This window comes from Macaca mulatta, chromosome 9 (assembly GCF_049350105.2).
Source record: "Macaca mulatta isolate MMU2019108-1 chromosome 9, T2T-MMU8v2.0, whole genome shotgun sequence".
NCBI classification, from domain to species: Eukaryota; Metazoa; Chordata; class Mammalia; order Primates; family Cercopithecidae; genus Macaca; species Macaca mulatta.
This window is the reverse complement of record NC_133414.1, coordinates 28050345-28317167: the sequence shown is the minus strand read 5'-3', so window position 1 is coordinate 28317167 and position 266823 is coordinate 28050345. Positions and strand designations below refer to the sequence as shown.

General features: G+C 41.0%; 3 protein-coding genes, 2 non-coding genes and 1 pseudogene across 30 annotated transcripts; 3 read left to right on the top strand and 3 right to left on the bottom strand.

Moving 5' to 3' along the window:
- The first annotated feature begins 17151 nt into the window (after window positions 1–17151).
- Window positions 17152–35214, top strand: LOC107000079 (amyloid beta A4 precursor protein-binding family B member 1-interacting protein-like). 2 transcript variants are annotated; one of them, XM_015146662.3, is made up of 4 exons: window positions 17152–25591; window positions 27028–27230; window positions 28194–28297; window positions 30823–35214. In XM_015146662.3, the coding sequence occupies exons 2-4, from the start codon at window positions 27194–27196 to the stop codon at window positions 31222–31224; spliced, it is 543 nt and encodes a 180-aa protein (XP_015002148.3). In that variant the 5' UTR covers window positions 17152–25591; window positions 27028–27193; the 3' UTR covers window positions 31225–35214. The 2 variants fall into 2 exon arrangements, with proteins under 2 accessions (XP_015002148.3, XP_077802161.1); XM_077946035.1 differs by having other exon boundaries at window positions 17152–27230.
- A 42596-nt stretch (window positions 35215–77810) lies between these two features.
- LOC114670245 (small nucleolar RNA U13) lies at window positions 77811–77907 on the bottom strand (annotated as a pseudogene).
- Window positions 77908–85490: 7583 nt separating this feature from the next.
- ABI1 (abl interactor 1) lies at window positions 85491–203439 on the top strand. Of its 20 annotated transcripts, none has more exons than XM_015146653.3 (12): window positions 85491–85730; window positions 122925–123092; window positions 172881–173057; window positions 178979–178993; window positions 179723–179823; window positions 181073–181213; window positions 184781–184881; window positions 186142–186222; window positions 191075–191248; window positions 194529–194615; window positions 198506–198691; window positions 201581–203439. In XM_015146653.3, exons 1-12 carry the CDS (start codon window positions 85614–85616, stop codon window positions 201754–201756), a joined length of 1524 nt encoding a protein of 507 aa, XP_015002139.1. In that variant the 5' UTR covers window positions 85491–85613; the 3' UTR covers window positions 201757–203439. The 20 variants fall into 20 exon arrangements, with proteins under 20 accessions (XP_015002139.1, XP_001103625.1, XP_077802153.1 ...); XM_001103625.5 differs by having other exon boundaries at window positions 191072–191248; XM_077946027.1 differs by lacking the exon at window positions 178979–178993.
- Window positions 159488–159594, top strand: LOC114670276 (U6 spliceosomal RNA). The gene has a single exon (XR_003719744.1). It is a non-coding gene; the product is annotated as a U6 spliceosomal RNA (small nuclear RNA).
- Window positions 160980–161126, bottom strand: LOC114670214 (small nucleolar RNA SNORA57). The gene has a single exon (XR_003719696.1). It is a non-coding gene; the product is annotated as a small nucleolar RNA SNORA57 (small nucleolar RNA).
- A 93-nt stretch (window positions 203440–203532) lies between the features above and the next one.
- On the bottom strand, window positions 203533–254251 carry PDSS1 (decaprenyl diphosphate synthase subunit 1). Of its 6 annotated transcripts, XR_013397972.1 has the most exons (13): window positions 254080–254251; window positions 249798–249830; window positions 247493–247557; window positions 246840–246948; window positions 242025–242155; window positions 229751–229892; window positions 226258–226369; window positions 226048–226161; window positions 225255–225426; window positions 215259–215339; window positions 215000–215113; window positions 208019–208099; window positions 203533–203994 (listed from the first exon to the last, which is right to left on the bottom strand). XR_013397972.1 is itself a non-coding variant. In XM_077946032.1 (12 exons), the coding sequence occupies exons 1-12, from the start codon at window positions 254028–254030 to the stop codon at window positions 203854–203856; spliced, it is 1185 nt and encodes a 394-aa protein (XP_077802158.1). In that variant the 5' UTR covers window positions 254031–254251; the 3' UTR covers window positions 203533–203853. The 6 variants fall into 6 exon arrangements, 4 of the variants coding, with proteins under 4 accessions (XP_077802158.1, XP_001102166.2, XP_077802159.1 ...); XR_003719197.2 differs by lacking the exon at window positions 225255–225426; XM_077946032.1 differs by lacking the exon at window positions 225255–225426 and having other exon boundaries at window positions 226052–226161; window positions 253965–254251.
- Window positions 254252–266823: the final 12572 nt, after the last annotated feature.

Sequence of the window (266823 nt, the reverse complement as noted above, 5' to 3'; positions counted from 1 at the left end):
TAGTCTTCAATTTAGAGAAAATTTCCAAATTTTAATACAAAGACTTTCCCCTCTGAACCATTTGAGAGTAAATTACTGACATTATGCCATCACCCCTGATTACTTTAGTGGGCATTCCTACAAGTCAGGACATTCTATGTAACTACAGTGCAAACATTGCAATCAGAAAGTCAACATTAATACATTCTAGTTTGTTACTTCTCTGTAATGTCCTTTATAACAAAAGGATCCCATTCCAATCCACGGCTTGTATTTAGTTGTTGTATCTCTTAGATTCTTTCAGTCTGGAACAGTTCCTCAGTCTTTCCTTGACCTTCATGACCTTGAGTATTTTGAAGAGTAAAGTCCAGTAATATAGAATGTCCCTCAATTGGGTTTCATGGTGATTAGATTTAGACTACATGATTTTTTGGCAGGAGTATCACAGAAGTGACCCAGTGATCTTCTCATTGCATCTTACCTGTGACCCTACGGTTTTGATTTGCCCTGTTACTGGCAATGTTAGCATTGATCACTAACAGTGGTATCTGCTGAATTTCTCCTCTGTAATGTTATTTTTTCACCTTGTGGTTAATTAGTATTTTATGGGGAGGTAATTTGAGACTATGTACATATCTCTGTTCCTCATCAAACCCTCAATTTATTCATTTACTTCTATCAATATGGGTTCATGGTTTATTTTATTCAATGGGTTATCATTCATTAATATCATTATTAAAATTTGTTTTTCTTTTAAGAAATACTCTATTTTGACAATTTCAGACTTACAGAAAAATTGTAAGAGGTAGTACAAATAATTTTTGGATATTATTCCCTAAATGTTAACATTTTACTACATTTACTTCATCCTTTCTCCCCCTTTTCCTCCTCTCTCTCCAGATAAATATGAATATAGGTGCTTATGACATATTTTTTCTGAACTGTTTGTAGGTTGCAGACATGACGCCTCTTTATTTCTAAATAATGCATATTTCCTAAACACAAGGAATTACCTTACATAAGTGTAGTTTAATGGTCAAAATCAGGATATTAACATTGGCTTGATGTTAATATCTAATCTATAGACCTCATGCAGATTTTGCCAGTTGTCTCCAAAATATCCTTGATAGCCGAGGAAAATTCAAGATGGGGGATTTTCACCAGGTGTGCTGTGTTGGTCCAATTGTCCCGTTTCTCTAGTCTCCTTTAATCTGGGACAGTTGCATGACAATCAAATTTATGTTTTTGGAGAGTATAGGTCAGCTGTTTTGTAGGCTTTCTCTCCATTTTGGTTTGTACGATGTTTTCTCATGGTTAGCTTCAGGTTGTGCCATTTGGGCAGGGCTTTCACGCAGGCTGAGTTCTCTGCAGTGCAGCATCTGGAGGCATCTGCTGTCAACTTGCTTCCATTACTGGCCAATGTTGACTTTGATTATTTGGTTTGTTCAGATAATCGAAGTCCACATCCTGCCATGTTTGTCCATGGTAAAGCTACTATATACTTTGTATTTAATAAGTATCTTGTATAAAGATACTTTGAGGTTTTGTAAATATCTGGCTACTACTCAGAACTTCAGCCATGAGATCAAGCCTTTCATTGGTGATTTGTGCTTGAATCAGTTATTATGATGGTTACCAAATGATGATGTTCTTATTCCTTTATCCCTTCTATATTGATAAATACAACAAAACCAGTGAACAAATAGGGGGAGAGGGGAAATCTTACTAATTTGGTGTTCAGATGCCCCTGGATTTGGCCAACAGTAGCCATTTCAAGCCGACTTTGTGTCCTTCTGAACCTGTCCCCCCTTCATCCTGAATATATATTAAGTACTTACTTCATGCTGTCGATAGGCTTTGGAATCTGACTTTAAGTGAAATGACATATAACAGAACCAATTTTGCCATAGGCTAAATGATACAAATAAAACATACATATCGTTGACATATCGTTGGTCACAAAAACATCACTAAACTTGTAAGTGAAGACCCCAAAACATGAATACTAAACATTGAAGTAAATGTGAGCTCTACGTATATTTAGGAAAGATTAATTTAAAAAATTAAGATACTACCCAATTTTGGGTGCATCACTGAGTGATAGTGGTTGTAGTGGTGGTGCTGTGTTAAATCAAGGAATAAATGATGCAAAGTGAAAAATTGTCAGGAGCACCTGCTGCCCTCATGCAGCTATCTGAACACTATTTTTGTGTCCAAAAATAGTCACAAATACGGCAGGCTCATGGAGCACTTTCATACCACATAATTGTGTACCGCAGCATTTGTATTATGACCATAGACCCTACAACATTTTATTTTATAGTAATTTGCATTCATTTGTTCTTCTTAACCTGCTTATTCCAGTTCAGGGTCACACATTGTCGGAGCCTCTCCTGCACTTAGGGGTGCAGGGTGGGAACCAGCTCTGGACAGGACACATCCCATTGCAGGGCCACTCACATACACCCGCCCTCACTCTAACTGGGACCATGTCATGACATCAGCACATCACATGACCTAACATGCCCAGCTTTGGGATGTAGGAGGAAACCAGAATACCTGGAGGAAACCCACACAGACAAGGGGAGAATATGCAACCTCCACATAGATGGGAGCCCAGTTGGGAATTCTTTTTCTCATCAGTGTGACAATGAAATGATGTTGTTCAAGAATCTGCTATATTTACTGATTTGTTCAATCCCCGTGTGTGTAACCAATCTCTTGTGTCCCAGCCCCTAAGCAACTGTGCTCCCCAGTCCCCCTTGGACTCCAGCACCCTTCATCAGGTTGCCTCCACTGCTTTTCCTCCCAAGCTGATGCTGTCTTCACTCCATCCTTTCCCAGACACCCTGTGCCAGGCCACCCTCTTATGTAGATGCTTCCACCTCAAATGCTGTAAACCCATGTGGGACTATCCCTTCCCCTGTGTGGTTGCCTCCTGACTCTGTCTTTGATACCTCATTCTATTCCATCTACCTTTCAGGGGTGCCCTTACTTGACCTCCAACCCTGTAGAGGGTGACACTCCTGACATAGGAGATAGAAATTATTTAGGCAGATAGCAAGGGTAAAAGAGTCCTTGGCAGAATTTCTCTTTTAACAAAAAGCAGGTCCCAAATCATTTCTAACAAGGAGCAGCCTGAAAAATCGAGCTGCTGACATAGATAAGCAAGCTGGAAGCTTGCATGGGTGAATGCTGGCAATTGTGCCAATAGAAAAGGGCTACCTGAGGGCGACGTACTTTCAGTATGGAGGCTCCATCTTCCCTTTTCTTTGTACAGTAAAGGAACAGGCAACATGGTGCTGGCCAGGCAGAGAACTCATCTGCATAATAAAAGATTAGGGTGGGGGCGGCCAGATTTTCATGCACTATGCAAATGGCACACCTAGCCCTAACCAGTTTTTTGCACCTTATGCAAACGGCACACCTGGTCTGACCAATCTTTTGTGCCCTGTGTAAATCAGACACCACTGCCTTAAGCTCATCTATAAAACCGTGTGCGTTTTGCCACAGACTGGAAGACCCGCCCGGGACCCTCTCTCTGCAGGGGAGGGCTTTTCTCTTTCTCTCACCTATCAAACCTCTGCTCTTAACCTCCCCCTGTGTGTCCACATCCTTGATTTCCCTGGCATGAGACAATGAACCTCAGATATTACTCCAACAGTAATGCTGCTTCACTCCCACACTTAGGCCGTTCTCATTTTATCCAGACTCCAGCCCCTCACTCTGGGCCACCACAACTGTGTTTTTGTTTCCAGACTTAGTCCCTATACTTTTGAACTGAAATGTTCAGGAAGAAAAAGGAGAATAGGACTCCACATACCATTTATAATCAACATGCCGAGCTCTACAAAGCAAGCATTTTTTATTGGAATTGCATTGAGTCTATAATTTGGGGACAAAAGACATTTAGAATATTGAGTTATTCTGTTTTTATTTTTTCTTTTCTTTTTTTTTTTTTTTTTTTTTTTTGAGACGGAGCCTTACACTTTTGCCCAGGCTGGAGTGCAGTGGCGCAATCTCGGCTCACTGCAAGCTCTGCCTCCTGGGTTCACGCCATTCTCCCGCCTCAGCCTCCCGAGTATCTGGGACTACAGGTGCCCACCACCATGCCCGGCTAATTTTGTTTCTGTATTTTTAGTAGAGACGAGGTTTCACCATGTTAGCCAGGATGGTCTCCATCTGCTGACCTCATGATCCACCCGCCTCGGCCTCCAAGAGTGCTGGGATTACAGGCATGAGCCACTGCGCCCGGCCTATTCTGTCTTGTTAACTTACAGAGATCTTGCATATATACATTTTTAGATTTATTCCCAGTTATTTGATACTTTTGATTCTATTCTTACATTTTATTTCCTGTTTCTTATAGAAGTAAAATCAGTATTTTATGTATTAAACTTGGATTCAGCTATCTTGATAAATTCATATTTTCTATTTGAGTATTTTATCTGTAGAATCTTGGATTTCCCATATACACACAAAAATATCTGTAATAGTGACAGTATTGTATCCTTTCCAATTCCTGGAGTTTTTGTTTTTCTTTCCTACTACAAGAATGATGTTGAATAAAAGGGTTGAAACAGTAGGCATCCATATTTTGTTGAAATTACAAAGGGGAAGCAATATTTTTCAATAAGTATGTAGATGGCAGGCTTTTGTTTTTATAATGAATATTCTTCATTATTGTATAGGTTTCCTATTGCTGCATAATAGGCCATCACAAACTTAGCATCTTAAAATCACACACACTTATTATCTCACGGTTTGGGTGGGTCAGGAGTTCAGGCATGGTCTATCTGGGTCCTCTGCCCAGGTTCTCACAAGGCAGTTGTAAGATCTGAGGTTTATTTTGCTGTAAACTTTTTTCCTTGGAGTTTCAGCTGGTTTCCATCAAGGAAGCTGAGCTTGTCTGCTTCTGTGTGGGTGGAGCGTGGTCTTCAATCTGGGCCCCATTGCTAGGTAAGGAGCTGAGTTGGGAGTTTGTCTTGCAAATTATAATGACTGAAAGTTTTAGCAACCAGCTGGTCTTAATTTCAACTTACAATTGGAGTTCTCAGAAATTGTGTAATTTGTGTAATCATTGTTTTGCTTAGCTGTTTTTGTTTGTTTGTTTCTATCTTCTTGGGATTTTGGTGGTGGTGGTGGTGGTGGTTTTGGTATGTTTTGGTCTCAAACCTGTCAGATTTGATGAATTCTAAACCCCTCTAGCCTATGAGCGTGGAATTTTCACTCCAAAGGAAAAAAGAGCACCATGCTTTTCTCAGCCTTTCAGGTCATTCTCAGGTGACTGAGAATCATGTGAGGGTGTCTGGGAGGAATGCCTCCTAAGAGCGGCAGTGGCTCCAATGAGGTTTCTCCCTCAGGAGAACATAATTAGGGCCTATTCTCACCTGGCAGGTGCATATAAGGAGTTGACCCCTCCCACATCTTAAGCCCCTGACACATTGTGCCAGGTAGTTGTGACACAGGTGGACCAAACCAGTTCAGAGAGTAATTGCCCTGGAAAGCTAGGTCCGCAGGCAGCACACTTTGAGTCTGACACATTCACCGACTTAATAATATCTGAAGGAGAACTCTAAACTATGGAAAATTAGGCCTCTGCATTGGCTAAAATCCCAGCAGCTGTGCAACAAAAAGTTACAACCTTAGAAACTCTGGCTGGGTATTTGCAAAATGCTTTTGGCGAATTGTCATGCAAATATTTGGTCAAATGGACAACTATAACCAAAGCAGACTCTTAAGTTACAATCGCCGAGATGGGGATCTTCTGAGATGCCCAAATTAGTGCATCTGTGAACTAGAATAGAAAAGGCACGCACAAAAACTGAACAGCCAGAATGGGAGAGCTGCTTTCAGTGATATCTGGAGAGGAGCAAAATGGGGGAAGATTGCCTCATCTCCTTACAGAAGACCAAGAAGCAACTTAGAGATGCTGAGAACCCTCTAGTGCTTTATCTCAAAGAAATCTTCAGAATCATTTACTTCCCTCTTGGTGCCTTCCCCACCTCCAAGTATACCCCTACTTTACCCCAACCTCTTTGAGTTTCCTGAACCAGATCTGTTCCCTCCTCATGCATGCTCCAGTCTACCATCTTCCCCTCCTTGACTGCTACTCACTCAACAGAAGGCAGCAGGGGGTCTAACTTCCAAGACTCTACCTCCTGCTGATTCTCTGACAACCCCAGTGTCACCCTCTCATCTGGAAGATGGGAAAAGGGGGACCCTATAGGGACATCTCTCATGATTGCCCTGTTTTGAAAACAACCAATAACAGATAGAGGAACCACAGCATTTGCCTATCAATTCTGGTCAGAGGCTCTAGGAGGCACAGTTACAGAATTTCCTGACCTCCATAAAGATCCAACTGGGTTTGCCCATGAATTTGAGCTCATTATCAGAACTATGACCCAGGTCGTTCAGACCTTTACCAACTGGTACACATGCTTGTTTCAGATGCTAAAGCTAAGGAATGGCTAGGAAAAACATAGAGATCAGACCCTTTAGCAGACTTGATCCTCAAAGGCCCAATAGAATGACAACAATCAACCCCCACAAGTCCAGAAGACAGGCCCAAAGATGTCTGGGAGTGAGCGCCTGCTCTGCTAAATATCATTCCCTCAGTGTTCCAAAGGGTTGTGGATTGAATAAAATCTAGCAGTGCCACCAGAACCCAAAAGAATCAGATCATTTTACATGTTTTAGTAAAACTTGCAACGGTATTGCAAGATGTCAGCTGATTGCTTTGAAAACACTAAAAATGATACGTTATTAAATGCAAACTTTTAAAACAGACCAGATGATGATTTAGCCACCCTTGTAAATTGGGTTATGGCTGGGACTAACAAACTGGTTACCTTAGCTGAGAAGTTATCCTGTGCTATAGACTGCCCAAGTTATGCATCTACAGTTAAAGCAATTTGTTGGGGTGATCAGACCCAACACCAGGCCATGGGGACTACGAAGTCCAGTAGAGTCAAAGGAACGAGAAAAGACAAGAGAGAAAGTGGGACCAGGGGGCCAACGCTAGTATGGATGCTGCGAAGGCCCCAAGATCTGGGAGACCATGCTATTTATTGGGGATCAAACAAAGAAACAGGTGGTAAGGATGGGGTTGAAAGGAAGCAGTGCATCAAGCGAATGAGCCACAGCTGTGGCAGTTTAGCATTTTTTTCTGAAACATACCGCTACTTGAGACAATGGGAGTGCCAGAAGCAAGGAGCCAGCAAGTCCAGACACATTCCAAAGGCCACGAGGGGTGTTAGACCCTGGACCCTGGACATGTTCCAAGCCCTGTCTCAGCTTCTTTCCCAACACTCAGCTCTTCTCCCAACACAATTAACTTCTCAAACCTCTCAGTCACAGAAAAATGTTAAACCGCCCCAGTGTGAGGACTCTTCCCTCAGCCTGTTACTAATGTAAAAGACTGGGACACTTGAAAAGGGACTGCTTTAGGCTGAAATGGAAGCCACAGCAGGAGGATACAACTCAGGAAGACCAGGGGTGCTCTGAGGAAGTTAAAGTGTTTCACCTCTCCCAGTATTCTACCTTGACAAACAATTAGGAGAGATTAATCATCAACCATCCTTATTTGACACAGGAACACCCATATCTGTTATAAATCCCACCTTGTTTAGAAACCTCATTCCTCGGAGTAATGAAAGGATTATCTTCGTGGGTGTATCTAGAAAAACTACCTCATGTTTTAAATCAAAACCTCTAACCTTACAGTTTTGTCAGGTTTGGTACCCCACCAACTGAGGGCCCTAAATATGACCCACTCAGTCTGTCCCACGTGTTCCTAATATGCCCTGAGATCCCTTTCAATCTTTTGGGCCATGATCTCCTCAACATTCATAATGACCATATATATATATATATATTTTTTTTTTTTATCAAAAGGTGAAATTTTTTTGGAATATGAGCCAGGAGACAAAACAAAAACAACCCAAAACAAACAAAACAAATTAGAGAAACATCCTGACAATGTACCATAATTTAGTACTAGTAATGGTAAAACATCATCTTGTGTCTGGGAAATGAACTAAAGACGGAAAGGGAAATGTTAGCAGAGAAGAGAGAAAAGTGTAACAAAAGGCAGAGAACTGTAAAACTCCTTTTAGCCTCCCCAGTTTTCAAATTACCCCAGAAGTGGAGCATTTGGTTAAGGCCATCCTCTCCCACTTATGGTCCCAGTCAAATACAGACATGGGAAAAATATTCCTAAAGATACTGCTCCCCAACTTTGTATAGTATCCTTCTTGATAGTAAGACATAGATGGAATTGTCCCTATCATACAAGATTATCTAAAAAAGGGATTCATTATTTCCTGTACCAACCCCTACAACACCCCTGTATTCTCTACCAAATGGTAGAGAATGAAGACTTTTTTTCTTGAGACTGAGTCTTGCTCTGTTGCCAGGCTGGAATGCAGTGGCACGATCTGGCTCACTGCAACCTCTGACTCCCTGGTTCAAGTGATTCTCCTGCCTCAGCCTCCCAAGTAGCTGGGATTACAGGCATGAGCCACCATGCCCAGCTAATTTTTGTATTTTTAGTAGAGATGGGGTTTCACCATGTTGGCCAGGATGGTCTTGATCTCCCGGCCTTGTGATCCGCCCGCCTTGACCTTCCGAAGTGCTGGGATTACAGGCATGAGCCACTGTGCCCAGGTTGTTTTGTTTGTTTGTTTGTTTGTTTTTGTTTTTTTAATGAGGTCTCACATCTCACTATATTTCCCAGGCTAGTTTCAAACTCCTGATCTCAAGATATTCTCTCTTCTTGACCTCCCAAACTGCTGGGATTAGTCATGAGCCACCATGCCTGGGCTGAGGGTGGAGATTTGTACAGAATTTGAGAGCAGTAAACAATAGCATAAATTTAGACACTCACATGCCCTTCTATCAGCTGTACCTGCTCCCAGTTAATATTTCTCAATTGTGCATCTACAGTGCCTTCTCTAGAATTCCTGTAGATCGACACAGCCAATAGTTGTTTGCCTTCACCTGGAGAGAGTTTTTCCCAGGATAGTGCCTATGATGTCATAGACACATAAGTGTTTATTGTCTTACTGACTGGTATAGTTTGGATGTGTGTCCTGCCCCAAATCTCATATTGAAATGCAATCCCCAGTGTTGGAGGTGGAACCTGGTGGGAGGTGATTGGATCATAGGGTCAGATTTCTAGTGAATGGTTTAGCACCATCCCCATTGGTAATTTATAAAGAAAAAAGGTTTCACTGGCTCACAGGTCTGCAGACTTTACAGGAAGCAGGGTGCTGGCAACTGCTCACCTTTTGAGGAGGCCTCAGGAGGCTTCCATTCATGGCAGAAGGCAAAGTGGGAGCAGGCTTCTCACAGGGAGAGACTGGGAGCAAGAGAGCAAGCAGGGGAGGTGCCACACACTTTTAAACAACAGATCTCCTGAGAACTCACTATCAGTGGGACAGCACCAGATTATGAGGAATCTGTCCCCATGACCCAAACACCTCCCACAAGGCCCCACCTCCAACACAGATGATTATATCTCAACATGAGTATATGAGTACGTTTTCATACTGCTATAAAGAAACTACCTGAGACTGGGTAATTTATAAAGGAAGTTTTAATTGACTCACAGTTATGCATGGCTGCAGAGGCCTTAGGAAACTTACAATCATCACAGAGGGTGAAGGAGAAGCAAGGCACATCTTACATGGCAGCAGGAGAGAGAGAGCAAAGAGGAAATGCCAGACACTTATTAAACTACCACATGTCATGAGAACTCCCTCACTATCACAAATACAGCATGGGGGAACTGCCCCCATGATCCAACCACCTCCCACCAAGTCCCTGCATCCACACATGGGGGTCATAATTCAAGATGAGATCTGGGTGGGAACATAGAGCCAAACCATATCAATGAGATTTGGAGGGGACATCCAAACTATATCCCAGGTTCAATAAATAATACCACGGAATGCAATCAGAAAAATGCAGAATGTTGAAATAACACAGGATAAATAATCTGGTTTCTTCAGTCAAAACTAAAGGAACCAATAGAGTGCAAGTGAATAAAAATGTAGGGACACATGTAGGTGATATACTCAAAGATATCAAAGGAAACTGAAGACGTCTTATCTAATTTTAATGTATACTCCTTATTCAGATCCCAATTAATATAACCATGAGGCTGGGCACGATGGCTCACACCTGTAATCCCAGCACTTGGGAGGTCGAGGCAGGTGGATCACAAGGTCAGGAGTTCAAGACCAGCCTGGCCAAGATGGTGAAAGCCTATCTCTACTAAAAATACAAAAATTAGCCAGGCATGGTGGTGGGTGCCTGTGATCCCAGCTACTTGGAAGGCTGAGGCAGAGAATTGCTTGAACCCAGAAGGCAGAAATTGCACCACTGCACTACAGCCTGGGCAACAGAGTGAGACAATGGTCAAAACTAAATGAATAAATTAATCAATTAATGTAACTATAAGATAATGATGATGATAATAATGTATAAGACAGTAGGAAAACCTTGAAAACTGGCTGAATACTTAATGATACATTAAGAGTTACTGCTGATTTGTCTCAGGGTCATATGATGTCACGGACTGTTTGTGTTTTAAGTCATTAACATTTAGAGATGCATGCAGAAATATTTGTAGAGGAAATGAAACGATGTTTTTATTTTCCAAAAAAATGAGGGACATATATATTATGCCTCAATTAAGGCAATAATTAGGAATATGGAGGAAGTGTGTGGAGGCGTAGGTGAAGCAAAATTGGCAATGTATTAATCATTAGTAAGCTGATTAAATGGTAAATTAGGTTCATTAAACTATTAAAATTTTGTCTACCTTAGTTAATGTTTCAAAATTCTATCATAGAAAAAAAACTCTAGGAGCATAATAAAACTAAATACCCACTGATGTGCCCCAAAGTGCTGAATTTACAGTAAATACTAGAGCAATATTTAATAATCCATTTTTTTCAGGTGGAGTTTTGCTCTTGTTGCCCAGGCTGGAGTGCAATGGTGTGATCTCAGCTCATTGCAACCTGCGTCTCCCAGGTTCAAGTGACTCTCCTGCCTCAGCCTCCCAAGTAGCTGGAATTACAGGTGCCCACAATGATGCCCTAATAATTTTTTTTTTTTTTTTGGTGTTTTTAGTAGAGAAAGGGTTTCATCATATTGACCAGGCTAGTCTTGAACTCCTGACCTCAGGTGATCCGCCCGCCTCATCCTCCCAAAGTGCTGAGATTACAGGCGTGAGCCACCATGCCTTTGATTACAACTGTCATAAGATCTTGTAGTCATTGAGAATAACTCATGTGGTTTATCAAAAACACCTAATTATTCCATTAAAGTTACTAAGTAGAACAAAAATGATTATAAAGATGTTTGAAAGAATAGGTTCCAATTTAATTGGCTAAAATATTTGCATATATAATCATTATTGCCAAATGTGGGGTTGGCATCAAAATGTGGATGATCAAAAATAATTTCTTAAACAGATTATTCTATGTTGTGTGTAAGGATAGAAGAGTCTTTAATTATTTTTCCAAAATGAAGTCTGAGATCTTTAGCCCAAGAAGGAGTAGGTGAGGTGTAGCCTGCTTTCCTGGCTGTTGAATGCTTCTGGAAAGGATGCTGAATAACTTGCTGGAGAAGATGCATATGGTAAACATTGTGGGCAGATAAATATAGATTATAATTACTCAGGACCCTGATGAATTTCTGCATTTCTAAATGGAAAGGTCAATGTTAAATATTTAAAAATGTTTATACTTTGGGAAGCAGAGGCAGGCAGATCACTGGAGGTCAGGAGTTGGAGACCAGCCTGGCCAACATTGTGAAACCTTGTCTCTACTAAAATTACAAAAATTAGCTGGGCATGGTGGCATCTGCCTGTACTCTCACCTACTTGGGAGGTTGAAGCAGGAGAATGACTTGAAACTGAATGTGGAGGATGCAGTGAACCGAGATCACGACACTGCATACACTCCAGCCTGGGTGACGGAGCTAGATTGTCTCAAATCGAACAAACACCAATAAAAGTTCATACATTTTGTCTTATGAAAAATCAACTCTAGTTGTTACTTAGAATTGCTATTATTCCACAGAAGTTCCTTAAGTACTATTTTTGCACTAAACTAAGAGAAAGAAAATGTACATTGTCATGGAGAGTACACATATATCCCCGTCATGTTAAGATCCCTTTACAGCATTAAGAGAATTCTAATTTTCTAAAATATTTAGCAAAAAAAAAGAATAGGGCATGAATTCCAGCTCATGCTGCTTCCTCACTGGGAGTTTGACTCTATAATAATACACTGAGGCATCAACGACACACTTCTTTCAACAACAAATCAAAGATTGACATGTTTATTTTGCGTGGTTTTGCTATTTCTTAGGGATTATGAAGGAAATGCTTAGTTAGAATAGAGAGGGTAGATGATAATACCAGGAAATTAAATGTGAGAGGTCAAGGAGAACATTTTATTTTATCACTAGTATTTTAAATATAAAGATTACATAATCGTAAATATAGGGCTTTTGGAGCCCATCTTAGTACTTCTCCCCAGGTACGTTCAATACATATCATTTTATTGAAGTTGCTTGTACACCTATCAGTCTCACCTACTAGTTAAATGGCTCCTCTAATTGATTTTTACATTTCTCTACCACATCTTGCCTTGAGTCGATTCTAAAGACATGATTGATGAAAAAAGGTAAATGCCAGTAACGTGAACAGGGCTGCATCTAGAAAGCCGCTCTATCAGGAAATCATTTAAAATAATGATGTACTCAGTGTACAAATTTTAGGAAATTTCCCTATTATACTTGCTAGTTTGAATGATTTGTGTTATTTTCAAAAACGTAAATTGAATATATTATTATTGAGTGCATGTGTGTATATATATATATGAAATATGAAATATTTATGTTAACATCACAGAGCAGACTTAACTCATGGCAAAGTTTTTTTTTAAGCACCTGCAGAAATCAGTCTTCTTTCCAGTTTCGAAAACCCTCACAAGCCATGGGCGAAAGAGGATCCTTTGGATGCCATATAGTGCATGAAGCACATTGGGTTACAGTAATTTTTAAATAATTCATATTCATAATTCACAATGAGGAAACCTGAAAGTTGCTGGAAGCTATCAACGAATGAAAGGTGGGGCGGGGCCGCTGTCGGGGCGGGGCCTTGTGAGCCAGTGCCTGGACTCCCACTTCACAAATGGAAGGGAGGCGCGTGGAGGGAACTCAAGGCCTGATTGGTTCCTCCTAAGCAGGAGGCGATCTGGTTGGCAGGGCAACCGGCCTTCAGTTAGAGCCTTCAGTGGGTGCCTTCAGTTGGTGGCATTTGGTTGCCTTTCCTGGGAAGAGGTGGCAGGTGCTCAGCTCTGCAGGCGTGGGGGCAAGCGAAGGCCCCAGCTGCCCGAGAATAACAGAGTTGCCCCACGGGGACCATGCTGACCTGTCACATGTGCACCAAAGCCAGCCTTAGGCAGTGCCAGCGCAGGGCTTCTGCGCTGCACTTCCTGCGCAGAGCCTTCCTGAGGCTCTGACATCTATGATTGGGCGGCCAGCAAAGGCGCAGGCCCAGCACAGAGGAGCAGAGGAGCTGGAAACACGCTGTCCCTTAATACCATCCCCAAGCGGGGCCAGCTGAGGGTGTGGTGTTTGGAGCCATCCTGCAGCTCTGAGATCCACGATGTGGCAGTGGGAGTAGCACGAGACTCCACTGCTTTGGAGCCTGCCCGGTCTGATTCAGGAGCCATGACTAGCAGCACATTGGCGACCAGAAGACGCCAAAAGGTAGGGAGACTACAGATACCGCTTGGCCTTAGGAGCTCCTTTGGCATTTGCTCACCCAAGGATCCCCCCAGCGGCAACCACAGCCTAGGGCTCCTCCCTCCTGCCCCTAGTTCACTTTTCTAGGCTTAGGCCCCAAGCAGGAAGTACTTATTCTGATTCCAATGCCTACTCCGTTCTTCTTTCCCTGTTGCATCCAGCCGTTTACTTTTGGTCGCCCTGCCCAAATGTCCACTTCAGCGCCCTCTTCTTTTCCTAGGCTGGCCGAAAACCAAGTTTTCAAAATACAAAATGGATGCCACATTTTTCGTTACAGTAGAGGAAATGTTCGACAGCTCTTGTATTTAAACTGAAGTAGCCACATTGGGACTCCCAATTTCATATCTTGAGTTCTAGAGCAGAGCTCTCTCTCCTAAAGTGATGGCTGAGGGTTAGAGCTACTCTTCTTGATTCTAATAATCAGAAATGATTTTTTATAGAGACAGGGTTGCCCAGTCTCACCGTGTTGCCCAGGCTTGTCTCAAACCTTGGCCTCAAGTGATTCACCCACCTTGGCCTCCCACTTTGTTGGGATGACAGGCAAGAACCACCACACCTGGCCTTGGGAGCTGCTCCTGCTTGGTGTGTTTTGGCTGGTCTTCTGCGCAGCTGTCAGTAAGATGCTCCTGCAGCATAGTTCCAAATCTTTCCGCACAAATTCAGTGGATGCTGTGATTTTTTACATGGAATAGCCCCTTTATTTATTCCAGAGAAGCTGGACAATTCACACTTATTAACATACGGCCTAGCAAATTTCATTTCTTGATCAACACACCTGTTAAAAGGTGATGCTTGTGGTCTAAATATGCAGATTCCTCATCATCCCCAAGAAAAAGGGAACCACTGCAAGGCAACCTGGGAGGGAGTTTAGGATTGTTCTGAGGCAGTGCAAGCCATTGAAATTCACACAGGAGTGGGTAGGAAAGAGAATCCACATGTTTTGATCCCTCCATGTTCTGGGTATCACTTGGTCCTCCTTAAATTGCACCATTTTTGGTGTCAGAGAAAACTGGATTTGAATCCCAGGTCCATCACTCTTTATGATGTGATGGTGAAAGTGTTTTTAAGTTGTCTGAGCCTCAGTTTGCTCATCTATAGAAGGATGTGATTGTTACGAGGCTTCCACAAGGTAAGTGCATAAAAACCATGGTAAAATACTTGTCATTTAAAAGAGAGTGTTATGAGGCTTCTGTAAGGTAAGTGTGTAAAAGTCTGGATGCAATGTCTAAAATTTTGTAAGTGTCCAATATGTGTACAAGGAGGATTATCTTTCATTTTTCAGATGATTAATTTTTAGACCAAGTTGATAAAATTGGGGACACTCATATTTCTTAGACAATCAAACCAAAGATCAGAAAGACTAAATAAATCACCACAGTCACAAAGCAGTTCACAATGCATTCACTGGGTAATTTCTAGTTAACAGTAGAAATGATGATCACATTGAAAAATCTCATATTTTGTGGTAGTTTTCTCTTACATAAACCTCTTGCTTTGTTGAAAGCATAGATTCTAAGCTGCTCTATGAAAGTGATTATTAGAAAAATGTGATGTACTTAGTGTGTACATTTGAGAAAATTTCTTCTGTTAGTCTTGTTAATTTGATTGAACATCTGTGTCATTTTCAAAAATGTAAATCGAATATATGTGAATGGGATATATATATGTGTGTGTACATATGGAATATAACTTGATATTAGAAAGTAGGCTTAGCTCATGGTAATGCTTTTTTTCTGAAAGCGCCTGCAGAAATCTCTCTCATTTCTAGTTTGTTAATGTTTCAGAGATTAAGGGGGGAAAAGGGGCTTCTATGAATCCCGGACACTGCGTGAGGCAGATTTGGTTTCAGTAATTTTAGCATCATTTATTGTAAGGCAATGATCCCTAGGAATTTCTTCACAATGAGAAACCTGAAAGGTCCTAGCAGCGAACAATAAATGAAATGTAGGGTGGGTCCACTGGCAGGGCGGGACCTTGTGAGCCAGGTGCCTGTGCACTCAATTTCCAAGTTTGTGAGGAGGCACGCAGGGGATTCTGGACCTGATTGTTTCCTAGAACCTGGATGCGTTCTGGTTGGCAGGGCAACTGGCCTTCACTTGGTGGCCTTGAGTGGATGCCCTCATTGGTTGCCTTCATTTAGTGCCCTCAGTTGGTTCCCTCAGTTGTTTCTCTTCAGTTGGTGGTCCTCAGTTGTTGGGCAGTGGTGGAAGGAGGATGATTCCATTTGTGCTCTCTCCTCCCCCAGTCACAGCTCCCAGGCTTGTTGCATCCAGTCCCTTCTAAAATAAACCAGACAGGTTGGCGTGGTTTTTTTTTTTAGCAGACAAATCAGCTTAGGGTACAGGGGTGACCTGGGTTCCGGGATTTTAGTGCAGTGCCACCCCATGGCCCAGGGCTGCCCATGCCAGCCATGCCTTTGCCAGGAAGAGGCGATAGGTGTTGAGCCCTGCAGACTTGGGGGCAAGCGAAGGCCCAAGCTACCCCAGAAGAACACAGGTGCCACATGGGGACCACACTGAACTGTCGCATGTGCACCAAAGCCAGCCCCAGTCAGCATGCAGACAGCGAAGGCGCAGGCTGTGATAAACAGGACCAGAGGCACCCGGAACACGCTGTCCCCAATGTCCTCTGCAAGCGGAGCCAGCTCAGGGTGCGGTGGATGAAGCTGTCCTGCACCTCTGGGATCCACGAGGTGGAGGTGGCAGTAGCGCTGCACTCCACTTCTTTGGAGCCTGCCCAGTCAAATCTGGGAGGCAACAAGGGACCTGACAGCAGCACACTGGCAAACAGAAGACGCCCAAAGGTAGGGAGGAAACGGATGCTGCTATAGTTCAGAAGATCCTCTGGCTGTTGTTGGCCCAAGGTTCCCCCAGAGACATCCAAACCCACAGTTTTCTCATCTATAAAAGATGTGATTGTTATGAGGCTTCCATAAGGTAAGTGTGTAAAAACCATGGCAAAATGCTTGTAACTTAAAAGAGAGGGTTTCTATAAGGCTTCTGTAAGGCACGTGTTTAAAAATCTGGACATAATACGTGTAATTTTTTTTAAGTGTTCAGCATATAGAGAAGGAGGATTGTTTTCTCATCTACTTTTTAGAGCAAGTTTGTAAGATTGGTGATACTCATATATCTTAGACAATCTAATCAATGATCAGAAAGAATAAATAGATAACCAAGGTCACAAAGCAATTCACAATGCATTCACTGTGTAATTTCTAGTTAAAAGTAGCAATGATTTTCACACTGAAATTTTTGTATTATGTTGTGATTTTCTCTTACATAATCCTCTTGGTGATATGTAACCACAGATTTTAAGTTGCTCTATCAAAGTGATCATTAGAAAAATGTGATGTACTTAGTGTGTAAATTTTAGAAAATTTCTTCTGTTAGTCTTGTTAATTTGATTTAACATGTGTGTTATTTTAAAAAATGTAAATGTGAATTGGATATATATGTGTACATATGAAATATGACTTGACTTTATAGAGCTGGCTTAACTCATGGCAATGTTTTATTCTGAAGGCACCTGCAGAAATCTCTCTTATTTCTAGTTTGTTAAAGTTTCAGAGATGATGAGGGAAAGGGGGTGTAGGAATCCCAGACACTGCGTGAGGCAGATTTGGTTTCAGTGATTTTAGCATCATTCATTGTAGGTGATGATCCCTAGGAACTTCTTCACAGTGAGAAACCTGAAAGGTCCCAGCAGGCAGCAATGAATGAAAGGTGGGTCGGGGCCGCTGGCAGGGCGGGGCCTTGTGAGCCATGTGCCTGTGCTCTCAAGTTCCAAGTTTGTGGGGAGGCACGCAGGGGGTTCTGGACCTGATTGTTTCCTCTGAACCAGGATGCAATCTGGTTGGCAGGGCAACTGGCCTTCACTTGGAAGCCTTCAGTAGGTGACCTCATTGGTTGCCCTCAGTTAGTGCCCTCAGTTGATACCCTCAGTTGTTTCTCTTCTGTTGGTCATCCTCAGTTGGTGGTCCTCAGTTGGTGGTCTTCAGTTGTTGGGCAGTGGTGGAAGGAGCAAGAATCCCTTGGTGCTCTCTCCTCCCCCAGTCACAGCTCTCAGGCTTGCTGCATCCAGGCTCTTCTACAATAAACCTGACACATTGGCAGGTTTTTTTTTAGCAGACAAGTCGGGTCATGGTATGGAGATGACATGGCATGCGGGCTGGTAGAGCAGTGTCACCCCATGGCTTAGGGATGCCTGTGCCAGCAATGCCTTTGCCAGGAAGAGGCGATAGGTGTTGAGCCCTGCAGACTTCGGGGCAAGCGAAGGCCCAAGCTGCCTGAGAAGAGCAGGGTTTGCCCCATGGGGTCCACATGAACTGCTGCATGTGTGCCAAAGCCAGCCCCAACCAGGACTTGCACAAGGTTCTGCAGAGCTAGCCTGTGGCTCTGATTTCTACGAGAGTACAGACAGCAAAGACGCAGGCCGTAATATCCAGAAGCAGAGGCGCCCGGAGCATGCTGTGCCCCAGTGCCCGCCTGAAGCGAGGCCAGCGGAGGGTGCGGTGAGTGAAGCTGTCCTGCAGCTCTGGGATCCACGAAGTGGAGGTGGTAATAGCACAGGACTGCACTGCTTTGGAGGCTGCCCCATCGAATGTGGGAGCCAGCGAGGGTCCTGACAGCAGCACAATGGCCCCCAGAAGATGCCGAAAGGTAGGGAGGCGACGGATACCACTTAAGTTCAGGAGCTCCTCTGGCTGCGGATGGTCCAAACTTCCCCAAGAGGCATCTAAAACCTCAGTTTTCTCATCTATAAAAGATGTGATTGTTATGAGGCTTCCATAAGGTAAATGTGTGAAAACCATGGCAGAAATGTTTACAATTTAAAAGAGGGGGTTTCTTTGAGGCTTCTGTAAGGCAAGTGTGTAAAATCTGGACACAATACCTTTAATTTAGGTCACTGTAACCTTTGCCTCCTGGGTTCAAGTGATTCTCTGGCCTCAGCCTCCTGAGTAGCTGGGATTAGAGGTATGCACCATCAGGCCCGACTAATTTTGTCCTTTTAGAAGAGACAGGGTTTCAGCATGTAGGTCAGGCTGGTCTCGAACTCCTGACCTCAGGTCATCTGCCTACCTTGAATTCCCTAAGTACTGGGATTACAGGCTTGAGCTACAATCCGGCCAAAAATTTCATTTCTTGATCAACAAACCTTTTCTCAGGAGATGCTTGTGGTCTAAATATGCAGATTCCCAGTCATTTCCAAGAAGAAGGGAAGGACTGCGAGGCAACACGGGAGGGAGTTTAGGATTGTTCTGAGGCTGTGAAAGCCATTGAAATCCACACATAAGATGGTAGAGAAAGGGAATCCACATGTCTTCATCCCTCCATGTACTGGGTATATCTTGGTCTTCATTAAGTTGCACCACCTTTGGCATCAGAGAGAACTGGATTTGAATCCAAGTTCCAACGCTCATTAGGACATGATGGGGAATGTGTTTTCAAATCCTCAAAGCCTCAGTTTGCTTATCTATAAAACATGGGATTCTTATGAGGCTTCTGTAAGGTAAATGAGTAAAAATGTGGGTGGGCAAAATGCCACCAGAAGACGTCCAAAGGTAGGGAGGTGACAGATACTGCTCAAGTTCAGGAGCTCCTCTGGCCATTGCTGGCCCAAGGTTCCCCCAGAGACATCCAAAGCCTAAGTTTTCTCATCTATAAAAGACGTGATCGTTTTGAGGTTTCCATAAGGTAGGTATGTAAAAACCATGGCAAAATGCTTGTAATTTAAAAGATAGGGTTATTATGAGGCTTCAATAAGGTAAGTGTGTAAAAATGTGGATGCAATGCCTATGATTTTGTAAGTGTTTAGTATAGAGAGTAGGATTATTTTTCTCTCATTTAATTTTTAGAGCAAGTTTATAAAATGGTGTTGCTCATCCTTTTGAGATAATCAAAGCAAGGATCACAAAGATTAAATGAGTCACCATAGTCACAGAGCAGTTTACAATACATTTAGTGGGTAATTGCCAGTTAAAAGTAGCAATGATGATCACATTTAAAATCTTGTATTATGTGGTGGTTTTCTCTTACTTAAGCCTCTTTTTTGTTGAAGCAGTAGATTCTAAGTTGCTGTATCAAAATGATCACTAGAAAACTGTGATATACTTTGTCTATAAATTTTAGAAAATGTCTTCTATTACTCTTATTAATTTGATTGAATATGTGTGTTATTTTCAAAAATTTAAATGGAATATGTGTGGACTGAATATGTATGTGTATGTATATGTTGGAAATATGATTTGACATTATAGTGTAGGCTTAGCTCATGGCAATGTGTTTTTCTGAAAGCACCTGCAGAAATCTGTCATTTTTCTAGTTTGTAAAAATCTCAGAGGTTATGGGGGAAAGGGGGTTCTATGAATCCCAGATAGTACATGAGGCAGATTTGGTTTCAGTAATTTTAGCATAATTTATTGTAAGGCAATGATCTCTAGGAACTTCTTCACAGTGAGAAACATGAAAGTACCCAGCAGCCAGCAATGAATGAAAGGTGGGGTGAGTCTACCAGCAGGGCGGGGCCTTGTGAGCCTGGTGCTTGAGCTCTGAATTCCAAGTTGGGGGGACACATGGAAAGGATTCTGGGCCTCATTGTTTCCTCTAACCAGGATACAGTCTGGTTGGCAGGGCAAGTGGCCTTCACTTCGTGGTCTTCAGTGGGTGCCCTCATTGGTTGCCTTCATTTAGCACCCTGAGTTGGTTCCCTCAGTTGTTTCTTTCAGTTGGTGGTATTCAGTGGTTAGGCAGTGGTGGAAGGAGGATGAATCCGGTTGTGCTCCCTCCTCCCCCAGTCACAGCTCTCAGGCTTGTTGCATCCAGGCCCTTCTAAAATAAACGAGACAGGTTAGCAGGGTTTTTTTTAGCAGACAAGTCAGCTCAGGGTACAGGGGTAACACGTGGTACTGGATGCTAGTGCAGTGCCATCCCATGGCCCAGGGCTGCCTGTGCAAGCCATGCTTTTGGAAGGAAGAGGCGATAGGTGTTGAGCCCTGCAGCCTTGGGGACAAACGAAGACCCAAGCTACCCCAGAAGAGCAGGGGTGCCACATGGAGACTACACTGAACTGTCACATGTGCACCAAAGCCAGCCCCAGTCAGGACTGGCACAAGGGTTCTGCAGAGCCAGCCTGTGTCTCTGACATCTACGAGGGTGCAGGGTGCAGACAGTGAAGGCGCAGCTTGCGATAAACAGGACCAGAGGGACGTGCTGTCCCCCAGTGTCCTCCGCAAGGGGGCCACCTCAGGGTGTGGTGGGTGATGTCGTACTGCACCTCTGGGATCCATGAGGTGGAGGTGGCTGCAGCGACGGACTCTACCACTTTGGAGTCAGCCCAATCGAATTTGGGAGCCAGCGAGGGACCTGACAACAGGACCACATTGGCCACCAGAAGACGTCCAAAGGTAGGGAGGCAACAGATACTGCTTAAGTTCAGAAGATCCTCTGGCCATTGCTGGCCCAAGGTTCCCCCAGAGACATCCAAAGCCTCAGTCTTCTCATCTATAAAAGACGTGATTGTTTTGAGGTTTTCATAAGGTAAGTGTGTAAAAACCATGGCAAAATTTTTGTAATTTAAAAGAGAGCGTTTCTTTCCGGCTTCTATAAGGTAAGTGTGTAAAAATCTGGACACAATACCTATAATTTTTTAAGTGTTCAGTATATGGAGAAGGAGGATTATTTTTTCTCATCTAATTTTCAGAGGAAGTTTATAAAATTGTTGATAGTCATATTTCTTAAACAATCTAACCAGTGATCAGAAAGAATAAATAGATAACCGAGGTCACAAAGCAGTTCACAATGCGTTCACTGGGTAATTTCTAGTTAAAAGTGGCAATGATTTCCACATTGAAAACTTTGTATTATGTTGTGGTTTTCTCTTACATAATCCTCTTGGTGTTTTGAAACCACAGATTCTAAGTTGCACTATCAAAGTGATCATTAGAAACATGTGATTTACTTAGTGTGTAAATGTTTGAAAATTTCTTCTGTTAGTCTTTTTAATTTGATTGAACATATTTGTTATTTTCAAAAACGGAAATTGAATGTATATGGATTGGATTTATATGTGCATATATGAAATACGACTTGACATTATAGAGTAGGCTTAGCTCATGGCAACGTTTTTTTCTGAAAGCACCCGCAGAAATCTCTCTTCTTTCTAGTTTGTAAATGTTTCAGAGATTATGGGGGAAGGGGATTCTATGAATCCCAGACACTGCGTGAGGCAGATTTGGTTTCAGTGATTTTAACATTGTTCATTGTAAGGGATGATCCCTAGGAACTTCTTCACAGTGAGAAACCAGAAAGGTCCCAGCAGCCAGCAATGAATGAAAGGTGGGGCGGGGCCACTGGCAGGGCGGGGCCTTGTGAGCCATGTGCCTGTGCTCTCAAGTTCCAAGTTTGTGAGGATGCCTGCAGGGGATTCTGGACCTGATTGTTTCCTCTGAACCAGGATGCGTTCTGGTTGGCAGGGCAACCGGCCTTCACTTGGTGGCCTTCAGTGGGTGCCCTCATTGGTTTCCTTCGGTTTGTGTCCTCAGTTGGTTCCCTCAGCTGGTGGTCTTCAGTTGTTGGGCAGTGGTGGAAGGAAGATGAATCCGTTTGTGCTCTCTCCTCCCCCCAGTCACAGCTCTCAGGTTTATTGCATCCAAGCCCTTCTAAAATAAACCGGACAGGTTGGCAGGGTTTTTTAGCAGACAAGTCAGGTCATGCTATGGGGCTGACACGGAGTGAGGACTGCTAGCATATTGCTGCCCCATGGCCCAGGGCTGCCCGTGGCAGCAATGCTTTTGCCAGGAAGAGGCGAGAGGTGTTCAGCTCTGCAGAACTGGGGGCAAGTGAAGGCCCAAGCTGCCTGAGAAGAGCAGAGTTTACCCCATGGGGTCCACACTGAACTGTCGCATATGCACCAAAGCCAGCCCTAATCAGGGCTGGGACAAGCATTCTGCAGAGCCAGCCTGTGGCTCTGACGTCTACTAGCATGCAGACAGCGAAGACGCAGGCCGCGATATACAGGAGCAGAGGCGCCCGGAACACGCTGTTCCCCAATGCCAGCTGCAAGCCAGGCTATCTCAGCGTGCGGTGGGTGAAGCTGTCCTGCAGCTCTGAGATCCATGAAGTGGAGGTGGTAGTAGCGCAGGACTCCACTGCTTTGGAGGCTGCCCAATCGAATTTGGGAGCCAGCGAGGGTCCTGACAGCAGCACATTGGCCACCAGAAGACACCGAAAGGTAGGGAGGCGACGGATACTGTTTAAATTCAGGAGCTCCTCTGGCCATTGCTGGCGCGAGTTTCCCCAGAGGCATCCAAAGCCTCAGTTTTCTCATCTATAAAAGATGTGATTGTTATGAGGCTTCCATAAGGTAAATGTATGAAAACCATGGCAAAAATGTTTGTAATTTAAAAGAAAGGCTTTCTATGAGGCTTCTATAAGGTAAGTGTGTAAAAATCTGGATACAATACCTATAATTTAGGTCACTGTAACCTCTGCCCTCTGGGTTCAAGCAATTCTTCTGCCTTAACCTCCGGAGTATCTGGGATTAGAGGCATGTGCCATCAGGCCCAACTAATTTTATTCTTTTTAGGAGAGACAGGGTTTCACCATTTTGGTTGGGCTGGTCTCAAACTCCTGGCCTCAGGTGATCTGCTCACCTTGGTTTCCCTAAGTACTGGGATTACAGGCTTGAGCCACCATCCCCGGCCAAAACTTTGGTTTCTTGATCAACAATCCTGTTTCTAAGGAGATGCTTGTGGTCTAAATATGCAGATTCCCAGTCATTTCCAAGAAGAAGGGAAGGACTGCAAGGCAACCTGGGAGGAAGTTTAGGATTTTTCTGAGGCCATGAAAGCCATCGAAATTCATACATAAGACGGTAGAGAAAGGGAATCCACATGTCTTGATCCTTCCATGTACTGGGTATATCTTGGTCTTCATTAAGTTTGCACCACCTTTGGCATCAGAGACAACTGGATTTGAATCCAAGTTCCAACACTCATTAGGATGTGATCGTGAATGTGTTTTTAACTCCTCTGAGCCTCAGTTTGCTTATCTATAAAAGATGGGATTCTTATGAGGCTTCCGGAAGGTAAATGAGTAAAAATTTGTGTGGGCAAAATGCCTGTAATTTAAAAGATAGGATTGTTATGAGGCTTCGATAAAGTAAGTGTGTAAAAACCTGGACACAATGCCTGTAATTTTGTAAGTGTTCAATGTATAGAGAAGGATTATTTTTCTCTCATTTAATTTTCAGAGCAAGTTTATAAAATGGTGTTACTCATATTTTTAAGATAATGAAAGCAAGGATCACAAAGATTAAATGAGTCACCATAGTCACAGAGCAGTTTACAATACATTTAGTGGGTAATTGCCAGCTAAAAGTAGCAATGATGATCACATTTAAAATCTTGTATTATGTGGTGCTTTTCTCTTACATAAGCCTCTTTTTTGGTTCAAGGCATAGATTCTAAGTTGCTGTATCAAAATGATCACTAGAAAACTGTGCTATACTTTGTCTATAATTTTTAGAAAGTGTATTCTATTACTCTTGTTAATTTGATTGAATATGTGTGTTATTTTCAAAAAATGTAAATGGAGTATGTGTGGATTGAATATATATGTGTATATATATGTGAAATATGATTTGACATTATAGTATAGGTGTAGCTCATGGCAATGTGTTTTTCTGAAAGCACCTGCAGAAATCTGTCATTTTTCTAGTTTGTAAAAATCTCAGAGGTTATGGGGGAAAGAGGGTTTTTTGAATCCCAGACAGTACATAAGGCAGATTTGGTTTCAGTAATTTTAGCATCATTCATTGTAAGGTGATGATCCCTAGGAACTTCATCACAGTGAGCAACCTGAAAGTTTCTAGCAGCCAGCAATGCATGAAAGGTGGGGGAGGTCCACTGGCAGGGTGGGGCCTTGTGAGCCTGGTGCTTGAGCTCTCAATTCCAAGCTAGGGGGACACATGCAAAGGATTCTGGGCCTGATTGTTTCCTCTAACCAGTATGTGGTCTGGTTGGCAGGGCAACTGGCCTTCAGTGGGTGCCCTCATTGGTTGCCTTTGGTTAGTGCCCTCAGTTGGTACCCTCAGTTGTTTCTCTTTAGTTGGTGGTCCTAGTTGGTGGTCTTCAGTTGTTGGGCAGTCGTGGCAGGAGGATGAATCCATTTGTGCTCTCTTCTCCCCTAGTAACAGGTCTCAGGTGTGTTGCATTCAGGCCGTTCTAAATAAACCGGAGAGGTTGGCAGGTATTTTTTAGCAGACAAGTCAGCTCAGGGTACGGATGCGGGCTGCTAGTGCAATACTGCTCCATGGCCCAGGGCTGCCCGTGGCAGTGATGCTTTTGCCAGGAAGAGGCAATAGGTGTTCACCTATGCAGACTCGGGAGCAAGCCAAGGCCCATGCTGCCCGAGAACAGCAGGGGTGTCCCACGTGGTCCACACTGAACTTTCGAATATTCACCAAAGCCAGACCCAATCAGGGCTGGCACAAGGGTTCTCAACAGCCAGCTTCTGACTCTGACATCTACGAGTGTCCAGACAGCAAAGACGCAGGCCGTGACATACAGGAGCAGAGGTGCCTAGAACACACTGTCGCCCAATGCCAGCCATAAGCAGGGCTATCTCAGGGTGCGATGGGTGAAATCGTCCTGCATCTCAGAGATCCACAAGGTGGAGGTAGCAGTAGCACCAACTCCACTGCTTTGGAGCCTGCCCAGTCGAAGTTGGGAGCCAGCAAGGGTCCTGACAGCAGCACATTGGCCACCAGAAGACACCCAAAGGTAGGGAGGTGGCAGATACTGCTTAAGTTCAGGAGCTCCTCTGGCCGTTGCTGACCCAAGGTTCCCCCAGAGGCATCCACAGCCTGGGGCTCCTTCCTCCTGCCTGGCGTTTGCTTTCCTATGCCCAGGCCCCAAGCAGGAGGACTGGCTCTGCCTGGAGTCCTCACCCCTTCTTCTTTCCCTGCTGTGTCCAACCGGTTTCTTACTTTCCCACTACATACCCCAATGCCCAGTTCTGTTTCCTCTTCTTCTTCCCCCAGGCTGGCTGAAAACTAAGTTTCAAAATACAAAATATATGCTAGAGATTTCATTGCTATAGACGAAATGTCTGACAGCTTTTCTATTTAAACTCTGATTGTTCTCTTCATTTCTTTAAACGTTAGAATAATTAAGTCTCATCATAGACGTGCTTTTGTAACTTGAAAGTATGACAGTAAATTTGCACAATTTAAAATTTCTTCTAAATTTTTCTTTTCGTAAATGTTTGGCAAACAGGTAGTATTTAGTTACTTGAGTAACTCCTTTAGTGGTGATTTGTGAGATTTTGGTGCACCAATCACCCAAGCAGTACACACGGAATCCAATTTGTAGTCTCTTAACTTTCTCCCCCTTCCCACCATTTCCCCCTGAGTATCATCCTTGTATTTGAGACTGAGTCTCATTGTGTCACCAAGGCTGGAATGCTGTGTCACGATGTCAGCTCGCTGCAACCCTTGGTTCCCAAGTTCATGTGATCCTCCTGCTTCAGCTTCCCGAGTGGCAGGGATTAGAGGTGTGGGTCACGATGCCTGACTAAATTTTTTAATTGTTTTTTTTGTTGGTTTGTTTTTGTTTTGTTTTGTTTTTTTGAGACAGAGTCTCACTCTGTCACCCAGGCTGGAGTGCAATGGCGCGATCTTGGCTCACTGCAAGCTCTGCCTCCCGGGTTCACGCCATTCCCATGCCTCAGCCTCCCAAGTCGCTGGGACTACAGGTGTCCGCCACCTCGCCTGGCTAATTTTGTGTATTTTTAGTAGAGACGGGGTTTCATCCCAGGATGATCTCGATCTCCTGACCTTGTGATCTGCCTGCCTCGGCCTCCCAAAGTGCTGGGATTACAGGTGTGAGCCACCATGCCCGGCCAATTTTTTGTATTTTTAGCAGTTAGTGGATTTCACCAAATTGGCCAGTCTGTTCTCGAACTCCTGACCTCAAGTGATCCACCTGCCTTGGCCTCCCCTAGGGCTGGGAATACAGGAATGAGCCAGCAGAACCCAGCCAATGTTCCCCACCCACTTTTTTTTTTCTTATGTCCTGAAGTCATTCTTTGAGTTGTCATGTAAATTAATGGGTTACTCAAATTACTGGAAAACTAGTTGAAGAAATAAGCAGGCAGTTTGTGAATATTAGACAGAACGGTGGTGCCGAGCATGGCTAAAGCATCTCTGCATTCACAGGGAGAGGAGCGGAAGACCTTCTGGTGTGGGCTGGGCTGCAATTCACTTGCAGGAGAAACAGCCCGGGTGTGGAGAGGTGGCCATCCTTGGCGGGATCCTTTCTGAAGAGCCGAGAAATCAACACAGAGCTTCTTCTATCTGATTCTCTAACAACTGCAGACCTTCCATGAGTCAAGCTTTGTGTCAAAAGGACAAATTAAAAGGCAAGAAAATAAAATCTTAATACCAGGACTTTTGGGGAAAACAAAACAAACAAAAACTCACATCTAATTCCAGATTATTTCAGGGACCCGCACATTTTGTCCAAATCTGTGTCTGTTGTTTCTGTGTCCAATGTACTCTTTGTTGTTGTTGTTATTGTTGTTTATCTGTTTTTCGTTTTTGTTGTTGTTGTTGTTGAGACTGAGTCTCACCCTGTCACCAGGCTGGAGAGCAGTGGTGTGATCTCGGGTCACTGCAAGCTCCGCCTCCCAGGTTCACACCATTCTCCTGCCTCAGCCTCCCGAGCAGCTGGGACCACAGGCACCCACCACCACCCCGGGCTAATTTTTGTATTTTTAGTAGAGACGGGGTTCCCCATGTTGGCCAGAATGGTCTCAATCTCTTGACCTCGTGATCTGCTTGCCCTCGGCCTCCCGAAGTGCAGGGATTACAGGCCTGAGCCATCGCGCCCAGCCCAATATACTCTTTGTCGAAGACAATGTTCGAAAGTTGTTCCTATACTCAGCATGGTATGAAACTAGATAAATACATTTTAGGGAAATCAACAATACAATTTTTTTGAAAGAAAATTGGTTTTCAAGGTTTATTCTTCAATTATCAAAAGGTTTTCAAAAGTAAAGCATACTATTCCTCTCCACAATCCCAGTTAATCCAGACCCTCCTCGGTGAGCTTTATCAAATACCGCACTCATCTTCCTGAATCTTCTGCTGAATCTCCTATACAGTTTTGTCACAGAACCTCATTTTTTCGTAAGGTTTTGTGTACCATGCCATGCCTGTGATTTGCTTTCTTTGCTTTGTTTTTATTTTTTATTTTTGTAAGAAGTAGCCGGCAAGTATCTTTCTTTGCTTTAGAGATGTAAACTGCTTTTATTTTCAGATTAACTTTCAAGAATGTTGAAAATGCTTTACTCGCTCTTCTTTTCTCGCTTCCTCCCTCTCAGGACCTATAAAAGGCACCGCCCAGCCCAATGGACAGATGCCCCAGGCTGCACATTCTGTCAGTGCTGTTCTCCAAGAGGCCAAGACACACGCTGAAACATCCAAGGTAAAACCAGCAAGCAGCTGACATACATTCCGTCAGCCGTCCCCCAAAACCCATGTTCTCAACCATTCGCATTGTTCCAATAACTGCTCTTTTAAAAAGAGAAAACAGGCTGGGTACGGTGGCTCACGCCTATAATCCCAGCACTTTGGGAGGCCGAAGCAGGATAATTGCCTGAGCTCCGGAGTTCCAGACCAGCCTGGGCAACAGAACGAGGGCTCATCTCTACAAGAAATAAAAAAACTAGCCAGGCTTGGTGGCATGCACCTGTGGTCCTAGCTACTTGGGTAGCTGAGGTGTCTGAATGGCTTGAGCCTAGGATTTCAAGGCTGCAGTGAGCTGTGATCACACCACTGCACCCCAGCCTACATGATAAAGACCTTGTCTTAAAAAAAAGAAACAAATATAAAAAAGGGTTACACTAAAAATGTGCATTTTTTATTGTTCCCACTGATGTCCTACCTACATCCCCAGGGTGATGAAGGAGAAAATACGTTGTAAAATGATAGCCAATAGGGATGACATCCTCCATAACATTTTTTCAACCAAATAGATCAATGAAGATTCACTTAAATCTATCTTAAAATCATAGCTAATAATTATGATTTCGTTACTAATCTAGTTCAAAACCTCTCAGTTGACTGTATAAATTCTGTTGAATATTTCTCATGTGTGATTCAAAACAACCCGAAATAACTGTGACAACAGCATGTCTCCCAGCTAGGAAAGGCAGGGTGCTTCACTTTAGCAGTTTTTCACTTCTTTCACCCCTTCATTTTGTCCATCGGCCAGTCATGAAAACAACTAAATCTTGGTATTTATTGAACTTCTTATAATTTTGACAACCACTGCAGGCCTGTAAAAGTTCTATTTCTTTAGTGTTTTCATTATCTTCTCAAGCCTGACAATCTCTTCATGCAATGCACTTTCAGCTATTATTATTTTCATTATTTCTATAATGCCAATCGAAGGAAAGCATTTAAAAATGCTGAAATAAATAAAAGAATCCCAGAATAGAAATCACTTAACTATATGTGAACACCAATTCCCAAGCTGCCTGTTCAGAGATTTTTTAAAAAGGAAAATGTACATCGCCAGTTAATTAGCTTATCATGCTAAGTAAATAAACTAAAATAGAAACTAAATCAGAAGGCACTGTTAGAAAAAAAAAACTTCCAAATTTAATTTTCAGTGTCAAGAGGCTATTAAGCAGAGGAAGAAATAAACTGGAACCCTGATGAAATGTCAATTGGAATGATAATTATCACTAAAACAGAGGGATTCAATCCAGCTGCCTGGAGACGTTTCATTATATACACCCAAATTATCCTTATCTATTCGAGTATTGGTGGAGGAAGGGCTATACCTCTATTAGACTTCAGCCACATTTGGCGCTCTGGTTTCTACCAATAGCACGCTGGTGATTTTTCTTTTCAGAACTCATATATGTATCTCATTTGATCTCATCACAACCTGAGACACATGTCATAATAGAGGCTACTGGGCTCATTTTATACCCGGTGAACCAGCCAACTTTCATGCAGTTGAGAAAAGGTAAACTGTCTGGGTGAGGTGGCTCACACCTGTAATTCCAGCACTTTGGGAGGCCAAGGTAGATAGATCACTTGAGCCCAGGAGTTGGAGACAAGTCTGAGCAACATGGCAAAAAACCATCTCTACAACAAATACAAAAATTAACTGGGCATGGTGGCACATGCTTTCATCCCAGCTACTCAGGAGGCTGAGGCATGAGGATCATTGAGCCCTAGAGGCAGAAGTTGCAGTGAGTCAAGCTTGCGCCACTGCACTCCAGCCTGGGTGACACAGCGAGATCCTGTCAAAAAAAAAAAAAAAAAAACAAGGCGCAGTGGCTCATGCCTGTAATCCCAGCACTTTGGGAGGCAGAGGCAGGCAGATCATGAGGTCTGGGGTTCGAGACCAGTCTGACCAACATGATGAAACCTCATCTCTACTAAAAATACAATAATTAGCAGGACGTGGTGGCCAGCTCCTGTAGTCCCAGCTACTTGGGAGGCTGAGGCAGGAGAATCGCCTGAACCCAGGGGGTGGAGGTTGCAGTGAGCCAAGATGGCACCACTGCACTCCAGCCTGGGCAACAGAGCAAGACTCCGTCTCAATAATAATAATAATAATAATAATAATAATAATAATAATAAAGGCCATTGAAAGTCATTTCCCTATTCCAGAGCAAAGATGAGCTCATGAACAACCAGGGCTCTCAGTGACTGAGGGACGGAGGCTCCCCAGTGGGCAGACAGAGAGACTCACCTATCTATGGCATGGTCCTGTCCACTGGGGCTGTTTTGTCAAGAATAGAGAATGCTACCCAGGAGACTGAGGTGGGAGGGTTCGCTTGAGCTCAGGAGGTGGAGGCTGCAGTGGGCCCAGATTGTGCCATTGCACTCAGCCTGGACGACAGAGTGAGACCCTGTGTCCATTAATTAATAACAATAAATTAAAATTTCAAAAATTTTAAAATAATGAATGCTGCTGTCACTGGGTTGCAGGATAGGAAGCCAGCCCTCAGGAACCACCAGGAGCCAGGAGCACCCCCGGCCCCACACGCCCCCAAGTCCAGCCTGCCCCCCGCTCTGGTGCATAGGTCCTGGGACACCATCTGCAGCCCTGTCACGCCCCCCAAGGCCAAGAGCACTGGCGGCGGGGGCTTCCCCGCCCCGCCCGACGACTTCCTGCCGCCACTGCCACCGCTGCCTCCACTGGACGACCCAGAGCTGCCGCCACCCCCGCTGCAGGATCCAGAGCTCCCGCCACCGCCCCTGGACTTCATGGAGCCGCCCGCCCGCCCCCGGACTTCGTGCCCGCTCCCCCAGCGGTCGTCAAGAGGCCTCCTATGCCCCACCCTCCCAACAGGCACGAAGCATCAATGTTCAGAACCAACAAATGAATAAAACAAATGAATAAATGTTAAACGTTCTTCCTACTGTATTTATACAAAGATTACGGGGCCAGTAGATCTGGAGGTCAACACTATAATTAAAAATAGCTTTCACCATCCCATGCCTTCTTAAGTCTTGGTGACCTTAGATTTTCATCTCTACCTCTGCGACCTTCAGAATTTTCAGGAAAATTGAGAGAGGAAAATGAGAAAACATGACAAGCAGAGCCTGTTCCCTTGCTCTGAGATTCCCGTCGCTTGATTGATTGGAGCCCTGGACACAAGCTGTTTTGGTTTTGCTTCTTTAATGCTTGAATAACAGTAATTTTAAAAAACAGTTATTCAGATAATTTTTGAATTCTCTGTTACTACAGCGCTGTAAGTATCCTGTAAATAAGAATGTAGGGGCAGGTAAAAGCAATCTTATTGATGTATATTTCAATCTGGAATATTTTCCCTCAGAGATACATTTAATGCCCAGTTTATCCTAGGCTCTTGTTACCTGTATCTCTTCTCTTTCAAATTGGCTTCTCATAGGCTAAAAGGCTATTTTCTTAAAACTAAGGAAGGTAATTAATGGTATGTTTTAATATCTGGGGAAGAGTAAGCTGTAGATCATGCTGTCTCAACCCATGGGCTCCCGCGGCCCAGGACAACTTCGAATGCTGCCCGACAAATATTAAAACATTGTAAGCTCTTTGCAGGGTGCGGTGGCTCACACCTGTAATCCCAGCACTATTGGCAGGCCAAGGCTGGCAGATCACTTGAGGTCAGGAGTTCAAGACCAGCCTGGCCAACACGGCAAAACCCTATCTGTGCTAAAAATACAAAAACAAGCCAGGGGCAGTGAGCATGCCTGTAATCCCAGCAACTCCAGAGGCTGAGGTGAGAGAATCCTTTGAACCCAGGAGGTGGAGGCTGCAGTGAGCTGAGATCTTGCTACTGCACTCAATCCTGGACGACAGGGCAAGACACGCTCTTAAAAAAATTACGAGATATTTTCACATTTTTTTTTTTTTAGCTGATCAGCTATTGCTAGTGTTAGTGCATCTTATGTGAGTCCCAGGGAAGCCAAAAGATTGGACACCCCTGCAGGCTAAATGGAAATTTAAAATGAAACAAATTTAGTTTTAAAACCAAAATATTTAGTAATTAAAACTGGCAAGGTGTTCTTAATTTATTTGAGCATATGCTTGAAATAGGATAGAAGGTAAATTTGCTTTACATTAAATTTTATCTCACAAACAGTAACTTTCTACTTTTAGTATACTATGTTCTTTTGATGTCAGATACAGTAATAATATGGTTTTTCTTTTTAAAATTTTTTTAAATATTATTTTACTTTAAGTTCCAGGATACATATGCAGAACGTGCAGATTTGTTACTTAGGTAAACGTGTGCCATAATGGTTTGCTGCACCTATCAACCCATCACCTAAATATTAAGCCCAGCATGCATTAGCTATTTGTGACATTAGCTATTTGTCCAGGTTTTGTAATGGCAAACATACTCCCTGCATGACCATTCACCCCTGGACCCCCTGCAGCAGCGCCCCCACCATTAGTGAATGCCTTCTTATCCCCTTTTCAATCATTTTCTCAAATGGTTCCTAATAGATACAAAACGTTTTTTTCTCCAATGGGAAAATAGAACACAGGGAGCCACTCAGTTTGCTCCCAACACCCCTTTCCAGTGGCTCACCGGAGCTACCTTGGCAAGTACTCTAGGAGTATGGGAAAATGAAAACAACAAACTCATACACCTTTTTAACATACACAACCAGTTCTGTCTACCCAGCCAAGGCATATTCTTCTTATATGGAACATCAACCTATATCTGCCTCCCCACTAACTGGACAGGCACCTGCACCTTAGTCTTTCTAAGTCCCAACATTAATATTGCCCCAGGAAATCAGACCTCATCAGTACTCCTTAAAGCTCAAGTCCGCCAGCCATACAACTAATACCCCTACTTACAGGGTTAGGAATGGCTACTGCTACAGGAACTGAAATACCTGGTTTATCTACTTCATTATCCTACTACCACACACTCTCAAAGGATTTCTCAGACAGTTTGCAAGAAATAACGAAATCTATCCTTACTTTACAATCCCAAATAGATTCTTTAGCAGCAGTGACTCTCCAAAACCGCCGAGGCTTAGACCTCCTCACCGCTGAGGCTTTAGACCTCCTCACCGCTGAGGCTTTAAACCTCCTCACCGCTGAGGCTGAGACCTCCTCACTCCTAGCAACTGGGACTACAGGCGCCCACCACCACGCCCCGCTAATTTTTTGTATTTTTAATAGAGACGGGGTTTCACCGTGTTATGGTCTCGATCTCCTGACCTCGTGATCCACCCGCCTCGGCCTCCCAAAGTGCTGGGATTACAGGTATGAGCCGCCGTGCTCGGCCTCTTACTATAAATTTTTAAAACACATACAAATCTGTTTTATAGCCAATCTGTTAGAATTGCAATCTTAAAAATTACTCCAGGTCAAAACATTTAAAATCTCATCAGAAAAGTCTACCTTTCCAGACTGCTATATTTCTATGGAAAATTTTCAGTAGTAGCCTGCTGAAAGTTATCATCCCCTTACCCCCAATTAGAAATCCACATGCCTGTTCTTACTCCCCATTCTTGTCCTACCAATACTGTCTTCACTTCAATGCCACTTTGATCATTTTGTCTTACATTTGTATACAGACTTTTCAGTTTACAAGTGTTTTCACATTTGTTACAACATTTTTTCATCATGCAGACCTAAGAGGTAGATACGAGCACTATTTTTATAAACAAGGTTACTGGTATTTGATTAGGTTAAATGATTTGTTCCAAGTTCCCATAGCTAGTAAGTGGCAGAACCAAAATACAGACTTATCTTTTGACATCCACTCATTGCTGTTACTACTATGCAGCTGCTGCTTCTATCTAAGTGGTGAGGCCTTACCTATCTCTTCCACATCCACCGTTGTGACCTTGGAATCCATCATTATTATTTGACATTTATGTGGCTGCAAACCTGGCTGCCACAAAGGACTCAAAGAGTTCTCTTTGTGAAAAGAATGTCTACTTATGAAAACACTACTCAACCGAATTGTTATTATTATAGTTTTACAGGTGTCCTATTTCTCATGTTTATCCAGCTCCTGAAATGTTCCTTCAGCTGTATACTGGATAATCAAAATATACCAATACTTTCAAGTCCCAAGCATTATCTTTTCAAGTTCCAAGTTGTACAAGACTGAGACTACAATTTAAACTCTTTCTCTCTGAATCCAATTAGAGCTTTCGTAAATCTGGAGATACACAGAATCATATATTTGGCCATAGGTGAATGCAGAGAAATTCTTTAGTTTTTAGACAAACTTAACTTCAGAACTCAAATAGATTCCTAGTGACTTCTAAGCCTTATTTTCTTTCGCACTATTCTACACTGCCTTCTTAAATTAATCCTACAAATTAGCAGAATTGCACTATGCAATAGTTATCTAGTTGGCACATGATTATAAAGTATGTTCTGATAAATGTCTGAAAATAATTTCTTATGACACATGCAGAGGTGACAGAATAAAGTCAAATCATCTTTTTATGTTTTAACATGACTCATTACTTATGTTTTAAAATAACAACAGCAACAACAACAACAACAACAATACACTGTACCTCAGTATTTGAAGGTCATTTCGTATCTTCTTTTCGTCCTGATTCTGATGTGGGCATCTTATCTACAAAATGTTATTCACAGACACATATATGAGAACATTTTTTACTGTAAATTGTAAAAATATATACTATATCCATTTATGAATATTTCAATAAAATAACAGTAATAGCAAAAATAGAATTTCAGGATTGAAGCAGGTTCAGGAAAAAGAATTGATAGTATGGAAAAAGATAGCAAAAAGTATTTTTTTTAAGTAGACATTATATTTGGGTCTATAAAGTTATTTTCTAAATAATAGCGTTTAAGCATAAAAATATTTTCAGAGATATTCACTGACTTACCACTTCTATTATTTTGGTATAAAAAAATAAAATTGTCATTGCTTGCTTGATTTTGTGGAGCTCGTTCAATAATGCCAATGTCATTTTCTTGTTTTCCAGTTATTGTCTTTGTTGCTCCCTCCTATTACAAACAAAAAACAAAAGCAACAAAAAAAAAACTTCAGAAAAAAATGTATTTATTCACTCACTCACTCAGTTTGTCAGTAAGACAAAACAACACACACACACATACATTGTATCTATCAAATCACAGGCACTATCCTGGGAGAAGCAGAAAATATATACAGAAGATAGATTCTGACCTATATTCAAGAAATGGCAGAGACATATGAACACAAATAAAAACAGAAAAAGGTGTAATTCACCAGTTCTACAATTTAAGTCAATAAAATACATAAGGGCACAAAGGAGAGAACAATCAGTTTTACCTGAAAAGCATAGAAAATGCTACCATAATTGGGCCATATTTGGAAGGACAGAAAAAGTGCAGAGTCAGGACACAAAGTCTAGGTGCAATAGCATGTGTAAAATAATAAGGCATGAAACAACATTGCAAATGAGGGGTGCCAAAGAGATGTGGTAAAACTGGAACACAGTCGGAGGAAATGAGATGAAGAGATAAAATGGAACCACACCATATAAGATATGTGTCACACTGAAATGTGAACTTACCCTTTCATGTGACGGGTATCCACTCCATATGTAGATGAGTTACATTATTACAAATATATTTTAGAAAGGTGACACTTCTAGCAGTGTAAAGATAGAGGAACATGGGGAGATGGGGCAAAACTAGAAAGGAGTATGTCAAAATTATAGGTAGAGAGTCAGTTATGCTAATGAGAGATGGAAGATTATAAGAAGGCAGAAAGTACACAATTTGGTGTGTGACTGGATTGGTGACCTGGAGGAGGGCTGACGGCAGGTTGAAGTGCTTGAGTGTTTCACGGCTGCTTCCTAGGTGTTATTCACTAGGGTGGGGAAACCACATGACAGGTTAGAGTCAGGAAAAGAATAAAAATGTTTTCAGTTTGAGACCTATAAAATTTGAGGGATCCAAGGGGCTTGGAAGAAAGAGCTGAATAAATACATTTGGAGTGCGAGTAGATGACCTACATCAGGAGAATTACATGGTGATAAGAAGATAAACATTTATAAGATAGACTAAATGGGTAGAATTAAATAACACAAACCTATGCAGAATGCTGATATTTTGAAAATGAAATCAAAGAAGAGAAAAAAATGGGATTAAGTTTTTCAATTACATATTTCTACATTTGTTTCAAGAATATAATTTTATTTACATAGGTAAATATTTCTGAAATATTTTTGCAATATATATCTTTGAATTGAATGAAAACATTTAATTCTAAAATGCCAAGATTCTGGAAGAGGACTTTTATAAAAATTAACCTTGAAACTTTTAATTGTACAAGAGAAATGCTTACCTAATTATAGAATTATGAGGCTTTTTTTCTTTCCTTTTTTTTTTTTTTTGAGATGGAGTCTCGCTCTGTTGCCCAGGTTGGAGTGCAGTGGCTCCATTTCCTCTCACTGCAACCTCCACCCCCCCAGGTTCACGCCATTCTCCCACCTCAGCCTCCCAAGTAGTTGGGACTACAGGCACCCATCACCACGCCTGGCTAATTTTTTGTGTTTTTAGTAGAGAGGGGGTTTTACCGTGTTAGCCAGGATGGTCTCGATCTCCTGACCTCGTGATCTGCCCACCTCGACCTCCCAGAGTGCTGGGATTACAGGCGTGAGCCACCGCGCCCAGCCTCTCCTAGGTATTTTAAAGAGTACAACAAATTGCTCTTACCTATAGTCGTCCTTATATTTTCTTTCAGCTTTTTATTAAAATCAGCTATAAGTCACTCAAAAACATCTGAGCAGTATTTTATTACTTGGCTATCTTTTCTTAATTTTTATTTTAAATAATTTATACCATAGCTTTTATTCTAGAGAGTTCCTGCTCTCGTTTAAACCACTATTTTCGCTGTGTTGTTATAATAATCTTATATAATATATATAATGTCTATATATATAATATATAATCTTATATAATATTTACAATAATCTTATATAATAATATAATAAGAGTCTCATCTTGACTCTTATGTAGTCTCTATGTTTATCTTACTTTTCTGTATTGAATTATTTCCTTTCATCCCCTTCTTCTAATTGATTATTATACAAATATGGTGGCATCCATTAGATTATTTTTTGGCCAAAATAACCTAGGACAAAAATTTACCCTTACGTAGCTTATAGTATTGTAGAAATAATTAAGATTAAAAAATTTAAATTGCATGTTATATTTTGAAATATCTCTTCACGATTTACAGGTTTATTACCTCTTGTGTGGAAAATGTGAGATTTTAGTTTTTAATAGTACCATATTTAAATGGGTTTGCATTGAAATAGTATAGGTTGTTTCTATTCTGTGTGTCAAATAGCTAAGTATAAATAATTGTATAAATTCTGCTTCTTCCAAAAAACAGAGAGAAAGAGAATAATGGGGTGGGGGGGCGCGCAATGATTGATTACTGAAAACCATACATAGAAACTAAATAGAAAACTGTAACTAAATATGGTGACAACTGAGACAGTGATAGCCTAAAAAACAGACACTGAAGAAATGTATTCTGTGAGGAAAAAAGTCTAGGGTAAATAATTTTTAAAAAGGTGAAGGAGGCCAGGCGCGGTGGCTCAAGCCTGTAATCCCAGCACTTTGGGAGGCCGAGACGCGCGGATCACGAGGTCAGGAAATCAAGACCATCCTAGCTAACCCGGTGAAACCCCGTCTCTACTAAAAAAAATACAAAAAAACTAGCCGGGCGAGGTGACGGGCGCCTGTAGTCCCACCTACTCGGGAGGCTGAGGCAGAATGGTGTGAACCCAGGGGGTGGAGCTTGCAGTGAGCTGGGATCCGGCCACTGCACTCCAGCCTGGGCGACAGAGCGAGACTCCGTCTCAAAAAAAAAAAAAAAAAAAAAAAAAATTTTTTTAAATCTAAACTCCACTTGGAGGATACTAGAAAATATAGAGTAACCTTCTTTCCTATTTACTACGTATCTCTGATTTATTGTCTTCTTATTTAAGACATATTTTCTCAACATAACTCACCTGAATTTATGCATTCTAAACATTACAAGAAACTATAAATTTAAGTCATATTTTAGAAATGCATTAGATTTCATTATTAGATATATTATGCATATTATCTTACTTGTAACATTCCATTACATAAAAATTCATTTGTCTGCTTATTTATTCACATTGAAAACCTCTTAAAATGCTTTTTATAGACAAGACTGTATTCTCGGTACTCTACAATGAACACAAGTATGTTTTCTAACCTCCAGTATCTCATAGTGATGCAAGAGCTTCAAAACGATTATTTAAACAACTAAATACAAAATCTTTTGAAATTTAAAATTTTCAAATGTGATCAAAAACCTTTGAACAATATGTTTAAAAACCACAATTTAAAAATTCTGAAATTAAAATCTTACCATATACTTATTAAGAGTGTCCACTTCCAGAACTGCATTCTTCATTTAGATGAAGAGTTTAAAGTATACTTTTAAAGAAATAACTTAGAAAACACACTGGCATCCCTTAGTAATACAGATTCTTAGAAAGATAATTTAGAATTCTAAATTTTTTCAGTTATTTTTTAAAATTAGAGATAAGGTTTCGCTATGTTGCCCACACTGGTCTCAAACTCTTGGGCTCAAGCAGTCCTCCTGCCTCAGCCTCCCTAGTAACTGGAACTAGCATGCACCGCCATGCCCAAATAGGTTTTCACAATTTCTAATATTATTCTGGTGTAAAGAACCAAGAAGAGAAACTGAGAAAAAGCTCTCTCCTAAAAACTACATCATATCGAAATAATAAGTGCAAAAAAAACCAAAAAACCTATATGCTACGTGGTACAGTTTGGAAACTGAACGGTATCAGAAAGATTCCTTGATTACTATAAATAAGTAATTGGATCCATTAAAGATAAATGTCAGCATGAGTTTTTTTAAGTTACAATAGAATATTTTTAAAAGTCACAGTAAGAATACTTACTGCCAGGCTGGGTGCAGTGCCTCACGCCTGTACTTCCAGTGCTTTGGGAGACCGAGATAGGAGGATCCTTTGATCCCGGGAGTTTGAGACCAGCTTAGACAACACAGGGAAACTTCATCTCTACAAAAATGCAAATCAGCCAGGCATGGTGGTGCCCGCCTGTGGCCCCAGCTACTTGGGAGACTGATTGTGGGAGGATCACTTGGGCCCGGGAGTTCGTGGGTACAGTGATCTGTGATTGTGCCACAAACAAGGAATGAGAGGTCCTGTTGCTTCACAGCCTTGACAGCATTTGACGTTTTCAGTCTTCTGGATTTGGGTTATTATTTGGTTATTTGTGCTCCTGCACTCCAAGCCTGGGCAACAGAATTTCTCTCAAAATAAATAAATAAAAGACTTCTAGTCACTATATCATATCTATGTCGAACTCTTCACACACCAAGCTTGCAGAGTTAAAGCCCACAGCACCCTCTAATTATGTGATGGGGACCATGTGATTAAAGTGGGTGACCATGTTCTTGCTTTTGGTCATTCCAATAGATGTGCAGCGGGAGCTCACTACTTCATTTCCCTAAGGATCATTATATGGAGCATCATTCCAAACGCTTATTTCTTATTTGTATATTTTATTTTGTGAGATGCCTGCTACAGTCTTTAGCTCACTTTTTAATGGGGTTGTTTGTTTCTTACTATTAAGTTTTAAGAATATTGGTATATTTCGGATAAAATTCATTATTCAAATATGTTTCTGCAAATATTTTCTTCCAGTCTGTGGCTTGTCTTCCATTTCAGTGGCTTAACACAACAAAAATGTGACATTTTAATCAAGTCCAGCTTGTCATATTATTTCTTTTATGTATTGTAACTTCGGCGTTTTTTTCTAGACATAATCAAATCCAAGAGAGTCTAGATTTTCTCCTGTTATTTTCCAAAAGTTTTATATTTTGTATTTGACATTTAGGTCTGTGATTCATTTTGAGTTAATTTTGGTGAGGGAGTAAGATCTGATTCATTTTTTTTACATGTGGATATTCAGTTATTCCAGCACCACTTTCTGAAGAAACCAATCTTTGTTTCATCATATTGCCTTTACTTTTTCATCAAAGATTAATTAAGTATATTGATGTGTCTCTATTTCTAAACTCTCTGTCTTGTTTCATTAACCTGTCTATTCTTTCATCAATATGATACTGCCTTGATTACCGTAGCTTTTCAGTAAGTCTTGAAGTTGAGTAGTGCCTGTCTGTCCTCCAGCTTGGTTCTCCTTCACTATCGTGTTATCTATTCAAGGTCTTTTTCTTCTCCATGTAAGTTTTAGAATTACTTTTTCTATGTCCATAAAATAATTTGCTTCCATTTTGATTAGAAGTGCATTGAATCTGTACCCTGGGAAGAACTGACATCCTGATGATATTGAGTTATTCTATTCTTGAATATAATGTATCTTCTCTAACTGTTCAGTTCTTTTTTATTTCCATCATCAGATATGGACAGTTTATGAAATCACATAACTCCCTCTACCTTGACCAAAGGACAGTGATGAATTCCTCATTCTGCAGCCAACAAGTCACCTCTGAGGGCCATGTGTCTAAACATAGACAGGAGGGCAAGAAAATGATAAAGACATCCTGGGAAAAATAGGAAATTCAAGAATCAGCAACTGTGTCTAAGTAACTCCTTTCCATTTCCCCAGGGCACCTGTTGCTTCAGCCAACACCTGCTGGCATGCGCCCAGGACGCTGGTGCTGCTGGCTTTCCCAGCCCTGCCCCCGGGGCTGCCATTAGGTGTGGTGTAGCTCTTGACCTTAGCAAGAATGTTCTTCTTCATCCCTACCATGGGTGAAATTTTTTCACAAACACTTTTTAAAATAATGCCAACTTTTATATTAGATAGAAGTGCCACGTGTGCAGGTTTACGTGTGTCTTTTTGGTAGAATGTTGTATTTTCTTTTGGGTGTATTCCCAGTAATGAGATTGCTGCGTCAATTAGTAGCTCTGTTTTACATTTTTTTGAGAAATCTCCAAACTGCTTTCCACAGTGGCTGACCTAATTTGCATTCCCAGTGACAGTGAACAGGAGTTTCCTTTGCAGCCTCACCAGCATCTGTTAACAAATAATGACTTTTATTCCAGACATAGATCATCTGTTAGTTTTGATTTTAGTACATCCTCTGAAAAAGACAGTGTTTTTCTAGTTCTTTTTTTTTTTTTTTTTTTTTTTTTGAGACGGAGTCTCGCTGTGTCACCCAGGCTGGAGTGCAGTGGCGCGATCTCGGCTCACTGCAAGCTCCACCTCCCGGGTTTACGCCATTCTCCTGCCTCAGCCTCCGAGTAGCTGGGACTACAGGCGCCCGCCACCACGCCCGGCTAGTTTTTTGTATTTTTAGTAGAGACGGGGTTTCACCATGTTAGCCAGGATGGTCTCGATCTCCTGACTTCGTGATCCACCCGCCTTGGCCTCCCAAAGTACTGGGATTACAGGCTTGAGCCACCGCGCCCGGCCTAAGACAGTGTTTTTCACAACCAAAGATGATTCCTCTTTCCAAATATGTTTTTTTTTTTTTTTTTTTTTCTCTTTTTCTGAAGGTGTGTGGAACTTTCTGTCTGCATCAGTTTGGGGTACAGTTTAAGAGCATTGTACCTTGAAGTGACCCAGGCAGTGTTCTGTCCCAGAACTCTCCACAAGCTTTTTCCCCCTGTGGGCCCAGTGTGGAGAGGAGCCCCCCCGATAGTCTTTCACCAGGCAGGTGACACAAAGAATTACCACAATCATGTGTGACTGTTCTCAAGGTTCCCAAACATAAAAAGGGGACAGTTGCAGGTAATACAGCTTTATTAATGGCGGTAACATCTCAGCTCAGCAGGAAACATACTGTGGGCTATGAGAACAGGTTACAATGAATATTGAGGCAGAAAAAGTCACATGAATCAGATATTAGCACAAAAATGTTCTTGCTCAAATGTTAAAGGTCCTTCCTGCACATGTGGCAATACCAGACTTGCAGAAAGCACATGTGTGAGAAACAAAGCTTGCTGCCTGTCTGTGAGCTTCAGTGCCCAGTGAGACGCAGCAAGCTTTCGTCTCTTCTTTCTACACTCCTGCTTTCATTGCACATTTTCATATATGTTTTATTCCATTTTTCAATGTTGTATTCCATTGGTCTTTCAGACTAATGATGAAACAACACAACACAATTTTTTTTTTTTTTTGAGGCGGAGTCTCGCTCTGTTGCCCAGGCTGGAGTGCAGTGGTGCGATCTCAGCTCACTGCAAACTCTGCCTCCCGGGTTCACGCCATTCTCCTGCCTCAGCCTCCCAAGTAACTGGGACTACAGGCGCCTGTCACGACGTCCTGCTAATTTTTTTGTATTCTTAGTAGAGACGGGGTTTCACTGTGTCAGCCAGGAAGGTCTCGATCTCCCGACCTCATGATCTGCCCGCTTCGGCCTCCAAGACAGCACGATTTTAATTTCCAAGTCTTTACAATATTTTAAAGGACAAGTCACTCTCTTTTAATTTTCAGATTTTTCATGGATATTTTAATTTGTTTGCTCTTCTTTATGATAAAATTGTAAGTTAATTGGAGTTAAAATCAACTTTTTTCTTTTCTTTATTTTTTTAACTTTTATTTTAATCTCAGGGGTACACGTGCAGGATGTGCAGGTTTGTTGCACAGGTAAATGTCTGTCGGCGGGGCGGGGCTGTTGTACAGACTATTTCATCACCCAGGTGTTAAGCCTAGTGTCCAGTAGTTATTTTTCCTGATCCTCTCTCTCCTCCCACCTTTCACCCTCCGACAGGGCCCAGTGTGTGTGTTTCCCTTTATGTGTCCATGTGTTCTCATCATTTAGCTCCCACTTACAAGTGAGAACATGCCATATTTGGTTTTCTGTTCCTGCCTTCCTTTGCTAAGGATAATGGTCTCCACCTCCATCCACGCCCTTGTAAAGGTACATATACTCCATGGAATACTATGCAACCATAAAATCAACTTATTAATTAAAGTACCTTTGATGTCTTAACAATGCTTATCCTGCCTAATCATGTAATGTCTTAATTTTTCATTTATACAAATCTATTTTTATGTTTTAAAGAAATATTTTGCACCAATTCAATACTAATTGAATCATTTAAAATAATTTTCTTTTAAATGTTGGCATTATCTGTTTTCCATCTATGAACATGAACACAAGACACTCTCATTAGTTCAATTAATGTAATTTATTGTGTTAATGAATTTCCTAATGCAATGACTCTCACTTGCGTTTCTGGCATAAATGGACTTCCTAATGATCTAGTACTTTAATGGGTTGGCACAATGGTTTTTAACATTCAAAAATTTTACTTTCATATTAATATGCTCTAACTATCTACAGTATTCTATACAGCATCAAACAAAGTTATATCACTTTTATATATCCTTTCTAAAAACTATTGGGAAAATTGGTTACTTTATAACTATTAGTTTAAGCATATTGGTATATTAATAAGTTCATGAATAAAATTTTCTTCTGGACAATATAAATTTGGTGCTTTCTTGTGTGGAAAACAAATATTTAATAAATGTCCTGTTTCTTCTATGAATATTACTTAATTCAGCATGTCTATCTATATGGGGTAAATGATCTTAAAATACATTTCTTAGACTATATATGAGCCACAGTTTAATGTTAATTTGCATTGAAGCACACTATTTTGTCCCTGTTTTTCATTTTAATATTTGTCTTTAAGTTCTTCTCTGCACTGTAACCTGTTGACACCTCCCTCTCAAGGTCTTTGTGTGGTCCCATCTATTTACATACAATTCACTAATAGTTTGGCTCAGGAATTTGGGGGTTAACTGAAAATCAGATTTTCAGCAGAGGCAGATCTCAGGGAAGCGCGGAATCCGGTAAGTCACATGTGCTTTGCTGTCAGTCTCCTATGTCTCAGACTCAGCATGTCCTGTTCTCTCCATGTGAACCCCTGTCTGCCTCCAGGGATCATGCAAAAACAGAGCCTCTGCCATTTTCTTGTCTTTGAAGGTGCTTGGTAGAAAGTTGTCATTTTTCTGGTAATTGGAAACTAAGACAAAGTTATTCCGAAATAACTTTAACTCATCAAATATGTACTGTCCTTGGTGAGATGACAATTGCATTTCTCGGGGGAAGTAAAGTCACAGGATCACAAGCCCTTATCTCAGACCTTTATGCACTCATTGGCTGTTGTGAACATAAACCCGAGCCCATTGTCCCAGTAGCAGAAAGAAATGAGGCGAGTATTTTATGTTTCAATCTGTGAGCAGAGTCTATTGTCTGTGGATCAATAGGCAGAATAAGTGCTCATTCCTGGGGAAAAAAAAAAGCTCTGGGTCACAAACTGACCAGGGCCAAATCTATGCATGAAAAAGGAAATAATTACTGAGTCATGAGCTTAACTTGTGGGAAAATAATGAATGTCCAAGACCATAAATCAATCCATAAGTGTTCCTAAATTAACTATATGTAATTCTCACTGTTCATCATTGTTGAATTTTGATGTATGAAGCCATAAAATTTGTTTTCTGGCTGGGTGTGGGGCTTACACCTGTAATCCCAACAATTTGGGAGGCCGAGGAGGGCAGATCACGAGGTCAGGAGTTTGAGACCAGTCTGGCCAACATAGTGAAACCCCGTCTCTACTAAAAATACAAAAAGTTAGCCGGATGTGGTGGTGCGTGCCTATAATCCAAGCTACTCAGGAGGCTGAGGCCAGAGATCAGGAGGCTGAGGCCAGAGAATCACATGAACCCAGGAGGTGGAGGTTGCGGTGAGCCGAGATCACACCATTGCACTCCAGCCTGGGCAATGGAGCAAGACTCCATCTCAAAAAAATAAATAAATAAATAAATAAATAAATAAATAAATAAAGGAAATAAATGTTTTCTGAAGGTTCTGTAGTATAATTTGAAAATTAATCTGATAGCTGTTCTATCTTTCTACAAGAGTTGGAACATTTCTAGGATTAGTAGAGGTATTTCTAAAATACTTCCATCCCTGTAATAATTTATAAGATGTTGCTAATTGACTGATTTTGTTTTATTCAGAAATAGCAAATACATATAAGCTTTATACCTACTTTGTATATACTTTGTATTTAGTGGAGACAGTGATTTAGTGGTGACAGAGAACAACAGGTGTCCGCAAATTATGATTAGACTATTTTTATTTTATTATTTTTCATTTTTAACTTTTGTGGGTGCACAATAGGTGTATACATTTATAAGACTCATGAGATGTGTTGATGATGTGCAATGTGAAATAAGCACATCGTGGAGAATGGGGTATCCATTCCCTCAAGCATTTATCCTTTGGGTTACAAACAATTCAGTCACACTCTTTAAGTCATTTAAAAATGTACAACTAAGTTATTATTGACTATAGTCACCCTGATGTGCTATCAAATAGTAAGTCTTATTTATTTTTCTGAACTTTTTTTTTTACCCATTAACCATGCCCACCTCCCAAGCTCTCCACTGCCGTTCCCAGTCTCTGGTAACCATCCTTCTCTGCTCTCTGTTCATGAGTTCAGTTGTTTTGATTTTTAGATCCCACAAATAAGTGAGAACATGTGACGTTTGTCTTTCTGTGCCTGGCTTATTTCACTGAATTGTTTTCAGGTCCAACCATGTTGCTGCAAATGACAGGATCTCATTCTTTTTAAGGCTGAATAGTAGTCTGTTTTGTATAAGTACCACATTTTTTTTATCCATTCATCTGCTAATAGACTCTTAGGTTGCTTTTAAGTCTTAGCTATTGTAAACAGTCCTACAACATAGGAGTGATATACTGATTTCCTGTCTTTTAGATGTATACCCAGCAGTGGGATAGCTGATTCATACGATAGCTCAATTTTTTGTTTTTTGAGGAACCTCCAAACTGTTCTCCACAGTGATTGTACTAAACTACATTCCCACCAACAGTGTCCAGGGGTTTCGTGTCCTCCACATCCTCGCCAGCGTTTGTTACTGCCTGTATTTTTAGCGAGAGCGGGCAGCTAATATTCCTGGCTTTGAATCTTTTTAAGCCAATGGTACTCTTTCAAGTGACTCACCAAATTCAGTAAACCTTAACCAAGGTTATAGCTTAATTGAGGTTGCACGTGGAATCTCCAAAGAGGTGCAGACCAGTCCTCACAAGATCCAGAATCACCCCAAAGACAGCTCAAGGAAAGGAAAGTTTTGCTACCTGCAAATAGGATACAACTCACATTGGTTCAGCCGTATTCTCTAGGGTGTCAACTTCTCAGCTGACCGTCTACACACGAAGGCCCTAAATCCCCGTGTGCCCCACAGACAGAAAAAGACGAGAAATAAAAAGACGGGAACAATAGACACTGGGACCTACTTGGAAAAGGGAGTGGGGGTGGACAATGGTGAGGGTTAAAGAAACTACCTGTGCTCACTACCTGGGTGATGAAATCATTTGCATACCAAACCCCAGTGACATACAATTCACCCATGTAGCAAAACAGCACATGCACACACTGAACCTGAAATAAACGTGTGTGTGTGTGTGTGTGTATATATATCCATTGGAGGGAAAAGGATGGGTAACAAATGGTCCCCCAAAAGATAAAAGTCACACAAATATCCAACCAAAGTGACTAATTCCCCACCAGGAATCAAACCCAGGCTATGGCAGTGGAAGTCTGGAATTTTAACCAGACTGCGAGGTGGAGTGGCCGGCACTGCAAATTCTGCAGGAGAGTCACAGCAGGCACTCGGAGCATACAACAACTTTAAACTTTGCTTTAGGCCAGATTTTCGTGTTTTAATTTTGTCAAAAGAATTTCTAAGGCTAGTCATGAAACCACCATGAGTCTTTATTTTAAATTAATCTTTCCATAAATACAAATGAGGCAATTGTTTAGAATAAGAGACCTCTTTTTCTAAATTTAGGAGTCTTTCTGACATGAAGGATCGGTTTTCTAACAACTAATGATTAGAATTTCCAATGGTGAACTTATTTCAATCGTGACTCAGTCCAACAGGCCTGTTCATGAAAAGCCCACAAGGCAATTTTACAGGTTTAGAAAAACTTTAACCATATAAACAAAAGGTATTCCTGGAGACAGCATAAATGAGGCAGCCCCAGTGATCCTCAAAAACTTTACTCTTCGAAATAGGCTTAAGATGGCAAGAGCTCTTGTTGCCACAGATGGTTAAGGATGGTGTTTGTGCATACAGTACCTCAAGTAACCCACAAATTAGTGGGGGACTGCCAATCACGGATGCCTTAATCTGCGATGCTAGGGAGGCCCTCCTGAATGTGTACTTTTCCAGGACTAATTAGGCAACAAGAGTTGATATGAAAAAAGCCCATAGGGATAGGACTTCTTAAGACAAACTCTCCTGAGAGCGTGACACAATAGGAACAAAAAATGTGCTTCCTAAAATCTTACATGTCTGAGGTCCCCAGCCAGTTTTAGACTGGCCACTGGATGTGACCCAAATATCACACTTCTCAGATGGTGGCGACCAAGAATGCTCCCACTTGGTTAAAAGCCAAGCTCTCAAGGACATGAAACAAGGTCAGAGGGGAGCTTCATGTGGTTTTATTTGGGGAACAAATGGTAAAGTTTCCCTGAATAGACACCAGTCTGATCAGAGCCATAAATCCGACCCGTCTTCAGAGAGGTGGCTCGAAATTGGGTTTCTAGGGGTTCGGAACCCCTGTTCTATTCTGAGGTGCCCTGCTTTATGACAGCACAACCAGAAAGACAGCGAGAGAGTGAGAGACTATTTCTAGGAGGAAAAGGGATCAAACAACATGATTATTCATGCCAAAGACTACACAAGAGTCACTACACGTATGACTAGTCACACAAATCTTTTTCTTCCACTCATCAAGATTTTATGGAGAAAGAAAATACAACAATTTTCACCATCTGCTCAAACAGATTCCACACAGAGGCCAGCAGCCTGGCTGGTAAGAATTTCTTACTCTTCTGCCAGCTGCTCTGGTCCTGGATTCCTTTGGCTGCAGCTTCTGGAAGAGCAGGCTTTGGTATTCTGCTCATAGCCACAAAATGATAGAGGACAAGGGAACACTTCCCCTTTGCGGTCTAAAGTTTCACTGAAAAATCGACTGGCCAAATGCAGATTAATAGGAGAAATGGCATGCAGGGTTATTGATGTGCACAAGGGAGAACCACAAAGTGATGACTCCAACCTCCAACAGTGCTTAGCAGCATAGCTACCACCTGGAGACCACAGAAAAAATGGGGGCTCAGAGCATGGCCAGAAACAAGTTATGGCAAAATCAGGTTATGGTGGCAAGGCAGGCTATAAGAGAGAAGAGAAGGCCTGGCTTGCAAATGAGGTCTTGTTATAGAGCTCATACTTTACAGCCAACAGCCCTCAGAGAGGGTAGATGGTAGAGGTTCCTTTAAAAGTGAGATGGCCGGGCGCGGTGGCTCAAGCCTGTAATCCCAGCACTTTGGGAGGCCGAGACAGGCGGATCACGAGGTCAGGAGATCGAGACCATCCTGGCTAACACGGTGAAACCCCGTCTCTACTAAAAAATACAAAAAACTAGCCAGCTGTGGTGGCGGGCGCCTGTAGTCCCAGCTACTCGGGAGGCTGAGGCAGGAGAACGGCGTAAACCCGGGAGGCGGAGCTTCCTGTGAGCTGAGATCCGGCCGCTGCACTCCAGCCTGGGCGACAGAGCGAGACTTCGTCTCAAAAAAAAAAAAAAAAAGTGAGATGAAATATGTGTATTTACTTCACTGTGCTAGCCAATAGTATCCCCATCTGTTCTCAGAAGCTCAGGCAGGTAGCAGCGAGACAGGACTGGAATGAAACACCAATGAACTGTACTGGGTCCCACAGTCTTTTGAAATCTGTTTTCCCTAAAACATCCAGGCAACGCTCTCTGACCTGTCCTTTGGTGGGAGACTGACTTCTCCCAGCCACGAAGGGAGGAAACGGTCCTGGCGCTGGAAGTCCGGTGTGCAGCTGCATCTTCCCGCTGGACCAGAAGATCGGCACTGGGTGGGAGCCCAGGGTTTTAAAACCGCTGATCGGGAGAAACAGTGTGGCTGAGTCTGTCAGAGTGTTTTACACATAGAGGGCGACAGCCAAAATATAACTAGAAGTAAACCGATACACACACACGTTAATGTGTATATATATATATAGACATAGAATTATGCTTAAAGTTCTGGGGTACGTGTGCAGAACGTGCAGATTTCTTACGTGGTTATACACGTGCCATGGTGGTTTGCTGCACCCATCAACCCACCGTCTACATTAGGTATTTCTCCTAACGCTATCCCTCCTCTAGCCCCAAAATCCCCGACAGGCCCTGGTGTGTGATGTTCCCCTCCCTGTGTCCATGTGTTCTCATTGTTCAACTCCCACTTATGAGTGAGAGCATGCGGTGTTTGGTTTTCTGTTCCTGTGTTAGTTTGCTGAGAATGACGGTTTCCAGCTTCATTCATGTCCCTGCAAAGGACATGAACTCATCCTTTGTCATGGTTGCATAGTTAAAAATATACACATATGCACATTATTCCTCAAGGATAATGTGTATATTTTTTACTATACAAAGTAATATATACCATATGTAAATATATAGTAAATATATAAGTAAATAAGAGATAAAATAGATATTTACACATAAAGTATGTGATGCTATCTTATAGTCTGAGGTGGTGTTTCTTCATGTAGGTGAGAGGCGACTTATGTATATAACCAGAGATACTACATGTAATTACATGTATGAACATGTGTTTCTCTGTATATAAAAGGACGAATATTTATTAAAAAAACATAATCCCAAAATCTCATATAATCACACATGCCCCCCTCAACGCAGATGCAATTCCACATTCCCTGGAGGATCTCACATAAACACACACACGCACACACAGATACACTTCCATGTTCACTTTAGGATCACACACACACACACACACACACGTACTTCCATGTTCCCAGGGAGACACTGCTTTTCTGCCACCTTGTGGCAGCACAGGGAGCCAAAAAGGCCACAGGAGTCTTTTCCTGCCAGTTTTTTTTTTTTTTTTTTTTGAGACGGAGTCTCGCTCTGTCGCCCGGGCTGGAGTGCAATGGCAGGATCTCAGCTCACTGCAAGCTCCGCCTCCCGGGTTTACGCCATTCTCCTGCCTCCGCCTCCCAAGTAGCTGGGACTACAGGCGCCCGCCACCTCGCCCGGCTAGTTTTTTTTTTTTGTTTTTTTTTTGTATTTTTTTTAGTAGAGACGGGGTTTCACCGGGTTAGCCAGGATGGTCTCCATCTCCTGACCTCGTGATCCGCCTGTCTCGGCCTCCCAAAGTGCTGGGATTACAGGCTTGAGCCACCGCACTCGGCCTTCCTGCCAGTTTTATAAGACATTTTATAGTTGGCAATTGGCCTTTAACCAGAGCAAGCCCAGCGGCCATTGCCCTCTAGTGGAAAAGCTGCCCACACCTCCAGCACCTCTCAATGAAACTAGGCGCCCTTGTTTTGAGTACATAAGGTGTTTTGAGTACATAAGGTGGGTGCATCCAATGGTGTCCCACATCTGGTGGGTGAAGAAGAGGCTTTCCCAGGAGAAAAGAAAATGCTGGGTCTGAGCTTGCAGAATGCACTGGGGGAAGGGCAGTTGGGGGGGGTTACGGTGGTACAAGGCCAGAGGAGGACTGGGCCGGGTGCCCCTGAGAGCTTCTGGATGCCTAAGCCTACACACCCTGAGAAAGCCTGTTAGGACAGGGTCTCATGGGCCTGAGGAATCCCTGGATGAAAAGCAGCAGGAGAGCCGTGAGCCTGAGACCTCACACTAGTGTGAACAGCAGGGAAACAGGGGTCTGGCTTAACAAAACCCCCTGGCCTGCGATGTAAGTGGTTGACAAGGAAGAACAGTTCAGTGGCAGAGTGCTGGGCACTGCCTTCCCAGCTGGAGGAATAATGCCCGTCCCCACGCCAGGGCCCAGCTTGTGGCTGAGGCGGTCCATTGTAGTGGATTCAAGTGCGCTTGCTCAAGTGGGGATGCTACCGACAGCCCTCAGGCCTCGGGTCGCACACACTGTTCGCTTCTTGGCTGGCTCGTGCTTGCCAAAACAAGGCTGGAAAATGCATGACTGCACAAGCCAAAGAAATGAATGATGTCTTCTGTTACTAGACCCTCAGGGAGACAGTGACCAGGTGGAACTTGAGTGTAAGAACACCTAATGCGATCAGCTATCGTAGGCTTTGGACGCTCCCATTCATGCCAACACAGCTGGGCAGCACTCTCTGTCGATCTCCAAAACTGTGAGTGCAAGCTGGCCCACACGTACTACAAACAGACGCACCTGCATGAATATTAGGGGCCATTGGTCCCCTGGGGCCTTCATGCCACCTACTGGCAGCCTAGGGAATCCTAAAGCCAGCAGGAGTCCTTTCCTGCCAGGTCCATGTCACCGGTCCTGGATGGGAAACACCTGGCCATCTCCCTTTAACAAGAGGCGTCCCAGGGCCATCACCCTCCATTGGGAAAAATGGCCAGTTTCCCAGAACTTGTGCATCAGGTTAACTGCGCTTCTTTGGAACACTGCAGGTGGGGGCAATACAATTAGTTTGGTGAGTAGAGAAGAGGCTTTCCATGGAGAGAAAGAAGAGTCTGAGCCCTCAGGATGCACTGGGAGCAGAGAAAGGCAGGGGCAGTAAGATGGTGCAGGGTGGAGGGACAGGCAGGCCACAGTGAGACTGCACTTAGTGCCTTTGAGAGCATTTGGAGACCAAGAGCAGCAGCGTGACTTCCCCCAAACACCGAGGGAAGCAATGGCCCTGACGCCCGAAGTCAAATGCACAGCTGCACCTTCCCACTGGGCCAGAGAATCAACACTGGGTGGGGCCTGAGCTTTGGGAATCACTGCTCTGGAGGAACAGGGAGGCCCAGCCTGTCGGTCTGGAGTGTTTCACACACGCAGGGCCCCAGCTAAGACACAGCAAGAAATAGATTTATCCACACACAGAAATGTGTGTTTGTTAAAGATAGATATGTATCAGCATATAGATATTCATATATATACATATATACACATATATATACACATATATACACACACACATATATACACACACACATATATATATATATATTTATACAGGAAACCGTGTAGCACTTTCTGCCTGTCCATGGTGGTGCTTCTCTATTCAGGCAAGAAGAAAAATCTATGTTCCTATCTATCTACCTATCCACACACACATAAATATAGGCATGTTCATATAAATGAATGTAAATACTCTGTATAATACCTATATTTATATATAGAAAAATATATATGAACACATATATAAATGAAGGTATATATGTACAAGTCTCTATGTATAAAATAAACATAACCAAACATGTTACCCCAAAACCACACAGATGCACGTGCATTTATACAAGAAGCCATTGGGCCCCCTTTCCACAGACTGGCAGTGGAGTGAAACAAAAGGCCCAGAGGCTCTTTTCCTGCCAGTTCCGTGTGAGCCTCCACAAATGACAAACCCTGAACATGGCCCTTTGACCAGATCCAGCCAAGCGCCATCGTCTTCTAGTGGAAAGCTGCCCACTTATCCAGAAGCTGTTAGTCAAGACGGGCTCCTCTTTTGATAGTTGAGGTGGGAACATAAAGAGGCGTCCCGGTTTGGGCGGGTGGAGGAGGATGAAAACAGGCTAGGTCTGAACACACAGGAGTCACTGGGTGCGGCATGAATCTGGGTGGGGTAAGGGGGTCTCGGGCCAGAGGGACAGCGAGGCCAGGACAGGATGGCTCTGAGTGCTCCTGAGAGCATTTGGGGACCAGGAGAGTGACCCCCAATTTATTTTGAAGACTGCACAGATCTGTGTGAGCCTGTTATGGCAGGCCCCAGCTGCACCTCGAGAAACCAGGGCAGACCCGGAGAACACTTGGATTAAAGACACCTGGGAGGGAGGCTGAGGCGGGTGGATCACTTGAGGTCAGGAGTTCAAGACTAGCCTGGCCAACATGGGGAAAATCCATCTCTACTAAAAATATAAAAATTAGCCAGGTATGGTGGCGGGTGCCTGCAATCCTAGCTACTCAGGAGGCTGAGGCAGGAGAATCACTTGAACCCAGAAGATGGAGGTTGCAGTGAGCCAAGATCGTGCCACTGCACTCCAGCCTGGGTGACAGAGTGAGACTCCATCTAAAATAATAATTAAAAAAAAAAAAAAAAAAGAGACACCTGGGAACCCACAGGCTTGAGGCTTCGTCCAAAACTTTGAGAATCATGGAAACGGGTCTGGCTTGACAAAACTTTCTGGTCCATGGTGTAGGTGGCAAATGAGGAAAATCAGGTCAGAGGCAGATGCTGGATGTGGCCATCCACAGGGGATGGATGACGCCTTTCAGAGAACTCAGGTCCAGCTTGTGGGTGAGGCAGGTCCATCGCAGGAGAATGAACTGCACGTGCACAAGTGGGGAGTCCCCGGGGAGCCCCGAGGTTCCGGGCCTGGCATCTGGCTTTGGGACAGCAGCAGCGCTAGCTTTCTGCACAGACTCCGGGTCGCCAAGTCTAGGCTGAAAACTGTATTGCCTTACACCCAAAAGAAAGTCCTGTCTCTTCTGTTTTTTGAAGCTCAGGGACGTAGCAACCAGATGGAACAGCTGTGCCTTCCACTTGCCAGGGGATAAACCATCGGTGGGGCTCAGTGTGTGGAAACTGCTGGTCTGGAGAACGGAGCGGTGCGCTCTGCCGGTCTGGAGTGCTTCACACACACAGGGCACCAGCTAAGGCATGACGCGAACAAACACATACACAAATCCATGTCTGTATTTTTAATATATGAAGAAATAGATAACATATAAATATATGCCTCAACGAATAAATACATAAAAATTAAAACATAGATATTTATACATGGAACTTTTTAGAGCTGTTTCCCTTTGTAGTGGTGTGCCTCCAGGCAGGAAGAAGAAAGCCTAGATATGTAAACCAATACATAAAAACATGTAGTACTTAGTAAACATACGTAATCACATAAATTTATATATAAACATGCATGTATGTACATATATTCATAAATATATTTATGTATATTCATATATAAATGATAAACCCTCAACCATGTGGTTATACACACACACACACACGTATAAACTAAACATAACCCAAAAATCTCACACAAAGACACACACCCCCCCCCACACACACACAGATGCATGTACTTTTACACTCCTGGCATTTGGGCGATGCTGCCACCTACTGGCAGGGAGCCAAAAAGGCCAATTACATGACCCCTTTGCAGGTGGTAAATACCCAACCATTCCTTTGAACCAGGGCCAGTCCAAAGGCCGTCATCCCCTAGCTTAAAAGCTGTCCGCATCACCAGAACCTGTCAGTCAGCATAGGTGCTCTTAGGCGGTTGCTTTCAAGGGTGTCTTTCCTGGCCGATTGAACTAGGCAGGAACAGGTGAGGCTTTCTCAGCACAGCTGCGTCCTCCCAGTCCGCCAGGGGAACCGCACTCCATGGGGGCTCAGGGATTTGGAATTTCTGCCTTAAAAAACAGTGTGGGGCAATCTGCGAGTCTGGAGGGTTTCACACAGAGAAGACACAAGCAAAGATACAACTAGAAATAAATATACACACAAATATGAATATTTAAAATGTATTGTGAAATATGTAACATGTGAATATATGCATCAACATGGAAATAATTAAACATTGATATACAGATATTTGTGCATACAACATCGTAGTGCTGTTTACCAGACTGTGGTGCTGTTTTTGTATGCAGAAGAGTAAAAATCATCTACGCTTAAACACACGCACACACACACACGGACGTATGGAAACTATAATATTGTACTCAAAATATACTTCTTTGACATATTTTGAGATGGCCCTTCAGAGCGCCTGCAATCAGAAGGAGTCCTGCAAAGTTGTCTTTTGCAGGTGAGATTTCAACTTTATAGAAAAGCTGCATTGATAGAGTCATAATTGAAGCTCTAAGGCCATTCCTTGTCTGGATGTAAGAAAGATGAACTGAGAGTCTGACACCTTTAGAGGTCTGGAAAAAAAACATCTACCATCTCTTTCTCGGAGGGCTACTATCTTCAAGGATTCTTGTAAATAACAGGACCACCTTTCCTAGCCAGGCCTTTCTCTCTCCTCTGATAACTGGTTTTGCCACCATCCCCTGTTTTGCCACTATTCATGCCCCTATTCTTTGTGTTACCTGAAGATGTCATAAAACATCAACCCTTTGCTTCTCTTTCAGTTTCTATATTCTGTACATTTCATGTGCATGTTAATACATTTACATGCTTTTTCTCAGATTAATGTCTTTGGTCAGATGTTACTTAAGAGAAACTTCAGAGAGAAAAGGAGAAGTTTGCCCTTGGCTGTACAATATATTTATACCTCAATAAATACAGATATCATATATAGGGACATATGTGTGTAATATATAGAGATAAACATATGGACATATACAAATATAAATGTATAAAATAAACACAACCAGAAAATAAACACACACAAACACAAAAACAGATGCAAATACATTTATACTAGGGACCACTGGGCCATCTTGCCACCTGCTAACTGTGAGGGGTGCCACAAAGCCCACAGGAATTTTTTTGTTTTGTTTCGTTATTTTTATTTTTATTTTTTTTGAGACGTGGTCTCACTCTGCCGCCCAGGCTGGAGTGCAGTGGTGCGATCTCGGCTCACTGCAACCTCTGCCTTCCAGGTTCAAGCAATTCTCCTGCCTCAACCTCCCGAGTAACTGGGATTACAGGCATAGGCAACCACACCCAGATAAGTTTTGCATTTTTAGCAGAGACAGGGTTTCACCATGTTGGCCAGGCTGGTCTTGAACTCCTGACTTCAGGTGATCCGCCTTCCTCCGCTGCCCAAAGTGCTGGGATTACAGCCGTGAACCACTGCGCCCAGCTCGACCACAGGAGTTTTACCCCGTCACTTCCAAGTGACCCTACACTGATGGCAAACACCAGCCCACCACCCTTTAACCAGACCCAGCCCAGGTGCTGTCACCCTCCAGTGCAAAAGTTGTTCACAACCCCAGAACCTGGCAATCAGGATGGGTGCTCTTCTTTTGAACGCCTTAAGTGCATACGTGTGTCCTGTTTAAGTGGATAGAGAAGAGCCTTTGTGCAGAGAGAAAGAAAGGCGAGGTCTGAGCCTTCAGCATGTGCTGGGGGCAGTGCGAGTGCGGGAGGAGCACGATGGTAAGAGGCTGGAGGGACAGTGAGGCCAGGGAAGGCCTCTGCTGAGGACCATTGACAGCTTTCAGGAACCGGGAAAATGGGTCAGACTCTGAAGGCTACTCAATTCTGAGGAAGTTTGTTTCAGCCAGTTTCATCTGGACTGAGAAAACTCTGCAGTTGTTCTTGAGGTCCTTGAGGGGACAGGTGCATGAGGTTTCTTTCATAAGAATAAAACACATGGCAAACAGGGTTCTGGCTTCCTAGACTCTGAAATAGGTGGCAGGCAAAGAAAACCACGTCAGAAAAAGTCTGTTGGACGCTGCTGACTCAGGTGAATGGATAATATCTGTCACCAAACTAAAGCCTAGCTTGTGCAGTAATGAGAGTCTATCATGTCAGATATGAACTGTGCATGCACAAGTCGGGAAGCTACAGAGAGCCCCGAGGCCCTGGGCTAGGAATCTAGTCTTGGCCAGAAGCACTGCTAGCTTCCCAGCTGGCCTCTGCAACCAAAGGCCAGGCTGAAGTGCATGGACCTCCAGAAAGCCCATCTTTTCTACTTTTAAAATCTCATGGAGGTACCAACCAGATAGGACTTGAATGGAAGATCACCTGATATTACCCGGTTCCATAGGCTTTTGGCATCTCCATTCATCCCAGAACAGCCAGTCAGCCCTCTCTTCTGTGTCCCAGAGCATCAGGAAATGAATAAACAGTCCTAGAGTGAGACACGGAGAATACAACCAAGTATCAGGGGTGAACGGCCAGGCAGCCAGTGGCTCTTCTGCCTCATCCCCTCTGCGTGAGCATTGTGGGAAGGAGGTCTGGGTGATGGCAACCATTTGGAGTCTCCTCCCTCCTCACTGGAGAATAGCAAGACCTGAGGTCTGCAAGGAAGGACCCAACCATCTTGCTTTGTTGGGGGTCACTCAGCAGCCAACCACCTATGCTCTGGGTCTTTAGTTCAGATTTTGATGATTCCTGGGGATGCTATAGAGTCGTCACGTGCCTTGACAGTAAGTGCATGGGAGCTAGATTTACTCTGGCAGAAAGAGAAGTACAGGGACTCCTCAGGAGCAAAGCCTCTTCAAGAAAGATGAGTTGAGCTAAGGCGTCTCCTTCAGAAGTGCTGGCTCACTTTGGTTCTACACCTCACCGTACTAGGGGAATCTTCTGTGAAGCTGCCCCGGTCCTGTCTGCCTGGACGCTGCCCTGCAGATAGCTCTCTGCATTCGGCAGGGTCTGGCCGGGCCCTCTCCTGGGGGACGGAGACCCCTCTGCTCTTCTCCAGACCCTGCAGAATTCTGGAGAGGAAGGGAAGGTGGAACAAACACTTTCTTCCTGCTTCTCTAGGTTGCTGGGTCATCTCTCTCCTTCTTTTAGCTACAAACTCACAGTCCACCTCCTTCTTCTTCTTTACAAGTGCCTTGGGTCCTCCAAGAACCAAAGTAAAAAAATGTTTTAAAAGTGTGCAGGTCCATTCTACTTCCACCCTGCCGTGTAGCTTCCCTGAAGTGACCCTGTACAGATTCTTCCATCTGCTTGTGGGGGAGGAAGTTTCATCCGCTTGTGGAAAATAAAAGGCAAGCAAGGGATACAACTTAATTTTTTTTTGTTTTTGAGATGGAGTCTCACTCTGTCAGGCTGGAGTGCAGCGGTGCAATCTCGGCTCAAGGCAACCTCCACCTGCCGGGTTCAAGTGATTCTCCTACCTCAGCCTCCCGAGTAGCTGATACTACAGGTGCCCACCACCATGCCCGGCTAAGTTTTGTATTTTTAGTAGAGACGGGGTTTCACCATGTTGGCCTGGCTAGTCTCAATCTCTTGTCCTCGTGATCCACCCACCTTGGCCTCCCAAAGTGCTGGGATTACAGGTGTGAGCCACCGCACCCAGCCGGGATACAACTTAATATTTTTTTTAAAAAAATAATATTTAGGAAAACCAATCATAAAGATATCGATTATAACAGCCCACTATTTTGGTATAAATTTGTCAACCTGAAATAATCAAGGAAAGAGAATCCCATTTCCAATAGTTTATTCAAGTGAAAAGATGGGAAAACCCTTCCATCTTGGTAAATGTAGGAGTGCGAGAAATAGCATACTTAAGTCATTTATTTATAGACAGCCATCCACTTCTTAGAATATGCTCACTGTACTCACACAACACTGTTTTTGAGGCCTACTAATAGTGCTTTATTTGTATGTATGTACGCATATATTTGCACATGTATCTATTTCCTATAGAATATATAGTTAATATAGCTATATTGCATCATGATGAAATTGTGTGTAATTGCTATTATATATAAAGAAAAATGTATACATCTATAAATGTAAATATATAAAATAAACACAATCAGAAAATAAACACACACAAACAAAAAACAGATGCAAATACATTTACACTAGGGACCATTGGGCCCTCTTGTCACCTGCAAATACATTGATATAAAATTGTGTGTAAAAGCTATGATATATATAGAGAAATATATATGTATATCAATATAAATGTATACAATAAACACAACCATGTCTTATGCATAAAATCTCCAAGTAAAAGGCATTTAAATTTAGTATATGTTGCAGTACACTAAATGTTGCAAATAAGATCTTTGAAAATGTCCTCCATGGCTTCTTGTCAGGGGAATATGCCCAGGCTTTGATGGTTGGGACATAAAGTATATGCATAATTATTTTCACGAAGTGCGAAGAAAATCTCCAAGTGTGTCTGAATCCTTGAGATAAAACATGAACACGTCCACATACATTTCCACTAATTTGGGCATAATCCAAATTTCTAAAATTAATAAATTGATATAAAGTGCTTTTCTTTTTTCTTTTTTTTTTTTTGAGACAGACTTTCACTCTTGTTGCCCAGGCTGGAGTGCAATGGTGCAATCTCTGCTCACTGCAACCTCTGCCTCCCGGGTTCTAGCGATTCTCCTGCCTCAGCTTCCCAAGTAGCTGGAATTACAGGCGCCTGCCACCATGCCCAGCTAATCTTTTGTGTTTTTATAGAGACGGGATTTCACCATGTTGGCCAGGCTGTTCTTGAACTCCTGACCTCAGGTGATCCACCCGCCTCGGCCTCCCAAAGTGCTGGGATTACAGGCGTGAGCCACCGTGCCTGGCCTAAAGTGCTCTTTTGTGTCATTTATCTGATGACTAATTTTTCTGAGTTTCCCTTCACATCTTTTCAACCTATTAAAGTTTTTCCTACTTTGATTTACCTAATCATATGCTTCTCAGTGTTCTGTTGGATTTCACAAGTCTTTTCTTGTTAATATAAAATAGTTTCTTAAAAAGAAACTATTAAGATTATAGAATGAGTGTTCTGTGCATCTAAAAATCCTAGTTTCTTCCCGATATTTATTCTCTCATTTTTTTGTTAGTTACTACAGCCCCACATATTCAGTTGATAACATCAACATCCATGTAAATACTACACTTCTTAGCCTCCCTTGCAGGTCAGTGTGGCCATGGAACTAAAGTTGGGAAGGTGAGGTAGAGGCGGAACTGTTTGCCTGTGACTTCCAGGGACTTTCCTTACGGGAGGAGGTCTTTTGTTTTTTCTACTCCTTTTTCATGACTGCAGCTTGCGATGCAGTTGTGTTTCCTGGAGCTCCAGCAGCTGTATGTGCCCTGGGCACAGCTGGGGAGTGCGGAGTTCTGATGGCTCATGAAGCAGAGCTGCCACACCAAACCTGGATGGCCAAGCCTCTGCCTGATTTTACGTGAGCAAGAAGTATGCTAACTTCTCTAAGGGACTGTTATTTTGGGAATTTTCTGTCACCTTCAATTGAACCTTATTCTATGTAAGAGAGGCTATACTCCATAAACACAGATCACAGAGAAGGATCGGGAATGACACAGGCAATGTGGCTTTGCCATCATGAATCGGTCAAGATTATTCCATTTTCACTTCTGGGTACCTTGAATGTAGTGTTTGACATGTGTTTCATTTTCCCTTATCACAATTTTAGCTGATTGAATGAGTGCTGGGCTAACCATGGCACAGTCTTCTTCTGCACGTACCCTGCCCTACGTCCAGGTTCATGTCACTGTGTGATATCAGTGTCATTGTGACAGCCGTAAGAGAATACAGGAGCAATAGTGCAACAGAGTCACCTCTTGCGGCTGATGTGAGTATTCCCTTAGGTTTAAGTGAACAGGAAAATAGACACATTTGCAACAGGGAGCTCAAAAACAGTCTGTCAAATGAGGTCACAGAAACTATGTGCAAATTTAACGTAAAATGCTGAGCTCTGTCCTCAGCTGCGTGTGCCTCTGCCCAACAGGTTTCTATTCGGGAAGGGCAGCGTAGTTCTTCTCACATTTTTCCCCTTTGTTTTCTCCCAGGTTTCATGGTAAAGCAGAAGATTCATGAGAGGGTGTCTGCAGACCGGTCCTAAAGTGCTTTTCTCCACAGGAATGTCACCTGGGCACTGCAGCCAGGGGTCCCAGGTGCCACTGCTGAGAGCTGCGTTCCCATCTTCAGTGAGGGAGAGCTAAGAGAAGGCAGGCGGGGTTCACACTTCCCTCACCCACTTGCTTAAGCAATACATGAAAGGTTCAAACTAAAATAAATCCGAGATCTGACAGAAGCATTTAGAACCATATATAAAGCGTGGATCACTTTTAAATATTTAAAAATGCGCACAAACCACATGAAGCTACTTTTGCTAAAAGTATATGTTCTTTGCAGTAGTGGTTAGTAGTGTTCTTTTGTGAGATGGCTTTTTAAAAATTTTTATTTTTGAGACAGGGTCTTCCCGTGTTACCCAGGCCGAAGTGCAGTGATATGATCATAGCTCATTGCAGCCTCGAACTCCTGGGGTCAAGCAATCCTCCCAGGTAGCTGAGACTACAAGGACAGGCCACCACATCTGGCTGTTATTCATTTTTTCTAGAGACGTGGTCTTACCTGTTGCCCAGGCTGGTCTGGAACTCCTAGCCTAAAACAACCCTCCTACTTCGGGCTCCCAAAGTGCTGGGATTATAAGACTGAGCCATAGTGTCCTGCTAGCAATTTTTTTTTTTTTTCAAGCAATCACCATTTGGATTCTTAGTTCTCTTAACTTTTAACTTTTAGGTTTTTAGCAGTTCAATACACCTTCCAAGTGTTCCTTGGAATATTTTTTCTGGTTTAACTATTGGTGTAGGTGATGTCTATGGTCTGTTTTAACGCTAAGACTCTGATCTGTATCCATTTGGTTAGAGTACATATGAGTAAAGCCAAGGTCATCCAATGATGACTCCAATACCTTTTCCATGATTTCTAGTTCTAAAGTGGCCTGGTGATTTGGGGGAAAAAAGTATGTTTTGAGAAACATACTTTAGAGTTCCTGCTCTGTTTTAATTAATAGTGATAATGACATTGTTTTGCCTTACTCAATTAGATTAACTGAGCAAGCATTTATTGAGCAGTAATTATGGGCAAGTCATTAAGAAGCAAAAAATGATAATAAATAGTCTTGACATTAGGAAGCTTAAGGGAAACATGACACATTAATAAATTACTACAAATAAAGGCATAATATAATAAAATAAGAAGAGAATAAACTATTTTAATAAACATGTTCTACCATCCACAATTCCCAATGTGTAGCTTCACTCAGGGGAAGTAAGTTTCTAGGCCAGCAGCTAAGGATGCATTTAGTTTATATTCAGCCTCTCAAAATGCAGTTATGTAATCAGAATACAAAAACAACCAACAATTCTTGCCCAAGTTTCATTACGTTTCAGGTAATACTAAAAGTCATACAATGCTTATAACATAAAACTTTGTTGTAGAAAGTATATTTGGCCAGGCGCGGTGGTTCACGCCTGTAATCCCAGCACTTTGGGAGGCCAAGGCAGGTGGATCGCGAGGTCAAAAGACTGAGACCATCCTGGCCAACATAGTGAAACCCCGTCTCTACTAAAAATACAAAAATTAACTGGGCGTGGTGGCGCGTGCCTGTAGTCCCAGCTACTTGGGAGGCAGAGATAGGACAATCGCTTGAACCAGGAGGCAGAGGTTGCAGTGAAACGAGATCGCACCATTGCACTCCAGCCTGGGCTACAAGAGCGAAATTCTGTCTCAAAAAAAAAAAAAAGTATATTCAATAAACCTTGAGTGTAAAACAGTAAGAGCTCTTTGCCTACAAAATATAAAAAAGGAATTACAATTAAATACTCTTCAATAAATTTGAGTTGCATTGCTATCCCTCGCTGACTTGCTCAATTGATCCTCTCAGTCAACTTTTGTCTCTTCGTTACCACTAAGCGGCAGTAAAGGCTAAATTATGACGCAGCTCTACTAAAGCGCTCTCTATCCAAGTGACGTTTTCCCATTATTTCTACTTCTAAAAAAATGAGTGTGAGATGGGATTTTAAACTTCCACTTTAAAAAAAAGAAGAGTGGAGGGAAAAGTGTGGAGGGGAGAAATAAAGATACGTGAATAAAACATTTGCTTTACCATTTAATCTTTTAAAATGACATGGAATGCCAATTTCAAGATCACTGAATCTTTAAAAAAAACTGCAATCCGAACACAGTCCTTACAAACATGCCAATCGCTGGTTCACTGTGGTAGGTCTCCCATGTTGCCTATGTTGTCACTGAATTACACTTGACCCTTGCATGGGATTACCCTCCACCCTGTGGGGCTTCACTAACGAGAATCCCATCTACCTGCATGCCATGCTCACCACTTTCCTTGCCATCTATTAGCCCCTTCTTTAGTATTTGATCTTCAGGTCACCTGTTCCCTTTCTAGCTCTTTCTAGCACTCTGATTTTCTCTGTTCCTTTAGCCTATCCTATCCAGATCAGCTCTCAGAGATGAAAATGGGGACTTCAGGATGGACAAATGAAAGGAAGCTATTATTATAACCCTTCCTTTCTTATTTTCTTATAAATTCTCTCTTTCTGTCTTAGTCTCTCTCTCTCTCTCTCTCTCTCTAAGAAATAGAGAGAAATTTACAGAGTAAGAGATATTAGGAAGATGAATTTATTGGCAGGGTCAGGAAAAATTGAAGAGTTGCTAATATTAAAACAAATTTGAAATAAACGTTTTTAGACTTCATAGGTAGCTCCTCTCAAAAAGGTTAAGTTAAAGAATCTGGTTAAGGGCAGATGACAGAATATATGTAAAACATTTGATACTGTTTTTGTTATTATTACAATACTTATCATGTCTATAATATCTTAAAAGTAAAGAATTATATAGTTGATATTTCTTTCTAATCTAGAAACAGATTCTTATTGTAGTTTGGATACTTGTTAACCTTTTCACAATCATTGAGATAAAATTAACTTATATTTTATGTAAATTATATTCTCTCATGGAATACCATAGAATTGTTATTATAAATCTTAAGTAGGAGGTTATGTGTTTCATATAGCATTCCAAAAATAACACCAACAGTATGCTTTGCTTTCCATTATTATGAATCTGTGTTATAAAACTTTTAGTATTGCAAATATTGTTATAAGTAAACAGTTTGACTGAAAATGTGTTCAATTTCACCTAAAAATAGAAAATAAAAGCTTTGTCTTCAGAAGCTGTCAAGAAAAATTATAATAAAAGCTATATTTTCCACAATTCAGATTTAATTAATTGTATATATTGCAATTGATTTAAATGGAATTTTAATTTTAGAACCATTTTAGATTCACAGAAAACTTGTGATGATAGTATGGTGTTCCTGTAAAGCCCAAACCCAGTTTTCTCTATTATTAATATCTTAGTATGGTATATTAGATACAATTAATGAAGCAATATGGATGAATTATTGATACATAAAAATCATACTTGTTCAGAATTCCTGTTTATTTAATGTCCATTTTCTGTTCCAGGATACAATTTAGAACATCACATTACATTTAGGCATTAGGAGAGAGACTCCAAGTTACATTGTGCTGTTCTGGTCCATTTAAAACTTGATGTTTGAAAATGTGTAACAAATTATATTTTCCAGTTTTAAAAGTCACATTTTTATCTTACAAAATGTTTAGAGTGCACATGAGTATGTGAAACAATTTCATCATTAAAATACTAAATTTTGGAATATGTAAGTTTCAATTATTAGAAAATGTTTTCAACTGTGGGTGTGTGTGGTTTATTTAAGTGTTTTTATGAAAGCATTTGGGAAGTCTCCACCCATGAATTGGTGCCTCTTAACTTCTACCTGTATTTCTAAGAGTGTCAATTACATACATTTCACAGATTTTCTATTTAATCCATGAAGTTATTTTTGAGTGTGGTGTATATCTTTTTTTTTTTTTTGAGACGGAGTCTCGCTCATAACTCTATCTTTTTTTTTTTTTTTTTTTTTGAGACAGAGTCTCGCTCTGTCGCCCAGGCTGGAGGGCAGTGGCGCGATCTCGGCTCACTGCAAGCTCCGCCTCTCAGGTTCACGCCATTCTCCTGCCTGAGCCTCTGACGTAGCTGGGACTACAGGTGCCTACCACCATGCCCGGCTAATTTTTCGTATTTTTAGTGGAGACAGGGTTTCACCATGTTAGCCAGGATGGTCTTGATCTCCTGACCTGATGATCCGCCCACCTAGGCCTCCCAAAGTGCTGGGATTACAGGCGTGAGTCACCGTGCCCAGCCTTTTTGATTTTTTTTTAAACAAGAAACTCATGCTCTTTGAAATTTAATTATATTTCTTGGACTTAAATTTCCCTTTTTGTTTTATACTAAAAATATGTTTTTCTTCTGAATTATTCCTTTCCATTTATGCTATAGGGTGTTTCTAAACCTTCGAATGTTGTTTTAGATTGTATTGTTTTAATTACTTTTATTCTGTTACTCATCTTCAAGATAAATTAGACCTGGTGTCTGCCAATACACTGCATAGATAAATTCTCCTTGGCTCCAGCTGTTGTCCACCTGATTGCTCTCCAGGCTGGTCTCAACCTCCTGAGCTCAAGTGATCTACCCGTCTCAGCCTCCCACCATGCCTGGCTGGAGCTACTTTTTAATGGGTACGGAGTTTCACTTTGGGAAAAAGGTGGTAATGGTTGCGTAACAGTATGAATATGCTCAATACCACTGGGCTGGATACTTACAAAATGTTAAAATGGTCATTTTCATTTTTGTGTTATATATATTTTACCATAACAGCAAAAATTAACTTTATAAAGTTATATGCTGTTGGAAACTCTGGAAGCAGTGGGAAAAGGGGGAAATTCTATTAAGTAAAAATTAATTTTGCAATGCAGATCTTTTTTTGCTAACTCAAACTTTTGTTTATTTCAATAAAGCCAAATCCAGTAAACTATTTGAAGCCAGGATTAGTCACAACTAAAAGGTTGGACTGTTTCCTTCAGAAACTGACTGTTTTTCTTGCCTGCAATAGGCTGGTGTGTTCCAAATAATAATGGAATTGTCCTCAAAAACAGAAAATACTGGTTCGTGTATATTTTAGGGCCTGTTTCTGAATTTTCTATTCTTTTGTTCTTATCTCTTTATCTATTTATGTACCATTACCAAACCATTTTAATCATAGTAGCACTTACATATGTTTTAATAACACACAGGGCTAGATTTCCCTGTGTAAAATAAAAACTATTTATTGCAATATCGTGGTGATAGTCAAAGATTAAAAACAATTTAAATGTCTTTCAACATGAGACTGACTGAATAATTATGACCAGTGGAATAGCACAAAAAATAATGGGGAAGTTGTTAATGTTTGATGTATAAAGATCTCCAGAATATATGGTTAAATGAACAAAAAAGCGGCTGGGTTGCAGTGGCTTATGCCCATAATCCCAGGACTTTGGGAGGCCAAGTTGGGTGATCACCTGAGGTTGGGAGTTCGAAACCAACCTGGCCAACATGGTGAAACTAAAAATAGAAAAAGTAGCCGGGCATGGTGGCGTGCACGTGTAATCCCAGCTACTCCAGAAGCTAAGGCAGGAGAATTGCTTGAACCCAGGAGGCGGAGGTTGCAGTGAGCCAAGATCGTGCCATTGCACTCCAGCCTGGGTGACAGAGCGAGACTCCACCTCAAAAAAAAATTTAAAAAAAAGTTTCCACCAGAGGTGCTTACATTTGTTGAACACTCACCTTTTTTTTTTTTTTTTTTTGACATGGGGTCTCATGATGTTGCCCAGACTGGTCTTGAACTTCTGGGCTCAAGTGATTCACCCACCTCAGCCTCCCAAAGTGCTGGGATTACGGGCATGAGCCTCTGAACACTCACTTTTTAAAATGTATTTATTTTTATTTTTTATTATATTTATTTACTTATTTATTTTTGAGACAGTCTTACTTAGTCATCCAGGCTGAGTGCATTGGCGCCATCTCGGTTCACTGCAACCCCCGCCCCCCAGGTTCAAGCGATTCTCCTGCCTCAGCCTCCCGACTAGCTGGGATTACAAGTGCCTGCCACCACACCCGGCTAATTTTTGTGTTTTTAGTAGAGACAGGGTTTCGCTATGTTGGCCAGGCTGGTCTCGAATGTCCGACCTCGGGTGATCCCCCGCCTTGGCCTCCCAAAGTGCTGGGATTACAGGCGTGAACCACCTCGCCTGGCCCAAATGAGTGTTGTGCTAACTACTTTACAGTATTATCTATATTATTTCATTTATTGCTTACAAGACATAGGTAGGTACCGGCAAAATTATACACCTTGCCCGGGGTCACACAGGTGTGGATAGTTAAGCTTAGATTTAAAACAAATAGTGAGTCAGGCGTGGTGGCTCATGCCTAGAATCCCAGCACTTTGGAAGGCTGGGGAGGGAGGATCTCTTGAGCCCAGGAGTTTGAGACCAGCTTGGGCAACATAGTGAGACTCTGTCTTTACAAAAAATTTAAAAATTAGCTGGGTGCAGTGGCTCTAGGCTATGGTCCCAGCTACTCAGAAGGCTGAGGTGGGAGGATTGTTTGAGTCCAGGAGGTTGAGGCTGCAGTGAGCTATGACTGGATCACTGCACCCTACCCTGTGTGACAGAGGGAGACCCTGTCTCAAAACACAAACAAACAAAAAAAGAGCAAATAAGGGATGGCACTTCCAGAACAGTGGAGTATATACCTCCAAAGGCCTGCGGCCCCATAAAAACAATGAGAACACTGGCAAAAATTGCAAAAGTCATTTTTTCAAAACATCGGAAATTAATTAAGGCTTGCAACAATCTGAGCATCATCGATTCAAGAAAAACAACTGAATCTCAATAAAAACAGGAAGCTTTTAATATTTTAACTTGTCTTACTCTTATCCTTCTCTCCCCAGCTCCACAGTGGCCCTGAAAATGAACTTGACAATCATGCTAGCTATGAAAAACAGCAGTATAACAGTTATTTGAGAGGAAGGAACAGGTTTGGTATAAACCCCCAAACCCTAATCTAAAGAGAATTGTCATTATTTGACCTGACTGAAGACTCCTGGGAAAGATCCCATTCTCAGGACTTACCTTTATTTGACCAATACATTCCTATCCTGAGGGCATTTGTCAAAACCAATCAGTGGCAATGATTTGCCACTGAAGTGACTGAAGCAGTGATACCAATTGGGCAAATAAAAAGCTGAATCAGAAACTTAAAAGGAGACCAGCCTGGACAACATGGTGAGATCCTGTCTCTACAAAAAACAAACAAACAAAAAAACAAAACATATTCCCAGCCATTCAGGAGGCTGAGGCAGGGTTTGAGCCTAGGAGTTTGAGGCTACCTTAGCCCTGTTCACACCACTGCACTCCAGCCTGGTTGAAAGAGCAAGACCTTGTCTCAAACAAACAAACAAACAAACAAAAGACTTAAAAGAGGCTCAGAGTGGTGACATGCACCTGTCATCCAAACTCTTTGGGAGGCTGATGGGGAAGGTTTGCTTGAGCCCAAGGGTTGAGGCCAGCTAGGGCAACATAGCAAGATCCTCATCTCTAAAAAAAGAAAGAAAGATAGAAAAAGGGAAAATCTGGGGAATTAGACCTCTCTAGAAGGCTTTGAAATGCAGTAACAAACACACACAAACACACACACAAAAGAGCAGAAAAAAAATGCAGTAACATACTCTTGATCAAGAGGCGATGAATATCATATTAAAAGTCTTTAAAGAAAAATGCCATCAAACAAGAATTGTATACAATTTCACCAATACTATCCTTCACAAGCAAAGGAGAAATTAAGACTTTCCTAGCTTTAAAAACAACAACAACAACAAAAAAACACTGAGAAAAATTTCTCATTAGGAGAATTGTTCTCAAGAAATACTAAAAGGCGGCCGGGCGCAGTGGCTCAAGCCTGTAATCCCAGCACTTTGGGAGGCCGAGACGGGCGGATCACAAGGTCAGGAGATCGAGACCATCCTGGCTAACACGGTGAAACCCCGTCTCTACTAAAAAAATACAAAAAACTAGCTGGGCGTGGTGGCGGGCGCCTGTATTCCCAGCTACTCGGGAGGCTGAGGCAGGAGAATGGCGTAAACCCAGGAGGTGAAGCTTGAAGTGAGCTGAGATCCAGCTACTGCACTCCAGCCTGGTGACAGAGCGAGACTCCGCCTCAAAAAAAAAAAAAAAAGAAAGAAATACTAAAAGGGAATGGGAGGGGTTGCTCACGCCTGTAATCCCAGCACTTTGGGAGGCCAAGGCAGGAGAACTGCTTAAGCCCAGGAATCTGAGATCAGCCTGGGCAGCAGTGAGACCCTGTGTATTTTTAAAATAAATAAATTTAAATTATTAAATTTAAAATTAAAAATAAAATAAATTCTTCAGGTTGAAATGAAAGACATTACACAGTTACATGAAGAAAGAAAGAACACTAACTATGTAGGTCAATATAAAATCAATATAAATGTATTTTGTTTGTAACTCTTCTAACTGATTTAAAAGACAACTGCAGAGAGCAATAATTAAAAAGCTGTGTTAATGGACTTATAATGTTTAAAGATGTAATTTGTGACAATAATAGCACAAAGTGGGAGAGGGAAAGGAACTATATTGGAGCAAAGTCTTGGTATAATATTGAAGTTAACTTGGTACTAATTGGAACTAGATTGTTTAAAAATATTCATTGTAACCCCCTAGGGCAGCCAGTAACAAAATAACACAAAACTATACAGAAAAAGAAACAACAAGGGAATTAAAATAGTACAGTAGAAAACGTATTTAACATGAAAAAATGTAGTACTCATGAAATAGAACAAAAAAGGTATAAACCATCTAGAAAATAAATTTCAAAAATTATAAACATGTTTTACTTTATCAATAATTGAATGTAAATGTAAATGGACTAGCACTTTGGGGGAGGCTGAGGTGGACAGATCACCTGAGGTCAGGAGTTCAAGACCAGCCTGGCCAATATGGCAAAACCCTGTCTCTACTAAAAATACAAAAATTAGGTCTGGGTGTGTTGGCACACACTGGTAATCCCACCTACTAGAGAGGCTGAGGCTGGAGAATCGCTTGAACCCAGAAGGTGGAGGCTACAGTGAGCCCAGATCATACCATTGTACTCCAGCCTGCGCAACAGAGTGAGACTCTGTCTCAAAAAAAAAAAAAAAAAAAAATCCATTAGGAAAACACAATTATTATAAATATATATGTACCTATCAACAGAAACTCAAACATGAAACAAACACTGACAGAATTGATAAGAGAAATAGACAATTTAAAAAAATACCTGGAGACTTCAATACCCACTTTCAATAATGAATATGAAAAGAAGATTGATTAAAAAAAAAAAGACTTTGGACTGGACGTGGTGGCTCGCGCCTGTAATCCCAGCACTTTGGGAGGCCAAGGCAGGCAGATCACTGGAGGCCAGGAGTTGGAGACCAGTCTGGCCAACATGGCAAAACTCTGTTTCTACTGAAAATACAAAAATTAGCTGAGCACGTGGTGGCACACACCTGTAATCCCAGCTACCTGGGAGGCTAAGGCAAGGGAAATAGCTAGAACCTGGGAGGCGGAAGTTGCAGTAAGCCTAGATTGCACACCGCACTCCTGCCTGGGCGACCCAGTGACACTCTGTCTCAAAAAAAAAAAAAAAAAAAAAAAAGAAGACTTTAACAACATTGCAACATTGTAAACCAATTAGACCTGACAGACACCTATAAAACACTCTACTCAAGGAGGCAGAATACACATCTCAAATGTACATAGAATGTTCTCTGCAATGAATCATATGTTAGGCCACAAAACAATAAATGTAAAAGGACTGAAATAATAAAAAATATCGTCTCCAAACACAGTGGGATGAAATTAGGGATAATAACACAAGAAAATTTGAAAAGATTCACAAGTAAGCAGTAGACAACATACTTTTAAATAATCAATGTGTCAAAAAAATCACAATAGAAATTTAAAAATACTTTGAGAAAAATGAAAACAAAAATATAACATACTAAAACTATGAGCTGCAATAAAAACAATTATCAGAGGAAATTTTATACACAAAATGCCTCTATTAAAAAAGAAGAAAAATTGGCCAGGCATGGTGGCTCAGGCCTGTAATCCCAGTACTTTGGGAGGCCGACACGGGTGGATCACGAGGTCAGGAGTTAGACACCAGTCTGGTCAACATAGAGTAACCCTGTCTCTACTGAAAACACAATAGCTGGGTGTGGTGGTGGGGCCTGTAATCTCAGCTACTCCGGAGGCTGAGGCAGGAGAATTGCTTGAACCCGCGAGGCGGAAGTTGCAGTGAGCCAAGATCACCCCACTGCACTCCAGCCTGGGCGACAAGAGTGGAAATTCCGTCAAAAAAAAAAAAAAAAGAAGAAGAAATAGAATTGAAGAATTGATGGGTGCAGCCAACCACCATGGCACGTGTATACCTATGCAACAAACCTGCACATTTCACACATGTATCCCAGAACTTAAAGTATAACTATGTGTGTGTGTGTGTGTGTGTGTGTGTGTATATATATATATATATACACACTTTAAAGGCCAAGTGCTGTTGCTCACGCCTGTAATCCAGCACTTTGGGAGGCAGAGGCAGGTGGGGTGGATCATGAGGTCAGGAGTTCGAGACCAGCCCGGCCAAGGTGGTGAAGCCCCATCTCTACTAAAAAATACAAAAATTGGCCTGGCACGGTGGCTCATGCCTGTAATTCCAGCACTTTGGGAGGCCGAGGAGGGCAGATCACGAGGTCAGGAGACCGAGACCATCCTGGATAACACAGTGAAACCCGTCTCTACTAAAAATGCAAAAAATTACCTGGCGTGGTGGCGGGCGCCTGTAGTCCTAGCTACTCAGGAGGCTGAGGTAGGAGAATGGCGTGAACCTGGAGAATGGCGTGAACCTGGAGCTTGCAGTGAGCAGAGATCTGGCCACTGCACTCCAGCCTGGGCGACAGAGCAAGACTCCGTCTCAAAAAAAAAAAAAAAAAAGAAAAGAAAAAGGAAAAGGAAAAAAAAAAAAAAAAAAGAAGCTGGGCGCGGTGGCTCACGCCTGTAATCCCAGCACTGTGGGAGGCCGAGGCGGGGGGATCACGAGGTCAGGAGATCGAGACCATCCTGGCTAACACGGTGAAACCCGTCTCTACTAAAAAAATACAAAAAACTAGCAGGGCGTGGCGGCGGGCGCCTGTAGTCCCAGCTGCTCGGGAGGCTGAGGGAGGAGAATGGCGTGACCCCGGGAGGCAGAACTTGCAGTGAGCCGAGATCCCGCCACTGCACTTCAGCCTGGGCGACTGAGCGAGACTCTGTCTCAAAAAAAAAAAAAAAATCACTGGGGAAAGAATAGTCTTTTCAATAAATGATGCTGGGACAACTGAATAGCCACATGCAAAAGAATGAATTTGGACTTCCACCTCATACCGTATATAAAAATTAACTCAAAATAAATCATAGACACAAATGTAAGGGCTAAAACTATAAAACTCTCAGAAGAAAGCTTAGGCATAAACCATTGTTCTCTCAATTATGCAATGATTTCTTAGATAGGACACCAAAAGCACAAACGACAAGAGAAAAACAGATACTTTGAACTTAATTGAAATTAAAGCCTTTTGTGCTCCTAAGGATATCATTAACAAAGTGAAGAGAACATCTACAGAATGGGAGCAAATACTACAAGTTATAGATATGATAGGAGAGTTGTATCCAAAATATATAAGCGGGGTGGGGCATGGTGGCTCACGCCTGTAATCCCAGCACTTTGGGAGGCTGAGGCGGGCTGATCACCGGGTCAGGAAATCGAGACCATCCTGACTAACATGGTGAAACCCCGTCTCTACTAAAAACACAAAAAATTAGCCGGGCATGGTGGTGGACGCCTGTAGTCCCAGCTACTCGGGAGGCTGAGGCAGGAGAATGGCATGAACCCGGGAGGCGGAGCTTGCAGTGAGCCGAGATCGCCCCACTGCACTCCAGCCTGGGGCGACAGAGCGAGGCTCCATCTCAAAATAAATAAATAAATAAATAAATAAATAGATAAAAAGACAACCCAACAGAAGATGTCCAAAGGATTTGAATAGATAACTTTCTAAAGAAGATATACAACTGGCCAAGAAGCACATGAAAAGATATTGAACATATTAGTGATTAGGGAAATGCAAATCAAAGCCACAGTGAGATACAACTTCATACCCACTATGATGGCTATATTCAAAAAGACAATAATAAGTACTGGCAAACATGTGGAGGAGAGAATGTTGGCAGGGTAATCAGACACTGTCAAATAAGACTTTCTGTGATGATGAAAATTTTCTGTAAATCTGTATTGCATTGCCAATATGGTGACTGCTAACCATATGAATACTGCCTGAAACGAGCACCTGAAAGTTGAAGTATAAATAGAAGTTTTAATTTTATTTAATTTCAGTTAAAATAATTGCGTGTGGGCTGGGCACAGTGGCTCTTGCCTGTAACCCCAGGACTTTGGGAGGCCGAGGCAGGTGGATCACCTGAGGTTGGGAGCTTGAGACCAGCCTGACCAACATAGTGAAACTACCTCTCTACTAAAAATACAAAAATATGTCAGGTGTGGTGGCACCTGTAATCCCAGCTACTTGGGAGGCTGAGGCAGGAGAATCGCTTGAACCTGGGAGGCAGAGGTTGCAGTGAGCTGAGATCGCACCACTGCCCTCTAGCCTGGGCTACAGAGGGAGACTCTGTCTCAAAAAAAAAAAAAAAAAAAAGAATAATAAATAATAAAATAAAATAGTTGCGTGTGATTGGTAATCACTATATTAGCACAATATTTTGGATCATTATAATATACAGCTTCCCCAGAGGAATAATAATCCTTTCTCTCTCATATGTAGTAAGGTAAAAACTTACAAACTATATATCAGATACAAAAAAAGTTGTATTATTTATAACTCATCTTGTTCTCAAGCCCCAGTTCAAGTGAAAGTGCAAGAAAAATCTTTGTATTGCCAGGGAAAAGCAAATCAGCCTTCTTCTGTTTAAGCACAGTCTCTTTCAGTCCATACCAGTTCCTTTTGTTAGATAATCAACCTATTTCTAGATTTCTATCAGGTTGCCTTTCTACCTTGAAATTGCTTCCCCCTCTCAATCCTCCTTAAATGGCATTGGTTCAGGGGAACTTCATGCTTCATCAAAGCGGGGGCTGGTTACTGTGGCTTATGTCTGCAATCCTCGAAGTTTGGGAGGCTGAGGTGGGAGGATCCTTTGAGTCTAGGAGTTCAAGACCAGTCTGGCCAACATGGCAAGACCTTGTCCCTACAAAAAGAAAAAATTTTTTTTGAGATAGAGTCTCACTCTGTTGCCCAGGCTGAAGTGCAGTGGTGTGATCTCAGCTCACTGCAACCTCTGCCTCCTAGGTTCAAATGATTCTCCTGCCTCAGCCTCCCTAGTAGCTGGGATTATAGCCTGCACCACCATGCCCAGCTAATTTTTATATTTTTAGTAGAGACGGGGTTTCACCATATTGGCCAGGCTGGTCTCAAACTCCTGATCTCAGGTGATCCACCCGCCTTGGCCTCCCAAAGTGCTGGAATTACAAGCCTGAGCCACCGCGCCTGGCCTACAAAAATTTTTTTTTCAGAAATTAGCTGGGTATGGTAGCTCGCGCCTGTAATCCCAGCTACTTGGGAGGCTCAGGCAAAAGGATCACTTGAGCCCAGGAATTTGAGGCTACAGTGAGCTATGACGGTGCTACTGCACTCCAGCCTAGGCAACAGAGTGAGACCCTGTCTCAAGAAAAAAAAAAAAGAAAAAAAAAGGCAGGTATGGAGAAAAGACAGTGCAATGTGGCTTGGCTGCTCTGGCCTGGGCATCTGTGCTGGAGATCATGGATGCGTAGCTTGTCCCTCATGATTGCTTTAGGCACTCTGTCAACATCAGCTGCTAAATTCTAAGGTTCCTTTTCCCACCCTGGTCGCCAGTTGTAAGGTCCCTGTAGCTGCAGCTTTTATATTCTGACCCCAGGTCTTCTTTAGAATTTCAGTTTTCTTAGCATTTCCATATGCCCTACGGAGCCTTGTGTGAACTTTTGATTTCTTTACAGAGATCTGCAGTTATTAAAGAATGCAGGCACCATCTTGGGCCCATTTGCCTAGAAACCTCCTCAACCATTTCGAAATTAGCACTTGGATGCAGTCATGTGTCTCTCACCTTTACTGAATGGAGAATGTTTTCAAAGGGGTTTTTGATTTCTTGGATTATGCACTGAGAAGTCAGGAGAAAGAACCCCTAGACTGAGTCCCAAAAACTTATTTGGATGTTTCTTCCCAGAGTATGAACCTAAATCTTTTTTCCCCCTTTCTTTCTTTTCTTTTCTTTTTTTTGAGATGGGGTCTTGTTCTGTCGCCCAGGCTGGAACGCAGTGGTGCAATCTCTGCTCACCGCAACCTCCGCCTCCTGGGTTCTACGGATTCTCCTGCCTGAGCCTTTCAAGTAGCTGGGACTACAGGCGCTCACCACCACGTCCACTTAATTTTTGTAATTTTAGTAGAGACAGGGTTTCACCACTTTGGCTATGGTGGTCTTGAACTCCTGACCTCAGATGATCCACCCGCCTCGGCCTCAGAAAGTGCTGGGATTACAGGCGTGAGCCCCCACGCCCGGCCTTTTCCCCCTTTCTTGCTTTTCTTTCCCCTCCTTCCCTGAGTCTTGGGCTCTCTAATTCCTTTTCATGACTTGGATCTTCTCTATACATGGCTTTATAATAAAACTCAGTTTCCTAACATCTAAGCCTTGCTTTTGATATATGAAAGGATGCTTTTAAAATTCTGAAATCCTTTTCTTATAATGAAGTCTGACTTGCCAGGCCATTTTCTCATGACTGGTTTTAAGATCCTAGTTTGCTTTGAAAAAAAAATCTGAAAATTGACTTTTTCATCCTCTTTTCCATTTGTGACCTAACAATCCACATTCTCTCCAGAGCAAATGATTGCCTCAGAATTAAAAAAAAAAAAAAAAGGATTAAAAATCTAATTCCATCACTAGGAAAAGAAAAACATATTAATATATTTTTAAAACCATTACTAAAGCTACTTCCTGAAAGCTGGTGAAGCACTCTTGCGCTAATTTTAAAAAGGGAACCTCTTCCTCAGAGTGAATGCAGCCCACACCGGAGCTTTCAGCTTGGGGCACCAAGCTCAGATCCTACTTAATCCTCAGCCAAGTGTGCTGTGTATGAGTAACCCGCATAACCACACATGGTAGTCCTGGATAGCGCCCAGGTAACACGTATATGTATTGCACAATTTTCCTCAGTAGACACCTGACACTGTTGTTTTCTTGATTATCTACTCTCTCCGGAAACTTCCCACGCCAACCTCAGGGTGGTTCAAATAGTTTCGCTGCTGCTGTTTGAACATGCCCCTACTGCCAAAGGTGATAAGTGGAAAGAAGATGAAATTCAAGCTGATGGTTGGGCATGGTGGCTCACGCCTGTAATCCCAGAAATTTGGGAGGCGGAGGCAAGAGGATCACTTGAGCCCAGGAGTTGAAGACCAGCCTGGGCAACAGGGCAAGACCTCATTTCTTAACAACAACAACAAAATCAGGCATGGCGGTGTGAGCCTGTAGTCCCAGCTACTTAGAAGGCTGAGATGGGAGGTTGAAGCTGCAGTAAGCCACAGTGAGCTGTGACCACGCCACTGCACTCCAGCCTAAGCAGCAGAGAGACAACCTGTCTCAAAAGAAAAAGAGGAGGAAGAAGAAAAAGAAGGAGGAAGAGGAGGATGGAGGCCCGTGGCTCATGCCTTTATCCCAGCACTTTGGCAGGCCAAGGTGGGCGAATCACAAGGTCAGGAGTTCGAGATCAGTCTGACCAACATAGTGAAACCCCATCCCTACTAAAAATACAAAAATGAGCTGGGCATGGTGGCACATGCCTGTAGTCCCAGCTACCTGGGAGGCTGAGGCAGGAGAATCACTTGAACCCAGGAGGCGGAGGTTGTAGTGTGCTGAGATAGGGCCACTGCACTCCAGCCTGGGCAACAGAGTGAGGGTCTGTCTCAAAAAAATAAATAAAATACAAATAAATTTAAAAAATAAATTTAACTTGGAATAATCAGATTTTCTTTTTGCGAGATATGGGTTTGGAATGGAAGGATTTCAATCTCAGATTGGGCTTCTTGAATGCAGTAGAAGGGAAAACTTGGGATTTGCATTTACCATGCTCTCCACCATTTAGAAAGGGCAGCGAAAAAAACCTTTTCGCAAAGAAACAAGACATTTATTGAGAATGCTGCTTGGGTTCCTGCTGTTCTTCCAAATGATTCATTCCAGTACTTTCTTTTCTTTTCTTTTTTTTTTTGAGACAGAGTCTCGCTCTGTAGCCCAACCTAGAGTGCAGTGGCGCCATCTCAGCTCACTGCAAGCTCCGCCTCCCGGGTTCACGCCATTCTCCTGCCTCAGCCTCCCGAGTAGCTGGGACTGCAGGCGCCCGCCACTATGCTCGGCTAATTTTTTGTATGTTTTAGTAGAGACGGGGTTTCACTGTGTTAGCCAGGATGGTCTCGATCTCTTGACCTCGTGATACGCCGGCCCCGGCCTCCCAGAGTGCTGGGATTACAGGCGTGAGCCACGGCGCCCGGCCCATTCTAGTACTTTCTTAGGACTGATTACTGATTGCATTTCTATTTCTGAGTTCTTTATGCCTGAATTTTTATAATAAAATCTTTTTTTCTCCCACCCTCAACTGATGATAGCTTGAGTTGTTTTCTGTAACTTCCAACGAAAGAAATACTAACTTTATGTGGATTGTCATTTGTCTCTAGAACTTTTTTTCAGAGACTAGGTCTCACAGTGTTGCCCAGGCTGGAGTGCAGCGATATTCACAAGTCCAGTCATTTCACACAACAGCCCCAACTCCTGGGCTCAGGTTCAGTCTCCCGAGCTCTTGGCTCCTGGGCTCTTGGCTCAGTCTCCCGAGTAGCTGGGACCACATCGAACTTTTATTTTCCCCCCACATCAGATGGGTAACATGCCAACATTCTAACAAGGTTTGATGGAGGCACATCTTACACATAGTGTGGAAACCTAATCATCATGAACTATGAAAGAATCAGAACTTTTAAATGTGTTTTTTTTAGTTGTATCAGAGTTCAGTCAGGAAACAAAAATTACTATAGCTATTTCAAGCAGTAAGGGACTTATAAAACCGTTGGAAGAGTTTGATACTCGAAGTTCAGGGAAGACCATCAATAGCTCCCAGCTCACCACTAGGCTCAGAGAATGAGGTACTTGTTATACCTGGCCAGCTTAACTGCTCCAGAAACTGCTCTGTTACAAATGCTTACAATATCTTACTGAAGTTGAAAAGGGAGGTGGAGAAGGAGATGTTGGAGGAGATGTTGGTTCAGTAGCTTCCAAAATTAACAAGAGATTTACTCATCTAATAACCATACTGGCCAGGCACGGTGGCTTATGCCTGTAATCCCAGTGCTTTCGGAGGTTGAGGTGGGCGGATCACAAGGTCAGGAGTTTAAAACCAACCTGGCCAACATGTCGAAACCCGTCTCTGCCAAAAATACAAAAAATTAGCTGGGTGTGGTGGCAGGCACCTGTAATCCCAGCTACTTGGGCAACTGAGGCAGGAGAATTGCTTGAACTCAGGAGGCAGAGTTTGCAGTGAGCCAAGACCATGCCACTGCACTCCAGCCTGGACAACAGAGCAAGACTCCATCTCAAAAAAAAAAAAAAAAAACCACGGCTGGGCATGGTCACTCATGCCTGTAATCCCAGGACTTTGGGAGGCTGAGGTGGTTGGATCACTTGAGGTTAGGAGTTTGAGACCAGCCTGGCCAACATAGTGAAACCCCGTCTCTACCAAAAAATACAAACATTAGCTGGGTGTGGTGGCACGTGACTGGATTCCCAGCTACTCGGGAGGCTGAGGCATGAGATTCACTTGAACTCGGGAGGTGGAGATTGCAGTGAGCCAAGATCATGCCAAATTCACATGTGGAAGTCCTAACCCCCAGTACCTTTAAAGATAGTACTAAGATAAGATCTTTAGGGTGGGGCCCTGATTCAGTATAAATGTTGTCCTTATAAGAAGAGGAAGAGGCATCAGGGATGTGGGTGCAGGAGAGGGCGCAGTAAGAAGGCGACTATCTACAAGCCAAGAAGAGAGACTTCAGGGAAACCAACCCCGCACACTTCTTGATCTTAGGCCTCCAGCCTCCAAAACTGTGAGAAATAAATTTCTGTTGTTTAAGCCACCCAGTCTGTGGTATTTTGTTATAGCAGCCCTGGTAGAGTAATATACTCCTCCCTACCCTGTTTTCATGGAGAAGGTGGTCACGTCACATGGTGGTGGTGGTGGGTGCCTGCGTTGGCAGGGGTTGAGGAGGCAGGCACGTTTAGGGAGAAAACCCTGATTGCCTGACCCCTGGTTTCTTTCCACTAGTTCTCACTGCTATTCTACATTCTGGTCTGTGGACCACTCACTTCCAATGTAATGTTCTAGGATACCATATCGTGAATTAACTTTTCAGAAGTCTGAGATTCTCAGGATGCGGTGTGCTAGATAATAAGATCAGCAATTACGTACCAAAATAATCCAAATTATGATTTCGCCTGGAACATCTCTTAATTCTTCTGAAGTGAGTCTTTATGATGGCTAGCAATCTGCTATTTCTGAGCGAGATACAGAAATTTCAATTTCTCTTCATGCATATGTGCCGAATTTTCAGTTACACACGGTTTTTCATGACCAAATTGATTAGTCTGAGTAGACATCCATGAAATGAAATGTGCAAGGTCCGATTTACACTTTTAGCCCTAGGAATACAGCATTAGGTATATACAGCCACTGTTTTTCCTTATTCTGTTGGGATTCTTTGAAAGGCATTTCAGTATAATTTATTTGCACAAAATCCACAGAAAAATACTAACTCAATAAAGAGTATAAAGGTGCACGTTACGGGAGAGAAGTTAAACTGAAAAAGTTAGCGTGATGCCCTTAATTTAGTGTCACAGTGTCTACTTGCAATTCTTTTTTTTTTTTTTTTGAGATGGAGTCTTGCTCTTGTTGCCCAGCCTGGAGTGCAATGGCATGATCTCAGCTCACTGCAACCTCCGCCTCCGCCTCCCGGTTCAAGTGATTCTCCTGCCTCAGCCTCCTGAGTAGCTGCGATTAAAGGCACCTGGCACCACGCCCGGCTAATTTTTGTATTTTTAATAGAAACAGGGTTTCACCGTGTTGGCCAGGCTAGTCTTGAATTCCTGACCTCAGGTGATCCGCCTGCCTTGGCCTCCCAAAGTGCTGGGATTACAGGTGTGAGCCACTGCACCCAGCCCTACCTGCAATTCTTAATGTTAACTCTTGAACTTTTAGTCACTTATACTTTTCACCATACATCAAAGGCAACAGAAATACGTAGTTTTCCCTTTTTTATTATTTGAAGCAAGGAATTATTTCCCTACTTGCATTTTCTTTGTCCAGCTTCATCGAGATATACTTAAGTTATTTATTTATTTTGAGACAGGATCTTGCTTTGTCACCCAGACTTGAGTGAAGTTTCACCATCATAGCTCACTGCAACCTCAGCCTCCTGGGCTCCTCCTGCATTAGCCTTCTGAGTAGCTAGGGAAGCCACCATGCCCGGCTCAGAGGTATAACTTAGTTGCAATAAAAGGCACAGATTTTTTTTTTTTTTTTTTGAGATGGAGTCTCAGTCTGTAGTCCAGGCTGGAGTGCAGTGGTGTGATCTCGGCTCACTGCAACCTCCGCCTCCCAGGTTCAAGTGATTCTCTTGCCTCAGCCTCCTGAGTAGCTGGGATTACAGGTGTGCGCCACCACGCCCGGCTGATTTTTGTATTTTTAATAGAGATGGGGTTTCACCACGTTGGCCAGGCTGGTCTTGAACTCATGTCTTCATGTGATCCACCTGCGTTGGCCTCCCAAAGTGCTGGGATTACAGGCGTGAGCCACCACACCTGGCAAAAGGCACAGATTTAAAGTGTGCAATTCAATGTGATTTGACAAATGTATGTAGTTATGTAACCCCCAGTATAGTGATGATATTGAATATTTCCATTACGTCTAAAAGTTCACTTGCATCCGAGTATTTCCATTACGTCTAAAAGTTCACTTGCATCCCTTTGGTGTCACTCCACCACTACTCCAGCCTTTGGCAAAGTCTGATCCGATTTCTGTCACTGTAATTTTGCCTTTTCTAAAATTTCATGGAAGAGGAATCATACAGTATGTTGTTTGTTTGTTTATTTATTTATTTGCTTGTTTGAGACAAAGTTTTGCTCTTGTTTCCCAGGCTGGAGTGCAATGGCGCAATCTTGGCTCACCACAACCTCTGCCTTGTGGGTTCAAGCAATTCTCCTGCCTCAGCCTCCCGAGTAGGTGGGACTACAGGTGTGTGCCACCAGGCACGGCTAATTTTGTATTTTTAGTAGAGATGGGATTTCTCCATGTTGGTCAAGCTGGTTGCGAACTCCCAGTCTCAGGTGATCTGCGCACCTCAGCCTCCCAAAGTGCTGGGATTACCCATGTGAGCCACCGTGCCTGTTTTTTTTTTTCTTTTGAGATGAGTCTCCCTCTGTCACCCAGGCTGGAATGCAGTGGTGTGATCTCAGCTCACTGCAACGTCTGCCTCTTGGGTTCAAGCGATTCTCCTGCCTCAGCTGCCTAAGTACCACGCCCGGCTAATTTTAGTATTTTATGTTTAGTAGAGATGGGGTTTCACCGTGTTGGCCAGGCTGGTCTCGAACTCCTGGCCTCAAGTGGTTCACCCACATTGACCTCCCAAAGTGCTGGGATTACAGGTATAAGCCACTGTGCCCAGTTCGTGCCTGGCTACTTGAAAAAATACATACATTTTGTAGAGACAGCCTGTTGCCCAAGCTGGTCTCAAACTCCTAGGCTCAAGTGATCCCCCTGGCTCAGCCTCCCAAAATGCTGGGATTACAGGTGTAAGCCACTGCGCCTAGCCTTTTGGCTTGTTTTAAAAACTGGTTTGTCATCTTATTACTGAATTGTAAGAGTTGTTTGTATATTAGGGTACAACTCCTTTATCAAGATATTTGTTTTGCAGATATTTTCTCCCAGGTTTTGGTTTGCCTCTTCTTCCTTCTTTCCTCTTCCCCTCCTCCTCCTCCCCACCTCTTTCTTTTCTCCTCCTCCTTCTTCTCCTTCCTCCTCCTCCTCCCCCTCCTCTTCCACCTCTTTCTCCTCCCTTTCCTCCTCCTGCTTTTCCTCCTCACCTTTAAGGCATGAGGGATAAGTTCTTTGAGTGAACTTTACATGAGCCACAAATATTTGTACAAGGTTGCACTATCCACTGGATTTTGGAAATATCACTGTATTAGTCCATTCTAGCACTGCTATAAAGAACTATCTGAGATTGGGTAATTTATAAAGAAAAGAGGTTTAGGCCGGGCGCGGTGGCTCAAGCCTGTAATCCCAGCACTTTGGGAGGCCGAGACGGGCGGATCACAAGGTCAGGAGATCGAGACCATCCTGGCTAACACGGTGAAACCCCGTCTCTACTAAAAAATACAAAAACTAGCCGGGCGAGGTGGCGGACGCCTGTAGTCCCAGCTACTCGGGAGGCTGAGGCAGGAGAATGGCGTGAACCCGGGAGGCGGAGCTTGCAGTGAGCTGAGATCCGGCCACTGCACTCCAGTCTGGGCGACACAGGGAGACTCTGTCTCAACAAAAAAAAAAAAAAAAAAAAAAAAAAAAAAGAGGTTTAATTGGTTCACGGCTCTGCAGGTTGTACCAGAAGCATAGCGGCTTCTGCTTCCAGGAGGCTTCAGGAAGCTTCCGATAATGGCGAGAAGGCAAAGACGAAGAGAAGTGTCTCACGTGGCAGGAGGGGAGCAGGAGGCAGGCGGGGAGGTGTCATATACTCTTATTTTATTTTTTAGACATCGTCTTCCTCTGTCACCCAGGCTAGAGTGCAGTGGTGTGATCTTGGCTCACTGCAATCTCTGCCTCCCAGGCTCAAGCAATCCTCCTACCTCAGCTTCCTAAGTAACTGAGTCTACAGGTGCTCACTACCACACCTGGCTAATTTTTGGTGTGTTTTGTAGAGACGGGTTTTTGCCATGTTGCCCGGGGTGGTCTGGAACTCAAGCGGAAGTAGTTCATCATGTTGGTCTCCCATTTTGGGAGTCAGGCGAGTCTCCCGCCTTGGTCTCCCAAAGTCTGGGATTACAGGCGCAAGCCACTGCATTGGGCTGCCATGGACTTTTATTTTTTTATTTTTATTTTTTTTGAGACGGAGTCTCGCTCTGTCGCCCAGGCTGGAGTGCTGTGGCCTGATCTCGGCTCACTGCAAGCTCCGCCTCCCGGGTTCACGCCATTCTCCTGCCTCAGCCTCCAGAGTAGCTGGGACTACAGGCGCCTGCCACCTCGCCCGGCTAATTTTTTTGTATTTTTAGTAGAGACGGGGTTTCACCGTGCTAGCCAGGATGGTCTTGATCTCCTGACCTCGAGATCTGCCCGCCTCGGCCTCCCAAAGTGCTGGGATTGCAGGCGTGATGTCATACACTTATAAATGAGCAGATTTCAGGAGAACTCACTAGAGATCACGGGAAGAGTTCCAACAGGATGCTGCCTAACCATTCACGAAAAATCTGACACATGATCCATTCACCCTTCCCCCACGTCCCACCTCCAACATTAGGGATTACAATTCAACATGTGATTTGGCCGGGATACAGATCCAAACCATATCAATCAGTAACCTAGGAAACTTGACGGCATTTTCAGTACCCTTAGCTAAATTCCTTAACCTATCTAAGCTTAAATTTCCTTATTTGATAAAGAAGGAAAATAATATTTATATTATCTCTCAGAGTTGTGAGAAGAAATCTGACAGTACTTTTTGTTTGTATTTATCATGATTATTATTATTATTCATTCATAGCTCAACTGCATGGAAAGTACGTTGAAAATAGTAAATCAGTATCACCTCCCTAATCATTTCCCCAATGTTGTTGAAATGTGTCAATATTTGGATATATGCAAACCGAGTGATTTGTACAGTTAAACCTCAAGTAGAGACCAAGATCAATAATACATTAAATTTTAATAACTTGGATTAAGTCATGTTTGGGTTAACGATAAATATCAAAAGATAACTATTATACCTATTCCAGATATCATGGAAAGTAATACATTTATTATTGATTTATAGACCACAGAATCCTTGATGGAGAATCTGGTGGCAAGGGGAAGTTAACACTTTTAGTAGGAAACTGAATTTTTCCTTTCAGAGGTTGAGGAGGGAAACTAGTTCCCTGGGGCCCTGAATAAGGCCCCAGTAAAGGCAATATTCAATAAATACCTGGTGATGGCAATTTTTAATTTGGTTGAGTGATGTTGTTAATCCTATAGTTATTTTGATTCTAAATGACTTTATGGAGATACATGGACATATGGATTTTACAATGATCTTTAGTTTCCTCTTCGGCCTTTGGACAACACTTTTCATAGCTGATTATATCCAAAGCATTTAATGTTCCCGTTGAAGTGAAGAGCTTGAAATATAGGGCCTTTTGAGACTATTCCAAAGCAGGTGATAAAAACAAAACAAAAATCCAGAAGCAAAAAACGAAGGGCCAGCATGGGTGGCTCATGATTGTAATCCTAGCAGTTTGGGAGGCTGAGGCAGAAGGATTGCTTGAGGCCAGGGGTTCGAGACCAGCGAGGGCAACAAAATTGGATCCCTGTCGCTACAAAAATTTAAAAAGCTCAGCCCCAGTGTAGTGACCCTCGCTTGTAGTCCCAGTTACTCCGGAGGCTGAGGCATGAGGATCGCTTGAGTCTAGGAGGTCTAGGCTGCAGAGAGCCGTGATTGCGCTACCGTACTCCAGGCTGGGTAAGAGTGAGATCCTGTTTCAAACAAACAACCCCCACCCCTAAAAAACCGTGCACTTGACTTTAAAAGTGTAGGAAGATTACATGCCAAGGAGAGTCACAGAAAAGAGAAATTAGGACAGGAAAGCCCTACAAGCTATGCATGTTTATTTTATAATCGAGTCTTTAAGGGTATGGAGTATTCATACTCAACTTGTACCCCCAGTGTCCAGTACACTGCTTAGTAAACAGCTGGCAATCAAGAAATCTTTGCTAAATTTTAAATTAATTGATGGGGGCGGAAGCTCAGAAAGTAAAACCTGACTCGCATTATTTCTAAGAAGGCAGAGGAAGTAAAAATCTAGTTTTCTATACTCTGTCCCTTTTTAATCCTTCTGTGAATGGATGTCCCTGATTCACTGGCATTTCCTAATTAACCAAGTTCTACCAAGTTTCACATGAAACTTGGGGAACCGATTTCATTCCCCCACAATCACCCTGTGGCGCCACCTTCCGGAGCTGTGAGGAAACTCCGGACTTCCCCCCAACACCGCCCCCTCCCTCCACCTTCGGTCTCCGCTTTCTGCGCTCTGCCTAGTTGTTTTCGGAGGTGTCTGCGCGCATGCGCTTTGGACGGGCAGCCTAGTCTAAGAGAGACTACAATTCCCAGAAGACAGTGCGAAAGAAAAAAAAATCCCGCGGCCCGGCGTGGGGGAGGCGGCAGAAATGAAGACTCGCGAGAGAACGAGGTTCAGGCGGCTGCGCGAAGTGGGTGGAGGGAGACCCGAGAGAGTGAGGAAGAACGGGAGGAGGTGCCGTCCCACAATACCAGGCGGGAGGGCGGGTAGTCGGTTTGTATCCGGGCTGTGAGGTGCTCGGAGCCTCGGCGGACCTTGCTGCCTCTGTCTCTTTAACGCGAGAGGAAGCGATGCAGAGGGGTGGAAAATGGCAGAGCTGCAGATGTTACTAGAGGAGGAGATCCCGTCTGGCAAGAGGGCGCTGATCGAGAGTTACCAGAACCTGACTCGGGTGGCGGACTACTGTGAAAACAACTACATACAGGTGAGGCGCGCTGGCGGCCGGCGGGCGCTGGCCGGGTCGAGGACCCGCCGGAGTGACCAGCCCACTGGGCGGGGTGGGGAACTGCCCTGACCTCAGCGGTTGCCACCAGCCCGAGCCCCTACCGCAGTCCCAACCCCAGCCCCAACCGGGGACAGAGCGAGTGGCCCGGCTGAGGGAGTCGGGCTGCGATACAGGAAGTGGCTGTGGTGGTGGAAATCGATGGAAGGGGAGAGAAAATGGGCGAGGGAGCCGGGAGCCCGCCGCAGCCCGGCGCCCCCCTCGCGTCCGCTTTCCCCAGGGCCGGGCCACCGGGGTCGCGCGCCCCCCAGGTAGCCTCCAGTCCACGGAGCTGGCGTCCCGGAGACCCCCCTGCTGCCGCCGCGCCGCCTCTCTGCGCCCGGAGAGGAGGTCCAGGACGGGAGAGGGGAGAGGAGAGGGCAGGGACCAGGCTGAAGCCGCAGAAGGGATAGGACCAGCGGGGTGTGTGTTGTGTGTCGGCGGAGGGTGGGGTGGGGGCGATTATGTCAGTTTCAGCCCCCAGAGGGTGTGTCTTTTATTTATTTATTTATTTTAAAAAAATTTGTCATGAGTCACATTACACCGACCTCCCGGAGGAGAGGAGGAAGCGGGTGTGGGGAGTGAGGGAGGGCGTTTGAGAGAAGTTAATCTTAAAATTCCTTTAATTGAAGGTTTGTAAATCTGCCTGCTTGTCCATTTTCAAGTCGGGTTCCCCCCCCCCGCCATCGTTTTCGCTTCCGCCCCACCGTAATGTATTCTAAGAGGTTGTTAGGGCTGCTATCATTAATTATCAAACACGAATTGTTTTTAACTCCTTGGAAAAACGGCTTAAATACTCTCCCTTCTCCCAAAAGTTCTTGAACTGTAGGCTTCATAAGTAACTTAATACTGGTGTCATCGCTGGTTGCTTATTTTCTGAGGTTTCTCTCTTAACAAGCTAAGTAAATGTATAGTATATGAATCCAAGTACAGAAATGAACAGAGGTAGCCTCCGAACTACAACATAAAAATATCAGTTATTGTAAATTAGAAAACTCTTGGGACTTTGTGACAGATGCTGGTTTGTTCATTTCTTTTTGGATGATTGGAAGTGAATTGTGTGTGGTAGTTTGTTTTGAAGACCTTTAACTGTGTAAACCAGCAGTTTGCACTAGAAACAAAGTAGCACAGTCCTTTGTATAAATATAAAGCCACCAGAAATGCTCTTGCTTTTGGTAAGGCAAGGCCAGAACGTGCTTTGAAAGGTTAGGGTTATTGCAATTCAGAACTAAATTATTTATAGAAATGCCTCCCATGTGATTATAATTTTTAAGAACCAATGTTTGTGTGTTGGCAAATGCTTTCCCTCTTTATTTTTAGAGGGAGATGCTGTTTTCAGAATGTTTTGAATATTTCTTAATTTTGATGTTAGTAACATTGTATCTTCAGTAGCACTACTCGGAATTTATCTTCACAATTTTTTTGTCAAGTTTTTACTTTAGGAATTCTTCGGATAAGTAAACTTGTTGAATACCTGTCACATCTACTGTATCACTTTGTTTATGCAAACTTTATATTTAGCCCTTCGAAACTTAAAAATCGAGTAGAAAAGTGGGTATAGTTTGCAAATACAAAAGTGATCTTGTAGTTTATCGATATTAAAAATAGGCAACTTTTATTCGACTTAACATGAAAAGCCTTGAAATTGAGGAGAACCTTAATTTGCTGAAAGTTTTAAAGATTTTTGAAAGCCAAAAGGAGAGCACAGTAGGTTAAATTGCTCCCTTTCCAGAAAAGTTATGTCTTCTCTGTAGAAGTCAGTAGATAAGTACTTCATACAGGGTGGCTCCTTTTTGTTTTGCGTGTTGGGAAATCTGACGAGTATATAGTGTGGTAACTATGTGTTGGCAACTCTTGGTAACTGTAAACGTGTTTTAACCTGTGTACTATTTCTTTTTCAGGTAGTTGTATGCTGTAATGCTTTTTTTACCCCTCTCTGACCCCTTTCCTTTACTCCTCTTGCTACGATCATGTAACTCTGAAGCACTTTAAAACTTCTTTGCTAATATATCTAATTAAGTCATGTTATTTCTCATACAGTCTCTCACTTTATAAAATGTTAGTGCCATGGTACAGGCCCCGTTTTTTTATTTTCTTTTTTTGCGGGGGCGGGGTGGGGTATAATTCTAAATCTGACACCAGTGAGGTGTTTTGTTTATACTGGAGGGGGGGGGGGGGAAAGAATTCACACAAAGCAATGATGATCTAAATACCTTAGTAGCCTTTATTCATTGGGCTGCATGATCCAGGCCACTAGTTGCCTCCCTAAGGGACTCAGACAGGGTCAGACTCAGAAAGTGATGTGGAAGTTGATGTGGTAGGTGGTGCTGATGACTTTGGTGCTAAGAATGGGGAATGAATAATATTAGAAATATCCATTAGGGTGTCTGTTGAGGTCTTTCTGTATCCTTCCTGGGACCTGATTGGGTTATTTATAACTAATACTCTTCATAAATATACCTCTTCTCAGTGAAAGTATGCAGTTCACATGTGCTTTGAGAATTTTTAAATAAGGTGAGCTAAGTTATTGCTTGGGTGATTTTTGTTCTGAGATTCACTTTTCATTTCATTTTTCTACAGTTTGAAAGTGCAGTCCAGTTTAGCTAAGGTGTGTAGCTGAGAAACTTTTTTGGCTGTGGTGCATTTAAGTTCTTGAGGCAGTTTATTAGTTCTTTGGTTCTGTTGACTTTATTAGATTGTATTATTAATAGCGAAACATCTGAAAAGATTCTACGTTAAAATGGACAGTTTTTTTCTTTCTTTTCTTGTTTTTTTTTTTTTTTTTTTTTTTTTTTTGAGACAGAGACTTGCTCTGTCACCCAGGCTGGAGTGCATTGGTGTGTGAACACCACTCACTGCAGCCTCCACCTCCTGGGCTCAAGCAATCCTTAGCCTCCCATGTAGCCTCCCACCTTAGCCTCCCATGTAGCTGAGACCACACGTGTGTGCAAGGACAGGGTTTTAAAAGTTGCCATGGGGTAAATAATATTAAAAATAGAAAGCGTTCCTTTTTTTTTTTCTTTTCTTGTTTTTGAGACAGGGTCTTGCTCTGTTGCTCAGGCTGGAGTGCAGTGATGCCATCATGGCTTACTGCAGCCTCAACCTCCTGGGCTCTGGAGATCCTCCCACCTCAGCCCCCACAGGTAGCTGGGATTACAGGTGCGCACCACCGCTCTCAGCTAATTTCTGTATTTTTTTTGTAGAGACGAGGTTTTGCCATGTTGCCTAGGCTGGTCTCAAACTCCTGGGCTCAAGCGATCTGCCTGCTTTGGCCTCCCAGTATGCCAGTATTACAGACATAAGCCACTGCACTTTGTCAGAAGGTGTTTTTTCGTTTTTTTTTTTTTTTTTTTGAGATTGAGTCTCGCTCTATCCCCCGGGCTGGAGTGCAATGGCATGATCTCAGCTCACTGAAACCTCAGCCTCCTGGGTTCAAGTGATTCTCCTGCCTCAGACTCTCAAGTAGCTGGGATTACAGATGCCCACTACCACCCTTGGCTAATTTTTTGTGTTCTTAGGAGAGGCAGGGTTTCGTCATGTTGGCCAGGCTGGTCTCAAACTACTGACCTCAGGTGATCTGCCCTCCTCGGCCTCCCAAAGTGTTGGGATTACAGGTGTGAGCCATCATGCCTGGCTGAAAGTGTTTTTGTATAGTATTTATGTAGACATACAGAGGAGACTTTTCCATCTTTGTTTAATACGACCAGATAGAATTTTTCATGCCAAGGACAGTGCTTAACTTGAACACACATGTTTAGCCAGTTCTCTGTGCTCTACCTTAGAGTTAGTTCATACTGCCTTTGTTATGGGAACTATTTTGGGAAATAGGAAGGAAAGCTGAGTGAAAAGGAGTAGAAATTGCTTAAGAAGATTTGTCAGGATGCAGATTGGTAGGCTGGGGGTAAGGACAGAAAAGTCTTCATACAGCTTAACTTTAAAATTTAATTTTATTTTTTGTCTGGAGTTCTACCAGGAGCTTTATTTGGGTTAACAAGTATGTTCTAAAGTCTGGGAGTTTGAAGGGTATATCATCCCAGTATGTTACTGTGAGCTACTCACTTCAGCTTGCTTTCCTCCTCCTGTGACATTTGCTTCATTAGCACATTTAATCTCAGAAGGCGGGTAATTTTTGAGCAGGATCTCTTTGGAGTAGGTAAAAGCTAACATTTCTGATACTGTATACTTTATACCAGTTTATAAACTGCATCACTTTTTTTTTTTTTTTTTTTTTTGAGTAACTGATGGACAGTTAGAGGTTCAGAGGTATTAAATACCCAACCTAAAGTTCAGTAGCTTGTATGAGGTGGTGCCTGGAATCAAACCCAGATTTTCTAGATTCCAAATCCCAAATTGCATCTAATAAATCCTGAATGGTTTTTTTTTCTTTCTTTTTTTTTTGACGGAGCCTTACTCTGTCACCTAAGCTGGAGTGCAGTGGCACGATCTCAGCTCACTGCAACCTCCAAGCGATTCTCCTGCCTCGGCCTCCCGAGTAGCTGGGACTACAGGTGCGTGCCACTGCACCCAGCTAACTTTTGCATTTTTAGTAGAGACAGGGTCTCACCATGTTGACCAGGCTGGTCTTGGACTCCTGGCCTCAGGTGATCCACCCTCCTCAGTCTCCCATGGAGTTGGGATTATAACTGTGAGCCACCATGCCCAGCCTGGAATGGGATTTTTTTTTTTTTTTTTGAGATGGAGTCTCTCTCTGGAGTGCAGTGGCAGGATCTCAGCTCACTGCAATCTACGCCTCCCGGGTTCAAGTGATTCTCCTGCCCCAGCCTCCCAAGTGGTTGAGATTACAGGTGCCCAGCACCACGCCTGACTAATTTTTGTATTTTTAGTAGATATGGAGTTTCACCATGTTGGCCAGGCTGGTCTCAAACTCCTGACCTCAGGTGATCCACCCACCTCGGCCTCCCAAAGTGCTGGGATTACAGGACCTGAATGGGGTTCTTAGGGCAACATAGGGGATAAAAACAGTGTGCGAATAGATAAGGGTAGAGGGTAATGTAATTGCCTCTATTTATTGAATACCTGCTCCATTGCAGTCTCTGCTAGTTGGTTTTGTATTATCTTTAATCCTTACAAACTCTATACGAGGAAATTAGGACTCATAAAAGTTAAGTTTTGTTTAGTCATAGAGTTAGTAATTGGCAGTCAGGACTTCCTTCTGACTCTGGCAGATTCCATAGGCTGTTCTCTTTTCATATCATACTGTTTCCACATGAATGAATCTGGAACTCAAGACTGGTTTAGGAATACTGGGGAATTAACAGAATAGACTGTATTGGGCAAGCCTGGGAACCTAACAACTCTTTACCATTGTTTCCAGTTTGTGAATATAAGAAGAGGTATGTTCGTAATTTAGGGACTTGCCCATATCACCAGAGGATGGTAACTTTGGCATCTGAAATGTTTCAGATTACAGATTTTTTTGTTGAATTTTGGAATTATTTGCATTATATACTTACTGGTTGAGCGTCCCTAATCTGAAAATCTGAAATCCAGAATAGTCTAATGAGCATTTTTTTAAGTGTCATGTTGATGCTCAAAAAGTTTTGGGTTTTGGATTTCCAGCTTAGGGATACTGAACGCTGTATAGGAATTACAGGCTAGTTTTTCACTGAGCTCCCTGGATCCTTTTTCTTTTCCTGCATCCTTGCCTGTTTTTTTTTTCTATTCTTAGTCTGTGTTGCAATTGTGCTAAGAAATTTTGGAGAGGAATTTGTAGAGATTAACAAAAAATTTGTTGAAATATTCTGGGTAGATGTGATTTCTATACAAACCAGGTTTGGAGAGAAACAAAGTGATTCAGGAGATTAGGATAGACTGGAATGGTTTGAATTCTTAGAATTGCACTTTGAAGTTTGAGTAGTGGCTAGCAAAGTTAGAGATATAGGTTGGAAATGTAAATGTATTTAACAGAAGGCTAGATAATTTTATGGGAGATCCTTGTTAAATTGACCCATGCCATGTCATTACATGTTTATTCATACTGTTGTGTCAAGGTGATACAGGGCTGGGTAGAGCAGGATCTGACCTAGCATATCAGTTCTTTTTTTTCTTTTCTTTCATTTTTTTTTCTTTCACACCATGTCTGTGGACCTAGCATATCAGTTCTTATGAAAGTTCATATCACATATATCAGTTCTTGGTAATACTCTCAAGGTGAATACTGAATATTTTTAGGGCTACATAATATTTGAAAATTTGTATTAAAACTAATGTCTCTTTTTTCTTTTGTAGCTTTAATACTAATAACAGCTTTATATGTAATACTTCTCTCTAGTCCTGGTCTGTTTAGAACCTCAATTTTAGCATGCTTCTGTCTTTTGGAGAGTTTTCTTAGAAAATTGTTGAAATAATCCCTTAGGATACTTTCAAATTTTTCTTATGTGCTTCTCCTTTCTCCAGTTGATTCTGATAGCTCAGGAATGCTGATAGTCCTTGTGGAAAGGAGATATTTAGGCAATTGGGGATCTGCTGTGTGGCCATTTACACTAACCTTATTTATATTCAGTGAAATTATGTTCTAAGAATTAAGACAGTTAACAGTCAAAAATACGTTAGCCACAAAGGAAGAGTGTTCATATTGGGATAAGAGGTTGGATCAAACTCTAGGAGATTGTGCAGATACAAATCTATAAAATCCATGAAAATAGTGTTGTCATGAAAAGTAAGGTAAAGGCTGGGCGTGGTGGCTCACGCCTGTAATTCCAGCACTTTGGGAGGCTGAGGTGGGCAGATCATGAGGTCAGGAGGTCGAGACCATCCTGGCTAACACGGTGAAACCCTGTCTCTACTAAAAATACAAAAACAAAATTAGCCGAGTGTGGTGATGGGCGCCTGTAGTCCCAGCTACTCAGGAGGCTGAGGTGGCTGAATGGCGTGAACCCAGGAGGCGGAGCTTGCAGTGAGCAGAGATCATGCCACAGAACTGGCAGCCTGGGCGACAGAGCGAGACTGCGTCTCAAAAAAAGAAAAAAAAAAGTAACGTAAAAATGATAGTTAAATGCTAATTTTGAAGCATTTAAAAAGTTTTGATTGGGAGTTTGTATATTTTTCGTAATATCATCTTGTGTTGATTGTAATATTTATTGAAATTATGGTTTGATTGTAGAAGAAATAATAGTCAAACCCCAGAACTACAAACTCTGTAGATCTTAGTATTTAATAAGACATCATGTTAGAAATAAGGGATTTTTAAAAAAAGGACATCGTTGAGAAATAAGACAGTAGGAAAGTAGCAATTATTGAATTTTGTTTTTAAAGGAAATAGTTGACTTGGTCTTTTTAACAGTAAACATCCATCCCTTAGAATGGAGACTTGAAATTTGACTACTGTGTGTCAAGCCAAATAAGTACTTTTAACTTTAGATCTACTAATTTTCTCCATTTACAAAATAAAACTTTCTTAGACATAGTTGGTAGTGAACCTGTGTTTATGAAGAAAATCTGTTAATGAGGGACCACACCCAGCTAATTTTTTGTAATTTTTGTAGAGATGGGATTTTGCCATGTTGCCCAGGCTTGTCCTGAACTCCTGGACTCAAGCGATCCTCCTGCCTTGGCCTCCCAAAGTGTTGGGATTACACGTGTGAACCACCATGCCAGCCCAGCAAAAACATATTTTTGAAAAACTTCAATTTACCTTTAATTCACTCATTTCCTCAATGCTTTATAATTAATTTTTGTTAATAATTTCTACATTATTTGACAAAATTGTATTTGGTACATTTTATTTTTCCTTCTATGGAAAGGCGAGTGTGGCACTTTTTCAGAACCCTTGAGAAATTAATGCCCTCCACTTAAACATCAGAAATGTATATATTACATCATATAGAAAAAGGTGCATTCTACTACGTCCAATATTAGCAACTTAAGAATTGTAACAATAGATGCTTATTTTATTTTTTTTTGAGACGGAGTTTCGCTCTTGTTGCCCAAGCTGGAGTACAATAGCACAATCTTCGCTCACCGCAACTTCTGCCTCCTGGGTTCAGTCAATTTTCCTGCCTCAGCCTCCGGAGTAGCTGGGATTACAGGCATGCACCACCACGCCTGGCCAGTTTTGTATTTTTAGTAGAGACAGGGTTTCTCCATGTTGGTCAGGCTGGTCTCGGACTCCCAACCTTAGGTGATCCACCGGCCTTGGCCTCCCAAAGTGCTGGAATTACAGGTGTGAACCACCGCACTCAGCCCAGATGCTTATTTTAATAAGGCAATGCAGAGAAAAGAGTACATGGGTGCCATTTTATTTTTAATTTTTATGAAGGATGGGGTCTTCTATGTTCCCCAGCTGTCCTTGTAATTCTGGGGTCAAGCAATCCTCTCATCTCAGCCTCCTGAGTAGCTGGTTCTACAGACATTCCCCCCCAAGCCCCTCCCACCATGCTCAGCTCACGGGTGTCATTTTAAAATCGTGATTATTACTCAAAAGTGGGCCCTCAGCATAGTTAGGCAATCCCACTAGATAACCTCGCCAGTTTATTCTTCCACTTACCACAAACTATTTTAAATTTTTTATCCCCTTTTGAAATCTGACTCTTTCCTTTCTTGTTTTTTGTTTCATAGAGAAAATAGACTTCATCATATAAGACCTATAATTTCTTACCACTGCATCTCCAAACCTGCTATCCTCACTCACCCTATTCTACTTCCTTTTTATAATGGAAGAGAGGCGTTCTTCCTCCTAGCTAAAGTCCTAACTCTGGGTCACATTCTCTCCTGCCTTTTCATAAACCTTATGCTCCTGATATATTTATACCTCCTCTGTTTACTGAATTTGTGTTTTCAGAATTGAAACATTTCAGATTGCTGCCATACTTGAAAACTCTTTTGAGTTCATATACCCATCTAGTAACTGACCTATCTCTCCTTTATGGGTTAACTAGTTTTATTACACTATTGTCAGCTAGCTGCAGTGGCTCAAGTCTGTAATCCCAGTTACTTGGGAGGCTGAGGTAGGAGGATTGCTTGAACCCAGGAGTTTGAGACCAGCTTAGGTAACAAAGCAGGACCCTGTCTCAAAAAAAATAAAAAATAATAATTAGCTTAGTCTGTAGTCCCAGTTACTTGGCAGGCTGAGATGGGAGGATCACTTGAGCTCAGGAGTTTGAGGCTGCAGTGAGCTATGATCGCACCACTGCACTCCAGGCCTGGGCAACAGTGAAACCCTGTCTTTTAAAATAAAAACAAAAAACCAGGCATCTTCCTCCATCTCTCACTTTTCATTCACTCTTTAACCTGTTCTATTTCCAGTGCTCTCTGAATGCTAATAACCTCCATGTTGCAAAATTCTTTCACATTTTAGTTCTCATCGTGCTTGTTTTCTCTTCATCATTTTGCATGGTTGATTTTTCGTACTTTTTTTGAGAAGTTAATCCTTTGGCTTCTCTGATATATGTTTCTTTCATGCTTTTCCTATTACTCTCTGGCCCATTATTTTTTACTATTAAGTATTAAAGTGGCTTCGTATGGACTCACTGAAAACCTGGGCATCATTTTTTTTTTTTTTGAGATGGAGTCTCACTCTGTTGCCCAGGCTGGAAGTGCAATGGTGTGGCCTTGGCTCACTGCAACCTCTGCCTCCCAGGTTCAAGCAATTCTCCTGCCTTAGCTTCCCAAGTAGTTGGGACTACAGGCATGTGCTACGACGCCTGGCTAATTTTTGTATTTTTAGTAGAGACGGGGTTTCACCATGTTGGCCAGGCTGGTCTTGAACTCCTGACCTCATGATCCGCCCGCCTCGGCCTCCCAAAGTTCTGGGATTACAGGCATGAGCCACCGCGCCTGGCCGAGAACTTTTTTTTAGGTGGGTTCTATCTATTAGCATTTACTGTACTAAAACTAAAACTGAGCAGTTTAAAACATTTATTAATTCATTTAAAGTGATATCTAATGGGTTTATTATTAACATAAATAATATGTTTTATGAAAAATGTAACCTTAGTTTTCCAAAACAAAAATGTTTAGGGCAAGAGTAACATTAATTTACATTATTGCACAACTCAGTGAAAAATAGATGGCAACAAAATTCTTATATCTGCTTCTGCAGTTAATCTGTTCATTTTGTTTTGGTTGAAGTATATGAAGGAAATCTGTTCTTACATGGTTATGTAGTAGAAAAAGGGGGACTTTCTACTTTTTCTACGCTGTGCACATAATTGTGGATAATTTTGTTTGATACTACAACAAAACTTGGTAGATGGTAGTTTCTTAAAGATTAGTTACAGTGTGGATTCTGAAACCGTATCAATAAACATTTTATACTCCATTGCATTAAAATACATTGCATAGGCCATTTGGAAAATATTTTTCACTGAGTTATGCAGACCTTCTGAATGTTGACACATTTCATTATACAATGTGAAAAAATTACAATCACTAATATTAACACAGATCTCACTAGAAGAATTTTCAAGTATCTCAAAGCTTTCAAGTTCACATTGATGGATGCAAGTTTTCTAAGATTGCAGTTTTTGCTTGAAAGCTTACATTTTATTATTGGCAACAAATATTGCCAGTTATTTTCCTTGAAGTGTTAGGCTTACTTATTCATTTTTAGGAAAATGTCTGCCAGATGCTCAAGTCTAAATAATCTTAGTTTACCTATGAGTTGTTTTTGAAGCAATAATGATGTTCCATGAATAATTGGCTTATTCTGCTTGCAAATAAACTGCACAAGTGCTTTTTCCTAACAGGAGCCATCATACTTAGTATGTAGCAGAAGTACTATATGTGTACTTCCATTTTGTCATACACAATATTAAAAGACATTTTCTCAAGGGTCAAGATTTAATAGAATAATAAATTTTCCTGCTTCATCAAGAACATTTTAAAGTGAAACTGGTTTTCTTAAACTTCTTTTTCTGTTTTTTTCTGTGGATGGTTGGCAGTAAAGAACACAGTGACTACTAGTATTGTTGGTGATGTTGCCTTGATTGCCTAAGAGGCTACTGTAATTTTACTCACCTTTGTTTTTGTACCCTCAATTCAAATGTCAACTTAGGAAAGAAAGCGAATAATGTTAGTAGTAGTATAAAAATAATTTTGACCTTGTGGACCCCGTGTAAAGATCTTAGGAATCCTCAGGGTTCTGCAGAGCACACTAGACAACATTTGGGGTAGATGATTGGTTCAGTAGACTTAATACCTTCCTTTTATGGTAATGGGAGTCAGAATTTTAAATATCATTGTATACTACTATGTATCTTGAGAATCCCTGACTAATGTAGTTACCATTAAAATAAAAAATGTAAAGTTTCTTATGTAGAAAGTCTTGGCCAGGCGCGGTGGCTCACGCCTGCAATCCCAGCACTTTGGGAGGCCAAGGTGAGTGGGTTACCTGAGGTCATGAGTTCAAGACCAGCCTGGCCAACATGGTGAACTCCTGTCTCTGCTAAAAATTCAAAAATTAGCTGGGCGTGGTGGCACGTGCCTGTAATCCCAGCTACTTGGGAGGCTGAGGCAGGACAATCGCTTGAACCTGGGAGGGAGAGGTTGCAGTGAGCTGTGATCGCACCATTGCACTCCAGCCTGGGTGATAGAGCGAGACTCCATCTCAAAGAAAAAAAAGCCTCTTATTATATTGTGTACTGTGCTAATTATTTTGGTTCTTACTATTTGGGTCTTATTGCTCTGTACAATTCACCTTTCACTAGCACTGATTCTGAAACTGATTTGCTGCTAAAAGTTTCATACATCTGTTATCTTCAAATTTCATACCAAAAATTTAGTAATTTGTTGATATGAATTTATTTGATTCATAGGCAATTGTTAAATGATTTTAGGAATTAGTGAGAAGTAATTTTAATTTTAAAATGATATAACAATCATTCATTTCTAATTTGAGTATGTTCCAAATTAGATGTGAAGAAATCTCTTGTTATTATCCATGGCACATATCATTTTGGTACTAATATATTTACATCTTCTTTTTTTTTTTTTTTTTTTTTTGAGACAGGGTCTCACTCTCTTGCCCAGGTTCTGGAGTGCAGTGGCACAATTACTGTTCACTGCAGCCTTGAAATCCTGGGCTCAGGTCATCCTCCCACCTAAGCCTCCCAAGTAGCTGGAATCACAGGTGCACCACCATGCCCAACTAATTTTTTGGGCATTTTTTGTAGAGACAGGGTTTCACCATGTTGTCCAGTCTCGTCTTGAACTCCTGAGCTCAAGCAGTCCTCCTGACTTGACCTCCCAAAGTGTGAGCCACCAGGCCTGGCCCAACATCTTAAAAAATAAGAATAACCTAGCTGAAGTGAAAAAGGACAAAAAAACGGAGGGTACACTTTTTGTTTTAGTTGTTTCTCTGGCATTTTCCCCCTTTTATTATATACATTTTATGTTTTCCATGAGAAAAGATTTAGGATTTATCTTTTTCTCTGTTGAATCATATCTCTTTTAAAAGCTTTGAGAAGCCTATTTTTTTTTCAGTTCCATCTTCCCTTAAAATTAATAATAATCAAATTTTGCTTTTTTTTTTTTTTAAAGATAGGGTCTCTTTCTGTTGCCCAGGCTATAGTACAGTGGTGCAGTCTCAACTCACTGTAGCCTCAACCTCCTAGGCTCAAGCAATCCTCCCACCTCAGCTTCCCAAGTAACTGGGACTACAGGTGTGTGACACCATGCTTGGCTAATTTTTTTTTTTTTTTTTTTTTTTTTTTTTTTTTTGAGACGGAGTCTCACGCTGTTGCCCAGGCTGGAGTGCAGTGGCGCGATCTCGGCTCACTGCAAGCTCCGCCTCCCGGGTTCCCGCCATTCTCCTGCCTCAGCCTCCTGAGTAGCTGGGACTACAGGCGCCCGCCACTGCGCCCGGCTAATTTTTTGTATTTTTAGTAGAGACGGGGTTTCACTGTGGTCTCGATCTCCTGACCTTGTGATCTGCCCGCCTCGGCCTCCCAAAGTGCTGGGATTACAGGCTTGAGCCACCGCGCCCGGCCTTATTTTTTTTTTTTAAAATAAGGACAGGGTTTTACCATGTTGCCCAGGCTGGTCTTGAACTCCTGGGGTCAAGGGATCTGCCTCCCTTGACCTCCCAAAAAGTTAAGATTACCGGCATGAGCCACCGTGCCTGGTCCTCAGAGTTTGCTTTGAATAGTGGGAAGACAAACTGGTGATACTCTTATTCTTTTAGAATAATCACATAATACCGTAAAGATCCCAAAGAAAACTGGCAAAATTGTATAGGTTCCCAAGTTGGAACCACAGGAGTTCCAAAAGAAATGCACAGTAAAATGAAATATATGTGTAACTGTATGTATTATGCTTCTTAGTATGACAGAATTTATTAGTTTGTCACATACTCAGTTATTCTGGGACTTTTTACATGTATTATATGTCAGACTGTTTTGTCAATGAGACACAGTTTCTACCCTTAAGTGATTTATAGTTGACCTCCTCCATTAATCAAATAACTCAAACTATAATACATTACATCGGCCGGGTGCGGTGGCTCATGCCTGTAATCCCAGCACTTTGGGAGGCCGAGGCGGGCAGATCACAAGGTTAGGAGATCGAGACCATCCTGGCTAACACGGTGAGACCCCCGTGTCTACTAAAAATACAAAAAACATAGCTGGGTGTGGTGGCGGGTGCCTGTAGTCCCAGCTACTTGGGAGACTGAGGCAGGAGAATGGCATGAACCTGGGAGGCGGAGCTTGCAGTGAGCCGAGATTGCACCACTGCACTCTAGCCTGGGCAACAGAGCGAGACTCCGTCTCAAAAAAAAAAAAAAAAAAAAAAAAAAAGAGAGAAATAAATTACATCTAGGGAAGGTACGTGTGACATGAAAGTATATATCAGGTGCTGCCACCTAGCTTGGTGTGTCATAGAAGTAATGTTGGAGTTGAGATCTGAAGGGTGAATGTGTGTTAACAGAGAACATTTGGGGGAAGGGGAAACAGTGTCTCTGCAGAGGGGAACAGCATGCATACAGGCTCAAAGGTGAGTGAAGGCAGAGTGATTTTGAACAAGTTACACACTTGTGTACTTCAGAGTAAACAGAGTCATTTGTGAAGAGGTAGATAGGTACCAGATAAGGATTTTGATGTTTTCTTTTTCTGAGGCTGATAAGAAGGCATTGAAAGTTTTAAGCAAGCTGGGCACAGTGGCTCATGCCTATAATCCCAGCACTTTGGGAGGCCAAGATGGGCCCATCACTTGAGGTCAGGAGTTCGAGAGCAGTCTGGCCAACATGGTGAAACCCCGTGTCTACTAAAAATACAAAAATTAGCCCGGCATGGTGGTGCTTGCCTGTAGTCCCAGCCACTCAGGAGGGTGAGGCAGGAGAATCACTTGAACCCGGGAGGCAGAGGTTGCAGTGAGCTGAGATTGTGCCACTGCACTCCAGCCTGGGCAACAGAGTGAGACTCTGCCTCAAGAAAAAAAAAAAAAAAGAAAAGGAAAAGTTTTAATGGGATCATACCTTTTTTACTTTTTATGAAGATTCCTCTTGTTTAGTGTGGAGAACAGATTGGAAGGAGGATTGAGTACAGATTGGAAGGAGTTCAGAACAGATTGGAGGGAGGCTAGTCTAGAGGTGATGGTAGCAATTGGTGGTGGTTTTTCTAAAATCTTTTGTTTTTTTGAGACGGAGTCTAGCTCTGTTGCCCAGGCTAGAGTGCAGTGGTGTGATCTTGGCTCACTGCAACCTCTGCCTCTCAGGTTCAAGCAAGTCTGTCTGCCTCAGCCTCAGTAGCTGGATTACAGATGCCTGCCACCGTGCCCGGCTACTTTTTGTAGTTTTTTGTAGAGACAGGGTTCCACCATGTTGGCCAGGCTGGTATTGAACTCCTGACCTCAGGTGATCTGCCTGCCTTGGCCTCCCAAAGTGCTGGGATTACAGGCATGAGCCACCATGCCCGTCCATTTTTTCCAAAATCTTTAGTGCCTGAACTCATCATGGTAGACTGTGACTCTTTATTATTTTTCTTTTCTAAAAAGAGGAGTGTTTGAGGCTATTGGGATTTGTTGAACTGAAATTCATTCAACAAATAGTTAATTGCCTACTCTATGGAAGACTGTCTGCTAGGTATTATGGCGTGGTGGTATGATGTCATTATTATTATTATTATTATTATTACTGTTTTTGAGACAGAGTTTCACTCTTGTTGTCCAGGCTGGAGTGTAGTGGTGTGATGTTGGCTCACTGCAGCCTCCATCTCCTGGGTTGAAGTAATTTTCCTGTCTCAGCCTCCTGAGTAGCTGGGATTACAGGCGTATGCCACCACATCCAGCTAGCATTTGTAGCTTTAGTAGAGACTGGGTTTCGTCATATTGGTCAGGCTGGTTTTGAACTCCTGACCTCAGGTGATCCGCCTGCCTCGGCCTCCCAAAGTGCTGCGATTATAGGCGTGAGCCATCACACCCTGCCTTGTGTCTCTATTATTTATAGGCTATGTAGAAATCATTGAAAAGCCTTAAATCTAAGAAAAGGAAGATTGGTCTATAGTATTTATAATTAAATGAGGAAATGTTCTGTATGGAAGAAAAATAATTGTTATTTTTGAAAGGTTTTTGATTTTAGTTTGACGGCAGTCAGAAGATTGCTTATGGAAATAGAATATGTCAAGCAGCATTTTTTTGTTTTAAAGCATTTAGGTAATATGTTCCTGTAAAAGAGTCAATACAGTTGTATTAAAAGTCAAACTTAAAATGTCTCTTCTTCTCCCCATACTGCTTTTATCCTCTCCCCTCAAACTGTATGCTTGTTTTCTGCCTTTCCAGTTTTTGTACAAAGGATGTGCTTTGGGAAGATTCATCTTGAATTGGTGCGGGATGGATTGGAGAAAGGAGACTGGATGGACAGTGACCAGTTAGAGGACTGTCACATTTGTCTCACTGTAAAGAGTATTTCATGAATTGAGATAGCTATAGTAAGATTGAAAAGGAAGAATCAGCAAGCCTTGGTGAAGGAGATACGGGTGGCTGGGGGGAAAAGGAGAATCCAAAGAAGGCTTATTTAACTGGTATCTATTTTCCTCCAGCATAAAGCTAATGCGCCTACAGAAGGTAATTTGTAGTCACAGAAGTGAATCTATAGACCCCCCTCTTTTTCAGCCGTTAGTACACAGTTGGTTTCTGACACTTTCCAGCTTTTACTCCTCCACAATTGAATTGATTGGCAGAGCAGTGGGTTGGAGAATAGGAATAAAGCTTGACTGCTAGCTGGCTGTGTGGGCAGAACGGGGAAGGGAAGGGGGAAGAGGAGAGGAAAGGGATTCCAATTTCTCTGGCTGTATACTTTTGTGGCATGAGGTGCATGTGTCTTTTGATGTTAATTTTGATGTTCTAACCTTCTGCATTATAGATTGTTGGTATTTTTATATGTGTAGAGTCTTTATAAATTTTGAATACATATGACATGTGGATTGAAAATGCTCTGTCTTTGAAAGGAACTTTTAGAGAGAATTCTGAGGAACAGTACAGTGTTTGGGGGTTCTCAGGGCAAGTGTCTCCTAAAGAATGAGTTTAGCCGAGTCATTAATGTAAACAGTTGAGGGGAAGGGGGATTGGGAGGCAAGGGATATATAGGTAGTAGAAACAGAAAGATAGCAAGGCATGTTTGAGAGAGCTGTGAGTAGTGTCAAGTGCAAGGGAAGGTGGAGGAGATGAAGTCTTAATCAAAAACATACTTGAACTGCTGTCACCAAACTGTAGAAGATCAGGTCAGTGTTTCCCGGATTTGAAAATAGAAACCGTGTTTTAAATTTAACACTGGTAAGATGAAATTGTGCTTTTGCTGTGTCCTGACATATTCTGTTCATTTGTCTAGACACATTTTGCATAATCAACGGAAACCATTGGATGAGTGGTTAAATATAAGATAAATGAGTTATAGGTCTGAATCAATCACTTTTGTATGAGCTAATTGTCATACTTGGGGACTGCTTGCATGAGTGGCTTTATTGTTAGTGCTTATTAATACCTTGTGGTATACATAACCTTTTTTTTTTCAACTCAATTGTATATTTCTTCCACCCATCCTGCCTCTCCTACCTTGCCCCACTACCACAAAGAAGAAGAAGAAAGGCGGCATGGTCCTATCTCTATGAAAATCTGCCACTCTCATTTTTGGTTCTTGGGTGAGGAGTTACGGTGCTGCAAGATGGGAAGAATATGTGATATATTAATACGTACATCACTGAGGAGAATTGCAATACATTCCTTTTATAGTCAGGTGGAAGTTTTAGGAAAAGCTTTGCTTCTACACACACACAGACACACACACACACACATATATATATATACTTTTTTTTTTAATATAATAATCTCGCTGTGTCATACAGGCTGGAGTGCAGTAGTGCGATCTCAGCCTCAGTTCACTGCAACCTCCACCTCCCAGGTTCAAGCGATTCTCCTGCCTCAGCCTCCCAAGTAGCAGGGACTACAGGTGCATGCCACCATGCCCGACTAATTTTTGTATTTTTAGTGGAGACAGGGTTTCACTGTGTTGGCCAGGCTGGTCTCGAACTCCTGACCTCAGGTGATCTGCCCACCTCAGCCTCCCAGAGTGCTGGGGTTATAGGCGTAAGCTACCATGCTGGGCCCCACCAAGATTTGACCTTATGGATACTGTAAATCATATAATCTTTTTTCCTTTATCTTTGTGGATTCATGCAAAAGCCAGAGCCAAACTTGTGGCTCTAATTTATTATTTATTTATTTATTTATTTTTTGAGACGGAATCTCGCTCTGTCTCCCAGGCTGGAGTGCAGTGGCTGGATCTTGGCTCACTGCAGCCGCCTCCTCCTGGGTTCAAGCATTTCTCCTGCCTCAGCTTCCTGAGTAGCTGGGACTATAGGCGTGCACCACCATGTCTGGCTAATTTTTGTATTTTTAGTAGAGGTGGGGTTTCACCACGTTGGCCAGGATGATCTTGATCTCCTGACCTTGTGATCCAGCGTCCTCGGCCTCCCAAAGTGCTGGGATTACAGGCCTGAGCCACTGCGTCTAGCCTCTTGTGGCTCTAATTTATTATGTATTACTCTGTGGTCTGTATATTAACATCTTGCCTTTATCTTTTATATTATGTGATAAAACCCTGATTTTTGTATTTTGAATTTTCTTGTTTAACTGTACACATTTTTGTATTGGTATAGCAATAGCTAATGGCGTTTCCCTAGACCAATGAAATTGGCATCTTTTTAGGGAGAGAGGGTTAGATTGGCTCTCAGGCTCTGGAATTTTTAAAAAATTCACCAGATAGTGCTGGTGTCCAGCTAGAATTTTTTTTTTTTTTTTTTTGGATTCCACACCAAAAACTTAGGCCATAAAAGAAAAAATAAACAAACAGAATGATGTCAAACTGAAAAACTTCTGCAAAACAAAGGAAACAATCAACAAAATGTAACAACCTGTGGTCTGGGAAAACATATTTGCAAACCGTTGATCTGTTAAGGGGTTAATATCCAAAATTCATGAAGAACTCAAACAATTCAGTAATAGAAAAATAATCTGATTAGAGAATGGGCAAAAGACTTGAACAGACATTTTTTCAAAGAAGACATAAGGATGGCTGACAGGTATATGAAAAGGTACTCAACAGCATTAGTCATGGGGAAATGCAGATCAAAACCACTGTAGGCGCCACCTCACACCCCTTAGGGTGGCTATCATAAAAAAGTGAAGTGGTAACTAATGTTGGCGAGGGTGTGGAGAAAATGGACCCCTTGTACACTGTTGGTGGGAGTGGATTGGTGCAGCCATGATGGAAAATAGTATGGAGGTTGCTAAAGAAATGAAAAATAGAAGTAGTGTATGACCCAGCAATTCCTTATCTGGTCATATACCCAAAAGAAGTGAAATCACCACCTTATAAAGATATCTGCACTCGCATGTTCATTGCAGCATTATTTACATTAGCCAAGCTGTGGAAACAACCTGAATGTCCACTGATAGATGAATGGATAAAGAACATGTGATATGTATATATAATGGAATATTATTCAGCCTTAAAATGCAGATACTGCCATTTGCCACAACATGAATGACCTGGAGGCAGTATGCTAAGTGAAATAAGCCAGAAACAGGGAGAAAAATATTGCATGATCTCATATGTGGAATCTTATAAAAAATTTTAAAAGAAGAGTCAAATATACAGAGTGAATAAAAGAGTGGTTACCAGGAGCAAGTGGGTGGGGGATGGGAAATGTAGGTGAGGGGTAACAAAATAGCAAGTGTAGGATGAAAGAGCCTAGAGATCTAATGTATAACATGTAGCTAATAAAAGGACTGTAGCTAATATTTGGAATTCCAGCTAAATGAATAGATTTTTAGCTGTTCTTGCCACAAAAACAAACCAAAAAAAAAAAAAAAAAAAAGTAACTATGTGGGATGACATATATGTTAATTTGCTTCACTGAGGTAACCATTTTGCCTTCTATACGAATCCCATAACATCAAATTGTATGCTTTAAATATATATAATAAAATGTATTTAAAAAATGAAATAAAATATGTGGTTGATATAAAAAGAATAAAAGCTCACCAGGTAGTGCTGATGTCCACCTAGAGTTCAGAATCAATTTTCTGGAGCAAGAGTGGGCAGGTGTTTCCTGTAAAGGGCCAGATAGTAAATATTTTAGGCTTTGCATGCCATATGGTCTGACACAATTACTCAACTCTGCTATTGTAGTAAGAAAACCATAGATGATATGTAAAGGAATGGATGTGGCCATGTTGTAGTAAAATGTTATTTGCAAAAATGGGGAGAAGTATTTGGCCTGAGAGACATAGTTTCTTGACCTTTATTTTACAGCCTGAATTTTAATTACTATGCTAGAATCTAATGGTAGTGGTTGATGACGGACCAAAACTGTATTGGTACGGCCCACATACTGAGATGAATGCCTTTTTAAAAATGCTTTTGTATCCGGTTAATTGGTGTTAGATTTCTAAGTGATTAAATTATCTATTTGCCTGGGATCTGATATGATAATTTATTAGTATAATACTTTTATCTTTTTGTCTCATTTTTATTTTATAATGTACATGTGTGAACAGAATATCCCTCTGTTCACATCTCAAATTTTTTTGGAATAGTAATGTAGAAAATTCAGTTGATTACAGTAGAGATTGATACTTACAGTTTTATAATTTTTATACTTTTCCAGAGCAGATTAAGAAATTAGGATACACGTAATTTGTCAGGTAGTGTCATACTGGTCCTGATTTTTAGTTTGGAAAATGTGACTAATGAATCACTAGGCTGGATATAGCTAAGACTAATTCTGTGAAGCTGTGTTGTAAGCTGGTTTAAGTGAGTGTCTTAGTCTGTTTGTGTTGCTACAAAGGAATACTTCAGGCTGGCTAATTTATTTGACTCATGGTTCTGCAGGCCGTATAAGAAGCATGGTGCCAACATCTGCTTCTGATGAGGGCTTCAAGTTGCTTCCACTTGTAGCTGAAGGGAAGGGAGCTGACATTTGCAGAGATCTCTTGGCAAGAAGCAAGGTGGGGAGGTGCTAGACACTTTTTAACAACCAGCCCTTTGGAAGTAATAGAGCAAGAGTTTACCTGAGGACCCCAAGCCATTCATGAGGGATCCTCCCCCATGATCCAGACACCTCCCATTAGGATCTACCTCCAGCATTGGGGATCATAGTTCAACATGAGGTTTGAGGGGACCAATATCTAAACTACAGCAGTGAGGAAATATATAATCGGTAGGACAAGGTACTTTTGCTAGTATTCATAGAATCTTGAATTTTTTTTTTTTTTGATACAGGATCTCTCTATGTCACCCTGGCTGGAGTGCAGTGGTGTGATCATAGCTCACTGTAGCCTCAAAGTCCTGGGTTCCAGCAGTCCTCTTGCCTCAGCCTTCCAAGTAGCTGGGACTACAGGCACATGCTACCATTTTTACTGTCTTTACCATCTTTAAAGTGCTAACTTTAAAGATTTTTTTATTTTTTGTAGAGACATGGTTTTGCTGTGTTCCTCTGTCTACTCGCAAACTCCTGGCCTCAAGTGATCCTCCTCCCTTGACCTCCCAAAGCATTGGGATTACAGTTGTGAGCCGCCAAGCCTGGCACGATTTTTTTTCTTTAAAGCAGAAGTACTTTTTCTCAAGTCAGTTAAGGGTGGTGCTGATTGTGACAGTGTTAACTACCACCCTGCCTATTAGTTTGTTAAAAGATGCATTATACTGCTTGAGTAATTTCCTAGTAAAGTTACCCTTTTTTTTTTTTTTCTTTATTTTTGTTTTTGAGACAGGGTCCTGCTGTCGCCCAGGCTGGAGTGCAGTGGTGTGATCTCGGCTCACTGCAGCCTCAAACTCCTGGGCTCAAGCAGTCCTCCTACCTCAGCCTCCCCGGTAGCTATGACTATAGGCTTATGCCACCATGCCTGGCTAATTTTTATATTTTTGTAGAGACAGGGTTTTGTCATGTTCTCCAGGCTAGTCTCGAACTCCTTAGCTCAAGCAATCCACTTTCCTCAACTTCCCAAAGTGCTGGGATTACAGGCGTCAGCCACCATGCCTGGCTAGTTAAATTTATGTGGGCATGAATTAAAGATGTGATTTTGTCACTTCAGTGAAGGATAACCTAGAAATGTGTTAAATGTTTAATTTTTGTTTCTTCCATTTATAGAACCCTATGTGTAGAACATCAATTGTTTCATAGATCAAAAACATTCTCAGTTATCCTGAGAACGTTTTCTTTCTCACTCTCCTCTCTTTACCCTCCCAGTGAATTAAAATTCATGTGGTTTGCAGAGTGGTTAATGATGACTTGGAGTGGTTCATCTTAGAGGCCACATTAGAATTATACTTTGTTCATTTTTAGAATTATAAATGGAGGCAGTGTGGCATAGTGGCAGACTGGTCTTTGGGAGACGTAGTGGTTCTATTTTTCCTAGCAGTGTTATCTTGGGCAAGTTACTTAACCACGACAAATTTCTTTTTCCTCTTTTTTTGCTAGGCTAAGTGGGATATTTCACTTAAAGCTGTCTTTCTTGTGTAGATATCACAGAATACATATTACAACAGAATCCTTGTCTCCTTTTTTGTGTCCTCTGATTTCCACAATCTAGTTTATAAAACTGCACCTGAAGTGATATTTCTAAAGCCTAAAACCAGTCATATTTTTTCTTCCTAAAAATTCTTCAGTGTTTCCCCACTAGCCGTACACTGAAATCCACATTCCCTAAAATGCTTTCAAGGGCCTGTAGTGTTTCTCGAGCCCTGTAGTATATTCCCCCATTGCGTCTACTGTTATAGGCTTACTCACCTTTAAACCGATACTGTTCATTTCATTCTACTTGGAACCCTATCTTCTGCTTCTTCCTCTTCCCTTCCCCTAAACTGCTTCTGATGTTTAGAACATTAGGTGAAATGAAGTTCCCATACCTCAGATGCATATGAAAGATTAAGAGTTGGCCAGGCGCAGTGGCTCACGCCTGTAATCCCAGCACTTTGGGAGGCTGAGGTGGGTAGATCACGAGGTTAGGAGTTTGAGACCAGCCCGGCCAAGATGGTGAAACCCCATCTCTACTAAAAATACAAAAATTAGCTGGGCTTGGTGGCAGGCACTCGTAATCCTAGCTACTCGGGAGGCTGAGACGGGAGAATCGCTTGAACCCAGGAGGCAGAGGTTGCAGCGAGCCGAGATCGTGCCACTGCACTCTAGCCTGGGTGACAGAGCAAGACTCTGTCTCAAAAAAAAAAAAAAAAAAAAAAAAAATTAAGAACTGTGTAAAGATCAGTATCGGTGCCTTCATCTGTGAAACCAAGATATCTGCTTAGGTTACTGTGAAAATGCTTTGAAAACTAAGCTGGGTGTGGTGGCTCATGCCTGTAATCCCAGCACTTTTGGAGGCTGAGGCAGGTGGATCACTTGAGGCCGGGAATTTGAGACCAGCCTGGGCAACATGAGGAAACCCTATCTCTACTAAAAATACTAAAAAATTAGCTGAGTGTGGTGGCACACACTTGTAATCCCAGCTACTCAAGAGACTGAGGCATGTGAATCGCTTGAACCTTGGAGGCAGAGGTTGCAGTGAGCTAAGATGGATCGCACCACTGCAGTGTAGCCTGGGCAACACAATGAGACTCTGTCTCAAAAACAGAAACACCAAAAAAAGAAAATTAAATCCTAATTATATGTAACTGTTAACAGTATTGCTGTCAAGTATATATTTTGGGTATTTGTAAGAAGACATCATTTCCTAATGTTTAAAGTTAAAGATTATTCTAATTGTGAATAGAGTTGTGTCCCCCTGCCATCCTTACGTTGAAGCCTCAAACCCGTCTCCCCCACCATGTGACTGTATTGGAGCTAGGGCCTTTAAGGAGGTGAATAAGGAGGTTAAATGAGGTCGTAAGGCCGGAGCCCTGATCCCACAGAACTAGTGTACTTATAAAAGAGGAAGTCACAACAGAGATTGGTCTCTCTCTGCCATGTGAGGACACAGCGAGAAGGTAGCTGTCTGCAAGCCAGGAAGAAATCCCTTGCTAGAACCACACCCTACTGGAACTTTGATTGTGGACTTCCTGCCCTTCAGAACTATTCTCTTGTTGAAGCCATGCAGTGGTATTTTGTTAATGGCAGCCCAAGCCGACTACTACAGATTAAAATATAATTTCCTTGTGGGAAAGGCCAACTAGAGTGATTTCTCAGGTAACATTTTAATGAGTAACACAACCAGCTGTAAATTCCTGGACTAGTTTAGAAAACAGCCTCAGCAATTTGAGAATTATCTTAGTAGATCTTTTGTCTATGTAACTAGGGGGGTATTACTGTAAATTGTTACTTTCTGGTTTAGCCAAGACCCTTTTTATGAAAGTACTTTCTCCTCCCATATAAAAGTTAAATCATTTAGGATGCATTTGGCTATAAGTAATACAACTCAGTTAACTTAAACAGTAAGGAACATTTACTATTTCATGTAACAAATTCCAAGGTAGGAATTTAGTGTTAGGGTTAGGGTTAATTCTTCAGCTCAGTATCATCAAGGATTCACATTCTTTACATTTTCATCCTCATTTTTGGTGGAGTGGTAGGGAGGTACTGTTAGCCTTATTCTTAGTCTCCTGGTATCTGCAAGATGGTTGCAACAAAAATGTTACATGGTTATTGTGGATCATTTGGAAAATGTCACAAGAGGGAAAGGATGAAAACATAAATCACTCATAATCCAACTATTTACATGCGTTATCTTCTCATTGGCATATTAGTTTGTACAGGTACTAATTATATCAAACAAAATTAGGTCACACTGTTTACACAAATATATGTTGTTCTTTTCCATTAAGATACTATCAAGAGTCCAGGCACATTGGCTCACACCTGTAATCCTAGCACTTTGGGATGCTGAAGTGGGTGTATTGCCTGAGGTCAGGAGTTCGAGACCAGGCTGGCTAACATGGTTAAACCCCGTCTCTACTAAAAATACAAAAAGCCAGGTGTGGCGGCTCACGCCTGTAGTCCCAGCTACTCGGGAGGCGGAGGCAGGAGAATCGCTTGAACCCGGGAGGCAGAGGTTGCAGTGAGCCGAGATTGCGCCACTACACTCCAGCCTGGGTGACAGAGCAAGACTCTGTCTCAAAAAAAAAAAAAAAAAAAAAAGATACTATGAAGAGAATTATCCATGTCATTAAAATTCTCAGTAAAAATGGACTGGGCACAGTGGCTCATGCCTGTAATCCTAGCAGTTTAGGAGGCTGAGGCAGGAGGATTCCTTGAGCTTAGGAGTTCGAGACCAGACTGGGCAACATGGTGAGATCCAGTCTTTACAAAAAATACAAAAACTGCCAGGCGTGGTGGTGTATGCTTATAGTGCCAGCTACTTGAGAGGATCCCTCGAGCCCAGGATTTCAAGGCTGCAGTGAGCCGTAATTGTGCCACTGCACTCTAGCCTGGACCCTGTCTCCAAAAAAAAAAAAAAAAAAAAAAAAAAAAATTCTTAGTAAATTTTTTTTTTTTTTTCTTGAGACGGAGTCTTGCTCTCTTGCCCAGGCTGGAGTGCAGTGGCACGATCTCAGCTCACTGCAAGCCCCGCCTCTTGGGTTCACGCCATTCTCCTGCCTCAGCCTCCCAAGTAGCTGGGACTACAGGCGCCTGCCACAATGCCTGGCTACTTTTTTGTATTTTTAGTAGAGATGGGGTTTCACCATGTTAGCCAGGATGGTCTCCATCTCCTGACCTCGTGAGCCGCCTGCCTTGGCCTCCCAAAATGCTGGGATTACATGTGTGAGCCACCGCACCTGGCCATAAAAATATTTTTTCCCTTCAAGTAATGATTGTTGAAAAAGTTGGATACAGAAAAATAGAATATTAAAAATTACCCATATCTCACAACTCAGAAATAACCACTCATATATCAATATATTTCCTTTTAGAACATTTGTGTGTATGTATTTAAAATTAGATATAGAATAATTTTTTTTTTCCTATGGCGACAGGGTCTAACTCTCTCACTGAGGCTGGAGTGCAGTGGTGTGATCATGGCTCATTAGACCCTCAACCTTCTGGGCTTAAGTGATCCTTCCATCTTAGCCTCCCAAGTAGCTGGGACCACAGGTGTGCACCACCACAGCCTGCTAGTTTTTAAATTTGTTGTAGAGATGAGGTCTTGCTGTGTTGCTCAGGCTGGTCTTGAACTCCTGAACTCAAGTGATCCTTCCGCTTGGGTCTCCAAAAGTGCTGGAATTACAGGTGTGAGCTATTGTGCCTGACTAATTTTAGTTTTTTTGAGGAATCTTCATACCATTCTTCATAGTGGCTGTACTAATTTACATTTCAACCAACAGGATACAAGTGTTCCCCTTTCTCCACGTCCTCTCTAGCATCCTTTATTGCCTGTCTTTTTGATATAAGCCATTTTAACTGGGGGTGAGATGATATTGCATTGTGGTTTTTTAAAAAATTTTTTTGAGATGGAGTCTCGCTCTGTCACCCAGGTTGGAGTGCATGGCACTGCAGCCTCTGCCTCCTGGGTTCAGGTGATTCTCATGCCTCAGCCTCTTGGGTAGCTGGGATTACAGGTGAGTGCCACCACACCTGACTAATTTTTGTATTTTTAGTAGAGGTGGGGTTTCACCATGTTGGCCAGGCTGTTCTCGAAGTCCTAACCTCAAGTGATTTGCCTGCCTTGGCCTCCCAAAGGGCTGGGATTACAGGCTTGAGCTACTGCACCCGGCTTACTTTTTGTATTTTTAGTAGAGACAGGGTTTCACTGTGTTGCCTAGGCTGGTCTCGAACTCCTGACCTCAGGTGATCCGCCTGCCTTGGCCTCCCAAAGTGCTGGCATCACAGGCGTGAGCCACCGTGCCTGGTCTGTTGCATTGTGGTTTTGATTTGTGTTTCTCTGATTAATGATGTTGAGCATTTTTTCACATACCTGTTTGCCATTTGTATGTCTTCTTGTGTGTGTATGTGTGTGTGTGCGTATGTGTGTATGTGTTTTGTATGTCTTCTTTTTACAAGTATCTGTTCAGATCTTTTGCCATTTTCTTTTTGGATTATTTGGTTTTTGCTGTTGCATTGTATGAGCTCCTTATATATTCTGATTATTAGTCCTGTGTCAGATGGATAGTTTGCAAATATTTTCTCCCATCTGTGGGTTGTCATTTTACTTTGTTGATTATTTCCTTTCTTGTGCAGAAGCTTTTTAGCTTTATGTAATTCCATTTGACTATTTTTGCTTTGTTGCCTGTGCTTTTGAGGTTGTCATTTTTTATTGACTAGATGATATTCCAGTATATTATGTTTTTTTCTTTTCTTTCTTTCTTTCTTTTTTTTTTTTTTTTTTTGAGATGGAGTCTCTCTCTGTCACCCAGGCTGGAGTGCAGTGGTGTGATCTCAGCTCGCTGCAACCTCCACCTTCCGGGTTCAAGCAATTCTCCTGCCTCACCCTCCTGAGTAGCTGGGAATACAGGCGTGTGCCACCATGCCCGGGTAATTTTTGTTTTTTTTTTTTTTTAGCAGAGCCGGGGTTTCACTATGTTGGCCAGGCTGGTCTCGAACTCCTGACCTCAGGTATCCACCCACTTTGGCCTCCCAAAGTGCTGGATTACAGGCGTGAGCCACCGTACCCGACCCCAGTATATTAATTTTTAAATAATTTGTCATTGGCTATTCAGATCTCTTCTAGTTTTTTTGGTGTTGTAAATAAAGGTGGCATGAACATCCTTGAACATACAGATTTTTCGCATTTGGCCATTTATTTCTTTTGGGTGAATTTCTTGTAGTGAAGTATGTGTGTGTATGTATATATATACACACACATATATATATTTAAATTTTGTGATATACATTATCTGATTGTATTTTTTAGTAGTACATGATAGTATTTGCCCAAGCTATATTCTTGATCATCATGGCTCTTGCTACATAATTCCTTTTAAGAAGAATTAAAATTATATGAGAAGATAACTTGTCAACATGGAAGGAGTTAATGGAAGGAAGCGAATGTTTTGGGCTAATATGAGCTGTTTTCTATTAGTAATACTTAAGTATTTAACAGATTATGTGTTTGAATGTAGTTCTTTCTAGAGCTGGGGTTTTTCAGGTTTTGTAGTAAGACTGTTTTTGAAATATAAGCCTTGTAGTATGGCGTAGGATGGTAAAAGAATTAGTTTGGGGAAAGCGTCATTGTCTTAGGCTATAGCTGTGGTCAAACTTAAAATTTCAGAGGCTAATTATCTAGTTATTGGGAATGTTCTGGGGATGCAGATTGAAGTGAAAAGGTTTAAAAATACTCTGCATTATGGTTGAACTTGGAATTCTGTATACTGAATATGTATGTTAGCAGTTGATTGTTCTGTGTTGCTCTCCTGTTAAAGAAGAGAGTACGCCCCAGCTGGCATTCCTGTCAGTCACAACTGTATGACACCACAGGCAGCAGAGGCTTCTCTAGACGTTGCTGGGAATGAACGGGCTCCCAGAGCCCTTGGCAGTTGTGTAAGTGGGAGGCGGTAGGGAAGCTGCGTTAAAGCTTGTAATGAAAGGTCTCAACCTGAATTGTTAGGCAAAAAAACTTATTTTTTTTGCTGGATACTTGCCATAACCTGGTAGGATTTCTTTTTAGTTTTCACTTTGATTGGAATAGGCATTCTGTTGGAGAAAATGAGATCCTTTTAGTGGTAGCTAGGCATTGCATATATGTATGCCCTAGTCCCCATGACTGTACTGTGATAGATTATTTGTCAGTAATGAACCAGCATTTGGCCCATGTGCTCTTTTTTCCCCGATCCTCTCCTCTCTCTCCATGAAGTGATTATGGATTCTCCCTGGAAGGTTTCTCAGGTCTGTAACCAACCAAAGCGTTTGTTGGCCTTCAGCAAAGTAGATGTTTGTTTTTGTGTACTTTATAGTGTATAATATTCTTCTTGCCACAGGTATTAAAACCTGAGATTTTAAATCCTTTCCATTGGTGTTAACATACTTTATTTTTTAAAAGGCCTTAAATCGAGAACTGTTTCTTGTATACTGTATTTCATGAATTCTAGTAACTGCCCCTCCCCTACTTAGTATCTCTGAAATTGGGAAACATTTTACAAGTAATCATGTCCTTAAAAAGTCATCAGCCAGTCAGCGGTCATGGCATATTTGTCATTGTTTGTGCTTATGTGAATTTGGTTGTTTTTCCTTGTGGCTTAACTGGATTATTGCACCCTTAACCTTTTGAACAACAAACCATTTAAGGACCATTGGAGGATAGGATAGAAGCCAAGTTTTTGTCGTAAAACATTTTTTTGACATCTTCTGGTAAAATCAATAAATTAGCTTCATCAGCATTTGCAGAATTGGTGTTGGCAGCTTGGAAGAAAATAATGGGAAGAAAACTCTGGAAATAGCTGTGCAACGTTATTTTAGATGTTCCATTATTTGTAATGGGAAGTTCACAGCATCAACTATTAATATATAGTATTCTTGCCACAATGTTCAATATGAATCTAATCATGAGGAAACAATCAGATAAATCCCGGTTGTAGGATTTTTTACAAGATGCCTGGATTTTAAAAATAATTTCTATGTTTTGAAAGGAAAAAAGGGTCAGGGTTGGGAGTGTGTTCTATATTTAAGGATACGAAATAGAAATATGGCTGTCAACAGCTGTGAACAATCTTTGATTAGATCTTAGATCATATGGAATAAAATAAAACATACGTAAAGAGATTTTTTTTTTTTTCTTTGAGACAGAGTCTCACTTTGTCGCCCAGGCTGGAGTGTAGTGGCACTATCTCGGCTCACTGCAACCTCTGCCTCCTGGGTTCAAGCGATTCTCGTGCCTCAGCCTCCCGAGTAGCTGGGATTATAGGTGCCCACCACCACTCTTGGCTAATTTTTGTATTTTTAGTAGAGATGGGGTTTCACCATGCTGGCCAGGCTGCTCTTGAACTCCTGACCTTAAGCCGTCCACCTGCCTGGGCCTCCCAAAGTGCTGGGCTTACAGACGTGAGCCACCATGCCTGGCCACAGAAAGGTTTTTTTTTTTTTTTGGAAGTTGGAGAAATTTGGGTATAGGTTTGGATTAGAGGTAAGTTAAATGTTAGACAAATATGGTGTGACAGATGTGACATTTCTAGAAAGAATGGGAGGAGATTTAAAGACGTGGAAACAAAATGGTAGAAAACTTAAAAACATGCACATGAGACCCTTGTTTTGTTATGTAAGTGGGGTTATTAGACTGTTGTCAGTCCCAGCAACTCAGGAGGCTGAGGTGGGAGGATCCGTTGAACCCAGGAGATCAAGGCTGCAGTGAGCTGTGATTGTGCCACTGCCCTCCAGCCTTGGGTACAGAGAAAGACTCTGTCTCTAAAATTACAGAATGGGTAAAATATTTGAACATTTTATCAAGGAAGAAATGGACGCCACATAAGCACTTGAAAACATTGTGATTTGATAGCAAAATGGAAATTAAAACCATAATGAGATATCGTTATATACCTACTAGAATATTTAAAATTAAAAAGACTGACCATACCAAGTGTTGTCAAGGATGTGGGGCACTAGAATTTTCATAAGTTTCTAGTGAGAATGACAAATAATATTGTTTCTGTTTTTTGTAAAATAGTTTGGTGGTTTCTTTTTCTTTCTTCCTTTTTTTTTTTTTTTTTAAAAGGAGACAGGGTCTTGTTCTGTTGCTCAGACTTGGAGTGTAGCGGTGCAGTCACAGCTCATTGCAGCCTCAACCTCCCTGGCCCAACTGATCCTCCCACCTCAAGCTCCCAAGTAGCTGGGACCACAGGCACATGCTACCAGGCCTATCTGATTTTTTATTTTTGTAGAGACAGGATCTCACTATGTTGCTCAGGCTGGTCTCGAACTCCTGAGCTTAAGCAGTCCTCTCACCTTGACCTCCCAAAATGCTGAGATTACAGTCATGAGCCACCATGCCCAACTGGTAGTTTCTTACAATGTTAAATGTACACTTAACTTACCATGTGACTCAACAGTTGTTATCTTTAGGTATTACCCAAAATAAATGAAAACATATATCCACACAAAGACCTTCTACTCAAATATTCATAGTAGCCCAGAACTGGAAACAACCCAAATGTCCATGAGCTGATAAATGGAGAAACAAATTGTGATACATCCGTACAATAGAATACTACTTAGCGGTAACAAGGATGAATCTTAAAGGCATTCTGCTAAGTGGAAGAAGCCAGATACAGAAGACTATAGCTTTCAATTCCGTTTATATGAAACTCTAGAAAAGGCAAAACTGTTGTGACAGAAGAGAAGTCAGTTTTTTCCAGGGTCCAGAGGATGGGGAGGGAGTTATGAGGGAAATGTTCTTTATCTTGGTGGTTATACTACTGTACCCATTTATCAAAGCACATTGAATTGTACGCTGAAAGTTTAACAATTTTAATGTATGCACTTCATACTTAATATTAAAGCTGACCTCCCTTCCTCATCCAAGAAAAAAATGAGATGATCCATAGCATCCTACAAAAGTTGCTAGTGACTTTTTGGTTTGTTTTTTTTAACTTTTTAATATTGTTATGAAGTCTTAAATGTAAACATTTTGTGTGTTTCTTTCCATCGCAGTTATGATCCTCATTGATCCTTACATTGAGCCCTTTGGACATGATGCTAGAAAATTCCTTTGTGGCTTTTTTGTTTTGTTGTTTATTTACTTAAATTGACACATAAAAATTGTATTTATTTATGGTGTACAATATTTTTTGAAATGTGCATACATTGTGGAATGTCTAAGTTAAGCTAACATACCTTGCTTCACATACTTTCTTTTTGTGGTGAGAACCTTAAAATTTACTCTCAGCAATTTTCAAGTATACAATATGTTACTGTTAACTATAGTCACCGTATTGTAACCAGGTACCTTTTGATATAGAGCCTGTTTTAGGTGCATCACTATACGGATAACGGGTGGTGCTCCATGGCTACTAGACAGTCTTTATTCTTAGATCTTTTCATTGGACAGAGCTGGGATATTAAGATATGATATGATAAATACATTTTAGGTTTAAACTGGTGCTTTTAGTTTAAGTCTAGAACTATAGGATTCTTTCTTAACCTGGCTTTTCTTATGTCAGAATCTGTTTTGAACCATGCCCCAAATCTCAGTTCTCAATGACTTAATTAATGATTTGCTATATCCCACCCTATGCAAATAACAGTATCAGGGTAATAATTTCAGTACTAACACCAGCAATAAAGAGACTAAAAACAATTTTTTTTTTTTTTTTTTTTTTTTTTTTTTTTTTTTAGTTTTTCCTTCCCCTCTTTCGATTACTTTTGTTCTAATGGTAAATCCTATTAAGAATGTACAATCGAATTACTGTGCTTTGAAGCCACTTCTAGAGTGCTTTCTCTCTGGTTAAGACCGCTAATTGGATGCACAGTTAGGCTAATTTGATTAATTTACCTTTACTTTGGTGTAATTCCTTTTTAAATTTAAATTTTGTTTTATAATTGAATTATTTACAGGCATACTTCTCTTTATTGGGCTTTGCTTTAATGCGCTTTGCAGACTGCGTGTTCTACAAATTGAAGGTTTGTGGCAACCTTGCATCGAGCAAGTCTATTGGTGCCATTTTTGTAAGGGCATGTGCTTACAGTATGTCTCTGTCATATTTTGGTAATTCTTAAAATATTTCACACCTTTTTATTATTACTGTGTCTGTTATGGTGATATTTGATGTTATGACTGTAATCGTTTTGGGGCACCACAAACTGCACTCATGTGAGATGGTGAACTTAATAATTGTGTGTTCTGACTGTACCACCAACCGACCATTCCCTCTGGCTCTCCCTCTCTTTGAGCCTCCCTATTGCCTGAGATGCAGCAATGTTGAAATTGGACCAATTCATTACCCTATGTTGTCCTCTAAGTGTTCAAGTGAAAGGATTGCATGTTTCTCATTTAAAATAAAAAACTACAAATGGGAGCTTAGCGAGGAAGGCAAGTCAAAAACTGAGATAGGCCGAACATTAAGCCTCTTGCTCCAAACATTAGCTAACTTGTGAATGCAAAGGAAAAGTTCTTGAAGGACATTAAAAGGGCTAGTCCACTGAACACGTGAATCATAAGAAAGAGAAAAGCCGGCCGGGCGCGGTGGCTCATGCCTGTAATCCCAGCACTTTGGGAGGCCCAGGTGGGTGGAATCACAAGGGTCAGGAGTTCGAGACCAGCCTGGCCAGCATGGTGAAACCCCGTCTCTAATAAAAATACAAACAATAGCCGGGCATGGTGGCTCATGACTGTAGTCCCAGCTACTCGGGAGGCTGAGGCAGGAGAATTGCTTGAACCCAACAGGCGGAGTTTGCAGTGAGCCGAGATCGCTCCATTGTACTCTAGCCTGGGTGACAGAGTGAGACTCCGTCTCAAAAAAAAAAAAAAAAAACACCTTATTGCTGATAGGGAGAAAGTTTTAGTGGTCTGGATAGAAAGTCAAACCAGGCTGGGCACGGTGGCTCACTCCTGTAATCCCAGCACTTTGGGAAGCTGAGGTGGGCGGATCACTTGAGGTCAGGAGTTCCAGACCAGCCTGGACAACATGATGACATCTTGTCTCTACTAAAAATCCAAAAAATTAGCCAGGCCAGCTACTTGGGAAGCTGAGGCAGGAGAATGTCTTGAACCCGGGAGGTGGAGGTTGCAGTGAGCCAAGATTGTGACAGTGCACTCCAGCCTGAGCGACAGCGTGAGGCTCTGTCTCCCCCCCAACACAAAAAAAGGTCAAACTAGCCACGGTATTCCCTTAAGCCAAAGCCTAATTCAGAACGAGGCCCTAACTGTTCAGTTCTCTGAAGGCTGAGAGAGGTGAGGTGAGAAAGCTACAGAAGGAAAGTTGGAACCTAGCAGAGATGGGTTCATGAGGTTTAAGGAAAGCAGCCATCTCTATAATGTAAAAGTGCAAGGTAAAGCACTAAATGCTGATGGAGAAGCTGCAGCAAGTTACCCAGAAGATCTAGCTAAGATTATTGAAGGTTGCTACACTTAATGACAGATTTTCAATGTAGACGAAACAGTCTTCTATTGGGAGAAGATGCCATCTAGGGCTTTTACAGGGGAGAGAGGAGAAGCCCATGCCTGGCCTTCAAAGGCCAGGCTGACTCTCTTGTTAGGGGCTAATGCAGCTGGTGACTTTAAGTTGAAGCTGGTGCTCATTTGCCATTCTGAAAATCCTAGGGCCCTTAGAATTATGCTAAATCTGCTCTGCTTGTGCTCTTTAACCAGAACAACCAAGCCTGCATGATGGCATATCTGTTTACAGCATAGTTTATGGAATCTTTTAAGGCAACTATTGAGACCTGCTCAGATAAAAATATTCCATTCAAAATATTACTGCTCATTGACAGTGCACTTAGTCATCCAAGAGCTCTGATGGTGATGTATAAGGAGATTAATGTTGTTTTCATGCCTACTAACACATAATTATTTAGTAGCCCCACAGAGTAATTTTGGCTTTCTAATATTACTATTTAAGAAATACATTTCTTTTTTTTTTTTTTTTTGAGACGGAGTCTTGCTCTGTGCCCCAGGCTGGAGTGCAGTAGCGAGATCTCGGCTCACTGCAAGCTCCGCCCCCCTGGGTTCACGCCATTCTCCTGCCTCAGCCTCCCGAGTAGCTGGGACTACAGGCGCCCTGGCCAGGCGCGGTGGCTCAAGCCTGTAATCCCAGCACTTTGGGAGGCTGAGACGGGCGGATCACGAGGTCAGGAGATCGAGACCATCCTGGCTAACACGGTGAAACCCCGTCTCTACTAAAAATACAAGAAAATTAGCCGGGCGAGAAATACATTTCATAAGGCTATAGCTGCCTTAGATAGTGACTCCTCTGATGGACTTGGGAAAAGTAAATTGAAAACTTTCTGGAAAGGATTCACCATTCTAGATGCCATTAGGAATATTAGTAATTCATGGGAGGAGGTCAGAATATCAACATTAACAGGATTTTGGAAGAAGTTTATTCCAACCCTCATGGATGATGCTGAGGGGTTCAAGACTTCAGTGGAGGAAGTAACTGCAGATATGGTGGAAACAGCAAGAGAACTAGAATTAGAAGTGGAGCCTGAAGATGTGGCTCAATTGCTGCAATCTCACAAGAAAACTTGAATGGATGAGTTACTCCTTATGGGTGAATAAAGGAAGTAGTTTCTTGAGATGGAATACTGTTGCTGCTGAAGATGCTGTGACCTTGTTGAAATGACAACAAAGGATTTGGAATATTACATAAACTTAGTTGATAAAACATTGGTAGGCTTGAAAGGATTGACTCATTAAAACAATTTTTTTTTTTTGAGACAGAGTTTTGCTCTTGTTGTCTAAGTTGGGGTGCAGTGGCACGATCTCGGCTCACTACCACCTCTGCCTCCTGGGCTCAAGTGATTCTCCTGCCTCAGCCTCCTGAGTAGCTGAGATTATAGGCCTACACCACCATGCCCAACCGGTTTTTGTATTTTCAGTAGAGACGGGGTTTCACCATGTTGACTGGGCTGGTCTCGAACTCGTGACCTCAGGTGATCCTCCCGCCTTGGCCTCCCAAAGTGCTGGGATTACAGGTGTGAGCCACTGCTCCCGGCCAGATTTTTTTTTTTTTTTTTTTTTTTTTTTCCGGAGACAGGTTCTCACTGTGTTGCCCAGGCTGTCCTCAAACTCTTGGGCTTAAGCAGTTCTCCTGCCTCAGTCTCCCAACTGGCCAGTATTACAGGTACAAGCCGCCACCACACCCAGGCTTGATTTCAGTTTTGAGAGACGTTCTCCTGAGGGTAAAATGCTATCAAATACTGCATGCTGTAGAGAAATCTTGTTAAAGGAAAAGTCAATAGATGCAGCAAATTTCATTGCTGTCTTATTTTAAGAAATTGCCCCAGCTATCCCAACCTTCAAAAACCCCACTCTGATCAGTCAGCAACCATCAACATGGAGGCAAGGCCCTCCACCAGCACACAAATATTAGGACTCTCTAAAGGCTCTGAAGATGGTTAGCATTCTTTTTTAAGCAATAAAGTATTTTTAGTTAAGGCATGTACCTAGTTTTTTTAGACATAGTACTATCGCACATTTAATAGACTACAGCATAATATAAACATAACTTTTATATATACACTGTCTCTAGCCAAAACCGCAGTATCTTTGCAGTGTGCCTATATGTGGTTCCAAAGAGAAATCTGTGAAACAAGATACGCTTAAGGGATTCTATCTACTATCCATGTTTTCTCTATCCTATTTATTACCTCTCCTCCTGCATGTGATTTTTTTTTTTTAATGTCAAGGTTTATCTTTCCTTTAAAAATTAAGCATGTATTTTCATATTTCCTTCTGTTGAGAAGTAGTGTATTATACACATTTTTTTCCCTACATTGTGTGGGTTTTTTTTTTTTTTTTTCACCTTAGCAATATTCTGGAGATCATGGAGTCATGGTAACAGATATTCCTTGAATTCCTTGTCCTTATTACGGCAGTATAATACTCTATTGTGTGGAGATACCATAGCTTATTCAAACAGTCCCCTGCATATGGGTTGTTTCCAGTCTTCTGCTGTTACAGATAGTGCTGCAGTGAATAACTGTGTACATATCTTTTTGTATTTTTGCCAGTGATTTTTTGAGATACATACCTAAAAGTGAGCTTACTGGGTCAGAAAGTAAATCTATGTGTAATACTGCTGGATATCACTAACCAGTGAGTCGGAGTTTTTTCTCACAGCTTTGCTGAGTGTCTTATCAGACTTTTGTATATTTGCCATTTGGGTGAGTGAGAAACAGTATCTCATATTGGTTTGCACTTGCATTTCTTTCCTATAATGAGTGAGGTTGAACATCTTTTCAGTGGTTAAGAGTGGTTCCATTGCTTTTTTGTTGAGCTTTCTGTTAGATCTCTGTTCCCTTTTTTTTCTGTCTAGAACTGGAAGGGACATGAGGCCATTTTGTTTAGTCTCTTGAGTTCATGACACTGATACCTAGAGAAAGAAATGATTTTCCTGAAGTTGTAAGTAGGTAGGATAGCCTTTTTTTTTTTTTTTTCATTTTTAGATTATATGTTAGTGATATTTACTCTTTCTGGTATAAGTTATTGATTCCCCTTCTCACCCATATACAGTTTGTCACCTTTTAACTTTGCTCCTCTTTGAGGAGTTCTTGCCTTTGGACTGAGTTATCTATAGGAGTTTGGAAGAAGGGGTGGGTGGGGAAGGAATTGGAGCAGTAAGATTCACAGTAGTTTTTGTGGGGCATGATGGGCTTGAATCATCATAGATAACAAGGAGGTTGGATTTCTGATGGTGGTTAGTGGGCACAGGAATATAAGGCAGATTGGATTTAATCCATTTCATTGTAAGTGGATTGGGAGCTTGAGGCTGACAGTAAAGTCCTTAGGATGTAATGCAGTGAATTGGTGATGGAAATGGTCTAGGCAAGGAGAACCAATTGGTGCAGTGTGTCTCTGATACTGTGACTACAGTTAGTGGCCCCTCTAGTGGATGAGCTATTGAGGAGAGAGTGGTTCCCAGCTGGCACATGGGGATTTCTGCCATGGCTTAATGTAGTATCCTGAGACTATCATATGGGTACAGCGAGGTTTTTTTTTAAATTTTTTATTTTTTATTGAGCTTCTCTATTAAAATAATATAACTTTGCCTTTCTGTAGAATATATGTTTAATGCATGTTAATCTAAATAAGTATTTGTTGTTTTTGTTCTTATTTCAGGCTACAGACAAGAGGAAAGCTTTAGAAGAGACCAAAGCCTATACAACACAATCTCTAGCTAGTGTTGCTTATCAAATAAATGCATTGGCCAACAATGTACTCCAATTGCTGGATATCCAAGCCTCTCAGCTTCGGAGAATGGAGTCTTCCATCAATCATATCTCACAGGTAACAGCTTATAAAATGCTTTAAATTCAATTTCATTAAACTGTAGCATATGCCAAAGAAGTAAATAGCCCGCATGTATGGATTTCTGACTCATCTTACTGGTGATAATCACTATCATGTTTTAGTTTGGTAAACCTGCTGTTTTTCTTTTAGTCCTTTTTTTATCATGATAAAGTAAACATAACATAAAATTGACCATTTTAACCATTTTTAAGTGTATAATTCAGTAGCATTAAGTACACTCACATTGTACAACTGCCACCACTGTCCTACTCTTAAGAGCTTTTCTGACGTAAAGTTATTTGTACATAATTAAAGAAGAGAATTTTTGTAAGTTTTGACACAGATGTATACCCAGGTGACCATCAACACATTCAAGATAATGAACCATCCCCTCTCCCCATGCCAAATTTCTTCATTTTCCTACGTAATCCCTCCCTCCTGTCCCCTGTCCTTAGGGTTTCTGTCCCTAGAGATTAGTTTAAATTTTCTAAATTTTTATATAAATGGAGTCATATAGTATTTACTATTTTTTTTTGGTCTGGGATGTTTTACTATGCATAATTATTTTGAGATTCATTCATGTTTTTGCATGTAAAAGTAGTTCACTCTTTATTGCTGAGTAGTTTCTATTGTTACACATTTTGTTTATGTGTTCACATGTTGATGGAAATGTGGGTTGTTTTTAGGTTTTGGCTATTACAGATCCCATGAGAACATTGGTATGCAAATCTTTGTATGGTCATATGCTTTTATTTCTTTTGGGTAAATACCTCTGTGCAGAATGGATAGGTCATGTGGTAGGTGTCTGTCTGACTTTAGAAGAACCTGCCAAGTTGTTTTCCAAAGTGGTTATACCACTTAGTTTGCTGAGTGTTCTTATCAGGAATGGATGATGAATTTTATCAAACGCTTTTTTGCATTTGTTGAAATGTTCATATATGTGTGTGTGTGTGTATGTATATATATGTCTATTAATATGGTGAATTACATTGGTTTGTGTGTGTATTAGAAATTTTTGCTTCTGTACTCTTGAGTGCTATTGGGCTGTGGTTTTCTTTTCTTGTAATGCCTTTGTCTGGTTTTGGTGTCAGTGTAATGCTGGTTTTATTGACTATATTGGGCAGTGTTCCCTCTGGACCTGGAGTATTCTTGTTGAAAACGATTTTAACTACATATTTAGTTTCTTTTGTGGATACAAGCCTATTCTGTTTATCTGTTTTTCCTTGAGTGAGCTTTTTGTCTTTTTAGGAATTTAGCTATTTCACCTAAGTTGACAGATTTATTTGCATAAAACTTTTGTAATAATCCGCCTGCTTTTTTTTTTTTTTTTTTTTTTTTTTGAGACAAGAGTCTTGCTCTGTTGCCCAGGCTGGAGTGCAATGGTGTGATCTTGGCTCACTGCAACCTCTACCTCCTGGGTTCAAGCAATTCTTCTGCCTCAGCCTCCCAAGTAGCTAGGATTACAGGCCATCGCCACCACGCCCGGCTAATTTTTTGTATTTTTAGTAGAGATGGGGTTTTGCCATGTTGACCAGGCTGGTCTCGAATTCCTGACCTCAGGTGATCCACCCACCTTGGCCTCCCAAAGTGTTGGGATTTCAGGCGTGAACCACGACACCCTGCCTAATCCCTTATTTTAAAAATATCTGTAGAATCTATAATAATTTCACATTGCTCATTCTTCATATTGGTAACTGGTGTCATCTTTCTTTTTTAAACTAATCATTGTGGCTAGTTTTCCAACTTTATCAATATTAAAAAACATCTTTGGCCTTATTAATTTTCTATTTTTTTGTTTTCTGTTGCATTGATTTCCATGTGACCTTTATTATTTCTTTTTCTTTTGCTTACCTTGGGATTGATTTGCTCTTATTTCATACTGTTTTGTTTTTTTTTGAGATGGAGTCTTGCTCTGATGCCCAGGCTGGAGTGCAGTGGCATGATCTTGGCTCACTGCAACCTCCATCTTCCAGGTTCAGGCCTTTCTTGTGCCTTACCTCTCCAAGTAACTGGGATTACAGGTGCACTCCATGCCCAGCTAACTTTTTGTATTTTTAGTAGAGGTGGGGTTTCACCGTGTTGGCCAGGCTGGCCTCAAACTCATGGGCTCAAGTGATCTGCCTTCCTTGGCCTCCCAAAGTGGTAGGATTGCAGGTGTGAGCCACCACACCTGGCCTTATTTTATACTTTATTAAGGTGAAAGCCAAGGTCATTTACTTGAGACCCTTAATCTTTTCTAACATAGGTGTTTAGCTCTGTAAATGTCCCTCTAAATAGTGTATTATTGGGAGGTCGAGGCGGGTGGATCATGAGGTTAGGAGTTCAAGACCAGCCTGGCCAAGATGGTGAAACCCTATCTCTACTGAAAATACAAAAATTAGCCGAATGTGGTGGTGGGCACCTGTAATCCCAGCTGCTCCCTCGGGAGGCTGAGGCAGATAATTGCTTGAATCTGCAGTGGGCCGAGATCGTGCCACTGCACTCCAGCCTGGGTGACAGAGCGAGACTTTGTCTCAAAAAAAAAAAAAAAAAAAAAAATTAAATTAAAAAAAAGTAGTGCATTAGCTGTATCTCATACATTTAGATATGTTGTGCTTTCATTTTCATTTAGCTCAAAATAATTTCTAAGTTTGCTTTTTTATTTCTTTCTGACCCAGGGGTTATTGGAAATGTGTTACTTAGTTTGCAAGTATTTTGGGGTTTTGCAAGGATATTTCTGCTGTTGATTTCTAATTTAATTTCTTACTGGTCAGAAAAATATACCTCATATGATTTTTTTTTTTTTTTTACATTAAGTAGTTTTCCCCCCAGCTTTATTGAGGTATGGTTGATATAAAAAGCATATACATTTAAGATGTACTGTGTGATGTTTTGAGATGCATATACATTGTGAAATGATTACCACCATCAAGCTGACTAGCATATCTATCACCTCACACAGCTACTTTTTTTATGTGCAGCGAGAGCATTTAAGATCGCCTCTTTTAGCAAATGTCAAGTCTGTAACACTATATTATTAACTATAGTCATCATGCTGTGCATTAGATCTCCAGAACTTATTCATCCTGCATAGCTAAAACTTTATACCCTTTGAGCAACAGCTCCCCTTTTCCCTTACCCCCAATCCCTGACAACCACCATTCTACTCTCTGCTTCATTGAGCTTTGATTTTTTTTAGATTCCACATCTGAAAAAGTGAGATCAGTTTTTGTCCATCTGCGCCTAGCTTATTTCACTTACCATAAGGTCCTTCCCAGTTTGTGTCATGTTGCAAATAACAGGATTTTCTTTTTTTAAGATGAATAATAGGAATAATAGTCCATTTAAATAAATGTATATGTATACCTGCCTCCCATATTTTCTTTATTCACCCAATGATAGACACCTAGATTGATGCTGTGTCTCAGCTATTCTGAATAATACTTTATATGCTTTGAGTGCTTTCATATTTATTAAGAATTGTTATATATCCCAGAATATGCTCTGTCTTGGTAAATGTTTTGTGTGTATTTGAGAAGAATATGTATTTTTCTCTGGTTGGGTGGAATGTCTATAAATCTCATTAGGTCAAGTTGGTTGATAATCAGTTCTTTTGTGTCTTTACTGATTCTGTCTGATTTATCAATTATTAAGGGAGGTAAATTGAAATCTCCAAATATAATTTTGAATGTCTATTTTTCTTTGCATTTTTGTCTTTTTTCTGTTTCATGTATTTTGAAGTGATGTTATATTAGGTACACAAATGCTTTGGCTCGTTAGGTCCTCTTGATGAATGGACCCTTTATCTTTGTAAAGAGACTGTTTTTATCTTGGTAGTATTCTTCAGAAATCTGTTTTGTCTGATGTGAATACAGCCATTCCAGCTTTCCTTTTATCTTCTTTTTCTGCCTCCTTGTGTGTTAATGGAGTGATTTTTTTTTGGGTGGGGGGCTGATTTGCTGTAACACTTTGTTCTGCTTCTCTCTTTTATTATTTCATTCATGTTTGCCTTAGGGCTTCTGGTAAACATCTTTAAACTTATTAATATCACTTGAAGGTACACTATGTTATTACTTCAGGAGTGTGCTAAGACTTTGTAACAGTTGATACCACTTCTCTGCTGTCTTAGGGCTGTTGGTGTCATGGACTTTCTTTTTTCTTTTTTTCTTTTATTAAGACGGCGTCTCCCTCTGTCACCCAGGCTGGAGTACAGTGGCGCGATCTCGGCTCACTGCAACCTCCACCTCGCAGGTTCAAGCAATTTTCTGCCTCAGCCTCCTGAGTGAGTAGCTGGGATTACAGGTGCCCGCCACCACGCCCAGCTAATTTTTGTATTTTTACTAGAGACAGGGTTTCACCATCTTGGCCAGGCTGGTCTTCAACTCCTGACCTCATGATCCACCCACCTTGGTCTCCCAAAGTGCTGGGATTACAGGTGTGAGCCACCGTGCCTAGCTCGTGTCACGCATTTTCTTTTTGTGTATGTTTTAAACCCCACGATGCTTTGCTCTTTTTTTTTTTTTTTTTTTGAGACGGGGCTCGCTTTGTTGTCCAGGCTGAAGTGCAGTTGCATGATGTTGGCTCACTGCAACCTTTGCCCCCCGCTTCCCCCACCCCACCTTCCCAGTTTCAAGTGATTCTTATGTCTCAGCCTACTGAGTAGCTAGGATTACAGGTGCATGCCACCACACTCGGCTAATTTTTGTATTTTTAGTAGAGACGGGGTTTCACCATGTTGGCCAGATTGGTTTCAAACTCCTGACCTCAAGTGATCTGCCTGCCTCGGCCTCCTAAAGTGCTGGGATTGCAGACGTGAGCCACTGTGCCTACCTGTTATTTTTGTTTTGAAAAGCAACCAGCTTTGAATGAGATTTAATATGAGGAAAGTAATTCCTCTATATTTACCCATAGTTACTATTTCTGATCAGAAAATATACATTATATGATTTGAGTCCTTTCAAATTTGTTGGGAATTTTTTTTTTTTTTTTTGGAGACGAGTCTTGCTCTGTCTCCCAGGCTGGAGGGCAGTGGTGCTGTCTTGGCTCACTGCAACCTCTGCCTCCTGGGTTCAGGCCATTCTCCTGCCTCAGACTCCCAGGTAGCTGGGACTACAGGCATGTGCCACCATGCCCAGCTTTTTTTTTTTTTTTTTTTTTTGTATTTTTAGTAGGGATGGGATTTTACCATGCTGGCCAGGCTGGTCTCCAACTTCTGACCTCAAGTGATCTGTCAGCCTTGGCCTCCCAAAGTGCTGGGATTACAGACGTGAGCCACTGCGCCCGGCCGGGAATTGTTTTATAGCCCAGAGTTTTGGTGGTTTTTATTCCCTTGGAATTCTGTAGCATGAAGTGTTGCTCTATTCTGCTGGTGATGAATTCTTTCAGCTTTTGTATATCTGAAAGAGATTTTTGCTTTTTATCCCTGTTTATTATTGTGGCAGAATATGCCTAAGACAAAATTGATCATTCAACCATTTTTAAGTGTACAGTGGCATTAAGTACCTTCACATTGTTTTGTAATTATCACCACCATTCATCTCTAAAACTTCTTTCCTTTTTCCAGACCAAAACAATTGTACCTGATAAGCACTAACTCTCCATCCACAAGTGATCCACCCACCTCAGCTTCCTGAATAGCTGGGACTATGGACATGTGCCATTGTGCCTAGCTTATTTTCATGTTTGGTGGTATCCTATTGCCTTTTTAGATTTTAGGACAAAATTGGTATAGATTAGAACTTTGCTCAAATAGTTTTTTTTGTAGAACAGAATCTAGTATAAAGTGGTTCATGCTGGATCTTCAGGACTTGCACAATGTCTGGCAAATGATTGGTTTGCAGTAAGTGTTTACTGAATTAAAATAAATCTCTTGGCCAGGCAAGGTGTCCTGTAATCCCAGGACTTTGGGAGGCCAAGGTGAGTGTATCACTTGAGGTCAGGAGTTCGAGACCATCCTGGCCAACATGGTGAAACGCTATTTCTACGAAAAATACAAAAATTAGCCTGGGTGTGCTAGCAGGCACTTGTAATCCCACCTACTCTGGAGGCAGGAGAATCACCTTAACTCGTAGGCAGAGGTTGCAGTGAGCTGAGATCACGTCACTGGACCTCAGCCTGGGCGACAGAGTAAGACTCCATCACACACACACACACACACAAGCACAAAAGTCTTTGCAAAATTATTTAGGAAAAGTATAATAGAACCTAGTTTTTAGCTGATTCTTATACATGGATTATAACTAGAGGATCACTGTACATTTTATGTATAGGCAGTCATAATTTTGAATGGTTATTGAAGATTATAAAAAAATGGTGATGTAAGCTGAAGGTATACAAAACAATCTTACTAATCAGTGGCTAAAATTGTGGTTGTTCTGTGGTCTGTAAAATTTTTTGTCCAAACATTAAAATCTCTCTTTTTGTTATAGATGAATAGAGAAATGAAAAAAAAGTTATGCTAACATTTAGTATACCATCATGTAAAACATTCGAGGTATTGAGAATTAAAGGGTTTTCTTTCTTTGTTAAAAAAGTAGTTTGACTAGCACTTGCTACCTTCTCACTGTATAAGTTGTTATGAAGCACACATTTTTTCTGTGCCTTGGCAAATTGTCTTTCTCCTTTGTCTGTGTGGATCAGCTCCTCCCAACATTTTATCCTTTGGATTTTAAATGTTGTGACGTATTCTAGAGTTTCTTTAATGTAAAATTTTTATGGGTATAATTTTATCTGTAGTATCTTCTTCCCTTTCATCTCAGCCACTTTGTTCATTTATGTTAATAAGTGCCTTCACGATATTCTTCTGGCTGCATATCTGTAGTCTCCTGAATGGCAGCAATGTCAACATTCCTATATGCATTATTTCTATTTTAATCCTATTTACATTCAATTCGAATTTCACCTCTAGCATTGTCACTTTTCTTGTCTTTGCTGCATTTTCATCTTTGTTGGACAGTTCTCTCTTTGATAGCCACTTTTGTAAAATGTCACGAAGGCTTATCATTTAGGGGACAAGGAAGCAGCATGACTATGTACTTTGTAGTCTGTGGATGAACTTAATATCAGACGTACAGAGACCATCCACCAATAAACTTTGAAACAAAGACACGATTGGTCACCAGTAATGATGCTCATCTGTTACTTACGTGGACTTAAGACCTAGCAGCAAAGTTTGTACTTTGTGTAATTATTTATAGTTCTTGTGGTAACTGAAATTTATTTTTATGTTTTTCTGAGACAGAGTCCTGTTGTTGCTCAGGCTGGAGTGCAGTGGCACAGTCATAGTTCACTGTAGCTTCAAAACTCCTGGGCTCAAGTGATCCTCCCGCCTCAGCCTCCTGAGTAGCTGGGACCACAGGTGCACACCATCATAACCAGCTAATTTTTATGGGTGGTGAGGTAGAGAGGGATCTTGCTATGTTGCCCAGGCTGGTCTTAATTTCCTGGCTTCAAGTGATACTTCCATCTTGGCCTTCCAAAATGCTGGCACTACAGGTGTGAACCACTGCACCTGACTGTAACTGAAATTTAAATTGTGTAGTTGGAGGACCGGTGTTAACTAAAATATGGTAACTGAAATTCATGCATATCAGAACTGTGCAAAACAACTTCCTGTATTTTGTTTCTTCAATAACAAAACATTTTCAAATTATTTTTCCTCTTTATTTAATTATGAGTATTCTCTGTGTTCTGCTGAGCTTACCGAATTCAATTCTCATTCTCTGGAAGATGTCTTAATTCATACAGATGTAGTTATTTCAGTAGATTTAAAAATAAAGCTGTTAATACTATCAGTTGACTTACTGAATCATAAAATTAAGGTGACTAGGTAAATGAAGCTTTTGTAATTCTGTAAATTACATTGAATTACTTGGAACTTTTAAATGCAGCTGAAATCTAGGTGGCTAAATTTACTTAAAAACAGGCTTTTTGGGGGGCATTTATTCTTAATTGGGGAAGTAAAAAGAGTATTTTCTTGCTCTTCCAAATTGCTGTTCTTAAAACATTGCTTAAGTAAATGCATTGTAGTGAAATAAATTTTTTTTTAAATCTCTCAGAGCTTTATGAGGGATCTGCCTCTGTCATACCTGTTGAGTGGTGTGTTTTTAGTTAAAATTCTGCTTTATAATCTCTTAATATAGCACAGATTATGTGCCAATTAGGAAATAATCTCAAAATTTAGAATTCAGAGCTTGTTTGAGTTTTCAGTTTCAAAAAATTTTTAAACTAAAAAAAAAAAAAATCTCCAATTCTATCAGGACTTGGATAAATTAAATCTTTAATTATTTCAGGAAAGAGTCCCTTTCCTTTCAGTGTGGAGCTTTTAACTTTCTGTTTGTGTGTTGGCATGTTTTAGATTTATAAAGTTTTCTACTTTAACAATTTTACCCCCCATTTTTCCCATCTTAGATTAATAGTTACCAAATATTAGTAGCTTTCTCTCGTAAAGTAATTACTGAGAAGTCCTTTCTGTAAACAATATTCACTTCTTATTTTGTAAGTTTTTAAAAGATTCTTATAGTGATATTTCTTGTGGCACAGTAGTCATCTAAAGGTAGCCAGTCACTTTTCCTGGAAGATATAGGAAGTAATATTAGGAGAAAGTATGCAACTGTTAAATTCTTTTATATCACCAACTTTTTCACAATTAAAGTATTTGCTTAGTAGAGTGCTTAGCAATGTCCATTATGATTTCTTTTTCCATTGGCAATTTTGGGCTTTCCTCAAATCATGGAACTTAGAACTGGAAGGGACATTAGATCATTTGGTTTATTCTCTGATTTTATAGGTCATGACACTGATGCCCAAAGAAATAAATGATTTACCTGAAGTTGTAGGTAGCTAGTATAACATTAGAAATCAAAAGATGGGCATCGACTCATAGATGATCCCTTGGTTTTCTCTTCTGTACTACAATGCCTCCAATTTATAATCAGAGTCTTCAAAATTTAGGAATTGGATGAATTGCCCCATTCAGTCTATTTCTGTAGTGGGCTCACAGAACCTTACATAACAAACCTTCAAAGTAACTGCATCTTTTAGGAGACTGTTCAGTTTTATATAGGCAAAAACCTAGTTACTATGGGCACTGGGGAGGTAGGGTGGCTACCTAGAATGGAAATGCTAACTGAGTCAGTGCTCCGATTTCTCAAATGTTTTGTTAGGATCCTTTTACATCTTAAATTATTGAGGATCCAAATAGGCTTTGGATTCTTTGGGTAGATCTTCCAGTATTTATCATATCAGATATTCAAACAAATTTTAAAAGTATTTAACTCATTTAACAATAAAAGAAATCCACTATTAGTTCATACAAGTAATATTTTAATGAAAAAACCTATTATCCAAAACAAATAAATTTATGAGAAGAGTGGCATTGTTTTACATTTCTGAAAATGTCTTTAAAATGTTCAGTTGAAGATCACGGGGTTCTCATGTCTGCTTCTTCATTCACTCTGTTGTGATTTGTTGTTTGGGTTGAAGTATGTGAAGAAATTTTGCTTGACAAAAATATGTAGTTAGAAAAAACAGCATCTTGTGGACTTCAAGAGTCTTTATCAGAGAACTATTGCTTTATGTGGTTATTACAGTTTAGTCCCTATGGATATGTATTGTGAATATTATATGCAGGCCATCATGCTCCCATTTTAAAAGAGTCACCCAAATTGATAATACATCTCCACCTATAGTTTCTTTTGGCTCTCCATCATACATTTTTTGTTTTATCCTTACTGACTACTTAGTGATATTTTTGGTGCCATTATCCCCATTATGAAGGGGCTTCTTCAGATTCCTAAAGGATTGTTGGTATTTATCTTAGATTTCCTCAGCCAGTTTCTTAAAGGTGTTTCATGAATTTTTTCTTTTTTTTGAGAATGGAGTCTTGCTCTGTGGCCCAGGCTGGAGTGCAGTGTCGTGATTTTGGTCCATTGTAACCTCCACCTCCCGGATTCAAGTGGTTCTCCTGCTTCAGCCTCCCAAGTAGCTGGGATTACAGGTGTGCACCACCATGCCTAGGTCATTTTTGTATTTTTAGTAGAGATGGGGTTTCACCATGTTGGCCAGGCTGGTCTTGAACTCCTGACCTCAAGTGATCCACCTGCCTCAGCCTGCCAAAGTGCTGAGATTACAGGTGTGAGCCACTGCGTCTGGCCATTTCATGAATTGTAACATCAAGCATGCTACTATTCCTTGGCACTTACTGCCTGAGTTGTGTTCCCCCGCCCACCCCAACAGATTTATATTTTGAAGTCATAACTCCCAGTCCCTCAGAGTGTGACTGTATTTGGAGATAGGGTCTTTGAAGAGGTAATTAAGTTAAAATGAGGTTACAGAGTAGGCCCTAGTCCAGTATGACTGGTATTCTTGAAAGAAGAGAGTGAAGACGCAAAGAGAAGATGGCCATCTGTAAGTCAAGGAGAAAGGCCCTGAGAAGAATTCAGTCCTCATAACATGTTGATCTTGGACTTGTAGCTTCCTGAGTCGTGAGAAAGTAAATTTCCTAGCCACCCACCTGTGGTACTTTGTTACGGCAGTCCTAGCAAACTAATACAGCTCTCTTATGTTGTCATTAGCACTATCACTTTTATACTTTTTTCCAACTATTATGGATGTAAACTTTTGCCAGAACCTTCAATATGGACAGAAAGATATAATGTAGATTGATTTGTGTCATTTGTCATTCAAAATCAGAAAAGCGTGACATGTTCAGTCAGTGCCCAATGGCTAGGAGCATTCATTAGCACTCACTTGATATGGCTGATTTACTGTGAGAAAAATATGTTAACTGCACTAGTCAGTACTCTGGTGGGTTTGTATGCACGTCTAGTATTTCTAAGATGAACCATGCTTATGCTGTGTTGAGTAATGCTGCCAAAAGATATTCCTAATCCCTGGGAATGTGGATGTTACCTTCTGGCAGAAGGGGCTTTTTGCAAGTACAAATTAAAGATCTTGAGATGGGAAGATTATCCTGGATTATGCAGTGGGCCATAACTGTAATCACAGATGTCCCGATAAGAGGGAGGCAGAGGAGGGTTTGACATAGAAGAGCAGAAGGTGGTGTGGAAACAGGAGCAGAGATTAAAATGATGTGGTGACAAGTCAAGGAATGCTGGTAGTTACCAGAATCTGGAAGAGGCAAGTGAACACCCCCTCCTGAGCCTTCTCAGGGAGCCTGGCTCTGCTCACTCTTGGATTTGATCCTGTAGGATTTTGTTCAGATTTCTGGCCACCAGAACTGTTAAGAGGATAAAGTTCTGCTAAGAAATTTATACAAATCTTTGCATAAATTTATACAAATTTATACAAATCTTTGTTAGAGTTTGGTTCTTCATGAAATAGATTTAAATTGGAATTTTAAAAGGATGTTATAAAATTGTATAATATTCTTAACATCATAAGGAAAACATGAAAAATTCCTCAAGTTTCCTGCCAAAGCCCTATTATGAAATAGTATTTTTTATCTTCAGCTTTGTTGTTTTAAGACTGATATCTAACCAAAACAGTTGCTAATTTTCCTGTTGTAAATATTGAGGACCAATAGTAAAATGATTTAGAGCAAATTTCCTAACTCCCTTTCTTTGGAGGGATGACACCTTTTATTAATTCAGATTAATTAAGCATGCTTGCTTTAATTGTAGTTATTAACAAGGTATATTTATAGAGGAACGAGCTATAGTAGAGATACACTAATATAGAATGTAGATTCTTCTCTGAATGTAAATACATGCTACAGAACACATACATTCTTATTTGGGGGCTAGAGGGACTGAGCCATATCTTGGCACTAAACTTTATCTCAGCATTATCTAAAATAAAATTTTCTTAATTATTATATTGATAAACATTTGTTTCAAAATTATTCTACAGGGATTCTTAATAGCACCTAGCAGAGAGCCTGGTACTACTATAAGCTTACTTATAACCTTACTTATAGTAAGTTACTTCATGTTAATTGCAGGAATTTATGAATTTTAATATATTTTAGATATCTGAAATTTATGAAGTAAAAAAAACTCTAAAATATACCAGTGATTTCTGATATCATTAGATTTTCTTCCTTTGTATTTCTTTCTTTCTCCTTCCTCCCCTCCCTTTCTTCCCCTTTTTCTTTCTTTCCCTATCCCCCTCCTTTTTTCCTTCCTTTAACATTTCCTGCCAAGGAAACACATTTTGGCTAAAATATAATTTGTATCAGTTAATTTTTTTCTTTTAATGAACAGGTATACTAAACTCTCCCAGACTATTAGTTATTGGTGTGGCAACCAGACCTTCATGCCATCAGAAGAGTTACATACTTCATACTTATTGAATAAATAATCTAGTGCAGGGGTCAATAAACTGTGATCCATGAGCCAAATGTAGTCCTTCCCCCTCCATTTTTACAAATAAAGTTTTATTGGAACATAGCTGTGTTCCTTTGTTTACATATTGTTATGGCTGCTTTGGCTGACACATGGCAAAGTTGAGTTGTTATGACAGAAACCGTATGGCCTGCAAAGCCTTAAAGATGTACTCTCTGATTGTGTCCAGAAAGTTTGCTGATCCCTGATGTGTTATACAAACATTTACTTCAAAACACTGGTTTCTCTATTTATAGTAAGTAACTTTTTTTTTTTTTTAAGATAATTTTTCTGGAGGTGGATTTTCTGAAATTCCTTAAGGAGCCAGAAATTTTGAAGAGTGGGGCTGGTGCAGATTGCATGATGATACAAGTTGTACATGTTTATGGCTTCATTCCTACTATATCCCCAGCATATAGGCTTAGCTTGTGTAAGATATGATGGAAGAAGTTCTGTTAGGGTTTGGTGTTCTGACACCAGTGGAGAACTGCAGTGCTGTTCTGACACTGATCACACAGCGTTAGTGCAGACCCCACAAGGGAAGGGCCCAGTTCCATAGGCCTGCCTTCATTTCAGGTGCTAGTGGCAAGTAGGGTCCCCATTCTACCCATACTTATGGCCAACTAGCTACAAATCTGGGGAGTTTCCCACAACCCCCCTCAGGGATAATTTACTAGAATGATTCAAAGATTTCAGGGAAACACTACCCATATGATTGCAATTTTATTTAACGGATACAGATCAGGACCAGCCAAATGAAGAGACACATAGGGCAAGGCCTGGGAGCTTCCAAACATAGAGCTTCCATGTCTCTTCCCATGGAATCAGGGCATGCTACCCTCCTGACTCATCAATGTGTTCACCATCCAGGAAGCTCCACCAGGCTTCAGTGTCTAGAATTTTATCAGGGCTAGTGCTGTTTTCTCACAGTTGTTTTTGGTTTGTGCAGAAAGAAAAGTGAGACTAATTAGTGTCCATATGTATTGTAAGTTAATGAACTGTTGTCAGGTAAGGCTTATATCGATTCTAAGATTTCCCCCCCTTTTTATGTGAAAATGAAAGTTTATAGTAATATGTTTGCTTTATTTTTATTCTTTTATTTATTTACTTGGACACTCACTCTGTCACCTAGACTGGTGTGCAATGGTGTGATCATAGCTCACTGTATCCTCAAACTCCCTGGCTCAAGGGGTCTGCCCACCCAGCCTCCCGAGTAGCTAGGACTGCAGGTGCATGCCACCATGCTTGGCTGATTTTTTCATCTTTTTGTAGAGATGGGGTCTCACTATGTTTCCTAGGGTAGTCTGGAACCCCTGGGTTCAAATGATCCTTCTATCTTGGTGTCTCAAAGTGTGGGGATTACTGTGAGAACTAGTATTTTTTTTTTTTTTTTTTTTGAGACAAGTCTCACTCTGTCATCCAGGCTGGAGTGCAGTGGCACGATGTTGGCTCACTGCAACCTCTGCCTGCTGGGTTCAAGTGATTCTTGTGCCTCAGCCTCTCAAGTAGCTAGGATTACAGGCACCCGCTACCATGCTCAACTGATTTTTGTATTTTTAGTGGAGACGAGGTTTCACCATGTTGGCCAGGCTGGTCTCAAACTCCTGACCTCAGGTGATCCACCTGCCTCGGCCTCCCAAAGTGCTGGGATTACAGGCCTGAGCCACCGCGCCCGGCCAGTTGTTTTTTAAAATGTCCTTATTGGCCAATAAAATTGGCAGCAATACTTTGTACTTCTCCCTGTATGTCTGTCTGTCTCTCTCTCCCTCCTTTATTACCTTTCCCCCTTCTCCCCTACTCCTTTTCTTTGTCTGTCTGCCTCACCTCCCTGTCCCCTCCCCCTTCTGGAATCTTTTAAAAACAATTTATTAATCTGTGAAATCCATAGTTAGAATAACCCGGACTGTTCCATCTCGCAGTTACCTTCTTTTTTTTTTTTTTTTTTCCTTTTTTTGAGATGGGGTCTCATTTTGTCTCCCAGGCTAGATTGCAGTGGCATGATCTGGCTCACTGCAACTTCTGCCTCCTGAGTTCAAGCCATTCTCCTGCCTCAGCCTCCTGAGTAGCTGGGATTACAGGCACGTGCTACCATGCCCGGCTAATTTTTTGTATTTTTAGCAGAAATGGGGTCTCACCATGTTGGCCAGGCTGGTCTCGAACTCCTCACCTCAGGTGATCTACCTGCCTCAGCCTCCCAAAGTGCTGGGACCCAGTTACCTTCTTTTAACACATGCATACACACCAACCCACCATCCCACCCCTGAGTAAACAAAGAATGAAACTTGAACCATCACCCTTATGGGGCCAGAATATTATTTATTTTTAGGATAGAGAATAGGGGCAATGCTATGAATTTAGTTTCTGTTCCAGAGTAAACCAACCAACCATTCTTCCTGTGGTAACGACAGAATACTTCCTATCAAATCAATCTTCTTACAGATAACTTAAACTCTGAACAAAATATAAAAAACAAAGAGTACCTGAAGAACAACTAGTAGCAGACAGAAACTACAGAGAAGAAGGTGTTATTATACACTTTTAAAAATGAAACAGCCCTGGTTGGTTTGCTATTTTTTTGAACAGTCTCGTTGTGATGCCCAGGCTGGAGTGCAATGGTGCGATCTCAGCTCACTGCAACCTCCGCCTCCTGGGTTCAAGCAATTCTTCTGCCCCAGCCTCCGGAGTAGCTGGGAATACAGGCATGCACCACCATGCCCAGCTAATTTTTGTATTTTTAATAGAGGCAGGGTTTCACCATTTTGGCCAGGCTGGCTGCGAACTCCTGACCTCAAGTGATCCATCCACCTCAGCCTCCCAAAGTGCTGGGATTACAGATGTGAGCCACCGCGCCTGGCTGGGTTTGTTAATTTTTGTAGCTAGTTTTGCACCATGCTAGACAGCTAAAACTCAGTTAGGAAACTGCATATAGCTTGTGACCCAGAGGGCAGAGTTCATGGTGACCACAACAGCTGGAAAGTGAGTGGAAAGAGAGACCTGAAGAGAAAGATCCCCAAATTTTGCATTAAACTTTGCCTGTATTACAGGCTGAGCTGTGTGTGGAGCAAACTGCATGCAACTCAGCCAAGGATAAAAGAACTGAACAAAGATTTCAGCTGCTGCCCATCTTGGAGGAGAAAGTTTGCAGTTTAAGTCAAGCTAAGTTTAGTATAAACTTTTTCTTTTTTTGAGGCCGCCGCTCACTCTCGTCGCCCAAGCTGGAATGCCGTGGTGTGATTACGGTTCACTGCAGCCTTGTCTTCCTAGGCTCAGCCTCCTCCTCCCACTTCAGCCTCCCAAGTAGCTGGGACTACAGGCATGCGCCACAACACCTGGCTAATTTTTTGTATGTTTTGTGGAGATGAGGTTTTGCCTTGTTGCCCAGGCTGGTGTCGAATTCCTGGGCTCAAGTGATCCACCACCTTCTGCCTCCAAAAGTGCTGGGATTACAGGCGTGAGCCACTGTGCCCGGCCTACTATAAACATTTTTTGTTTGTTTTTTCTTTTCTACTTCTTATCTTTTTATTTTTCCTGCCCTTGGAAATCAAAACATTTTTTAAAGGACTATAACAGAATCTAGAGTTTCTGTAAGATATCATTTACCACATATAGAATGTAATCTAAAATTACCATACTTAGGAAGAACCATGAAAACATGGCCAATATTCAAGAGAAAAGATAAAACTTGCAATTACATGCATGTTGGACAAATGATGATTTCTTATGTGTGACTACTTAGGGATTTAGGGACTTAAAACTTTTTATAGTCAAAGGGAATTTTAGGGTACTGATTCTAGTCTAATTCATTGTTTTTCTCATGTGTCTAAGGTCTAACTGGCACTTACCAGTTTGTTAGCCTCTTGCACTGATGTTACTCATTTTCTTTCCTTCTTGGTGTGCTTCTTCCCCTGTAAGGTGTTAACTTGTTTAGTGTATATGAGTCAAGGATGAGGAAATAGAAACCATTCTAACTATCTTAAATATAAATTTGCTCTCCACAAATAAGTTCCAGAACTCAAAAACTGATCTGCTGGGGAAGCTATAACCACCGATGGTGCCACGGAAATTACTGAGTTTAAGAACCTTATGCAAGGGTTTCAGGCCATTGCTTAGAAAGCTGCTGCCACTGTTGCTGCCTCAACTGCCTCTTGACACCCACAAACCTGGTGACTGGGCATTGAACTTGGAGTCTAGCCGTTGTTTCCAGTGTGGTTGCCTGTAAACATCCGAACAGTTAGAGAATGGACACTGGAACATCGATTTGGAAAAAAAAATCTTATTTCTTGACTTGCTTTGCCAATAGGAAACGTAAAGTGGTAATAAGAGATCTCCACTTCACTTTCAGTTTATAAATCCCATGAAAGTATTTTTTGATAGATCAGAAACTGTATCCAGAAGCCTGGTGGTGAGAACAACTGGACAATGTTGATTTTAGCTTTTTAGCTTTGCTGTGCAAGCAGATACTCTTGGGGCAAGGATCGGGAGGGTAGAATTAAGATTGAATGAGCTGGTTTTACAGCATGGCTTGAAGGAATAACAGTTGAATTGGGCTTAACGGAAGCCTGTGCATTTATCATGTTGATATGGAGTATAGATGCATTCCAGTCTGAGGTAATGGCATTAGAGAAAGACATGGATGGTTTTTTCAGGGTGATTAGAATGTAGGGTATGATTTCTGCAATGAGGAAAGTACCTGGAGATCAGTTTGTAAAAACCTAAAGTTCTAAATTATAGCTTATTTTTCTTTGATTTGGTTTCATTGCTGAAGCTGACAAATTGTGTTGTGCTAGGGGAGTAGCTGGTATCCTTTGGCTTCTTCTCTGCTTCTTATATCTGCTAGGTGCTGGAATTATACAGCTTCTGAGTCAGAGCAATATGCTTAGCAGAAGTAAGCATCAGTCTTCCTGAACCATCAGATGGCAGACTGACGTGATATGCCCTGAATCAAAGGAAAGGCAGTATCTTTTGGAAAGTGGAGACTCTGTTCTTTGCTTTTAGGGTAAACAGCTGGCAATCCTGCTTCTGTTCAATATGCTTTTTGGAGACATGAATCACTTAAGCCTGCATTCTGCCTCAAATAATCTATATTTGTGGGGTTAAGGAAGCAAACCTTCAATCCCTCCCTGTTGATCACGAAGTGTAGGTGAAACCATTTCTCTGTTGTGTCCTAAAATTTGACAATGGAGTGTTCTCATTTCACTTAGAATAAAAACTACCTTTTTAAAAAAAAATAAATAAAAATAAAAAAGCGACTTTGGAACTGTCCTTAAGCTGATTATAAACAGTTAGTTTGGGAGTCTTCTTCCAAATTTCATGTTCTTTTGGTTGTCTGTAAGCCATTCATTCACCAGGCTACTGCTCAGACCTCTGAAGTCTGACTTCACAGTAGCCTAATCTTGCTTTAAAGTCTGGAAATGGATTTTTACTTCCTATAGTTGAAAGTTCAGATACCATAGCATGGCATAAAAGGCTCATTGACGTGGTCTCTTCAACTCTCATATTTCTGCCATGCCAAGCTTCTTGAAGTGTTGCAGACACAGCTGTGAAGTTGTGCGTCTTTGCTTTTCCATTATCTGTTTGTCTTACCTGGAATTCAGTTTGTCATGTTTTTGTTCTGCCTAATAGGAACACCATCTGAGGTCTTCACTAATCAGCTCAGGATAGAGTTACTGGCTCTCTCTTTGTTTTATACCTTCTAACTTATTCCTACTTTTACATTGATTTTTGGGTATATGTTTTTATTCCTTACCTTACTCTTTAAAGATAAGGACCATGTTTTATTCATCTCTATATCTTTATTACATAGTAACTGGCACTTACATAGTTTGATAAGGATATGTGGCAGTGTGGTGTACTTTGGAGTCATAAAGACCTGTGTTTGAAGCCATGTTCTGTCACTGTGTGATTTTTCCTACCTACCTAACTTTTTGAGTTTAGTTATCTCATATGCAGAATTTGGACAACAGTGCTAATCTTGGAGATTAAATAAGGAATTGCACATAAAGCATTTACCTTTACATAGTGTTGGCATTATTAGTCATCATGTCTGTCATCCCTTTTTTCTCTTACATTCCATCTCTCTTGTGTTCCCACTTCCAATAAATATTTAACATGTGTATGTCTTCCCATCTTAAGTTTTCCTAACCATGCCTTTTGATAAATTACCTTTCTCTGTTGTCAGTTTACAACCGAGTTCTTGAATCTGCTGTTTCCTGGCAGCATCTTCCTTCAAACATATGTATGCCTCAATCCATTGTGATTTTTAAAAATTTTTTAAAATATGGAGCCTTGCTCTGTCACACAGGCTGGAGTGCAGTGGCGTGATCGAAGCTCACGGCAACCTCTGTCTCCCGGGTTCGAGAGATTCCTGTGCCTCAGCCTCCCAAGGAGCTGAGACTACAGACATGCACCATGACCCCTAGCTACTTTTTGTATTTTTGGTAAAGACAGGGTTTTGCCATGTTGGTCAGGCTGGTCTCGAATTTCTGACCTCAGGTTATCTGCCTGCCTCAGTCTCTCAAAGTGCTGGGATTACAGGCGTGAGCCACCGCGCCCAGCTGATCTATTGTATTTGACTTTGTTTCCTTCCAGTCCCTGGATATTGCTTTTGCAGAGTCATCAATTATATCTTTGTTCTAAATGTAATAGAATTTTTTTTTTTTACTTCATCCTTTGTACTACATACCAGGTTTGTAATTATGTTTATTTGTATGCTTACTTATTTAATGGCTATTCTTTCTTTTGAGGTTAAGTTTAATGATGACAGGAACCTTGTCTGTTTTGTATGTCACTGTATCCCTAGTATCTTCAGTAGGGCCTGGCAAGGAGTTGATCCTCAAGTCTCTAAATTTTCAGTGTGTCACTTTAGAAAATCTGCAGTTCTTTGCAGATAGGGCACAGGTGTCAAGTTTGTTTTTAGGAAGGTTCTCCATTTTGAAGCAGAATGCATACACTCTAGTGTAAAATTTCAATGATCAATTAATTGGTTCAGAATGTTAAATAGATGACTTAATGTGATCACTAAACATTTTTGCCTGCCTGTTTCCTGAAAAAGTCAAAATTTGGGAAATTAAAAAGGATGACATAGATTAGAATTTGTGTAATAATTTAGTATTACTGGTGTTTGCATTGTTCTCTACATTTCCATTCTGCCTTGCAATTCTTGTGAAATGACCAGGCAAGAGCTATTTAACCAAGAAATAGGAGAGCAAATGGACTTCAGTCATTAAAAAATCCCTGTGCCTGTTACTTTTATTAAAAACCTACACCCATTTCTGTCAGATGAGGTCATGTCAATCTTTAAACTTTGCCTTTAGGCTAAAGGTAAAGGGAAGCATGGTATAAAAGATTGATCTTATTTCCCCTTACCTCTCTAGTTTTCTTCTTTTCCCTTTTTTCCCCTCATACTCTGTGCTTCAAACATCCTAATTTATTTACTCTACTGGAAGTATATGTTTGTAGTGCTAGTCCCTTTGCCTGGAATGTCTGTCTCCCCTATTTCTTCTGCCTAACTCTTGCTCATTCTTTAGGCTTCACCTTAATTGTCTCTGCCTAATGGAAACCTTTTTCTTGCTCCCAGAAGACTAGGTTTGATTTTTCCTAGTACTTCTGTATATACCCCTGCATGACAGATAGCTTCTCTTTGATCTTCCTGATCTATGCTTTCTTTTTCTCTCCTGTTCTTTGCCCAGTAGGCTTACTTGTATGGATTTTGTCAATCAGTATCTGTGACTTGGACTTCACAGTTCAGCTAGTGTAGAAAACAGGTAGATTGGAAGCAGTGAGAAAGGCCAGTTCAGAATATTTATTTCCCTGGTTTCTTCGCTGTGAGGTTACGTTGGGTTGGCAGTGTCCCCACACAGGTACTACCCCCCTCCAGGTAGCCTTCTCTATGTGACTTTCTGTTCCACATTGTTGTAATCTCTCCCATCCCTTGCCATTTGGATTTAGAAGTACTGCTCCTGCTGTTAGTGCTACTTCCTATATTTCCCATTTTTTCCCCTTTCCCCTCATCACTCCATTGTGTTTACTTCTTTTGTATGTAAATACTCTGTGAATGATCCTCATTGAAATATTGTATTTGTTTTTGATTGGAAGTCTAGTTAGTATATCCCCAACATATATTATTTGTGATACTGCCTTCTCTCTCTCAAACAATTGCCTGTTTTTGCCTTTGCCCTCATTTTAGGTGAACAGGAGCCTCAGTTGGTGAAATTCTAAAGCACTCTACCCACATTAGATAGGACAGTGCTGTTTTAGTGTATATTATATATTGCGATTCTCTGTAAGACTTGATTTGAAATTAGGGTTGAACAATGAAAAAAGTTTGAAAATTAGTGACTACAAGGGAAAAAATCCTAAACTATTTTTAATGGCATTTAAAGGTTCTTTAAAGGTCTGGCATCTAGTGCCTGCCTTAATTTTTTGCCTTTTCCTAACTCTTCTTGGACTTTTAACTTCCAGGGATAACAAATGTTCTCTCCCATGTTAGTGTCTTGACATGTGTTATTACAGACATGCATCACCTAGCTAATGCCCACTCTTCGTTTAGTTCTTATTAACCTAACTTTTTTAAAAGGGTGGTTTCCCCGTTTCTCCTTTCTGACCTGTTTCTTGCCAGCACACGTGCTATTAGGAGTCTCTGTTAACTATTTTTGTGGCATCCTATACTTTCCCTTCATAGCATTTATTATTTGAATTATATGGCTATTTGTCTGATTGTTCGGTATGTGCCTTCCATAAGAGGTCTATTATGGTCATTGCTCTATTCCCATTGTCTAGCATGCATGCATACATTTATCCAACAAATAAAAGGGAAGGATGTTAGAGTGGAAGGATAATCACATCATCTCTTTGGAGGAGTATGATGCAGAATTTAGGGCCATTAGAATTCTTCACTGTTTTGAATGAGGCCATCCCCTTTTAACTTCAGTTAATGAAAAATCAGCCTATCTTTTTAGAGAAATTTTATTGGATTGCAAGTTACAGGCATAGGACAAAGAGCTTTTTGTTTTGAACAGTTTGAGAATAACTTGCTGGTATGATGCCCTCATTACCCCTGAATACTGTGGTGTGTATTTTCTTTTTTCCATTCTTTTTTTTTTGAGACAAGGTCTGGTCCTATTGCCTAGGCTGGAGTGTAGTGGCACGGTCTTGGCTCACTGCAACCTCTACCTCCCGGGCTCAAGTCATCCTGCCACGTCAGCCTCCTAAGTAGTTGGGACTACAGGCGCGTACCACCATGCCTGGCTAATTTTTGTATTTTTTGTAGAGACAGGGTTTTGCCATATTGCCCAGGCCGGTCTCAAACTCATGAGCTCAAGTGATCTGCCTGCCTCAGCCTCCAAAGTGCTGGGATTATAGGTGTGAGCTACCATGGCCGGCCGTGGTATTTTCTAAAAGCAAATACATTTTACTGCATCACTGCAGTATGCTCATCAAAGTCGGGTGATTACCACTGATACATTGCTACCATCTAATCGTCAAATTCCATTCAAGTATGCCAGTTGTTCCAGTAGTTTCATAGGAAAGGATCCAGTTCAGAAACATTTAAATATCATGTCTCCTTCATCTTCCTCAGTCTGGCACAGTTCTGCAGTCTTCTCTTGACCTCATCTGACCTTGATCCTTTATTTTTTATTTTTTGAGATGGAGTTTCGCTCTTGTCACCTAGGCTGGAATGCAATGGCGCAATCTCAATTCACCACAATCTCCGCCTCCTGGGTTCAAGTGATTCTCCCGCCTCAGCCTCCCAGGTAACTGGGATTGCAGGCATGTGCCACCATGTCAGGCTAATTTTGTATTTTTAGTAGAGATGGGGTTTCTCCGTGTTGGTCAGGCTGATCTCGAACTCCTGACCTCCCAAGTGCTGGGATGACAGGCAGGAGCCACCGTGCCTGGCCCCTTGATTTTTTTTTTGAGGCAAGGTCCTGGTCTGTCACTCAGGCAGAGTGTAATTGTCCTGTCATGGCTCATTGCAGCCTCCACCTCCTGGGCTCAAATGATCCTCCTGCCTCATTTTTTGTTTTATTTTGTAGAGATGAGTTCTCACTGTGTTTTCCAGGCTGGTCTCAAACTCCAGGGTTCAGCCATCCTCCCGCCTTGGCCTACCAAAGTACTGGAATTACAGGTGTGAGCCACCATGCGTGGCTGACCTTGATACTTTGGAAAATTTATAGCCAGTTGTTTTGTAGAATGTGTCTCCATATGGGTATGTGTAATGCTTCCTTGTGATTAGATTCAGGTGTTTGTTTTTGTTTTTGAGACAGAGTCTCACTCTGTCGCCCAGGCTAGAGTGCAGTGGCGCGATCTTGGCCCACTACAACCTCTGCCTCTGGGGTTCAAGCGATTTTCCTGCCTCAGCCTCCTGAGTAACTGGTACTACAGGCACGTGCCACCATGCCCAGCTAATTTTTTGTATTTTTAGTAGAGACGGGGTTTCTCCATGTTGGCCAGGCTGGTCTTGAACTCCTGACCTCAAGTGATCCTCCTGACTTGGCCTCCCAAAGTGTTGGGATTACAGGCGTGAGCCACTGTGCCTGGCCTGATTCAGGTGATATATTAAAGATTACTTTTTGAAAGCAGTAGTTGCCTATTTAAAAGCTACTGCCACTGTCTTCGTTTTTTTTTTTTTTTTTTAAAACGTTTTTGTGGTTTATATTGTAAAATTTTTTTCCGAGTGTTTTTAGTTTTGTGTCTTTTGAATCCATGATAATCTTGAAATCTAGAGGAAACCTGTAGAGAACTTGGCATGCCCATCAAGATGTGATGTCCCTAAAAATATTTTGGAAGAGACCAGCAAAATGTACTGTTAGAGGAATTTTTTTCAATTAATTGGGAATAATTGATTTTGCTTTAATTTGTCATTAAGATCATTTTTAATTGAAAAATTCTTTGGCTTTTGAATTGCAAGTGGTACTTGAACTTCTAACGCATAAATAAGTATATTTAATTATGGCAGAACTTATTTCTAAAATTGCCTTCTTGGTTAAAACAAATTGTACACATTTCATCTCTCAGTTTTAGCTCTGAAATAATTTGAACATCCAAACGAAGGCAGTCAGAATCACTGTTCTAAGCCTATTTTTAGATTTTTTCCCCCTTCAGTTAGTTTCCTTTCTAGCCACCTGCAGTTTTATGTGCAGTCGCACGTGCTCATTTTTTCTAATTTTCCCCCTCCCCTGAAGCTTGGCAAGCAGCTTCTTTATTGCTTTTGGTTTGTTCTTTTTGAAGAGCGAAGTGTAAATTATAAAGCCTTCATTGCATGTTTAAATTTATTTAAAAATATTTTTGAGAAAATGCAGCATAATTATGGAATACAGGATACTCTGCCTCTAAGAATCTTTTCTGATTATAGTTCATCTAGATATTATTATATTAATATGCTATATATTAATATGCAGAATATATCTTTTTTATTCTTGTGGCTTTTTTCTATTTTTAAAGATTTGGATGACAGAGCTTTGGGAGATGGAACTGGAAAAAAGTTAAAAACATTGCCTCTTCTAATCATATAACTGGATTCACAAAAATACAGTGATACTTATTTTAATAGGAGTACTTATTGAATTTACATTTAATGTAGTTAATGATGTATTGGAATTCAAATGAAACATCATTTTGTGTTTTCTACTTATGTCATCTGTTCTGTCTCTTTTTTTCTGCTTTCTTACTTTCTTTTGGATTAACTTCCTTTGGAGATTTGTTACGTGTGTACATGCTGACTCCTGCTTGTGCTGAATTGTTTCCTGATGTGTTTTGTAAATTTGTGTTGTGAGCTTATTTTAAGATCTCATCTGTTGAGATCTCTGCGCTGCCTAAGGGATATACTATTGATCAGCTAAGCTGAAGGTATATTCCCTGTTCTGCTAAGTGTTCTAGGATGCTGTCAGTCCAGGACTATAATTTTTGAACCTGAAAACTTCATGGAAACGTGTGTATATTTTCTAGAACATTCCCCAACCCCACCTCGGTGTGTGTGCCTTAGTTTCCTATAGCTGCTGTAACAATTTATCACAAATTTAGTGACTTATATTTTACAGTTCTGGAGGTCAGAAGTTTGAAATGAGTTTCACTGAGCTAAAATCAATATGTGGATAGGGCTGTGTTCCTTCTAGAAGCACTGGGGGAGCATCTGTTCCCTTGCCTTTTTTTTTCAGCTTCTAGAGGCCACCTGCACTTTTGGTGCATGACCCCTTCCTCCATCTTTAAGTCACCAATGGCCAGTTGAGTCTTTTTCATATGGCATCACTGATCAGTACTGACTCTCTGGCCTCCCTCTGTGGCTTATAAGGACCCTTGTGATTTCATTTCGCCCCCCTCCCCCCAATACTGGATAACACCCCATCTCAAGATTCTTAATCACATCTGCAAAGTCCCTTTTGCTCTATCAGTTCTAACTTCCCACCTTCAGCAAGCCCAAAGGGTATTTTAATTTTGTCCCCATGTGGCATAAGAGTACAAGCTCCTTTGCTAGGGGCCAAAAAGCTACTACAGAGTAGCTGCAGCCTCGTTCATGTTTTCTGCTCGGAATTTTCATCCTCTCTTTTTCCTAGTCTCCCTGGATTTTCTTCACTCTCTTTAGTTTTGGACTGTGAATTTTAAAAAGATGCTTTCATAGCATCTTTAAATCAAGCGTTTTTAGGTAGTTTCCAGTGGGAGAGATTTCAGGTTATCTAATGTGCCATATTGCCCCAGTTGGCATTGCTTATATTAGTAAGGTGATAATGACTTTAACAAGACATGAAGTCTGTTTCTTTGTTTTCCTATTATCCTTTAATTTAAAATGCTTTTAATGTCAATCAAAACCCCTCAGTGAATCTCATCTTTGAAAAGTCAGTTAATTGTGATTAAAACTCAGTTTCTTCATATGAACATTCCGTTCTACTCTGATATCGACAAGCCATGCCTTTTTTCTTTAATCTGAATCAGCATGTCTTGGTTTACAGCTCTGTCCCCGCTATTCAGCCAGACCTGGTTTTTCCTACCATGCCTTGCCTCCCTTCTTGACTGTCTGCTGAAATTCTCCCTCATTTTAAAATTTTCTGTGTTTCTGCTTATCTTATTTGAGCTAAAGGCATATAGATAATCTTCTGTACCAAGCTGTTATCTTTGGGCTTCATTTTACAACTCCCTCCCTTCCTCCCTGTGATAATATGTGAATGTGATTAAAAACCAATCACATACTACCTAAGGGATTATAATGACAAGCGGAATTCAGTGCAATCCCTTCCTATCCCTAGTTGTGCTTTCTAGAGCACTCAGAGAGTGCATATTGTATACTAGACTTTTTATATAAACGAACATCTATGAATTAATTCGTTCTTATAACAACCTCATTTTACAGATGAAGAAATTGATACACAAAGAGCTTATGCAACTTGTTCAGGATAATACATCTATTAAATGGCATCATTTGAACCAGGCAGTCTTCTTTTAGAATCTACTTGTTATCACTATGCTATACTGTCCTTAGTTTTAGACTAAAAATTGTTTTCCTTTAGACTTTAAAAAAAATAAATTTTACTGTGTATATTTGAGGTTTACAACATGATGTTATGGCAGGGGTCCCCAACCCCTGGGCTACTGGCCCGTACTATTCCTTGGCTTGTCAGGAACTGGGCTGCACAGCAGGAGGTGAGCGGAAGGCGAGTGAGCATTACTGCCTCCTGTCAGATTAGCTTCGGCATTAGATTCTCATAGGAGCGCAAACCCTATTGTGAACCTTATGTCCAAGGGATCTAGGTTGCACACTCCTTATGAGAATCTAATGCCTGATGATCTGAGGTAGAACAGTTTAATCCCAAAACCATTCCCGTCCCCCTAGTGCGTGGAAAATTGTCTTCCACAAAACCGGTCCCTGGTGCCAAAAAGGGGACTGCTGTGTTATGGAATACATATAGATAGTAAATTAGTTACTATAGGGAAGCAGATAAACACATCTGTCATTTCACATAGTTACTTTTGTTAGTTGACAAGAGCACCTAAAATCTACTTATTTAATGAAAATCTTTAATACAGTCATACCTTGCTTAATGACAGGGAAATGTTCTGAGAAATGTGTTCCTAGGCCATTTTGTTGTGTTAACGTCATAGAGTGTACTTACGCAAACCTAGATAGTATAGCCTATTGTATACCTAGACCCTATGGTACAGCCTATTGCTCCTAGGCTATAAACCTGTATGGCATGTTACTGTACTCAGTACCGTAGGCAATTGGAACACAGTGGTATTTGTATATCCAAACATATCTAAACAGAAAAGGTACAGTAAAAATACAGTATTATAATCTTATGGAACCATTGTTATTATGTGGTGTGAAATATATGTGGTCCATTGTTGACCAAAATGTTATGTGACACATGACTATAATACAGTTTTATTACCTGTGGTCCTCATGTTGTACCTGGACCTCTAAACTTATTCTGCATATCTGCTATTTTGTATCTTTTGACCCACATCTCCCCTTCCTGTTCTCCCAAAATAACAATGGTAACCACTGTTTCATTCTCTATTTCTGTGTATTTGAGCTCTTTTATTTTATTTTTTGAGAGTGAGTCTCACTCCATCACCCAGGCTGGAGTGCAGTGACCAATCATGGCTCATTGCAGCTTCGACCTCCCAAGCTTTTAAGCTCTTTTATTTTATTTTTTGAGACTGGGTCTCACTCTGTCACCAGACTGGAGTTTCTCCGTATTGCTTTGGTTATTTAGGATTTCTGTGGCTCTGTATGAATTTTAGGATTGTTTTTTTCTATTTCTGTGGAGGATGCCATTAGAATTTTGATAGGGATTGGGTTAAATCTGTATATTGCTTTGGGTAGTATGGCTGTTTTAACAATATTAATTATTCCTGTCTATGAACATGGGATATCTGTCCATTTATTTGTGTCTTCTTCAGTTTCTTTCATCAGTGTATTATAGTTTTCAGTCTACAAACCTTTAACCTTCTTGGTTAAATTTACTCCTAAGTATTTTTTTTTTTATGCTATCATAAATGGAATTGTTTTCTTGATTTCTTTTTCAGCTGGGTTATTGTATATAGAAATGTTACTGATTTTTGTATGTTGATTTTGTATTCTTTAACTTCACTGAATTCATTACTTCTAGCAGTGTTTATATTTTCTGTGGAATCTTTGGGGTTTTCTGCATTTAGGAACATGTCATTTGCAAATAGAGATAATTTTATTACTTTCTTTCTGATTTAAATGCCTGTTTATTTCTTTTTCTTGTTTGATGGCTCTTGCTAGTACTTCCAGTACTATGTTAAGTAAAATTTTGTATTTTAGAAGTCAACGTATTTTAAAGGAAATAGTTCATTTCTTCTAGCTTCCAGTATTGTCATTGAGAGGTCTTATGCGTCACTGATTCCAAATCCTTGGTATATTCTTATCTTTTTCTCTCTGGAAACTTTTGGCATATTGAATGTCTTTACTGTGGTGTTTTGAAATTTCACAGTTACGTAACTTGGTGTGGCGTTTTTTTGTTTTTTTTTTTTGAGATGGAGTCTCGCTCTGTCGCCCAGGCTGGAATGCAGTGGTGCGATCTCGGCTCACTGCAATCCCCACCTCCTGGGTTCAAGCAATTCTTGTGCCGTAGCCTCCCGAGTAGCTGGGATTACAGACATGTGCTACCACGCCTGGCTAATTTTTGTATTTTTAGTAGAGACAGGGTTTTGCCATGTTGGCCGGGCTGGTCTCAAACTCTTGACCTCAGGTGATCCACTCGCCTCGGCCTTCCAAAGTGCCAGGATTACAGGCATGCGTGCCCGACTGGTTATGGTCTTTAACATTTTTTTTTTTTACACCAAAAAAAAAAGGTCCGTAAAGAGATGGGGTCTTCCTGTGTTGCCCAGGCTGGCTTTGAACTCCCAGGCTCAAGTGATTCTCCTGCCCCAGCCTTCTGAGTAGCTGGGATGTGTATACCACTGTACTTGGCAGGTATTGGTCATTCATTTATTTAATTTTTAAATTTTTATTGTATTGATTGATTGACAGACAGGCTCTTGTTCTGTTGCCCAGGCTGGAATGCAGTGGTGCAGTTGTAGCTCACTGCAGCCTTGAACTCCTGGGCTCAAGTGATCTGTCCTGCCTCAGCCTCCTGAGTAACTAGGACTACAGGTGCATGCCACCACACTTAGCATTTTTTTTTTTTTTTTCAAATAGAGGAAAGCTCGTGCTATGTTGCCCAGGCTTGTATCAAACTCTGGCCTTAAGCCATCCTCCCACCTTGGCTTCCCAAAGTGCTGCGATTTACAGGGCTAAGCCACCATATGGTATTGGTCTTTTAAAAATACATTGTGCCGGCACTTGGTGAGCTCTTTTTAATCTGAAGATGTGCTACTGCATTTTTGGAAGATAATATTCTTTGATTATTTCTTTTCCATTGTATTCTCTGTTCTTTTTTTTCCCTAAGTGCTCCATTCAGATGCTAGACTTTTTGTATTAATATTTTAGTGTTATTTTCCTTCCTAATTTTCACCTCTTTGGGAGACTTCCTAAGCTTTAAATTCCAGTCTGTTGTTAGTTTTTATTCTTTTTTTTTTTTTTAACTTTTTAAGGGTTTTCTTGTCCTTAGTTCCTTTTCTATAAACTGAAACTTAATGATTAGTTTTTATTCTGCACTTAAGTTCCTTTTCTTTTATTTTTAAAAATTTTTTAAATTTTTTTGAGATGGAATTTTGCTCTTGTTGCCCAGGCTGCAGTGCAATGGCACGATCTTGGCTCACTGCAACCTCTGCCTCCCAGGTTCAACTGATTCTCCTGCCTCAGCCTCCCAAGTAGCTGGGATTACAGGCATGTGCCACCACGCCTGGCTAATTTTTTGTATTTAGTAGAGATGGGGTTTCACCATGTTGGTCAGGCTGGTCTTGAACTCCTGACCTCAGGTGATCCACCAGCCTCGGCCTTCCAAAGTGCTGGGATTACAAGCGTGAGCCACCACGCCTAGCCTCTTATTTTTATTTTTTAAAGTATTATTCTGTTCCCTGCAAAATCTATTTTTTTCCAGGTTTTTTTTTCTGTTTTGTTTTGGGATCTCCTCCTTTATGAAATGTTGCCCTCAGATAGTCTGGTGATTCTTGGCTTTCTGTTTATATTTAAGAATAAGAGACTAAAATGCTTAAGTAGAAACTTCAAGTGTGTGACAGAGTCTATTAACTGGTGGTGTGACATGGCCACCAATTGATAGCCTCTGGCAATTGGTGGCCGTATCATGTTGGTGGATGAATCACACCACCAATTGATAGCTTTTGTCATATACTTAAAGATGGGAGCACCTCCAAATTTCAATGTATGGAAGTCTTTTCTCTTGTGCCATTCTGTATCTGCAGTGGAGAATCTTCTAATTTCTTTCATGAGAGTCACATTCTTAAGGGAGAACACGGTGAGTGGAAAGACTGGGAACTTCATTGTTCGATTTACAGATACTCAATTCTTCAGCTTTTTGTTGTTTCTCGCTTTTAAAAGAAAGTTCTATTGAAATATAATTAACATCATGTAATTCATCTATTTAAAGTATACAGTGCATTAACTTTTGCTGTGTTCACAAAGTTATGCATATGTTACCACAATCAATTTTAGAACATTTTCATTACCCCAAAAAGAAACCCCATACCCCTCAGCTAATCACTCCCAATCATAGCATCCCCTCTCCTCCCAGTCCTAACAATTAGTCATCTGGTTTTTGTCTGTATAGATTTGCCTACCATGGGCATTTCATGTAAATAGATTCAAGCAATATGTGATCCTTTGTGCTTCTTAGTGTGATATTTTCAAGGTCCATGCATGTTGTAGCATGCATTAGTACTTTATTCCTTTTTATTTCCAAATAATATTCTGTTGTATGGATAGACTACCTTTTCTTTATCTGTTCATCATTTTATTTGATAGACATTTGGGTTGTTTCCACTTTTTGACTGTTACGAATAATGCTGCTGTGAACAATTGTGTACAAGTTTTGCATAGACATATGTTTTCAGTTATACTGGTTGTATACCTAGAAGTGGAATCGCTGGATCGTATGGTAACTCTGTGTTTAACTATTTGAGGAACTGCTGACTGTTTCCCCAAATGGCTGTCCCATTTTATATTCCCATCAGCAGTGTATGAGTGTTGCAGAGAAACACTTCTTTTGTCTTCACATCCTTACAGACTTGTTTTGTCTAGTATTATTTTTTTGAAATAGGGCCTTGCTATGTTGTCCAGGCTGGCTTCAGACTCCTGGACTCAGTTGATCCTCCTCCATCAGCCTCCTGAGTATCTTCTACTAGAGGCATGTGCCACTGCACCCGGCTCTATTTTTTTGATTATAACTATCCTAGTGAGTATGAAGTGGTATCTTATTGTGGTTCCTCATTTAAAGAACCTGGCTTCCAGAGACTGTTTCTTTTAGGACAAATTGCCTTGCTGTGTGCAGGTGTTTTAAGTTCTGCTTCTAGTCGGAAGAGTTAGCTGCCTTGCCTTGATTTGTTTTCTGATATTCAGAGATTTGTTGGAAATACTTGTCCCTTATCCCTCTAAAAAATGTGTGTGTGTGTATAAATAAATGAATCCTTTGGCAGTCATTTTGGTGACGTTACAGGAGGGAGAGACATCAGAGTGTAAATCCATCCTCAAAATTTACACTGAAGTACCAACTTGTACTTTTAAATATCCTTTCAGTATAAATATCTCCAAATGTTGTCATTGCTTGAAAGAAGAATTATAGGACCAAAAATACTCCTATAATGAAGAAAGAAATAAGGGTGCCTAGAAAGGGCTACTACTAAGTGAATCCAAATCCTTTTGAAGTTTTTAGATTTGAATCTTCTTTTTTGATAATATTGATTTGTGCTGCTTGTTTTGCATGCAGTATACTTGGGGTATCTTAAATGGACTAAGTAACAATTTCTTTTTCTTTTTCTTTCTTTTTTTTTTTTTTTTTTGAGACAGAGTCTCGCTCTGTTGCCCAGGCTAGAGTGCAGTGGCGCAATCTTGGCTCACTGCAAGCTCCACCTCCTAGGTTCACGCCATTCTCCTGCCTCAGCCTCCTGAGTAGCTGGGACTACAGGCGCCCACCACCACACTTGGCTAATTTTTTGTATTTTTAGTAGAGACGGGGTTTCACCACGTTAGCCAGGATAGTCTTGATCTCCTGACTTCATAATCTGCCAGCCTCAGCCTCCCAAAGTGCTGGGATTACAGGCATGAGCCACCTTGCCCGGCCTCTGTGGGGACAGATTCTCATTCTATTGCCCAGGCTGGAGTGCAGTGGTACGATCTCAGCTAACTGCAACCTCTGCTTCCCGAATAGCTGGGATTACAGGCGATTCTTGTGCCTCAGCCTCCTGAGTAGCTGGGATTACAGGCGTGCGCCACAATGCCTGGCTAAGTTTTGTATTGTTAGTAGAGACAGGATTTCGCCATGTTGGCCAGGCTGGTCTCGAACTCCTGTCCTCAAGCAGTCCACCTACTTCGGCATCCCAAAGTGCTGGGATTACAGGCATGAGCCACTGGGCCTGGCCCTAAGTAACAACTTCTAATGTCTAAGATTGCTAAGATGAGTTGTATTTATTATTGGCTATAAGCTTTTTCTGGTTTCATATCATCAAGTAAACTCAGTTAAACACTTGAATAGGGACTGGGAAACAATAGTAATAAAAACCTAACGTATATTGATTTTTCTACATGCTAGATACTGTTGAAAATCCATTCTATATATTACCTCATTTAATCCTTACAGTAACCGTGAAGTTGATAACTGTTTTTTTGCTTGTTTTTACATCTCATCTGTATGGTAAGAAAACTGAGGGCATAGGATGGTTAAGTAACTTACCCATGTTCACACAGTTGGTAAATGGTACAACTACCTATTAAATCCACACAGTTTGGTTCCTGAATTCAACTCTTAGTCATTAGACTATACTGCCTGACATATGTAGAGAATTTTATTTTACTTGTTTTTCATCTATTGCGACACGGTCTTGTTGTGTCACCTAGTTTGGAATGCAGTGGCATGATCACTGTTTACTGCATCTTCGACTTCCTAGGCTTAAGCAATTCTCCTGCCTCTTGTGTAGCTGGAACTACAGGTGTGAGCCACCTTGCCTGGCTAATGTAGTTATTTTTATTTTTATTTATTTTGGAGACAGAGTTGCTCAGGCTGGAGTACAGTGGCATGAACTTGGCTCAATGCAACCTCTGCCTCCTGGGTTCAAGGGATTCTCCTGCTGTAGCCTCCCGAGTAGCTGGGATTACATGCGCCCATGTCACTCCCGGCTAATTTTTATATGTTTTGGTAGAGATGGGGTTTCACCATGTTGGCCAGGTTGGTCTTGGGCTCCTGACCTCAAGTGATCCACCCACTTTGGCCCCCCGAAGTGCTGGGATTATGGGTGTAAACCACTGCACCCGGCCTTTGCCTGGCTAATTTAAAAAAATTTTTTTTTTTTTGTAGAGACAGGGTCTCACTATGTTGCCCAGGCTGGAGAATTTAAAATATATCATCTTTTTAAGAAGGGAGAGACACTCATGAAATATTGAAACAAATGTTAATTGTTAGGTAAGAAGTAGTAGGTTGAAGAATTAAGTACAAATTCATGACCTGGTGCTTAGAAGATAAACTGTGATCTAATGTTCTATTAAAAGTTCATATTTAGCTTAGATTCTAGTTTGGATAAAAAATGATTATCACTAAATTAGGCAAAAAGGTTTCTTTTTTGAGGTGGGTATGTGATTACCACATAGAGTATTTTGTAGTTTATCTTATATAATTAAGCAGGCGAGGAGGAGACAGAAAAATGTCATGGGAAGTACTAAAAAATTAGGCATGGGCCAGAATGTTAGTAACAGATTCAGTTTTTCCCAGGCTAAAATATTTCAGAATAATTCTGATCCAAGTGGTTTTTGTTTTTCCACCAGAGTCTGATTTTGCAGCTCATCTTTTCTAAATAGATCTATTTTATGGTGTGTATATGGGTCATTCTGAATCAAGTTAACTTCGAAGTTGATTGGGACCTTGTTTCAAGCTTATTGAACAAAGATCTGTAACACAGAATTTTGGGCATAAGGCCATTTCCAGAGTCTGGTCCAAATAAGCAATAACAGACAAAGATTGTCTCTTTCTTGGCTGAAGGCTTCCTCTGTGCAGCTTGTCTCAGGACTCTCTTCTTCTGCCCTTTTTATACCCCTCTCCTTTCTCTATTCAGGGCAAAAATATTTCGGTTTTCATTCTGTAGTTATTTTTTTAGCAAACATTTATTGTGTTTTTACTTATGTACAAGGTTCTTTGCTTAAAACCTATAATGCCCTCCCTGTAGTAGCAGTGGCAGTTGCGAGGATGATAGTAGGCCTTCTGAGATGATATTGTAGAAAATCCATGGAACATTAAGTAGTGTTGCTATGTCATACTTCTTTCCTGCCTGCCTTTCTGTCTTTTGGTGATTAAGAAGGATTTTTCTGGAAGATCTTTAAAAGAAGCATATGTATTCTTTTTATTTCCTCCAGAGTGACTAGGGAGAGAAAAAAGAACAAAATGAAAACCTATTTCTATACAGCAGTTTAAAATAATCATATCTTAAAAGATAATTTTAAAATCTTGTCTGCTTATGAAGTTTATCATTTTATTTCTACATTTTAGAAGATGTTTTCCTCTCTAAATATAATTGCTTTTAGAATATTTTAATGTTTCCTTTAGAACATTTACTTACCATACAATTAATTTTATTTATTCAATTCCCAATCTGCTTATTTTAATAAAAGCCTTGCTTGACCATTTAAAAAGAAGTTTTCAAGATTGGCCTCCTAATTTCCATAATCTTTTCTTTAACTCTTAATTAGAGTAGAGTTCAACTTACTTTTATTCATGCTATTTTAGCTTTTCTCTAATCTCAGAGAAGGTGTTGTGTTTTCATGCCTTTTTTCCCTGGCTTATACTGTCTGCTGTGCTTGGATTTTGACCTTTTTCCCCACTCTCCTTTTTTCTCTTTTACCTGCCAGATATGGCTGGCAAAATTGAGGTTTCTTTCATGGAGTCTTTTGATGTTGCTTCAGGAATATTAATCATTCTTTTCTGTGTGCTATTTGTGTGTAATTAAAGACAAAAATTATACTTATTCAAAAGAATAAATGTAATATATGTTATGCATATGCAATAATAAATCAAACATCTCTGAATCCATCATTAAAACTAAAAACTAGAAAATGACCAATTCTGTTTCTTTTCTCTGTATACTTCTCACCCACCACAAAAGGGATGTTTATCATTCCCTTGCACTTAACATTTTTTTGAAATCACATGTATGTGTATCACTAAACAATTATTGTTTAATTTTGCTTGTGTTTGGGTTTATAACAATGGATTCATCCTGTATGTACTCTAGCATGGCTTACTTTTTTTATTCAGCATTATAATTTCTAAGATTTATCCATATTACATATACATAGTTCATTCATTAGTAATTTGTTCATTCTCATTAATGTATATAATGTATAATGTTGCAAGTATAAATATGCCATTTATTTGCATTTAAATTTAAAGGATCTGGAATTAGTTTTCTCCTATGGTTTGAGGTAGGGATCCATTTTCAGTGTTTTTTTCTATATGGCAAAATATTTGCTCTACTCAAACAATACATTCTGTTTTTTTTTTTTTTTTTTGTTTTTTGTTTGTTTGTTTGTTTGTTTTGTTTTTTTGAGACGGAGTCTCGCTCTGTCGCCCAGGCTGGAGTGCAGTGGCCGGATCTCAGCTCACTGCAAGCTCCGCCTCCCGGGTTTACGCCATTCTCCTGCCTCAGCCTCCCGAGTAGCTGGGACTACAGGCGCCCGCCACCGCGCCCGGCTAGTTTTTTGTATTTTTTAGTAGAGACGGGGTTTCATCGTGTTAGCCAGGATGGTCTCGATCTCCTGACCTCGTGATCCGCCCGTCTCGGCCTCCCAAAGTGCTGGGATTACAGGCTTGAGCCACCGCGCCCGGCCTAAAACAATACATTCTTTCTTTCTGTGCTATCACTGTAAGATACTAAATTTCCTTATAAGCATGATTTTTTTTTTTTTTTCTGAATTCTCTCTTCTGTTGTATTGGTCCATTTATTTAACCCTGTAAGAACCCTACTATCTTCTTTACTATGGTTTCATAATATCTCAAGAGGCAAGTTACCCTCCCTTCTTATTTTTCTTTTAGACCATGTCTCAGCCATTCCTTCCCCTTTGCCCTCCCATATAAATTTAGAACCTTGGAAGTCTCTGTTGGCATTTTTATTGGAATGCATTGAAGCCATAGATCAGTTTGGAAAGACTTGGTATCAAGATAACATGGGATAGAAGGGGGACGATTAGGTGTATATGTGGTTGTGAGTAGATGGGGGTGTGTTGTATCTGGTTTTGAAGACCATTTAATTTTTTTTCCAGGTTTTTCTTTCAAACTCCTATCTCACTGTTTCCTTATTTCTTATTTATAACTAGAAGTAAAATATAATAGGGGAGAGAGTTTTTAGGGTTTTATTCAGGGTGCTCTAGTGATTTTTACTGTAGAATATTCCTGTTGATTATCTTATGTTCCATATTGCCATTCGTCTCTCTCACAACTCTTGGTATGATTTTTGCTTGTCATATTGAGTCTGCCAAAAGAGTTTTCCACTTGTATTGTATTTGCTCTATTTTTTTTGTTTGTTTGGAGACCGAGTCTTACTCTTACCGAGGCTGTAGTGCCGTAGTGTGATTGTGGCTCACTGCAGCCTTAACCTCTTGGGCTCAGGAGATCCTCTCACCTCAGACTCCTGAGTAGCTGGGACTTACAAGTGTGTGCCACCATGCCCAGCAAATTTTTTTGCATTTTTTGTAGAGATGGGGTTTCACCATGTTGCCTAGGCTAGTCTCGAACTCCTGGACTCAAATGATCCATTCTCCTTGGCCTCCCAAAGGGCTGGGATTATAGGTGTGAGTCACTGAGCACAGCCAGTATTAGCTCTAGATTACGCCTCTTGCGTTACCCAAATTCAGAGGCTTTGTTTGCTTTGTATTGGACTAACTATAACTATGTCATTTTTACCAGCCCATTGCAGTACAATTTCATTTTATGTGATAAAAATACAACATAAGTGGTCACTTCTGCAGCACGTACACTAAAATTGGAGCAATACAGAGAAGATTAGCATGCCTCCTGTGCAAGGATGACATGCAAATTCATGAAGTGTTTCACATTTTTCTGACAAAGGTCTAATATCCAGCTTCTATAAGGAACTTAAACTTACAAGAAAAAAAAAACCCATTAAAAAGTGGGCAAAGGACATGAACAGAGAACAGACACTTCTTAGAAGACATACGTGCGCGTCCAACAATCATATGAAAAAGAATTTAACATCGCTGACCATTAAAAAATGCAAATAAAAACCATAATGAGATTCCATTTCATACCAGTCAGAATGGTTATTATTAAAAAGTCAAAAAAATAACAGATGCTGGTGAGGTCGTGGAGAAAAAGGAACGCTTTTACACTGTTGGTGGGAATGTAAATTAGTTCAACCATTGTGGAAAACAGTGTGGTGAATCCTCAAAGACCTAGAGACAGAAATACCATTTGACCCAGCAATCCCATTACTGGGTATATACCCAAAGGAATATAAATTGTTCTGTTATAAAGACACATGCACATGTATGTTCACTGTAGCACTATTCACAGTAGCAAAGATGGAATCAATCTAAATGTCCCATCAGTGATAGACTGGATAAAGAAAAAGAGGTACATACACACCATGGAATACTATGCAGCCATCAAAAAATAATGAGATCATGTCTTTTGCAGGGACATGAATGGAACTGGAGGCCATTATCCTTAGCAAACTAATGCAGGAGCAGAAAACCAAATACTACATGTTCTCACTTATATGTAGGATCTAAATGATGAGAACACATGGACACATAGAGGGGAACAGTGCACACTGGGGCCTACCAGATGGTGAAGGGTGGGAAGAGGGAGAGGATCAGGAAAAACCTAGTGGATACTAGGTTTAATACTTGGGTGATGAAATAATCTGTACAACAACACTCATGACACATGTTTACCTATGCAACAAAGTAACACATCTTACATATGTACCCCTGAGCTTAAAAGTTAAATAAAAACATAAAATATTAATAAATACAGAAAATCCCTTTTAAAATGTGTAGATTTCCCTCACATTAAAAATTTTGTGAACCACTGCATAATTTCAAAACTGAACAGGGGAGTAGTTAAACAATGTCTTTTATTGTCATTTGATGTTTAGCCAGGAAACGGAAACACCATCATTTGTTATACTTCTTGAATTTTGTGAGCTTCGAATTATATAAAGCATATGTAATTCAAATGTGTGTATGTATTCAAGCTTTAAAAGGTGATTCCCCCTGTACATGTTCATTCTATTGGTTACTTCCAAATTTGTTTCATGTATATTCTATTTTGATTTTGTCTTTTCTCCTTCAGGTGCTGATGCATCAAGCATGGTCTTCATTTATTGAGAACTTGTCTTTGGGTTGTTATCTTTTCTCTAGTTAGTACTTTTGATACCCCTACCTCTGAGATCCACTTTCTTTTTTCTTTTTCCTTTTCCCTGGTGTCCTGGTGCTTGAGGATAGAACTGGCAGACAGGAAGCTGCATGGCACCAAAGACATGCCAAGGGGGGCCGGAGCTCTTCCCTTTGCCTCTGTACATAACAGGGAGTAGGACTACATGCCCAGTTCCTGTCAAGAAAATGAGGATCCACTTTTTTTTTTTCCCACATGAATTTTAGCATTTGTTTACCTTGGAATCAGTTGAGTTTTCAAACTGCTGGTATTTGTGTGTGTGTGTGTGTGTGTGTGTGTGTGTGTGTGAGACAGAGTCTGGCTCTGTTGCCCAGGCTGGAGTGCAGTGGCGTGATCTTGACTCACTGCAAGCTCCGCCTCCCGGGGTTCACGCCATTCTCCTGTCTCAGCCTTCTGAGTAGCTGGGACGACAGATGCCCGCCACCACTCCTGGCTAATTTTTTTGTATTTTTAGTAGAGACGGGGTTTCACCGTGTTAGCCAGGATGGTCTTGATCTCCTGACCCCGTGATCCACCCGCCTCGGCCTCCCAAAGTGCTGGAATTACAGGCGTGAGCCACTGCGCCCGGCCTCAAACTGCTGGTATCTTAATGTTTATTAGACTGGCTTTGAGGAGTTCTTCAAAATTGTATTGCCAGTGGCAAAACTGGAGATTGGAACCTAAATCACATTCATCATATTTCAAATACATAATGTGATACATTCATGTTTTCATATTCATATTTTAGAAATGCTTTATCTTAATTGCAGAGTTGTAGATTGGATAGTTTGATAAATAAGATTCAGATTTATTAATTTTTAGTACTTTTTTGTATCAAGCAATGTTATAGTTTCTAATATGCTATTCCCATTTTATATAAGCTGTATTAGTCTGTTTTCACATTGCTGATAAAGATATACCTGAAACTGGGAAGAAAAAGAGATTCAATTGGGCTTACAGTTCCACATGGCTGGGGAGGCCTAAGAATCATGCCAGGATGCAGCAGCAAGAGAAAATGAGAAGGATGCAAGAGTGGAAACCCCTGATGAAACCATCAGATCTCGTGAGACTTATTCACTACCATGAGAACAGTATGAGGGAAACCGACCCCGTGATTCAAATTATCTCCCACTGTGTCCCCCCGACAACATGTGGGAATTATGGGAGTACAATTCAAGATGAGATTTGGGTGGGGACACAGAGCCAAATATTATAAGCAAAATTAAATTTTAATTAATTAAAACTTGTATAAAATTTTATATCCAGTAAGCAAAAGAGTTAGTATTCAAACATAATTTTCTAATTTCAAGTTTGCGTGCTTTTTTTTTTAAAACGAGTGGGTCTAAGGATTGCTATAGGGCAATCTCTTGGGCCATCTAGTTCTTCTCAATTGGGGTTACTCTGATTTTGACTCTCATATATTAAGACTAAAAGCTTATTATTATTATTTTTTAATGTCAGACTGCTGCTTTTGCTATGTAAAGTTGAAGAAAAACGTGTGAAAGTAAGGAAATTCAAGTATGAGAAAGAATTAGTCTCGCTGAAAAAGCTAACTCTCGCTTGGTGAACATATGCATGCTGTTGTTAGACAAATGTTCCAAACCTGTTCCCTTCTTCTCTACCCGCTTTATTTCCTCACCCTGCCATATGGAGGGTTGTGCTTTGCTGGACGTGTTGTGTTTTGGACTTTTATGATTCAGAATTGAGAGAATGGAGAGGGAGTAGACCAGAGTATAATTTTTCAAGTAATTTGAAATCGTGTCCTGAATAATTCTGCAGAGTGTGAGTGAAGTAGGAAGGGTGAAAAAAGGATGATTTTAAGGAGGAGAGTTGTGGATTCCATGATGCTTGAGAAAAATAGGGAAAGAACAAGACATTTTGAATTAATTTTTCCTTTGAGGACTGGGGGCCGTGTGGGATGCTCTTTTAATAGGGTTTAAACAGGTGAAATGTACACATTTTTAATTTTGTTTTCTCAAGTTTACTTCTTTTGTAAAGCTCTCCATGGTTACACCATAGAGAGCAGACTGGATAAAGGCCAGATTGGGTACAAGTGGACCAATTAGAAGGCTGTTGCAATAGCCAAGGTGAGAGATGGTAGTAGATTGAGTAGGATTAAAGTGTTAGAAACAGATTTCTGGTATTTAAAGGTAAATGTGACAAGATTTAGTAAAATTAAACATGAAGTAAATGCTTACATAAACTAATAGAGAATTGAAGTAGGAACATTGAAATAGGATTGAGTGGCCTGTGTGTTTGATTTTGAACATGTTCACTTTAAGGTACCATTCAAATATCTGAGAGAATGTCAGTTTTATACATGAACTTACAGCTTAGATGAGCGTTCTTGAATAGATAAATAGAAGTTTGTGTGTATATATAGTAATTTAAGCCTGAATGTGGACGAATTTGCTGAGGGGTTTTAAAGAGGAAAGTGAACCTGGAGACACTGTAAGATGACCTTACAAAGGAGACAGAGAATGAGTGTTTGGGAGAGGTAGAAACAAACCTAGGTAAATACTGGTCCATCTTTTCCAGCTTCCAATGAAGTCTCAGTATTTTCCTCTCTATGGAGTTAGGGATTCCTCAACTTAATTCTGTGTTGAGCAGAATTGAGCTAAAATTTATACTAGTGCTGGACCTATTAGAAAAGGGAGGAGTTTAAAAGATGTGTGGAGAGGCTGGGTATGGTGGCTCATGCCTGTAATCCCAGCACTTTAGGAGACTGAGGCTGGCAAATCAGTTGAGGTCAGGAGTTTGCCACCAGCCTGGCCAACATGGTGAAACCCCATCTCTACAAAATATACAAAAATAAGCCGGGTGTGGGGGCACATGCCTGTAGTCCCAGCTACTTGGGAGTCATGAGACATGAGAATCGCTTGAACCCGGGAGGCAGAGGGCGCAGTGAGCCGAGATGGCACCATTGAACTCCAGTCTGGGCGACAGAGCAAGACCCTGTCAAAAAAAAAAAAAAAGTGTAGAGAGGCATTCTACAAAAATGTGGCTCTTTACATTTTGTAACATCAATGAATCAATGATTGTATCAGATAATCCTCAGAATTACTTGGGGATGGGGGTGGTCAGAATATGTGAATTGTTTCACTATAAAAACAGTTTTTTCAAGAACTGTTAAGAGTCAGATTTTGCCCTCCATGCAAGCTAACGTCTTTTGTAGATGCTGGTAGAAGACAGAAGACTTCTGGACCAGAGACACAGGACTTTATTACTGATGAGAATAACAGGAGCCAGAGCGTTAGCATTTGTGCCGGTTTCCCAAACCCACTGCTCCATAGAGGAAGGTGAAAGGGGCCGAGTGATGCATGTGGTGATGCCTTTTCTGTAATGCACTGCAGTCTGTTACAGGAGAGGGACTACCAGTTTAGGGAACCCAAACTTTGATAATAGGTAGTAAGTTGTAAGCCTACCTGACCTTCATTCACCCTGGAGGGAGATGACAATTTTTTTTTTTCCAGACAGAGTCTTACTCTGTCCCTCAGGCTGGAGTGCAGTGGCATGATCTTGGTTCACTGCACTTCGTTCACTGCACTTGTTTCACTGCACTTGGTTCACTTCCTCCACCTCCCAGGTTCAAGCTGTTCTCATGCCTCAGCACCCCCGCAAGTAGTTGAGACTACAGGTGTGCGCCACCGTGCCCGCCTAATTTTTGTATTTCTAGTAGAGACAGAATTTCACCGTGTTGACCAGGCTGGTCTTGAATTCCTGACCTCAGGTGATCTGCCTCACTCGCTTCCCAAAGTGCTGGGATTACAGGCGTGAGCCACCATGCCCGCTGGAAATGACATCTTTATTGTACTAGACAGCAAACAAACCTGCCTTTTGCTCCTGAGGGAGACGCTATTTCTTGATCCCTGAAGACCATTCCTTATATAATACAAACATATGTAACAAGTTGGTATGGAATAAAAGGAATCAGTCCCTCTACTCACGACAGGTACAGAAACATGAAAGACTCAAGTATAATTGCCTTCCAACAGTATTCTACCTTCATTTCTATACCTTCTTGGCTTCTGGTAAGATTTCCTTCCCATGATTATACAACTTCACTGGTCACTCTGATTAGTCTCACTGACAGAGCCTGGGACCAGATCCATTCAGTTTTTCTTATAACACATTTCATTAAAGTTACTATCAACAGGATAGCAGGATGAGGCCAGACTGCAATATTGACTTCAATTATGCTCCCCAGGGTCCGAGACCCAGCCAACATAACAAATGCAATAAACCTTTAGGGTCTATCTAAGAGAGCCAGGTGGTGGCTTTCTCTTTGTTTCTGCTCTGACTTTACTCTTGGCCCAAGGCATTAATCTAGTTACTGCAGAATATATAGCACAGATTTGGCCTTGGTCTACAAAGAGGTAGTGTAGGGCTATTCTTTTATCTGTAACAATCCTGGTTAGTGATTTGAGACTGTCCTGAATGCCTCTAGGCCCAAGGTGATGTCGTCGATTGCTTTAGCTCAAGTCCGGAACAAATTTCAAACAAACTTTTCTAATTGGATGACTCCCATTATAGCGATTATTCCCTTGGTGTGCAAGTCATCACATTTTCTGAAGGGAGGCAATGCCTGACTTCCAAACAAGAAACACTCCCAAGGACTGTGTGCCTATAAAGAATGTGTTGTTTATATTGTCCTACTTCTGCCCCTCCGACACGCTCCCCCACCCCCACCTCCCAGTTATGTGGGACCTACTTTTAAGTCAGAGGGCACAGGCTGATAGTTTCTCCAATGTGGCCTCCCTGATGGCTGGTAAGCCTTAGGGTTCCGAGTTCAGTATGAATACTTCTCTAGTACTTGTTTGTGGAGAGACTGCCTGAAGGCAGTCAGTCCAATCTGTCCTATTTATTATCTGTGCCACCAACTTGATGGCATTCATCTGTCCCTTGAAATGACTGTGCCTTGAAAAGATGCCTGAAGTTATGGACAGGTGTTTCGTGTGGGAGATTTGGGAGCTTGGACCATCTTCTGCTGCTTCCGAGAGACTGTGTGGTTAAGGAGAATGATGATTGAGTAGTGATCAAAGCTGTGTGGCGGGGTAGGGGCAGACCCAGTAGTCAGTTAAATTTGAGGTTTTGCGCATTTGCAGAGAAATGTCCTTTGTGAGGGATGATTCTAAAAGACAGATCACTAATGTCCCTCCTTTTCCTTCCCAACATCTAAGGTGTTTCCCCACAGGTGCCAGACAGGGTTGTTGTACCCCTTCGACTGCCACAAAATCAGTGTGTCCCATTCCAGTAGCTAGCTTTACCTTTTTTCCAGTCATCTCTGACTCAAACCCAGACCTTTTGTCTGGAAGGGCCAGGTGCGAGAGCGACAAAGGTCCTTTTTATTAAACTTACAGCGACCCTTTTATGTCTCCTACTTTAGTCCACATGAGCCACCCTAGGGGAAGCAGTATACTTAACTAAGTGGTCATTATTATTTAAGACCAAGGAAATCCAGCAAGAAAATCCAGATTGTCAATTCCAGGTGGCTGAACCTGAATTAAGTTTATACCAAAGACCTCCTTTTGACTGGATTGCCACCCAGAGAGTAGACCAATCAAGCTAGCCTGGGATTTCCATTAGAGGAAAGAAAGAAGCATCATGCTTAGAAATGGTCAGGGTGGAATCCCAATTGGCCAGGAGCTGTTCTCTTCCTGGAGACAGCCACATTTAGCGACCAAACTGCTGTACTCCTGTGTAGACCAGGCAGAGGTGACAGAGGTATACTCAGAAATCTTTTGAGATGGTTAAAATTTTTTAAAAAATTGTGGCAAAATGCATATATGATTACAATCTTAACCATTTTAAGTGTACTGTTCAGTAGTGTTAAGTACAGTTACAATGCTGAGCAACTAATAATCTCTAGGACTCTTTTTATCTTGTAGAAATTAAACCCTATGCCCATTAAACAACAAGTGTCTATTGAGCTTTCCTCCCCCAGGCAATCACTATCTCCACTTTCTGTTTTTATGAATTTGACTACTCTAGTTACCTCATATAAATGGAATCATACAATATATGTCTTTTTGTGACTGGCATATTTCACTCAGCATAATGTCCTCAAGGTTCATCCATATTGTAGCTTGTATCAAAAGTACCTTCATTGTTAAGTCTAAATACTATTCTATAGTATGTATATATCACATTTTGTGCATCCATTGATCTGTTGATGGATAGTTGGCTGTTGTGAATAAAGCTGCTAGGTGACCCTGCTTTCAGTTCTTTTGGGAATATACCTATAATTGGAATTGCTGGGTTGTGTGCTAATTCTGTTTTTAATTTTGTGAGGAATCTCACTATACTATGTTTCACAGTGACTGCAAGTGCACAAGGGCTCCCGTTTCTCCACATCTTGATTTTTTGATTGTAACCATCATTGTGGTTGTGAGGTTGTGTCACATTGTGGTTTTGATTTGCATTGCCCTCATGATGAGTGATATTGAATGTCGTTTCATGTGCTTATTGGCCATTTGCCTGTCTTCTTTTTTTTTTTTTTGAGATGAAGTCTCACTCTGTCGCCAGGCTGGAGTGCAGTGGCATAATCTCGGCTCACTGCAACCTCTGACTCCATGGTTCAAGCGATTCTCCTGCCTCAGCCTCCTGAGTAGCTGGGACTACAGGTACATTCCACCATGCCCAGCTAATTTTTGTATTTTTGGTAGAGACAGGGTTTCACCATGTTGGCCAAGATGGTCTCCATCTCCTGACCTTGTGATCCGCCCGCCTAGGCCTCCCAAAGTGTTGAGATTGCAGACATGAGCCACCATGCCCAGCTTCTGTTTGCCTGTCTTCTTTGGAGAAATGTCTGTTCAAGTCTTTTGTCCATTTTTGAGTCGGGTTTATTTTTGTTGTTGTTGAGTTTTTCGAGATGATTTCTGATAAGGCTATTGCAGCACTAAGCAATATAAGATGCTTGTGGATGGTAGAGTATCAGATACCTTGACTAACAGCTCATTGTTGAGTGACTTTTGTGATAAAAAGTGTACCTATTGTCAGATTGCAAATGATGTGGAAAGTAAAAATAGGACACAGATTAGTGTCAAGGACTGCAATAGTATGGCTGGAGTCAGCTGATTGAAGTGGAATAGCAGTACCAGACCCTGGAAAAGTGTCATCAACAGTGAGACACCACTGATAGCCTGAAAAAGGTTGTCAAAGGTCTGATGCAACCAATCTGCCATTAGCATGTGATGTGGTTCCTCTCACCATGAGACAAATGATTCCTTTTCCAGGACTCACAAGTCTGGGATGAGGTGGCAGCCTCTGCATCAGGAACATAGAGTCTTTTACTTTGTATCCACTCTATGATGATAGATGTGTTGCTGTGTCTTGTATGATGATGGATCCAGCAGCAGTGGTAGCAGCCTTGACAGTGCAGTTTGATCAGTAGCTTGATTATAATTGGTCTAATCAGACAATGGACTCTTACCGTAAACATCTGTATTAATGACCCAGATGGTTTGATCAGCAATTACAATTGATCTCCATGGTTTATGGACAGTCTTAAATATGTCATTCTGTAGTTTTCCAAGTGACTGACTAAATAGCTAGGCTGTTGGTAATAGCCTGATAGTCAGTAAAAATATAACAAGGTTTTCAAGGGGAATATTGGCTAGATCTGTGAGAATGTCCTTGAGTTTTGCTGGTGGAACAAAGCAACCACACCCATTTTCAGTTCTGTATTATGGGCACTGGAGTTTAAAGCCCACTAGGCACCACAGGGTCTCAGCTTAGTTGAATAATCAGTGAAACAGGCCCAGGCATTTATGGAACCTTTGTGAATCAAGGGCCTCACTGAGCTAGCAGATTTGGTTTAGGTGGCAGAATGCAAGATCAGATGTTCTCAAAGGGAGAAGCTGCTACTTTTTCATGTAAAGCTGAGATGCCCTAGGGGCCAGACTGGCTGCATTCTTGAATATTATCAGTTCATGTGATGAGAGAGGCTTGTTGGGCCTTTCCCACTTTGCTAGTCATTGCATTTGAGTTGACTCCCTCTCCTTTCAAAAGAGGCATACCTAGTAGCTATGTCAGGGAGGCATTGAATCCAAACCCACCAGTCACCTCCAGAAGAGGTTGTTCCTCTTGCCAGAGGGTCTACTCAGAAAAGTCATGTATGCACAGACTTGTACTCAAACAGGTCATAAGGAATGTGGGGCCCCAGACTTACTAATGCCTTTCTACATGGGCTCTTGACAGTGAGCATGATCTCCCTGGAGCTTATGATCACTCACAGTTCAGCATGTAAAATATCAATACCACTAGACACTCAGCAGTGGAAGCCACAACCAGTACAGTGAATGGTCCAAAGAGCCCCACCCAAAAGGTCACAGTAGCATCCCTTCCCTACTTTGAACCCTACCCAGACCTCAGTATTGGAAGCTTGTAACTTATTCTTCCGCAGGATGGGTATGAAGGTGCCTTGGGCTCCTGTATCCAACAGAACCGTAAAATGTTGAATCTGTGCTCTCCCCAAAGTTATGTAGCCTATCCAGGTGTGTGTGATCTTCAGTCTCCTTTGGGAACTTGGAGAACTTGGCCCCACTCCTAATCATCTTTCTTTGTAAAGCAGCTGAGGTTGAGGGATGAGGGAGGCTGGGAGAGAGTAGCTTTGTACCAGTGAACAAGAGACATTTACTTTCAGTTTTGAGTGGTGCTATAGCTGTGTGCTGATCAGTAAAATAAACCTGAGGTAATTTTGGTTCAACCAAAACCCTGTATTCTGTGCAAGATCATTATTGCTTGAGCCCAGGAGTTGGAGACCAGCCTGGGCAACATTGCAAGACCTCGTCTCTACTAAAAATTATATTAAAGAAATTAGCCTGGCATGGTGGGATGCACCTGTTGTCCCAGCTGCTCAGGAGGCTGAGGTCAGAGGATTGCTTGAGTGAAAGAATTTGAAGATTGCAGTGAGCCGTGATTGTTCCACTGCCCTCCAGCCTAGGTGACAGAGCAAGATGTTGTCTTACACACACAAAAAAGGTCATCATTATGGACGGTATCCATTTCTGTTTGGGAACACATTGATCGAACAGCTACAGTTTTGTCACTTTCTGGTGGGGGAAATGGGTTTTGTACCCTTTGGCTGACGGGCTTGAACTGCACAATGGCACCATTTTTTAGAAGTTCACCGTAATATAGGCTCTTTGCTGCTCCATTGTTAAGATAATGTCAAGATAAGATCTCTTAAATTCTTGCTTGATTTCAATACTAGGGCTACTGGAGTTTTCTAAGGCTGCAGGACTGACAGCAAGAATTATCTAGATTCTTTGAGCTAGTTTCTGATTCTCCAGTGAATCACCTTGATCCTCATTTTAAACCCAATCTAGTACAGTAGGAGTCTGTAGACTGGTTGGTGTCCAAGGGAGTTTGTCTTAGGGAAATTTCCCCAAGAGTGTCAAAGGTTCCTTGTAGTGGACAGGTTGTACCACCAGAAAATGCTGAGGCCCTTCGTAGTCATCTTGAAAGGATTGAATGTTGGCAAGGTAGACTGCAGTAGGAGCTGAGCACTAAGATAGCCAGCAAAATGCCATTCTTCTTTAACAAGCATTACATGCCTGAACAATGTAACTACATGTTCCTCATCTTCCAAGCAAACTAGCCAAAGTTCTAAAGATTTGTTTGGCTCTGCCAACAATGGTTGCAAATTTTCTTACTTTCAAACTCAGTGTAGATGCATGTCTCTGTAACTGTTGTCCAAAGGAAACAGAACCTTATGTGCCCCCGTCTCCCTCTTCCTGACAAAATCTTAGTCTGGAAGATTTCACGAGGCACACCTGCTGAGGCTGACTGTCAGCTTGATAAGGAAGTCCTCCCATCCGCAGAAGTGTTGACAGTAACCAGGGCATCATTCAGGCTGTTGTCTTTGAATCTGTCTACTTCCTGGTACTTATCCTGAAACTTCATTTTAGCCTCATTAACAGGCAGTAAAGTGGAGGATCATTCATTGCCTGGTTGACCATACAATGGACAACATGTTCGTTAATGATTCTCGTGGACTTTTCTCAATTTCTGCTAACTGGTCTTTCCTTCCATTTCTAGAAAGCTTTGTCCCCATCAGCATTCTATTTTCATTGCCAGAACAATTGAAAATTGTGACGGTCCCGAGATTTATCCTTGTTAACTGATGAGTTAGCCTACCACAGTTTCATGGATTCTTTTGGAAGACATGAGACTCCTGGATCAGAAACAAAGGACATCATTACTCATGGCAATAGTAGTAGCCAGAGTGTCAGCATTTGTGCTAGAAAACAGCCCCAGTTTCCCCAGGATACTGCAAAGAGCCAAGTGATGCCTTTGCATACACAGTTGTGTGCATTAGAGAAAAAGTACTCTCAATTTAGGGGACCACATCTTTTATAATGGGCAAAAAACCTTTCTCCTGGAGGGTTACATTAGCTTTATTATATTGGACAGTAAACAATTCTGCCTTTGCTTTCTAAGGAGATGCTTTATTTTCTAAGGCTGTTTACTCTATAAACATCCAGAACGAAGGGAGTTAGTGCATCTTCTCACAAGATGTACAGAAATGATAGATACTCATGGAGAGGTGTCTCTATCTATCTTGTTTTGGAATTGGGATAGCATTTTTGATTAGAAGTTCTTTCTCAATTAAAAAGTTCTGATAAAATAAGACAGAATTGTGACAGATTTGATTCAAGCATAACATTGAACTGTTCTTTTCCCTGGGAGTACCTTCCCCTCCCCCCCCTTTTTCCTGCTTCAGTTCCTATCCTGGCCTCGTCCACCTAGACTACCATAATTGCCCCTTAGTTGGTTTTACTCTCTGTAGTCTTGTTCTTTCTATCTTCAATACCTCTGCTACTGGGATCTTCTTAAAATGCAGAGGTGATCATGCCACTCAATTTAAATTTGTCATCACTTCCTTATTAAGCTGGATTTTAAGTTGTTGAGCAGTTGTATAATTATTTCTCATGTGCTGGCTACTGTCCAGTTTTAAGTTGGCAGCTAAATTAAAAAATTTTTTTTAAAAACCTTGTAGGCCAGTCCTAGGTAGGCTGTGCCAAACAGGTGTCTAGGCTGCTTGCTGACAGTGTATATCTGCTCTTACCATTTTTCTCTCTTAAACCTTTTTCTGCAGGATGTTATTCTCTCTGCCTTTAATATTTTTCATATCCAATTCTTGACTCCTGTTTATCCTTTGAAACCTACGTACTCTTAAAGCCTTTAAATGAACCTTTTCAACCTAGTTAGTTGTCTTGTTCTCAGCACCTTTATAGTAATTTTGAATGAACTGTGCATGTGTCATTATAGCACTTGCCTCATTGTGTTGTAATTACTTTTTTTGGGGTGTGTATGGGGGGGATTCTGCATCACACTGAATAAATAAAGTGTCAGCTACTCATACCAGGACAACTTTCCCTTTCTGCACATACCAAATCTCTTTCTTTTTTTGAGACAGGGTCTCCCTCTGTTGCCCAGGCTGGAGTGCAGTGGCACAATCACAGCTCACTGCAGCCTTCACCTCCCAGGTTGAAGCGATCCTCTCACTTCACGTCCCCAGTAGCTGGGACCACAGGTGCATGCCACCATGCCTGGCTGTTTTGTACTTTTTGTAGAGACAGGGTTTTGCCATGTTGCCCAGACTGGTCTTGAACTCCTGAACTCAAGCAGTCCCCCTGCTTTGGTCTAAAGTGCTGATATTACAGGCGTGAGCTACCATGCCCGGCCCACATACCAAATTGTTAGGAAAGAAAACTGCTTTCCAGAGAATTGTTTTAAAATCAAATCCATTACATTAGTTGGTGCTTTAAACCACCACTAAACATTCTCTGCTTTTAGCCTAGTATAATTTAATAGTATTCACTGGAAAATAGACATGTGGTGTACAGTCCTGTGGTCCATCCTAAATATGGTCCAATGTATATGGATAGCAAATATATTATGCCAAATAATATTTTCTTGTTTTGTTCAAATTTAAAATATAGACTGTGGATATTCATAAAGAGAAAGTGGCTCGAAGAGAGATTGGTATTTTGACAACAAATAAGAATACGTCAAGAACTCACAAAATAATAGCACCTGCGAATATGGAGCGCCCTGTAAGGTATATTCGGAAACCCATCGATTACACAGTTCTGGATGATGTGGGCCATGGTGTCAAGGTAAGCATTTTATATTACATAAACAAACAAATTTGCATATCCAGTAAATATTTTGGATAGGAAATATTGTGATAAAGATAATTGTAATTAATAGATTCTCTTTAGCAACTAGTATTATAATTTTCATACAATTTTTAATATGCATTTTTACTAAGGTTGGGGTGTAATTTTATCAGTGGAGTAGGCTATACTAAAAATGATATTAAAATTTGAAATGGTTATTAAACCATAAATCCTAGACAAATAAATATTATCCATTTGTGTTGTGAATTCCATGTCTGTCTTTCTCTACTGAATATTTAAAAATAAAAATCTACATGCTTTTCAAAATTACTTTAGAAAATAATTTATAAATACTTTAATCATTTCATTTCTAAATATGTATATATATTTGTATACCTGTGTGTATATGTAATGCCAGCAACTTATTAAAAAATGAAAATTGTATGTAATTTTGTCTTAACCCCCCACCCTCCCCCCCGCAAAAAAAAACCCCACAGATTTTCAGGAGAGAGATGATGTGTTGCCTGTGTTCATTTCTAAGCATGGAAAATTAGCTGATCTTGAAGGATACCTGTAGTGTGTCAGCTTTTTGGTATTTATGGGTCATTTTGCAAGCATTTGGAATGACCTAAATTCTTTCGCTGTCTCTGCTCAGGATAAACTATTCCTTTGAAATTTGGAAGTTCCTTTCTAAGAGGACTGTTTGATTTGGATTCTGGTCTTCAGAATATTTTTTAAGTTGTTAAGGAGTCAGCTAGAATCTTGAAGCTTGTCCTAGCTGATTGATCTGACTGGTGCTGTTGCTAGATCTGTTACATTCTGGATTTTTTGGGGTTCCTGGTTGAGAGAAGAGTATAGCTGAAAGCATTAACCTTTATTCTATTTCTCTCTGAGACTATTGGAATCTCCTCTTCACTTTTTATGTCTGTAAATTGTATATAAAATTGGAACACATTGCAAATGCAGAGGAGATTGCTTGTTTATTTCTTGTATTTTTATTCAGAGATGTGGCTAGGCTTGTATAAGAGCTGAAATTCAGTTTTAATTCAAGGTGCTTTAAACTAGACTGATCTCTGGGGTTGGAGTTTTGAGAATCCGGGGAAAATGTCTTTTGTGTTACTATCTACCTTAAGATTTAAAGAAAAACAATATGTTCATGCATGCATGTATGTATACATATATACCTGTATATGTGCACACACACACACACACACACACTTCCCCATTTTGCCTCACCTTGATTATTCCTACCAAAGCAGTATACATTCATTAAAAATTTTTTTCTGTCATTATGTTAGTAGTGAATATCTTCCATTACCTCATCCCTCAATTAGTAGTTGTGTTTAACAGTTCAAGACATAGTACTTAGCTGAGTATACGATGAATCTAAATTTTACAAGGAAGTTTTGGATGAGAAAATTTAACTATTTCATCGTATATGTGTAAGTGGGAGATATAAACAGCATAATAAATGCTGAAAGTATAGGACTGTGAATTTTGGAAATCTGCTTTCTAGCCATAATATGGATATATTAGACACAAGGGTGGGGGGCTTTGTTTTTGTTTTTAGATTTTTTTACTGTGGTAAGATATACATAACATAAAATGACCATTTAACTCTTTTTAGGTGTATAGTTCTGTGACATTAAGTACATTCACATTGTTATGCAGGCTATTTTAAAATACGTTTTTGGTGAGGGATGAAGGTGCACGGTCTGAGAAGAATATATTTTAGAAGCTGATTATTTGGCATATGTGTCTATAGTTTGTTTCTGTGACTGAAAAATACACACATACACACAATTGCTTCTCCCCAGTAATCTTAATGCTGCTTTGTTTTCTTAGTTTTGTGTTCTCTCTAAAGGATCATTGTTGGCTTAAATATTTCCAGAATGTTGTAGAGATGTGTGAAGGTAGAAATTTTGGTAGTAGTTAATGAACATTTGCCAGGCCAAAATTATTAGAAGGAAAAGTTTACGTTTATTTTAAAATTAGTGTTTTGAGGATAGTGAGATACTGCTTACAGCTTTCAAATTATTTTTGTATTTTTTGCCCACTTTTCTGTTTAGAAGTTTGTTTTCTTACTGACTTGTCAGAGTCCTTTTTTTTCTGTTTGAAGAGTTAGTAGCCACTCATATATTGGCAACTATTTACTCATATTGCTGTCTGGCTTTTGACTTTGATGTTTTTTGGTATTTAAAAAATATACATACAGAATTTTTAAAATTGTATCTAAATATATTAATATTTTTCTTATAGCTACTAGGCTTTATGCTTACGATTGCCATACTCCAAGATTAATATTCCATTGCATTTTCTTATTTTGTGATATAAATTTTAGTGTTTTGGTATTTGTATTTAAATATACCTGGGTTTTATTTAAATAGTATTTACTGTGTTAATGCATTTTATGCTGTGAAATAAATGGTACATGTTAGTTTAATAGGAATTTAAAAATATGCAAAATATCCCAAAGTAAATCTGGTTTGATTTTTGGGAATAATAATAAGATACGTATAAGAGAATCCCAGCATAGAGAAACTACCAGAACATATTCATAAAGGAGAATTAAAAGAAGATGATCTTTGTAAGTGAGCACAAGGTTTGAGAGGAAGCTAGAATAGGGAAGGCCTGAATACTTAGCAAAGAAATTTACATTTATTTTGAAGAACACTAATAATAATTAACAGCCTGGATCATAATTTACAAAGGACTTTTCATATGTAGTTGGCCCTTTGTATCTCCAGGTTTCTATCTGTGGATTCAGCCAACCTTGGATAAAAAAAATTCCAGAAAGAAAAAGAGTAAAAAATGCAAGGACAATACAAGAATAAAAAATAATACAAATAAATATCATTACTATTTACATAGCATTTACCTTGTATTAGGTATTATAAGTAATTTAGAGATGATGTAAAGTATATTGGAGGGTAGTGTTGGTTATATGCAAATACTACACCAGTTTATATGAGGGATTTGAGCATCCTTGGATTTTGGTATTCATGGGGGTCCTGGAACCAAGCCTTCTTGATACCAAGGGATGACTGGATTAGTGTGTGCTTGTGTGCTTGTTTTTAAGCTTCAAAAGATTATGTGATCTAGGAGTTGTTAGATTTTATTATTGGTCTTCAAAGATAAACTTAGGTACGTTACCTTTTTTGGAGTTTGAGTTCACAGTGATTCATGAATCGGGCAGCTTCAGACCACAGAGACATGAAGCAGGGGGAAGTTCAAAGAAGCAAGACAAGCAAAATATTTGATTGGTTAGAAGTTAATTGTGGTTTCTGATTAGTAAAGTTCCTAGTTAGAGGTTAGTTGGAGGTTTCTGATTAAGTTACTCTCAGTTGTGTTTTGGTTTGCCTAAGTAGGAACCCAGAATGCGGGAGCTGTCTCAGCTTAATGGCTTTCTGATTAATTTTTTTTAAACAGTGTAGAAACTAAAGCTTTATAATATTTACATAGGAATGATTTTTTTTTTTTTAATTTATAAAGCAGAGGAGTGAGTTAAGAATCATTTCAAAGAAAGAATTGGCCTTGGCTGGGCACAGTGGCTTATGCCTGTAATCTTGGCACTTTGGGAGGTTCAGGAGGGAGGATCACTTGAGGCCAGGAGTTCCAGACCAGCCTGGCCAACGTGGCAAAACCCTGTGTCCTAAAAATATAAAATTTAGCCAAGTGTAGTGGCACACACTTGTAATCCCAGCTATTTGGGAGGCTGAGGCACGAGAATTGCTTGAACCCGGGAGGCGGAGGTTGCAGTGAGCCAAGATTGCACCACTGAACTCCATCCTGGACAACAGCCAGATTCTGTCTGAAAAAAAAAAAAAAAAGAATTAACATTAGACATTGAGTGCCTATGACATACAAAGCTATGATGTACTTAGAAGATAGGGAGGAATCAAAGGGAATTTCAAACAGATTCCAGGCAAATGGTGAAATTACTCATCCATAAAGGTAAATGTTAAGGAAACAAAGTGAGATCTTTTTTAAAAAGAGACAGTGTCTCACTGAAGTGCAATAGCTCAAGCACAGTTCACAACCTTCTGGGCTCAAGTGATCCTCCCTCCTCAGCCATGCAAGTAGCTGGGACTACAGGTGTGTGCCACTATGCTTGGCTAATTTTTTATTTTTATTTTTTCAAGAGAAGGGGTTTCACTGTGTTGCCCTGGCTGGTCTCAAACTCCTGGGCTCAAGCAGTCCACCTGCTTTGGCCTCCCAAAGTGCCGGGAGTTGTAGGCAAGAGCCACTATGCCTAGCCTGAAATGAGATCTTAAGGAAATAAAAAACGGTTTCATTTTGGATATGTTTTGAGGATATTTAAATGGAAAAATTTTATAGATTTCTAACAAAAATATTAGTATTTTGAGATGTAAGATACAGAGGTTATTTCCTACTAACACTCGCCAACATTGACACATCTGCATATATAATAACACTTAATAGAGGAGGCTGAACTTCATAAGAGGTTAAAGCTTACACCATTGCATAGTAGCACAGAATTCAAGTAGAATTTTCATCCCCAGTCTAATTCTTTTATTCTTTCCATTTGGGACCAACTTATACTTGAATGCTTTTTTTTGTTACTTATCCACTTGAAATGACAAATGAAGGGAGATACGTGGACATATTTAGAATATTTTCTGAGTGATTTTAGGATAGTATTTAGTGTATTATGTATATACATTATAAGATATACATTGGTATGTAAGTATATTATATATCATAATACAGATACTGAAGTATACATTAGTATATTTTATCTTCAAGGATTCTAATAATGTTACTCAAATTTTATTCTTTAGGTGTGAAATGTCATGGTTGGTAGGGTGCCAGATGTTGTTTCCAGATAGAAATAAGCAATATCATTTTAAACAAACATTGAAGTGTACCATATTTCTGGCACAGTTTCTATAAATGAGAATGTATCCAAGAGATACCAAATCTCTTCTTTGGATGATTTCCTTTGATATTGCCTTGTGGCCACCTGAAAAATGGTAGTTACTTGTTGAGAATGTCAGATGTTGTTAAAAAAAACTTGAAGCCCCCAAATCTATAAAAAATTAGACTCTAAAACCTGAAGATACATATTTTTTAGTGGCATTGTACAAGTAGTGATGCTTTAGGACTCCACACATTGTTTCATGTTCTGTAGGCTAGTCAGCTTTAGGATCAAAACAACTTTTCTTCAGCTTTGAATTTTGACTTAAGTGGCTCAGATGAAAACTTAGAACTAAAGGTACTTAGAACTTCCTGTTAGTGTTGACCTGCTCAGGATTGGGGTTCAGAAGCTAGGAATGAGAGAGTTTTCCAGACGCTGTTTGTTTATATCTCAGTTAGAATCTGGCTAAGTTATCACTGTGCATGATGAGTTTTTTTAAGCTTCGAGATACTAGGTCCTTTTTTCATTTTTGAAAGCAATGTGTGGTTTTGAATTTTAACATTTGCAGTTTATCACTTTTTAAACTATACTGCCATTGAAATAATGAATACTCATACTTGGACATTCATTATCCAGTAAAGTGTTAGGTCTTATGCACCAATATGTTTAAATAGCTTCACATCTAATGTGTTATGGTATTTGTGTTTAAATGAACATATTTTTTAAATCATCTGTGATTCGGTTGGATTAGCTCCATAGGATAAAATACTGACTTAAAAAATCATTGAGCCTGCATGAGATTGGAATAATTAAGTGGTGGTTTCCTTATGAGTATAATTCTTTTGAAAAATATGTGAAACACATGAGTATTTCCCCAGTACTTATGGATATCTTTTTCTTTACAAAGTATTTGAAACATGGCTGGAAAAAAGCTTGTTAATATGAATTGAATAACTGTAAATGTAAACCTGTCCTATCAGATATAACTTACCTAGCATTAATGTCTACTTTTTCCCCCTCTTTTTTTGCCAACGTAAAGTGGCTAAAAGCCAAGGTAAGAGCCATTACTTATCATTTGATCCACAGTATTTCCTCTGTATTGATAGAGGCTGCAGAGCCACTAAAATTTGAAAACTCTTCTTATGTCTGTCTGCTTTTCCCTGTAGGATTTATGTAGATTAAATATACTCAAATTCAGTTCAAATAAGCAACATTTAGCTTGGCTGTGTTAATATATCAAAGATATATTGACATCTACGTTTGTATAGGAACATTAATTTTGCTAACATTTATTGCTTTGCTCATTTTTCAGTAGTTGCCTTGCTTTCATTGACTTACAATTAGGAGGTTTCCCAGACATCATATGTGACTTTGTTACTGAATTGTTAGGATGAAGATGATTTTTCAGATGGGTATTTGAGCAAATTGACAAGTAAGATCTATAGTTTATGTTCATGCACACATTTCAAAAATTTGTAGGAAACCCAGTGTTTGAATGCACATAAGTCTGATCTCAGTGAACATGTTTAACAATAAAATAAGATAAACAATCCAGTGATCTCACATGTATTTTGCTACAATGTGATATGAATGGCATAAAATAATAGGAAAACCAAGTGCAAGTGGTTCCTTGACTTTTTAAACTGTAGTACCAAAGTCTTTATTCAAACTGTCTGGGAATCCTTAATTCACATTCTGATATTAAAAAAAAATAATACATGGTGTTAAAACACAAAGAGAACAATTTGATATAAAAATAAAAGCATTTCTTTCTACATTTTAGCACGGAAATAACCAGCCTGCAAGAACTGGCACTCTGTCGAGAACAAATCCTCCTACTCAGAAACCGCCAAGTCCTCCCATGTCAGGCCGGGGAACACTGGGGTAAGAATTCAACTACATTTTACAGAAGAAATTCATATGCTAAAGGAAAAGATGTTTCTGTGACTTAAGTAAGTGTATGGGATCCATGCCACACTACCTTCTCTATGTGACACTACCTTTTACAAATTCATTTTAATTCTTGTTTTCCTGAACAGAATCCCAAATGAATCTGCTGGCTTTGTAATACTCTCTAAAATCTGTACCAGGAAAGTTTTTATATACGTATAAATGGCATTGTTTATTTTTTTGTCATCTAATTTTTAAAAAATATAAATCTGACTTGTTTTAAATGGAATGATTAGAGTATTCCAAATGGTGCCTTTGCATGTGTTTACAGTATCTATATTATAGAACTTTGACCAGTGGTCTACTTTTGTGTAGTGTGGCTGAGTCCACAGCTCTTCTGTTTCCCCTATTGGTGTCTGAGACTTAGGGACTCTTTACTTTAGGAAACTATGCACTTTATTTGTAACTATGCTTCTGCTGGTGTTCTTAGGCCTCTTTATACTAGAGTAGCTCCATGGGAAGGCCAGTTGGACAAGTAGAAAAGATAACAGTGGCTTCTTCCTTCTTAATTCTTAGTGTACTAAATATAGCGAATACTTGCTAGGGCATTACGTTTCTTTAAGGTTGCTTTTCTTAATACTGGGAATATTATATTGGATTTCTTATATTTTGGTGGAGGGGTTGTTCAACAATCAGTCTTCTTTTAAGAAGGTCTTAGTTTTCATTTTTATTAATTAAACCCTCCGCCCCTGAAAAAAAAAAATGAAGTTATTAAACAGAAAAGTCGAAATCATTTATTGAGAAATTAATGATTAGAATAGAATGTATGTCTCCATTTATTGCCATATTGAGGTAGGAATAAGTTGCAGCTTCCTATATAAAGAAATTTAGCTTCCTGTTTAAAGAACAGTGGCTTATGAGTGACTGGACTGAGAATGATGTACATTTTAAAGTTTGATATTACTGAGCATTTAAAAAATTATAATTTTTAGAAATCAGGTTAGGACTTTAAATTACCCTTTCCTATGTTTTTCTTAGGAAAAGGAAACAAATTTTAGTTTTCATGTTAAAATAACAAAATTCATATATCCCAGTGAAGAATATTTTTTAAAATTACAAACTTTGTTATATATATTTTTAAATCCTGGCATACATGGTCACAAAGGGAAACTCACATATTTTTGGGAAAAATACAATTTTATCTTTTTTATTCATTATTCCTTTTTCCACTATGCTTCTTTAGACGGAATACTCCTTATAAAACCCTGGAACCTGTTAAACCCCCAACAGTTCCTAATGACTATATGACGAGTCCCGCTAGGCTTGGAAGTCAGCATAGTCCAGGCAGGACAGCATCTTTAAATCAGAGACCAAGGACACACAGGTAAGCCTTTAGGTTGAGTATTTGAACATCTCTAAAGTGGGTGTAACTGACTGGTGACAAACTCCTATGGAGGTGCTGAGTAAAGGTGAAGTGCCACTCTAATGCTAATATCAAATGTGAAAGTTGAGGGAATAATATTATATATGTTCCTGTAAATTTGTGTTATAACTTCTGTTTTTTTTTTTTTTTAAGATTTTTAAACACCTGTTTGTACTATTAATGTATTGTTTGTGTTTCCTCCTTTTGATAGAGGTACAGACTCTATCAGACTCTTTGGGTTAAGACTAAAGAATTTTTTTCTTTTTTTTGTGACGGAGTTTTGCTCTTGTTGCCCAGACTGGAGTGCAGTGGTGCAATCTTGGCTCACTGCAACCTCTGCCTCCTAGGTTCAAGCGATTCTCCTGTCTCAGCCTCCCAAGTAGCTGGGATTACAGGCCTGTGCCACCACACCCGGCTAATTTTGAGTTGAATCAGGGTTTCTGCATATTGGTCAGGCTGGTTTCGAACTCCTGACCTCAGGTGATCCACCCGCTTTGGCCTTTCAGAGTGCTGGGATTACAGGTGTGAGCCACCGTGCCTGGCCCTAAGAATGTTTTAAAATGCTCTTTTAAAAAAATTTAAGGCAAACCACTCAAATACTTTTGGAGAAAAGATTAACTATCATAGGAATTATACAACGTGATTTAAACTTTCAGAGATTGAAGGAAAGAAGATTGAAGTTAAATCTGAGGGAGACTTTCAAGAGAATCAGTATACTAGAATATGTTTTATTATTATTATTATTATCTTTTTGGAGATGGAGTCTAGCTCTGTCACCCAGGCTGGAGTGCAGTGACGCGATCTCGGCTCACTGCAACTTCTGCCATCCAGGCTCAAGCAATGCTCCTGCCTCAGCCTCCAGAGAAGCTGGGATTACAGGGGCACGCTACCATGCCCGGCTACTTTTTGTATTTTAGTAGAGATGAGGTTTCACCAGGTTGCCCGGGCTGGTCTCCAACTCCTGACCTCAGGTGATCTGCCCACCTCGGCCTCCCAAAGTGTTGGGATTACAGGCGTGAGCCACCGCTCCCGGCCTTGTATTTATTATTTTTGAATGTCCTAAAAATCAATTACCCGGTGGATTTTTTAAAATTTAGTTACAGAGTATAACATTCAGAAAAGTATCCACTTTATTAAGTATACAGCTTGATGGATGGACACACACTCATATAACTGTCACCCAGATCAGAAAATGGAACATTATCAGCAACCCAGAAGCCTCTCAAGCTCCTTCCCAGTTATTGCCTCGACCTTCTTCCCCCAAAATGTAGCCACTTCAATTTTTGAGTGCTTTATAAAACCAGATAAATTTATTTTATAACCAAATTTGTTTTATTCTTTAGTTTTCTCTCTCACGTAATAATGTGGGCAGGGAACCTCTCTTTTGCCTTCACTCTTACGTTGGTAAATGAGAGATAACTTATCAAAATGATTTATGGGAATTCCACTAAATAGGGCATATCGAGATGCGAGATGCTAGGTAAGTGGTATTTATTACTATTGCCACTGTTAGTAAACAAATTGTTAAGTTGATATCTGCAGATACTGTATCAAGTCAAGTTCTTTGAGGAACAAAATTGTTCTCTTTGTTGTTATTTGAACTATTGGATCAAAGTATAGGTTTTCTCTATAGTGGAAGCATAGTTTAATCATATTCAACAAACAGTTATTAAGTGTTGTTTCATTAGATATTAGGCATTTGCCAATAAGGCATAGTTCTTTTTTCAAGAGCTCATTCTATTAGAACAGGGATCAGCACACGTTTTCTATAAAGGGCCAGATTGTCAATATTTTAGGATTTGTGGGCCATATGGTTTCTGTTGCAATTACTCAGATCTGTCATTATAGCACAAAAGCAGCCATTGACAATACGTAAATGAATGTGGCTATGTTCCAGTAAAACTTTATTTATAGCACTGACATTCTAATTTCATATAATTTTAATGTGCTACAAAATATTATTCCTCTTTTGATTTTTTTAACTATTAAAAAATGTAAAAGACATTCTTAACTCACAGGTAGTAAAAATCGGGCAATGGACCAGTTTTAGCCCACAGGCTGTAATTTGCCAACCCCTTGTTGGAAAAAAGACAGTAATTGAAGAGGAGCATAATAAGAGGATAAATACTCATATGTCTATGATGCAGTGATGGCACAAAACTAAGTGTTGATCACCTGGCTTGAGGGAGTTAGGGAGGTCTTCACATCTAAGCTGTGTCTGTTATATAAATGGCTTTTTTCTTTTTCTTCCATTAGCATATGATAATCTAATTATAGAATGATCATATTGCAGAAGAAAATAAAAATCTTATCCAGGCATTGCAAATCTTTGCCCTTTAAATTTCTGGGCTCATTGAGCAAATCATGTAGATTTTAAAACATAATAGGGAGCGTAAGGATACATGTACACAAATATATGTTTTTACACATGTACACACATTACTATAAACAACTAGATGGCATAAGATCTAGTTGTTTGTGCCATACCTTACAAGAAGTAAGGCTTGTGCCATACCTTACTAGAAACAACTAGAGAGAGCCACGTCCTACAGCTAACAGGACAGTACATCCACAGGAAGTAGAATAGTAGTGAGGAGTTGATTAGAGTTTATCAGTAGCAACTATTCTAGAATGACCACACTGAAACTTCACTATTGTCTTTCTTTGTCATTATGCTTATTTTCCAGAAAATGTTTGTGTTATCACCTTTCTTTGAGATGAGAGGAAGTTTTCATATTAATTTTAGACTAGAATGGATTACCCTTTTAATTTACTTCCACATTATTTGTACTTTCTCTTTTGTTGTATCTGTTACATTACCTTTTCATGTCAGTTTTCCCATTATGAGCTTCAGACAGTGTGGTTCATCACTGCATTGCTCACTGCTCTTCATAGCAGGTTTTGAATAAACACTTGTTGACTCATTGTACTGTAAGATTTTGTTGGTGATAAATATTTCAGCAGAGATGGTTTTAAGTACTGTGTTATCATTATATTGGTTCCAGATAGGTTGAGAAGTAGAGGAAACCATTTCAAATATTAGGATTAAGGTTTGTGATGAATAGTTAAAAAAATTCTTGTTACACGCACACACATGCACACACACACACACACACCCCCTCCCATTCCCTTCCTCCCTCCCTCTCCCCTCTCTCCCTCCATCTCTCCTTCCCTTCCTCCCTCCCTCCTTCCCTTCCCCGCTTCTTCTCTCCCTCCCTCCCTTCCTTCCTCAGGTTCTGCGTTCCCAGAGTCAGCCCGTCTCAGGTTGAAAATACAGTATTCATGGGATGCAGACCCCGTGGATACAGAAGACCGACTTTTCATATCCGCTGGTTCTCTAGGGCCAGCCGCAGGACTTGAACATCCATGGGTTTTGGTATCCAAGGGGGTTCTTGAAAACAATCCTCCAAGAATACTGAGGGGTGACTATATGACATAAAAGGAGTATTCAGTGGCCTTGGGTGATTACAGTTTTTTTTTTAATATGTCTCTAGAATTGGTTTTTCACAATTTTTTTTTTCTTTTCAGTGGAAGTAGCGGAGGAAGTGGAAGTCGAGAAAACAGTGGTAGCAGTAGTATTGGCATTCCCATTGCTGTGCCTACACCTTCGCCACCCACTATTGGACCAGGTGTGTTATTTATTAATCTGTGTTTAATACGTGATAATATTTATGAGCTTTATTGTGGAAGGCTGAAATAAATTAGTCACATTGAGTAAAATTATTAATTAAATTTGTGATTGTTGCTAGAATAAAGGCTGATAACAAATTTAACAATGTTTTTAGATTGTTTTTCACAAAGTCTATAGGATTTCGCCAGCTGTTTCTCCTTATATATACTGTATATTAAGTAGTTTTGTTAAATAACTTTTTGTTAGCCATTTTGCTTTAGAAATGTATTCATTCCTCAGTGTCCATAGGGGATTGGTTCCAAGGTCCCCTGCAGATACCAAAATGCATGGATGCTCACGTCCTTTCTATAAACTGGTGTAGTATTTGCATATAACCTACACACATCCTCTCATATTGTTTAAATCATCCCTAGATTACTTATAATACCTAATACAATATAAGTGTTACTTAAATAGTTATATTGTATTGTTTAGGGAATAGTGACAAGAAAAATAAGTCTGCACATGTTCAGTACAGATGTAGCCATCCCCTTTTTTCCCCGAAATATTTTTGATCTATTATTGATTGAATCCAGGGACGAAGAACCCCATGGATATGGAGGGCTGACTGTATTTGCCTAGCATACTAGTCAAGAATGACATTTATTATTTCAAGAGCAAACCAGTATTGTATGATACTCCAGCTGGAGAATCAGTGTCTATAAAGGTGAATTATGTTTCTAGGAGTTTTAATGTTGCCTTGCAGGCCAGTATCTGCTCTGGTGGTTGCTTATTTTGTGACTTTACTACATTTATCTGTGATATTCAATATATATTTCAATAAAATGCAATACATGTAAAATAAGATTAAGATAGGAAAGTTATTTTACTTTCAGAAAGTATGAAAATTTCAAAAATCCTTGGAGGGCATTAAATTAGCCTCTTGATTTTTAGTAAATGAAATGGAGACTTTTTATATTGTTAAAATGTATATTTTAAAAATATGATAATGAAAAATGTTAGAAAAAAATTCTTAGCTTTTCAAGCATATTTTTGAAAAAGGAGAAAAAGCCACTTATAAACATAGGCATATTTGATAGTTAAGGCAGGTATAAATTTGGTAGCCTCTTTACCTACAAAATTCATACTCATTTGAGCATGCTTTACATGTGGGTATCTTTTTTCTTTTTATTTCCAATATATTGTACTTTCTTGCTGTTTCAAAATGTTGAGTTTTCTTTTCTTGTACTCTGACCTGAATTATAAACTATTTTATTAGAAAACATTTCTGTCCCTCCTCCTTCTGGAGCTCCACCAGCACCACCTCTGGCACCACTTCTCCCAGTGAGCACTGTGATAGGTGAGATTGCATAGCCATTGCAGCCATTGAACTCACTTTACATAATTCATAATAAACTCCTCTGTGCTAGTAGAGTGCTAGCATTTATAGTTATTAGGTTGCAGGTGATAATACAAAGATTAAAGTATTAAATCTAATATCACTAACTTCTGGTGAAAGGCTTCTGCACTTACACAGTAAACAAATATAAAACAACTTTTTCTATAATATGAAATGCTTGGTTTATAACCAACTTAATGTGTTTTTTATTTGTTGTTTGTTTAGATTTTTCTAGCCTAATCCCCCCGCCCAGCACAAGTGAAACTTAATTTGGAACTCTCTGGTATATACAACAGTCAAAGGATCAGGGTGAAGGTGGGGACAGGAGGAGAAAAATTGAAAGGCAAATGATACATGTGGGATGGGGTACTCTGAGGCTTTCCTGTGAATCATAGTTTGAAAAACTCTGATATGGCCCAGTTTTTATGACATCTCAGGATGCCATGAAATAGTTTTCTCGATAAAATGCATTTAAATTGTTCACAAGTTGGGGATGACTGGACTGAGCATATAAGGAATTTTAAATGTATTTTAAATGTCAATGTAAAAACCATTGAGTCTAGAAATACACAATCACAGTAATCTGGGTAGAAATGGATAATGAGGTGTTCAAATAAGGAGAGCTGAGTTTCAGGTTAGGTGAAATAAAGCTGTCTAACAGCATATCTTTTCAAAACATCTGCACATACCAAGGAAAAGAGAGAAAGGAGGTAATAAAATGAAGACCCTTGGCTCAAGCCTGTAATCCCAGCACTTTGGGAGGCCGAGACGGGTGGATCATGAGGTCAGGAGATCGAGACCATCCTGGCTAACAGAGTGAAACCCCGTCTCTACTAAAAAATACAAAAAACTAGCCGGGCGAGGTGGCGAGTGCCTGTAGTCACAGCTGCTCGGGAGGCTGAGGCAGGAGAATGGCATGAACCAGGGAGGCGGAGCTTGCAGTGAGCTGAGATCCGGCCACTGCACTCCAGCCTGGGCGACAGAGCAAGACTCCGTCTCAAAAAAAAAAAAAAAAAGAAATGAAGACCCTAAGAATAGAAATTGTTAGTAGAAAATCTGTGAGAAAAAAATGGCCTCAACCCAATTAATAATCAGGAGAATTAAAATTAAAACCACAGTGAAATACTATTTTATATCCAGCAGACAGGTTAAAAGGTAGAAGTTTGCTGGTATCAGTGTTGGTGAGGAAAGCAAATTGCTGGTGGGAGTTTATTAATGTGTACACTCACTTCAGAAAGTAATTTGTTGTTACCTAGTCAAGTTGAACATGTACCCTACCCTAGATTTATCAATTTCATTTCTACGTATTTACCCTAGAATACTAGGTCTCAAAATATGGTTAAGGGACCCCTGAGGATTACCAAGATCCTTTCATGGAGTTTTTGAGGTCAGAGCTCTATTCATTATTTGTCCTTTTCATTCTCATTCTGTTATAATTATATGGTGGAATTTTCTAGAAGCTGCATGAAGTATTGATAAAGTCATTGCTTTGACTTCTAATGAAATGTGTACTTGTGTATTCATATGTTTTAAAGATATATCAGTTTTAGTATCTAATGTAATTATCTACAGCTATAACCCATGTCAACAAAAGGCTTTTGGGGTTGTCTAAGAGTGGACCCTAAGACCAAAAAGTGTGAAAACTGCTGTCCTAGAGCAGTGGTTTTCAGAGTGTCATCCCCAGACAATCAGTATCTGGGAACTAGTTAGAAATACAAATTCACAGGTCCCTTCTAGGCCTAATTCAGTCTGGAAACTGAGGATGGGGCCAGCAGTCTGTATTATAACAAGCTGTCAGGCCGGGCACAGTGGCTCACGCCTGTAATCCTAGCACCTTGGGAGGCTGAGGCAGGTGGATTGCTTGATCCAGGAGATCGAGACCAGCCTGGGCAACATAGCAAGACTTCATCTCTGCAAAAAATACAAAAAATGTAGCCGGGCATGGTGGTGCATGCCCGTAGCCCCAGCTACTCAATAGGCTGAGGTGGGAGGATGGCTTGAGCCTGAAAGGTAGAGGTTGCAGACAGCTGAGATTGTGCCACTGCGCTGTAGCCTGGGTGACAGAATGAGACCCCATCTTAAACAAAACACAAGGCCTTAAGAAGAAATACTGATCAATGATGAAGTTTGAGAACCACTGTCCTAGAGATTCAGGAATTATATTTAGGAATGTTCATAGTGGTAGTATTGATAGCACAAATCTCAATAAAACCAAAATGTCTAATAGCGGTAGAATGGATAAATAAATTATGATATATTTACATACAAATAAAATAGCAAAAATGAATGACTGATATACATAGCCACATGGATGAATTTTTGAAAATATTATCAAGAAAAAGAGCAATTCAACAATATGTATAGATTCATTCTATTACAAAAGTTTATAAATTTGTAAAAACTATGTGTATTAAGGTTATATATGTGTATGTGTGTGTGTATATATATATATGGTAAAAACTATTTACAAAAGAAAGAAAATGTTTAACATATACCTTGTGGGGGTCGGAATCCAGGAGAGGAGCACCCAGGAAGCCTCAGTGATCTTGTTAATATTCGATTTCTTGAGCTGTATATATTATTTAGATTTTTTTATATACACATGTATGTGTATAATTCACATGTATAACACATAATGATGCATATAAGTCGCACACCGTTTGGCATTATTTATTTTATGATAAAATGTTAAATTCTAAAATAGGCTCAGAATTGCTAAATGATTGGCTTTTTTTCTTGAATCACCAACAAAAATAACTCGGATTCTATACACTTTTTTATACAAGCCAGAGAAATGTAAAATCCTTTTACAGAGATTTCTATTAAAAATGGTTGGCTGGGAGTGGTGGCTCACACCTGTAATCCAGCATTTTGGGAGGCCAAGGTGGGAGGATTGCTTGAGCCCAGGACAAGACCACCCTGGGCAACATAGTGAGACTCTGTCTCTACAAAACATAAAAAATTAGCTGGGTTTGGCGGCGCTCTCCTGTATCCCCAGCTACTCAGGAGGCTGAGGTAGGAGGATTGCTTGAGTCCAGGAGGTTGAGGCTGCAGTGAGCTGTGATCCCACCACTCTACTCCAGCCTGGGCGACAGAGTCAGACTCTTTACCCAAAATAAAAAACTAAAAACAAAAACAGTTAAAGACTTACTCTTTTTTTTTTTTTTTTTTTGAGACGGAGTCTTGCTCTGTCACTCAGGCTGGAGTACAGTGGTGCAATCTTGGCTCACTGAAACCTCCATCTCCCGGGTTCAAGTGATTCTCCTGTCTCAGCCTCCTGCGTAGCTGGGATTACAGGCGTGTGCCTCCATGCCTGGCTAATTGTTGTATTTTTAGTAGACACGGGTTTTCGCCATGTTGGCCAGGCTGATCTCAAACTCCTAAACTCAGGTGATCCGCCTGCCTCGGCCTCCCAAAGTGCTGGGATTACAGGCATAAGCTACCGCACCTGGCCCTTAAATGCTTATTTCTTGGCTCTCTGGAAAAACCTAGCTGTCCAAAATTACTTATTCACGAAGGCTTTTGAATAGACAATTATTTTTAAACTGTTTTCTTTTTAGAAAATGAGCATGTGGATGATTCAAATAATTAGTGACTGCCTATGACTTGGGAGTTCCAAAATGTTAGATCAGCACTTGTCTTAATGAACAACCTCTGCTGTATGGTTTTATCTAATACCTTGTGTGACCTCTAAGAATGATTAGACAACTGAATGAAGATAAACTAGGACGCTGGCTTTTTACTTACTCTGTCATTGTTTGTTGTTTAGATGGGGCAAGGAAAATAATAATAATCCCGAAGTTAACCTTGGAAAGTATAGTTAACTTTAGAGGCTTTGAACTCTATTAACGTTTTAAATATGAAACTTTTGAAATGTTGGGAAAGATGGCACTTAATACAATGTTAAGTATTAATATTTTCATCAGTTTCATTATTAACTGATGAAAAAATATATATGAGCATGCTAATTTTTTTATTTTTAAAAAGCAGATGCTTTGGATGTACTGTGGAAAAGCAGCTCTCCAGGCATGGAGAAAGAGAATAGATTTTCTAAACAAAACTGCCTTAAAATGCCATATTTTATAGAGTCAAAAAATGTTCTGCTTTTGTCAGTTATAAAAATTTAATAGGGAAAATGTATGTTAATCTTAGAAATTTGGAGGTCTACAACAAATCTGACATTACATGAAAGTGCTTTGAAACTAGAAATGGTACTTTTCTTAAAAAATGATTTTACCTAATATGTATTGATACTAATAACTGCTAATTCAATAAAAACTCAAAAATACTAGTAAATAAAAATTTATTGTTTAACTTGGATTTGGCTAGATAGAGTCTTATAATGTGAATCAAAATTCTGAAAGTTTTGTCAGTGGAAAGGAAGAAGTTTGTAAACCAGACATGAATCTACTTATATCTAAAGACTGATGCTTTCTGCCTCACACTGTCTTTTGGTACTTATTTTATTGGAAAGACAGTTTACATATAAAAGCTATATATTTGAAAATGTACAAAAAATTATATATAATATTAGCAAAGTATCATTTGGGGTTGTGTTTTTTAAAAGCTTGGGAATATTACTTATTTACTTTTACAGCTTTCCATGCAGCTGTTTTTTTTCCTCTCTGTTTTTGACTTTGGAGATAAAGTTACTTGATTTTTATCTTTACTTTTGTCTTTATTTTGTGCCTTGGTCTTGAAAAAGTAATAAATATTTCTTACTGAGGCCCCCTCTCGCTTTGTTCTGCCATCTAAGGTGATTACAATGCTCAAGTCTCTTTGTTGGTTGCCTTTGACTAATGCTTTTCAGCAGCCCCGGGCTCAGCTCCTGGTTCCCAGTATGGCACAATGACCAGGCAGATCTCTCGACACAACTCTACTACTTCTTCGACATCTTCTGGTGGATACAGACGAACTCCCTCTGTGACTGCTCAATTTTCTGCTCAGCCCCATGTTAATGGAGGTCCACTTTATTCTCAAAATTCAAGTAAGCTTGTGCTTTGCAGGCATACAGCAACAGTGGAGCTCCTTTTGAAGGAAATTATTTGAAACTGTTATTCTTGCCAGTGATAGACAACAATTGAAAACCATGCTGTTTCATGTTTATTTTTGTTTTAGGATTTTGTCCTTGAATCATACCATTTTAAGAGTAATCGCTTACCACTTTCTCTTCCAAAATTTAGACCTATCAAGTATATTTAACTAAATTTATCAAGACATGTCTATATTGAGTATACTAAAATTTAACTTTAATATGCTATTTTATTACATAAGTAAAACTAGAGAACAAAAACATTGCAGAAATAAACTGAATTTATTGGCATGTTCGAGACAGCTTAGTAATGGTAAAATTAAAGACACAAACATTGTCAAAGTTTTCCTTTAAATTAATATAATGAAATTGCTGGCTATCACTTTTAAGGTCATTAACCTATTCAGAAATGAGTTCAAAACTAATTAAAACTGTTTGTGATGCCTGCTTAATTACTCTGTCTTTGAATAATTCTAATGGTGGGAATTTCTTCTGATTTCCTTCTGTTTACCTCAAATTGCACATCTCAACACTAATTGCAATCAGTGTTTAAAAGCTGATAAGAGAAGAAAATAGTTTTAGCATATAATGTTAGGAAGTTAGAATAATGTAGCGTAGTCATTAATATCACTTTCCATATTAAGATGTTCAGTGCAAAAAAGAAAACAAAATCAGAAATGAAACTGTTGTCCACCGTTTGCTTTTAGCTTACAATTGTGCCTACTGGGCATAGACTGAGACAAGCTTTCCTACAGGGCTTTTGTGGCTCTTTCTAGAGCTACATGTTATTTTAGTTTATACAACAACACTTAATACTCAGTGAATTCTCCATATTTACATAGGAGGTTGCTTTAAGCTCTTTGCATTTATAATGAATGACTCGTATATGTGTCTTAAAGCAGAGTTAGGGGAAAGTGTTTTTTTGAGACGGAGTTTCACTGTTGTCACCCAGGCTGGAGTGTAGTGATGCATCTCGGCTCACTGAAACCTCCGCCTCCCAGGTTCAAGCGATTCTCCTGCCTCAGCCACCTGAGTAGCTGGGATTACAGGCGCCTGCCACTACACCTAGCTAATTTTTGTATTTTTAGTAGGGACAGGATTTCACCATGTTGGCCAGGCTGGTCTCGAACTCCTGACCTCAGGTGATCCACCCACCTCAGCCTCCCAGGATGCTGGGATTACAGGCGTGAGCCACTGCGCCCAGCCGAAAGTTCTCATTAGTTTTTTGTTTAAAATTTAAAGATAAATTATGTTATAGCAAAAATTCCTAAGAATTGAAAACCACTTTAGCAGAAATATCAAAATTCACGAGTAATCCCAAAATTTATATAGCTTTTATCCAGACTAAAATATTAAAGCTACTGAGAAGTGTTAAACTTCACTAAATAGGATTTTACCTAAGATTTGGTATCAAAAGGTAGCCAGTGTCTGTCTAAATATTCTAGATTATCTAATAATTCACTTCACTTGTTTTGTCAACTTTATTTTTTTCATATTCTGAATTTTTAGATCCCATCTTTTTGTTTATCATTTTCCTTTTCCCCACTTTAGACATTTAATTTACTCTGCAAATAGGATTTTTGGTGACTCTTTTATATAATACATAGTTTTATAGTTTTAGCAATGCCTGCGTGGATTATTTTCAAACAGGATACTTTAATTAATGACCACGTTCTTTTGAATATTGGAAAGCAAATTTGGCCTAAAATTTTAAATAAATGATTATGTTTTGTCAAATTAATTATCCTTCAATCTGAGTTACTGTTGGTGTTGTACTACTGGTAGTAGTATGTGAATGTTTTTAGTGTTTTGATGTGCACATTTTCCCTTCTGTCTAAATGTAGTAATGATTAGTATCTTCACAGCATAGCTTTTCTTTTTCATTACATACTAACCAGCATGGCTAGTTACTAAGAGTTGTTTCTAAACACTTTTTTAGCTTTGTGAGAGTTTTCTGTTTTTTAAGTCAAAACCTCTAACCTTTTATTTAAGAGCCTTCTATAGCTTATTAGAATGAAATAGGATTGGTTTCATAGTGAATTGAATGTTATTTTTAGCTATACAATGAATATTAATGCACATAATTGCTTTGTTACTTCTTTGAACACTGAACTTCTTTCAAATTTTTATGCTTACCAACAGAATTTGCACGTTAGATTAATTGAAACAACCTTTTGATTAATCCTTGGTAACCAATAAATTGTTTTTCTCTATCAATTTAGTGTTACTACTTGGTGACTACCAACAGATTAAATTTTGCTATCGAGTCCTACTGACTTTTTCTAAGCAATCTTTGGCAATTACTTGTTAAAATGAGACAAAGTCACAAGCATATGAATGTTTACTTCTAGTGTATGTTATAATTTTTAATACATGAGTATTTGGTATTTCCTGTCAATTATGTCATCTCCACAAATACATGTGAATGTGTTTCAAGCTATCCAATGAGTTGTTAAAAATTAATGCAAAGAATTACATATTTTAACTTATTGGAGATCAGGTTTCCTTTTTCAGAACAGTGATAAGGTCACTTTTGAGATATCCCATGAAATTGAATGATTAACATGATATATTCCCTTGTAAATTTAGGACTGATATTTTTAAAAATAAAATTGCCAAATTAAATCACAACCTTGTTTTACAAACAAGAGTTTTTCCTGGAGAGCTGTGTGTGAATTTAGATATATAATAAGAACTGTCTTTAAAGGAAACCTGTGATTAATAGTTTTATTGATATATGAAATAAACAGCTATTATATATTTGTTTTATTTATTTGGGTCCCAATTTACAACATTACCTTAAAGCTAGACAAACCTGTTATAGTTATGGCAAAGACACAATATTCTGGAAACCTATGTAGGTATTTCATTGTTACCTATTTTAGAAGTCTTTCCTTATAATTTGAAAATTTTATTTTACCAAATAAAGTGAGTGTGATGGTAAATTTAAATCTTTCCCAAACAATATAACATTAGGATTAAATTAAGTATATTTGTTCTTTTATAAAATTACTTAATTGGCTAAGCACAACTTGGCCTTTAGGTTTGCTTGTGGGAAATGTACTCGAAGGTTCTGCAGGTTTTTGTTTTGTTTTTTGTTTTGTTTTGTTTCATTTGCAAACTGTTCTTTGCATACTTATGTTTGTGGTCCTTGTAACTGACTTCTGCTTTTTGTTTGTTTCCTTTTCTTTCCTTTATCTGTTTTACTTCCCCCATACTGTGTTGTTGCTACCAGTTTCTATTGCTCCACCCCCTCCCCCTATGCCTCAGTTGACTCCACAGATACCTCTCACAGGCTTCGTGGCCAGGGTGCAGGAAAACAGTAAGTTTGGAAAAACTGAGCTATGGAAGAGTAGAGGCTGTCTCCTTATAGCATGCATGGCTGACGATGAGTCATCGTTTTCCTTACTTTTATTGAGAAGCTAATCTTATCTTGAAAATAGGTGCAGATATGTTACTGAAACTGAAGAGCACGGTCTTCAGTTTTTTCTCTTTGTGTGCATGGTTACTGACCCATATAAATTTCAAAGCTGCAGTTTTCTTATGTCTTTACATGATCCTAAAACAGGAGATCTGATCTTTACATAATCTCAAGGAAAGAATAATCAAACACAAAAATTCAAATTGTATGGGAACTTTTAGCTTCTAATATTTATTAGAATTAGAAAGCATATTTTATTTTAATAAATTTATCAAGATATAGGTAGATATACTATGAGATTAAATTTAATATGAAATTGGGGCAGGTTTTCCCCCCTTAATTACAAAAAAATTTTAGGGAAAGCTTTGTAGCCTCAGATTTTCGTACATACATGATATTGAATCTACGTAAAGGTTCATTGTTTGGATAAGATTGAATGGCCAAGAATAAGTAAATTACATTGATGCTATCCATTTCAGGGTGAGTGATAAGCAATTTAGCATCCTTTTCACATTTTGGCTACATCCAGGCCCACGAAGATTGTTTCTGAATATGAAAATCAGTTAACTTTTTTAGTTCTTCTCTTGAATGAAGTTCAGGGATTTTTTTTTTTTTTTTTTTTTGGCGGGCGGGGGGGAAGTTATTTTGGATATATAGCTTTAATCAGGATAGACTAATTTATATTACTGCCTGATTACTTTTGAAATTCCAGAAGATGTATAATCCTAACTGCATGATCACAGTGAATGTTATATAAAGTGAAAAATACCACTATTTTACTGAATTATAATATGCTAGAATAGCATATTGATGGTAATGTGGTCTATTTTTAATTTACTTCATTTGGACCATCACCATGAAAATAAATCTCAGGATGGTTTGAACAAATGAATAACCCACTTGCCCAGCCTATCCTCCAAGACGATATATTGTGGCAAATTCCATTCTTCAGCTTTTGCTGACCCTGTTATGTTATTCTCCCCATTCCCTCCCTTCTGCCAGTCAAATATTTGTGTACTCGATGTTATGTGCCAGGCTCTGTGAAAAATACCAGCAGTTTAAGACAAAAGCCCCTTCCTTCAGGAAATGTGTGATCCAATTGGCTTGTTATAAAATGTTGTTTCGTAATGTTGACATTTCTGAGTGTAAGCCATCCTTACTGTTAATATGTGTTTGAAAACCCTAATGTGTGCAAACCTTTAAAAAGATATGAATAATCAGCCTGGGCAACACGGCAAGACCCTGTCTGTACAAAAACTAAAACATTAGCCAGGTGTGGTGGCGTGTGCCTGTAGTTCCAGCTACTAGGGAGGCTGAGGCTGGGGCATCATTTGAGTCCAGGACGTCAAGGCTGCAGTGAGCCATGATCGCACTACTGCACTCCAGCCTAGGAGTGCAAAAATAAATAAATAGAGTGCAAAAATAAATAAATGCATGGATGGATGGATAGATAGAAGTGAATCTTATTTTTAAAAATAAATGAGTAAGGGTAAACTGCTGGTCATTAATGCTGCAGAGTTTAAAGACAGACAGTGTGAACTTTTGAACTGCCATACCACTAACAATTATTAGGAAATAATTTAAAATAGTCATAATGCACATCAGTTTTGTGAGTCCAATGGTGACTGACTAGCTATTTGGTAAATCTTTTCTTTATATAGAAATCCAGTATTAGTGTGCATTATTCTAGGCATGTGTGGTCTTTGCTAAAGAGGCTCTTGGTATTAGTTCTTTTTACCAAACATACGAACTTGGGTCAGTGATTCTCCTTGTGCCACAGATTCCCTAACTTTATTTGGTTTCTGTTTTCTTTGAAAGTATGTTAGGAAGATTGGTGTTAAAATATGTATCAGCACTTTAAATGTTTTATGAAGTACAAATTTTATGTGTTCTTCTCTTAAATACCCAGTTTATTATGACACTCAAAGTGGGTGATAATGAATGCATGTAGCAGTTAGCCTATTAATAAGTGTTTCAATTTAAGATACCAGCCTCTAAAAAAGTCAGCAGTGTGTTTGCATCTCTTTATGATTATGCAGAGAATTAGATTAACCAAGACTTCTGCCATAATTTGAAGATAAGACATGTAGATTTACAACAGTTGGACATAAAGACAATTTCGTGAAAACATTGAACTAGTGTGATAAATCGAGAGTAAATTCAAAGTACCCACATATATAATTTACACATTAAGCCAAACTAAGGATATGAACTATGGCTGTTTGATGTTGGGAGGGGTCCATACCCATTTTCCTGTCCTCAATAATATTAAAAAGTTTTATAGAGGAAGTTATGGACAACGATAAAATGGATCTAGGAATGAGGCAGAAAATTTAATTGTAGACCCGTTTGATAGGTGTTAGAGTGAGCATTACCATACAAGATTTGTTTTCTAATAGCCCTTTCATCCCTCAAGAGGATAAAATAGAAATCACAGCATTGAAGTGGTTATAAAAATAGGGTCATTATCTGCAAATATTTTAAACCTGGAGCCCTTGGTTGTATATTCAGCACATTATTCCCAGGAGGGTAAACGTTTAAACCTGTATGACAAATAGATTACGGCTGATTTCTTTGATCACGTAAATAGCCCCAGAAATTGGCATTTGATTTAGTGTGTTTGTATTATGAACTTCTCCCCTGCAGGAATTATATAATTCCCGTATCAATCTGTATGAAAACATTTTCATATGTCTTTTGAACTTTTAAAGAATTTTATGGATCAGAAATTTAAGTTAAGCACTAGTTGGGTTCCAGCTTTGAATTCTTTAAGTAATAGGAGCATTTTTACCTGATATTATGCTAGCTAGTTCATTGAACAGAGCTCTAGCCTGACATTTTCCCATTTCCCTGTTTACACCTTTGACTATGTAAAGCACACACATATATACTGACCACGACCATCTAGAGTTTGAGGTATGAGTCATTTTTATTGTTTTGTTTACTATAAGTTTCTTTTTGTTTGTTTTTTTAATTACATCTTCAACACTTTATGTTTAAATCTTAATTGTTGATGTATTCTTAGAAAATTGAATCTTTAGGATCTAGGCTTGCCCTCATCCCGTGCTTATGTTTTACTAGCAATAACGCAAAATTTTAGCTTGCTTTCTACAAAAAAACTGATTATGAATATAAACATTTTAAAAAATATTCAATTAGATTTTCTACTGGTTGGGGATTCTTTTTCCATTTTTTCAACTTGTAAAATGTAAATAACAGAGTAGAAAATCTATACACAGAAGCAGACCTAATACCACCAACTTTAACTTTCTCTCCATCAAAACAAACAATAATCAGCAAAGAAACAAAAATCTGTCCATGGGAGACTCAATTTTTAGGGAACCAAAGCTGTTTCAAGCCAAAATCGGGCATGAATGAGCAGAGTGAAAAGTGATCAAACCATTAATGTAATGTTACTCATATCGTTTACTGCAGTCCAAATGACAAAAGTGACATAGATTTAGTTTAGGTTGTTAACATTTGTCCCGATCTGAACCTTGGAATAAGGAAACTACTCCTATAATCCTTATAAAAAGAGACATTGTCTCCTAACACCCTGCATTCATTAATTTGTAATACTTCCAGATACACTTATTTTTAGCTCATTTTGTTATTTTTAAATGATTCTTGAGTAGCATAAACTTTAACACACCAAGCTTTTATTTCTAATCATTGCATGTTTTATTATAGTGCATGCTGTACTTAAGTTAGAGCTTTCTTAAATTCTGTTAACTTATAACTTTCCATCTAGACTTATTTGTGATTCAAATCAATCATATGAATCTTTTTAGTTGCTGATAGTCCAACTCCACCGCCACCACCTCCACCAGATGACATTCCCATGTTTGATGACTCTCCACCTCCCCCACCACCACCTCCAGTGGATTATGAAGATGAGGAGGCTGCAGTAGTTCAGTATAATGATCCATATGCAGATGGGGATCCTGCTTGGGCCCCCAAGAATTATATTGAGAAAGGTAAGGTACAATAATTGAATTGATGTGAAGGAATATAACCTAATTGTAGAAATTTAGGACTATAAAGAACATCTAGTCCAATGTTTCTCAGCTTTTTAAACTGCCTTACCAGCCAAGATGATTTACTTAAACCTTACTTCCTAAGCTTTGTATTATTCCCAGTGTACAGGGTGATTCTTTCTTTGTATTTTAAATTAAAATTGCAGTGTTAGATTTGCTTTCAAACTACATATGTGTTCAGCTGAAGATTAACTTGCTGGATGGCATTTTGTAGATGAAACAGCTAAGGCACAAAAATGGAGTTATATGTAATTAGTAAAGATTTTAAAAGTTCTGTCAAGCTCTGTTGATGACCTTTCATATCTAAATATAGATGGTCCCTGAATTACAATGGTTCAGTTTAGGATCTTTTCAACTTTATGATGGTACAAAAATGATATGCATTCAGTATGCTTCTCAACTTATGATGTAGCTTTGTCTGGATAAACCTGTTATAAGTAAAAAATGTAAGTTATAGGTTGAAAACGTACTTTCAATTTACAATATTTTCCACTAAACAGTGGGTTTATTGGGACATAACCCCATCATATGGAAGTGGAGGAGCATCTGTCTTTAAAAATTTATTAGTACTATCATGAGAAAAGCCTCAATTAAGGTGTCAGGTGATTTTATAAAAGAGAAGACAAATTACCAGGATTATATTTCATGAAACTATGAACTACTATAAAGTCGTAATTTACCTACAGTACCCAATATTCACTGTAATTATCTATTAAGAAATATAGGTGGGGAAGAAACAAATCCTGTTTCTAGTTTTTATTTTTTCATCTAGTTCTGTGCTATTTTAAAATCTGTATTTCTTTTTGCAGAAATGGGAATCAATTAAAAATAAAATCAAATCTGTATTTCTATAGAGTTCTGAAAAATGCTTGTAATTTAGTTGAACACTTTTGGTTGCCTTTGATAGATTTCCTTCTATTGACTTTATTGGGTTAACAGTCTTTAAGCAAGTAGCTGTAGCTCTTGAGACCAGCAGCATTCTTTCCTGCCCAAGTTTTGGATATGTGGCAAAAGTAAATTTGTTTTCCTTTTATATTTTTTTATTTTTTGAGGTGGAGTCTTGTTCTGTCTCCCAGTGTGGAGTGCAGTGGTGCGATCTTGGCTCACTGCAACTTCTGCCTCCCGGGTTCAAGCAATTCTCCTGCCTCAGCCTCTTAAATAGCTGGGATTACAGGTGCCCGCCACCACGCCCAGCTAACTTTTATATTTTTAGTAGAGACGGGGTTTTGCCATGTTGGCCAGCCTGGTCTTGAACTCCTGACCTCAAGTGATCCACCCATCTCAGCCTCCCAGTTGTGGGATTACTGGTGTGAGCCACCACTCCTGGCCTTATATTTTTAAACGGTAAATAATTTACATATTGTTAAGAAAGTCTTAAATATTCTACTTTAGATTCCCATATACCTTCAAATAGAGAGCTGTTGTTACTTATGAGGATGATAAACTTGAGTGGCCTTGAATTGTGTTTTTACCCATATTTTCTTTCTTGGTAAAGCAAATTTAATTATGAAAATGGGACCATATTTATAGAAGTTGACAAATTTGGAATGACATATCGGGTAATATACTTGATAGTAGAGGATTAAAAAGTATCTTCCCAAGAACTAGGGGTGAGCATACTTTGTTTGGTATAAAGCCAGATGGTAAATATTTTAAACTTTGCTGGCTATACAGTCTCTGTCACAACTACTCAGTCCTACTGTTGTAGCGTAAAAGAGGACATAGTACATGAGTAAGTAGATGTGGCCATATTGCAATAAAACTTTATTTACAAAAAATGCAGTGGTTTGGATTTGTCCATGGGCCATGATACACTTTAGATTGCTTTCCACAGCAGTTTGCAAAGGAAGTGAATATAGGCTGAGCATCCCTATCTGAAAGTCCCAAATTCAAAATGCTTCAAAATCCACAATGAGTTCCAACATGATGCCGCAAGTGGAAAATTCCACACCTGACCTCATGTGATGGGTCACAGTCAGAACGCAGGCACATGACACAGTTTATTCAGTGTTCCCAAGGGAAAAATAAAATTACCTTCAGGCTATGTGTGTAAGGTGTATGTGAAACAAAAATGAGTTTTGTGTTTAGACTTGGATCCCATCTCCAAGATAGTATCTCATTACCTATATGTAAAATTCCAAAGTCTGGAAAAAAAACCCAAATCCAAAGCAGTTCTGATCCCAGGCATTTCAGATGAGGGTTACTCAACCTGTATCTTGAACTGAAAAGAATTACAGACACCACAGAATTGCCACGTTCTCTAAATATTAATTAAAATCCTTTGAAGTAAGTAAATATTCTTTTTAAAAAATCTGGGAACAGTACCTTAAATTAGCATGGGTCCTTGAATGAGTAGGATGTGATTTACCTTCCAGTGACTGTGTATTTTCAAATTAGATAGCTTGGGTTGTTACCTGGTTTACTGAATGGCTATGCAGCTTTGCCTGATAATTATTTCGAAAAGCGGTGCTTTGTATATGATAGGCACTTGGTATTTGAATGAATTGAAACATCTAATAAATTCTGAAGTTCAGAGAGCTTTCTTAAAGTGATTGACAGAACCTATTGACCTGTTCAGTCTAATCAGATTGTCATTTGACTCTTAATTAAGCCAATGATATAAGTACATGGTTAAGTACATGGTTAGATTAAGCCAATGATATAAGTACATGGTTGGCACTGACCTACTTATATTGATAGATACAAAAATTAAGAAATCTTCATAAAAATGGTTTTGCTGTGCTATATATTTAATTGGCTTTGTCTTAAAATTCAAGTAAATGTTGGATATAGTGCATTCATGTGATATTTCAACTCTTTTTTCCATAGTTGTTGCAATATATGATTATACAAAAGACAAGGATGATGAGCTGTCATTTATGGAGGGTGCAATCATTTATGTTATAAAGAAGAATGATGATGGCTGGTATGAAGGAGTCTGCAATCGAGTGACTGGTCTGTTCCCTGGGAACTATGTTGAATCAATCATGCACTATACTGATTAATTTTTTTTTTTTTTTTTTTTGCTTTTAAAGTAGATTCTTATTACTCAGTCATACTGTGGGACAATTATGGTTAACAGAACTGTCTTAATATGTTTTAAAATGTGCCCATATTTTCAGAACATGCTGTTTTATTGGTAAATTGAATGTCTACCTGTAAGCATAAATCTTTGAGGCAGTTTGTGTATTGCTAAATAGCAATTTATACAAGAAGCTGTCCATAACTGATTATGCTTATGTACTTACTTACACATTTTTAACTTTATGACCAGCCTAAATATTCTGGGGGAAGTGGGGTATAATATTTAACAAATCATTATTCAGATTGTACCATTACATGTTTCAGTGCAGCATGATTACTAACGCTATGTCAGACTAATATTAAAATCAGAAAATTTAAATGCTGGTGCTGGTCAGACTTTTTTTGTTAGATTCTCTCATTTAAAAAAATACTGTTTGTTTAAAGCATGCATAAAAATTTATGTATTGAAATATACTTAAAAATTCCAAGATGCTTCCCATTTGTGTAATATTTACCTGGAGGACTCATACTTAGGTGTCTTAACATGAATTGAGTCTCCAAGGGTCTCCATGTGAAACAAAAGAAGCAAAAAGAGAATTATCTGTAATGTTGTAATTTGTACCTAAGTTTTTTAATGAGTGAAATTTGCATTATAAATTTTTTCCATTCATAAATACATAAGTGAACCAAAGGTTTTTGTCCTTTCCTTCACTGGTTTGCTTTAAAAAAAAAATAAAAGATAATGATTTATTGCAGAATTATGGTTCTATTTTCTCAATATGTTAACTTGGAAAAAAATTTTAGCCTTATCTTAATCTGTCCCAACAGCAATGTGACGGGTTTTTGCAGATTCAAAATCTGCAATGGTTATTTACAAGTCAATCTACTGAATTCCTTTTTTAAAGAATCTTTTGAAGCTAAGAAAATGTGTCAAATTGTGTGCATTCATTCTGTAAGTAAAATTCGTAAGGATTGCCATGTCCTTCAGTTTTGCAGTGGACTGTTGTACACTGGTTCAATGAAAGGAAGTTAAAAGTACCTTTTACATATTGTAAAAGTGGATACAGTTGATTTGTGAATAGGCACTATTTAATCCATTACCTGGCACTAGCAACATTAGAATTTTAAAATAAAATAATTGGGAAAGAAGGTGGGTCATGTATTAATCAGTGAACAGAGATTTACCTAATGAACAGACTTGTATTGTCTTTTGACATAATCAAAATGCAACACATGCACTTTGTGTGTCTCCTCTTAATTTAAGGGAGGGCTGAGGGATGTTTTCTCTTCTTGTGTATAATTCTATATTGCTTAGGATATTAAAGTAGAGCACTCAAGTGTGGGTTTCTGTGTTATTGAGGATTTGTTTGGAATTCAAATTACAGTTATGTACTGGACGTTACAGACTTGTAACACCATAGTGAATGGTAAGACTAGTGCAAAACAGTTATTTCTGAAAATTAAAGACCATTACTGCTACCAAATCAATGTGACTATTTCATACGCATTTTGCCTTTGTTAATTTTAAACAAAGTATCATTAGTGATCAGCTAGCTACCTTCTACTTTCCATTTTTGAAGTGGATTGTTCTCTTAATTTGTATATAACCTGTTGTCTAAATTTTATGTACAGTCTTTTATAATAAACCATTCTCCTATATGAAACTTTGGATACTGTTAAAATATAACTAATGTGGACTTCAATGCAGACTTCACATTTTTCTCATCTTTACTCCCACAGTAAATCAAGACAAACCATTTGAATTTTAACATCGATTATTTATTTGTGTAATGGCCTTACATGTGGATATTAACAGTGTAAACAATACCACATATAACCATCAAGATACCTCGATTATAATTTATAGGACTAGAATGACAGATTCAGATGGTTTAATTACATTTAAAAAGTTTTCTGAAAAAACTTTTGCAATAAAAAAAATAAATTGCCCATCAATAAGTTTGATATCTTTTAAAATGATTTTTGGTTATCTGCACATGAAGCAAACAAAGTGTATTCCACAAAATTCTTTAGGCACAGTCTGGTAAGATAGCTGCCAGAAAGAACAGAAAGAGTTGTCATTTCTCTCTTGTGAGGACAATTTCTGAAAGTTGAATGAGGGCATCTCTTTCTGGGGATGGTCGAAGTTTACTGATCTCTCTTATTGCTTCATGGCAGTACTGCTGGGCGAGGTAGGTTGTTTGTTGCACACCATCACTCTACGAGATACAGAACAAAACAGAGCAGATGCCTGTCACTGACTGAATCAGCATTTTAACTTCCTGCTATAATAAATGAACACATAGTTTTGAGATCAGATGAGCTGAGGGTTACAGTTTCAACAGTCAAACTACATCTCTAATGTTCTTTTCCCGACTCATAGTGCTAACTTCCTTTAGGCCTTTTTCTCATATTGAAGCAAATTTTTATTCTATTAGCATGCAAAACAACTAGCTCATCAATATTACGTGGTCATCCATTTTCCCCTTTTACTTGACTTTCTCAAAAGTTCTACATACAAAGTATTGTTATACATTTAAATGTAAAAAAAACACAAGTAAAACTTATAAAGAATAAAGACATAACAAAATGAAAGTACAGAGGGTTTATGAAGAAAGGTTCCTTTCTTCCAAAGGCACTCACTTTATCCATTAGTTTTTCTTTTTCTGTTTTTTTTTTTTGAGACAGGGTCTCACTCTGTCACCCGGACTGGAGTGCACGGCGTGATCTCAGCTCACTGCAACCTCTATCTCCCGGGTTCAAGCAATTGTCCTGCCTCAGCCTCCCAAGTAGCTGGGACTACAGGCGCATGCCACCACACCCAGCTAATTTTTGTATTTTTTTTTTTTTTTTTTTGAGACAGAGTTTTGCTCTTGTTGCCCAGGCTGAAGTGCAATGGCACGATCTCGGCTCACTACCACCTCTGCCTCCTAGGTTCAAGCAATTCTCCTGCCTCAGCTTCCCTAGTAGCTGAGATTACAGGCATGTGCCACCATTCCTGGCTATTTTTTTTTTTGTATTTTTAGTAGAGACAGGGTTTCTCCATGTTGGTCAGGCTGGTCTCGAACTCCTGACCTCAGGTGATCCACCCACCTCGGCCTCCCAAAGTGCTGGGATTACAGGCATGAGCTACCACACCCAGCTAATTTTTTTTTTTTTTTTTTTTTTGTATTTTTTTTTTTTTTTCTTTGAGATGGAGTTTTGCTCTTGTTGCCCAGGCTGGTCTCAAACTCCTGGCCTCAAGTGATCTGCCCACCTTGGCCTCCCAAAGTGCTGGGATTACAGGTGTGAGCCACCTTGCCCAGCCTAGTTTTTATTTCTTGATTGCCAGTTTTAGTTATTATCTGTTACCTTTTTATTAAGATGAGGATTTAGCCCTCCCATATTGTGCCTCCTGATCATGACACTGCTGTCTTTAGTTGTTTTGTTGATTGCTTCTGTTAGGTAGCATCAACTTCTGATTTTATCTTGTATGAGCTCCTGTCCTGTCCTTTAACTATACTATTAGACTATGGATATTTACATTCTATTCTGTAACCATGTTTTAAAATATTGGTTCTTTCTAAAAGCCAAATACTAATAAAGTATCATTTCTATGATGTAAAAATATTTACTGCAGAATCAAGTCATATACTATAATTCTGTTTCCTTCTCCATGGCTCATGATCCCTCTGACATTTATTATTTATTTATTTATTTATTTATTTTGAGACAGAATCTTGCTCTGTTGCCCAGGCTGGAGTGAAGTGGTGTGATCTTGGCTCACCACAACCTCCGCCTCCCAGGCTCAAGGGATTCTCGTGCCTCAGCCTCCTTAGTAGCTAGGATTACAGGCGTGTGCCACCACGCCTGGCTAATGTTTGTATTTTTAGTAGAGACGTGGTTTCACCATGTTGGCCAGGCTGGTCTCAAACTCCTGACCTCAAGTGATCCACCCGCCTCGGCCTCCCAAAGTGCTGGGATTACAGGCGTGAGCCAGTGCGCCCAGACCCCTCTGACATTTAGAAATAGAATATTCCTAACACTGTGGTTGAAAGAAATCTGATTTTCTATACCAATTGCTCAAAACATGACACATTTTAGTTTGCTGTTCCTTTTTGTACAGAAGCCTGCCTTCTCTCAGTGTTTTCCACACATTTTGCTGAAGTACATCTGCAAATAACCTACCCAGAAAGTGTTCACGCAGGCCAGGTGTGGTGCTCACGCCTGTGATCCCAGCATTTTGGGAGGCCGAGCTGGGCGGATCACGAGGTCATGAGATCGAGACCACAATGGCCAACATGGTGAAACCCCCGTCTCTACTAAAAATACAAAAATCAGCCGCGCATGGTGGCGGGCGCCTGTGTTCCCAGCTACTCAGGAGGCTGAGGCAGAAGAATCACTTGAACCCGGGAGGCGGAGCTTGCAGTGAGCCGCGGTGCACCACTGCACTCCAGCCTGGCGACAGCGAGACTCCGTCTCAGAAAAATAGAAAAAGTATTTATGGGAAGTCAGTGTTTTAGTCCCGATGTGTGGTGACTTTCTTTTGCCTTCAGATATAATGGATCTTAGGTTTAAAATGTTTAATCATTATTTGCAAGACCTTCCTCCACTGCCTTCTAGCACCCAGTATTTTTGCTATTCATTGAGCCAGTTTTGACACCTTTTTCTTGCATAAGTGACCACTTTTTAATTTTCTTCCCGAAATACTTGTTACATGATGGCACCGGTCCTTGTAGCTCTTCTTATTTTCACTATTTCCCCCTTTCTGTTTTACACTTGGGAGGATTTCCTCAATTTCACATTGCAGACGTTCTTTGGAGTTTGCTCTGCAGTCATTTCCAGTTTCTTAGAACTTGCTCTTACTCATTTAAAAAGTCTGATCCTGTCTTGTTTTGTGAATGTGGTATATTTTTGGATCCTCCTATTTATGTTTTTCCTGAGTTTCTTTCCCCCCCGTTATTTTAGTCCCACTCTTTTGTTCAGCAAGCTTTAGTCAACTCATTTGTAACCCTGAGTTGTCTATTCACATTTAGTGAGGGAATAGGACTAGAAGCTATGTGGGTGAACAGGGAGCTAGAATTTTGGAGAATTTGTTCAGAGAACATTCCCGTGGATTTTTGTTTTCCCTAAATGCGTTTCTGGCTAGGATTGCTGGAACTTTGCTATTTTCCATAGGTGCTACTATTAATTTCCCTCTTTTCAGTTCCACCTCCCACTCCAGCTTTCAATAATACCATTATTTCTGAAGCCAGAACCTCTCCCAGGGATATTGACTTTTATCAGCTCCAGCTCCCTCCCATAGTTTTTAATAGTACTTTTAAACCATTCTCCAAAAAAGCCAGTAACCCATAGTGAATGATGAGGCTTAACAGCATAGTCAGTTAAAAGAGAAAAATAACCTTTTAGGCGTTGGGGGTTGCTTTTTAAATGTTTTAAGAATCAGAACGGTAATTATTTGGAAGTCTTTCAGGTACCACACTAAGTACGGATCTCACGGCACACTTGCTTTGTAACAATGTTTTTGCTCACTCCGACTCATCCAGGAGATCTGTTGGCTGCAAATGATGGTGAGCTTGGAAATGGCTCATTCTCAAGAGAGTCAGTCACCAAAACTCAAGTCATGCAAAGAGATGTGGCTTCCACAGAAAGCTTCTGAAGATATGTGGCAATATATTTAAAACAAGCCACTAGCCCCTAAACAGGGTTAAATGGTTCTCCCTTTAAAAGAAAAATGTTTGTATAAATGTATAGTTTGCCTATGTTGGTTTAATTGTTTTCAATGATCATGTCTTTAGTCACACTTTTATAACAGGTAGGACAGACTAGGAAAGCCCAATTAGGAGTAGCCCATTGCAGCAGTGCAGCTGCAGCCCGCATGGGGTCACGGATGGGGACACGGATGAGGCTGGGGCTGAGGCTGGGTGACTGGGGGCCTAGTGATTCTGCTGATGGACACAGGGAAGGCTGGTTCCACACCACTCTGCTTCAACACTAACAGTTCACCAGAATCACTTAGGTACCTTTTACCAGACATTAATATCTGTGCCTTACCCAAGACCAGTTAAAACAAAGTATTTCCTAAGTAGTCTAGAAGAGAAATGAAAACAAAAAATCTGAAAAACGAGTTTTCCCTTCTCAGTTTTTGTCACATCAAGAGTTGACCAAACAGTCTTGTATCTGTAATTTAATGTTTACATTTTTGGATTAAAGGACTTTGCCACGTTGTTCCTGCTGCTGCCTTTCTTTTAAAAATAGTCTTACCTGTAACACATACTGTCGAGCTCTGTCTACATCTCCCGGCAAACTGAACCTTCGCATGATCATAGCATTCATTTCTGGGAACTAAGAAAAAAGAGAGAAAATCTGTTTATTTCTCTTGGGGGAAACAAGTGTTCTAACACTAGTTTGTAACAACAGGAAATAAGAAACAACAAAAATGTAATTAAATGTCTAAATGATGTGGGGGAGCAATAAACTGTGGCAACAAAAGCTGAGCTAAGAGGCATCCACTGTCTATGCCTAGGCACTGTGGTGGTGTAGAGGAGGAGAGACACTAGTCCTTGTTTATTCTGATGTTTTATCCTAGTCCAACACTGAGTAAGAGAGGCAGGAGGAATAAAGTACTTCTCAACAACATCATGGTTCTGGCTGGGTGTGGTGGCTCACGCCTGTAATCCCAGCACTTTGGGAGGCCGAGGTGGGCGGATCACCTGAGGTCAGGAGTTTGAGACCAGCCTGGCTAACATGGTGAAACTGTTTCTACTAAAAATATAAAAAAATTAGCCGGGCGTGGTGGTGCACGCCTGTAATCCCAGCTACTCAGGAGGCTGAGGCAAGAGAATTGCTTGAACCCTGGAGGCGGAGGTTGCAGTGAGCCGAGATTGCGCCACTGCACTCCAGCTTGGGCAACAAGAGTGAAACTCCATCTCAAATAAAAAAATAAAAAACAACATGGTTGGTAAACTTGAAATTGTATCAGGATCGCCTGTACTGCTTGTGGGGCCTCTCCCCCAGTTTCTGATTGAGTAGGGGTGGAGCCTTGGCATGCATTTCTAACAGATTCCCAGGTGACACCAGTATCTCTGGTCTCTGCCAACATTTTGCGAGTCACTGGCCTAGGATGAGGATGGGAATTAGGCATTCTACTCTAAGTACTAAATTGATTACCAACTGAAAGCTATTGAGGTTTCTGAGCAGAGAGCATTACGTACAGAGCTCTGCCTTAAGCAGTGTGTACAGTGGATCTGAGCAGTGGTGCATGACACTGACTGCATACTGGGATCAGCTGGGGAGGTTTTTGTGTTTTTTTTTTTCTTCTGAGATGGAGTTTCGCTGTGTCGCCCAGGCTGGAGTGCAATGGCACGATCTCAGCTCACTGCAAACTCCGCCTTCCTGGTTCAAGCGATTCTCTGCCTCAGCCTCTTGAGTAGCAGGGACTACAGATGTGCGCCACCACACCTGGCTAATTTTGTATTTTTAGTAGAGACAGGGTTTTGCCATATTGGCCAGGCTGGTCTTGAACTCCTGACCTCAGGTGATCTGTCCACCTCAGCCTCCCAAAGTGCTGGGATTACAGGTGTGAACCACTGCGTCTTGCCTGGGGAGGTACAGTTGCCTAGATCCTGTTCCCAGAGATTTTGATTATATTGGCTTGGTGCTTAGTCTGGGCACCAGGATTTTCAACCCCTTCCCATCTACTCTGATATTTTTAATGTGCAGCCAAGGTTGAGAACCATGGAACTAAGAGAGTCAGAGGTAGACGGAACAAACAGGTTACTAGAGTAGTTTATAAAAAAGACCTGAATTAATCTGATAGCAAGAAGAGGGGAAAAAAAAAAGGTAAAAATCCAATTGAAGGTAAAATCGATATTCTACAATACTTAGCAACTATTTATAACTGTCACCATTAACAGAATACAAAAGCCAGGACACCAAATCACTTCACTTCCTAGATCCGAGCTCTAGTCTTGGTTTGGCTACCAACTGCCACAGCTGAGTGACTTCCTTAGTCCCTGGGGTCTTAGGCTTCTCCTCTTCATGACCGGAAGCCCTTGAGCTCTAACAGTCTACGGCTCCACGGAAGAGGTAAGATGTGTTTGGTTTTGGCCACGTCAGTGCTTATAGCAGTTGCCAGTTTTTCCCTGGCAGTGAACCTGAAGATGAAAAAAGTTGTTGTCCTGTAACCATGACCATGGTATTAGTAATCCTAGAAGAAAAAATAGGGCATACATAGAAAAGCCTCAGCCGAGTGATCACAGACGAAGAAAGAATGTTTCTTTCAGACCAAAATATGTGTCAGAACAAAGCTCTAAACATGTAGAGACTGCTAATGTGTTTACAGAATTTATAGAGCCAGCAACTGGTTAGTTCTTATGAAAACCAGTAATTTCCTTTAGTTACTGGTGTTTTAAGAAGAAAACAAGCTACTAGAAAGAAATCAGGGAAGCCCAAATCAACTTCTGTGGTAAAAAAGCCAAATCAAGTAGGTTTTAGTTTTGTTTTGAGACTTGTTCTGTTGCCCAGGCTGGAGTGCAGTGGTGCAATCATAGCTCACTGCAGCCTCAAACTCCTATAGGTTCAAGTAATCCTCCTGTCTCAGCCTTCCAAGTAGCTGGGACTACAGGCATGCAGCTGGCTAATTTTTTTTAATTTAAAAAAAAATTTTTTTTGAGATGGAGTCTCACTCTGTCGCCCAGGCTGGAGTGCAGTGGCACAATCTTGACTCACCGCAACCTCCGCCTCCCGGGTTCAAACGATTCTTCTGCCTCAGCCTCCCGAGTAGCTGGGACTACGGGGCACATGCCACCACACCCTGCTAATTTTGTGTATTTTTAATAGAGACGGGGTTTCACCATGTTAGGCAGGATGGTCTCGATCTCCTGACCTTGTGATCCGCCCACCTCGGCCTCCCAAAGTGCTGGGATTACAGGCGTGAGCCACTGCGCCTGGCCAATTTTTCAATTTTTTATAGAGATGGGGTCTTGCCTTGTTGCCTGGGCTGGTGTCAAACTCCTGGCTTCACATGATCCTCTCACCTGGGCCTCCCAGAGTGCTGGGATTATGGGTGTGAGCCACTACACATAGCCTGTTTTCGTTTTTTAATACCACATACTTGCTGGATATCTGGAAGGTTTTATCGTTAACACTAATGTGATCCTCTTGTAGGCATCTGGTGACATTACTGTGTTTATGATGTATAAGCTTTTTCTACAGTACCAGCAAGTGTAGTAAGATGTGCTGATTGGGTGTTTTCACTGATGCTTTTACTATGAAAAGCACTGAGAAAGCAAAATTTGAAAAAATTATTTGCATTGAGTGACTACATCCTTCCTTCCAAACATGTCATGTGTGCAATTATAATATGCAAAACATCGAACTCTTCCCCGGGCACTCCCCAGTCCCCTCCATGTGTATGTGGAAAAGAAAAGAGAAACACAGCAGGAAGAACAGTTGCCTGCAGATTTAGTGACAAATAAAAGTTCTGTTTGCTCAGGTGGTGTTTTTAAGAGTAGGAAAACCACCTGTGGGTAAATCAGGTTGTAGCGCTGTGAAACCCATCCATACACTAAACCGCCAAGGTGATCAGTAGATGAGTTTTCCCAAGCAAAACGTGGGTCACTCTAAGGCACCAACTAGTCACCACGACAGCATAAGGCCTGTGCAGCTGGTGCAGGGGCTGGTGATGGCATTTGGAACGTGGCTACAGCTGACATTTGGGTCTAGTGACTTAGCAAATAAGGAAGAGAAGCAGAAGAAAGGAAAGATTTGTTTTTGTTAAAAAAGATATTTGAAGAGTGATGAAGTTTCATCAGATAAAGTAAAGCACTTCCATTTTGTTTCTGAAGCTTTCAAAATCCAATTAACTTGAGGTTTTTGTTCTTAAAGAGAATATGTACACATATACATACATACATGGGAGGGTGCTGTCATCCCTGGGACTTCTCCAGAAATCCCCAAAACTCTTCTTAAATCCTCTGAACCAACTGTTACTAGGAAACCCCTTAAGAGAGATGTTAAAAATAAAGTAACTCCAAAGAGAGGGGGTTTCTGTCAAGTGCTGGGTGGAGCAAACTCCAAGACAACCCACCACACCAAGTTAAAAAGGAAAAGGTGGTTTCCCAAGAATGCTTGCCCTGGCCCAGTGTTCACAAATGGAAAAGCTCAAAGAGCATCTCATCAGCACACACAACTCACCTACCAAAGGGAAAGGATTACAGACGTCTTAGAACTCCTCCACTAAGTAGGTATGCTGTTCATAATAACAAAGACATCGCACAGAGAGGATTCTTTGAGTATCATCAGTGCCCGGGTGGGTTAGTTACCTGCTCTGTGGGAAGGCCTGTTTGGTATCATAGCTACTAACTTCTCAGCATTACCAGTGGCAATAACACTGTGTATGATGTAATAAAATGAATACTGGTCTTAGACTTGTTCAGTTCCCTGCTGTGCCATTTACCAGATGTTTAATTTTGGCGAGGTTTGAGCATCAGTTTCTTACTTGTAGAATAGGCACCATGATATCTACCACAAAGAGGAGTTGTGAGATTAGAGATAATGTATGAAAGAATCCTTTGTAAACTAAAAACACATTTTCATTAAGTGGAGATACTGCACATTCTGAACGTTATTTTTGGAACTTGTTTTTACCCAGAATGAATTTTAGTCCCAAAAATCTTTTGACACATTTCTTGCTAAGAATCTCTTGTTTGACAGTGTATTCCACAAAAGAGCCTAACCTTGCTGTTTTATTAGAAGGCAACTTATAAATACATATTTGGCTAACGTCTGGCCCATGTGCCACAAGACAGAAACATCAGTCTACTTTTGAAATGAGTTCTGTCCAGAGTCACTTCCTGCTTGGACTCCATTCTGTGTTCCCTTTTCTGAGGCTGCAATGTGCCTTTTAAACTCACTGCCTTATGGGCAGATGAGAACACTGCTGTCTGGTGACTGTGAGTAGGTGCCTCATGACTGGGATTTCCCAGTAAAGCACACACAAAACCATGGCTCGGGGTACAGTAATCTTTTTTCTTCCTTTTGCTTGCGTTTTTTAACCAGCATTTTTCTTTCTTTCTCTTTTTTTTTTTTTTGTTTTGAGATGGAGTCTCACTCTGTCGCCCAGGCTAGAGTGCAGTGGTGCGATCTCAGCTCACTGCAACCTCCGCCTCCCAGGTTCAAATGATTCTCCTTCCTCGGCCTCCTGAGTAGCTGGGATTACAGGCGTGCACCACCATGCCCGGCTAACTTTTGTATTTTTAGTAGAGACGGGGTTTCACCATATTGGTCAGGCTGGTGTTGAACTCCTGACCTCGTGATCCACCTGCCTTGGCCTCCCAAAGTGCTGGAATTACAGGCATGAGCCACCGCGCCCGGCCTTAACCAGCATTTTTCAATCTCTTATAGATTACTGACAGATACTATGTAGAAGAGGTCCATCTCCCCTGTCCCCCACTATATATGAAGGCAGAGTTAGCCGTTACTCCTTTGTGTGTGGAGGGGAAAGTAAGTTAGTTTCTTTCGAAATATATTCAGAGTGAAACTTAAGGTTTAAGAAGGACTCAACCGATAACTTAGTATTCTGGGGTTCATAACAAGTATTTAACAACTTGAAGATTTTTACAAATACAGCAACCAAAACGTTTTCAGCGCCTTCTCCAGGGAGAGGCTTTTTCCTTCTATCCTGACAATCTTAGAGCCTAGGTAGAGGAATCTTTACCAAGCTAGCTGGATTTCAGCACACTCAGTCAATCTTACTGTCCTTCACTCATGTTTACTAACAAGCATCTGAGAAGTAATGTTCGCAGTTGTATAGGTGGAAGCCAGTGCCTCATTTTTCTAATCCCCGGCATAGTATCTACACGGCTCAAACGTTCCTCACTCATGCCTCAATGTACAAAAGGGGGTTTTTAGAAATTTTTGTCAAAACTGGGCACATGTATGATGCTCCTTGATTTTGGGCTGGCAAGTAAGTCTCATTGGGAGAGAGGACCTATTTATAGCATATCTTTCACTTCTTACCTCAGCCTCCAAAGTCTGAGAGGATGGAAGCCTTGTAATAATGAGGGCAGGTGTTCCTTCAAAGTGCCCTGACATCTCCATTCATAGCCCTAGCAAGCTGCCAAAGTAGCCTGGCCCAGCCACCCAGAACATCAGCCTCCCCTGGGAAGAATCACGCTGCCAATGGCTGTGCTAGATAGTGGGTGAAAGATAATCTTTCCTCTCTCCAATAGAAACCCACCAAAAGCAAGGGTCATGGTTTCTGTATCACAGTGGAATCACTGAATTCTATGGAGGACATGATTGACCTTTGTAAACGTGAAGACAGAATGAGGCAAAATCTCTGAAAGACCAAAAGTTACTATAATTTCAGACCAAAGAGCTAATGTTGAATTTCATGGCACGGTGATGAACATCTTATTGCTTTGCTACATACCAAATTAAATACTACTAAGATGAAAATCTATTAACAAGATGTTCCAACACCAACTAATGTCTCACTTATTTCAAGTAACATTCAGTACAGCCACAAGCCATGTGGCCAGCGTCTAGAGGAGGCCGTGAGGATGTCTGCTTTGTCAGTCGAGGGAACATCTTTGAAGCCTCCTAAGCCTTTCATTCACATTAAGGGGGACACCAGCTGTACTGACTTCCTCACTTCTCAGTCCCTCGATCCGGAGAAAGAAGGAACTATGTGGGTCTACTGCACTCCACTGACTTCTTGACATTTTGAGGCAATGGCCGAAGTTCTAAGGCCTCTCTCAGAGCAGCAGAGTCTCATTAAACTTCTAAAACTGGAGAATTTCTTATGCTTGGAGGCCCTTGATGCTTCCTGTGCCTTTTAAGGGGCTCTGAGGACCACCAGAGTCCAGTCCTATAATCAACACTTGGAAACCGTTCACTTTGCCAGTGGCCAAAATATATGGAAATAATCACGATGCTACCTCAAATGCCTCTGGCACACCACAAGACACAAAGATCTTAAATAGGATCTTAGCTAATCCTCACAACCCCCCTGGGAGAAAGCTGATCTTCTCAATTTTACAGATAAGGAAACAGGCTTAGCAAGGTGAAATGACCAGCCCTAACATCTCACTCAGAGCCAGGATCAAAGGCAGACCTGTGATCTCTTACCTGAATGCCTTCCCATCGATTCCGTTATGCAACCTTCCCATCAGGTGTGTCGCGGGACATCAGTTCTGTGGGGCTATCAGTGGTGGGTCGAAGGGAGTTCGTAACACTTACCTGCTGACAGGCAAACAGGACAGGACCAGTGGCTAACCCGAGCTTCAGATCAGCTGATGTTGGTTTGCCCATCTGGTCAGAACATGAGGTGAAGTCCAACACATCATCTATTAGCTGGCAAAAGGAAAAATGGGATGTAAGGAGCACCGCCAGGCCAACATCGCTGCCATCGTTCCTACTATTTTGGCAATTCCACACTAGGGGAGAATGCTGACTGTATCACTGTGCCACCATTCTTACAAATAAAAAGCATACCAACCTGAAAAGCTATTCCTACATTTTTTCCGTACTGATAGGCGATCTCATGCACCACTGGGTCGGGACATCCTAGAACAGAGACCTGAAACAGAAAGAGCATTCTGAGATAAGCTGCTTCCAGGCAGCAGCACAGCAGCTGACCCCTGACTGAAAGAATTCCTTAAAATAGGAGGTAGCGGGGCTAGATTATACACAGTCAGGAGACGCTGACATCAGAGCGACACCAAGCATGTACAAAACCGCATTTCCAATCACAGAGTTTCAGCCTCAGATTGTGTCGTTAAATTCTAAGAAAATTCCCCTTCTCCGGCCCCTTTCCCACTGCTTAGGAAAAACGGAGCTACAGCTGGACTAATTCTGCTGGTAACAGGCTAAGTAAACCTTCCTGACATGCACAAGAAACAGACCCTCATCTGTGAAATACTGACTTCCAGCACTCGGCAAGCGAGCCCAATTACTGTTGGCTTTAATAATCTCCATCAATGTGTCCCTCATTTCAGGAAGAGATACTCATGTAATCACACACAATTTCCCCATCTGTAGTCCTTTTCATCATCTTTGGGAATTTCACCTGTTTCTGAATGCAGTTATTTCTTGCTTTGTCCATAAAAATCGTCTCAAGCCTCCTGCTTCAGACACAGATATCGCTTTTTTATTATCAGAAGGAACTTCACTGGTCCCACTGTTTCCACATTTCTCTCAAAAGGAGTTACTGTATAAAAACCCTTTTCCCTCCTCTCGGTGGGGGAGAAATAAGACTTCGGAAAGTCTTTTTAAAACTCCAAAAAGCTAGCTGGCACCGGCCACTGAAGTGCATTTCCCAGTGCCCTGCTAAGCATGTTAAGCAGGCCCAGCCACATTTTCAGAAAACAAAGCCTGGGTAAAACCAACACGGGGGAGGGGAGAGACGGTCTGTGTCTACCGGAGAGAGGTCTGTCTCTGCTCAATCTCCGTGAGAAAGCCAGCTGGAGCGCTGCAGTTAGTTGCCTTTCTGAAAGGCTCGCAGATGCTAGGAAACCCTGTCCCCTGACCTTCGGTCCTGCCTCTGTGGCTCTCCGGTCAGGGAGTGAACTTGGCTCAGGCATCCGTGTGGTGCAGCGCTGCAGGCTCTGCCGTGAGACTGTGGGGCTGCATTTGTGACCTTTACAAGTACCACGTGACGTCGGCATGTTACTGAACCTCTCTCGGCTTCAGCTTCCTCATCTGTACAATGTGGAAATCACAAGCACCTACCTTGTAGCGTTACTGTGAGAAACAGACATGATGCTGCATTTAAACCCTCAGTATAGTGCCTGGCGCCTGGTTAGAACTCAATGTGTGTTTGCTATTATTATCTCTTTTTAGAAACAGGATGTCACTCTGTTGCCCAAGCTGGGGTGCAGTGGTGCAATCACAGCTCACTGTAACCTTGAACTCCCAGGCTCAAGGGTTCCTTCCGCCTCAGTCTCCTGAGTAGCTGGGACTACAGGCACGTGCAACCACACCCAGCTAATTTTTAATTTTTTCGTAGAGATGGAGTCTCACCATGTTGTCTAGGCTGGCCTCAAAGTCCTGGGCTCATGATCCTCCCACCTCCACCTCCCAAAGCGTTGGGATTACCACCAGGTGTGAGCCACCGCACCCTGCTGTTTGCCATTATTATGAATAATTGTCCTCCTCCTCATCCACTGGAACCAGAAATAGGAGCCTTGGCAGTGTCCACGCACCTCTACCAACTGAAGCCAGGTCGCATAATGTCCTCAGCCTGAGAATGCTTTTTGACAACTTAATGAGGTCTGTTGACTATGTAGGGCTTGGCCATAAGTACATGGTAAAATTGCATGCACCATAAAGGGTCAGGTGGCCACGGACTTGAGTGAACAGTAACTGCTTTCAACAGCAAACCCCTTCCCGTGGGCAGGCACTGACCTCTGGGCAGTCAGGCAGGGCTCCTTTTTTCAACTAAAGAGTCTGGGAGACCACATGGGGGACAATTCAGAAACTTCTGAGAAGCTAAGATCAGCGTGGCTCAGAGGAGAGCATGGCAAGATCTGGGCAGCCTGGGATGTGCTGAGCTCAGGCCAGAATGATACTGGGAACCAAGATATTCCTAGATTGAAATCACTGAGAGTGAAGCAGTCTCCTGTAGTGAGATTAATGCTGTTTCCTCCACACAAAGCCATAGAGAATATAAACTTTCTTCCTGGAAAGTGAAAGATTTTCTAAAAATCCATTTCTTTTTTTGGAGACACAGTCTCTCTGTCACTCAGGCTAGAGTGCAGCGGCACGATCTGGGCTCACTGTAATCTCCACCTCCCAGGTTTAAGCGAGTCTCCTGCCTCAGCCTCCATGCGCCACCATGCCCAGATAATTTTTGTATCTAGTAGAGACGGGGTTTCACTAAGTTGGCCAGGCTGGTCTCAAACTCCTGACCTCAGGTGATCTGCTTGACTCAGCCTCCCAAAGTGCTAGGATTACAGGTGTGAGCCACCGCGCCCGGCCTAAAAATCTGTTAGTGAACATTTTAATGGAGTAAAATGTGTGGAGCACGTATGATGAGTACTTGGTATGATTTGAGCTAAACCTCACAATATCCCACAAATATGGATTATGTGGTTGGTGATGATAAAAGCTAACAATTCCTGAGTATCCACTATGTGCCAGGCACTGTTCTGAGAATTCTCACCTTTTAAGTCACTTATGAGGTTCGAGAAACTGAGGCACAGACGGTCCCAGGCATTACATGGCTCTGACATGCTGGAACCTGAATTTCATCCCAGATGGTCTGGCTCTAGGTACTGTTCTCTCCATCACTTTGCTGTGCTGCTTCTATGCTGGGCAATAAAATGGAACCTCCAAGAGGTCAAGGAACGTGTCCAAGTACGCACAAAGCTGCAGTCTGTCTGCACTGCCCCCTCTACGCCCACACATGCTGACACAGAGGTTATTTAGTGGGCGGCTTCTGCCTGACACATGGCGAAGGGACATTACTGCTCAGATTTCAACTATCCCAGATTTCCCTGGGGTGGCATAAAGACCATGCCAGAGAGTCCTGCTTCCCCATCCCAGGTCAGGACTGTCTGGATCTGTGGCAGGAAAACAGAAAACAACTGCCACAAATTAGACACAACATGGCACAACATACAAGAAGGCAAAGAGGTACGCAGACTTGCGCTCAGCATCAGAGAGATGCCTCACATCTTTCCGGAAATGGGTGGAGCATGAAGAATGATTAAGTCAAAGAAAGTGGAGCTCGACCGACTGTTTTGTTTGAAGCAGATGCTGCAGCCAGGCTGTGTTGTGCACATGCACTTCTTTCTGGGGAACGTTCACACCTTGCATCACATCCTTACAAGCCTTGTCTCAACAAGATGGGGAAGGGCCGGGCGCAGTGGCTCACGCCTGTAATCCCAGCTACCTGGGAGGCTGAGCCAGGAGAATTGCTTGAACCTGGGAGGCGGAGGTTGCAGTGAGCCGAGATCGTGCCACTGCACTCCAGCCTGGGTGACAGAGTAAGACTCCGATAAATAAATAAATAAATAAATAAATGGCCCTTAAGCATCTGAAAAATGTTCCACTCACTCAGAAAGGAGAGATGTAAATTAAAAGTCCACCGCAATACATTCTCCTCTACTGGACTAGCAAAAACTCAAAAGTGTTATGGCACATTCAGTTAGTAAGGCTGTGGGAAAAGAGGTTCTGAAAAGCTGCTGGTGGAAACACATCTGGTACAGACCCAACAGAGGGAAATGTGGTGCTGCCTAACAAAACCATATGTGCAATTACCCCTAAATTCACCCTGCAGGCACTCCTCTCACAACACAAAAATAGGTTTATGCAAGGCCAGCCCTTGCAGTAGTGTTTGTAATTGCAAAACGAAACCTAAATGCCCATGTATAGAAGGTTGGTTGAACAAACCATGCTATGTCCACACAATGGGATCTGATACAGAAGCTTTAAAAAAAGTTTTAATTAATTATTATTATTAATTTTTTTGAGATGGGAGTCTCACTCTGTAGCCCACGCTGGAGTACAGTGACGTGATCTCGGCTCACTGCAACCTCCACATCCCGGGTTCAAGCTATTCTTGTGCCTCAGCCTCCCAAATAGCTGGGATTACAGCCATATACCACCACAGCTGGCTAATTTTTGTACTTTTAGTAGAGACAGGGTTTCACCATGTTGGCCTCAAGTGATCTGCCTGCTTTGGCCTCCTGAAGTGCTGGGATTACAGGTGCGCACCACCACGCCCAGCTAATTTTTGTATTTTTAGTAGAGAACAGGTTTCACCATGTTGGCCCGGCTGCTCTTGAACTCCTGACCTCATGATTTGGCCACCTCAGCCTCCCAAAGTGCTGGGATTACAAGCATGAGTCACCATGCCCAGCCCTGACACAGCAGTTTTAAAAATGAGGAAGATCCTACAAACCAATGTGGAATCATTTTCCTAATAAACTGTTAAGAAATGCAAAGTAAAGCAGAGTAGTCTAGGGTACTACCTCTTCTGTAAGAAAGAAGGGAAGATTGGGCATACTTGTGGCTGCTTGTTTGTGCGAAATGAAACCCAGGAAGGAGGAACCAGAAACGAACAAGACTGCTTACCTACAAGGGGGCAGGGGAAGAGAACAGGGCAAAAGGGAGAGTTACTGTATTGCACAGTTCTGACTTTTGGAGCTAATTTTTCTTTTTCTTTTTTTAGACAGGGTCTCACTCTGTTGCCAGGCTAGAGTGCAGTGGTGTGATCATGGCTCACTGCAGCCTCAACCTCCCTGGGCTCAGGTGATCCGCCCACCTCAGCCTCCCAGGTAGCTGGGACTACAGGTGTGCACTACCACGCCCAGCTAATTTTTGTATTCCTGTAGAAAGAGGTTTCGCCATGTTGCCCAGGCTGGTCTCAAACTCCTGGGCTCAAGCAATCCGTCTGCCTTGGCCTCCCAAAGTGCTAGGATTACAGGCGTGAGCCACTGCGCCCGGCCACATTGTTTCAAACATTCAAAACAACAGCAACAATAACAAAACGCTCAAAACCAAAACCCGAAATCAGCAAGAATGAAAGGGAATCCCTAAAATGGAATAAAAATGAACCCAACTATTAACCCATTTATGCTGGAGGTTGCAAATTTTTTTGTGTGAAAAATCAGATCTTGGTAATGACATTGAGCAGTAGGATAGAAATAACTCCACAAGCTTAGCGTTCCAATAGTGGAACGCTAGCATAAATGGGTTAATATATTCCAAATAATAACATAACCACACTGATCCACAGAGAAAGGTAACTTTTGAACAGATAAACTTTGATTCTATTATCCTCAGGCCCAAGACAAAAGGAATGGCAAATACTGGAGTCTAGCGACTGGGTTTGCTTTTCACAGAGATATGTATGAGTCATGAATCTGGAAACTCCTATGGTATATTCTTGGATTGTGCAAATAAGTACACCGTGGAGAATAGGAGCCAGGTCTCTCATTGTTTGGGAAGTGAGTTACAAATATGGAAAGATGGAATCCTGGAATAAACCACAAATCCTGTGGTGTTAGATGGATTTAGAACTATCTGTTTGATACTTCATGGTTTTGAATAAGTGCGGATGGGTACAGAAAGATATACATGTATCTACCTACATTACATATAATACATACATGTATTTCCTAGCTCTGTCCATTGGGTGGGTCTAGAAACGGTGACACCCAATACTCAAATTCTGGTTTCTTAACACCATTTTCCACCAAAAGGAATGTGGGTTCCTTGGAGAACAGTGAATAACAGGGCTGAATATCTCCTGCCAGAAATGGGGTGCTGAAAAAACGATAGGAGGACACAGAACCAGATTAAAGGGCCTCCTCCATGGGCCATATGTTGGATAATTGAGTATTAAAATAAATAATGACAGTGTTATAATCTACAGAATAAAATAAGATGGCTGGGCATAGTGACTCACGCCTGTAATCCCAGCACTTTGCGAGGCCAAGGTGGTGATCACTTGAGGCCAGGAGTTTGAGACCAGCCTGGGCAACATGGCAAAACCCCATCTCTACTAAAAATACAAAAAGTCAGCTGGGTATGGGGGTGGGCGCATGTAATCCCAGCTACTCGGGAGGCTGAGGTGGAGGATCACCTGAGCCCGGGAGGTGGAGGTTGCAGTGAACTGAGATTGCGCCACTGCACTACTCCAGCATGGGCAACAGAGTGATACCCTATCTCAAAAAAAAAAAAAAAAAAGATACAGAATAAAATAAGAATCCAAGAGCCCATACAGTTAAGAGCTTCCTTAAATGGAATACCAACACTTCACTTCATTCTTTTGAGAATGAAATAATAATAATAAAAAAACAATAGAATACCAGCTGTCTTGTAGAAGAGTGATATAGAAGAAATGATGAAAATAGAAAAACAGCCATTTGACAACCATCAGAATAATCTTTACATAATCTGAAAATACTTCACCCAAAATAGGTTAAAATAGTAATTTTAGATTGAAGAAACTGGCAGATGGTATCCTTTTTTTTTTCTTTTTTTGAGATGGAGTTTCACTCTTGTTGACCAGGCCGGAGTGCAATGGTGCAATCTCAGCTCACTGCAACCTCCGCCTCCCGGGTTCAAGCAATTCTCCTGCATCAGCCTCCTGAGTAGCTGGGACTACAGGCATGTGCCACCATGCCCGGCTAATTTTTGTATTTTTAGTAGAGAAGGGGTTTCACCCACGTTGGCCAGGCTTGTCTCGAACTCTTGACCTCAGGTGATCCATCCGCCTCGGCCTCCCAAAGTGCTGGGATTACAGGTGCCCGCCACCATGCCCGGCTCATTTTTTGTATTTTTAGTAGAGACAGGGTTTTACCATGTTGGCCAGGCTGGTCTTGAACTCTTGACCTCAGGTGATCCGCCCACCTCGGCCTCCCAAAGTGCTGGGATTACAGGCATGAGCCACGGCGCCCGGCCCGACAGTATCCTAATCAAGTGATCCAGGCACACATCACCGGTAGCAGGACAGACAGCATGTGCCTCCTGGTGTGAGGAGCTGAGGACGGCACCGCTCTTGTGGTATTCTTGCCAAACATTCATAACCTGGATCGAATCTTGAGAAATATCAGAGAAGCCCCACTGAGAGGCTCAACAACATAACTGGCCTGCACTCTTCCAAATACCAAGGTAAATGAGAGGCAAAGAAATACTGTTGTAGGTGACAAGAGACTACAGAGTCATGACCCCTAAATGCAACGTGAGATCCCGGACTGGATGCTGGAACAGAAAAGTACGGTTTCCCTTTTGTTATAACGGTTCCCAAGTGGCAAGATCTGAATGAGGCCTACAGATAGATACGAATATTGTAAAAAAAGAGGCCAGGTGTGGCATGTGGTGGTGGGTGCCTGTAATCCCAGTTACCCGAGAGGCTGAGGTGGGAGGATCACTTGAACCTGGGAGGTGGAGGTTGCAGTGAGGTAAGACTGTGCCACTGCGCTCCAGCCTGGTCAACAGAGCAAGACTCTGTCTCAAAAAAATGAATTAAATAAAAAAGAGTGTTCTGCTAACGTTACCCACAATATGCAATTCCGTAGTGGTACCGAAGGCTTTGAAAATCAAGTAATAGGAAGACAGCCCATTAATTCCAGGCCACAAGCTGCCCTGGAGAGAACAGAAATTCAGGAAAAAAAAAAAAAAGAGAGAGAGAGACAGATAAGGCAGGATTACCATACTCAGCTCTGGGTTCAAGTCCCGGCTCAGCTGCTGTCTGGCTGCACAACTGGACAGACCCCCTGACCTCTCAGGTCTCATTCCCACCAGATTTTCTGGCGAACAAGCCACAGTCTTCATCACTAAGCTACAAAATGTATTTTGCATGAGTATGTATGTAAATAAATAAGTCATCTTTTGATAATAACAAGAATTCTGCTTTTTTTTTTATTTTTATTTTTTTGAGAGAGAGTCTCGCTCTGTTGCCCAGGCTGGAATGCAGTGGAGTGATTTTGGCTCACTGCAACCTCCACCTCCCGGGTTCAAGCGGTTTTCCTGCCTCAGCTTCCCAAGTAGCTGGGATCACAGGTGTGCACCACCACGCCCAGCTAATTTTTGTATTTTTAGTAGAGATGGGGTTTTGCCATGTTGGCCGGGCTGGTCTCGAAATCCTGGACTAAAGTGATCCACTCGCCCTGGCCTCCTTAAGTGTTGGGATTACAGGTGTGAGCCACCATGCCTGGCCTAAAACGGATTCTATTTTAATATCAGTCAATCACAAAACAATCCCCATAGACAGCCCTCTCTTAGATGTTAATATTATTTTCACTAAAAAAAAGGAGGGGAGACGAAGAAATGGCATCCTTAGTAGAATGCAGTTGGTAAGTTTCCCTCCAATTCTCAATACATTTTGCAATCCTGTTAGTTCTTCTTCTGTAATAATTCTGCTCTTTCAGTTCTCCTCCTCCCCTCTTTTTGGTGTGTCTAATTTGCTTTGCATGCATTTCTGTGGATCTCGCATGGCTTTGCATTTTAAATACCAAGAGTACATAAAAATAGCCATTTTGAATCCATAACACCTCTGGAATATTTCCACCCATAGGCACTTAAATATAGAAACTTTTATTCAAATAGCTCACACTATGATTTTGCTTTATTATTCTAAGAGCTCTGGAGTTTAGGAATAAATCACATGAAAAGGAGGTAGTGCTGGGACGATGCCAGCATGCCGCCTAGTGGGCAGCAGGAAACATTTCATTTTTAATAAGGGTCCAGCCACGTTAACATGTTCACTGTTCAGTTGCTAATCTTTGAAGAATGAATTGCATATCTTCATAAAAGAATTCCTGTGCATTATCTTTGGCTTCTTAAGCAGAGAACAGTGAGCATGAGGAAATCTCTCTATCACGACTCAGGTCCATTTCTTTGGACCATTTGTAAGATTCCATCACTGAGTGAATTTCTGTGCTAGCTCCAATTTGGTGCCGCCCCCTGTGCCTGTGGGATGTCTGCGTGGTGCACACAGTAAGTCTTGGTGTTTCCAATTCCAACAGTCTCACTACTACTAATGCTTGTAAGACTTTATTTTTTAAATATTATTTTTAAGTAGAGAGGGGATCTTGCTATGTTGCCTAGGTTGGTCTTGAACTTCTGGTCTCAAGCAAACCTTCCACCTCAGTCTCCCTAAATGCTGGGATTACAGGTGTGAGCCACCTCGCCTGGCCACGCTAATGCTTCTAAGTTTGCAGTCTCAAACTTGTGAAATTATCAATGGGCCTCACTTAACACATCCTCTTAAGGATAAATATTAATAAGTAATATTAAGGCATCCTAATGTGTTAAGAGGATGGATCCTGACCTTCAGGGAGATTTGGGCCATCAAGGGCACGATAATATATAAAGGATTACTATAAAAGTGTTAGAACACCCATTTAAAATAGGCTATTCTCTTATTTAGTATCTTGTGTCTATACTTTCTTCCATCTCACTTAAAAAAGACCCACATAATTTCTTGGAAATAAAAACATAATAGCCCTTTTAATAAAAAGACAAAAGTGGTCGAGACTGTGGCTGGCATGTTCTACATAATTCACATTCCTTAAAGTTTCCATTAAGTCTTTTTAGGAAGAAAAGATTGTCCTCATTTGTTTCTGGCTTGCAATTATACATTTCTTGACACTTTTCAAAACAGAGACACTAACAGCAAGAGACTTTTTCACCTGAGAGGTCTGAGCAAAAGCTCTCTTTACCTGTTAATTATCTTAGGAGTCTATCATGGCAGCAACTGACAGGTGACCCTTACAAGTCTTCCTTATTTTGTGGCTGTAATCACATGGGAAGGTCATTTGTCCAGGTTTTATCTCTGTGTATCTGTCAGGCTTAGAGATGGGCAGAGAAACAATTCTTTGGAGAGACTGTTTCTCATTCTTGGACTAACAATGAATACCACATATTTGTCTACAGATTAAAGAAATTACTCATTAAAAAAAAAAATGTATACAAGCGTATGCACAGTGGAGGGAAGGCCAGGGAGAAAGCAAGGGGAGAAACAGTTATGGCTTATACTCACTTTGTACTCTGAAGAAATAGGACTTGTTTATATTTCATGCAAAATATTAGAAGGATTGGCCAGGCGCGATGGCTCATGCCTATAATCCCAGCACTCTGCGGGGCCAAGGTAGGTGGATCACTCGAGGCCAGGAGTTTGAGACCAGCCTGGCCAACATGGCAAAATCCCAACCCTAGGAAAAATACAAAAATTAGCCAGGCGTGATGGTGCACACCTGTGATCCCAGCTACTAGGGAAGCTGAGGCAGGACAATTGCCTGAACCTGGGAGGTGGAGGTTGCAGTGAGCCAAGATCACACCACTGCTTTGTAGCCTGGGCCACACAGCAAGACTCTGTCTCCAAAAAAAAAAAAAAAAAAGTATATAGAATGCTAGTACAATCTAATAGATATCTTTTCCTGGGTAAATATTATATTAAAGAACAGAGCACTTCATTTTTAAAAGGTAAAGTATCAGAAAGAGTGTGTGTGACATCAATCATTAAAGAAATTACGGTAAATTGTTCAAAATGATACACAGTTTGGCAATTAGATTGGGGAAGGTGCAGGAAAGCTTATTTTGATTCAGTTCTTGGGAAGAAAAGATGAAAAGTTAACACCTGCATACCAAAAGAAGATAGCAAAAATGAAAACACAGCAGAAATCCTCTACTGTTTGGGGATGTCATTCTTTTCCTCCTTAACCTCTTGGGATTTTTGGATACTATTTTAAGATTCTTCACTGAATTATTTTCTAGGAGAATTAGCTCCCAAAAAAGAGCTATGAGGCTTTAACTTGAAGAAAGACAGAACGTACATACTGCTTTACAACTGTTGGCTATCAGGCTGGCAGTCTTCTTGAAGGTCTTCTCAAGGTAGTGTGCAAATCTTTCATTCTCATTTTCCTTTGACCCAAGCTGAAGAAATTCACCTATAAAGAAGGAAAAGAGTCATTTGAGAGGTGGTTTCATTGCCTAGCTACACACCAGGACTGAATAACAAAGAAGAAAAATCACAATCAACGTACCACGCACCAAATCTTCAATAACTTGGGTTAAAATAGATATAACAGTTGTATTTCCAATTCGTGCCAGAGCTATAGATGCTGCAGAAAGAATTAAATCTCCAGCAAGAACAGCCTAGAAAAAGACAGGGGGAAAACAAAACGTTCAGAAAAATTTATCAGAGCAGTAGAGCCAACGATGAACCTGACTGGAAGGGAGCTCCGTGGAAGTGGGGGCTCATCTTGGATGCAGGTGTTTTTACCTTCCTCTTCCTCAACAGGAGTCCGTAACAATCAGCTACAGATTTGGACAGTGTTTGAACTGGATTGGCTCTCAGAGATGACCATGTCACTCTTCCCAGTTCGTAACAATCGGTTACAGATTTGGGACAGTGCTCGAACTGGACTGGCTCTCAGAGATGACCATGTCCATCTCCCCAGTTGACAGTTGAAGAAATCAATGCCTGGAGAGGGAGAGCAGTTTCACCCACCAGCCCCACCAAAATGCAGCTGCCTTCAGTTTCATTACACTGGATGTTCACTCTTCCCTTATGCCTTTCCACTTACTGTTCCTTCTGCTCAAAAAGTTCTGCCCCCTTCTTCACTGAGTGGACTTATTTGCATAATTAGTTCAGTTGCCACTTCTAAGAAGTCACCCCCGATCCCTAAGTCTGGTCAGATGCCTCCCTTTTGTGTGAGTACAACACCCGTACATGCTGCGACCATCACATCTTGCATACCAGTCAGTGATGCTCTAGTCTCTATACTCCCAGGTCAACGGGGAGGGTGGGGTGGAGCGGGAGCTCGGATTAGGAATCATCTCAGCTAGCACTGAGCACACCCTAGAGCATGGCATGAAACATGTTATTTTCAATGAAAATTAAACCAAAGAATTTTGGTTCCAAGTGAAATGCTTTTTGTACTATGTGACACTGCCCCTCACTCCCAGACACACAAAAACATTTTTTTCCATTGAACACTAAGCAACCAACATCTTTCCAGTCTTCTTGAGACTGTGATGGATGTCTACACTGTACTAGCAACTAGTTATAAATCACTGCATAAATGGTTGAATTATATGCTATAATGAAATACATGCTATGTATATTAATTTGCATATTTAAAGATATATATGTTATATTCAATTTTTTTTTTTTTTTGAGAAAGAGTCTTGCTCTGCTGCCCAGGCTGAAGTACAGTGGCACGATCTCAGCTCACTGCGGACTCTGCCTCCTGGGTTCAAGCGATCCTTCCACCTCAGCCTCATGAGTAGCTGAGACTATAGGCGTATACCACCACGCCCAGGTAATTTTTGTATTTCGACTAGAGATGAGGTTTCACCATGTTGGCCAGGCTGGTCTCAAACTCCTGGCCTCAAGCAATCCAACTGCCTCAGCCTCCCAAAGTGCTAGGATTCCCAAAGTGCTAGGATTCCAGGCATGAGCCACCACGCCCGGCCGTTAAGTGTTATATTCTGTAGTAATTAGTCATAAAGGCTAGAGTTCACAGAATTTTCAACACACCTATTTTAGGTACTTATCATCTTAGTTCTCTGGTATCTAAAATAGTGATGTTCAGTGTGTTTACCAATTAATCACCACTTTATGTAATATACATATTATGTAAGAGATCCTGATGTAAGTATATGCTTATAAAGTCATTTTACAAATTATGATATATAGGTACCCACTTATATTCTCCCACCCAGCCCCTACATCATTAGCAGCTCAGGGCTCAGGATCCATTGGCTTTTACTTCTTTCTTCTCCTGGCTGGGGGGATCCTAGAGACCAAAAGGTCCAGCATATGACATGGAAGCCACAGGACTGTGGACAGCCAGGGGTGGGAGTTAAAGGAAAGAAGAGATAGGAAGCCCAGGCCAGGCCTAACAAGGGCTCACCGAGAGGGCACAGTGTGTGTGGGTTTTTGTACCGGTAACGTAGCATTTGTGGGTCAGAGGCAGAAACAGGTAGGAACTGGCAAGTAGCCCTGTGCTAAGCAGATGGCTGTCAGAACTGAGAGAGGCAGGTGAGAGCAGCACATGTGTCCCTGGCCTGCCCTCAGAAAGAGGCCCCTAATGGCCGAGGCAGACACACAGGGGCTAGCCAAGGCGGAGACCATCATTTGTTCTCTTGATCCTCTTCCCCCACCCAAGGCTCCAAATAAGGCTTTAGGACTGGCCCTGCCTGAAAACAGACACAGCTGATTGCAGGGACGGGTCACAGAGTTACCCACGTCCTCTCCAAATCAAAACGCCATCTGCTTTTTCGGCCAACCTTCTGATGTACAGAATTTAGTCAACAGGACGTAAAGCCTTTCCATCTAAAATTTGAAATAAAAGGCATATAAATGAAATTGCAGGACTCCATTTCAAAACAAAGTCATTTATGTTCAAATAACATCAGCATGTGAAGATAATAATAAACATATATATGTGTGTATGTGTGTGTGTGTATATCTTCTTTTAATACGGACAATAGGAATTAACCAGGAATACTATAAATCTGTGAAAGAAAAGGAGGTGAAGGTGGGGTAGTTCTAGTTGCACACACCTTTTTTTTTTTTTGAAATGGAGTCTCACTCTGTTGCCCAGGCTGGAGTGCAGTGGTGCAATCTCGGCTCACTGCAACCTCCTTCTCCCAGGTTCAAGTGATTCTCCTGCCTAAACCTCCTGAGTAGCTGGGATTACAGGCGCACGCTGGCTAATTTTTTTTGTTTTTTTAGTAGTGACAGGGTTTCGCCCTGTTGGCCAGGCTGGTCTCAAACTCCTGACCTCAGGTGATCCGCCCGCCTCAGCCTCCCAAAGTGCTGGGATTACAGGCGTGAGCCACTGTGCCTGGCCTGCACAAACTTTTTGTTTGCTCTTCAGTGGAGGCACGTGTGTGGTGATGGTGATGGATGCCTGTGCATTTTCATTCTCATCTGTTCAACTTTATTCTCATCCTTTAACCCAGAATCTATGGCATCCTTAAACCAAAGTCCCTGTTTCTCATATTCCCAATGCTAATAATACAGAAATATGCTTTAATATATACATATACGAACTAAATCCAATTACAGAACTTCTATTTCAAAAGATAGAATTTTCATGGTAGAACAGTATCTCTGAGGTTTCTTTTTCCTTTTTTTTTTTTTTAGTTTTGTTTGCTTTGACATTTATATGCAGCACTCAAACAAATGTTTAAAAAATTAAACTGAATCTGGGTAATCTAAGCCCAAAAGTAAAATGTTTGATTCCTCATGAAATACACTTTTTGGATACCCATGAAAATCCCTTTCCTCATAACCAAAGGAATTCTATTAGAAATACTAAGTTTATTTTTCCATGGTATTTTTTATTATTTATTTATCAAATATCTGTATTATAGACAAGACATGAATACTTCTTTGAAATTCAGAAGACCATATTACATTTGAGCAAACGTATTTTTAATGAGACAAATCTGAGAAACAAATGCGGTCCAAAAAGCGTGTGATTCAGTAAGACAGATTTAAAAAAAAAAACAAAAAAACCATACCTTCTTTTCACCCCAGATCTTATTAACTGTGTGTTTTCCTCTTCGAGAACTTGCATCGTCAATAACGTCATCGTGAACCAGACTAGCAGTGTGGATCATTTCTGCAATTAAGGCTATGGTGCGCTGGCTGGCTTGCACATGTCTAATTAACAGAAAGCAATGCTTTTTTAACAGACGCCGCCTAGAACCTTCTCAGCAATCAGCTTGTGAAAACTGGACATCGGATCTAGGATAAAGAATGTTATTTCTCTAAGAGAAACAGTATAAAAACTTTGGCTTCACGATAGAGCCATTTCTATACATTTACAAACGTATGAGAAACCCTGCCACAACTACATTTTATGAATTCCGCATTAAAGAAGTAGAAATTGTACAATTAACCAAAAATGCAGTAAACGATCAGAAGTCTGGCTGATCTTATTGGGCTAAAGAATCATCTGTATGACAGTGTTCTTGGTCAGATGTTTAAGTTTGTAAGTTTACAATTAAATTTTGGGGTGGATAGGGAAGAGAGGCGAGAAGCATTTTAAAAAAGTATTTTAAAGACTCAACTGTCTCAATGTTCAAAGCTTTTAATACTGTCTTTTTTTTTTTTTTTTGAGACAGGGTCTCGCTCTGTTGCTGAGGCTGGAGCGCAGTAGTGCCATCCTGGCTCACCACAACCTTCGCCTCCCAGGTTCAAGTGATTCTGCCACCTCAGCCTCCACGAGTAGCTGGGACTATAGGTACACACCACCCCACACAGCTAAATTTTATATTTTTAGTAGAGATGGGGTTTCACCACGTTGGCCGGGCTGGTCTCGCACTCCTGACCTCAAGTGATCCGCCCGCCTTGGCCTCCCAAAGTGCGGATTACAGGCCTCGTAATTACAGGCCACGGATTACCGCGGCCCGCGTAGTAATGTCTTAAATTAAACATTTAGTATGACAATCTCAGTAACCAACAGATGTTTGTAAAACTTTCTTCCAACTCACATTTAACCTTCTCATTAGAAATTTAAACTTTTATTTCCCAAATTTAACACAAACTATAGAATAAGTAGGCTCAAGAAGATAGTATGCAGATAGGAATTTTACAGTTCAGAGGGAATGTCCCCCATTTTATTTTAATCATTATTACCACCATCATCTACGGGAATTTTTATTTTTATTATTTATTTATGTATTTATTTATTTTTTGAGACAGAGTCTTGCTCTGTCACCCAGGCGCCCAGGCTGGAGTGCAGTGGCATGATCTTGGCTCACTGCAAGCTCCGCCTCCCGGGTTCACGCCATTCTCCTGCCTCAGCCTCCCGAGTAGCTGGGACTACAGGTGCCCGCTACCACGCCTGGCTAATTTTTTGTATTTTTAATAGGGGCAGGGTTTCACTGTGTTAGCCAGGATGGTCTTGATCTCCTGACCTTGTGATCTGCCCGCTTCGGCCTCCCAAAGTGCTGGGATTACAGGTGTGAGCCACTGCGCCCGGCCATCTATGGGAATTTTTAAAAACTAAATTTCAAGAAAATCAAATGGGGAAATAACCATTTGGAACCTAACACATATGCCTGATTTAAACACGCACTAACCAAATGTTGCACTTACTCCAAATGCTTATTTTCAAATATCATCAGGTTACATCTTACAGGGGAAAGAAGGTGGAGGGATTCTGAAATATGACTTTTTATTTAAAAATCGAATCTGAACATCTGCACAAGGTAATGCTCATTCCAATTCCTCAGACCCGGCAGAAAGCAATGAAAAGTAACAAACCTGCACGTTATGCACATGTACCCTACAACTTAAAGTATAATAATAATAAATAAATTAAAAAAAAAAAAAAAACTACATAAAAGTGCTGGAATTTAACGATCGACACTAAATCAGCATGAGAAAAGCTTTCGATCTTGCTTTACATATAATTTTACAATATGATGCCATGCTGGCTCGTCTTATCAGCAGCCTTGGAACTAAACCCTAGACCCTTCCAACTGCTCTCAGCCTGGAAATCGTGTCTACAGTGCTACTCATACTTTTTTTTTTTTTGAGATAGAGTTTCGCTCTTATTGCCCAGGCTGGAGTGCAATGGCATGATCTCGACTCACTACAACCTCCGCCTCCCGGGTTCAAACCATTCTCCTGCCTTAGCCTCCCGAGTAGCTTGCATTACAGGCGCACACCACCACACCCAGCTAATGTTTATATTTTTAGTAGAGACAGGGTTTCACCATGTTGACGAGGCTGGTCTTGAATTCCTGAAGTCAGGTGATCCATCCACCTCGGCTTCCCGAAGTGCTGGGATCACAGGTGTGAGCCACCACGCCTGGCCTCATTCTTTATTAATATTTCAGTTACAACTTCTTAATATGTCTAGATCACAACAGATTCTTCCAAGGGGGAAGTATTAAAACAAAAGCAGTGGAGGGTAGGGACAAATTAGCATATAAAAACCACTTCCGTAGTCTAGGCACAGTTACAGGCTCCTGTCTGTAATCCCAGCACTGGAAGGCTGAGGCGGGCGGATCACTTGAGGTCAGAAGTTCGAGACCAGCCTAGACAACATGGCGAAATTCCGTCTCTACTTAAAATACAAAGATTAGCTGGGCATTAGTGGTGCGCATCTGTAATCCCAGCTACTTGAGAGGCTGATGCAGCAGAATCACTTGAGCTGGGAGGCGGAGGTTGAAGTGAGCCGAGATTACGCCACTGCACTGCACTCCAGCCTCGGTGACAGAGACTCCGTCTCAAAAAAAAAAAAAAAAAAAAAGAAAAAACCAAAAACCCCAATAAACCACTTCAGTAAATGAGAAAATAGAGGTTCAGGTGACTTTTAAGCCACCTGAATCCCTCAGTGAGATTCAGTTTTTACATTAGAATACTTAAATATTTTTCAGGTAAATGTACTAGGCCCTATCTTCTCTGAGCTGAATGCACAGGAAAAGATATAGACATTTACAGTTTTTTTTTTTATTAATATAAAGGCTATTTTTAAGAATATTTTTACAAGTGAATTTCAGTCTAATAAATTAGACACCTCCTCCTAGTTAGTAGTAGACCTTACCTTAAAACAACAGGTAAGGTCTAGCCTTTCTCACACATTCAGAAGTTGGGCACCACTTCCATTATCATAAATTGCATCAGCAGACGGGGCTCCTGCTGAGAAGCTGCAATGAAATTGGCAGCACTCACCAAGATACTAGAGTTGTTTTGGTAATCTGAAGCTATTATTACAACAAAGATTTCTTAAAATATTTTGAAATTTCATAGACTACTATATATCCATCTAAAAACGTCATTCTGTGCCTGGCGCGGTGGCTCATGCCTGTAATCCCAGCTCTTTGGGAAGCTGAGGCGGGAGGATTACCTGAGGTCAGGAGTTCGAGACCAGCCTGGCCAACACGACAAAACCACGTCTCTACTCAAAATACAAAAATTAGCCGGGCATGGTAGTGGGTGCCTGTAATCCCAACTACTTGGGAGGCTAAGGCAGGAGAATCGCTTGAACCTGGGAGGTGGAGGTTGCAGTGAGCTGAGACTGCACCAGCCTTGGGGGTAGAGTGAGACTCTGTCTCCAAAAGAAATAATAATAAATAATTTAGAAAATAGAATAAAAATGTCATTTTGCATGGCTAAATTGTTGACTGATGAAATCGGGATGAAACTGGAATGTTATCTGGTACGTAACACAGTCTCTACATAGACTACACATCGTATTTCAGATGCTCCATAGTTTTACCTGGTGTATTTTTTTATACATGTTGGCTTTAGTGTGTGTCAGCTTAAATCTGGAAAATGCTGCCACTGCTTATTCACAACATGAGGGTGGGACAGATGACCAAAATGCACAGATTACAGAAAAACCTCACACTGTCCTTAAGATGACATCTCCAAAATGCCAAACTGAATCAAGCCTTCAAAAAACTGGGCACCGTTTCTACTTCCTACTGTGAAATAGTGGTCACATTTTCCCAGGATCTGGGAGAGGTGACAGGGAAGGTAGCATGGAAAATGAGGCCCTTGGTCTTGAGAGTTGGCTACGTCCTCTGTACTTCACACCTGCAAGAGTATGCTACGGTTCAGCATGCCTCTCAGGACTTTTCTTCCCCGCTTCATTAGATTTAAAAAATTATTATTATTTTTTTGAGATGGCGTCTCGCTCTTTCCCCCAGGCTAGGTAGAGCGCAGGAGCGCGATCTTGAGTCACTGCAACCTCCGCCTCCTTAATTTTAGTCATTCTTCTGCCTCAGACTCCCAGGTAGCTGAGATTACAGGCGTGTGCCACCATGCCCAGCTAATTTTTGTATTTTTAGTAGAGATGGGGTTTTGCCATGTTGGCAAGGCAGGTCTCAAACTCATGACCTCACATGATCCACCTGCCTTGGCCTCCCAGAGTGCTGGGATTACGTGAGCCACTGCACCCGGCCAAAAAAAAATTTTTTTTAATAATGAAGAGTTTCAAACATACCTAAAAATAGATAGAATAATATAATGACCCTACCTGTGAATGCTTTACGAGATTTACATGCAGTTTTACAAAATATATTTTCCCTGTTCATATTAATGTAAAATGTGAAGTCTTAAATTGCAAGTAAACCTCTAGTGTGTAGGGAGGGATCCATATCAAGGGCGCCTCCAATTTAAGGAATGGCCCTGCAGGGAGGAAGCCTGTGAGCTCCACCTTCAAGGCCATCCTCCCCAGCCACTGCTCATTCACCTTCTTTTTTTTTTTTTTTTTTTTTTTTTTGAGACGGAGTCTTGCTCTGTTGCCCAGGCTGGAGTGCAGTGGCCGGATCTCAGCTCACTGCAAGCTCCGCCTCCCGGGTTCACGCCATTCTCCGGCCTCAGCCTCCCGAGTAGCTGGGACTACAGGCGCCCGCCACCCCGCCCGGCTAGTTTTTTTGTATTTCTTAATAGAGACGGGGTTTCACCGTGTTAGCCAGGATGGTCTCGATCTCCTGACCTCGTGATCCACCCGTCTCGGCCTCCCAAAGTGCTGGGATTACAGGCTTGAGCCACCGCGCCTGGCCCATTCACCTTCTAAACTTAAAGAAACATGTAAGGCTCAGAGTAAAATCTGTCTCTCTTCAGTGGGAATTGTTTTAACTTGATCATAACAGTCATAGATTTGTTAGCATTTTAATGTCAAGAGAAAATAATTGGTATCTAAAAGCAGCAACTCCTGAATATTTTCGGATTTAGCTGTGGATATAATGGATGTCTGCAAAGTTGCATCATAAATGGTGCGGGGTCCACGCTCTTGCTTATTTGCTTGCCACTGAAGCAGCACTTACAAGAGCTTTTGAATCTCGGGATACGTGGAGGGAGACCCCATGACGATATCTGGATCTGCAACTTACCCAGGTTGCTCTGCGCAGAGCTTTCTCTACAGAGTCCAGGGTACTATGGACTAACCAGCATTCAGTTCTTTCAAATTGGGCATGGGCAAGGAAAGTGTAGGAGTGCCCAGGCGCGGTGGCTCACGCCTGTAATCCCAGCACTTTGGGAAGGGGAGACAGGCGGATCACTTGAGGTCAGGAGTTCAAGACCAGTCTGGCCAACACGATGAAACCCCGTCTCTACTAAAAATACTAACATTAGCTGGGAGTGATGGTGCATGCCTGTAATCCCAGCTACTCGGGAGGCTGAGGCAGAAGAATTGCTTGAACCTGGGAGGTGGAGGGTGCAGAGAGCCGAGATTGCACCACTGCACTCTAGCCTGGGCAACAGAGCAAGACTCAAAAAAACAACAACAAGAAAAGTATAGGAGTTGATTCCTTCGCAGACAGAATCAGCCTCATCCTGGCATGGAGGGTGCTGAAGAAGGTGCACACACCACGGTCACAAGCCCTGCAGCCCTCTTGCTCTCACTGAGGTTCTTGTGCTTAACCTTGCACTCATGCATGAAATGATGACCATCTGCTCATCAAAATCTCCACCTTAGTGAGTGTCCCTTACCGTAGACTGTACTTCAAAGATCCGTTTTAATAGTGATTACGGACATATCCAAAGTGCCGTCTCCTAGGTGAAAGACAAAACCATGTCCTTTGGTAGCAACCTTCTTGCCTAACAGCAGCAGCAGTGGCTGGCTCAGTGACGCAGAACACACACAGAAACCAGGAATGGTTCTAGAGCTGTTAGTGGCCTGACCTTTGGAATCACTGGAGCCAGTCAGTGCTAAACGACTGTTTTGTTACAGTCTTTCCAGGGATAAGCTGTGGTAATTTCCTTAGTTTTTATAGTGCTATAAAAGTTACTTCCTCTGAATACAGGATTGTTATCAAACCTGGACTCTCAACCTGTTATCTAATGTGAAAACTGTGTCTTATAATTTGACCCTCTAAACATCTAGTTCAGCTTTGAAAACTGGACTAATGTAAATCAATGCCATTGACTATTTGCAAAATTGGTATCAACTCTGTTTTCTGGACATGTCAAGTCTGAATTACCTATTGTGTGGATTCCTACTTTCTCTACCCAAACACCATGGTTAGCAAGATTCAGAAAGAAAACAAACACGGGGTCCTGAGCTTTTCAGGGCCCTACTTCCCTTTGAGAATAAACTATAAGCCATAGAAACTCTTCCCCAGAAAAATCCAAATATACACAAAATACTGCGTACAACGTCAAGTGGTTTACACATAACCCACAACTCCCCTGAATCTTAAGTTAACAACTCCCTGTAATCTAGCAGGGAACATTTAATGGACAACTGAAAAGCTTAATAAAAGAAAATATAAAAATCAGTAAGTAGTAGTTTCTCCCTCTTGCTGTTTCTTAAGATATACCTATCGTTTATTAAAATCCCCTCCAAAGTTTTGTTTTAAAAATCCCTCATTTGTTTTGTTTTGTTTTTGTTTTTGTTTTTTTGAGACGGAGTCTCGCTCTGTTGTCAGGCTGGAGTGCAATCGCGCGACCTCGGCTCACTGCAACCTCCACCTCCCGGGTTCAAGCGATTCTCCTGCCTCAGCCTCCGGAGTAGCTGGGACTACAGGTACCCGCCACCATGCCCAGCTAATTTTTTTGTATTTTTAGTAGAGACAGGGTTTCACCATGTTAGCCAGGATGGTCTTGATCTCCTGACCTCGTGACCCGCCTGCCTCAGCCTCCCAAAGTGCTGGGATTACAGGTGTGAGCCACTGCGCCTGGCAAAAAATCCCCAATTTAATACATACCTCAGAAGCAAAAAAAAAGACACAGTATCTGATAAGCCTCCTAGGAGCCATTAAACTTTGATTGTCAAAGGTTTAAAATGGTCTCCCTCAATTATGACATCACCAACAAGCAAGCCTGTCAGGTTCATTAATCTGGGGCCACTGAGGCTGGAGGGGCCTCTGCTGGCCCTGAACATAGATGGTGCTGCTCCTGAATCTTTAGCTGCCGTTTCCTCCTACTTTCCTAAGCCTTTCTCAGCAAAAGCAAAATCACAAATGGCCCAGCTCTCCAGAAGCCTTGTCCCTTCTTCTTAAGTGGCATGGAGATAATACCTACATATTTAGTCCTTTAAGTGCCTGATCCAGAAGAGTCCACAGAAAGCAAGTACTGGAGAGCAGAACTGCTAAGGTACTGTACCACCCAAACCCACGCCAAAACCATGACTCGCCCCTTTGCCGGACATTGTCTCTGCACTGTGACTTTCCTAAGCCCTGCTCCAATCACTCACAGGGAGAATGAGGCTGCAGTTCAGACATCCCCTGGAGAGGGCAGCAGTGAACTTACTATTTAAACTAGCAATGGCTTTTGTTATATTCTCCCATGTTTCCTGCAACTAACAATTTATACAATTTCCATAAGGCAGACTGAAAAAACTTCCAATTGGCCGGGCAGGGTGGCTCACACCTGTAATCCCAGCACTTTGGGAGGCCAAGGCCGGTGGATCACCTGAGGCCAGGTGTTTGAGATCAGCCTGGCCAACATGGCAAAAGCCTATCTCTACTAAAACACACAAAATTGGCTGGGTGTGGTAGCGTGCATCTGTAATCCCAGCTACTTGGAAGGCTGAGGCAAGAGAATTGCCTGAACCCGGGAGGTGGAAGTTGCAATGAGCTGGGATTGTGCAACTGCACTCCAGCCTGGGCGACAGAGCGAGATGCCATCTCAAAAAAAAAAAAAGAAAGAAAGAAAAGAAAAGAAAAAGAAAACGAAAAACTTCCAATTATGGGGACACTGGGTGATAGTACTTAAAGCAGTTAAAAAAAAATTTCCTTCCCATGTTTATTTCTGAGAGCAATGAAGTGTATTATGAATTAAGAGGGAAATTAAAAATATAAACACATTCTCTAGGCCAGTGATTCTCAACCAGGGGTGATTCTGTGCTGTCTGGCACTGTGGGACATTTGGCAGTGTCTGGAGGCATTTCTGATAGTTACCAACTCCGGGGCATCTAGCAGAGCCAGCGATGCTGCTGAACATTCTGTAATGCACACGGCAGCCCCACTGACCCCCAACAAAGAACAATGTGGCCCACAATCTGAACAGTCCCGAGGCTGAGGAACTCCGCTCTGGACCACAGGAGATGTTATTTCAAGTCTGGCTCAGAGGGAGCGTTTTTGCTGTTCTGCCTCCCGGTAAAGTGAAAGTGATCCTGATGACGGTTAAAGGTCAATGCCAGAGATTTCACTGCTTGCTACAAATACACTGTGAGCTCTTTGAAAGGCCCAGCTAAAGTGGCAGCCAGCCCTGGGCATGGACAATGTGCTGGACAAGGCAGGGCCAGCAGCAGGGCAGAGAAAGCTGTGGGCAGAGGTGAGCAGCCACTAAGAAGCAATATCTGACACTCATTCTTACAGTGTCATTTAATTCAGTACTGACAAATCTTAGGCATTCCTTAAATATCTACTGAGAAGGGGAAATATAATACAAATGTTCAACACTAGGGAAATGTATTAGTACATTACAGTCTACTGGAATTTCCATCAATAGATTATATGATGTAATTGTTAAGACATTTCATTATTTTAAAAACTTTTTTTTTTGAGACTGAGTCCACGCAACAGATGACTTAGACTTGACATGTCCAGAAAACAGAGTTGTGGTGGATTCTGAGACATGCCCCCAGACCCCCCGTCAGTGCACGACTCTGCCCCAGCTGCTGTACCAGGTATAGTTGGTACCTGTTGGCCTTCATTCCTTAGCCTCTTCAAGGATTGCCTCAGCTACAAAGCGTCCTGTCACCATAGGCTGTGCCCCTTCGGGAGGCAGCCCACATCCGAGGACTGAGAGATGAAGGGCCATTCTACCTGCACACCCTAGAGGGCGTTTCAGGCTGTTGATTGCAGCTCAGCTTCTCCTGCTTCCCAGTCCTGTTTCCTCTCCCCCCGGGCTCAGGTGTCAGTAATCCCAAGGGATAATCCCAAATAAACATCCTGTCCTTTAAACTTCATCTCAGAGTCTGCCTCCTGGAAAACCTAACTTGCAACAGAGCTCAGCAAAACGCAAGCTCATTTTATTAAAGAACCCAGATCAAAAAAGAGCTTTATGGGCTAGGCACAGTGGCTCATGCCTGTAATCTCAGCACTTTGGGAGGCCGATGAGGGCAGATCACCTGAGGTCAGGAGTTTGAGACCAGCCTGGCCAACATGGTGAAACCCCGTCTCGACTAAAAATACAAAATTAGCCAGTCGTGGTGGCACACGCCTATAATCACAGCTACTCAGGAGGCTGAGGCAGGAGAATTGCTTGAACCCAGGAGGTGGAGGCTGCAGTGAGCTGAGATCGCACCACTGCACTCCAGTCTGGGTGAGACTCTGTCTCAAAAAAAGTAAAAGCTTTATGATAAATGGATTTCTATAAAATTGCTTCACCCAATGAATGCAGCCCAGTTATGGTGTCTGCATGTTTCTCAGACAAGCCAAACCTAGCCTGCTCGGCAGCCTCACTGAAGACACTTATCAACGGCACCTGGATCTTGGCACCATCCATTCCTGTGTGAAACTCTTTTAGCTCGAGGAAGTGAATATCATTGCCAGCAATCAGGATAACAGACTACCCAAATTGTGCTGCACTGAGATCTGTTGATACCAATTTTGCAAATAGTCAATGGCATTGAATTACATTAGTCCAGTTTTCAAAGCTGAACTAGATGTTTAGAGGGTCAAATTGTAAGATACAGTTTTCACATTAGATTGACAGGTTGAGAGTCCAGGTGTGATAACAATCCTGTATTCAGAGGAGGTAACTTTTATAGCACTATAAAAACTAAGGAAATTACCAAAGCTTATCCCTGGAAAGACTGTAACAAAACAGTCATTTAGCACTGACTGGCTCCAGTGATTCCAAAGGTCAGGCCACTAACAGCTCTAGAACCATTCCTGGTTTCTGTGTGTGTTCTGCGTCACTGAGCCAGCCACTGCTGCTGCTGTTAGGCAAGAAGGTTGCTACCAAAGGACATGGTTTTGTCTTTCACCTAGGAGACGGCACTTTGGATATGTCTGTAATCACTATTAAAATCGATCTTTGAAGTACAGTCTACGGTAAGGGACACTCACTAAGGTGGAGATTTTGATGAGCAGATGGTCATCATTTCATGCATGAGTGCAAGGTTAAGCACAAGAACCTCAGTGAGAGCAAGAGGGCTGCAGGGCTTGTGACCGTGGTGTGTGCACCTTCTTCAGCACCCTCCATGCCAGGATGAGGCTGATTCTGTCTGCGAAGGAATCAACTCCTATACTTTTCTTGTTGTTGTTTTTTTGAGTCTTGCTCTGTTGCCCAGGCTAGAGTGCAGTGGTGCAATCTCAGCTCACTGCAACCTCCGCCTCCCAGGTTCAAGCAATTCTTCTGCCTCAGCCTCCCGAGTAGCTGGGATTACAGGCATGCACTATCACGCCCAGCTAATGTTTGTATTTTTAGTAGAGACGGGTTTCACCACATTGGCCAGACTGGTCTTGAATTCTGACCTCAAGTGATCTTGGCCTTGGCCTCCCAAAGTGCTGGGACTACAGGTGTGAGCCACCACACCTGGCCTAATAACAAAGACATTTCAGCAATGTGCGAAAGAGTTTAAAATACAATGGTAAGTAAACAAAGCTGAACACAAAATTATATGTTAATGTCTTGAATGACCAAATACAGAATGGACGGGAAGAGAGAAGGAGGCGATTGCTAGGCGAGATACGAGGGAAAGACTTTTACCTTTTAAGATTTCCTTTACATTGAAACATTGCAGGTTTTTAAAATATTTACAACTTTTATATATATTCAAAATGTAAGAGTTGAGGACCAATAGCCAAAAAAAGTCTTTCTTTTTGGAGACAGCGTCTTGCTCTGTCACCCAGGCTGGAGTGTACTGGTGCAAGCACGGCTCACTGCAGCCTCCAACTCCTGCACGCAAGCAATCCTCCTGCCTCAGCCTCCCGAGTAGCTGGGACTATAGGCATATGTCACCATGCCTGGCTAATTTAAAATTTTCGTAGAGACAGGGTCTTGCTGTGATACTCAGGCTGGTCTTAAACTCCTGGGCTCAAGCGATCCTCCTGCCATGGCCTCCCAAAGTGCTGAGATTACAGGTATAAGCCACCTCATCCAGGCTCAAAATGTCTTCTTTAAAGATGATTTCGCTTCTGTGCAATTCAGAAGGTCACAGAAGGCTGCCACCCCAGTGTGTACGTTTGTTGCCCAGTATAATGGTGCACTTATCACTTTAGAGCAATCAATCTTTGTTCCCTGTGTATGATGATTAAATGTATTCACCTGTCCTAGTATTACATTGTTTGCTTCCTAACAAGAAAACCAAATTTGGCTCTGAAATTTTTAAAAAATGTTAATTTGCAGTTAAAGTTTTTCTTCCATGAACATTAAAAGATCTTTTAAAAAAAAGATGCCAGACTAGATTCCAGAGTGACTTTAGTGACTTAAAGTCAGAATCTAAACATCACAAAGTGAATTTTTAGGTACATGTTACTTTTTTTTTTTTTTTAAGACAAGAGTCTCTCACTCTGTCGCCCAGGCTGGAGAGTAATGGTGTGATCTCGGCTCACTGCAACCTCTGCCTCCCAGGTTCAAACGATTCTCCTGTCTCAGCCTCCCAAGTAGCTGGGATTACAGGCACCCGCCACCACGCCCGGCTAATTTTTTTTTTTGTATTTTCAGTAGAGGTGGGATCTCACCATGTTGGCCAGGCTGGTCTCAAACTCCTGATCTCATGATCTGCCCACCTCAGCCTCCCAAAATGCTGGGATTATAGGCGTGAGCCACCGCGCCCAGCAGGTATATGCTAATTCTTAAATGGGAAAGAAACAGTAACCTTGGGAAGAAAGACTTCCCAAATATAAAAACAAAAAAGGAATGAACAGAAGAGCTCACCGGGAGTTGTTATGATGAATATTGCATGCTCGGGCCATTAGCGCCACAATAATTGGTCGAAAGGCTTTCCCTTTTCCATCAAAGTAGTACTCAGACATTTCCTTAAGTTCTGATGTTGATATAAGCAGTTCCTGAAATAAAGTTTCTCTGTGTCACAATGGCATCAAAACTGCACAGAAAGCCATCAGGATTCTTTTTTTTTTGAGATGGAGTTTCGCTCTTGTTGCCCAGACTGGAGTACAATGGCATGATCTCAGTTCACTGCAACCTCCGCCTGCCGGGTTCATGCGATTCTCCTGCCTCAGCCTCCCAAGTAGCTGGGATTATCCGCCACAATGCCTAATTTTTTGTATTTTTAGTAGAGACAGGGTTTCAACATGTTGGCCAGGCTGGTCTCAAACTCCTGACGTCAGGTGATACACCCGCCTCAGCCTCCCAAAGTGTTGGGATTATAGGCATGAGCCACCGTGGCTGGCCAAGATTTCTACTACAAAACTTTGGTTTGATTTAAGTGTATTCATTTCAATTGAGAAATTCAACACTCCGTGGGCAAGGCTCCCACGCTGCAGGGCCATCCACCTGGCTGTCCTGCAGGCTAGAACATAAACAACGCCTGGATCAGCCCCAAGTGGCCTGAGTGCTAGAACAGATACTGCCACCTGCTCCTGCTGATAGCATCAGACACCAGAAGACTCCAAGAGACAGCAGGAGAGGGAAGAAAGCACTAGGTGGCTAAGGGTCTCTGGGCTCACCGACAGCCAGACAGTGAAAGGAACAGGGGCTGGTTCGCAGCTTGAAAGATGGAGGTGGGAGGAGAAAGATGGGGAAGGTGGAAGCCAGTGGCCGTCCGGAGCCTGTGAAGCAGGTCGGGGGTGTCGGTGTTCTGGGTAGGGTGGCAACGTTGTTTAAATTTTTTAATTTTTTAGAGACAAGGTCTTGCTCTGTCACCCAGGCCTCAGGGCAGTGGCATGATCGTAACTCACTGCAGCCTCAAACTCCTCAGGGCAAAGCTGTTTATGAGGGGCAGGAAGATGGTAAGGTCACAGCCAAGCAGAAGAAGCAGGGCTCAGTCCATGTGGCTTGGCCTTTATTTGGCAAAAGACATTTTGAGGGTTCATAGAGGCCCATGTAAGTGCATAGAGCCCATATAAGGCATGGGCTGTCTGATTATAAGGAGCCTACAATTGAACTGGAGAGAGAAACATTTCGCAAATATGAAACAATCAATGATGAATCCAGTGGTAGCATGAACAATACTATACATTAAACACATTAAAAGTTCAGGGAAGGAAGAGATCAGTGCAGGCTAGAAAAACCGAGTATTTCATGGAGGAGATGGGCTTTAATGTGGGATCAGAACCTAAACAGGGTTCTGACTCACAAAGAGGGCGAGAGCCTTCCAGCTGACAGGTACGTGTCGCTTGTATCTGCCACTCCAGGACATGCTTGAATAAGTCAGAGTTTATCCCCCGGACGCAGTGGGAGCCAATGAACCCTCAGCCCAGCACAGGTGAACACAACAAAGTGGGCCCATCGTTAATTCAGCAAATTACCGACTTAGTGCCAGGCACTGTAACAGACACAGAGGCCAAAAAGGTAAGACAAGCCTTGCCTACAAGGAGCTCAGGGTCTAGATGGGAAGAAGTAAAACAATCACTGCCTTTGACACAACACAGTGTGATGGGTGCGGTGCTGTCACCCAGGTAAGCCGTCCCCTTGGAAGCTGAGACAGGAAGGAGAAGAGCACAAACCAAAGGACTAGGGGCATGGAATTGCCTGGCCTGTGGCAGTGGGGACTGACAAAGGGCAGACTAGAAGCACATGGAGGGCAAGGAGACGGACAAGTCCTGGGTTCTTCCCAGATTCTCCAAGCAACAGGAAAACAGCAGAACAAACAACTCGTGGGGGAAAAGTAGAGTCTCAGCTGAGTTAAGTCTGAGACCCTCACCGCCGCCCCATGGCGTTCCCGGTGAGCAGTTAGCTACCTGGGTGTGGGAGATGTGATTCAACCTGGAGTAGTGATATTATTTGGGAGACATAAGCATGGACACGGGTATATAAAGAATAGAGAGAGGAGGGGGCCCATGGAACCCGAGGGAATGGCAGAATGAAAGGAAGCGAGGTGGAGGTGATAAACTGAAGAACATTCTCAGGACAAGGAGGAGGAAGAAAGTGCAGCGTGAAGGGAACCATGTTTCAAGGAGGACTTACAGTCAATAGTGCTCAATGGTCAGAAAACCAGGAAGCGTCTGCTACAGTAGGCAGCTAGTCAGGTATGAGCAGGGCAGGAGGGGGCTCCCCCACCCACAACAGGAAGGTCAGGTGACCATCAGGTGATGGTCAGGCAGTTGTTAACTGTCTCTAAAATACTAATTGGTAACAGCTGATGCCAAGGGACGGCAGTCTCTCGATAGAAAAACCTGAAACTGGTGATCAGCTTCCCAATAAGATCTCAGGAGTTGGGTGAGTCGGCTCAACACTAAGAGGCAAAATGGCAGAGCTTAACTGGTATATGTCCTTCTAGGAACACTGGGACTGGTAGGGGAAGACTGCCTCAAGTGAGCATGCGCAAAACTCCGGTACCCACACTGAGCATGCTCCCCTCAGAAACACTGGCGGGTCACTGCGCATGCGGGCAGCCCATCCCAAGAGAAGAATCCGGAGAGACCGGATGCAAGTCCCTGGAAGTATGCCAACATCTAAAACCCAAATTCCAACCTCAAACCACACACTTGATTTCTCAGGTCACCAGCTTGGCCCTCTTCCAAGTGTACTTTACTTCCTTCCCTTCCTGCTTTACACTTTTCTCTCCTGCTCTAAAACTCGCCTCCAGTCTCTCCTTCTGCCTTAGGCCCCTCAGTCGATTTTTTTCTTCTGAGGAGGCAAGAACTGAGGTTGCTGCAAACCTGTACAGATTTGCTGCTGGTAACACATCCATTGGATTGAGCACAGGGAAGCTATCAGTGACCCAAGCAAAACCAGCTTCAGAGGAGAGGCTGGAAAGGGGGGCCCAGTGCAATAGTGGGGGGAACCTGAAGGCACTGGAGAGAGGCAGAAGGCAGGGGATTCTGTGACGGAAGGGAGGGAGTGAAGCACTGGGTCAGTGGATGGGCCTTTTAAAAATGCAGGTGAAGAAACTGAACACCCAATGGATATAGAAGAGAACATGCCAATGAAAGTTTGTAGACAGAGGGAGAGACCATGTCTGGGGAAGTTCCTAAGGAACTGGGGAAGTGGCTAAGGGACTGCCCCTAGAGAGGGAAGGGACATGACTTCCATGGGTGGGAGGAGAGCAGGCAATCGCCAGAGAAGGCGCAGGCAAGCTGGCCAATTGCAACAGAACAGGAGCTGAAGGAGTTCTTCTTCCACAGCCCCTACTGTCTATGAAACAGGAAGTGTTGTCATCAGAATATGACAGTCGTCAGTGTACTGGGGACTTGAGGAGGAAAGGAGAAAAGTGGGGACTTGTATAGGGTGAGCAAGCTGGGGGGGGGGCATACAGACATTTCTGGGAAGCATTTTATTCTTTTATTTATTTATGTATTTGTTTATTTTTTGAGGTGGAGTCTCGCTCTGTCACCCAGGCTGGAGTGCAGTGGCGGGATCTCAACTCACTGCAACCTCCACTTCCTGGGTTCAAGCAATTCTTCTGCTTCTGCCCCCCCCCCCAGTAGCTGGGATTACAGGCGCATGCCACCACCCCCAGCTAATTTTTGTATTTTTAGTAGAGATGGAGTTTCCGCCTCCTGGGTTCAAGCAATTCTCCTGCTTCAGCCTCCCAAGTAGCTGGGATTACAGGCGCATGCCACCACCCCCAGCTAATTTTTGTATTTTTAGTAGAGATAGAGTTTCACCATGTTGGCCAGGCACTTGAACTCCTGACCTCAAGTGATCCCAGCCTCCCAAAGTGCTAGGATTATAGGTGTGAGCCGCCGTGCCCAGCCAATTTTTTTCTAAAGACAGAAAAAATGTCTTGCTCTGTCACTCAGGCTGGAGTGCAATGGCGGGATCATGGCTCACTGCAGCCTCAAATTCCTGGGCTTAAGCAATCCTCTTGCTTTGGCCTCCTAAATTGGTGGGATTACAGGCACGAGCCACCGTGCCCAACCACGTGAGGTTGGGAACAACTGAAAGTTTTCAGGAAAAAGAGTTGAATGAAGAAAGCCATATTTGGGGCAGACTGGCAATGACATTCAGAATTAGATAAGGAAGAGACAGCTGGAGTCACTGGGAGGTGGTGGGTTTTAAGAGGAAAGGTGGGATAACTCACTGGACAAGCATGAGCTACCTGGACCATTTTTTTTCTTCAGGTTCACAATCCTGCCATAACCTCTTTATGGATATTAATACATATTGCCTGGCACTGGGTCACATGTGGTTCTTGCTCAAGAAACATTTGAAACTTGACCATACATGAATCAAGACTGCAAACTGCATTGTACAGATCTGAAAACCTGCATTGTTTTTTTGTAATCCCAGCACTTTGGAAGGCCAAGGCGGGTAGGTCACCTGAGGTCAGGCGTTCAAGACCAGCCTGGCCAACATGGCAAATCCCCATCTCCACTAAAAATACAAAAACTACCCAGGCGTGATGGTGCACGCCTATACTCTCAGCTACTGAGGCTGAGGCAGGAGAATTGCATGGACCCTGGAGGTAAGGGTTGCAGTGAGCTTAGATTGTACCACTGTACTCAAGCCTGGGCAACACAGTGAAACTCCATCTCAAAAAAAAAAAAATTATTATAATAATAAAATAAAATTTTAGTAAGTTTTGGTAAGCTAAAACATTACATCACAGCAGAATAAAAAACTCACCTTTCTAATGTCCTCATACAGACCTTTCAAGTCTCTCCAACCGAGTTTGAAAGGATCGGTGTATTTTTCACCACTGTGTGTTTTACTGTCCGGGGTTGTGTGATGAAACCTGGGACACGCAAAAATGCACATGACTTCATTTTCTAAGTAAGTTTTATATACATATATATTTAGTAGACTCAGATATGGAAAATTCAGCCCAAATACTTGCTAGAAATTAATCATGAATCTGAAAAGGTCATTATAATTTGGAAAAACATACAGAATTCTGTTCTTGCTAAATGACAGATCAATAGATAATTTTTATAACTACGACCTTGAGAACCCACAAATTCAAAGATAAACTGAACTATGTTCATTGTGTTCTGCGTTGAGCTCAAACTTTATTACATTCCTGTTTTTTGAATAGGCAGAGATCTACAATTTAGAATAGAAATTTACAGGCAATATAATTAATAATTTTAGGCCGGATGCTTATGTCTGCAATCCCAGCACTTTGGGAAGCTGAAGGTGGGAGGATCGCTTGAGGCCAGCAGTTCAAGACCAGCCTGGGCAACATAGTGAGCTCCCCATCACTACAAAAAAAATTTTTTAATAACAACAAATTTAAAAATGGATAATTTTGGTAGTTGCAGTATGGACTGTAAACTTACCGTGATATACTATATACATTTGGACAGGCAGATGTTAAATGCTTCACAAGATTTATATAGGGTATCTATAAAATAAAAATATCAAGAAATTTATAAGAATATTCCTGAAAAACTGTAACATTAGATGATAACACCCCCATAATTATAATCTTTATCTTCTAATCACCCATTTATAGGCAGATTGCAAACTTTAGAGAAAGAATAATTTTAAAAGTTTCCTTTTGTTATTACAAAATACTTGTCATTGCAGAAAACATAAATAAGAAAAAAGGAGAAAATAAAAACCATCTTCAGTCCCTCCCTTCCCCCAAAGAAAGTCAATTTCCATATTCATATCTATCTTTCCAGACCTGAAAAGTAGTTTTAAAACAATTTCCTTCCATTTAACTAAGATTGGTCAGAGGAAAAAGATTTCAATAGCAAGGAAGGAATTTATATTTATACAAACACTGTCTATTTTAAGTTCTTGTTCCTCAACATACTTTGGAAATGGTACTTTTGGATAAATATTGTCAAAAAAAAAACGAACCCACCTCAGGACATTTTGATATTACACATGGGAGAACAGAGTTTGAAAGCACATAAACCAGGGTGTTAAAAGTAGTTATTCTGGAATGAATTGGATTATGGGGGTGTTTTGTTTTATTCCTTCTTTTGGCAGATATTTTCTGATTCTTCTCTAATGAACATGTATCGCTCTAGCCATATTACAATGACAATGAAGGTTGACTTTGCCAGGAGCAGTCAAAGTAGTTGGTCTGAGTTTCATTCTTTCCCTGGCAGCATTACGTATTCATTAAACCAGTAAGAACTTTCATGATGTCCCAGGCAATTACCATGTAACAAGAAAACAAAGTGACAATCCTTCCTCATGCTTTATATGACAACCTATGTCTTTCAGTCTACCTGGGTAATTAATTCATATGAGTTCAGTATTTTATTACAATACTTATGAATAAGGGCATCTTAATGGAAGAGTAAAAGTTCTTCAGTAAGAGACTTCATAATTATTATCAGGTCTCTAGTAATAGTTATTATTAGTAGAAATCCTGAGCAAAAGTGATCCTCCTGCCATGGCCTCCCCAAGTGCTGGAATTACAGGTGTGAGTCACTGCACTTGACCAAATAACTATGATTAGTTATAATAACTAACTGAACTATTCTAACTGAATAACTTTTTAGTTATTCAGTTAGAGAACTCTAATCTGGGTTGAAGGATTAAAATTACATAGCTAATTAGTACAGGGGGCGCTTTTTACCACCAAGTGGCCTAAAATTTATTAGTAGCATGGACTTTGGAAGACAGATCTCGATTCAAATCTCAACATTTGTGTTACTTTGTGACATCTTTCTGATAATACCCACTCATGGAGACAGGTGGAGATTAATTTAGAGAGCATATATAAAGCTCTTAGCTCAGAGCCTAGTACACAGTATACATTTAATACAATATCTATTCAATCAAGCTACTATTTTCTGCTTTAAAAGTACTTTAGAGCAGTTTTCCAATGTGAGGTTAGAAGTGCTCAGAAAGGCAGTGAAGTATGAAAAGAGAAGGGCAACAGTCATTTTCTAATTCCGATTTTGTTCCTTACCTTTCCCTCATACACTCTCTGAAAGTCAACCTTGCCTCTCATGAATTTACTTTTATTTTATTTTTCCAGGCTGGAGTGTAGTGGTGCAATCATAGTTCACTGCAGCCTCAATCTCCTGGGCTCAAGCTATCCTCCCACCTCAGCCTCCTGAGTAGCTGGGACTACAGGGACATGCCACAACGCCTAGCTGATTTTTAAAATTTTTAGTAGACACGAGGTGTATCAGTACATTTTCATATTGCTATAAAGAAATACCCAAGACTGGGTAATTTATAAAAGAAAGAGGTGTAATTGACTCACAGTTCTAAACGGCTGGGGAGGCCTCAAGAAACTTACAATCATGGCAGAAGGAAAAGGGAAAGCAAGGCACCTTCTTCAATAGGCAGCAGGAAGGAGAATGAGCACAGGAGGAACTACCAATCACTTATAAAACCATCAGATCTCAAAAGAATTCACTATAACAAGAACAGCATGGGGGAACCTGCCCCCATGATCCAATTGCCTCCACCCAGGCTCTCCCTTGACACATGGGGATTAAAATTCGAGATGAGATTTGGGTAGAGACACAGAACCAACCGTATCATTCTGCCCCTTGCTCCTCCCAAATCTCATATCCTCACTTTTCAAAACCAACCATTCCTTCCCAACAGTCTCCGAAAGTCTTAACTCATTCTAGCATTTAACTCAAAAGTCCAAGTCCAAAGTCTTACCTGAGACAAGTGAAGTCCCTTCCGCCTATGAACCTGTAAAATCAAAAACAAGTTAGTTACATCCAAGATACAATGGGGGTACAGGCATTAGTTAAACGTTCCCATTCCAAATGGTAGAAATTGGCCAAAATAAAGGGGCTTACAGGCCTCATGCAAGTCCAAACCCAGCAGGGCAGTCATTACTGAAAGCTCCAAAGTGATCTTTGACTCCATGTCTCACATCTAGGTCACACTGATGCAAAGGGTGGGCTCCCAAGAACTTGGGTAGCACTGCCTCTGTGGCTTTGCAGGGTTCAACCCCCACCACTATTCTCATGGACTGGCACTGAGTGCCAGCAGCTTTTCCAGGTGCACAGTGGAAGCTGTTGGTGGATCTACCATGCTGGGGTGTAGAGGATGGTGGCCCTCCTTTCACAGCTCCATTAGGCAGTGCCCCAGCGGGAACTCTGTGTGGGGGCAGCAACCCCACATTTCCCTTCTGCACTGTCCTAGCAGAGGTTCTCTAAGAGGGTTCTCCCCCTTCAGCAGACTTTTGCCTGGGCACTGAGGCATTTCCATACATCCTCTGAAATCTAGGCAGAGGTTCCCAAATTGTTGTCTTCTGTGCACCTGCAGGCTCAACAGCACATGGAAGCCACCAAGGCTTGGGGCTTATACCCTCTGAAGCAATGGCCCAAGCTGTACCTTGGCCCCTTTTGGCTACAGCTGGGAAGCAGGGCACCAAGTCCCAAGGCTGATCTTGCACAGCGCAGCAGGGCCCTGGGCCCAGCCCATGAATCCATTTTTCTCTCCTAGGCCTCCTGGCCTGTGATGGGAGGGGCTGCAGAGAAGGTCTCTGCTGTGCCCTGGAGACATTTTCCCCATTCTCTTGGCTATTAACATTGGGCTCCTTGTTACTTATGCAAATTTATGCAGCCAGCTTGAATTCCTCCCCAGAAAATTCTTTTCTATCACATCTTTAGGCTGCAAATTTTCCAAACTTTTATGCTCTGCTTCCCCTTTAAATTTAAGTTCCAATTTCAGATCGTCTCTCTAAAGCTCAAAGTTCCACAGACCTCTAGGGTGGGGCAAAATGCCGCCAGTCTCTTTGCTAAAGCATAGCAAGAGTGACCTTTGCCCAATTCCCAGGAAGCTCCTCATCTCCATCTGAGACCACCTCAGCCTGGACTTCATTGTCCGTATCACTTTCAGCATTTTGGTCAAAGCCATTCAACAAGTCTCTAGGAAGTTCCAAACTTTCCTGCATCTTCCTTTCTTCTTCTGAGCCCTCCAAACTATTCCAACCTCTGCTTGTTACCCAGTTCCAAAGTAATTTCCACATTCTCAGGTGTCTTATACCAATGCCGACTACTTTGGTACCGATTATCTGTATTGGTCCGTTCTCACACTGCTATAAAGAAATTACCCATGACTGGGCAATTTATAATTATAGGAAAGAGGTTTAACTGACTCACAGTTCTGGATGGCTGGGGAGGCCTCAGAAACTTATAATCATGGGGAAGGAGGAGAAACAAGCACCTTCTTCACAAGGCAGCGGGAGAGAGAATGAACACAAGAGGAACTACCAAACATTTATAAAACCATCAGATCTTGTGAGAACTCCCTATCATGAGAACAGCATGGGGAAATCCACCCCCATGATCCAATTACCTCTACCTGGTCTCTCCCTTGACCCTCCCTGGCCCCCAGTTGTAACTGGGGATTACAATTTGAGATAGATGTGGGTGGGGACACAGAGCCAAACCATATCAGGAGGTCTCACTAAGTTGCCCAGGCTGGTCTCGAACTCCTGAGCAAAAGCAATGCTCCTGTCTCAACCTCCCAAAGTGTTGGGATTACAGGCGTGAGTCACCACACTCAGCCAAAGAGAAAGTGCTAGGTAAGAATCAAAGACATAGCCGTGTGCCAATCCTCAAGCATGGGGGATTGCTTGAGTCCAAGAGTTCAAGACCAACCTGGTCAACACAGAAAGTCCCCATCCCTAAAAAAAAAAATTAAAAAAAAAAAATCAAAGATATACTGAGAAGTGATTTGGCATGATCACATGCACACTGGTTTTTATCCTATTACAGTATTTGTTCACACTTCTAGTGAAGTCAGGAGAATGTACAACCATTAGGAGGTAGTAGAGCTCTGGTGGAGAGCAAGACTTGGCTTAATTATTGCTGCTATTTGTCCCTGTGGCTTAGTTATTGTAGTTCTGTGTCCCCAAGGACTATCAGGCCCTGAAGAAACCAAAACATACATGCTTGAGGCAGACACCAGAATGCTAACATATTAACGTACAGTGAAAAGCATCACTGACACACACACATCAGAAATACATGGTCTTGGCATCACGAGTCCACACAATCCCTCCTTGTCATCATTCGGGCAGACAGGAAGGCCATAAAGCATATTCTCTCCAGAAAAGCACACTTTCCCTGGCTAAAGTTGCTTGGTGGGCATGAAATTTTTTTCAAAAGAAGTGTCAAGCCAGGTGTGGTGGCTCATGCCTATAATTCCAGCACTTTGGGAGGCTGAGGGGGGTGGATCACTTGAGGTCAGGAGTTCCAGACCAGCCTGGGCAACACGGTGAAACCCCATCTCTACTAAAAATACAAAAATTAGCTGGGCCTAGTGCTGTACGCCTGTAATCTCAGCTACTTGGGAGTCTGAGGCAGGAGAATTGCTTGAACCTGGGAGGTGGAGGTTGCAGTGAGCCCAGATTCCGCCACTGCACTCCAGCCTGGGAGACAGAGTGAGACTCTGTGTCCAAAAAAAAAAAAAAAAAAAAAAAGCATGTAGTGGCATAAGAGGGTGGATGCACCCATCTCTTCAAATACTGGCCTCATCTGTGGAACTAGAAATATCTGAAGTCTGGAGAGAACAGTCCTGAAATGGATCCCAGCAAAGCCTCCTTTAAGCCTCTTTTTCCACGTGCCCCTCACCCCCCCCACCATTCTGTTCTCTTTACTGTCTAGCCTTGTCTAGTTGCCCAGCTGCCATTTGGTCTCCAAATGTCTTTTTTGCTTTTGATTTTTTAGAGATAGGGTCTCACACTGTTGCCCAGGCTGGAGTGCATTGGCACTATCATAATAAATAGCTCACTGTAATCTTGAACTCCTGAAATCGAACGATCCTCCTCCCTCAGGCTCCTGAGTAGCTGGGACTACAGGCATGCACCACCACACCCGGTGATTTTTTTCCATATTTTGTAGAGACAGAGTCTCGCTATGTTGCCTAGGTTGGTCCCAAACTCCTGGCCTCAACCGATTCTTCCACCTCAGCCTCCCAAAGCGCTGGGATTACAGGTGTGAGCCACTGCACCTGGCCCAAGCCTCGTTTTGGATAATTTGTGATATGCATCCACTTTGGTACAAAGTAGATATTTATAAGTGTTATATATTTCATACTGGGAAATTATGTTTGATGAGAACACGGACACAAAATCTGAATTTAAAGAGTACTAAATTCAAATAAACTTAAATAACAATGAGTCCACAGATTTTGTACGGTTATGCTAATAGCATGGGCCTACCCCATGGCACACTGAGAATCATCACAAAGTGCAGAAGGGCTCACAGGGGCTAAACTGACCAGAAGTGGAGAAAAAGGAGATTGGAACCCAAAGGCAGCAGAGGAGACCCTGAGAGAATGGGCTATCGCTGAGACTCTGACTTTAGAGGACTCCAGGGTTTCTCTCCTCCTGACGGCCTCGGGCCTTTCTCCTTCCAGTGCCATTCCAGCCCCATCCAGGTATGCTCTCCTCCGGAAGCCACTGCTGGACACCTAAGGTCCGGTCCACCCTAGCACCAGCCCTGCATTCTCCACAAGACCTTTTCGGACTATTCCGAGGCCGATTTGATCCTCCGTTTCTCGGAGACAGCTCTGAGCACCTTTGACTCTAAAATTTCAGGCAAGATCTGTCTTCCTCTAACTCGAAAGTAAATAGCTGCAGCCGCTCTCCAGGCTTAACCTTGTCCATATCGCAGCAGTCAATCTGATCGCTCCCGCGCTTCCCCCAGGACCCGGCTACCACCGCTTTTTCCACTGCCCCAAACGCTCCCGGGATGCCCAAGACACCGCTTTCTGCAACCCCGTGTAGGGCGCCCCTACTTCAATCCAACGCTCGGCTCCGTCATACCGCGGGCACCCCTCCGCTCTGGAGTCCCACCCCGGAGCTACCCTGTGCGCCCCCGCGTCGCGATGCACGTGCTCCCTGCTCCCATTCATTCCGCCCGCCGCTGTCATTGGAGCCGTGACCTCTGAGCCCCGCCGGGCGCGCGCCTCCCAACCTCACCTGCGCGTGGGCGTCCGCAGCTGCCTGCGGCTCCCGCGGTCCCGCAAGGCCGGGGCAGCCGGGCCCGGGGCTCCGCGCCGCCGGCCTCCAGGAGCAGCCGCGCAGCCACCGCCACCAGCGGGAGGCCATGGTCGGAGTCTGAAAGTCGCGGCAGGACGGCGGCTCCGCCTCTGGTCCGCGATCCTCCTCCAGGGACCCGGAGCCGGAAACCTGGCACAGGAAGCGCTTCGGCCACAGCCGGGCCCGCGGTTCGCTCCTCCCCGCGTATGGCCCGGCTGCCAGCGCCGGGACCTCGGGTACCTGCCACTCCGCAGCCAGCGGGGACCGCGGCCGCTCCCGGGAGGCAGCGGGGCAGGGGCGCGCGTAGACCCGGTCTGGGGACCCCGGGCGTGACCTTCCCCGGGGCAAGCCTCCTATCCCCACCCCTTCCCGGAAGCCGTGCAGGGGGACTGGCCACGCCTCCAGTCATAGCAAAATGTCCCTGTGGGGACCTTTTATTAGCAAGAAATAGCACCGCGCGCGACTCTTGCAGTCACTAACTCTTGTTCTGCGTGTTTAGGCAGAAACATAACTCAGAAAATCGGGTTCCCGCTCCGCAGCCTAAGCCAGAGGCGACGGTTTCCGCCACGCTATGGTCGGCTGCCTTTGCAATCTGTTCTTGAAGGAAGTTCCAGCCCATCGCATCTTCCTAGGAACATGTCGACCACTATCAGGGCTGTTGTGAAATAGGAGCTAAAGTAGCCTGGTGTCTTGACTTTTGGACTCTGCTCCGAACGCCTTGTAGGTATAGTTTGGCAATCTTGCTCACACATGGGTGTGAACCTGCGTGTACCCAGCCCGGGAGATACTGGAGTCTTTACAGGATTAGTACCCCTCATGGGTTAGAAATACCTTTTTTCCTTAGCTCTAAGGCCAGATCTACTGGTGCTAAGAGATAGCGTGTTTCTAACAGAAATTAAGTGATATAGTTAAGCATTCGGTGCATGCACTCAAACACACAGAGCCAGTGAGATAGAGGGTAAGCATTAGAGATACGGAAATGCAATTTAGTACTCAAAAAATTCACTCTAATGAGGAAATAGTCCAGCAAATAGGTAATTGCAGTTCCCTGATTCATGTATTTTCTCATTCTTCTTGCGTTAAAGAATGCGGTAGCCTCATAGCTGGGTACATTAATTTCATATTTAGTCGTGTGGGTTTTTATGGAATGAAGACATCATAGACTGTATAAAGACATCTATAAAAATAAGCCAGTTTGATGGGTTTTTTTCATCTTGAAGAATGGCATGTAAAAATATGCAAAGTGCTTTACGAGCACTTTGTAGATTATCTTGGATTAGGTTTATATATTAAGAAACATCCCACAGGTAGAACTTGCCAAGTAGAGTGTGGCAATAAGCACTCAGGTTGTACTTGACAATCCTATAACTAAGACATTGTCATTTGCCCTTTTTTGTATATAAAGATAAGGAAACATATAGAGAAAATACCGTATTGTCAAATAAGTATCACATTCAAGCTCACACAGTTGACAAGTATGGCACTACACAATTTTGTTAGACCATGTTCATTTACAGATTGCTTGACCACATTAAAACAGACAACATTGCTCTTAAAAAGATGCTGTAGGTTGGGTGCATTGGCTCAGCCTGTCATCCCAGCACTGTGGGAGGCTGAGGCAGGTGGATCACTTGAGATCAGGAATTTGAGACCTGCCTGGCCAACATGATGAAACCCATCTCTACTAAAAATGCAAAAATTAGCTGGGCATGGTGGTGCAAGTTCTATAATCCCAGCTACTTGAGAGGCTAAGGCAGGAGAATCAGTTGAACCTGGGAGGCAGAGGTTGCAGTGAGCCAAGATTGTGCTACTGCACTTCTCCCTAGGTAACAAAGTGAGACTCTGTCTTTTAATAAAGAGAAAAAAGGATGCTGTAGTATTGCAAGGCTAAGTAGGGAAAGCAAATGAAGTTCCTCAAGACTTCCAACATTACTGTATAGCTAAACTCTTGAGAAAAAACAGTAACCTACCAATTGGACATGCGGAATTCATTTAACCCAGCTAGGCCAAGCATGAGTTGAGGAAGTTAAAAACATTATCTGAGTTGTGCAGGTAACTGCTAAAGAACAGACTTCTTTAGTCTATTTTGCTGCCCTTAGACAAATGTAAGAGCCAGTACAGATGGAACAAAATGGCCTATGTGTAACTGAAAGTGATCAAGGCTGTCGTTTTGATGTTGGAGTATTAGGTACCCACGAAGACATTTTCTTGCCATATTGATGATACTATTTAAAACATAATATCTACAATAGGACCAGGTTTTATAGCCAAAGAGATTGTAAATATAATACCAGGTCAGACAGAGTGGGTCATGCCTGTTATCACAGCACTTTGGGAGGCCGAGGTGGCAGGATTGTCGAAACAGGTCAGGATGTCGAAACCAGTTTGGGTAATATAAGCAAGACCCTGTCTCTACAAAAAATAAAATTAGCCAGGTGTGGTGGTGTGTGCCTGTAGCCCTAGCTACTCAGGAGCCTGAGGCGGGGAAGTTTGCTTGAGCCCAGAAGTTGGAGAGTTCGAGGCTACAGTGAGTTGTGATCATGCCACTGCACTCCAGCCTGGATGAAAGAGTGGGACACTGTCTCCAAATAAATAAATAAATAAATAATCATATGTGTTACTGTGTCTTGATTTACAGTACTGTGTGAAACATCCTGTTGTTACTAAATAAATGATCAATGAATTATCCAAATTATCATACTCTGGTAAGCACATTTATTGAGAGAAAAGGTTCAAACACTTGCAGTGAAAGCTAGTTTCACTCACTTTTTTTTTGTTGTTGTTAGTTTTTGTGGATTTCATAGCCTTGTGCAAAACTGAATTCTAAAGAATTTAATGTTGCCAGTACTGATTTTCCTGAGATCTTAAGATAGGGGGTTAGTATGCTTTTGGAATTTTCTCTGGGGTTTTTAGTCTATGACTTATTAGCTTGTTAAAGCATCAAATGAGTGAGGATTGAATATGCCTGAAATAGCCTTCTTTGTTCCATGGCTGGTGATCACATGTATTGACCAGCAGCTGTCTTGCCAGGACATGCATCAAGCGGTAACAACATGATACCTACTAATGGAACGTGATATGCTGCCCCTGCCCTACCAATGTTAGATCATCATAAAGGAGATTGTGCTAATTATATAATCTAGTTAATTCCACACAAAGGCTCTCCCACAAAAGAAGAAAATATACTGTTGGTTCTTCCACTTATAATCATATTGTCCAGTTTTCTGGTGTGAATGCTAAAATCTGCCACTTTTTGATTGACTACACGTTTATTCCCCCAGGATGCTACCTTATAATACATCATGGTCTTAAGGGAACATATGAAGGGCTAAATATGGCCCATATGGCCCATGTTAGCCTGTTTTTATTACTCATTTGAGGAAGCTAGAAAATTGCTGTTGTAACTGACATTTAGTTCACTTAAGCCTGGATGGAATAAATTGGCGTTACTCCACACATGGGAGCAAATTGTCCTGATGCTACCTTTCTCCAGTGATTTGAAATGTTATTTTCACTATATAGGAAATTATTTTACAGCTTTTTGTAGTTTCTGTGCTTTTTATTGAGTTCCATTGATCTTTGCATCTATTTTTAGAATAGCAATATTTTTTATTGTATTCTTTTAATTTTTAATATAAGCAAACATGTTTATCTTGCTTAAAAAATTTATGTTTATTTTTTCAGATTTACACACTAAGATTGTCTATTTCTTCAAAAAAATCCTGCTAGGCTATTAATTGGATTCCCATTATGTTTATTAAATAATTTAGTGACACATTTTGACAATAAATCTCTATCCAGAAACAGGATTTTTGTCTCTTCGTCTTAAAGTTTTATTAATACACCTACTCTCTTTTATTTATTTATTTTTTTCTGTTTCAATGCTTTGGATTGGAAAAACAGATTACGAGTTTAGGTATTGTTTATAAAATAAGAGTAAATACATTCTGAGAATCTAAAGCGTGTTCAAAGCTTTCTTTTCCTCTACAGCTTTGAAAATACGGTACATATGTTTCAGTGTATGGACTTCCTGAGACATGGTTTGTCTCTGCAGAGGCAATTTCTAAACTTTCAGCTTTGTGGGTGGGCATCTATCAAATGTGGGATCTACAGCAGTTTTATGCATCTAGTAAGGCATGTATTACCCGGTCTTAAATTATTGTGTATCTTCTATACCTGTTTCCTTTTGCTAAATTGTGTTTCCAAAGGGCAGAATGCCTGTGATTATGTGCCTAATGGATTTTGGTTCCATTGAATTAACTAGTACTATACTTGTAATTCTGTAATGCAGCTCACCTCCATTTAAAAATATATATTTTTGGGCTGGGTGCAGTGGCTCATGCCTGTAATCCCAGCACTTTGGGAGGCTGAGGTGGGCGGATCGCCTGAGGTCAGGAGTTTGAGACTAGCCTGACCAACATGGTAAAACCCCATCTCTACTAAAAATACAAAATTAGCCGGGCATGGTGGCATATGCCTGTAATCCCAGCTACTTGGGAGGCTGAGGCAGGAGAATTGCTTGAACCTGGGAGGTGGAGGTTGCCGTGAGCCGTGATCACGCCATTGCACTCTAGCCTGAGCAACAAGAGAGAAACTCCATTTTAAAAAGAATATATATATCTCTGTCTCTCTGATTTACCTTCCGTGAGTGAAGATCTTTGAAGACAGGGTATGTGTCTTCCCGTTTTAAACTTTTTCCATTCCCTAGCCTCTTGAACAGTTCCATGACGTACTGTCCTAAATGCATGTTGGCTAGGTCATGTTGAAATGACAAAGTAGCCTTTAAATAACAAAGCATGAAGAAAATAGTGACTTGGGTTTCTTGAAGAACCAGACTTTCTAAGGGATATTAGTGTTGTATATGTAACAAATGAGAACATTAAGAAAGATGTTTTATTTTATCAGCTATGTTGCCTGTTGATCGTGTTAAAGAAAATTATGTTCATAAAGTGAAAAACTGTATTTTTTCAATCTCATTCCCAACTCCTTTCAAATCAAGAGTATGTCTTGTAGCAGTTTCAAAGGTTAGGCATTATTTTTTCACAATACAAATACTTAACTCACTAAAATATTGACTTAAAATAATTTTTTAGAGTTAATATTATTAGTCTAATTATACATGACTATCTGTGTTTAAAATTCAAATACTAGATGTCATTCTTAGAAATCACACTTTGATACTTAGTTTCAACTTAAAGTTGTCTTACAAGGAAAATACGCTTTTGTGAAAAAGAGGAAAATGAGTTAAATTGTTATCTTAGATATCCTTTATCTAATGGTCTCTCATAAATTCTCAATTTTTTCTCATAATATAAATGAATTTGGGTTAAAAATAGGACTTTTTTTTGTAGTTTCTTAAGTGAATTTGTCCTAGGAAAAATATTGTTTTACCATGCATCATAAGAAATCCATAAAAATTTTAGAACCATCTAGTAGAACTAATTTTTCCCAAACAGCATAAACATAGACAGTGTGGTACATCTCTTATGAAAAAAATTAATAATATATTTTCAGAAGAGGTTTATTCTTTGAATTTTCTTCCATTAAGTCTTTATTCTTAAAAATTATTAGGCCAGGTGCAGTAGCTCCATCCTGTAATCGTAGCACTTTGGGAGGCCAAAGTGGGAGGATCACTTGAGCCCAGGAGGTTAAGGCTGCAATGATCCATGATTGTGCCTCTGCACTCCAGCCTGGGTGACAGAGTGAGCCTGTGTCTCAAAAAAAAAAAAAAAAAAAACAAACCTGAAAGATGACTTCAGTTTGTAAATTTGTTTTTCCTGCCTCAGGAAGTTCTAGAAAATATTTTGGACCTTGATTTATCTGTTTCAGAAACAGATGATTTTATCCAGCTTGTAAGTGGTGAAAAGACAGTGTTTGGATCCATTCCACTGGCTCAACAATATGGAGGCCACCACGTAAAAGTAGCAACAGCACCACTTCCCTTATGCAAATAGAATTATTTGATGGAAATGCTGTCCTACTAAAGAAATTATTTTACATTAAGTTTTAAATTAGTGCATTGGGAGTTCAACAAGATGTGTCTAAAGGAATATGCCATCAGAGGATGTTTCTAGATTAGCTGATGTGATTTCTTCCTGTGCTAAAGCTGGAGGCTAATTCTTTGAATGGAATGGAGAATACTGGGGCAGCATAAACATAAATTTTCTGTGGATTATTGCTAGAGAACTCATTGAGTGCACTTTTGGCACTTTTGGCAAAATGAGGTAGTACAATGTGTCAATATAAAAGGACAAATAAGCCGGGTGCAATGGCTCATGCCTATAATCCCAGCACTTTTGGGAAGCTGAGGCAGGCAGATTGCTTGAGTCTAGGAGTTCAAGACCAGACTGGGCGACATGGCGAAACCCTGTCTCTACAAAAATTAGCCAGGCATGGTGAGACGTGCCTGTGGTCCCAGCTATTTAGGTGGCTAAAGTGGGAGGATCGCTTGAGTCTAGGAGGCAGAGGTTGCAGTGAGCTGAATTTGTGCCGCCACACTGCAGCCTAGGTGACAGAGTGAGACCCTGTCTCAAAAAATAAATAAATATAAAACAATTAAAAAGAAGGACAAATAGACTATAATTATATGAAGATAGCCATAAAACAATTTACAGCTACTAGAATGGGAGTAAATCAAGATTCCTTTGGGGTGTTATTTGTACTGCAGAAATCAGGAAGGAATTAAGGAACATTCTGGAAATTCAGCAAGATGTTAAGCAAGATATTAAGCAACAAGTTCAGGGTGTGGTATCTGACTAATTAAAAACAGAGACGAGAACATAGAACCAGTTGTTGTGACTGTGACTTTCCTGTAAGCTAGATAAGATTAACACTCTCTGGTGGTTTGGGGGCTTTTTGGTAATGCTGGTTTGCTCAGAAACAATTTTTAAGACACATAGTAAAGTATCGTAAGATTGGTGTAGGATTAAATTAGGAAATACATGTAAAGTGCTTAACATGTTAACTATTACAATTATTATAACATCAGGTTCTGGTTTGCTGGGTTAGTTATATCCTTTCTTCTTCAAAGTCCTATAGACTAAAAGACAAAGTAATCAGGCCATTAGGAGGACTTTAAGGATCACCTGTGACAAACTTGAACATCAATTTCTTTTTCTTTTCATCTTTTGAGTTCAGGGGTACATGTGCAGGATGTGCAGGTTTGTTACATAGGTAAATGTGTGCCATGGTGGTTTACTGCACAGATCATCCCATCACCCAGTTATTTATTTATTTATTTATTTAATGTATTTATTTTGAGATGGAGCTTTGCTCTGTCACCCATGCTGGAGTGCAATGGCACGATCTCGGCTCACTGCAACCTCCACCTCCTGGGTTCAAGCGATTCTCCTGCCTCAGCCTCTCAAGTAGCTGGGATTACAGGTACACGCCACAATGCCAGGCTAATTTTTTTTTTTTTTTTTTTTTTGTATTTTTTCTAGAGACAGAGTTTCACCATGTTAGGCAGGCTGGTTTTGAACTCCTGACCTCAAGTGATCTGCCCGCGTTGGCCTCCCAAAGTGCTATGATTATGAACATGAGCCACTGTTCCCAGCCCCCATCACCCAGTTATTGAACTCAGTGTCCATTAGCTATTCTTGTTGATGCTCTCCCTGCCCCCAACCCCCTACAGGTGTCCAGTGTGTGTTGTTCTCCCTGGCGTGTCCATGTGTTCTCAGTCAGCTCCAACTGAAAACTGAGAAGATGCAGTATTTGGTTTTCTGTTCCTGTGTTAGTTTGCTGAAGGTAATGGCTTCCAACTCCATCCATGTCCCTGCAAAGTACATGATCTTATTCCTTTTTGTGGCTGTCATGGGTCAGACTCTTGACAATATTCAGTGATTCACCACGCGCACATTTCATGTTTATTATACTTTATGCATAGTATGTATCCTACTCTGTTCGGGCTGCTGTAACAAAATGCCTTGGACTGGGTAATTTATAAACAACAGAAGTTTATTGCTCCCAGTTCTGGAGTTCAGGATGTCCAAGATCAAAGCACCCACACATGTGGTATCTTTTGAGGGTTCTCTGCTTCATAGATGACGCCTTCTCACTTGTCCTCACATGGCGGAAGGGGAAGGCAGCCCTCTGGAGCCTCTTTTATAAGGACACGAATCCCATTCAAGAGGATGGAGCCCTCGTGACCGAATCACCTCCTAAAGACCCTAATTTCTAATACCATCACTTTGGTGATTGGTTATCAACATAGGAATTTTGGGGAGATGAAAACTGTCAGACCGTAGCAATGTGTTTTTATAAGATTTCCACTTAAGAAATTCCCTCAAAATATTCATGTTTAAATAAATTATGGGTTATTTATTTTTACAGCATCTCTTTCTCCCTCTCTAATTTCATCTGGATGAAATGATACCATTACATGTGGGCCTATAATAACTGTGTAGGTCTTTTTGCTTCTGGTGATTGGATACGACATTCCAGTCACAGACTATTGGTATGACTGGTATAACACTACTAACTTTTGCGACTGTGACATATATATTCAGTTTATCTGAATTCCAAGCCACAATCTTAATGGTTTAAATGGTCTCAAGTATTACTTCTAATAGGACATTAGTAGAATTTTCATCTCTAGATCTTCACATATGCAGAGATATGTCCATTGTGCTTTTGTCCTAACATTTGCCCAGGAGCCACTGTGGTGCAGTGAGAATAGTGCTAGATAGGAAAAAAGAATATGTGAAACCTAGAGCTGGCCCTGTAGGAACTCACTTTGTGACTTGGGCAAGTCACTTAAACAATCCGACCCCCATTTTCACCATCTAAAATGAGGTTAGGCTGGGCATGGTGGCTTATGCCTGTAATCCTAGCACTTTGGGAGGCCAAAGTGGGAGGATTACTTGAGCCCAGGACCTTGAGACTAGGCTAGGCAACATAGGGAGACCCTGTCTCTACAGAAAAAAAAAATTAGAAAAATAATTAGCTAGACGTGGTAGTGCACACCTGTAGTCCCAGCTACTCGGGAGGCTGAGGTGGGAGGATCGCTTGAGCCTGGAAATCAAGGCTTCAGTGAGCTATGATCATGCCACTGCCCTCCAACCAGGGCAGTAGAGTGAGACTCAAAATAAATAAATAAAATAAAATAAAATGAGGTTAGACTAGAACCCCCTATGTCTTTCAGTGTTAATATTGAGGAATGTGATCCAGTGGCTGTTCATGAAGTAACGTTTAGAATAACAGATTAAGCTCGTATGTTTTCTCAAAGTGACTACATTTTATTGCTCAGAAAAAGATACATGAAAATAAATATCCAGATTAGTATTGTGGATGAGTCCTGACTATATGAATAATCCAGTCAACCGAAAACTACTTATTGGCCCTTTCCTGTGCCTACCATTGGATGACACTTTCAGGGGTCCAGGAGTAATCAGTATTTCCTTAAGTAATTAATTGATTACTGTAGAGATGAGTTCTTGCTATATTGCCCAGGCTTGAACTCCGGGCTCAAGCAGTCTTCCCCCCTTGGTTTCCCACAGTGTTGGGATTACAGGTGTGAACCACCATGCCCAGCCTGGGAGTAATAAGTATGTCTCAGTCCCTGGTCCAAAGAAAATCACAGTCTTTGAAAAGACTTCAACACATGGAACAAATGAACTATAAAAAATCAGAGGTCAGTTAAAGAGAGATGGATCAGTTTGGCTTTATGGAGGAAGAGGAAATTGATCTTGAGTAGAAGGTTAGGTAGGATTTCAGTCGGGGGAGGACAGGGAGTGGGTTGTGTGGCAGAGGGGAGAATAGCATCAAAAAAGGCCCAGAGGTAGTGAGTGTGGGAGTCTATTGAAGGACAGCAGCCACAGGGCAGGGGCTCTGTCACCCTCGTGTAGAATTCATCTTGACATCTAAACACCTCTGAGTACAGCATTCCTTATGACAAATAAACGTGAGTTCTAGTTACTGATTGTATTTATGTTAGGACCTATGCGAAATAAATAGCTCATTCCCTTATTCAGGATCGAATACAGGGGAAAGGTCACTGTTGCTGAGACTAGTGGGGAATCAAGAGTTTGGAGCCCCACAGCTCTGTCTCAGCCTTTAGCTGGATTAGAGGCTTGCTGGCTGTAAAAGTGTGGTTCTGGACATTCAGATTCATTCTTTAAGGAATAAAGAAATGCCCTTGATCCTTTATGGATGAAATTAGTTATTTTTCTGATAAATTCAGATAATATATTATTTTTTATTAAAATAATTTTTTAAGAAAAGGTATTTTGCTGTATTCCTATAGCCTAAAATACTTTTATGCTAAAATAAATATTTCTTTTTTCTTTATTTTGAGATGGAGCCTCACTCTTGTTGCCTAAGTTGCAGTGCAGTGGCGTGATCTCGGCTCACTGCAACCTCAGCCTTCCTGAGTTCAAGTGATTCTCCTGCCACAGCCTCCTGAGTAGCTGGGATTACAGGGGCTCGCCACCACACCCAGCTAATTTTTATCTTTATTTTTATTTTTATTTTTTGTATTTTTGGTAGAGATGGGATTTTACCATTTTGGCCAGTCTGGTCTCAAACTCCTGACCTTGTTATACACCTACCTTGGTCTCCCAAAGTGCTGAGATTACAGGCATGAGCCACCGCGCCCGACCAATAAATGTTTCTTTTTAAGGTGCGGTATTGCTGCTTGCTGCAGGATCATGGTTCAGAATTGGATCGTTAGAAATTTTGGCTCATTATGGTGAACTAGATTTATCGAGGTTAGAAAATTACATTTTTGTTTGCTTGTTTTATTTTATGTCTATGATTGATGACCAAGAATTTAAGGAAATTGCATTTTTTAAGCTATGAAAGTGACTATTTTTCCCCAGCTTTACTCAAGTATAATTGGCATAAAAATTGTGTACATTTAAGGTGTAAAATGTGATGTTTTGACATATGTATACGTTTTGAAATGATTTTCACAATGAAGCCAATTAACACATGCATTACCTCATATGGTTGCTTTTTTTGGTGAGAATACTTAAGATCTGCTCTCTTAGCAAATTTCCAAGGTACAAGGTGTTATTATCAACTATAGTCTATCCATTTGGTCTTCAGGACTTATTTATCTTATAACTGCAACTTCGTGTCCTTTGAACAACTTCTCCCCATTTCCCCTACCTCATTGACCCTGATTACCACCATTCCACTCTCTATTTCTATGAGTCTGACTTTTTTAGATTCCCCATATAAGTGAGATTATACAATATTTGTGTTTCTGTGTCTGGCTTATTTCACTTCAACATAATGTCCTTGAGCTTCATCCATGTTGTTGCAAATGGCAAGATTTTCTTCTTTTTTTAAGCCAGAATAAGAAATTACATTTTAAAAAATGGTACAACTGGAAAAAATGCTTATTTATGTGCTGTGAAGTTAAATATTTTCTGTTTTCTTATAAATAAGATGCAATAGTTCAAATAAATATTTGTCACATTTGCTATTGCGTTGAACACCATGTAGATTTTTTAGGAGATTGAAAAAAGAAGTATACGACCCAATAGTCCTGTTCCTCAAAAAACTTATAATGTAGGATGCAACCCAGTTACAGATGAGGGCCTCCATACCACTCACACACTGCGGGGTGGGGAAGTGACTCAAATTTCTCAATTCTGCAGCCTCCAGAAATCCAAAACTCTCTTCCCAATTCCTGGGGTTCCCTGGGTGTATCCTCTGTCTTGTGTCTCCCTCCCCCTGGACTCCAGCTTTGATATGTGTGATAGCACCTATTTCACACTGGGCTGACCCGGATGTGAAACAGCCCCATCGAAAGGGTGAACACAAACAGCAAACCAAATGTACACAACGTCTTTAAGAACAGAGAGCGTCTTGCTGAAGATTTCTGTGGGGAAGATGGAGGAGGGATTTTTTTTTTCAAAAGAGCAAAAGCAATACATTCTTCCCTTGAATCATGCAGTGTGGCTTCCATCATTGTCCAAGATCTTGGTACCTGCTGGCATCTCTGCTTACAAAATCCCGTCTTCCTCAAGCAGACTTAGCAAGATGTTCCTTAAAACAAAAAACCTTTATGAGGAGTTCTGTTTCCATTTGTTAAATTAATACAGTTTTTAAAAGTTATTGGAAATACTTAAGGAAAAATACCTTACACAAACTAGGATCATTTAGAATATGGATCCTATATTATAGTTTTCAGCATAGTAAATACAGATTTGGACCAGGAAGAATGTGCAATAAATGAAGGAAATGTATAAGAGCAAAGAAGTCATCGCACTTGTCACAGCTGCTCTGTCTCTTACTTTAGCAACATTTACTGAGTTTCTGGTCATCCTGGCCGGTGGAGAGTTGTCTACTTTCACGAGGCATTATTTGTAACCACCCATTTGCTTTCTGGGTCAGTTCTGCCTGGATTCACACCATGTCACTGAAATTGCTCCATCTAGTGGTCATGTTTCAGTTACAGTTCACGAATCTCTAGCATTTAATGCATATCATTGACCACTTCATCCTTGACATGCCTCCAATGGCTAATATGACATATTCTTATATGTCAGTGTATGGTGTGTGTGTATATATATATATATATATATATATATATATATATATATATGACATAGATAGATATTAGACAAATGCTAATCTACACTTACTATTTTAACTGGGTTTTAATAATTTCCAAATCATATCTACAGCTGAAATTTGTTTCCAGATTTCCTCTTATTCAATGCAGTCCATACTAGT

What these genes read in the sequence shown, in the direction of transcription:
- LOC107000079 (XM_015146662.3), top strand. Translation starts at nt 27,194, where the DNA reads ATGAGTCAAGCTTTGTGTCAAAAGGACAAATTAAAAG. An exon ending in TCAAAAGGACAAATTAAAAG is followed by an intron (nt 27,231 to 28,193) that starts GCAAGAAAATAA and finishes CCTCCCTCTCAG; the next exon opens with GACCTATAAAAGGCACCGCC. An exon ending in CACACGCTGAAACATCCAAG is followed by an intron (nt 28,298 to 30,822) that starts GTAAAACCAGCA and finishes ACTGGGTTGCAG; the next exon opens with GATAGGAAGCCAGCCCTCAG.
- ABI1 (XM_001103625.5), top strand. Translation starts at nt 85,614, where the DNA reads ATGGCAGAGCTGCAGATGTTACTAGAGGAGGAGATCCCGTCTGGCAAG. An exon ending in GTGAAAACAACTACATACAG is followed by an intron (nt 85,731 to 122,924) that starts GTGAGGCGCGCT and finishes TTCTTATTTCAG; the next exon opens with GCTACAGACAAGAGGAAAGC. An exon ending in CAAGAATTATATTGAGAAAG is followed by an intron (nt 198,692 to 201,580) that starts GTAAGGTACAAT and finishes TTTTTTCCATAG; the next exon opens with TTGTTGCAATATATGATTAT.
- PDSS1 (XM_001102166.5), bottom strand. Translation starts at nt 254,208, where the DNA reads ATGGCCTCCCGCTGGTGGCGGTGGCTGCGCGGCTGCTCCTGGAGGCCG. An exon ending in CTGCGGACGCCCACGCGCAG is followed by an intron (nt 249,831 to 254,079) that starts GTGAGGTTGGGA and finishes TTGATTTTACAG; the next exon opens with GTTCATAGGCGGAAGGGACT. An exon ending in TAGCCAACAGTTGTAAAGCA is followed by an intron (nt 215,340 to 226,051) that starts GTATGTACGTTC and finishes TTTCTGTTTCAG; the next exon opens with GTCTCTGTTCTAGGATGTCC.